We start from the raw sequence: 230,187 nt of genomic DNA, 5'->3' as shown, positions 1-230,187 counted from the left end.
TGCTCTTGGATTAATTATAATTACATCACAGGTACCAGTACTTAGTTGCGCATTTAATCTAGGCTGGGGATTTTGTGTTTCTCTATATCTCACACAGTGCTGAAAATAATTCTTTGGTGGGATAAGAAGATAGAGCACATGTGGATACTTCAGGAGGTATTGATGGAGTCATGGAGTAGTGTCTTCCTATTAGCTAAATCTAACAGATTTAATGTTTGCTTTTTTAAAAAAGACCATTTCCTGAACTCATCTTCTGTTTTTCACTGTTTGTAACAGAATCTCAGTGACTTTGTCCAGACTCTCCCTCACCGATGTATGTTACTGATGAGAGGCACCCCAGCCCAGCTTCGAGCCTCACTCACCCTGGTCATCTGAGGATGTTGATACCTGCATCGTCTTCCAGTGACCAAGCCCACAATGCTTTCATCTTCCTCTGTGTGTAGTGCATAGCCATCCACATGCCTACTCAGTCTGTGCTTTGAGGCATAGGAAATGGAATTTTAAAATGCAATAATCCATTCCCACAAGAAAAGGGTTTAAAGTATCTCTGCAAATAATGACAGCTTTCCCTCTCCATCTCTTTGCAGGCATGCCTGGTTGTGAAGCACACGTGCACCCTGATTGTCTCTCTGGTTAATATAGAGACACAGTGCATTAACTAAAGCCTGAGAATGGAGCCCATTTCTCCTATTAACCATTTATTAAGTCAACAAGTAACTAATGACGACACTCTTCTTTCTAATGTGCAGCAGTTTTATGCATTTAGCGGTATTATTCCTTGAACAGATGTGTCTTTTCAAAGCTGTCTTCCTCTCCTAGGAACAGAGGATTTCTTAATTGTATGCTTGTAAGCTGCTTCGAAAGGTGTCTCTGAACACACCACTGAGATCCTTCCTTACAGAGGGCCCAGTGACATGCAAACCACCCCATCTTCAGGATGTGAATGGCCAGCTCCCCACATCAAGCACCCAATTAGCTCGTATTCTTTTGCTAAACGTACTCGTCAGCTAATGCAGTGAGCCTCAATGCTTTGATTTGGAAGCCTTAGAAATACCTGGGAGTTATTTGAATGTGGCAGTATCAGAACTACAAAAGATAAGCAGGAAGCATTTCACAGCCCGTCAGCAAACTGTAGGATTTGAGAGCAGACACCCAGGGTTGTATCAAATTCCCTCCACGTTCATGTTTTGAATAACCAAGCACGTTAGCCGGGTTTTTGCTCAGCACTTCCCTGTATCGATAAAAAGGAGCATTCACAAAGAATCAATATCTAAAGCTCATCAGGCAACTGCAATTACTTTTATGATGTCCTCAATGCCGAGCTTTAACAAAGAAAACCTCGCTTCTATACTCTGAAAGGCACCGATAGATGCTGGCAACCACATTGATAGCACTCTTTTCTCAAGAAGTATAATAAGCTCTTGGGTCACCTTCAAAGTATGGTTACGTTCTTTCCCTGGAGTAGAGTTACCGTGAGGTATCAAATGACTGAAAAAGCGAGGAGAGGAAATAAAATGATTGCTCAGCAGGAAAAACGTGATGGTGGTGTTCCAGCCTGCCTCTCCGCCAGAGCAAGGTCATGGAAATTCAGCGTGAGCCCAAGTGGGTCTTCAGCAGCAGACACCCTGAGCGCGATCCTGGCACAAGTGGTGTTTGTGTGACAGCTGCATATATGGGCTCCAGCTCCAGCCTCAGTCCTGCTCTGCAGAGGAAGGTGTGTCCCACAATTTCCCACTGAGTCATGAGGTCAAGGAAGAATTCCTCTGATGTCTTTAAATAGTCTTGGCTCCAGCAAGCAAACGTGGGTGTGGTTACTGAGTGTGCCTGTGTGTGCCTGGCGGGGATAAGCAGGTCTCCGGTTGCCGCTGGAGGGGCATGTGGAGGGGACTGCACTTGCCTCCCAGTGACACTGGTAAGATCTGTTTGCAGTGGTTCAACACAAGAGCTCATGCACTAAGGTGCTCATGGAACGATGGTGTCTGATGGTAAAGGCAGGAATTGGCTGCCTTCTTTGCTGGATGGGAAATTGACGTTGGGGTCTGTTGGAAAAATCACTTGTCCTGTGAATAAGTTACATGGACCGCCCCCCAACCTTGAGCAGCTCTTAGAAGATGTAAGATGGCAGTCCCCCATACTAAAGCTGCCTAAGTCTGAACCTGAGAATGAGCCACCCACTGCCCCAGGCTTTGTTGCCCTTCCCCACATGGGGTGAAGGCAGAAGGGGGAATTAGGGTGAGATGACTGCTAGAATGGGGGTTTGACTGATTCATCCCGATCGTGTTCTTTGGTTTCTGAAACCCGGGGCTCAGTCTGCTCTACGCCATCTAGTGTGTTATCTTTGCTTCAGTCCTTTGCTTTAATTTCTCTTTCATGGGGATCACAACTTGCTACATTGTGGAAACCCAGGTGGGTCTGTCTCTTTCACCAGACTTTGAGCTCCTTGGTAGAAGGAGCTGAGCGTTATTCCTCTCGAGGTCCTTGCCCAGGGAAGGTGCTAATAAATATAAATTTAACTGAATTAAACTAAGAGTAGTAAGAAGTTAGATAAATCCTAGCAGCAACCCCCATTCCTGTCTTGCTATTGTTTGCTGTGTCCTGTAGACAAACGTGCCAAGAAACCCGAATGCTTGGACTTCCCCTGATCTGAAGGTACTGTAGGTTCACTGCCACTTTTTCATTCTAATTCTTGAACTGTCACCACATAGTGATGTCTCAGGGGCTCTTGGCTGCTGTGACAACAGCGAGGTTCAGTGACTCTCGTGGCAGGAGCTCTGTGATTCCTCATCCTGATTCTGCGTTTAACTGACAGCTGTGTACTCTTAGAATTAAAAACAAAACAAACCGTATTTTTACAGATCCTTTTGTCTAAAGAGTTTTGCATGTTGCTCAACTCATTTTTAAATGTCCATATGGGAAAGCCAAGTGGCAAATATCACCCTTCTCTGAATGTGAAAAAGGTAATGACTTTTTTGGGTGGCCTGTCTTTGCCTTACCTCCTCTTTCCTGCCTTTTGGCCATTTTTTCCCCTATTATTAGCTTATCTCTGAGAAGGCAAATGTAGTAAGAGAGGAATAATGAAATTATTAGAGGATAATGTAACCACTGGCAAGCGTCTAGAAAAGCTCAAGGATGTGACCGCGAGTGCAAGAGGAGGATTGGGAAAGAAGGTGGACACTGAATGTTAGCTTTGGTTTGTATTTATTCTCTGAAAGTCATCACGCTGTACCCCCGTCACTCACCACCAGACGTCAGCATGAGCGCCTGGATTGTTACCCAACAGTCATTCTGGAGGCAAAGTTCCTGTGGTTGTTTCCCCCCGGACTCATGGGGAAGCTCTGGCTGATTTGGTCATTGTCGGGAGGGCAGGGCCCCAGCTTGCTCTTTGGTCCCAAGTGATGATTGATGGCGGCTGAGGTGGCAGCATGTCTTGCCATTGCTACCCAGCTGCACGTGGCCAATTCAGGGGCTGAAACCAGATGGTGTCAATGCCTCCTATATCGTACCTGGCCCACTGCACGTACTTAGCAAATATTTCACTTTTGATTGACTTTGAATCAGACCAGCTGTTCTCCCTTCCAAAGGCTGAATCCCACCGCTCCCCAGAAGAATCAGAATTATTCCTCTTTGGGGAAAACCCAAGTCCTCTTTCAATTAATGTTTAGAAGGAAATGAACATAGTATTATGCGGGTTATTAAGAACATACAGAGCTAAAAGCAAACACCTCCTTAGAAAGGGCGTTCAGTGTGATTTAGCAAAGAATAGCACAAGCATCGACCCACAGAAACAGGAAGAGGAGAAGGTTTAGACCAGGAAATTACCTGGCTGAGTCTGTCTGTGTCTCCGGCACCCACGTCAGGTGTGTTTTTTGTCCTTCAGGTAACTAAAGAGCATCTCCAGACCCCCCTCCAGCAGCTCCGGCAGAGGTTTGGATAAAGGGTTGTGGGAAATGTGAAGCCCTTTGTCCATGGGGTTCCAAGCGATCCTGGCCAGTCTGCACAGCAGGTAGAGTTCCTCGGGGAGGGTCTGGATGTCATTGTTGTTCAAGTTCAGCAGCTCCAGCCTCGTGAGCAGGCAGAGGGAGCGGGGGAAGGCGTGGATATTGTTACTCTCGGCAATGAAGATCTGCAGGCTGGCCAGGCACTGGATGCTCTCGGCGATGTTCTCCAGGCGGTTGGAGCCCACGTGCAGGAAGTCGAGCTCCCTGAGCGAGAACACGCAGACGGGGATGTGGGCAAAGCGGTTGTGGCTGAGGTTCAGCTTGCGCAGCCGGGAGAGGTCGGCGAGGCTGGCGGGGAGCTGGGACAGGAAGTTGTGCGACAGGCTCAGGACCTCCAGGTTCCGGCAGGCGCTCAGCTCTGCCGGCAGCTCCGTCAGGCAGTTCATGTGCACAAACAGGACCTTGAGGCTCTGGAGGAGGCTGACCTCCCGGGGCAGGGTCTTCAGGCGGTTCCCGCACAAGTTCAAGACCACCAGCCGTGTCAGCTTCCCCACCTCGGGCGGGAGGACCCGGAGCTGGTTGTGGGACAGGTTGAGCTTCTGCACCTCTGACAGGCTCCACAGGAAGTCGGGAGCATCCGTCATGCCCTTGGTGACCAGGCTGAAACTGACGTGCCGCAGGCCCCGCTTCAGCAGACACCGCGGGTCCCTCCCCGAGAGCAGAGCATCGTCCCACGGGGAGAACTTCTGCCTCCCCCGCAGGACCCCCCGCCCCGGGGGGCCCTTGTCCTTGCACCGGGCAACAGACTGCCTGGCCCCCATTTACCTGCTTTCCTCGTGCTCCTCTGTCGCCGCAGGTGGGGCTGGGCTCCCGGCCCGCTGCTGAAGCCCGGCAGGGAGCCGATCGGGTGACAGGAGCTGTGGCCGGTGGTGCTGCAGGTGGAGTAGGACTTGGGGGGAGGTCCCAGATCCGCGGCTCTCAGGGTCCCAGATGCCTGGTCCTCGGGGTCCCAGATGTCTAGCCGCGCCACCGAGAGCCGCCCGTCTTCCAGGCTGGGTTGAAGTGGCTTCTCTGGGAGCAGCCGGACTGTAATGATACCCTTGTCCCTGAGGCTGCAGAATTGAACCTCTCAAGTCCCTCTGAACACCACGGGGCAGCTGTCACTGTCATTCTGCCTGCACTTTATTGGCCTGGTGTGTGCAAACAGGTCAAGGGGAGGCCGTGTCTGACTTTCCTGTCTCCGCTTTTCTGGGTGTCACAGCTGAGCAGGGCGATTAACCAGCCCATCTCCGAAAAGAAGCCAAGGGGAAAAATAAAGCCAGGGTGTCTGCAGGTCTCAGGCTTATCTGGACCGTGGAGCGGAGCTGGGCTGAATGTGAGTCGCAGAGTCACGTTCCCAAAGTTAAGGATCTGCAGACGTAACATGCACACCGATTCAAACCGCGGTGAGTCATGTCGTTGTGAAAAAGTAACAGAAGGAGCCTGGACACCTGGAATCCTCCAGAACAGGGTTTTACACAGTACTGGTCAGAGGTGACTCCTTGAAGAGAGGGTGAAGGGGTCTTGACCGCACTCCCATTTTCTCCCAGAGAAGCTCTGGGGTCCTCTGTTCTGCAGAGAGCTCCTGGGTTTGGTTGGGTGCTGTGTAAATGTTTGGACAGCCCTTGACTGGCCACTTAGTAAGGAAAGCACGGTGCCTATTGTCCTGGAAAGTAGTCTGAAGAGGCCTCCCTGGGTACACACCTCTCTCCATCTCTCTCTCTCCATCTCTCTCACTGAACAAATTAACTTATACCCTAGGTAGGTAGAGTCAGTTGTTGGTGTCATGGGCTGAACTGTGCCCCAACTCCCAAATTTCCAACGATGAAATCCTAACTTCCAGTAACTCAGAATGTGACCGTGCTTGGAGACAAGGCCACATGAGGACACAGGAAGAAGACGGCCCTCTGCAAGCCAAGGAGAGAGGCCTCAGAAGCAACCTACCTGCCAACACCTTCTCTTAGATTTGCAGCCTCCAGAATTGTGGAAAATAAATTTCTGCTGTTTAAGCTCCCCCCCACCTCCGGCCAAGTCTATGGAGCTTTGTGTGACGGCCCTGGCAAACTCACCCAGCTGGGGCACAGGCGGACACACCTGCTTAGGTGAAAAAATCCTAAAAATAAGTTGTGGTTAAGGAGAGAAGAGATATCGAGGTTGATGGCCCAGGTTCTGAGAAAAGGACGTATGGGCTTTGCGAGGGCTGGCTTGGCCCGCAGGCCTGCAGCTTTTGCTGGCACGGCCCTGGCATAGCAGTTGGGCCTCCTGGACAGCAGTGCTGGTCCTGTGACTGTGGTCATCACCAAGCCAGGTCCTTGAGCTGGGCTCTGGCTGGGTGCCGCCCCGGGGAAGCTGCAGGCCCATCCACTGTGGCGGAGCAGCAGGAGGTGTAAGACAATGCCAGGCCATTTCTGCCCCACTTGGCATTTGAGAGCACTCTGACCCCTTTCAACTGAGTAAGCCCCAGGCACTCCTGGACAAAGGTGGACACTCTAGACTTTTTTTATGGTATATTTGAGTATACCATAGGTATTAATTGGGGACGGTGGTGGGGGAGTAACGTGACTAAATTTGTGCCCTAGGTTTTTGGAGCAGATCACACCTTATATATGTAAATTTCATGTGACAATAGAATTCTGCTGCTTGCATGAGCCTGAGAAATTATGCTAGAATATCTGAAATGTGGGGACCAGCAGGAGCTGGGATGGTTTGAGAAAGAGTCATGGCTTTCTTCTTTGTGACAATTCTCTCTCTTTCCCCTTAATACATTCTTTCCAGTAAATACTTTTTGAGCACTTATCAATAGCCAATATTGATCGAATATTTACTGTGTGAAATGCACTGCACTAGGCACTTTACATAGAAGATGAATATTAAAATTATCTCCATTTTAATATGAGGAAAAGGAAGCCAGAGAGAGGTCAAGTTACTAATGCAAGATCAAGTCACTTGCCCAAGTTCAAGTATCTACTCAATGGCAGGACCAGAATTCAAATCCAGTTAGTCTGACTCAACAGCCCCAGCTGAAACCATAAGAAAACTCTGGGCTTAAACATATACAGAGCTGGAATAACTGTGGCTAGGATATGGTTTTCTGTTTTCAAGTTTCTATGGAGTAGGTCTGGAGAGAACATAGGTAAAGAAATGACTACGTAACCACATAATAGAAATAACTACATAATTAGGCATTAACCCTACTTTCTCTCCCCCAACACAACTAGGAGAAGCCAAAGTTAAAATACCATTCCTGAAGACTTTGGCATAATGGATTTAATCCCCTCCCCAAAATAGTTCAGTTCTTTAGCAAGATTCTCATATATCAAATGGACGAGTTGTGTGGATAGCTGACTGTTTCTTCTAAGTTTTTGACACATGGATGATACCTCTTGTTAACCATGGTGATCCAGTCCGAGCTCCAGTCAGAGCAGGTTCACGGAGGGGATGGCCATAGTCTCTGGGTTGTGTCCTCGTCTATGATGTGGGCCACTTGTGGGCGGTGATTTCCCGGAGCCCCTTCCTACCCTGCTAGTCAAGATTCTCACTACAAGTGAGACCATTGTAGGGAAATGCACGTCAGACTTAACGCTTTCTGGTGAAAGCAGGCAAAATCCAAGGCAGCTTTTATTTTCCTCGCATTAAGTTTGGTCCCTGGGGAATAAACAGTAACAGGAAATGCTGTGGGGCTTTGGGACTTACTATTAAGCCTACACATCCAGTTTTTGCCAAAAGAGACTCTTTGAGGCTGAGTGGATTTCAGTTTGGCATAAGCCTCAGAGGGCTGCATTGTTGACAGGTTTTTGAAATTCCAGGGCATGTAAGTAATTTGACTGTCTTCAAAACCTAAAGAAGTTATAGAAACATATTTAATAAGCCTACCATGTTAACTACATTGTTATATATTCCAAGTGATTGTTGTTCAACATATGAAAATCAACATTTCTTATTTCTTTAACCTTAAGTAAAATACAACTGAAACGAGGAGAGTATAAAATAGTAGGTTATGAAAACATCCAGAGCTTCTCCTGAATTTACACTAATGGAACATCCATTGAAAATCTCTTTATCGTCACTATGGCTTTTCAGCTTATGTCTACAGATCATGTCTGTTAATTTTGGAAGAAAGAAATGTGCCCGTTTCAACCGTTTGTTAAAATAACCATTTCATTGACTTAAAGTTTTTAAAATAGAAAGTATAGAAAAGTATGGAGACAATCCAGTTAATGTTTTGCATATGTAAATTTTGAGCTTTTTCCTATACATATCTACTTCAATGTATTTTCTTGTACCAAAAAAAATTTCTTTTCATCTGTTTTAGCCCAGGTTTCCTCAATAGCATAGCTGGAGGCAGGAGCTCTGGGGCTAAGTTGGCCACATCTTTGCAGCAAGCCCTGCCTGTTGCTAGGTTTCACAGACATCTGCACGGTGGCTGGACCACCATGGCTCAGAACAGTCCCTGCTTAAGCATCTGTAAAATGCATGTGATGGTGAAACCCAAAGTACATAACAAAATGCCTTAATTCATGGTTATTAATTGTACATTGAAGGTTCATGGTGACCTCAGTAAATGACAGTTGCCCCATGAATGGCAGCTATTATACACATAAACCACCCGTCCCCCCCACCCCACAGACACCCCTAGATTCATTCACTGAACATCCCCACACGTTTGACGTTTATTTTTCCTTGTTCATGAACTTCACACTCTCGTCAAGGGCAATCAGACCTGTGTCTATGAAGCGTCTCTCACTGATCTTTCACTCACCTTCTGTTTACCGAGTATTTACTTAGTGCCAGGAGCTGTTTTAGACACAGTTATACAGTCTACCTGATATTCAGAAGACTCGTGAGGTAGATATTGTTAACCTTAGGTTAAATATGAGGAAGCTGAGAGTCAGTGGGGTTAACTGACATATAACTGGTTAGTATCAGAGTTCAATCAACACCTGGTCTTCTGATCTAAATCCTGTTCTCCTTCTACCATGTGACTAGCCAGCATCCCTCTGCACAGCTTTTCTTCTTAGTAAAGTGGCTTATTACTACTCTGATTAGAGCATGCCCCCGCCTGCCAGCTCAGAGCCACTGCAGTGAGAGACAGCCCAGCCTGGTGGTCAATGTCGTGAGCCCTGGTTGCCAGGGCTGAGCATCTTGGGTTGTCATCCTAGATTTATTACTGAAAGGCCATGTGAACCGGGGCAAGGTACTTCGCTTGTATGTATTTCCATTTCTTCATATGTCAAGTGGAGATAATCACAGTATTTTATAAAGGTGCTGTGAGAATTAAATGGCTTAATACACATAAAACGCATAGGACCCATCTCCATAGGTAGCCCATGAATGGATACTAGACAGAGCACAGGAAAGACGGCCAATTCCACGGCTGCCCCGGGGCTCGAGTGACAGGAACTTCATCCGTGCAGGGCGAGCCTCGTCCTTTCCTCTCCTGGACCTTCCTCGTAGCCAAGCTGTGCTGACAATCAGCTCTTTCCAGGGCACAGCATGCTCTCCTGGTGAGCAGGGGGGTCCTGGGGTAGATCCAAGCGCAACTGCTTTCCCTCAAAGTCCGGCTCCTCTTCCAAACTCACTTATCCGCAGGTTTGTTGAGTCTCAGTCTATTCCTTCAGCTCAGTTAGATTTCAAGCTCCTTATCTCCCCAGATCCCTGAAACAATTCTGAGGACCCAGTAGGTGCTCAATAAATGCTCACTGAAACGAACAAACATCTGGGTGCTGATGGAAATCTGATGTGAGAAAAAAAAACAACAGAGAAGGCACCTGACTTTCTTGTTTGTTTGTGTGTTGTTTTTATTGATTGATTGATGTATAGTTGATGTACAATATTATGTAAGTTACAGGTGTATGACATAGTAATTCATAATTTTAAAATGTTATACTCCATTTATAGTTGTTATAAAATACTGGCTATATTCCCCATGTTGTACAATATATCCCTGTAGCTTATTTTATTTTATTTTTACTTTTTTAAAAAATTTATTTATTTAATTTTTAAAATTTATTTTTGGCTGTGTTGGGTCTTCGTTGCTGTGCGCGGGCTTTCTCTAGCTGTGGCGAGCAGGGGATACTCTTCGTTGCATTGTGCAGGCTTCTCATTGCAGTGGCTTCTATTGTTGCAGAGCACAGGCTCTAGGCGCACGGGCTCAGTAGTTGTGGCTTGCGGGCTCAGTAGTTGTGGCTTGCCGGCTCTAGAGCGCAGGCTCAGTAGTTGTGGCTCACGGGCTTAGTTGCTCCACAGCATGTGGGATCTTCCCAGACCAGGGATTGAACCTGTGTCCCCTGCATTGGCAGGCAGATTCTTAACCACTGCACCACCAGGGAAGCCCTGTAGCTTATTTTATATGTAAGAGTTTGTACCTCTTACTCCCCTCCCCCTACACTGCCCCTCCCCCCTTCCCTCTCCCCACGGGTAACCACAGTTTGTTCTCTGTATCTGTGAGTCTGTTTCTTTTTTGTTATACTCCCTAGTTTGTTGTAATTTTTTAAATTCCGCATAGAAATGATATCATCCAGTATTTGTCTTTCTGTCTGACTTATTTCAATTAGCATAATGCCCTCCAAGGCCATCCATGTTGCTGCAAATGGCAAACTTTCGTTCTTTTTTATGGCCATAAAATACTGGATAAAATAGTATTATCCCGTTTGCCTTTAATAGCTTCTCTGTTACTATATTCTGACATTTGTCTGTTTAATGCACCCCTCCGTTTACCCGCGTCCTGTGTGCATGGGCTCATCACATAATCCAGAATTGTTTTTATTGGCCTATAATTGACATATAACATTATATCACTTTCAGGTGTACCACATGATTCAACATCTGTACATATTGTGACGTGATCACCATACTGAGTCTCGTTAACACCCATCACCACACATAGTTACAGAATTTTGTTTTCTTGTGGTGAGAACTTATAAGATCTACTTTTTAGCAACTTTCAAACATGCAACACGACGTTAACTCTAGTCACCAGGGTGTACATTTTATCCCCAGGACATTTATTTCATCACTGGAGGTTTGTACCTTTTGACCCCCTCCACCCATGTCGCCCACCCTCACCTCTGGCAACCACCACTCTGTTCTCTGTATCTATGAGCTCAGTTTTTTGTGTTTTGCTTTTTCAGAATCCCCGATCTAACCACCATGGCAGCAGCTCCTCGAGCAAAGCTTTGTCCCACAAGCCAAGTCTAGTCCATCTCTCAGAGGAGGCCTCAGCGCCGTCTCAGGAAGGTCCTGGTCCTACCCTCCTGCGAGCCACAGGGCATCGGGCAGCTGAGGTGCGGCCCCTCCACGTCCCCGTCTGTAGATGGTGACTATGCTTCCTCCTCACTGGCCTGTAGTGAGGATGGATGGGATGACGCTAGCAAAGCGAGTAGCAGGGCACCTGGTGCTACCCTCCCGGAGCCCTCTGTGGTCCATCCGCTCCTCCCCCTCCCACCCCACCCCCGCCCCCCGGCCACCGCACAACCGCAGTCTTACGTCCCACCCTTCCCCCCGGACACACCCACACCCGACTAAGGAATTGTTCCAGATAAAAGAAGCCAAAAGAGAAACGACAACTAAATGCAATGAGTGATGCTTGATTGGATCTTGAACCAGAAAAAAATTAATTTTCTCATTTTATTTTAAGGACATTAGTGAGATAATTCTGAAATTTGAATAAGGCCTGTTGATTAGATCGTAGTGTTGCATCAATGCCAATTTTATGCTTTGAAAATCATTTCATGGTTATATAGGAGAATGTCATTTTTAAAAAAGAAATACACACTGAAGTATTTAGGAGCAATGAAGCATAATGTCTACAACTTACTCTCAAATGGTTAGGAAAATGTGCACATAAGTGTATTTTTAAAATATAATATATATATAAAACCGAATAATAAAGCCAAAGAAGTAAAATATTATCATTGGGGGATTATGGGCTAAGAATATGTAGGAATTGTTTGTACCATTTTGAAACTTGTCTCTGTCCAAAATTATTTCAAATTAAAGTGTTTAAATTTTTTTTAAGTAATGGAACATGAAACAAAAATGGTAAAGATGAACAATTAAATAAGTTGCAATTACTCTCTCAGTGTGAAGTAAATTGTAAGAATCATTCAATGGTGGGTTGGCAAGAAGACAAGAAATTGAAGTTTTAAATGGTAGTGGACATTTTTTAATACATAAAATGAACAAAAGAACTGAGGAATTTACCCAAGATGTGCTTAAGCGATAGGAAAGGGAAAGCATAGTTAAAGGCAGCAGTTGGAGAAAATAAAAACATTTCACTTTTGTGCCCGAGCTCAGACTGTTCAATGCACGAGTCTTGCTCTTATGACCTTATATGGAATCTCGGGAGAATCCTGAAAGCAGAGGGGCTACAGAAAAAAGAGGAGATTGAAACTATTTCTTCACTAGGAGAGGGCGGTGTGCTAGGGGGGAGATGCTGCTCTCAGGAGTCCGGATGCTGGGATTCAAGTTCAGCCCCCGCTTTGCTATCAGCTGTGTAGCTCTGAGACCATCACTCAAGGGCACCAAATCTCAGTTCAACTACCTATAAATCCAGAGGTGGTAATCCAGAGACCGGGGAGTCCTCCCCACTTTAGGAGATAGGTTTTTGTTAAGCATTTTGTATGTTCATTGTTGATATTTCGACCTTTCAACTGTCTTGAATTATGAGATTAGAATCAGCAGGGGAAGAACACAGACTTCAGTTTGATGACCTACTTGAGAGAGTCTTTGGTGTCTACTGGTTAAAAATAATTTACTTGGCTCCAAAAAGATAGTTGTGAAACTTTTTGGCAGGATGTTGTACGGAAGGACTTGACTGTGGTTAGGCCATTTCAAATGAAGCTTGTTGAAGGTGCTGAAGACAAAATCTTTCTTGAATATTCTTGTAGGAAAAGAGGCTGCTGCTGTGTCAACTTGATTTTGAGTGCAGACATGCTCCTACAATGACTTTCAAAGATGCTAACCTTCCCAAATCCCTCCAGCTCTTATTCTCAGTAGTCATCAAACCCTACGTCCTTTTCATATTTACTCCATGCACTTTCTCTATTTTGTTCTTTCCCTCCTGCTCCCTCCCCACCTCCTGCTTTTCTCCATTTATTTTCCCTTCCATTTAGTTTCACTGTCTATTCTACTCTTTGGAAAAACGCCTAGGGCTCAATCTCTTACAGACTTTCAGTAAACAGAAGAGTTTTATTGTGACATCGGGTCTAGTCTAGCTAGTTGATAGAACTGCTGAATCTGTTAGACCTGTAAAATGTCATTCTTGGGATTATGTTCAGCCTTGTAATTAGTTAATAAAAACCATTACACTGTCAGAAGTCTATTCGGCCCTGCGATGACATCTTCAGTTTCCCACCTGCCCTCCCCCATCACCGCCTCCTCCTTCTGGCTGCTGCTCAGGGCAGGGTCCACATCCTGGTGCCGCTGCCCTAGCAGATGCCAAAGTGTCTGATACTCAGCAGTGATGCTGGATGGAATAAGAGACAGAGGACTAGAAACGCTAGGTATGTGGTATAGTAAATACACACAGGCAGATTGGAAAGGGAAGAATTAGAAAAGGTGAAGCATGACAAAGGATTAATCTCCAAGATTTACAAGCAGCTCATACAGCTCAATAACAAAAAAACGAACAACCCAATCCAAAAATGGGCAGAAGATCTAAATAGACATTTCTCCAAAGAAGATATACAGATGGCCTACAGACACATGAAAGAATGCTCAACATCATGAATCATTAGAGAAATGCAAATCAAAACTACAATGAGATATCATCTCACACCGGTCAGAATGGCCATCATCAAAAAATCTAGAAACAATAAATGCTGGAGAGGGTGTGGAGGAAAGGGAACACTCTTGCACTGTTGGTGGGAATGTAAATTGATACAGCCACTATGGAGAACAGTATGGAGGTTCCTTAAAAAACTACAAATAGAACTACCATACGACCCAGCAATCCCACTACTGGGCATATACCCTGAGAAAACCATAGGTCAAAAAGAGTCATGTACCAAAATGTTCATTGCAGCTCTATTTACAATAGCCAGGACATGGAAGCAACCTAAATGTCCATCGACAGATGAATGGATAAAGAAGATGTGGCACATATATACAATGGAATATTACTCAGCCATAAAAAGAAATGAAATGGAGGTATTTGTAATGAGGTGGATGGAGTTAGAGTCTGTCATACAGAGTGAAGTAAGTCAGAAAGAGAAAAACAAATACAGTATGCTAACACATATATACGGAATCTAAGGGAAAAAAAAAAAAAAAAGGCCATGAAGAACCTAGTGGCAAGACGGGAATAAAGACACAGACCTACTAGAGAATGGACTTGAGGATATGGGGAGGGGGTGGGGTGAGATGTGACAGGGTAAGAGAGTGTCATGGACATATATACACTACCAAATGTAAAATAGATAGCTAGTGGGAAGCAGCCGCATGGCACAGGGAGGTCAGCTCGGTGCTTTGTGACCACCTAGAGGGGTGGGATGGGAAGGGTGGGAGGGAGGGAGATGCAAGAGGGAAGAGAAATGGGAACATATTGTATATGTATAACTGATTCACTTTGTTATAAAGCAGAAGCTAACACACCATTGTAAGGCAATTATACTTCAATAAAGATGTTTAAAAAAAAAAAAAAAAGAAAAGGTGAAGCAGACTCAATTCCTTTGATGTTGACTACCTAATTTTCCTAATGTACTTCCTGATTTCCTTTCCCCCCCTCCCCCTCCCCCTTCCTCCCTCCCCCTCCTCCTCCTCATTCTTCTTCTTCTTCTTCTCCTTCTCCTTCTTCTTTTCTGGCCTTTGTTAAATCGTTTTTCAAATCTTTTCTCTAGGCTTTCTCATATTTCCTTTCTCCTCCGGGTCTTCAGGTGAGCTTGCCCCTCCCAGTCCCACCCACCCGCAAGGACCCCCTCTCCAACCCCCTCTGTTTGGATAACTGTCACTAACCCTGCAGCTCTCCCTGTGCACAAGGATGTTTGCATTTTCAGTTGGGTTTCCCTGACTTTGTGATCTTTTTAGAGACCCAGCCACCAAGGAAAGGTGATCTGGATTTGAGAAATCACCCACCATGATCCATTCTGGTTTGGATGAAAAGTTGTAATGTTTTATTAGTTTACCTGACAGCTCTTGGTATTTGGTTTTTATTTTATGTCGTTATTTGGTAATGTTATTTTTAAATATTCCTTACTGGCTTAAAAAAAAACAGTTAAGGGCTTTGGAGGTATGAAACTGTGGTCAGAAGTCAATATTTTTAAAAATTATGAAATGGAAATGAGGAAGAGCACAAATAAACAGTGGCAGATGGTGAAAGGCTAGAAATGAGAATGATGGAGAAAAGGACAAAGCAGTCCTAACCAAGGAAAAGAAGGATCTATGCATATTCAGTAACTTAATTCAGGTGAATTCACTGGAGTGTTGGCTGTGAATGAAACAATGGAAGCTAGATGTCCTCAGACAAACATCACTAACCATCAGGGAAATGCAAATCAAAACTCACATCTGTTAGAGTGGCTGTTATCAACAAGACAAGAAATGACATGTTGGCCAGGGTGTGGAGGAAAGAGAACCCATGTGTACTGCTGGTGGGAATGTAAACTGGTACAGCCACTATGGAAAACAGTTTGGAGGTTCCTCAAAAAAATTAAAAATAGAACTACCCAGCAGTTCTACTTCTGGGTATTTATCCAAAGAAAAATGGAAACAGGATCTTAAACAGGTATCTGCACTCCCATGTTCATTTCAGCATTTTTCACAATAGCCAAAATATGGAAATAATCTAAATGTCTGTCAATGAATAAATGGATAAAGAAGATGTAGTATGTATTCATACAATGGAATATTATTCAGCCATTAGAAAGAAAGACATCCTGCTGTTTGTGACAACATGGATATGCTTGAGGACATGCTAAGTGAAATAAGTCAGAGAAAGACAAATACTGTATGATATCACCTATATGAGAGACCTAAAAAAGCCAAACGAAAGATTTAGAACCCTTCCTAGTCAACTCCTGTGGAGAATATGATGAGAATATCAGCTCTTTTTGTCATGTTTCTATTTGGGAAGAGTTAACATGTGAACAGCTTGGAAGTTCAGAAAATAGTTTGAAGTGGTCCTCTGTTTTCATCCCCACCCATTAAGTCTACTTTTGTGTCAAGGTCCAACTCCATTCCCACCTTCTCTTTAACACCTTCTCTGGTCCTTCCATCTCCTAGCCACCTGTCCTCATACTTTGAACTCTGATGGAAAGTGACGGAGCAGATTTTCTCCACCAGAATAATCCCCTTTGGGAAAATCACTTGAAAATCTTCTTGGATTAAAAGTGAGATTGAAAAGAATGAATCAGTAACAAGAGATGGCCACCAGCTGCCTTCTAAAGAGGATGGAGCTGCTACCTGGACAGCACATAGTTCTGCTGAAGAACGGTGACTAGTTCGGGGATGCAAGTTTGGAGGGCAGTTGCCAGTACAGAGCAGAAGTTCTTTCCATGACAGAAAGGAAAGGCATTTGAGGGGAAAGATTCCAGAGAGGCTGATATAGGGTAACGGGAAGAAGAGAGGCCACGCTGCAGCCAGCTGTCTGGCTGAGAAATCACTTTGGAGAACATCAATGTCAATGTCAAGGTAGGACATTCGAGTTCTTTGCTGAGGAGCACGTGATCTAACCCCCCTCCCACACCCCCATCCCCCAATGTTCACTAAAGCTGACAGTGCTCATGAGGGCTTTCACCTGAACTCGCAGAGCTGAGGTGAGCGTCCGGGCTGGTTCCAGGGATGGAGATGCTGTGTACAGACAGACCTGGCAGGTGAGGGGTACCATGTGGCGGAACCGCTGCTCTGCACCTCACCTGTCACCTAAAGCCACATATTCAGGTCTCAGCCTCACAGAGGAGCCAGACAAGGTACATAAACACAAGGAACACAATCAAAGATTGCATCCTAACTGTAGCCCTGTGTGAAGCGATGGGGGGAGGGAGGAGTTTGCTTCTTGGTACCTTGGTCCATGCACTTAGTAGGTTCTCACTTGTCTCTACTCCTTCCGAACATCTCCCTAGGCTTCTCTTTCATGTGGGAAGGCACAGTTGAGCATCATGACTACCCCCACCAGGAAGATATAGCCCTTTTTTTGGCTAAGCTTCTATTAAGGAGAAGTTACTATATGATTCGATGGGCAGCTCAAAAAATAAGTAAAAGTTTAAAAATCAGCTCATGTCAGATTTGGAGCCTGCAGAGACCGCCAGTGTCCCAGTAAAAGTTGGTAGCACCCTCTCATGAAACTTTTATTAGGATTGTGGTTTTGCAAGTGACAAATCAATTAGTAATGTTTCTTCTGGTAGATGGAGAAGCACAGCTGAGCCTCACACCCATCACGGGCTGACATTTCCTTAAACCTCCCAGATTCAGCCTTCCAGTGTGTTGCAAACGTTATGACACAAATGTAGCAGAACGGAATGCTCCCGCAAGGGCACCAGCCGCTCTAACAAGTCCAGCACAGCTGCCCGAATGCCCAACATAAATAAAACATCAGCAACTACAGGACAAACAGAACGCATAAATGAACTGAGATGCAGACAAGAGTCAGGTTTTGTAAGATCATCCCTGAGTGGATGCGGCTAATGGCTTCCTCGTTTCTTCTCAGATCAGGGCTGAATGGTTGAGTAGGAAGCCTTAGGAAGCCCCTAGCAACCAGGGAAGGATGCTTGCAGAACTTCCAAGTGGCAAACACAGGCCGTCTTGCTGGGGAAATAGTTTTCTAGGAGGCTTAGGAAATGAATGGAGGGAGAAGCAGAGGAAAAAAAGAAATGGGTAGGGGTACTCTCTGTTTCAAAGAGTAATCCTGAAGTCTCAGAAAACCTGTTTCCTAACTGTATTCAACTCTAAATCCATAGGGGACTATGGCTTATGCCAACGTCTAATACCTGCTTGACACCAAGCATGATGCTTCACAGGTAGGAGGAACCCAGTGAAGGTATTGAACTAGTTTTATCTTTAACTTGATTAATTCTCTGTTCCTTCTTTCCTCCAAACCCTGGATTCTCATTTGACATGACTTTGGTTTCATGAAATCCTAACATCTGATTAGAAGTGGAAAGGCAAGCAGAAAAGACAGAATCATGTAAATCGAAATTAGTGTAAATAGTAAATTTGAGACTTTCACTTCTAGTCAAGATGGGATGTCTAAAAAAGAGGACAAAATCCATGAAACAATGATTTTTTAGACATTGGACAAAAGCGAAGGACAGAGATTCCTGAGATAGGAGAAACAAACAAGGTGAGTCCCACCATCGCCTGGAGGAGAGGGCAACCAGGAAGAGCTGGGCAGCCTCCCCGAGTTCAGGAGAAGATGTTGGGAGGAAGAGGAGGTCAAAGGGCTGGAGTTTTCAGGGCAGAGAACCAGAGAGGCAAGAGCTCCATAGAGAGAGCTCTAGAAATCTGCAAACGGCCCCTTCCCCTCTGTCTGCAGAGTGCCAATCAGCATAGGCACGTCATGAAACGATCCGAGGCCAGGAAAAGAACCACCGGAAAGGATTACAGAGAACAGCTGCTTCAACTCACACAGGATCAGCCATCGTTTTTGCTCCAGAGTGGAACCCTTGCCATTTATACACATCAGCTGGGGGAGGCGGGTGGGGGAGGGATGGATTGGGAATTTGAGATTAGCAGATGCAAACTATTATATGTAGAATGGGTAAACAACAAGGTCTTACTGTACAGCACAGGGAACTATATTCAATATCCTGTGATAAACCATAATGGAAAAGAATATGAAAAAGAATATATATATATATAATTATATATATATAATTATATATATATACATATATAATTGAATCACTTTGCTGTACAGCAGAAATTAACCCAACATTATAAATCAACTATACTTCAACAACATAAATTTTAAAAATATATACTACATCAGTTAAAGGACTCATGTAGTATTGCCTCAGTAGTGGAAAAACTTCAAAAGCAGATGTGCTTGTACCCAGTCAACAAACTTACAAGCAAGTCACAAAAGGATAGAATCCTTTTCAAGGAAATGAATGGCATTCCAGAACAAAGCTCAAAAATATTTATAGTAACACAAAATATCCAGGCTCTAACAAGGTATAAATCACAACTTTATTGTTATCCAATCAGAAAATGCTAGGTAGGCAAAGAAGTAAGAAAATATGACTCAGCTGCAGACTGGAGGGCACCCCTTTGCAGATCTAACACTGAAGGAAGAAGTAATACCAATTCTATACAAACTCCTCAATGAAATTGCAGAGGAGGGAATACTTAACAACTCATTCTATGAGGCCAGCTTTACTCAGATACCAAAACCAGACAAAAGTATTACAGGAAAGAAAACTACAGACCGATAACCCTCAAGAACATAGATGTAAAAATCCTTAACAAAACTGTAACAAATTTAATCAAGCGATATATTAAAAGGATAATATATCATGTCCAAGTGGGGTTTATTCTAGAAATGCAAGGTCGATTTAACATTTGAAAATCAATCAATATAGTTCACATATTAACAAGCTAAAAAAGAAAACTACATGATCATCTCAATAAATGCAGAAAAATCTTTTGGCAAAGTTCAACATCCATTCCTGATTTAAAAAAAAAACCAAAAAAACTGTCTACAAAGTAATAGAAGGAAACTTCCTTGACCTGATAAAGAGCATCTAGAAAACACCTACAGATAACATCACACTCAATGGCTAAAGATTAAAGTCTTTCCCCCTAAGATCAGAAACAAGGAAAAGATACCCACCTCACCACTTCTATTCAACATTTACTAAAGGTCCTTGCCAATGCAATAAGAGAGGGAAAAGGAAGAAAAGTCTTCTAGATCAGAAAGGAAAAAGGAAAGCAGAGAGGAGCAAAAATTATCAAGGGGTATGAAGAAATTTTCAACTTGTATCAAAGGGCAGATTCCTTGCTAAATAGGGATGTCTGAGAATGGAATGGTGTTGGCCTTCCAATCAGAGTCTTTCTAGGAAATGAAGAAAAGTGGGTAAAGCATCATTAACAATCAGTGCTTTTATTTTCAATTACCTACCCCAAACTGGTCTATTCAATTTGAGAACTAGACAGAATATTCATCCCTTTTATGTGTTTTCAGCTGTATTCCTATCTGCAATGACGACTCTCTTCTCTGTCTGCTCCATGTGACTCCAGGGCCTCTCCTCACCAGGTCCTACCTAGAATCAGCCACCCCATTGCAGGCACTCTTCCTCTAAGCCTCATTTCCAGGGCCATCCCTTTTATAAATCTTCTCTGGCCACTTAATGAGCCCCATTTTGCTCTCTGTCCTCTCCTATCACTTTATATTTGATGTGCAAATTCCTAGTGGCTTTTCAGTTCCTACCTTGAACTTTAATTGTTCAAGGACATGTGTATTTCCTTCACTGCAGAGAAAGCACCTTGAAGGCAGTATTGCATTTCACTCAACTTTCTAATCACATGAACCTCTCTCCTGGCTAATTCATAGCACTGAGCAGATACCAAGATGTGTAAGAGAAAAGAATAGGGATACAACGCACAACTGTGTGCCCACAGCTTAGATTAAGAAATGACTAATTACCACGACCTTGGGAATCCCACCCGTGTCTCTTACCAACTCCATGGTTGACATATTATTTAACTTAACCAGGTTTAAAGCCAAGCAATAGCTCCATAGTTTTGCTAAATGATACGAGGAACTTGGAACACCATAACTTTGATTACTCCTTTTTTTGTAGTGCCTTTTTCTGTCTTGTTTTTATTTCATCCGACAGGGTTGATTGATATTATTATATACAGCCAGTGTTTGCATAAATGTATCCTTTCTCAGTGTTCCCTCTTACATCTCAGATCTATATTTGGGGTCCTTTTCCTTTTCATGAAACACTTCCTTCAGAATTTCATTAACAAAAGCTACTGGCTTTTTTATTTTTTTACATATTTTTTTGTTTTATTTATTTTATTATTTTATTATTTTATTTTTGGCTGTGTTGGGTCTTCGTTGTGGTGCGCAGGCTTCTCATTGCAGTGGCTTCTCTTGTTGCGGGCTCTAGGCGTGCGGGCTTCAGTAGTTGTGGCGTGTGGGCTCAGTAATTGTGGCGCACGGGCTCAGTTGCCCTGTAGCATGTGGGATCCTCCCAGACCAGGGCTCAAACCCCTGTCCCCTGCATTGGCAGGCAGATTCTTTACCACTGTGCTACCAGGGAAGCCCTATTGGCTTTTTTATTGATCTGAAAATTATTTAAGTTGACATCTATTTTCTCTAAGTGCGCTAAAAATAGAGTTTCACTCTCCTGGGCCTCCCACAGTTGCCTGTGAAAAATCAGATCTCAGAATAAATCTCATGCCATTGTTGATAATATGTGTTTTCTCTCTAGCTTTTGAGAAGATCGCTTTGTCTCATTGGGATGCAACTAAATGTGGATTTCTTTTCTCTTTAATTGTGTTTGGAAATTGTTGGGTTTAAACTTTGAATTGAAATTTTTTATTAGTTCTGAAAAATCCACCACAATTATCTCTTCAAATGTTCCCTTTGACCCATTCCTATGATAGTAGAGCCTTCATATATATATATATATATATATATATATATATATATACATCCGAATCACTTTGCTATTCACCTGACACTAGCATGACATTATAAATCAACTACACATCAATTAAAAAAACCAAGGGGGTCTCCTATTAGATTCTCTTTCTTGGACCAGCCATGAAAGCCAAAGACCAAGGCACCAGGTTTGGCAAATGAACCCAGGGCTAAAACCTGCTTGCAATGTACTTTCTATTTCACGTTCCACTTTCACTTAGTTTTTGGCCTTAATTTCTTTTCTTTTAAGACTTGTTTTTTAATATATATATATATTTAATATACATATTCTTTTCCCTTATAGGTTATTACAACATACTGAGTAGAGTTCCATGCGCTATACAGCATGTCTTTGTTGTTTATATGTTTTATATATAGTAGTGTGTGTGTGTTAATCCCAAAGTTCTAATTTATCCCTCCCCCCCTTCCCCTTTGGTAAACATAAGTTTGTTTTCTATGTCTGTGAGTCAATTTCTGTTTTGTAAATAAGTTCATTTGCATCATTTTTTTTTTTTTTTAAGGATTTTCTTATTTATTTATTTATTTATTTATTTATTTTTGGCTGTGTTGGGTCTTCGGTTCGTGCGAGGGCTTTCTCCAGTTGCGGCAAGCGGGGGCCACTCTTCATCGCGGTGCGCGGGCCTTTCTCTATCGCGGCCCCTCCCGTCGCGGGGCACAGGCTCCAGACGCGCAGGCTCAGCAATTGTGGCTCACGGGCCCAGCTGCTCCGTGGCATGTGGGATCTTCCCAGACCAGGGCTCGAACCCGTGTCCCCTGCATTAGCAGGCAGATTCTCAACCACTGCGCCACCAGGGAAGCCCTGCATCATTTTTTTAAGATTCTTATTAGTTTGTCAATACATTTAATTATTTTGTAGCCCAGCAGACTTAGTTTATGTAAGTGGAAGAATTGGTCAGGGTCTCTCGCACCCGAGTGTTGGAATCACAAGACTTCTACTGTCTTTTCATTGTTATCTCAACAATGATTATATTGTGTCAACATAGTCTCATTCACAATGATTGAAAAGATGCTACTTTGGGAAAATATGCTTCCTTTTCTTGTCCCCATAGCTAAGTTTTTGAGAGCGAATATTGTAGAGAGAGGGGAGAAAAAACAACAACAGAATCAAAGAGCCAAGGTCACCAGGGAGACACAAAGGATTAAAAGCAGGCAAGTGGGAGACAGGATATTAACTCCTGAGCTGGAAACAGCAAGCTCTCCTCACTTCCAGGGATTTCCGTGGTCAGGACAGGTGCATCTGAAGAGGCTTAGGAGGATAGAGAGACCCAAATAACCACTGCTGCACATTAGTGGGGATCCAAATTTAGATCCCATTCCAGACATTATATCCATTTAGATGGGGTTTTTATGACCCATCACATTCTGTTAATGAAAACCAATTGCTTTGAAACTCATTTTTCTAGGTCTCTATGTCAGAAACTCTATGCCTAACCATGGATTATTCGATTTTTTAAAAATTGGAGTATGGTTGCTCTACAATGTTGTGTTAGTTTCTGCTGTACAACGAAGCGAATCAGCCATATGTATACATATATCTCCTCCCTCTTGGACCTCCCTTCCACCCCATCCCCCCATCCCACCCATCTAGGTCACCACATATATTTCTGCCTGAAAAATCCAAACAGCTTTGAACTTTTCACTTCCTGGTTCAAAGCTCGAACTTCTCTTTGTTCTTTTCACTGAATGCCTCAAAATGGTGGGGTAATATTAAATGTTAACCAACCCTGTACAGCTTACATTTAAAAATTTAATTTGTTAAGAGCTTTCCTCTAACCCATCAAGTGAATGCACTTAGACTGTGAATGAATCCCACGAATACGTGTTCTATTCAACGATTAGTAGAATCTGAAAGAAGTAATTTCTTCTCTATCCAGCCTTTTCCATTAGATTATCAAATCTTATTGATTTGACTTCTGCATGCAATTTGTGGATCCATGTAATTTTGGCCTTTGGGTCTCTTTCCATTTAATTTTCAAAGTCTTCTGGGAATCTCTCCCCTCCCATGGTGCATTAACTGAGAATTATGCAGAATAACTTTCCATTTGGATGAATGAAGCAAGTAGGGAAGACAGTCATGAATATCCCAGTCTCTACTAAGCATTGTTCACACCTGGAGAAAAGAAAAATTGAATATGGGTTTCTTTCTTGGCATTTTATAATTTTCCCCAAATGTATTAGTAACAGTTTCTTGACCGTATTTATTAATTTCTCATGAAAAGCCAGTCAAAATATTTTGGTCTTACCAGTAGTCTATCAATATTTGCTATTCGTTTAATAAGCCCTTATAATGATGTTTTGATAAGTTAAGATGAATGATTGTTCTGACACAAGTAAATTCACTTTTATCTGTTTTTTCAGATTTAAGACTCTTTAAATAAGGGCATGATATTATAAAGTCTTTCAGTTACAAATAGAATAATTGATATATTGTTTAACTTATTCCTAACTGATTATCAGAAGTTTTACTGATACGTTTTGATTCTACTTGTGAAGATCTGCAATAGAAAGAGGTTTGATCCCGACTTTGTGTGGATTGAATGGGGTTTTTAAGTTAGCTCATAGAAACGTTTAGTACCCCTGTTATTTCACTAGGGAGAGCTGTTGGTCCTTCATTGTTCAGTAAAACAGCAGCGGCTCTGCCCTGTCTGTGCAGCTACTTTCTGATTGTTTCATTATCACGTCAAGCTCTGCACAATTATAAAAATACTCTCTAATCATTCAGAGAGGCAGTAAAGAAGCTTCAAAAGAGAAGCTGATAAACTCAATCAGATACCTTGAAAACTTCTAAAGAATGTTCAGCTTGCTTTAGGCCCATCGTCAAATACTAACTACTCTAACATAGAAAGTACAATTATAAAAATTGCATACAAGAAACTCATTTCATTACAGTCGAAAGGAATGGTAGGTCAAAAGGGACATGGTAAATGGTCTCAATACTGCCTATCAAAGAACAAACTACCATGAAAATGTTGTCAATTAGTTTCCTTTTTTTTTTTTTTTTTTTTACTTTTTTTCTTTCCAATCCAGTTCAAAGAATCTGGATATTCCTAACCCTCACAGCTTGAGGGTGCAAAAGAGTTCATATGACCACCGAGATCTGGATTTTCAGTGGCTTGCTAGACCCATTTTGTCACTGTGGAATCTTGGCCCCATTGGGAAGTGCTCCCACTGTTCTAGAATCTGAGAGCCCCAGCAGTCTCTCCAGGTGGGGAAAAGGCTCCCTCTTTTATGGTTCTATCTTCTCCCGGGGTCCAAATGGTTACAGAAGCAGGGAGCAAACTCTCCCCACCAGCACAGAGCCTTTCCTCCCAGGATGTAAACATGCCGCAGGGACCGGGGCAGGAAAGGCTGAGGGAGCGACACCGGGCATCCTGGAGCCCAGGTGAGCTCACCCTCCTTTGCTGGAGGCCCTGTTCTTCCTCCTGCTGGTCGATTCTGTCAACCTCCTTTCCTCACCATCTTGCCAGGCTTATCCACGGGTATCCTCGACCTCCACATAAAGCTAAGGAAGAGAAGACTTTGACAAGTTAAAGGACTTCTCATCTTTCCCCTCAAAGTCATGTCCCACGGTCACCTTTTCCCCATTATGGAAGAGGAGACGGCAGATTAGAAAGAGGACATGATGAGAAAACTCCCATCTGGAAAGAAAAAAGAAATGGGCAGGCGGGGATTCTGGCCCCTGGGGATTGGAAGAGAACAGAATGGAACGTGAGGGAAACAGCAGAGAAGAGCCATGTTCTTGGGGCTGAATTGTGTCCCACACCCCAATTTCATATGTCGACGTCCTAACCCCCAGCACCTCGGGGTGTGATTGCATTTGGAGACAGGGCCTTTAAAGAGGTGACTGGGGTAAAATGAGGTGCTATGGGTGGGCCCTGATCCTGTACGGCTGGTATCCTTATAAGAGAGGCACCAAGGTGGGGAAGCAGGGGCGGGGGATGGATTGGGAGATTGGGATTGGCACGTATACACTAGTATGTGTGGAATGGATGACTGATGGGAACCTGCTGTGTAAAAAAAAAAAGGAAAATGGAATTCAAAAAGGAAGAAAAAGAAAAAAGAGGCGTTTAGGACACAGGCACAGAGGGACGACCAGTGAGGACACAGGGAGGAGATGGCCATCTGCAAGCCAGGGAGAGAGACCTCAGAGGATGCCAGCCCTGCCCACACCCTGCTCTTCAACTTCAAGCACCCGAAGTGGGAGACAATAGGCTTCTGCTGGCTGAGCGCCCAGCTGGTAGTAGCACAGGCCCCGGCCTCCCTCTCCTGGCTGACGTCCGGAGAAGGGTTGATGTGTGAACAGGCTGAGGGGAGGCTGACGGCAGGTCATTTGTTCTCTGGACATCCTGGGGTTCTGGGCAGAAAACCTCCACAAGACCTCGATCTAGTGAAGGGGTCCCGCCTGCGTGCCACGAGTCCAGAGCTGGGCTGGAGGGTGGCCTCCGCTGTGTGGGCCCCGCGGAGGGCGGGGCAGGCAGCACCCACGCCAGAGGACAGTCACCCTGGGCGGGCGGAGGAGGCCGGACTCTAGGAAGACCGCAGATTGGACTCCCTGCAGGAGGTACATGGGAGTCAAGGTCGGACCTTGTTCCTGGGAGAGGGCGGTGAGGCCAGGCTAGCAGGGAGCACACCAGGCCCAGCTGAGCCGGGGGTGGGCCACCGGCAGCAGACGCCCGCAGAGTGAGTAGTGGCCGTGGCTGAGGACCGTCGAGGCCCTGGGGCTCAGCAGGCTCCCCTTGGCCAGACGGACAGCATCTTGGGGAGGGAGACGTGGGCTGTGGAACCTGAAACCCTGAACCTTTCCCGGCAAGGAGACTGAAAGATGATTCTTTAGCAGACGCAGCTTTCCCTTCCACCTGGCGGATGGGGAACCAAGTTTGCGATCTGCCTACACAGGCCACAGGAGGGCCGCAGGTTTAACCCTGGGTTTCCACGTAGCTGCCTCCACTTCCGCTGTCCATCAAGGCCCGAGTTCCCTGTGGGCCCCGGGGCCCCAGTATGTCCTGCTGCTGCATGAGCTGGTCCCTTGTCCCCAGTGAAATGCCCCTATTCGTCCTTCTTCTTTGTCTTACTTCTCTTTTTTTTATATTACTATTTTTTTTTTTTGGAATATAGTTGATTTACAATGTTGTGTTAGTTTCAGGTGTACAGCAAAGTGAATCAGTTATACACACACATAGATCCACTTTTTTTTAGATTCCTGTCCCATACACCACCATATATAAAATAACTATTGATAATAAGCACCTACTGTATAGCACAGGGAACTCTCACTTCTCTTTTCCTCTTTTCTTTCTGTTATCAAATTCCAGCTCCTCAAAAATATCACCCAAACAATCTGCTGATTAGCAGACTCAGCTGTGTTTATTCTTACTGTGCGGGGAGAGGGGAGGAGAGTCAGAGGGAGGAGGCCAAAGCCGGGATCCTCACCGAGATTCTGAAGGCTGCTTGAGGTGGGTTTTCATGTGAAGGAGCCTTGATTAAGGTAGGGTGAGCTCACTAACCTCACCCCTTAGGATGACAGTTGGACACCGCAAGGCAGAGATTAGAGAGGCAGAGGTTGCAAGCGTCTTGGGGTGTGAACTATGTTTGATGCTCTCTATTGAAAAGCTGATGGGCCTCTGAAGAAGATTTGGGAAGCCAAAGTAATCTGCAGCTTCCTGGGTGAGAGTTTCCCGGAATAGTAAACACTTTGGGGAGGACCATGGAGTCACATTAATGCAGACAACGAGCTGGCAACTGGAGACACTTCCTTCCAGGTCTCAGTCGGGGGAGAGCCTGGCTTGGAGAGAGCGGACGCTGGCTCTGCACTGATTCTGCAAGGGATTTGGGCAAGTTACCCAACCTCAGTGCCTGGGAGGTAACGCGTCCCTGCTCTAATGTTGTCAGACTCTCTCCTGAGCCCTCAAAGACCTCCAGCATTCCTGGAGTTGCAGGTCACATAGGAGAGGCCGGGGTGGGGAGCAGGGGTTTCTAGGAGCTCCAGGAATCAACAGGCCAGTGAGCTGAGCTTTAAAGGAAGTGGGGTTGGTGGGGCGAGGGAGAGACATCTCTTCATTGAGGGGATCTGGGAAATCATTGCTGTCAGCCTCCACGACTCCTCCCTCGATGGTCCCCACTCCAAGCTCAGACGGAGGCTCTGATGGTCACGCGTTTCCAACCCTGTCTCTTTCCCAAACACAGTCGTCTGATAAAATAGAAAGAGCAGCAGGCCGGGAGCTGAGGGCGCCAGGCTCGCCCCCCCGGCAGGTCCTGGCATCACAACTGAGTGCCTGACCTTGGACGAGTCGCCTAGCATCTCACCTCTCACTTCCCACCTGTGCCATCTCTTCTGTGTACCTCACAGGGCTGTCCCTGAGATGGAAGGACAAACTGTACTGTCTGTCAAACGTCCTCTGCTAATGAGAGCATCCTTCCGGGGCCTGCCCTGCACTTTCCCGCCTCTCCTCCCCCATTGCCCTTGCATCCCTCCCCCACCTTTCCTCCCCCCCCCCCCAATCTCTGCCTGTGTCTCTATTTATCTCTTTGTGTGTCTTGGGCTTCATTTCAGGGTAAAATCTCTATTCCAGGCCTACATTTGTCTAATTTCACTAAATACATGTATCATAGATTACAAGCACTCCAGGCGGTCCTGGGAAGAGCTTGGCTTTGGAAGCAGAGTCCTAGGATGAACTCTGGCCCCTCCCCTTACCAGCTGAGTAAACTGAGGCAAATTGCTTCAGATATCACTGAATCTGTTTCCATATCTTAAAAATGAGCCAGTTTTTAAAAAAATTTTTAAGAGCATAGTGTAGGCCATGTAGAGATGTTTTTTCAAGTCAACCAGGACCAGGACGGGTAAATGAAGGAATGGCTTCCTCACATCCCCAGGTCCCCTGACCTCAAGGATGGCCCAATGCTCCTTCCCTGCCAATCCTTTAAGGGAAGGTGAGCCCAGTGTCTGAGAGCACAGGGTCAGGGCCAGGCTTTCTGTGTTCAAATCCTGACTCCACTACCCAGGGCAGGACTAGGGTAAGGAGAGGGAGGCCCTGGCCTTGGGCACAGAATTTAAGAGGCTTCCAGACAACTCATTAATCAGGACAGATACTATCTTAATGCAGTATTTTAAAAAATCATGTTAGCACTACTGAAGCCTGCGCACCTAGAGCCCGTGCTCCACCACAAGAGAAGCCACCGCAATGAGAAGCCCCCTCACGACAAGGAAGAGTAGCCCCCGCTCGCCGCAACTAGAGAAAGCCCGTGCGCGGCAATGAAGACCCAACGCAGCCAAAAATAAATAAATAAAATAAATAAATTTATAAAAAGAAGTCACGTTAGCAAACCACGGCTCCCAGGCTGGCCCCCTCTTTTCATAAATAACGTTTTATTTCAGAGCTGGGATAAGCATGAGGCAAGTGAGGCTGTGCAAACACAGGGTTGAATCCGATCTTTAGAATTTTAATATGTTGTTCATCAGGAATTTTTATGTTAGTTTTGATTTTTGAAAATATCGTATTAAGATATTATCTCGATTACTAGGTGTTTTTGGTGTGCGTGTTGTGCACGCATGTCTGTAGGTGTTTTATGTGTACTGTGTGGTCTGTGTTGTGTTGTATATACATGTACGTGTGTGTGTGTGTGTGCGCGTGCATTCGGGGGGCTGGGGTAGGCTGCCTTCTTCTCTGAGTCTCTGGACGAAGGGGAAGGGCTGGCAGGAGGTGATCAGCAGTCTCCTCCAGAAAGAAATCTGTTTCCGGGTGGATTTCCAGCATCCTTTAGGGCAGCGGTTATGAACCCTCATCCCCACTGGGGCGGGCTCCTGCCCGAGGAGCCGGGAGGCTTGATGGGGGTCTGGTGGGGGGTCTGTGGAGGAGGTGGGCTCCAGGGGGAAAGGGAAGCACTATTCCCAAATTCAACCTGGGTTTATCTTTCCCCCACTGCTTTCTGAACCTGGGAAATATTTTGCTGATGCTTTACTCTCCCCCTGAAGCTTATAAGCATCTTCCCACCCACAGGATCAATCTTGTCCTCTTCAGCAAAACTAGAGGCTTGAAAGCCGGACTATTGTCTTGAGAGACGGCTTTCCAAATTCCTCCAGGCCTGTCTTAGCACAGACCCAGCAAGGGATCTGCACTGCTTGGAGACGGTCCCTGGGCCGGTGAGTCTGGAGAGTGGCAGCGGGGCTGGGTGCCTGGGTGACCCGGCACTTGGGCTGCTGGGCCTTGGTGTCTTCGTCCATAGAGAGGGGGTGACAGTGGATGACTTCGGAAGATATTTGTAAAGGTTAAAGGAGTTAATACACGTCCGGAACTTCGAACAGTGCCTTCCCAACCCGGCAGGTAATGAGCCCTTAATAAACACCAGCCCTCCTTTCATGAGGTCGGGGAGTGATCTGCTTTATCCACGGGGGAGAGAGCATAGGAGAGACATCCAGAAGGAAGCAAAGTAAGGCTCCTCATTTCCTCTCTCAGGGAAGCTCTGGAAGCAAAGAAAGGAACTGTTGCTCTCCACCCACTACTATCCCCCCGGGGCAGAGTTCTAGGAAAGCAATGACAGCGGTTTCAGTGGTATAATCTCCAGGTTGGCATGGCCTTGGTGGCAGCTCCAGACAAGAATTCTGGGTGATCTTCCCAGGAAGCCCTGTCCTGGGAGTGCTGAGTGGCCTGTGTGGGCCCAGGGGCAGAGCAAGGAGACGCCCAGGAGGGTCTGGAGGAGAAGGTACCCAGGAGCCATGCAGTTGAAGAGGGTCCCAGGGCCCACAGTGGGGGGAGGCCGAAGACCCCAGGGCCCTCGGAGGGGTAAGAGAGGCAACCTATGTGGGCCTCAGACGGCCCCGGCAGCCCAGGGACCCTCCCCAGGGCAGCAGTCACCAAGAACCAGCCGGAGGCCAGAGGTTCCCCCAATAACACCTCAGAGGCCTGTCCCCTGAACCCATATTAGCTCGACTTTGCCTTAGTTGGGTCCCCAAAATGCCCACGGCCTCCCCAATGCCACCTGACCTTCTGGAAAGAACAAGTTGGAGTGAAAAGATAGGATGCTCTTAACCTACTGCAGTTAAATCATCTTAATTTTGTCAGTCGGATATGCCATTAAGACCGTGTGACAGTAGCGTGGGTCCCTCTCAGGCCTCACAAGGAACCGGAGGAAGGAGCTGCAGGTTCATTACGTCTGCAGGTAAGTCCTCCTCTGGCTGAAAGGAACCAGAGCATAAAGGGAAACAGGGAAAAAGATGAATTTTCCTCCCAGTTAAACTCGGCTCATTAAACTCCACGTCTGGTCTCTGTTTAGATGAAGGATTAACTACTTTCTTTGAAAGATAAAGTAGAGAGTAAACAGCCGCATATTAATGAATTCAGGCTTGCTTATAAAACCCTCACCATCAAAAATTAGATTTGGGGGGGCTTCCCTGGTGGCGCAGTGGTTGAGAATCCGCCTGCCAATGCAGGGGACACGGGTTCGAGCCCTGGTCTGGGAAGATCCCACATGCCGCGGAGCGGCTGGGCCCGTGAGCCACAATTGCTGAGCCTGTGCGTCTGGAGCCTGTGCTCCGCAACAAGAGAGGCCGCGATAGCGAGAGGCCCGCGCACCGCGATGAAGAGTGGCCCCCGCTTGCCACAACTGGAGAAAGCCCTCGCAGAGAAACGAAGACCCAACACAGCCATAAATAAAATAAATTAAAAAAAAAAAATTTGCTAAAAAAAAAAAAAAATTAGATTTGGGGCAGGTTAAAAAAAAATCTATCTTCAAACATTCCCTTGGAAATGATGTGTGCAGAATATGAATCTCTGTAACCCTTGACCTTTAAATTCTGGTCGTTGTCTATTTTCTTTAGTCTTTCTGACCTTTAGTCACTGAGCAGGTTATTGCTATACTTTTTTTGCTTTATGGTGTTAAAAAAAATTAAAAAAAAAATTTTTTTAACTACTCTGGGGAAGCGTATACAGAATATCTCATAATGGTTTCAGAGCACAATCTTTGGCAACGTAAAGTCAGGGCAGGTTAATTAAGAAATTTAGAAAATTCTCCGATAGACATCTCTGTGCCCTGAGAGGAAGGGTTATAATTAAGATAGATTCGGTGTCATTAAGATCACTTAAGATGCCAACTCTTCAAAAACTAATAAAGTCAGTAGGGAGAAAACGTTCTGTGTGTTTAACTCATTTATTGAATGAACTGACCTTGTTCAAAACAAGGAAAGGGGAACTTTTTCCCCTCTCACCCCACTGTCTTCACACCTGTAAGATCTGATCCCTATTTCCAAGGCCTGAGGATGTCCCTAAGCTTTTCCTGTCACTTTCAAGGATTAGAACCGTCTCATTTTCAGACCTTGAGAAGTCAAGACCCTTGTGACTCAAAATGTAAGTCTGTCCTTCAAATCAAAGCTTTCCACAGCTCAGGCCTGGCCGGGTTTGGGAACTCACGGGGCAGGGGCAGGATGGAGTCAGGAAGGAGGAAGGAGCTGCTGTGTGAAGCCCTCCCTCCCCGCATGTGGCAGGAGTGCCAGGGTGAGGGTTAGTCCCATGGCTGCTCTCACGGGGCTCAGGCACACACATCTGGCATGGACGTCTAAGGCTGCTACTCCCTGCAGGGGCAGGTGGGCTTCGAGTCCATCCCTGAAGCACGGCTAGGAGAGCGGGGAAGGGGTGAGGCCAGGGTGAGCCTTCCAGGCCAGGCTCCAGTGGCCAGCAGACATGGCAATGACCTTGTATTCATTTCCTAGTGCTGCTGTCACAAAGCACCACGGCCTGGGGGGCTTACAGCCACAGAAAGGTACTGCCCCACAGGTCTGGAGGCCAGAAGTCCAAAGCCAAGGGGTCAGCGGGGCCGTACTCCCTCTGATGTGCTGGGGGGGGGCCTTCCTCACCTCCTGCAGCCTCCGGTGTTTGGGGACCATCTCTGGTGTCCCTCTCTTGGCTTGCAGCCACGGGGCTCCAGGCTCTGTCTCCCTCGTCACGTGCCTGTGTCTCTTCTCTCCCGAGGACGCCAGCCGTGTTGGACCTCATCTTACCTTAACCAATTACATCTGCAATGTCCTTCTCCCAAACAAGGTCACATTCAGAGGGATGGGGGTCAAGACTTCATATCTTTTGAGGGGGAGACACAGTTCAACCCGTAACAGACCTGGAAAGCCTTTGCCGGCTCCTCATAGCTCAGAGTGTTCAGGTCTCGATGTCAGAGGGGCACACACGGTCCATCCTCAGCAGTCCCTCCCATCTTACAATCAGCCAACCTCCCGCTGACTCTACACTCAAGCTTCAGGAACTTCTTAGTGGGGCTGCATGGGATAGTCGCTGTGGCCCGCCCCACCCATCCCCAACCCTCCGCTGAGTGAACTCTTCCTGGTTCAAGCTCAGCATCACCTCCTCTGCAGGGTCTTCCTTCAGCCTTCCAGCATCAAGAAGAACAAATCACCTGCCCTCTGCGTTTTCTTCAGAGCCCTATTACAGAGCTCACAATGCGATACTGTTAACTAGTTGTCATCCCTGCCAATCATCCCCTTTAGGTTCGGGGCCCCTGACATGATAGGATTGTTAGGATCGGTGGCTGGGATCTCCACCAGCCTCCCCAAAGCCTTTAAATCCTTAGTCTAGTTGAAGTAAGATGCTGCATTTGACAACTGGTCAAACAATGTTTATCCTAAGGAAGACTTGAGATGCCAGGACACCTCCCTCCTTAGGGGTAGAGGGAAGGAGCTGAACCCCGGCTCCAGGTCTCACATGGTGGCTTCCAGAGTCAGGCCAGGTGTTTGCAGGTGGTCCTGGCAGATGGCTGACGAAGGGCGTGGGTCCCTAGGATGAGGGGTCAAGGGCTCTGGCTCTTTTAGGACAGCAGTAGGGTTTTGAGGAAGAGAGAGTAGATGGGAAAGAAGGAAAAGAAGGAAATTCTAGGCGTCTACTTAACTGAAGGGAAGGTAGCCTCCTGCTGTTGTTTGGGAAACCTCAGGAAAAGGACCCGGGGGTGGGGGATAGGGTTTGATAGTTGATTGTGTTCGGCGTGCTACCCATTATCAGGAGGTAGTGTTTTTTGTTTAGGGAGTCAGACTGTTACTAAAGACAAATGAAATGGTAGACTCACTTTGTGATCTCATCCAGGAATTTACACTTGTTACATTTGAATAAGACGTTTGGAAACTGGCTCAGAGAGTGCGGGTTTCTCCCGATGAGTGGATACGCAGCGCCACCTAGTGGCTCCCGGAACAAACTGCCCGTGCTCCGGAACAGGTAAGGACCCACGTCCTCTTTCCCATCCAACTCTTCTACTCCGTATGCATGTGTTCAACTTAATTTATTCCAGATTAGGGTATAACTTTAAAGAGAAAAGACTTTTGGTAGGAGTGAAAGGAGGAAACAGGGATCTTTGGCTGGAACAACATTTTATCATTTGACAGATATTGAATGCCCACCGTGTACCAGACCCTCCTTGGGCTGCAGTGGGGTGACCGCAAAACCCTGCCGTCGTGAGAAATGCATAGTCTTGTGTGGGCACCCCCTCATATTTCACAGAGAATCTGCTTCACACATTTGCATCCTAGGAAATTATAGAGAGACAATCGAGCGTATACAATTTTCTAGAACACTCAAAGGTCTGCGTTTTTTGATATACAAGGAACGTCCTAATTTTAAATTTTTTAGTTTTGAGTATTAGTATTATCTGTGCCATCCCAATGGTAGGCTCATTTCTGCTACTCCCTACTCTCCTTGACTACAGGTGCCCCCCTGGGAGCTGTCCTCAGCCCATGTCCCTCTAGACCCTCGACTTCAGCTGCCGCGTCTATGCTGGTGACTCATACACTACAGCCCTTCCCAGTCTCCCTCACGTTTCCTAACACCCATCAGTCATCTCCCCAAAGACGACCTGCAGGCACCCAAAACTCCAGTGTCATTATTGGGCCACGAGGTAACCTTCAAGAAAGAATCCTCAGAGAGAGAATGATGGAGCAGAAACATTCTGAAGACTGAATTTGATGTAAACAGATGTAAGATCAAACACAGTAAATGATGTACAGAAGAGAAAGTCTGGAAGGTAGGTTTGTGCACTGCACAAAGGGCAAAGCAGTGAAGCCCTGATCAGGTTAATAGACCAACCATAAGGAGGGGTGTTTTTTACATCTATTTCACCAAGTGTCTGTCCCACCGATGTCCTCAAATCCCCCTTCCTTTGAGGACTGTTTCTTCCTTTAAGATCACATTGAAATAAATCAGTCCCCACTCCATCTAGGGTAGCAAGTCTGGGCCCTGCCGCCTCTTCTGGAGCTTCTCTGAAGGATTCCCTCACGGCCCCTGGGTCACTTCCTGTTCAGACTCTCTGCTCCCGAGGAATTCTCCATCATCCCCTGTGTCACCACCCCCCCCCCATCACCTCCTCCCTCCGTCTCCATCCTCCTCCTCATCCCGGACACCATCCCTCTCTCCTCACTTCACAAAAGTCCTCTAAGACTGGCATGGAACAGACTCTTTCTGAAGAAAAGGCCGTTTTAGCAGGGTTTTTAAACAAGTTACCAGAACACATCACCGTTGTTCAGTTTCTCCACAGTTACGGAGAGACCCTCACCCCATGCTCATTCCCTCGTGGCCTTACCTGCCGCCATTTTGCTTGGATCCCTCTCTTCCTGCCAAGAGCATCATTGGGACGTACACGCTTCTTGAATGTTTAATTGTCTTCTCCCCCGAAAATATGTAATAGGGAGATTGTCCTGCCCCCTGCATTTTAACTGTCTGTGTGCCAGAGGTGATCCTTCACAGCCATCTACTTCCTCGTGTTCTGTTGGCACTCCCGCCAGAAACTCCCCTGTCTGCCTTCACCAGGCCTTCTAGGATCTCTTTCCAAGGCGCTCCTGGATTTCCTGGCTGTGAGTTACTCTTTCTCTTTTCCCTCGGGTATTGAGAAATAGTCCCCTTTAACGTATAACTCTGGTGATTTTTCTGTCACATTTTCCACATCATCTCAAGCAGGTCTGTAGACATGTTTCAACCAGTTCCACACATAAGGGGAAAAGAAGTTGCTTTGTTAGATTAGGTTCTCAGGACAAGCGAAGTCCAGCTCCTTCATAGTTTGCCAAGCATGTTTTTTTCCACAAAAGGACTCAATTATATTCTTGACCATCCTTAATTTAGAAAACAAGAGGATATCAGTAATAACTTCCCAAATAAAATGTTTGACGCTTGCTTTCAAAATGTGAGGGAATCTCTTTAGGATTTTTCCATCAATTGAAATAAATAAGCAATACCAGCAGAAGGAGATATATATATATATATATATATATATATATATATATATATATATACACATATATATATATATAAAAATCTAAAAAAAAATCTATTGTTAGGCCTATGTTAGAAGTGAAAATATAATTATGACAATTATGACTAAACTTATTATTTGGGAGGGTTTTGCTCTTTTGTTTCCTTTTGCTCCCTCATTTAATTTAAATTTGCACAATACTTAATAGAATGTGCCAGATAACAGAGTAGGGGGCTTGTCAGGAGTCGGCTCACTTATGTCACCTGATGTTTTGTCCCCTGCAGACATTCCTAGAGAGATGTAGGGTGTTTCATGGACTGGAATACTTACCTTTATTAATGTTAATTCTCCTATAGTTTCTTCAGAAAAAGACTGCGCCATGCCCACCAGTGTTCAAGGAGATTCGTGGAGTGAGGAAATGAGAGGTGCTCACTTTTCCTGTAAATCTAAAAGTGTTCTAAAAATGAAAATCTTTTCATTTAAAAAGTAACTATTCAGAAAATGAAAAGACAAGCATATGCTGGTAGAAAATGTTTTTGAAGCATATCTGCTAAAGGATTGATATCCAGAGTACATAAAGGACTTTGACAATTCAATATTAAGAAGATAAACTGAGTTTTTTTTAAAAAAAGACAAATGATTTGAACAGACATGTCACCAAAGAAGATGTACAAATGACAAATAAGCACGTAAAAAAATGATTATCATATCATCTGTTGTCACTGGTAAATGCAAATTAAACTACGCTGAATTCCCACTGCTGGAATCATTGCTTTAAAAAGAGGAACAATACCGAATGTAAGCGAGGATGTGGAGCAACCGGAAATCTTGGAAATCAAGAATTGTTGATGGGAACGCCGCTTTGGAAAGCACTTTTGCAGCCTCTTAAAGAGTTCTCATATACCTGCCTATGACTCAGCAATCTCACCCCTAGATATTTACTGAGAAATGGCGACACAGGTCCACGTAAAGATTTGTCCTTGGATGTTCACAACAGCTTTGCGAGTATGAGCCCAAAATCTGTCAGCCATCCAAACTGACGAGTAAATTATGGTACTAGAGGTGTCCGGGGGAGATCCGTTCAGCCATGCGTCAAAGAGGCCACTGAATCACCGAGCATCATGGAAGAGTCTCAGGGCATTAGGTTAAGTGAAAGAAGGTACACAGACCTCATACTGTACGATTCCACACACGTGATGACTTAGTGAAGGCCAATCCATAGTGACATAAAGCAGAGCAATTGTTTCTAGAAGGTGGGGGAAGGAGCTGACTGCACAAAGACAATAGGAAACTTTTGGGGGTGATGAAAATGAATGTCGTGAACCTGGCAGTGGTTACAGGGCTGTTTATGTTTGTCGATCTTTTCAAATTGTACACTTAAAATTGCTGGATTTTATTATGTGTAGAAGTATATACCTCAATAATGCTGATTAAGAAAAGAACTGAGTCACGAGCCTTATCTAAGCCAATCCCTGGAGAACAGAATAGAATTCCCTGATCATCTGGGTTTATTCACGCCCTGGGGTGGGGAAAGAGCTCACCTTCCCTCAAACACAGACCATCAGAAACCTGGATTAACTGGGGGGTTGTTAGCAAGAAGGAAGGTGGGGTTACAACCAGGTGTGTCTTCTACCCAAGGTCAGATCTACAGGCTTCGAGAACACTAACGTCCTTATTCGAATTAATCATACATGATCATCTCATAATTACAGTGCAGCTTTTCATGAATAGGTAATTACCTGTTGAACCCTTCCTGAGGACCCAAAGTGTGTAGCTGTTACTGAATAACAGCTGTTCAATGAAAAGACACATTTCAAGCAAATCCTGCAGCTCCATGAGCTGGCACTTTAGGGAAGAGAAGATTAAGCTCCCCTTGAACGAGCTGTGATATTGTGACCGGCACATGTGGTGAGTGACCTTCTTTAAACTTCTCTTTTCCTTCCCTTCATTTGGGTTGTTTTGTTTTCAATCCTTGGCTACTTTGCTTGTCCTGCTGGCTTTGAAGGGAGGACGTTTTTGGCCAAACTCTCAGAGAGGAAAGAATATGCCGCTTTGCTCTTAAAATCTGTTTATTTTTCCCCACTACATAGGTTTTGCATCCATTTCTGATGTCTGTGCTGAAATTTAAGACGCCTGCCTTGCACCAACGGTTCTCATTAAAATAGGCCTAGGCTGGTCCCTGCTACTATCTAGATTTCAGGAACAAAGCTCTTTATGGGTGAGTTACAGGACTGTGCATAACTTAAGTTCTCTGCTCATGATGCATTCCTGGTAGTTGTCAAAGAATTCACGCATAAATTGACTGAGATCTAGTACAAGCTTAGCTGAAACATCTGATACGTAAGAAAGACAATCTAGTAGAAAAATAATCAATGCATTCTTCTACCTTCTTTAGGTTGTAAATACCTTAGGAATGTAGGTAATCAAAAACCAAACAAACATTATCTCAAAAGTCCCTTTCCTTCCTAAAAGCCCTCCCAGAGTGACAGATGTGAAGCTGTGCCCTGGACACTCAAGTAGGTGAATATAAGAGTCTCTGAATTGCACTGTCACTTGGAAACCTGTAACGAAAAATATTGTCCGTTATGCCAGTAATTCACAAATAGTAAATTCATCCTGGAATGTATTTACACTTAAATGTTTGTCTTTGCAGATAAATATCCATGTTTTATTTTATTAGAAAATGAAAACTAAGTAGCTCGGGGCATTTTCATTTTTGTGTTGGTTGTTAGGAAACATAAAGTTAAAACCTTCTGAAGAATTGTAACGATGAGCCCAGCTTAGACACCTATTAACAGCTGATATGTTTGTTTTTCTAACAGTCTGGTACATGCCCAGCCATGGAGCCCCGGGCCCTGGGGATAACATGATTCTGGCCACTTCTGCTACTGAAGGCCTTTCTGGTCCCCAGTGAAGTTCTCACCCCACCCTTGAATTGCTAATACATTATCCCACGGCAGACTTGGAGGATGGTTGGACCAAAAGGAAAAGAACCTTCTCATCCAATACGGAATAGAGTTTCCTGAATAGGAGAGAGCTCAGGAGAACTCCAAGCTGCTCTAACAGTAAGCTTCCCTGTTTGCAGCAACCTCCATGCGCAGAGCTGCCGTTTGGAGAGTGACCCTGACTGTGCTTTGATCCTGCTGCCCCCTCACCTGGCCTCACCACCCAGCTCTGTCTCCCTTGCACCCCATTTCATTCTGCATACTCAGCTGGTGTCCCTGTGCTATCCCTAGACTATACCACACCTAGTTATGTGTCTCATGTCGTAGCAGAATCCACAAGAATGTATCTGCGGCTGTCATGAGCAGCCTTTCTCCAAGTATTTCTGGGTCTTCTCCACTTACAAGCACACAGTAAGATTCCCCTGAGGCTAGTATGGCCCAGTGACTTGCCTTGGCCCAAAACATGTACATGGAAACTTTAAGAGCTGGCCTGTGATGTACCTCTTTTGCGGGCACAGTGATTATGGAAGCAGGTGTTTTTTGCTTTTGTTTTTTTTTTTACATCTTTCTTGGAGTGTAATTGCTTTACCATGTTGTGTTAGTTGCTGCTGTATCACAAAGTGAATCAGCTATACGTATACATATATCCCCATATCCCCTCCCTCTTGCATCTCCCTCCCACCCTCCCTATCCCATCCCTCTAGGTGGACACAAAGCACCGAGCTGATCTCCCTGTGGAAGCAGGCATTGAATGAAGCCTCTGTCAGCTTGGATCCCTGAGTTACAAGGGTGAACAGAGCCCACTGCTAACCCACCATGGTTGATCAGGAAAGATACCTTTGTTATTTTCTCTTCTGAGGTTCGGGAGTTGTTTGTTACTACAGTACAGCTGGCATGTCCAGACAATACGTCCTCTCCTGTGTTTGTCTATAATTATTATTATTTTTTTAAAATAAATTTATTTGTTTATTTATTTATTTTTGGCTGTGTTGGGTCTTCGTTTCTGTGCGAGGGCTTCCTCTAGTTGCGGCGAGCGGGGGCCACTCTTCATTGCGGTGCGTGGGCCTCTCACTATCGCGGCCTCTCTTGTTGCGGAGCACAGGCTCCAGACGCGCAGGCTCAGTAGTTGTGGCTCACGGGCCCAGTTGCTCCGCGGCATGTGGGATCTTCCCAGACCAGGGCTCGAACCCGTGTCCCCTGCATTGGCAGGCAGATTCTCAACCACTGCACCACCAGGGAAGCCTGTCTATTATTTTTGTTTCACAGTATTGTATAAACTTTTCACATCCTGTATTTTACTGGAGCCTTCAGGACTTGGTTTGCATTCTTTTTTAAATTTTTTGCCTTATTATCTATCCATCCTTATTCTTTTTGACTTCCACAGCCAAGCTCATGACCTTCAGTATCTTCGGCTCATAGTTGTGCCCTCATTACCTTTAAAACTTTTCTTTGTATTAGTCAGCATCCAACAGGCTCATGTCCTGGAATTCATTATTCTAAGACATCTACACCAAGACTGTAATCACTCAGTCAAACCTTTCTTCCAAATTCCAAACTCCTGATCCCTCTGCCTGGACTCATCTTGGTTAAGCTACCAGGCATTTTGAGCCTGTTTCCTCACTGAAAGATAAAGCTAACGACCGTGCCGGATCGGATTGTGGTGGGGATTAAATGAGATCATGCATAAAAGCCCTCAGAGCAGTGCCTGGCCCACTGCAAATGCTCAACAGCCATTAGCTCTAATCATTGTTGTTATTACCATGTGCTGTAGGCAGCTGCTCTCTACCACACATTAGATTCGCTCTCCGTTTCTGTTATTTTGGATATTTTGTTCTCATTCTAATTTCATCTATCCTAAATTTATTAATTTCGAAGTCACGGAATCTATTAGCATCCTCGGACCATGCTGCTCTCCTGTGGTTTAGCTCCAGGCAATCCTGACCGTGGCACCCCCTAAATCACTAGTTCCTTGTGAACGTGCCCAGGGAAGACCAGCAGGAAAAGCTCCCTGCTGAACTGGACCACCTGCCAACCCACAGAATCGTCTGGAGGAAAATAAATGTTTATTGCTCTAAGCCATTACGTTTGGGGGGTGATTTGTGACCCTAGCAGAAACGAACTGATATACATTTTAGCTGTGTGACTTTGAGCAAGTTGGTTAACCTCTCGGAGCCTCTTATTGTTTTACCCTTGAAATGGACATAATGTTGATTCTACACGTGAGGGTTAAGCAGCTGGCATCATGACTGCTCAGTAAAGTGGGTGTCACTCATCTTCCCTACGGCTTCCTGGAGTGCTCACCATAGCCATTAGTTCATCCTCTGTCCTATTCCTTCCTCGAATCTCCTTCCTCTAGCTCTCGCCTTCCGTGGATGATTCCGCACCTCCCTTCCACAGAAGGCTTCGGCCATCTGCCAGGAGCCCCTCCGTGCCTTTTTCTCACTTGAGTCCTCACTACCTCTCTCTCTGAGTATCCCACTTTGTGAGCTCACGTCTGTCTGTGGCTTCACGATCATGCAGAAAGAATGGAACTCTCCATCTGTCTCGAATTTCCAGCTGTTTTTCTAACATTTCCCTTGGACTATCTTGTAACATCAGAATTACAACAAACAACTGGCCTCATGATTTCCTCTGCCACTGCTTGCCTGCCCATCTAACCAGTTTTTTGCATTTTTGGAAAGTAAAATGTAAATCCCCGATTTCTTTGATCATCTGTATCCAATTAGTTACTAAGTCGCGTTTCCTCTTTTGAAATCTCGTTTTATCCTGTTTCTCCCCATTCCCTCTCTTCTCTGTCCTCCCCACCTCACCTCCATCACCTCCCAGGTCACCCACCTTCCATTTCGCTTGATTCCACTCCTTCTGTTCACTGCCAGCAGACAGACTTTTCTAAGAAAGACTTCGCTCTTGTTTCTCTGCTTAAGAATCTAGAATCCCTTCCCATCCCTTCTGTTTCAAGCTCAAATTCCTCGCCCCAGTTTCTCCCTACACACCGTGGTCTCACTGCAGTAGCCAAACCAACTTCCCACTTGTCCCTAGTTGCTCTGTTCTGAGCCCAGCATCTCAGACACAGATGCAGAGGCAAAGATTAAAATGCTGATACTCGGGCTTCCCCGGTGGTGCAGTGGTTGAGAATCTGCCTGCCAATGCAGGGGACACGGGTTGGAGCCCTGGTCTGGGAAGATCCCACATGCCACGGAGCAACTGGGCCCGTGAGCCACAACTACTGAGCCTGCGCGTCTGGAGCTTGTGCTCCGCAACAAGAGAGGCCGCGACAGTGAGAGGCCCACGCACCGCGATGAAGAGTGGCCCCCACTCGCTGCAACTAGAGAAAGCCCTCGCACAGAAACAAAGACCCAACACAGTCAAAAATAAATAAATAAATAAATAAATAAATAAATAAATGCTGATACTCTAGCTGGGAGGTGAAATCCATGGCAACGGAGAAGAGGGGAATGAAGAGAGAAGGGAGAGGGGGAGGCAGCACAGTGAGGCCAGGGCTGGTTCTGCTTCTGCATAAGCCAGAGCAGCTCACGGGCGCTCAGCAGGCCCGTCTGCCTGCCGGCTTCTCTGGGCGGAGAAGGAGACCCCGGGCCTTCCCCGCAGTGCCTGGTAGAGAGAAGCAAGAGGGCGTCTCAGCCTGGCTCATTTGTCTTCTATTTCCCATTGGTCAAAACTACTGGGGAAGAGAGGGGTCCATGCCTCTTCCACCCCCACCATGGGCACAGGATTTAAGCTCTGCCAGTGACTGGTTCCCCAGGTTTTGGAAGTTGAGCTAGAAAAACAAAGATGAAGCGGGCATCTGAAGGTCAGATGGCTCTTGGGCTGTAGTCCGTGTCAGCTGTTCTGTTTAGATGGGAGACCTTGCCCTTGGGCCTGTTGCCGAGCGTCTGGAACTCTCTCGGTTCCTACCCGTTCTCCAAGCCCCATCCTCCAGGTTCCTGTGGATTCTGTGACCCCCATTCTCCCCACTCCACAAATATCTCCCCAATTAACTTGCCCTTTTTTAGGTGACCAGAGTCAGCTTGTGTTGCTTGTAACGAGAACTCTGCTTGTACTTCGTAGCTTACATTGCCTTCTGCCACCTTGGGATGTTTAGAGTACTTGGAGATAGTTTATGTGACGTGTTAGCATAACGCAGGAACTGCACCAACATTATTACATAGTGTTGAATGCAGCAACATTATTATCATTTTCAACAAGAATTTGTCTAGTTTCAGACACTGTGGGAAGTGTAAGACAAAATAAACTAGAAAGGGGCAGGCATTCGTTGCTTAATGTGAAAAATAGGTTAATAAAATCCACAGGTTGGTTATGATGGAGATTGCATTACAAGGTACATTGGTGACAAAAAGGAGCAAGCGGTCCTTGAGCCCTGGACCAATCACAGAAGGCTGCCTAGGGGGCGGGATGTTTGAGGTGGGTCTTGAAGGATGGCCAGGAATTCAACAGGAGGAAAAAGGAAGAGATGGGCGTCCTAGCTGGAGGGAAATGCAGCTGAGCTCTGAAAGGATGGGATCGATCAGTGGCATGTGAACAGTTTAGAGCAGGTCCTGAGATCGCCAGGCAATTCTAAAGGTCGACTTTAACGACTGTGGGCATGTGTTGAAGAGACACTGGTCAGTGTAGTTCTCCAGCCTCATCCCGCGGACATGATGCAGTCCAGCGGACATGATGCAGTCCTGGGACAGAGATTGAAGCAGAATACAGGAGATCACGGGTGTAAAGTACCCTTTCAACATTCAGTACCTGGTAGCTGTTATTATTATTGCTGTCATTAGAGGCAGTAATTACGACATCTGTTGTTTTCCAGATTTTACAGAGGAGAAACACCGAGGCTCAGAGAAGGTAATTGATCTGTCCAAGAGTCAAATAGCTCATATTTTCCAGAAACACAATTTTAATCTTAGATCTTCTGAATTTCCAATATACAACGTTGCCTTCCAGAATTAACTACTTCCTGAATCCTGTAAAGGACCTTTTGATGGAAGAATGCTGTCTATTCCTACCTCAAATCCTATTTCTTAGTAACGTTTTCTTCCTAAAATTTGAATATTGCCGCTGCCACTACATCACTACCAGGTTTATAGGTTATTTGACTATAAATTGACTTCCTGATGAAATGTATGTAGAAGGCATTATAAAAAGAGGAAAGACGGGAATCTGGAGGTAAACATGGAGAAAGGAAGTGCTCTGAGAACTGAAAGTGCAGAATATTGTAGAATATCTGCCTCCACAAGGAGTGAATAGAAGGAGAACTTAATAAAAAACAGAAGAAAGCACCAATAACACTGATGGTTTGTAGGCGTCTTCTCCCAAACCAGGGCGGATGAAGATGACACAAGTATCTTTATAAACATCTATTTCCTGATGCAAACTATTATATATAGAATGGATAAACAACAAGGTCCTACTGTATAGCACAGGGAACTATATTCAATATCCTGTGATAAACCATAATGGAAAAGAATATGAAAAAGAATGTGTATATATATGTATAACCGAATCACTTTGCTGTGCAGCAGAAATTAACACAACATTGTAAATACTTCAATAAAATAAATTTTAAAATCAACATCTATTTCCTAGTTTTCAGATAATTTGTGTCCAGCTTTAAATTTCTTGTGTGCTACAAACCTTGATTTCAAAATCTAACTTTCCTGTTGAAGGTTTTCATTGTTACAAATACCCAGCAGGCAGGGACGTCCTGCAGGGTCTGGGGGACAAATGCTGTTTACATGTCCTTATGAACAGCTGTCTTCCAGACCACCCCCCACCTCCCAATTTGGCTTCCTCTTCCTTGATGAAAGAAAAAACACACTTACCAAGTTCCCTAAAGACCAATTCCCTGCCAGAATTTTTAAAAAATCTTTTTGGGTTTTTCTGTAGCTGGTCGCTATTTTACATTAATCGCTATCTACTACTTGGCTGTCAGGAAGATGTTCGTTTCTAGTTTGCCTTTCCCCTCAGGGTCTCTTGTGCTTCTTCCATATAAATAAGAAGATGTATAATGGTTTATCTCTTCACGTGTGTCCAACTGCCTTTTATAAGCCTGTGCTGACAAATCTGTCCATCTTCATGACAGTGGCTGTAACAACATTGCTTCCTAATCCTCTGATGATGATGACGACAATAATTGAAGAAAATAATTATTGGACGCTTACTTGATGCTGGGCACTACGCTAAGAACCTTGATTCTCATCTTTTGATGTAGGTCTTCTATGTGTCCCCATTTCACAGATGAGGAAACTAAGGACAAGAAAGCTGAATAATTTGCCAATGATCACCCAATTAAGTAAATGTGGGAACTGGTATTTGGTCTTAGGCTGTCTGATTCCTGTATTTTTTGCCATGGCTTGTTTTGTGTGTGAAATTCTTGTGAAAGTCTATTTAAACGTATTTTTTAAGTTGCTCTGAAAACTTAGATTTGCAAATGTAAAATGATACAAGCACTTTAAGAAACCATGAAGGGTCAGAAAGCAGTTGCTACCTGACATTCTCTATGATCAGTAATGGAAGGTATATAAATATTAAAAAAGTGCATTAAGACTCAGTTTCAAGTGACAAAAACCCAACTCAGAATAGTTAAAGAAAGAGGAGAGTTTATTGGCAGGTGGATGTAAGGAAGGCTGAAAAACCAAGATGGTGCTAAGATTCAGGTACACCACCTAGGTGGGGTCTCAGACAGTGACTGTGATTGGCCAAGCCACAGGGGGGTGAGGCAGGGAGTGGTGGCCTGGATGTGGGTGGGTAGAATAAGGTCATGTGGTGCCAAAAGGGTCTTCCTGTGGTAACAACAGAACCATGGGAAGGTAGTTCTCAGAGAGTGCTTGTGAGTGTGGTTAAACCGTCCCATCTGTGTCTACAAAGACAGTGGAGAAGCTAGGAAATTTCCTTAAGAAATGTTTTCTAAGAAATGTCGTCAAAAGTACAGGCCTAAATTGAACGGTGAGAAATGTTCTCATTTGATAAGGCAGTTCTAGACCAGGCAAGACACGTTAGGCTCCTGACGTTAATTACAATTCTACTCATGTGGTTCTGTACTCTTGCAAACAAATATTAATAACAGAGTTTTGAAAAGTAAAGCTTTCCCTGACATTGAAGCAGATATAACACAGAATGTTTGAGGCAAAAGAAAAAGCTATGAATAGCCAAAAAAAAGAGAAAAATCTTGTAAGAAGTAATGAAATGAGGACATACTATTTGAATCAAAATTAATTCAAAGTTAAGAAATTCAGGGTGAGGGAGAAAGTAGCTTTCTACTCAGGCCTGGAGCATGCTGAGGGTAAGATTCGGCTTTGAGATGGTATTTATCTTAACTTCTTTTGAAACTGACTCTTGTGGAGTGGCTAGTTCATTAAGTAAGCTTAGCTATCTTAAAATTTTTCTATTTTAATTCTAAAATAATCTGGTGGAAAGTCATGATAAGTTACTTCTGTTAACTACATAGAGAGCCTGGTTTTGGGGGTTATAGGATGTATTAGGGTAAGACTATGTTGGCTTTATAAAGGACTTCAAAATACAATGGCTTAGCTTAACAACATTTTATTTCTTTCTTCCAAAATGCAGTCCTGGCAGCAAGGCAGCTCTCTCTCATGAAGTTGTTTATGTTCCTTTGCCATCCTCCCGGACTGGCCCACAGTTGTGGAGTAGAAGCTTCATGGCAAAACAACATGTGAGTTTAAGCTGGTGGAACAGGGGCCGACCCAGCATGCAGGGCAAGGAGGTCTTCGGTTGGAGATGGACTGAAGTCACACACTTCACCTCTGTTCATTTCCTGTTGGCTTGGACCTAGTCAGAGTCTGTTATGGACTGAATGTTTGTGTCCTCTCCAAATTCCTATATTGAAGCCCTAACCCCTAAGTGTGGGTGTATTTGCAGATGGGGCCTCTCAGGAAGTAATTAAGGTTAAATGAAGTTATTAGGGTGGGACCCTGATCCAATAGGACTGTGTCCTTGTAGGAAGAGATAGCAGAGAGCTTTCTATCTGCACACATGGGAAAGGCCATATGGAAACACAGCAAGAAGACCAGCCATCTACTAGGCTGGGAGAGGTCTCACCAGGAACAGGATAAGCTGGAATACTGATCTTGGACTTCAGATGCGTGAGAAAATAAATTCATGTTGCTTAAGCCATCCAGTCTGTGGTATTCTGTTACAGCAGCCTGGGAAGACTAATACTATTTCTGCCTAGCTGCAAGGGAGGCTGGAAATGCAGTCCCACCTGGGTGACCATGTGTTCAAAAGAGAAGCCTGGATCTCAGGAGGCAAGTAGCTATCTGTCCCCTTGGGCTACAAGCAGAGTCCAGCCTGTCACTTTATAGCTGCTTTGCCCACTCGTTTACAGAGTTTGTAGAACATCAATTCTTACACGAAGACCAAAGCTTATAAACCTCACGGTCCCTCAGAAATGCAGTCCTGTCCCTCCCCAGGCCCCAGGCCCTCCTCTATTGCTGAGCTCTGAGACCTTCTATTCTTTTTTCCCTTCTCCTTAATAATTCATGTAATTTCTTCAAATTATTCCTTTTTCTGATCTTTCTTTATCATGGACACGAATGGAATCTTCAGTATCTGCTTAGATCTCAATTTTTATCTGCTTAGATTTTAGCTACTTATTATTTTTCCCCCCTAATATCATCTATATCTGATTTCTGGGCCACAGTCTTTACCTAGTGTCTTGGTTCCCCATTGCAGCTATCACAAATCACCATAAATTTAGTGCCTTAAAACAACACGAATTTATTGTCTTACGGTTCTGGAAGTCTGAAGTCCAAAATGGACTTTCACTTGGCTGAAGTCAATGTATCCTCAGAGCTGGTTCTTTCCGGAGCCTCTGGGGGAGAATGTGTTTCCCTGCCTTTCCAGCCTCTAGAAGCTGCCGAATTTCTGGACACACGGTCCCCTTCCCCTGTCTTCAAAGCCATCAATGGCAGGTTCAGTTTTGTCGCACTAAATGTCTCTGATTCCCCTCTCCTCCCACCCCCACCCCCCGTTTCACTTACAAGGACATCTGGGATTACATTGGGCCCACCCAGAAAACCCAGGAAAATCATTTCATCTCAAGATCCTTATTTATACAGAGAAATGCATGGACCCTAAATCTATATAACTGAATGAATTTTGGTGAATGTGAATGTGAAACATCTGGTGAATGTTTGTATGCATAAAACCAACACCCCAACCAGGATACAGAACATTTCCATGACCCCAGGTTCCCTTTTGTTTTTTTCCAATCTATCTTCACTCTCTCCATAGGCAAGCACTGTTTTCTTTTGATTAGTTTTGCCTGTTGCTAAACTTCCCTTAAACGGACTCTTTTGGGTCCAGCTTCTTTCTCTTAGCATAATGTTTTTTTAATTTTTGGCTGTGTTGGGTCTTCATTGCTGCACACGGGCTTTCTCTAGTTGAGGCGAGCAGAAGCTACTCTTCGTTGCGGTGCACAGGCTTCTCATTGTGGTGGCTTCTCTTGTGGCGGAGCACGGGCTCTAGGTGCATGGGCTCAGTAGTTGTGGCTCACGGGCTTCAGTAGCTGTGGTGTGCAGGCTCAGTAGTTGTGGCTCGTGGGATCTAGAGCACAGGCTCAGTAGTTGTGGTGCACGGGCTTAGTTGCTCTGCGGCACGTGGGATCTTCCCAGACCAGGGCTCGAACCCGCGTCCCCTGCATTGGCAGGTGGATTGTTAACCACTGAGCTACCAGGGAAGCCCAGAATAATGTTTTTGAAATGCATTCATGTGGTGAGTGAGCCAGTGGTTCATTCTGCTTTACTATCAAGTAATATTCCATTGCAAAACACCCAACATTTTAAAATCCATTCTCCTGGAGATGGACACGTGGTTTGGTTCCAGTTTGGGGTTATGAATGAATAAATATCAATAGATAAACTTATTGTAAAAATTCTTATTTAATCATGCTGCAACTTATCATGCATTTTGTCACGTAGCATAACATCCTCCCAGGTTCCAGCCATTAGGACGTGCACATCTTTGGGGTGCACTATCTGGCCTCCATCCCTAATTTGCTTACTCTGTCTACTGGACCAGTACCCCTCACCCCTGCCTAAGGCTGAGTCTCCTAATCACCTTATTTACTGCCATGGGACGTTAAGAAGCTTAGCTTACACTCAGCCTCTTTAGCTTTGCCTTGGATCAGATTCTGACACCATAACCCAATTTTAGTCACTGACCTCTTACCTCTTTCCTGGTGATTAACCCCCCAGCTTTATACTCCAGGCTTGGTGCCTGGATCCTGGTATGATGTCCCTGCCTGGAATCTAAATTCCTTTAGAACTAAAGGGCAGCCTTACTTATTCCAAGCCTCCAGAGAAACGGTCCTGCCCCATGCTCTGGGCATCACTGGCTGGGTTCCTGCTATGTGGCTGTCCGTCCTCGCGGGAAAACATCTGTCAGGCCGTGCTTCCTCTTCTCGCCTGTGACCATACTTCTCTGAGACTGGCTCCTCCAGCCTGCCCAGCCACCAATGACTAGACCCGGATTAACTTCCCTGCAGGAGCTGGCCAGTCTAGCCCAGGGTTTCTCAAATTTTGTTGCACGTTAGGAGCACCTGGAGAGCCTTAAAATATTTTAACGTCCACACTGCACCCCTTACCAACTGAACCCGAATCTCTGGGAGTGGAAATGAGCATCAGTATCTTTTCAAACTCCTCCATTGATTCCAATTTGCAGGCAAGATCAAGGACAGGCAAGCCAGGGACTTCTGTTCAAGGTGTGCTCTGCCTACCAACACCATCAGCATCACCCAGGAGCTTGTTAGAGATGCAGAAACTCAGGCCTCCAATCCCAGCCCTACTGCACTGGAATCTGCATTTTAACAAGATCCCCCAAGTGGTTCTGAAAGCTCTGATCTAGCCCGTCTCACTCTGTCTGAACACTTGTTCTGAAAAATGTTCATAATTGAGCAGGGTATTTTTTTTTCTTTTAATTGAAAAGTATAGTAGTATTAGGAAAAAACTGAAATAATAATTCATCTTTCTTGAGCATTTAGTGTATTCTAGGCAGAGTGTAGGTGATTTATAGACATTGGATCATTGAATCCTTAGGACAAAGTTTCTCAGCAAAACCTTCCCAAACTGCCCAATCAATGCTTGGTCTCAAATCCTCTATCTCAGTGAACTGTTGTTTCCTTTACAGAACTTATTACGTTTATAATTTTAGTATACTTTTCTTTCTGTCTTAACTGTCAGACTGAATGCTCCACAGAGGTGAGAACCTGTCTAGTTTAATGGTGAATCCATCATACCTGGTACTTAACAGGCACTCAGAAAGTATTTGTTGAATGAAGGAAGTTGGCACTATTATTATTCCTATGTTACAGATGAGGAAACTTGCCCACAATGTCATTTCTAGTAAGTGAGGGGGAATGAGAGCCATCTCTGAGCCCGGCTCCAGTTCTTTATCATTGCTAGCAGCACCTACCCCACCACTTGCCCTCTTATCAGCTGAACCCAACTGTTTTCTTCTGTATCCTGCCTTCTAGTGTCTTGTTTACACATGTGCTTATTTTATATAATTACAACCAGGATGCCCATGTTAACTGGAATTTTGCTTTTCTTACTTAACTTAGTGTTTTTTGTAAATTTTAAAAGTCTCATACTTTAAAAATGGGTACATAATAGCTTATCACTTGGTTACTGTAAATTATTAACCATTTAACCCTTGCTTAGCATTTAGGCATTGTCATTGTTCTTTATTTACAGGTGACATTGAAGCCAGCATCTTTGGATGCCTGGTTGAGCTGAATTTCTACTTTCTCACAAAACATGAACATTCTTATATCGTTTTCACCTTGAACGGGCTACCTCTGACCTTCCATGGTGCTGTAGTTAATTTAGATATTTCCAAGCCTGCTAAAGAATGGGAACATTTGCACTGCAGGGTTTCATAAGACACGTAGAATTGTGACATTTTTACTGTTCCACCTTACCCAAGCTTGTTCATTAAAGTGGCTTCTGAAATTCTTCTTTCGCTGAAATCTTTCTGCTTAATTTTGAGCAGTGACAAAACGGGCCAACTTGGCAACTTTTGATGCTTCCTATTCACTCCTCAGATGTGCTGACCCTTTCCCTAAATCAGGAGCCTGAGTTCCCTGTCTGCAGTTCAAAGACAAGGTCTGATTGAAGTCCGGAGGGACTTTCTAGGAACCCAGGATATGGGGGGGACAGGTGACCCCTCGTGATTCCCCTGTTGCCTTTCAGCTCATCCTCCACGGTCTCAGTGCAGCTAGGGAGAATGCGGGACCAGAAATCAGATCTGGGGACTAGCTCTGGATGGGATATTCGCTGACATTGGGACCTAAACCCCCTGAACTCACTTCCTCATCTCTCATACAAAGGTAATTGCATCTTCTAGAACTGGGAAGATCCCATGAGCTAATCTACATGAATGCTCTTAAGACACTCAAAAAGAGATATCTGTATGTGTATAATGTACATACAAAGTTATTTCAGTGCAGAAACACTTGTAATTCTGTCTAATATTAAATGCTCAATCCTTGATTACTTATTAAATACTGAATGTCATCATTGATTTGTTAATTAAATACTTAATACTTTAATACTTAAATATTTTAATAGTTAAGAACGTCTGCATTTTAAATTCAGTACTGTGATGAGTACCTTCTTACCCAACCATATTGCATCCTTTTTTTTTTTTTTAATGTATTTATTTTTATTCTTGGCTGTGTTGGGTCTTTGTTCCTGTGCGAGGGCTTTCTCTAGTTGCGGCAAGTGGGGGCCACTCTTCATCGCGGTGCGCGGGCCTCTCACCATCGCGGCCTCTCTTGTTGCGGAGCACAGGCTCCAGACGCGCAGGCTCAGTAGCTCTGGCTCACGGGCCCAGTTGCTCCGCGGCATGTGGGATCTTCCCAGACCAGGGCTCCAACCCGTGTCCCCTGCATTGGCAGGCAGATTCTCAACCACTGCGCCACCAGGGAAGCCCTGCATCCTTTTTAAAGGGCCAAATTCTACCTTTTTGTTCTGTACTTCTATGATTAAAAGTAATAATAATTGCTAATATTATAATGATATTTTATTCATTAAGTGCGGAAGGATATGTCTTGAGACAAACTGTAATTGGTGAGGTTGTCAAATTGATTGACACAACTGAAATAAAGTTATCTCCCCATCAGGCAAAAAAAAAAAAAAAGACAAAAATGAGAGCGTGGGCCGTAATAAGTGACTTACGTTATCTTGCATGTTTATATTGTGAGAAAGTGAGATCTGCAAAGTGTTATGAATACTTTCAATAGAAAAAAGATCAGAGGAAATTAAAAATTCTTTAACGGGGACCAGATGTAGTTTTGAAAAAAGAACAAAGCTGTTGAAATCTCCTGTTAAGACTGAACTCCGCTCCCCCCCATAAGACCTCTTTCTTGAACAGTAAGGGTATGCTAATGATAATAATTAAATCCAAGCGATCCTTCTTGCCTTTCTTAGGCAAAGTGGGAAACAAATTACAATTTTCAGAAAAATCTTCACAAAATCCTTTGCCAACAGCAGAGCAGGAAGGCTGGCAGCTAAAAGCCCCAGAGAGTCCCTTCCTGGGAGGTGAGGCTCTCGGCCAGGCCCGGGCCACCATCCCCTGGGGGACAGGGGCGCCGGTCAGTAGGCCCGGGGTCCCATCCTCGGGGCGAGGCCGGGGCCCCTCGGGCGCGGCGGCGGCGGCGCGGGGTCCCGGCCTCGGGCTCGGCTGCAGGGCCGCGTTGGGGCGGGAAAGGTCAACAGGGCAAATACTTTCTCGGATCCCTCCGCCCCGGCCTACTTCGGCAGAACTCCCCCCCCCCACCCCCTCCATCCCACTTTTCTCCGCCCGCCCCCCAACTCGGAGCCCGTGGCTGCACCGGGTCGACCCCCACGCCACCCCCCGAGCTGGGGGATGGCTCTGGCGGAGCCCACGGGCCGAGCGCGGGGTCCTCGGGGGGGGGAGGAGCCTTGGGGATGAGGGAGTCTCTGTGGGGAGGGGTCTCCGGAGAGGGGGAGGAAAGCTCTCGGGACGGGGGGGAGGAGCCTCCATGGGGAGGGCTCTCGGAGTGGGCGGGAGGTCTCCTTGGGGAGGGGTCTCCGGGCAGGGGGAGGAGGTCTCCAGGGGGAGGGGTCTCTGGCGACGGCCGTGGGGCGGGGCCGGGCACGGCGGAGGTCGGCGGGGGTGTGTCCGAGGGGCCGGCGGGCAGCGCAGGCTCGCGCTCCGCCGAGTCCTCGCGCGCGGTCGCGGCTTTCTCCCCGGAGCCACCCGAGCGGCAGAGACGAGATGCGTGGCGGCGGCGCGGGGCTGGCGCTCCTGGCCTCGCTGCTCTGGGTCGCCGCGCAGGGCCAGCAGAGAGGTGAGCCCGGGTCGCGTCCCGGTCCCCTGGCGGGCGGGAGGCTACGGGACAAAGCCCCACGCCCGGCCGCGCCTGAGGTCGGTGCGCGCATCCGCGTTCACCCCCGACCGGGTTTCAGACACGTGGGTCTCCCGCGCGGCCCCTGGAAAAGTCGCCCGGCCGCGGGGGAGAGGGCTGGGGGAGCACCCCTGACGGACGCAGCTCCCTCATCCGCGCCTCGGGCTTCCCCTCCTCGGGCTTCCCCTCCTCGGGCTCTGAGTCCCCGGGTCAGGCTTGGCGACCCGGGAGCCCCTATGGAGAGCCGCGCTGGCCCGGCTCTCGGTCGGGGCTGCGGCGGGTGGGCGGAGAATGAATGGGAAAGGCACCCACAGAGTCCCCGCCACCGTCCGGCGGCAGAAAGCTGGTGGTCCGCGGCCGGGAAAGGGGGCGGTACTCTGGCCACTCGGGGCGGGCCGGCGCGCGGGGAGTGCGCGGGGAGGAGCGGACGTGGGAACCGGCCACGGGCGGCGTGCAGGGCTCGGCCGCGCCTCCCGGCCGCGCTGGGTGCAGGCCCCGAAGTGGCCGAACCGGCCGTTCCCTCGCAGGACAGACGGTGGTCACTTCGGGGTGAGGGAGCGGGAGCGAAGAGGGACTTGGACGCTGGCTGGCTGCGCGAGCACGCTGACTCGCGGGGCAAGGTTGGCTAAGAACAGAAACCCGAAGCGAACTTTCAAAGCTTCTGTCAATGCCCCAGAGAAAGGGAAACCCCCCTCCGGTTTCTGTGGACAACACCGTGCCCGCTCTCCCTAGAGGCTAAGTCTTCCCGGCGCCGGCTGTTGGCTAGGCGTTCACAAATATTGTTGAAAACGTCTTAATGTATGCAATACGTGACCGCGGGCATGCTCCCACAAATACACGTGTCATTAAAAACGGAGGAAAGTACAGGTCAAAAGTAGGTAGGCGGTGTATATATGCCAATACACTACTATATATAAAACAGGTAACTAATGAGAACCGACTGTGTAGCACAGGGAACTCTACTCAATGCTCTGTGGTGACCTAAAAGGGAAGGAACTCCAAAAACGAGGGGATATATGTATACGTATAGCTGATTTACTTTTCTGTACAGTAGAAAATAACACAACATTGTAAAGCAACTAAACTCAAAAAAAAAAAAAAAAAAAGTAGGCAGGCAGAACGCGCAATACCCCGTGGGAAAGATGGGTGTTTGGCACCGTGCTGAGCTGTGAACTCTGCAGCCCGTCCCATTCATTGGCGCATTCGTGGTGGAAGCGCTGGACTGGAGCGGGCGACACGCTTTGAATGGCTGAGCGTCGGCTCTGCGCAAGGCGGGGGCTGGGATGCAGGGAATTTACATAGTTACCCCGGGAAGAAAGGGGCCGGCCTTGCGGGAGAGCGGGCTTGGACTCTTTGAGCTGAACGCCTTTCTCTCGGGTTGCTGACAGTGAAAAGCCTGGTTTCCCACAGGGTGGAGGGAGAACAGCTGGACTCAGCTTCCTTGTTCTAAGAAATTGAAAGTCCTGGACTGGGGAGATGCCCTGAGTGTTTTCCGCGCCCCTCTGGGCTCAGCACTTGGCCTGGGCGGCTGTGAATGGTGTTTGGAGAAAGTGGGACCGCGTGGGGCTTTCCTGCTTTAAGATGCTGCGGGAAAACCACCCACTGCGTGGGAGCCTTTGAATCTTTCACACTACCTTCCAGATTTTCAGTCCTCACCCCACAACCATCACCCTTCCTAACAGGCACCTTTAAGGGAGTTTTGACTTTTTAAAAAATAAGTTGGGTCCCCATATATATAGCATGAATGACTAGTGAAATGGTGTAATCTGGTCATAATATAATAATAAAATAATTCTGACTAGCATCAACAGTGAGTTAGTTAGTTATCTGGTGCTTATATTTTTTAAAACAATCATCCTGTAGCATTCAGATTATTAGGAATTCTCTATCATTTCACAGCCTCTCTGGATTACTTTACATTTCATGGTATGTGACCCAATAGCTCAGTTCCTTTGAGATGTAACCTGTGTAAAGTGAGCTATTCCTAAGTATAAAATACTAGGTGGTATATTTCTAACAATAATGTTGTGTTTCATCCACAGCTGGCAATTACATGGATTATAGTTGCTTCACAGGTCAGCTCAGCAACTCTTGTTTTGAACTGTGTTTTTTTTTTTTTCCTTAGTAAAAATAGACAATTCCAAATCTATTCTATGACTAGAGGAAATTTACTTCATTCTCATAAATGATGTAGCATTCAAATTTAGCGTGTATGTGCTCCCCAGTGAAGTGTGTGCCTGAATGGCTTTCAAAGGTTCATTTTTCTTTCCTGTAGCTGTATTCCCCAAGTAAGGGCCAAGAAAAATACTGATTTTAGTAGTTGGAAACAAGGATTGTATAATAAAAACATCACTGCCCACTTCCTACGTATCCCAGACTTTGGCCCATTCCTTTTTTCTCTTCCACTTTTCCAGACATTAATATAAAGCCTACATCTGTAGTTAATATAGCACGATCGAGAGTTCAAATGCAACAAAGATATGAAATAAACACATGCTGTTCCATAGTGTCTTGTGCTACTCTTAGAATCGCGAGTATTGTAAAATGTTATATGACCACTTATTTCAAGGTAATCTTCCTTGAGACACCCTACAATTTTAGAATAATTCATTCATAAGTTCCTACAGATATTCATTATCATCTACAGTAGGTTTTTATGGAGAAATGACAAGATATGCCTTTAAGCTTTAGGTGTTTTACTTTTTGGCTTTACAAGCTGTGGGAAATTGGGCAAGTTACTTAACCTCTCTGTGCTTTGGTTTCACCATCTGTAAATGGGAGTAGTAATGGTGTCTCCCTGGAGAGGCTGTTCATGATGAAATGAAAGAATGCAAGATAAGTTCTTAGAACAGTGCCTAACCCAGGATCAGCCCTCAATAAGCATTATCTAAGCATCATTATTACTATTTTGCACAGAACTATTGGGAGGCCCTCTTCCCAGCTATATTCTCTGGAATTTGGAGTCTGGGTTTGGAATCAAGTAGTCTTGGGCTCAAATGCCAGACCTGTCACTTTGATGAGCCATGATGTTGGTTAAGTTTCTCAGCACCTCTGGATCTGTGAAATGCAGAGAACTGATGTGATTCAGTAACACAGGGAGAAAATTGGCCCAGCGTTGGGGATATCAGCATCATAGGCACGCAGTCCATGGTGATGGTCTAACTGTCCCGCTTGCGGTGCGTCCTCACCATCCTGGACCCACATTCATTTGGGCGTTAAAACTTGTTGATTTTACCTCTTGAAACTCTGTGCAATCCATCTCCCATTTTTGTCCCCACTGCTGACTAGGCTCAGGAACTGTTTGTCCTTCCCATGAAATATTGTGACGATTCTCTCATTGGGCCTCCCTCTTCCTCTCCTCTCCATCTTCAGCACCACCATCACCATGATTTTTCTAGAAGCACCACCCTAAGAGGCTTGGACTAACGCCTCTCGAACTCCTGACTTCATAACACGGACACGCAAAATGACATTGGAGAATCCCATGGGGCTAAAGGAGGAGGCTGGGACCCAGCTGGCCTGCTGGCCCAGAGCTCAGGGTGTTACCTGGGGACGAACGTGCCCCTGTTCATAGCTGACCAGCGATGCCGGGCACATGGGCTATTCAGTGCTGGACAAGCCTCCCATTTGCGGTCTAAAACCCCCAGAAACCTTCCCGGTCCCGTCATTGGTGAAGTATTTATGATGTGCCCTTCCCTGGACTCCTGGTGCTCTGGTCCCTTAGCGCTATTGTTGTCCTTATCCTGGTGGCCTAAGCAAGTGGCTCACTGCTCTGTCTCACCCACTGGCCTGGGCTTCCCGAGGGCAGGGGCTGTTTTATTCCCATCTGGGTGTCCATCGCTGTGCAATGTTCCTGGTGTTAATAACCACCTGTCTTGGCTGAGCCACATTGAGATTAATATCTTTATTCACGAATCAAGTAACTTTAAAAACTATTTTTGAATAGGTAATCCATGCCCATGGTACAAAGTTCAAAAGATGCCAAAGGGTATATAGAAAAGGTTAAGTCACCTACTTTTGAGGCAACTACGATTCTTAGTTTCTTGAGTATCTTTCCTTAGATGTTTCTTCATGTAACTCTTAAAAGCAAGCTGCTTCCTAAAACCTGCTTCCTCCCTAGCACTTCCTAATAGTATAAGAAAGGTACTAGTTATCTCCTGATAAAACAGGAAACACTCTTCCTATATCCACTGCCCTTCCTTCATACTATTTCTTTAATATCCCTGCTGCCGGATGTTAAATGCATCACTTAATCAATGTCTACACTTACCGACTTTTCACTTTCCAACTTGTCCCTTTCATCGTGGCCTTTGACAGATGGTATTAGAGCCTTGTTTCCTAGATCTTTTGGAATTTAAAAACTAGCTCATTGATTGCTTTCATGACCCTGTAGTCCTTCTGAAAGTATTGCTTACTGTAGCATTAATAAGCTATTCCTGAAGCCGTAAATAATTTTTTAAAAATATATTTAGACGATTTATGATGTAGAGAGGTTAAGTTTAAGAATAACTCTATCAGAAGTTAAGGATAGTGTGTTATTTATTTTTCCAAAAAGTATGATTTATTACTGGAACGACAATGGCAGACACAGAAAAACTTAAATATTAAAAATAATTCCTGATGAATAAAGTTAAGCCTGTACCTTGAATACAGAGTTAAGTGGAGATAACCAGAGAGAGCTCTTGCTCTGAGACCTTAGCTGAACCTGTCACTGATATTACTCAGAAATGTTTGGATGAACAAGATAAACTATAGTCTTCTAAGAAGGATGTATGTAGCTTATTTACATGCTTGCAAATAATTATTTTACTTGTTTTATTTCTAAAATCCTAGCGTGTATCCATGGACAGTTGAGTAAATAAATGCATTTCAAAATTAATGAGGAGAAAAAACTCCTTTATAGAAGTAATTTAGGTAAGTTCGTGAACTTGGGTTCTGTTGGGACATGCCTGCCAGGGAGCTATTTCAATGTAAAATGCCGCACTTCAGCTGGGTTCATTGCATCTTCATGTCCTTTGTACTGAGGTGACAGCTCTCAGAGTAACCATTTCACGGCACAGATGCTTGCCACCAGCGTCTTTGTTTTCTCAAGGCTGGATCGGGACAGCTTTCTTTGGGGTAACTTGTTCCCAGTGATTTTGTGTCTTGCTTAGGGGCAGGAGACAGACAATGGAAACACTGAGATTCCACACCAGCGTGGTGGATAACATTCTTGCCTAGGTAAGCATTTACCTCAGAGGTTAATCCAGAAACGATGCTGTGGAAACACATCAGATGCTGAATTCAGCGTGTGTGTGCATTTTTTCCCTTTTTTGATTCAGCCATTTGAAGTCTGAATCTCTTCATTCCTGAACTTATCTTTGAAGTCGGATCTGCTGGCCCAGCAGGCAGTATGACTCCAGTTCTTGTGCCAGAGAACCTCCTGCCTTGCTGATGGGAATGTCAGATTTAGCTCCATGAGTATTTATGGAAAGTGCCATCTTTTCCCATTCCCTGAAGGATTTCCTGCATTTTGTTGCATTGCTCCCTAATTTCCTGCCAGAACCTCAGGAAACTCTTTACAACAATATAAAAGATGCTCAAGTTTAGCAGATCATTTTTAGTTATGAGGGGACATTCAGAAAGGAGAAAAACCTCACCCCACGATGCTGATTATTGTACACCCCGCTTTTAAATGTCTTCCAACCTCTTTGTAATGGCAGGATTTTACTCACTAAAAGCGATTATCTTGTTATCTCAGGCCCAGCACAGGAATTCTTTCCTGCTCCAATGACTTCTTTCCCTATTTTTCCCAGTTTATGGCATTCTTTCGGTCTCCTTGGTTTCATCTTCCTTTTCTTTCTTTTCTTTTTTTGTATTCCCCCTATCTAAATCATCCCTCTGCATTTTTGTTTCTTCCTTTAAAAAGGTCCCTGATTTTTTCTTTTTTGCCTTTGTTCCTCTTTATTACACTGCAGATGATCACTGTCTGTCCAGATGGCTATAACCAGCCACTTGGAATAAGTCTCTGATGGCAGCATCCGCTCACCTAATCTAGTCCCACATGGCGGTGAGACGGGTGCTCCTTAACCACTGTCTTCGTAATACACGCCCTGGCTTCACCCGCTGGCTGCAGCCATCCATCATCCCCGCAGATTCGGAAAGTCAGGTATTGACTTCGGGCTGTGTGATTTGTTCCCATGACTCCCTCACCTGAGTGGCATCCCCACTCTCTACCTGAAGCCTCAGCCGATCCCCCATGGCCAGTTGGTCCCCGCCCCAGGGCAGACTTGTTTTTATGGCCTCTATGGCCATTTTTGAACTTGCATTGTATTTTGTGATCAGTCGGGGTTCCCATCCAGCCAGAGTTGCCATCTGGTCCTCTTGTGGATGGCTTGCCCAGAATGCCATCGATCAAGGTCAAAAAGAGGGGACATTTTTCTTTCAAAGAGCAAAACCTTAGCTCCCCGCATTTCTTTCCACACACAGATAACTTGGGGGCACATGTTCTAGTGCTGGGACCTGAGCCCTAGGCAGTGAGAGGGCAGTAACGCCAACAAACCGCCCCCCAGCCCCCCGTAGAGGCAACAGGGTTGCCTTAACAATGATGAAACACTTACCCAGCCCCTGGATTGCAAACCCAGCCCTGAGCTCGGCTCCTGTCCGGGCAGGAGGTCCTCCAGCTTCCTAGATTTTGTACCACTGGAGGGAATTAGGATTCCACAGGTCTGAGTAGGATCTAGAATCTGTTTCAGGAAACCTTATTCCTATCTGGACACCAGAGGCGGAAGGAATTTTCCAGCCGGCCTTCAAGCTGAGCGTTTTGGGTTTCTAGTTTAAATAGCTGTTTCCAGAACTATCTTTGCCACTTGGTGTACTTTCTGTCCCTGTTGCTCTGTCCTGTGGTGGGCTAGCACTCTTTCCCCATCCTCAAAATTCCCACTGTCCATCCTTCAGCCCCTTCCTTCTGAATCTCCAATTTAGGCATGTCTGTCTTTGTTTTTGTACGTGATCTGGTTTTCCCAACTCTTTACAACTCTGCCCTGGCTTCACGGCTGCACTTTTGTTCATTCTAGAAGTTTGGAGTGGGGAGAGTTCGAGATATCCATGAACGTTGTGAGATGCCTTTGGGAGCTCCCCCTGCTCTTCTTGTAAGGCAGTGGGCATTTTAAATCCTTGATACCTTCTTGGGGTAGGGAATAATGTTTTCTTGTGGGATCGTTGTCATTTCTAGTCCGTGTTTCTAGATTTTCCCCCGTGTTTGCTCATTCACTTACTTGCTCCGAACGTGTTTCATGCACCGAACGTGTAGTGGACCCTCGACCTTCCAGGCCCCAAGTCGGGGTGTGTCCTGAGGTCCTCGTTCTCAGCCGCTTTCCTCATTATGATTCCACTATGGACATTCTTGATGGAATTGTTTTTGAGGAAGTCCAAGTGCATAGCTAGAAAGAAATGTTCTCCATGAGAAATCATGGTTGAGGGGATTCAGGTAGCACAGGTGGAAGTTAGCATGTATATTTTGCTTGCTCCCAGTCACATAAGTTCAGGTTGCAGCAAGCAGGCCCCATGGCGGGGAGGGAAGGGCAGAGGGGAGGGGCAGCGAGTGCCCTGCGTTAGCTTCCTCACCAAACCCCCTGCTGGGTGACATCTACTCCTCCAGATGCCCTTTGTCTCAGGGGGCCTCACGGCTCACCTGCTTGGCCAGCCCTAATGTGCGTGTGGAGAGCAGGTACAGTTAATTCAGAAATTCTCTGTCTGGGCTGCACATTAGATTTTAATCACATGAATGCCCAGGGCCCCGCCTCAGGGACTACAATTTATGTGGTCTGGGGTGGGGCCTGGTCATTTGCATGTTAGAAGGTTTTTTCAGTGTTTGGCTTATGACTTCCCTTCAAGCTCCAACAGCAAAATAAGAGCCTTTCTTCCTTCTACATCCCTAACACACACCATACCCCACACCACACACACCATACACACACCACACACACCAGACACACACCAGACACACCACAGACACACCACACACACCCACAGCCCACCTACACTGACCTGCAGACCAGCTCCCAACTAAAGGCTTAACGGTGCTGGAGGGTGCTGTACTTGACTAACCCCAGACTGATGGAGCTGGAATCTGGACCCGGCCCATCTGCTGGGTTGGGGCAGGTTCTGCAAGAATGGCCAGCCGGCTGCAGATGATGGGATGAGTCTAATGTGGCCAATAAAAGTTTCCCCGGGGCCCAGAAAGCCGTTGGCATCTGAAGCCTCCCAGGGGTTAACGGGCCGTGAAGCTGATGGGGTCATCCCGTCCCTGTGGAATTGTTTCAGTGGCTTCTCCCCCTACTGAGCAGGACTTACAAGGCCCTCTGTGGTCTGGCCCTGCTCCAACCTCTCCACAGCTGCTTCTCCCACTGCTTACCCTCTTGGGGCCATTCTGACGCATCCGTGGTTCCCATAATGTGACATGGTGGTTCACCTGTGACACTGCCTCATTCTGGTCCACCAGTCATCCAGGTGTGCCTCCTGCTTGTTGCCATAGCGATCTGTGCACACCTCTGACCAGCACGTCATTTTGTAACGGCTTGTTACCTTGCCTGTCTCTCCTGGAGGGCAGAGATTTTTGTTCTTCTTTCTAATACCTACACAGCGTCTGGCGTTTCCTGTTGGCTCTGTAAATGTTGGTTGGATGAATGAGTGAAAGTCCCAATTCAGACAAGCACCGGGGGCTGTGAGGGAACCCAGAGGCTGGATAGTATTGAGAGGTTCAGACAGACAGGCGGTTGGGATTTGGGAAGGTCCCTAATGAGGAGGCGGAGTGATGATTCCTGGGCAGAGGTGGGCTGGGAAAGGACAGATGCCAGCTCGAGAAGGCTGGGAGGCCTTAGCAGGTACCCAGACAGGATGCAGGGATGGGGAACAAGAATGCAGGTAACCAAGCTACGGTAGGAGATAGTCAAACATTCTGGGAACCAAAGCTCACATTCTGAACCAAAACACATGACCAGGGACAACCTAGTAGCAGAAACACTAAATCCAGATGCTTTCCCTGCTCACAGATGGGGTCCAATACACAGAGAGAAGAGCCACAGAATCTGGAAATCAGGAGGGGCTTGACAGCTTGAAGAGATTATTTACCTTTTTTTCCCCATATACCAATTCAGTACAAAGGAGAAAAGAGGATTACGTTTTTGTAATTGAAATAATATTGAATGACGAATAAGGCTTAAAGCCCAGATTATATTTAACAAAATCTTATTTCTAGATTTGAAGCCACTGACTTCTAGGCATCTCAAGCCCACAACTCATTAACTCACATATTCAATAAGTATTTGTTGAGTTTCTAGAGTCCTGCACACTGGTCCTTGAACCCCCTAGAGCTGTAGTCAAGCAGGCACAAGAAGTGCCCAAGGAATCCTAGGCTACGTGTGTCCATCAGTTCCAATTTGGAGGGATTTTTGTTTCTGAATGCCTGGACCACCAATATCACCCCACTTATTGCTGTAAAATAGTGTCACCGTAAACAGAGAGAGAACTCTGATTAAACACTGCATTTCTACTGCAATGTGTTTCCTTTTAGTTTGAAGACTGTGACTATAGAACACTCTATTTTGCCTTGACTTCAGTCTTGTTGGCATTTGTTGACTAGCTCTTGGAGTTACATTTTTATATAGAGTTTTTGTTTAAAGGAACTCTACCTGCCTGCCTTTGGAGGACGTTGTTTAAGTGGGGAACAGCTGTTCTCCTCCAGGCATTTTGGGCTAAGCCAGCCTGGTCTTCTCAGGAACAGAACAAAGGCATACAGAATTTATGTCACAGATGGATTTTTGTGTGATAAAAATCACTTATTACTGAATGAAAGAATGGCCTATTCTCTTTAGAAATATGAGCATAACATCTAGTGTGCCTTTAGTAGCTTCCAACCTTGTTGGTTTAGTTTTAATTATTAAATTGACTAAGTTAAGATGTGCCTCGTTTTCTGTGGTCAAATATTCCCTGAAAATTTGTGTATAAGACAGTTTTCTGTAAATGAAGTAATTTCAAATTCAGTATTCAAATAATTCTGAAATAATATTTGAAGGAATCAGCTAGATTTTCAGTGTATAGTTCTGGACTCTCTTTTGTTCTGTTGACCCACGTGTCTCTCCCTGTGCTAACATCACACTGTCTGGATTCCTTTGGCTTTGTAATAAGTTTTGAACTGGGTGATTTAAGCCATTCCGCACTTCACTTTTGCTAAATTGCTTTGATAGTTCTAGGTCCTTTGCATTTCCATTAGTATCAGCTTGTCAATTTCTACAAAAGAGCCAGCTGAGATTTTGATAGGGATTCGATTGAATCTGTACATCAGTTTGGGGAGAAGTGCTGTCTAATATTGAGTCTTCCTGTCTATGAATAAGAAACCTGTCTTCATTCATTTAGATATTATTTAATTTCTCTCAGAAATGTTTCACAGTTTTCAGTGTCTTGGTCTTGAATTTCCCTTGTTAAATCTTTTCTTAACTATTTTAGTCTTTTTCAATAAAAAAAGCCGGGGAAGTGTGGAGAGCTGATCTGGTCCTTCTTTGATGCCCATGTGCCCAGGATCCCCTGTTAAGTGTTTGGCTGGTCTAGCCATCTGTATCTTCCCCTACTAGGAGGGCAACCTCAGCTAGCCGAACTACAGGGTTTCCCCATTTGTTTTCTACTGAGTTTACAACTTTGTCAGCATCACGGAGCATCTGTTTCCACTCTCTGCTCCAAATCAAGTCAGCCGTCCATCTCCAGCACTAAAGCTGCTGGTTTTCAGGGCTCACCCTGCCCTGGGAGCGGGGGTGAGTATGGAGTAGACCCAGGCAGAAAGCTGCTCTCTCTCTCACAGTCTGACCTGAAACCCTCGCAGCCTTTCATAAAGAAAAGCTTCCCAACTTGTTGTTTGTTGGTTATTTTCAGAATCCTGAAATGGTTGTTTTTGAAAATTTTGTTCAGTTATGTAACTGTTTTTGTCAATCTCTTTACTTACCATAGCCAGAAGTCCCACTAAAATATTTTAATTTATAAAAATATCTTGACTACCATGAAATTCTCTTTATGAGATTCTATTTCTCTTGTTCGTGATTCTGTTAACAATCCACTAATTTTACTAATAGCCCATTTTAAACATTTTCCTCGCTAATTAGCAAAGTATTGGTGTTGATGGAGACAGAGAACATTATGGTGAGTGCCCCGACCCTGGATAGTCTTCCTTATTGGAATACGCCCTGACCACCCCAAGAGATGCATCATTGATTTTAATACCAGCTGCAAATGGGTAGTTAAACCTAAGTAACACACACACACACACACACACACACACACGATGTCACATGCACCAAGTCACTGTCTTTATATTGAAGTTTCTTAAAGTTGATTTCAGATACTGTACTAGTTACCGTTTATGTTTAGAGGATGCTCATCTTGAGTCAATCAGTTTAGATCCTCGGTTTCAAGACACTCAAGTCGGGGAGGGCTCTGGAAATTGCAACCCCCAGGAGGGAACAATTGCCGCACTCACAGATATTCTGGACTGGCCAGTGGGGAACCAATCTCAGAGGTTGAAAGAAGGGCTGACATCCTCCTGTAAACAAATTAGGCTCCTAATCATGCTAGCTTGTCCAGTGTAAAGGGCAGAGGATTGGAGAGTCAGCAGGGGGAGGTCTGTGCTGAGGTGCCGACCCGAGGGGGAGGGGCAAGTATGGAAAGTGCCACTTAGGACTAAAACAGAGAGAACTCCCCGTCCACAGTCCATTGGTTGAAGAGGTGCACTTTGCTCAAAGTGGGGGACCTACATGTGAATCCTACTGCAGTGTGCAGGAGAGACAGGCTATTTGGTTTTTACTGGTTTGTTTGAAAAGAAAATGTATTAAAGAAGATGTATATGAAACGAGGACCTACTATATAGCACAGGGAACTATATTCAATATCTTATAATAACCTATAATGGAAAAGAATCTGAAAAAGAATACACACACACACACACACACATACATATATATAAAACTGAATCACTTTGCTGTACGCCTGAAACACTGTAAATCAACTATACTTCAATTTAAAAAATAAAAAGAGAAGTTGTATATAAATGTGGCCTGTTTGAGAGTCACGTATTCATGCGGTCCAGGCTGGGCTCTGATTCACTACTAATGTGTGGAAACAGACTAAATTTTCCCTATTATCATAATGAAAATATAGGGAAGAATTCAGAAAATGAAAGAAAAATAATATTAGAAATCTTAATTTAATATGATGGGGGAGGAGGGCTCAAGGGCACTGCTGTGTCCTTGACCTTCCCCAAGTCTCTCCAGCTGTTTTCCTTGCTAGGATGGGGAGACGGCCCCACCTTCTGAGAATGGCCCTGTTTTTGCTCAGAGGCTCTTTTGAAAACGCTTCCTCTCCTCTGTCACCTAGACCTGGACCATGTCCCGGAAGCTCAAAGGCAAGGTCCCAGGGCAGCCAGGGGGATGGATATCGTGCTGTCCTCTCTGGCCCACCCCACCCCCGTGTGTAAAGCCCCCTCCAGGCCTGTGTGAAAAGACAGCAGGTCAGGATACCAGCACCATCAGGACAGGACAGGCTGAAAGGGCTGGGTCTCTGCCAGCAATGGGCAGCGCAGGTACATAGCCTTCTTTAAAATTTAACATCATCGAGGCATTTCACCGTGTCTTCAGTAGCATCATTTTCAACATGGATGAACCAGCCCGTGGCAGCATCACTCGGGTAGAACAGGACTGAGGAATCAAAACACTGGTTTGCTTTAATAGATTGTCCTGGTTGATGCTCAGGTGACCTTGTTTGTATGTTACGTCTTAATTTTGGAGGCCTTGACCTTTTTTCCCTCTTTACAATAAGCCAAAAAACTTTGTTTTAACCAAAGTCCCGAATTCCCTCTAAAAATAGTTGCCAAAGGTCTCCAAAACGTAAATGCAGGATGGGGAATCTGGAGTTCTGGTTAAATAGTGACAGAAAACTCTGGAGGAAGTGTGATCTTACTCATCAGTCTGATGAACTTTGTGCCAGGGCTCGGCTGAATTGGCCAACCCCAGAGAGTTAGAGCTGGAAAAAACCCAAGAGACCATTTCATCTGCTGAAGTCAAAGCAGCAGCCCCAGGGAGCTACTTAACCAGGAAGTAGCTCAGCCCCAGCCCTGCCCTGTAGAATCAGAATCTGCATTTGGAACAAGATCTCTAGCTGATTTGATAAAAGTTTGAGAAGCTCTGCTCCAACCCTCTCTTTGCCCAGTTGAGCACAGAATGACTTTCGTAAATCTTGTGCATAGTTCAATTAGAAGGATCAAATCTGTGGATGTCAAGGGTCATTTTCTATTAATTCAACCTTAGGTCCATGTTCACTTTTCTCATAGCACCGTTTTCACGTTGTGTGTCCCTGTCACCAGGAACTAGAGCATCTTTTCCATCTTTGCCCAGATTGCGCTGTGCTTGCAGGTGGGTTTGGGGAAACGTGGAAGGTCCTGCATCTTTCCCTGTGAAACTTATACTGGATTTATTTTAGCCACTGTTGAGATTCCACTCATTCCAGGACCTAGTGTGTTCACTTCCCATGCGTGTGATGCCTTGTTCTGTTGTTATCCACGTGGGGATTAATCATATTGAACAAGGGAGTGCTGGGCACGTGGGGTGGAAAACCGATGTTTCTGTCCTCAGCCCGATATCCTTTATGTCGCTTCTCTTGTGTTTGGAAATAGTTTTGGGGGAAAGTATACACCTCCCGCTTTCCCCCTGAGAATGTGCCTGTATGGGGGATGGGCCTCTTCTGCTTTCCTTGGGACATCGGGTCATGGGGAGAGTCTGGATCACTGGCAGGGACGGCCAGCAAGCTGCTGTGACAGAGGGAAAAACTAGGTGTCTGCAGTATGACAGGGCCAAAAGAAGAGGGGTTTAAACCAGAGAGAAGGGTCCTTGTTTACAAAAGCTACCGTGAGGTCCAGTAAACTGCAGGTGAACTGCACGCTGGGGATGGAGACCTTGACGAGGGTATTTTGAGTGATTTAAAGGAGGAGAATCCCAACTGAAGTTGAATGAAGAGCCTGCGTGAGGCCAGGAACTGAAGACAGTGATCACGATTCTCATAGACATCCTTGACTTAGTAAAAGCTCTAAAAAAATAGATTATCACGTTAAGTGTACGTATCTAGATAAAGAAGCAGCCCAATCTCAGAAAAAACAATGGTACTAGAACTCAGAAAGTACAGTGTTATCAACCCCAGTGAGAATGATACCAAGATAATGTGACTCTGGACTTTTGATTGGGGTGTTTACTCTAGTTGTCAAATGTGTTTGTCTGTTGTTGGTCTCTGAGGTGGAAGATATTGCAAATGCTTTCGTGGTTTGTAAGCTGTCCCTCTCAGTATGTTCTGGAATGAATGGAGCTGTAATCCGGTGGATCCAGCCTCCTTGGGGTCATCGTCCTGGTGTTAGAGGCGGTAACGCATCGGGCGTCTCGAATGCCAGGTGATCCAATCAGAGGTCCGTGGATGCTCGTGAGGACAGTCCCTGACTGATGCTTTCACAAGGCGTATCCAGAACCAACTACGTAATTTTAAGAGCTGGTGCAAAATGAAAATGTGGGCCCCCTTGTTTACATTATGAGAAATTTCAAGACAGTGTCAACAGGGCTCTAAACCAAGGGCGACTGCACACCCATGAAGTGGCCTTGGGTACGTCCCTAAAGAGCACGCCAAAGCTTTAAAGCATAAGCAAGTAAAATTTATATAATGGAGCATAGAAGTGGCAGAAGAAGGGGGAAGAAATAACTAAGACCTTGAAGCGTTCGTAGAAAAGTTGGTGGTTTTTGGAAGCGTTTAGCTGGTTAGAAAATGTTGAATTAATTGAAGTTTTTAGGTATTTAAGCAAATGATATAAACATTGTAGACATGATAAATGATATTGATACAAGCAGAATATAACTGCATTTTCATTCAACAGAGCTGTCAATATTCCACCTAAAGGCTGCACTTGCTTTTTGATTTCCCTTTAAGCTGAGTTCCCTCCTGTAAGAATTTAGAGGAGGGAGGAGGGGCAGTGGCTTCCCAGGGTAATGGGAATAATATGAAATATTAAAATACTTACGAATGTTGAGGTGCTTTCGCGCTTTGCCTGTGTGCTATAGTGATTTCGATCCTGTAGAGCTTTTTAATTGTTGCCCTTAAATTTCAGTTTTGTGACAACAAGAGAAAACCTCTTGATGGATGAATTGTAGTTATGGTCTCTGCAACTAAACTTGGGTATTGAGTCAAAACCCACAGTGTCATCAAATATAAGCATTAAGGAACCTTTGTGGCAGGAGGAGGTGGTCTTGATAAGGTGTTATTTTCTACAGACAGTATTCAGGCCTAGGTCCTCATAGCTTGTTTATCTTACAGTGAAAACCTCTGTCTTTGTCAAGGACACCTCAAGCCCATTGCTATGGAAATGGACTCTGGCAAAACCCTTCCAAGGCCTTTTGCCCACCACCCCATCTGGGTTTTCTGAGATTAAATTTCTTTTCATCTTCCCACGTGAGAAAAAAAGTCAAGGGTGTTAAATGCCAAACTCCCAGGAGCTGGGATTTGACTTCTCTCTCAAGTTCCTGTGGGGTCTTTCTCTCTCTCTCTCCCATCTTTTTTTTTTTTTCCCACTGTGCTGGAAAGGGCCTTGGAATCTCTAGAATATTTTAAAGCTTTTTCTTTTACTAACTGCCATCAATGATTAAATTGGTTTCGTCCAAAAACCAAGTATTTGTTTTTTGGGGGCGGGGGGAGGGGCCATTCATTCTCTGTCTCAGCTGAAAGGGGTCCGCTACAGCCCACAGGGAACTCAAATCACTTTCCTTCACAAGTGCTCCCAAGTGGTAGAGTTTTGAGAAATAAAATAACTGGTAAGTTTGTAGAATTCTCATTGGAAACAGAAGCCCTGTTTGACACCAAGCAAGCAAAACTTTCATCTATTTCACCTTCAGTGTCGATGTTTTATTGTTTCAACATTCTGAAAATACTGGTATTTGATAAACAAAACAAGATCATTTAGTAATGATTAAAGTGATTTTAATTTATAATAAATAACTTGAAATAGAATGTCTTTAAATGGTGTAGTTCTGTTTGGCAAAATGTTAGTTGTAGGTTTCTTGTGGGAAAGAAACAGGAATAAGGAATCCTTTATTGTCAGAAGCCGCTGTCAATGGCTGATCAATCAGAAGTAAAAGTGGGAAAACAGTTTCATTTATAATATTTTTCAAATACACCTACTTCATAATATACATTTATAATATTTTTCAAATACACCTAAGGTAAAGGATCTGGGGAAATATGTTCAGATCATTTTTAATGGCATATTTAATATCTAACCTGGAGGTGTCCAGGCTTAAAATGGACTGTCCATTCTAATCATGGGTTTACTATCACCTCTATTAGAATCACTAGTGCCTGTAACAGCAGCTTTGGGTAAGAAGTGAGCATATGGGATTTTGAGTCAGAAAGCCCTTGGCTTGAATTCCGGGTCTACCAGCTGCCTGCTGAGGGCTTCACCCCCTTGTATTGTTTTCTGGGAAAAAAAATGTTTGAGCTAAGATGAATTGTGTCACAGCTTGTAAAGAGCCTCCTGAACATATCTTAGGGGTTGGGATGCATTACTGTAAGTAATTTCAGTTTAAACGTTCCTCTGTCTCTACCCCTCTCTCCTTTCATGTGTGGCCCTCAGCATCCACAGAGAGTGTGCCCTGAAAATACGCTCGTGTGCCAAATGTGGGAAATCAGATGATAACCTGCATCTCATGAGGGTGATTGTATTCCCTGGGAGAGAGGGAAAGTTTTCATTAGTTTCCTCAAGGCATCTTGTCTTCTGGTCCCGCAACCTGGCTGGCATTAAGGACTCATTTTCCACTTAGGGCCCCTGAGCTGGAGGCAGCTGCTTCTCCAGGCTGCCTGGTCAGGTGGCTGAGGACTTCACCTGAGCAGGGCATTAACTCCTGCCTTGGTCCAAGCCCCCCTCACCTTCACAATCCACCTGGATCAAAACGTCAGAGGCTGCCCTTGTCCAGGGATGAGCTAGGTTCCTGGCAGAGGAGGTGGGAAAGCAGACTTACAGAGTCACCTACGCCATGAACTCCTGGCTCCCAGCACTTTGACCAAAGTGCTTTCCCTGCCTGGGTTCTTGACCTTTTGGTGCCAGTGGACCCCTTTGACAAAGCTCACAGACCTATTCTCAGCATGTTTTTAATGCAAGGAGAATACAAAGAAAGCCAAATGTATTAAACGATAGTGCTACCCTTGCATGGCTAGTCCCTTCTCATTTTTGAGGCAGCTGCTCAAATGTCACCCCAGAGATGCCTTCCCTGTCAGCTTACAGAAAAATGAGGGGGAGATCGCTGTTTACAAATGTACGTTTAACTCGGATCCAACTACACAGAGTTGCAAAGGCAACAACAGAAAGAATAATAAGAAGGAAAAGAGGAGAGGGAGGGCCGGAGGGTGGGATGGGATGAGTGAGTCGGGGGAGCGCCCCTGCTCAGCCTTCTGTGCAGGGACCCCCTGCCTTGGAGGAGGGTGGGGTGACCCGAGGGGCTGAGTTTCCTCCACGCCTCTTTCGTGATGCACAGCTTTCTGGGCTGCATGGTCCTTCTCTATAAAGGTAGATCCTTTTCGTACTTGGTGACCCTTAAATGCAAACCAACTACTTCATCTAAAATTTAATCAGAGATACAGAGACTTCAATAGATGAAATATAACCAGGAAAGTCTAATTATATTTGTATTAGTGATATCCACTGATAATATGAAAATAATCATAGCAATTATTTATTGAGCACTTCATACATTGTATTAGGCCCTTTATGACACAATCTCATTTAATGCTTATAAATATTCCTGGGCATAGTGCTTCTCATTACACAGACAAGGAGCCTGAGAGGGGAAGCCCTCAGCAGGCAACTGGTAGACCCGGAATTCAAGCCAAGGGCTTTCTGACTCAAAATCCCGCATGCTCACTTCTTACCCAAAGGTGCTGTTACAGGCACTAGTGATTCTAATAGAGGTGATAGTAAACCCATGATTAGAATGGACAGTCCATTTTAAGCCTGGACACCTCCAGGTTAGATATTAAATATGCCATTAAAAATGATCTGAACATATTTTCCCAGATCCTTTACCTTAGAATTACAAATCATTTTCTTTTCAGAATATCACAATGACTCTGAGTATGGATTAGACAAATATAACATTTGGTAGAACCCCCCCAAATTTTTTTTTCCAAAAAAGAAAAAAAAAAACTCATTAGAAAAAACTCATGCTTCTCTTACACCCAAAATGCATTTAGGCCACGAACGGTTGGCCCCAAATCATTTGAGAAATATCGATAAAGAAATTGCTGCAGTGAGCCTTGCACCTTGGCGCTAGTCAGTATTTTAGATACCCTATTTTTCAGATAGCAAAAATATTTTTTGCTGGAAAAAAGCCCAGAAACTTTTAAAAACGAATTATTCAACATGGAAAGTATCTCAGCTAAAAACTGCGCTAATCATGTGTAGTAGCATTTTTTGCCCTCAGTTTCATGGTAGTTTTCACCTACTGTTAATGAGGGAGTTTCCAGTAGATGAAAGTGGTCCTAAAATGCATTTAAGAAGGCCAAGTGGACCCAGACTGTGAATAAAGGGGTTTAAAAAAGAAAAGAAACTACTGGTGAGTGAGAAGGAATTTATTTCATGCTCGATGGAGTTTGGTGTCATGAAGTCTTTAGCTACTGGTTAAGTATAGGGGTGGAAAAATGATTCCATTGTGTGTCCCGAATGGGGGCAAAAGTACAAATCACAGTTAACACTAACTAAAGTAAATAATGTCTCTCAACAAAAATGTATAGTCGTCTAATATATTAAATGCACAGCCAAGTGATGGGAAATTGTGTCACATGTGCCTGCTGCAGACTTCGTTCTGCCTTTGATTTTTATGAGTAAAGCCAAACTTTTGTTCTTGGCAGGTTCTTGATCCCAGTGCCCTTTCTGACCCTTTGATTTCCTATTTCTCCTCCCACCTGAAGCTCATGTTAGTTGCCCTTTATTGAAATATTTCAGTAGTCTTTGAAAAGATTCAGCAACCTGAGGAATTTTTAAAAAATCTTCTTCAAACATGCTTCCTCCAGTACAAATTTCCAACTTTCTTTCATATTCTAGCAGCTGTGGTCATATGCAACAAGGAATAATAATTATTCTAGAACTATGAAGTGAGAGTAAATGTAATAGGTAAGGAATAATTTTTAGTGAATATTTGTTTTTCCAAATATGAGCTTATCTGAGAAGAAAGATTTAGTTTTAGTGGAAGGCAACCCTATAGATTTTAGAAATTAGTCAGTTCAAGATGTTTCTATACAACCATGCTAACGAAGGGACTTATCTTTCTTTTTATTAAAAGTGTTTTTGGAATACCAGCCAGGTAAGGAAGTGTGGAAGTGCTTTAAAACCTGTCTAGTGTAAGACCTACCTGATTCCTACAATCGAGATATTATTCACCAAAGTTATGTTATGTTGATGTTCACAAGGTTTAAACTTCTTTTTCTCAGTGACTCAGAGCACAGGCTCCTGAATAGAGAGGCAGGTGCCCTCCTGGCCCCTGCCCCCTTCACCTTCCGCCCTTGCAGGTCGGGGTGATGGGAGCCCCAGGCAGGAAGTGGGCTGTTCTCTTGATGTCCAGCAACTGGAGGGGGAGAAAAAAAGAGAAAGTGGGAACATTTTTTTAGTTAACTGGTAAAGGATTTGTTGATAGAGAAATGCATTGTTAAATTAGTTCCTGTGACCTTTTTTCTTCTCCTTGCTTGGCTAGTCTGTGAGAAGGGAAGGGGTAGAGTTGATTGCACTGCAAATCGAAATGCATAGACGTGATCCAGAGCCCGGAAAACACCACTGCAGCTATTTGGATGTAACACCACAGTTATTAAAACTAATATTTACCTCGGTACCAAACAGAATAAATATCAGCTCCTCCCCCCATGTAAGTACCACTCCCAAGAATTACATGTCGCTTTAGGAACTAGATCATTGCATAAAATGTAAGTGTCTAACTACTGGTTGAGAAAAATAATAATTTGGGGACCTGCATAATTAAATGTAAAGGTGCATCTATTTTTTCATAAAGCCTTTTTAATTAACAAAGAAATCCCTTTAAAAGAATATGATAAAAATGACCAACTTTAAGTTAAAAACAAAAAAATATACAACATATTAAAACTTTATATGATGTAAGTCTGTGTTATGTTTCAAAATTAAGTGGAACGCTCTAGAATACAATATTCCATAATTATTTTCTATTGAGAGGCTAAGGATCTATTGATTTGAGTAGGGCCATTCTCCTAGGATAGAACTGCTAATAGGTAGCTCTGTTTTATGTGGAAAGTCTTTGGAAGACTACCTAATAAGTTATTTTTTTTCTATTTATATTCCTTTTTATTTTGACTGAACCATAAGTTATTTTTTTAATAGATGCATGGTGAGTTTTTTTTTAATATAGCAACTCATAAAAATAACCATTTTTATTTTATAATTTAAATTATTAAAATATTTGTAATAGAAAAGGTTGGGAATTCCCTGGCGGTCCAGTGGTTAGGACTCCGCGTTCTCACTGCTGAGGGCTTGGGTTCAACTGCTGGTTGGGGAACTAAGATCCCACATCCCACAAGCCATGAGGCGTGGCCAAAGGAAAAGAAAAAAAGAAAAGGTCGTTGAAAATATTAAGCACTACCTAAAAAATAAAAATTAAATACATGAATTCCTTCTAGATTACTAAAATTATATTGTGCTTTTTCAAATTTCACTGGAAAAGAAATATTTTAGAAATAATATTGACTCTATGCCCTTTATAAAGAAAAGTTTATCTTCTGTGATCTTGAGTCAAGTTCTGGTAAATTAGAGGAAGCCCACTTAACTGAAACCCCTCCTCCTCACACTACCTGAGTTCACAACATCCATTCGTGAAGAAGCCCTCTTCTGTATCACTTGCCCCATCCTTTCTAGAACTTTATAGAATCTTCACTGCTATGATCCTCTTTACCAAGATAAAGTCAAATCTCTGAAGAACCTAATGTAGTTATTTTTCTCACAGTCATCCAAAGGTTGTTTTCTGAAGAGTTTGGATCAGCTGCTTAAAGATAAAAATCTCTGGAGACAAAGAGATTATACAAAGACAGAGATTCATACTGACTTGAAGAGAATTTTGAAAACTGGATCTTTGTGTTCTAATGTTTTCTTCACCAAAGCAAACAGGGAGTAAAGAAAAGCAAAGAGAGAGAAATCCTAGATAATCATAGGAAAGACCTCGTAAGTGCTAGAAGAGGCACCTGGAACAAAGTGAACACAGGATGGATGTCCTAAGTGAAAGTTGCTTGAATTTCAGTGGCAAATACGGGTTTTGGGTCATTTGAACCTTGTCTTAAAACCTACTTTCCCAACATTTTATTATGAACATTTTCAATCAGAAAAGTGGAAAGAACTGTACAGTGAATATCTATGCTCCTACCTAGATTCTGCAACGAACGTTTACCGACTCTCTTCCTCACCTGTCTGTCCATGTATCCATCTCTACCCTTCAATCCAGCTTAATTTTTTGATGCATTTCCAAGTGAGGTAAAGACCTAAGTATACTTTGCTCCTAAACTGTTCAGCATTTGCATCAATATTTTTTTGACTCTTTTAAAAAAAAATTTTTTTTATGACTTTTTTATTTTTTGAGGTCACATCAACCTATAGCGGAATACATCAATCTACCCAAACCTTGTGCATTCTGTGAGTTTTCACACCTGCGTGTGCCTGTGCAATGCAAACCTTTATCAGGTAGAGAATGGAGCCCAACCCCACAAAGTTCCCTCCAGTCTCTTCATGGTTAGTCCCCATCCTTTGCAACTGCTGTTCGGTTTTTCCTATAGATGAGCTTTGCTTGTCCTAGAATTTCATGTAAATGAAATTGACATATATACTGCTTTCCTGTAGGGCTCCCTCCACTCAGCATGTGAACTTACCATCTTTTTATTTCTTTTTTTTTCTATTTATTATTTTATTATTTTATTTTTTAAAATTAAATTTTTTTTTGTTGGCCGCACTGCGCGGCTTGTGGGATCTCAGTTCCCCAACCAGGGATTGTACCCGGGCCATGGCTGTAAAAATGCCAAGTCCTAACTACTAGGCCACCAGGGAACTCCCCTCTTTCCTTTTTTTTTTTTTTTTAATTGAAGTATAGTTGATTTACAATGTTTCAGGTGTAAAGTGGTTCAGTTATATATATAGATATATTCTTTTTCAGATTCTTTTCCATTATAAGTTATTATACGATATTGAGTAGAGTTCCCTGTGCTATACAGTAGGTCCTCGTTGTTTCTCTGTTTTATACACAGTAGTGTGTATCTGTTAATCCCAAATTCCTAATTCATCCCTCTCCCCTCCTTTCCCCTTTGGTAACTGTTAAGTTTGCCATCTCCTTCTGATTTGCTTGCAAAGTGAGATGAAGTGATCTGACCTTTTGGTTTCAAGTGGCGGAGCTGATCTGGTGCCTTTTGACTTTCAGGGCTGTTCCCTGCCATTCTCAACCTTGCCAGCAATGCCCACATCAGCACCAACGCGACCTGCGGGGAGAAGGGGCCAGAGACCTACTGCAAGCTGGTGGAGCACGTGCCCAGGAGGGCCATGCGCAACGCCCAGTGCCGGCTCTGCGACGGCAGCAGTGCCAACCCCAAAGGCAAGTGGCGCCCCCTTCGGGAGGACCCGTGGGAATGTACACCTTCCGAACCGACTACTGGGGACTTGTGTTAGGGAGCTGCAGACCTGCGTTCTCCTCACCGCTGTCCATTTCCACTGATTTTACAGCTTAGAAGTTAAAAAACTTAAACCAGAAGCTGAGAGCGTTGCGTGTTTTTGTTTTCTTTCAACAGAACGCCATCCCATATCAAATGCCATCGATGGCACGAATAACTGGTGGCAGAGTCCCAGCATCCAAAACGGGAGAGAGTACCACTGGGTCACAATCACTCTGGACTTGAGACAGGTGGGTAAGGCCAGAGCCACTGCAGGATGCCTGTGGGTTGCTGGGTGGTAATCTCATGAGCTTCCGGAAAGTCCACTTGTTTCTTAATATGTTTACATTCTGGTCTCACTGTTTTTCTACCCGGTGGATTTAAGTTGAGACACAGAAGTTGGTACCGTTTCTTGTCACGTTTATCATGCCCGGGTATCCTTGGGGAGATGAGTGGAGTGTTTCCACGTGGTTTGATGTTCTTAGAAGCTATGTTGGGACGCTGATCATCCATCCGTCCAGGATGCCATGCCAGGCGGTACCCAGGTGTCCACGCACACTGCAGGTGGGGTCACAAAACACATGCATGTCCGGCCTTTTGAGCTTGTTATCTTGCTGTTATCGCTATGCAGCTGTTGTAAAAGGGTTCTACGTAGAAAACAAAGCTTGGAAAAAAAAGAAGATAGTCTTAAACCTCTGGACACTGCCTCACCCCTGTCACACTGTCTGCGAGGGCTGTGCGTACCTAGGGTTGTCCATTACTGCTGTGAGCAAGCCTTCAGCACGAGCTGGGAAAGGCAGGGTTTAAAAATGGCTCAGACCCCACTTGCATCCCCTTGCTTTGCTTTAAGACCACATAGGAGAATGGAGAGAAATATGATATGGGCTCTGGCTGCTCCAAATATTTCTGGGGAAGGGAAGGAGAAGGAAAGAAATCTGAGTGGAAAGGATGAAAAAGAAAGGTGGCAGCTATTGTCAAATTTCTGATTTCAGTTCTCCAGAAAAGTGATGGCATAGCCTCCTTATTTATGTCCATTCCGTTTCTCTTGGGTTAGAACTCATCACTGTCGTGTGAAATATCCTTGAAAGAGACAACTAGTTGAAATGTGCACTGTAGGATTGAAATAGGAATTTTGGAGATCTCACGATGAAGAGTCATAATTCTTTGAATTAGTGATCATGAAAAAATATGCAGGATTTTAAGTAGAAAACAAGACAATACTGTGTCTGTTCATGTACAAGGAACTTTTGAGCTCTAATCGTAACAGTAAATGAGGTAGTAAAATGTGAAGTTCAGGAGACATTTTTAAAGTTCAGGTTCATAGTATCAACGTAAGTGAAATAATACTTCTGGGTGTTTCCAGCCACGAATCCTGAATTAATATGTCATGCCTTTGTATTTTCAAATCTGTCTGAAGGAAAAGAGAAAAAAGCCCCTTTTTGCCCTGGTTTTTGTTTTTGTTTCAGTGGTAAGGTTGCTTCTGCAGGAAATGTTGGTTTTCTCATCATCTTTTCAATGTATTTTCCTTCTTTAAGGGAAAAACTACAACATTTTCATCATTACAAATGCAATACTACCTGAGTTTGGCCAAATTAACAGCTGGACATTTTACAAATAGACTTCAAATCCATGTTCAACTGTTGTTTATCTTGCAATTTGTCAATTTCGACTTCTCCTAACAGTTTGCTGTAAGTTGGACTGAATCAGCTTGAGGAATTCGGGGGCCTCAGTTTTAGGTCTTTAAGGCATATTCAAACACAAGCATAGATACAGAGTTATAGGCTTCTAAGTACTTTCTAGTGTTTTTATTTTTATTTATTTTTTTTAATTTATTTTTTTTTAAATTATTTATTTATTTTCATTTATTTATTTATGGCTGTGCTGGGTCTTCGTTTCTGTGCGAGGGCTTTCTCTAGTTGTGGCAAGCGGGGGCCACTCTTCATCGCGGTGCGCGGGCCTCTCACTATCGCGGCCTCTCTTGTTGCGGAGCACAGGCTCCAGACGCGCAGGCTCAGTAATTGTGGCTCACGGGCCTAGTTGCTCTGCGGCATGTGGGATCTTCCCAGACCAGGGCTTGAACCCGTGTCCCCTGCATTGGCAGGCAGACTCTCAACCACTGCGCCACCAGGGAAGCCCCTTTCTAGTGTTTTTAGATAAGCTTCTAAATTGAGATTATTTAAAATAACAGAATACTCAGAATTTTCTTTACCTTTTACACAACGTAAAGTTTCTACTGTGCTTTCAGTTAAAAAAAAGTGCAATATGATTATCGCTGAGCAAACCTTTCTCAGATATATTTATTTATTGAGCGTTTTTATTGTGAACATTTTTGAATATGTAGAAAACAGTGTTATTGTGACACACACATACCCACCCCTGAGATTCAGGAATTTTTAAGCAGTTTGCCACATTTGTTTCATCTTGGGAACACTTTCCAAGTGAATTGCAGTCATGGTGACATTGGACCAATACAAGATTTTTTGTATCTTCAGAAAATAGGACATTTGTTCTGAATAGGCACCAGGCCATTAGCTAACAAAACTAACAGTAATTTCCTAGCAACTATTTCTCCACCCATATCCAATTGTCCCAATTTAGCCACCAATGTCTTTTATAGCTTTTATTTTTCTTTTTCAAACCAGGATCAGTAAGGAACACCATTGCATTTGATGCCTGTTATGTGCTTGTTAAATCTCTTCTAATCTGAATTGTCCTCTCTTACTTTTTTAAAAATGATATTCAATTTTTGAATAGATGAGGCCAGTTGTCTTGTAGAATATCCCACATTCTGGATTTGTCTGGTGGTTTCATTGTGATTTTGTTAACATGTTCCTTTATGCCCTCTATTTCTTATGAACTAAACTCAGCTCTAAAGTCTTGATTACTTTCCAGTTAAATATTTTTGGCCGGAACCCACCGTTGGCAATCCTGGCTGCTCTGTTGCATCCAGAGCTGATTGTCCCATGAGGAGTGAGGCTATATTTGGGTCCTGCTTAGGTATTGACAGCCGGTTTGCTCCCTTCCTCCTCATCTCGTCCTTGTTTCCTGGGCCTCATTGACACTCAGCTCTAGAACGTGGTTATACCTTCTGATGACTTTTCTGTCGTCAAAAGTATGCGTGTTTCCCTGTCAGGCCAGCCATTCACCAGCTGCTAGTTAATTTCTAGATTGTACAGCCCATGAGGGCAGAGACCACATCTGTTTGCTTCCTCCTTTCTTCTTCCTCTTCCCTTTTCCTTCCCTGTTAACGTTTATGGAGGCTTGACTTCACGCCCAGACATTGGCACAGGTGAGGCAGTGAGTGTGTAATTGCACTGTGAATCAGTGCTTTATTTTCACACTCCCCTCCTTTTTTTGGTTCACAGCCTGATTAAAAGATGACCATCAACTAATAACCCATTGACTGCTTTGTTTCACTCCTATAAAAATGTAAACTCTGAAGTACAGGTTTCTAAAGTAAAATTAGGCAGACCTCAGTGTTATCAGAAATCAACAATTTCATGTTGTAAATGTGTTCATGTAACTTAATAAATATGTCAGCCCCTGAGGTTTTATGACCAGATCAGTCAGCTTCGTTCTGTTTTGGCAAATGCCAAAGACATTGATACCATTCTTCGTTCTCTAGTTGATGACAGCTGTAGAAATGATGGCATTTTAGCCTCTGTATATAATGTTTGGTTACCTGAAAGATAAACTAAAGAAAAGATAAAAAGTGGTGTTATCAGAAAGTCCATAAACGTTGTGTGGTTTGCAATAAGATTTAACTACGGAGTGTTTGCTTTAGTAACACGTTACAAGAGGAACGATTAGATTTATTTCTTTACTTCTTTAAAATAATGCCTGCTATTCATTTCTTGCATCGATTCACCATATTTTAGAATTTACCCTGATATCTAGCAGTGTCTTACTTAAAAAGAAAACAAGCTGTGGGAATTGAATGAGTGCGGTAGTTTTGTTTTAAGAAAAAAGATAAAACTGACGCGTCACTTTAACAAATGTAAAACTAACATATACATGGGTGGTGTCCAGTCATAAACTATTGCTCACTGTTCAATGACTTAAGGGTTTATTCTTTAGCATGATACCATGGACATGAGCCCAGGATCTCTTGTGATAACTTAACATTTTAAAGAAATCATTCTGAGAGAGTGAGCATACACCTTTGATAGATCTTGAATTTTTTGATTGTCAACATTCTTTTAGTTGTTAATTATATCAAACTGTATATATTCTATTAAATATATTAAAATGTATTCCTATGATAGAGTTTCTCAACTTAAGAACTCAAGGATTTCCAGTTTGAGATACTCTAAGTTAAGACACTGGGCAGATAAAAAGATGTTCAACATCTTTCATCATCAGAGAAAAGAAAATCCACAATGAGATACCACTTTACACCCATTAACATGGCTGTGATCAAAAAACAGAAAATAAAGGTTGGTGAGGGTGTGGAGAGATTGGAACCCTCGTGCATTGCTGGTTGGGAATGTAAAATGGTGCAACACTATGGAAAACAGTATGGTGGCTTCTCAAAAAGTTAAACAGAATTTCCATATGATCCAGCAATTCCACTTCTAGCTATATCCCCAAAGGAATTGAAAGCAGGAATTCAAAATGATATTTGCACACCCATGTGTTATAGTAGCCTATTCACAGCAGTTGAAAGGTGGAAGGAGCCAAGTATCCATCAACAGTGAATCGATAAACGAAATGTGGTCTGTACATAGAATGGATTATTTTGCCTTAAAAAGGAAGCAAATTGTGATATATGAACAACGTGGATGAACCTGGAAAATGTGTTAAGTGAAATGAGCCAGACACAAGAGGACAAACACTGTATGATTCCACTTACATGCAGTCCGTAGAATAGTCATATCTATGGAGGCAGAAAGCGCCAGATGCTGAGCAGAGGGGGATGGGGAGTGAGTGTTAATGGGTGCAGAGTTTCAGTTTGGGAAGATAATGAGGTTCTGGAAACGGATGGTGGTGATGGTTGCACAACAATGTGAACGTACCTAATGCCACTGAATTGTGCACTTAAAATGGCTGGAATGGTCATTTTAATGTTATATGTATTTTACCACAATTAAAAAATGTTAAAATACTGTGAAATACATGCTGTTTTCTATCAGCCAGGGTCCAATCAGGAAAACAGAAACCACAGCAGTTATTTAAAGGGACATGTCTAGTAGGAGGAACTGGTTAATTGGCATGAGAGAACTGGGAAAGAGAGTGCCTGGCTAACTCAGAGTTAACCCCTGAGGAGGAACTGAGGGAGGCGATGGGGGTTACTCACAGCTAGAGGCTTGCAGGAGAGTACCCTACCTCTGAGCTGCGGTGAGGAGGCTCACGTGGGGAGTTCCGGAAAGCCAAAGACGGGGCCCAACTGCTGCTGGGCGAAGGACACTGACCGGAGCAGCAAGTAGACAGAGGGGAAAAAATCCTACCTCCCTCCTCCAGCCTCCCTGCCTCCCTCCTCCAGCCTCCCTGCCTCCAGCCTCCCAGTCTCCCTCCTCCAGCCTCCCTGCCTCCCTGCTCTGGCCTCCCTGCCTCCCTCCTCCATCCTCCCTGCCTCCCTCCTCCAGCCTCCCTGCCTCCAGCCTCCCAGTCTCCCTCCTTCAGCCTCCCTGCCTCCCTCCTCTGTCCTCCCTGCCTCCCTCCTCCAGCCTCCCTGCCTCCCTCCTCCAGCCTCCCTGCCTCCAGCCTCCCAGTCTCTCTCCTCCAGCCTCCCTCCTCCAGCCTCCCTGCCTCCAACCTCCCAGTCTCCCTCCTCCAGCCTCCCTGCCTCCCTCCTCTGGCCTCCCTGCCTCCCACTAGTGCCTTCAAACTCCGAGAAGCAGAGTACAGCAGGTGGATTTGCAGTCACTTTGCCACCAGCAGTAATACTGTCATCTCAGTAGGTGATCACTGTGCCAGGGCAGTGACATGAACACAGATCGGCAGCCTTGAAATCCTGGGTCAGAATTTTGTTATACAGTGGTCAGCCAGATTCTGAATATGCTTTTGTAAGTTTTTAGATTAACTTCGGAATGAAAATGCAAAATTCATAATCCTCATGGCGAAATCATGGACTGCCTTCTAATACGTGGACAGACTAGGTGTCCTGGGATCTCATCTGAGAGGCTACCGTAGGTGACACTGTGACTTTAAGGACAGTGGTGGGGGAAGTGGAAGGAGTTCTGTTTATTTCTGTATGTATTTATTTATTATTCCTTTCTGGTCGTGTGGCATTGTGGCGGAGATGTGTCAAGGGTGGTTGGGTGCTATGCTTTCGGACAACTTACAAAGTAAAATGCAACACTTACTCTATATAAAATGGATAAACAACAAGGACCTACTGTATAGCACAGGAAACTATATTCAATGTCTTGTAATAACTTAATGGAAAAGAATCTGAAAAAGAATATACATATAAAACTGAACCACGTTGCTCTATACCTGAAACTGATACAACATTGTAAATCAACTGTACTTCCATTTAAAAAAAAAAGAATGAAGGAGGGTTCCTGGTTGAGCACCTGACAAATTCCTTATAAAAAATATGAGTTTCCTTTCCCCCGTCACACTGGTAGTCCGCAAGTGACTTAGGAGTCCTAAAAATCTTCAGGTATCACCTGGGAAACATTAAACAAGATACAGTCTAATTAGAGTTAGCTAATAGGGTTAGCTAAGAAGTGCAATTATGCAGATTTCCAGAAAATAAACTCATAAGTCAATAATTCTTGTTTTTTTCTTAATTAGGGAAGTAATATAGGCTCACTGTAGAAAAATTGGAAGGTACAGATAAGTGTAAAGAGATGGAAAAACCTGTCATCCCTTCACTCTGACACGACCACCAGTAACATCAGTGTACTTGCTTTTAGACTTTTGCATGCATGTCTATGTATTTAAATTAATAATGCAGTCGTAGGGCTGCCGTTTATTCCATACTCCTGCAGGCCAGGCTTTCTGCAGAACCCTTGCTCTGGACTAGCTCATGGGACCCTCGTAATCACACTATGAGTTTGGTTCTGCATTATCTCCTTTTGACAAATGGCAGAACTGAGCATTAGTTGAAGTAATTCAAGGGTAGAACTCATCCCTGTCTGCATTCTTGAACGATATCATCCTTCCAGCTGAGGTTTGTGACAAATATGTTTGTGTCCTGATGTTTTATTTAACTTTATAGCATGATCATTTCCCAAGATAACTAAAATCATTATTAATAATTTTAAAGCTGCGTTAACATCCTACTCTATGGCTTACCCATGATTTGCATAATAGCTCCCACGCCTGACATGTTGGTTGCCTTTCTGTTATGGGTAATAACTTGAGGTTTCAGTGAAAAAGGATTGCATGCCAGTGAAGGAGTGCAGTGCATACAAATCATTTTCAAGGCTCATATGGCAAGTTTCTGGTTAGTTTTGAGTATCCCTTTCAAAAGAAATGTTCATTGCCTGTTGTGTATAGGAATCTATACATATATTCATATATATTGTGTATATGTATAGGAATCTATATATAATATATAGAATTTAGTATTATAGTATATAGAATATATACAGTATGTTATCTACGTAGCATATAGAATCTACATATGTATATGAACACTCAACCTATATATTGTGTATTCATATACTATGCATATGTGTGTCTATATACATATATATAGGTATCTATATAGGTATAGGTTATAGACTCTACAGCATTTTTTTCTCATCCATATTACTTCATCTCCAACAATCCTGGAGAGGAGATGGCCCCCTCTTTGCAGGTGAGGAAGTGGCAGCGCAGAGTGGTCCACTGGCTTGCCCAGTGTCACATGGCTGTACCTGCTGCAACTGGGGCTGGACACCACGACTTCTGGTTCCTTCCACACCACCCACACAGTGTCACCTCATTTGTTCCTGGTCTCCCATCATTGTTTCTCTTTGTGTTACGATTTCCTGGGGAGGCTGGCAGGAGCTCTGACAATTTCCTCCTGATTTGGGAGTGTCTGGGTTCTTCCTAAACCCCTGTTTTCTTTGTCACTCAGCGGGGTCCTCTCCCCTGGGAATGGGGCAGAGTATCAACGCTTCTCTCATGGTCAATCTGGGTGCTCTCTAACACGTGATTTTTGGCCAAGAAGCAGCAAAATGAATCAATGTTTAGTAATCTCCTTTCAAAATGTTTAAACCTGGGCAAAATGTTCACTGGGAGTGGTCAGATTTGTGAGTAAAAATGTGTAATGTCCCCTTAGAAGGCAAAGTGTGTTTCGTAAAAAAGGAAACGTTTCCTATGGCATTGAAAATAAAGGCTGCTTTTTTGAAGCAGTGCTTTATACTCTGTGTAGGTTTAATTAGGAAGTAACACTTTGCTGTGGGCACATAATCACAGAAGGGCCTTTGTTTTATGCAAACCTTTAGACAAGAGCTGCTTGTTTGCTGGGTTTTATAAAACCTCATTAATCTGGACGTGTGCTGTTGTTTTTTTTCCCCAAAAAATGTCTGAAAAATTGGCCAGAGCTGGATTGAGGTTTATTATTGTATCATCCAAATGTAAAGTGTTTGCTAAGCACATTGGCACGGTAAATAAAAAAAGAACAGGCAAATTTCACATTCTTAAGGCAGAAAATCTTGAAAGACTTTTAGAACAAGAGTTGCATGTAAATTGGAGCTTCTCATTACAAATAGTCTTGGGTGTTTGTTAAAAGAGTTCAGGCAGAAATTGTTCCTGGAAACCCTGGTAGAAATGACCATGACTGTGTACTTGTATTTATTCAAAATGATTTTATTTCAGTTTTATATTACTTCATACTGGGCTCAACCAATTTCAGATTTTTCTTGAATTTGTTTGGCAAAATGAATAGATTGGAAGAAATCAAGCCCTTCATTATGATTTGGAAGTAAGCCACACGAAGTTCTTCTCCTTCATTTTTATCTGTTCCGTCCTATTCTCCATGAGGCTGCTTGTCTCAGAGATATGTCTGTCTTTTGTTTTCACATTTTTACTATCTCATTTTGTTTTCTCCTACACAGTGGCTTTTCCAATTATCTACTGCTTTGTAAGAGACCACTGCCAAACTTTAGGGCTTAAAGCAACATTCATCTTATATCTTTCTGGGTTTGTTTCTGGGGGTCAACGTTTCAGGAAGGGCTTGACTGTGAGTGGTTGTATCTCAGGCTGCAGTCCTTGGGGTGGAGCTGCTGGGGAGGGGGTGCTGGGCAGCTGGGAAGGGGTCTGGGCAGCTGGGGAGGGGGTCTAAGCAGCTGGGAAGGGAGTCTGGGCAGCTGGGGGAGGGGGTCTGGGCAGCTGGGGGAGGGGGTCTGGGTAGTTGGGGAGGGGGTCTGGGCAGCTGGGAAGGGGTCTGGGCAGCTGGGGGAGGGGGTCTGGGCAGCTGGGAAGGGGTCTGGGCAGCTGGGGAGGGGGTCTGGGCAGCTGGGGGAGGGGGCGCTGGGGCAGCTGAGGGCTGGCCAAGGCTCTCCCTTCATGTGGTCTCAGGGCTTGTCTGTGTGGACTCTCCTTGTGGACTAGGGGCTTCCTCACAGCATGGCAGCCCTAAGGCAGCGTTACGAATAGGGCAGTTCATGGCTCCAGCGCAAGTGTTCCAGAGAAAGAGGCAGACGCTGCATCCCTTTAAGACCTGGCCTCAGTGTCACACAGCATCTTCCTCTGTGCTCTTTGGACCTCCCAGTCTCTGAAGTGGGCAAAGATTCAAGTGGAGAAAACATGAGGCAACCCAGCCTGCCACGGGAAGAGGGGTAGAGACTTTGAGACATGTCTCAACCCCCTACTGCTTCCTCACACTTCTGAAAAGAGGCTTCTCTCTGCTGGTCTCCCATAGCTTACCTTTTAGGGGCTATACCTTTATCTTTAGGTGATGTGAGGAGCTATAGGACCAAGTGGCAATACAGATATTGTACCTTAAATTGTTCAATGTTAAGGACTAGTGAGCTGAATACATGAAAATAATTGAGGCCATTTGTGGAGCTTCCTTTCCTGGCAAGATTTATTTTTAAGCTTTATCCTTTGTCTGTCATGAACGGTGGTCTGCCAAACAGTCAAGCATAACCATTTTTCCAGTTAACACAACTTAGTTTACCAAACCTTCCCCCTTTTTTCTTTTTCTGTTTTAAATGGCAGAGTGTTGGCCGTACTGTTACAGTGTTGCTTGCTCTACAGGGCTTCTTAGATCGGCCTTGGGAGGGTTCTGGGAAATGAGTGAAGAGAGTTTTGCAGGACTCTGTCAAAATATACTTTTCATATCTCCAACTGTTTTGGCTTCAAAATAAAGCGTTTTGTATATTTATGGAAAGAAAGGGAGGTCTGTTCTGGAATTATTTCTTCCTGTTATAGTAAAGCTAAAAAAAAGATGTTTTAGTTTCTGAAAAAATTTTTCTTTGAAAAATACGTTTTGGAATCCATTCTAGTGTTTGCTTTTTTTTTTTTTCTGCTTTTTACTTAGCAGTGTATTCAAATTGGAACATCTAACATCTTCATCTTTAAAAAGAAAGCTGTAACAAAGTAAAAAAACAAAGTAGCTCCTGAATACCTCTGCTGTTCCTCAAAATAACTCATGTGCTTTTTATGTCTTCAGTGGAACTTTTCTCTATATAGAACTTCCTTTATTCTGATACAGAAGCAGAACTTTTTTAACATAAGAAAAGAATTGTTAAAAAAAAAAACTCCCTTGTGATCCTAACACCCAGGAATTATCTTCTGATCCATTCCAGCATATCTGAGAGCATTGTCTATATTTAATGATTCGTAACGTCTGCTTATTGATGGCAGGGGTCTCAGGATTCCTTGATGAACAAGGCAGTAGCGACATCCAGGGAAAGTATTCAACAAACCGTAGGTTCCATATAAATGTTGGTATCATCACTGTACTTAAATTGTTGCTTAAGGCTGACCGTGGTCCTCAGGGGCTTCTGGGCTAGCTGGGGAAAGAGGCAGGTAAGCCGATCCCTTCTGCTGCCTGATATGGGGGTCAGGGGAGCTGAGCAGGCATGGGACACACATAGGAAGGGCAGCTCAGAGCATCAGAGAAACAACCCGAATGTAGGACCAGGTGGAGGAAAGGAGCTGGGAGTGAGGAAAGGTGCCTGGGAGAGAGCAGCACAGGAAAGGCCTGTTTGTGGAGCTAAAATAGTGCATCCAGTGTGATCATAACAGTTGTCTTTCATTTTTTCTTTCTGTTGAGATACAATTTACATGCAGTGATGTGCACACATCTTAAGGGGATAGTTGGATGAACTTTGACAAATACAGACACGTGTATAAGCCTCACCGCTATCAAGATGCAGAGCATTTCCATCACCCAGAATGTTCCCCTGTGTCCATCCCATTCCGTTCTCCACCAGCTCCCCTCCCCGTCACCCGTTGGCCAGAGGAACCACTGTTCTGAATACTTTTTCACTTAGATTGGCTTTGCCTGTTATATAACGTCATATAAATGCAATCGCACAGCCTGTTTTTCTTGTGTCTGGCTTCTTTCTCTTGGCATTATGTCTGCGAGATTCCCCCATTGTTGCTTTTAGTGGTTTGTTCCTTTTATTTCTGAGCAATATTTCACTCCGTGAATATACCAAACTTTGTTTATCCATCCTCTTGTTAGGGTGTTAGGGTTATTATAATTTCTTCTATCAGTGCCTATTTTATTTTATTCTGTTTTATTCATCTATTTAGATATGATTGAAAATAACGTTGTGTAGGTTTGAGGTACAAAACACGTTGGTTTGATAGGTTTATATATTGCAATATGCTTACTACAGCAGTGTTAGTTAACACCTTTATCACATCACATAATTATCATTTCTTTTTCTGTATTGAAAACAATTCCAACTCTGACGTTTATAATCCAGTATTGTTGACTATAATCCCAATATTGTGCATTAGATCTCCAGAACTTTTTAGTCTACTAGTTGCTACAGTTTTGTCTATTGTAAATAAAGCTGCAGTGAACATTCTATAAAAGTCTTTCTGGACATATGTTTTTATTTCTCAAGGAGTGAAATTGCTTGGCCAAAGGACGTGTGCACATTTAACTTTGTGAGACATTGACACACCAGCCTAGAAAGTGGCTTCAGTAGAAAACCCTTCTGTCCAGTTTCTAGTTGTTTATTGCCAGAGGGCCAGGCAGTACCAATTTCTTCTTCATGGCTGGCATCTAAATCTCTGCAATAATTTTTAAAGGCAGAATAATGTGTCATCATCTGGTTATACAGAGATTTGTTTAACCTGCTCACATTGTTGAACATTTAAGGTGATTGTAATTTTATAAATTACACTGCAACAAACATCTGAATAGTTTTGCGGCTGCAGTGCTGATGATGTTTTAGCACAGATTCCAGGAAATGGGATTTCTGGGTCAAAGAGCTTAAACAGGATCGCGAGAGGCCGCCTCGGGGGCATGAGGCCCTGGCCGCAACGTGGGCTGGGTGCCAGCCCCGCGCGCGGGAGGGGCGCCCCGCAGGAAGCAGGGCATCAGGTTATTCTACATGAGTGGAGAAGGTAGTTGTTGCAAATAGAAGACACACGTTTTTTAAGGATGTCTGAAGATGAAGAAAAAGTGAAATTACACCGTCTTGAAGCAGCTCTTCAGAAATTTACTAAGATAGTAATCCCAACAGACCTGGAGAGGTTAAGAAAGCACCAGCTAAATATTGAGACGTATCAGAGGCGCAGAATCTGGGACAAGTTGCACGAAGAGCATATCAATGCAGGACGTACAGTTCAGCAACTCCACTCCAGTATCCGAGAAATGGAGAAGCTTTGTTTGGAAGTCCAAAGGGATGACCTAGGACTTCTGAAGAGAATGATAGATCCTGTGAAAGAAGAAGCATCAGCACCCCACAGCGGAATTTCTTCAACTCCATCTAGAATCTGTAGAAGAACTTAAGAAACAATTTAATGATGAAGAAACCTTATTACAGCCTTCTTTGACCAGATCCATGACTGTTGGTGGAACATTTCACGCTACTGAAGATGAAGCTGATTCTCAGAGTATGACTCAGATCTATGTGTTGCCTGAAATTGCCCGAGATCAAAATGCTGCAGAATCATGGGAAACCTTAGAAGCAGACTTAATTGAACTTAGCCAACTGGTCACTGATTTCTCTCTCCTAGTGAATTCTCAGCAGGAGAAGATTGACAGCGTTGAAGACCATGTCAACAGTGCTGCTGTGAGTGTTGAAGAGGGAACCAAAAACTTGGGGAAAGCTGCCAAATACAAGCTGGCAGCTCTGCCTGTGGCAGGTGCACTCATCAGAGGAGTGGTGGGGGGCCCGACTGGCCTCCTTGCAGGCTTCAAAGTGGCAGGAATTGCAGCTGCGCTTGGTGGTGGGGTGGTGGGCTTCACAGGTGGAAAACTGTTGCAAAGAAAGAAACAGAAAATGATGGAGAAGCTCACTTCCAGCTGTCCAAATCTTCCCAGCCAAACTGACAAAAAATGCAGTTAAAAACCAAACTTCAGTATTATTGGTGCCAACATGTCTATCCTTTGCTGCTGTTGGACACTCGTCAGCTTTTGGAACATGATTATATCAAAACAGTGGCTATCGATGCTCAAGTGGGATTGAACCGTGATAAGTGGATATATTTTGTTGTTTGCTGGGCTGTCAATGGGGATGTTAGAGACTGAGGAGCCTGGACTGAGGGTGTACGGTGTTTGTCAGGTAAAGTTTAAGGACTGCCAGGGAGCAGACTTTTTACCTGGCAATGTGAAAACCCAACCCATAACTTTGATAAGGACTTGTGATGTGTGAACACGTTGGGTTACGGAAGGACAGTTTTCAGAATAGTTTCTTCCATAACTCTGACATGGAGACTCCAAGGCTAAGCATATTGTGAATATGCTTCTTTATCTCCTAAATATAGATTATTTAGTCATTTTAGCAGAGAAAAGAATGGAAGTTCAGTAGCTTTTTGTATCAAATAGGGAAATCAGGATCTAGCAAGGGGCACAATTGAATTGCATAATGGAGTCCATTTGGTGAACCCTATTGCAATTTGGTCTAACAATAGTTTCAAGTGAAGGAAACAAACAGTGTAAGAAAATGGAAAGAAAGGCCTGACTTCTCTTTCAGATATCTTAATTTGTGACACTGGCTTCTTCTCTGAACTCTTTTTTCTGCCTTTCTGTAAATAAAGAACACAGAGTCTCAAGTGGTAGACTTATAAAGCCAGTCATTAAGCTTGCTCTGTCAGCCTGTCTCTTTTTTTTTGAATTTTTGAATTTTTTTTAATTTATTTTTTTATACAGCTCCAACCAAAAGACACAGGCTCACTGAATGGATACAAAAACAAGACCCATATATATGCTGTCTACAAGAGACCCACTTCAGACCTAGGGACACATACAGACTGAAAGTGGGGGGATGGAAAAAGATATTCCATGCAAATGGAAATCAAAAGAAAGCTGGAGTGGCAATACTCATATCAGATAAAATAGACTTTAAAATAAAGAATGTTACAAGAGACAAGGAAGCACGCTACATAATGATCAAGGGATCAATCCAAGAAGAAGATATAACAATTATAAATATATATGTACCCAACATAGGAGCACCTCAATACATAAGGCAGCTGCTAACAGCTATAAAAGAGGAAATCAACAGTAACACAATAATAGTGGGGGACTTTAATAGCCTGTCTCTTAACACCTCAAATATCTAGTCCCCTCTGCCTTCCCTCCCTTGTAATTTTGAAAAGTTCTTTGACTTATGGGGTGAATTCTACCCATGTGTAATGCAGACTTTTCTCATAATCTGTTTTGTGTTTTTTTGTTTGTTTTTTGTTGTTGTTTTTTTGGGGTTTTTTTGGTATTGGCTGCCATCTCTGTTCATCCTCTATTGTAACCTCTGGGTAAAAAAGAAAGTGAGAGAAAGAGAGGTGTCAATCTCCAAATACTTTCAACGTTGTTAGAGTTTGAGCTAAAAAATAAGCAAGGGGGGAACACCAGATCATTTCTTGGGGCATCTTACAATTTCAGGGGGCTCATGTACTTGCTGTGCAGGGAGTGTTTGACCCTAAGGCTCTTCAGCTGGCAGTTGGAGGAGCTAAGAACTAGCTTTCTACCTCACTTCTGTTACTACCATCCTTTTCCCCAGGCTTTGCTGTCTCCTGTGATTTCTTTCACCTTGCACAGCTGCTGTTTCTCCCCAAGAATGGCACTCATGCTTGCCTTTTCTCACATTCAAGGTTGATGATGGACAAAGCCTGATGCCAAGACTCAGTCCTGGTGGAGGATTTGTGGTGCTAATCTCAACACTTGACATTGACAGCAAGCATGGCTCAGCCCAACCCAATGTCTATCTCAAATAGCAGAAAAGTTTTAAACTTAGGAAAAAAGAATTTAAGATTATGGGCAGACTTATCCTGTACTCTCAACTCATTTGAAATAAGAAGGAACCACCTTTTGCCTTATTCTTTATTCTTTTCTGAGGACAGAGGAAAGGGCACCTACACCACAGAAGGTGTGAACTCTCTGCTCAGGAGCCAAATGGATTCATCAGGTAGTTGAATGGTTTATCACTTCTCTCTTGCTGAGTTTACTCTTAATAACTTTTATTGATTGCTACCTTTTACTTCTATGTCTAATCTAAAGAGACCTTTCTCTTTCATACTTTTTGCTTCTCACCAATGAATTCCAATGAAGCAACACACCATTTCTTATTGTTCTTAAATACTGGAAAACATCAAGTATTGCTACCTGCTGACTCATATCTTTAATATAATACCAAGAAGGAAGTACTCTGAGTGTCAGATTCTGAGCCAGTATTTGATATTGGATACCTGTAAGGTTGGGATAAGTACTTTTTTTTTTTTTTTAATTAATTAATTTATTTATTTTTGGCTGTGTTGGGTCTTAGTTTCTGTGCGAGGGCTTTCTCTAGTTGCGGCGAGCGGGGGCCACTCTTCATCGCGGTGCGCGGGCCTCTCACCGTCGCGGCCTCTCTTGTTGCGGAGCACAGGCTCCAGACGCGCAGGCTCAGTAGTTGTGGCCCACGGGCCCAGCCGCTCCGCGGCATGTGGGATCTTCCCAGACCAGGGCTCGAACCCGTGTCCCCTGCATTGGCAGGCGGATTCTCAACCACTGTGCCACCAGGGAAGCCCGGGATAAGTACTTTTGAACTCCATCTTTTTATATTTTCAGATCCTTGCTGTCCCTTTAACACAGGGCGTTCAAACCATAATGAGGATCAGAATTGCCCAGGGCGCTAATTTGAAACAAGATTCCTAAACTTCAGTCCCATGGGTTCTAATAATAGCCAATCTGGCCTGGTCAGCTAAAATTATAAATTTAAGATACAGTTATATCAAGATTCAGCTGTATCATTGAATTCTGTAATTTCTAGTATGCTACCCTTCAGCCAACCTAAAATTCCTATTCTGCCAACCTAAAATTGGCTAGCTCACCATCTTAACAGCACTAGGGACTCATTCTACTGTCAGGCTGGCTCTACATCAAGACTTGAAGTAGAAAAGAGGTCTGTTATTGACCCTCACATTTTGTTTTGGGAGCTCTCCTTTTTACTGAGCCAATGTGGGACATCACTGTATGTGCTCATATAGGCCTTTGATTTTTACTACTCATCAGGATGGGAATATTACTCTAGCAGTCTTCATGCTTAGGCAAGTTGCAATCCTTTTTAAAAGTTTTATAATTTAAAATTATTTAGAAATTGTATCTAATTTCCCCATAATAGAACCTAATAGCCAACTTTTTGTAGAAATTTCTAGATGTGTTTAATCAACTATAAATGATATACCTATAAACTATAAAGTGTTTAGAAGTATAAATCAGTCAGTGTAACACAGAAACCAATCTTAAAATTGAATTTAATGCCCTACAGTACCAGATTAAATTTATCTTCTCTATGATTCATGTCTTATTTTTACTGCAACAAGTTAGAAGGTAAGGAACACTTTAAGTTCTTAAAATTTACAGAGTCTCATTTGGATAAAGGCAGCACTGCTAAAGCCTTTTTAATATAATAATCTGAGAATTTCTCTGTAGAACAGAGACTTTGAAACTTTTTGGTTGTAATCCACAGTAAAAAATGCATTTATATCAGAACTCAGCATATGCATTATGGAATAATACTTACCATTATGTGCAGTGTACTCTGATGTTTTTTGTTGTTTCAGTTTTTAAAATATGCTAGTTGTAACCTACTAAATTGATTTCATAATCTACCAAAGGGTTTTGACCCTTAGTTTGAAAAAAAAAACCCCACCCTTACAGAGGAACTGATATTTATGGAATATTTTCTGTTTGCCAGGCACTTCACTAGACATTTTACAGGTAAGGAAACTGGGTCTCAGAGAAGCTAAATAATTTGCAGAGGGTTATTCAACTACAAAAGGGTGAAGCCAGGATGTAAACTAGGTCTGTTGAGCTACAAAAACTTCTGTTACTCTCATACTGTGTTGCTTCTGTATATTAAAATTGAGATGGGCTATTCACTCTGCTTCACCCAAACACCCATATATTCTGTAAGGCAGGCTTGCTTTGAAATTACACATGCTGTTCATTTGCACTTTTCTTAAAATCTTGTGTTTCCTCACCAAATGTCCAGCAGCCTCAGTTTTTAATGGTGGCCAGTGCAGAAATACATAGCGCTGAATTTAGTCCTTAGACAATAAAATTAAGAGCGTTTCCATCCCACCCACACATCCTGCAAATTTCCTTGTATTTGTGGGTCACAGCCATCACTTAAGCAGTGCTTTTTATATTGAATTTTAAAATAAACTCTAATATTTTTTAAAACAATCATAACTCATAGAATCCTTTAAAATGGTACCCTTGGGAGGCCATGCACTTACTGTAGTGATGCTAGTATTACTTAGAATATTTTTGAAACATTTCTTTTGGAATTGCCTCTAAAGACATTTTACAAATCACATAAAGAAGCCATCTCAGTGTTTATTAGTCGCAGACTCTGCTCCCTTGTCCTTATGACCTCTCCTCTCTTCCTTCCTCAGTTTTGCTTTTCTTCTGCTGATTTAGCTCTCCCACCCACCTGTGCTGGAGCCAGTAACCTAAGGGGCCCCAGAAAAGGGTGTGCTGGCCAGAGTTCCTGGGGCAAGAACTTTCAGGTTATACTGACGCCGAGTGCTATATAGGGAGAGTTCTGCGAATCCAAAAGCCCTCCTCTGTGGGCTGCCTGCCTGCCTGTAAGTGCCCTAAAGTAATCTGCACAGGAGTAAGGACTGAATACTGGTGTAATCTATCAATCACAAGAAGCTGAGGAAACTTACATATATAGTGTGCAACATTTTTCTCCAGTGAAAGTCACAGAAGCCAAACCAAGCCATTCTTTGTGTTAACTTAAAAACGGAAAGGTCGTTTTCAGGGTCCCCCTTGCCCTTTGTTGCTGCCACATGAAATCTTTGGGAGGAAGGATGAAGAAGAGCGTGGGGAAATGGTTCTCCTGTGAAATGGACATTTTCTTCTCATAATAAAGTATAACATGGCGGTGGCTATTAGGTACTTATGAATGCTAGAAACTCTTTTTAAGTAGTCAGAGGCCTAATAAAAGGTAGGGAAGCTTCCCCACTAGCCTAAATTAATGTGAACAGTTCAGGTTCTGTTTGTGTTTTTATTAGCATTTCGTGTTGTTTCTAACAAGATGTCCTCAACTATTTATATTCATTAATTTGACACCATTTCACAGAGACACTTCTTAGGTATTATAAATAATCAATGGTAAAAGATCCACATATAGTCCATATTACTGCCCTCAAAGAAATTATTTCTTGTGGAAAACAATAATTATTTATTAAGAAAAACGTCTGTGCAATATTAACAAAAGAAATAAATTCATATAAAAACATAAGAGGTGTCAAAGGCAAATGATTTGCCCAAGATTAAAGCTAGTTAGCACAAAAGCTAGAATTATAACCATGGTCTAAGAAAAAGAAATCCTCAGAGTAATTTAACTGAGCTTTTGTTATGCCATATCAGGTTGCCTACTGAAGCTTGTGGTCTTTCAGACCAGCTTTAACATTCCAAATCAGTCAACAGCTACAGTGGAAAGAGAAATGGATGGGGAATCAGGAGATCAGAGTTCTACTTTTGGCTTTGTCTCTTTTAGTAAGCTTTTACTCAGGGGTGGCTGCTTTCTCCCATTCTAGTCAGGGATTCTCCATTCTTTATATCTAGCCTCTTACTGGGTCTTGTTAATTGTTTGAATATTAGTTGCATTCATTTGTTAAATATATTCGTAGCCATCACTCTAGTAAAAGACTTTATTACCTCACATCCGCTACCTCATCTTCCCCAACTTTAGGCCATTCCTCACGTCACTGCCACAAGAACCGTCTTTCATTTTTCTGCTGAAATATTTTCAGCAGATCCTGTTGAATACCTGATAAAGTTCAGCCTTCCATATACTGGCCCCAGCTTTGTCTCTTCAGACTCACTACTCAACCATCTGACAATGCCACTGAAAATCAGACATTGCACGAGAATGATTTTAAGGTTTTTCTATGGTGAAGGTACAAACTGGTAACAAACTATGTTTACATTTTTTTCCAGACTAAAGCAATTTCTGTAATACTACATTTTACAGAACTGGTCAGCTGAGTTTTGTTTAAGCTCTTGAACAAGTCTAAAAGTTGTTTCCTAAGGAGAAGAAATCTTTTGTCCCCTCAGAGGAAATTACATTCAATTTCTTAACCTCCAAAACAACGTCAGTCTTGTCACCTGTGCATTGGATAGCCAAAGCATGAAGATTTTAATTTAGCAGCATAGATACTCCAGACTTGAATGGACCATTGTCCAGCTCCTGTGAGAAACTTGACTAATACATATTTGAGGAAATTACTCAAGAGTACGTACATATTATCCATACATTTCTCAAGTACTTGAGATTGTCTTTTATTAAGGTTAATCACTAAAAAAGATGTTTACCAAGGTTTCATTAATTAACCCCCTAAAGATGTTTTCCATTTTATTGTTAAAACCCTTGGTGTTAGCAAGGGTCAGCACAAAAAAAGGCCCAATGGTGAGAATTTCTACAAATTCTGTAAAGCTTACTGAATTCGCTTATTATGTTGCGGAGTGGTGCTTATATAAGGAAACATGCAATAAATTCACTCAACAACAACAAAAACAAACAAAAAACCCAAAGAGCTTAAACATTTTTGAAACGTAATTTTTATTGTTTTATTTTTTTTCAAAAATATTGTTCAATTTATATACTCACTAACAGTGAATGAAAGAGTGTGTCTCATAACCTCTCAGCAGCATGGAGACTAAAAGGCTCTTTCTTTCTTTGTTCTCTGTTCATTGAATAGCAAGGAATTATTCATTCATTCATTCAGATATAACATATATTCATTTATTTACATTTTGTCACTGTATTGAACATGTATTTGGGAATACTGGGCTGACTTCAGATGCTTAGACAATATTTGTTTGGTCTTGTTTATCACCTTCACATGTGTAAATTATGCCATGATTATTAATCTCTGGTGAGGCAAATGCTTTGTCAAATTCTGGTGACAGTTTTAGATATTTGAATATCAGTGTAAGAGGCAGGACAGAATTTTCAAGTCATAACAAATGAGAAAAATATTGAATGAACTGTAAATATCATCATCTTGAGAGGTGCTAGTTGTCAGCAGAATAACTATGGCACTTAGGGAAAGTGATTACAAATCTGACAGTGTTACCTTACATCTGTATTGTGCATTTTATAAAGTGTTTTTCTATTTGGTATTTCACAGTTAACAATGTGAGAAATCGGAATAACATGTAGATCCATATTCACAGTATTCGTTGTGAATAATGCAGTGGGGTGTAGAGAACACAGCTGGATTTATCATTTTAAGCCTGAATCATGGGAAACATTAAATTTCCTTCTGTAATTCTCTGGACTGTAAGAAATTTCAGATCTGTTCATCACCAATCACTACCTTTTTGGGAGGAGGGTGGGGAGTAATTCTGGAAGTCTGACTCTGCAAGCATTGGCCTTGGGGAGGTGATGAAGCTGCCAAAGTAGTGACAAGGTGGAAACTCTTTAGGGACTGGGCCTGCTTGTGCCAATGCATTCAGATCTGTGCTCCTTTGAAATTTCTGCACAGATACTTGGAGAGCACTGGCTCGCCCTGGCTTGGTGGCCTCCATGCCCCATAAGGTCCGGAAATGAAGCCTGGGAAAACTGTGAGATCAATTTAAAACCTGCAGATAATTAGCTGGGATGCCACAGCTGTCTAAGCCCACATACCTGAGAAGTTTGGTGAAGCCTGAAAACCACTTATTAGCTTCTGTGCAGCCAACTGGAGGGGTTTAAGCTTTCTTAGAGTAACTGATAACTATTATAACATGTGTAAATAGTTCTGTTCCTTTGTTTTGTGTGTCTTTTTAAATTAATAGACTTTATTTTATAGCAACGTTTTAGATTTACAGAAAAATTGAGTTTCCATATACCCCCTCTATAATAGTTTTTTTAATCAAATTTGAGTTATTCTTAATCATCTTTTTAAAAGTAAAATCATAAAGTGACCTATCTAGTGTTGTTTTAATAGTGTCCAATACCTTTTCCCCCCTAATTAGGTGACCGTGAGAATTGTCAGTCTTATAATTTAAAATTTTGTTTTCTCTATTTTATGACATACAATCAGAAGATATTTATCTTTGTTCTTCAGGTGCTAGAAGCACAAGAAAGCCCATGAAATAACTGTTTCTTAGGCCTCCGTTGAGATGCTCACCATTTAGGATCATTTACAATGCCGTACCAGACTCCAGGGCCAGGCCAGCAATAGGGCTGCCCAGGGGTCAGCCGGGCACTTAGTCAACGTCACCAGGAGGAGAGGCCGCCCTCTGAGCTGAGGGTCTTCAGTCACGTCACTCAGGGGTCTCCTTTCACTCTCAAACCCAAACAGTTTGGGCTCCAATTTTGTATTTTGTGACGTGTCATCAGGCCTCACTAGAGCTTAGTAAGAAACTGACAGAAATAGGGTCGTGGGAAAGACAGGGTCTCACGCATCCCCTCTGAGCTGCTAGCTTGCCCTCCAGATGGCTCGGTTGGCTTCTGCAGGGTTAGTCCCTCGTCATGTTCAATTTAGAAATCTCCATCTTCCACAAAAAGTTGAGTCTTTGTATCATTCACTTTTCTCTCCTTATTTTCACATCTTTTTTTTTTCTTGTGGTAAAATATACATAACATAAAATTTACCATTTAAACCATTTCTAGGTGTACAATTCACTGGCATTAAGTGCATTTACATTGTTGTGCAATCATCGCCACCATCCCTCTCTAGAACTTTTTCATCATCTCATACTGAAACTCTGTGCCCATTAAACAGTAACTCTCCGTCCTCCCTCCCCTCCCCAGCCCCAGTTTTCCGCAATTCGAATTTGGGTCTCGATGAATTTGACTATTCTGGGTAACTCATGTAAGTGGAATCATGCAGTATTTGTCCTTTTGTGTCTGGCTTACTTCATTTAGCATAATAACTGCAGCTTTATCTATGTTGTAGCAGGTATCAGACTTTCATTCCTTTTTAAGGCTGAATAATATTCCCTTGTATCCCAGAGTTTGTTTAGCCATTTATCCGTGGCAGACATCTGGTTTGTTTCCATCTTTTGGCTACCGTGAATAATGCTTCAATAGACATCGTTGTCCCGATATCTGTTGTTGAGCCCCTGCTTTCAGTTCTTGTAGGTATATACCCAGAGTGGAGTTGCTGGATCACATGATAATTCTAAGTTTCTTTCTGGAGGAACCACCACCTTGTTTTCCACGCAGCTGCAGCACTTAGCTTCCCACCGCATCTTTCTAAATAAACAAAAGCCTTCCTGTATAAGACCTTTGTTCAGATATTCCGTTTTAAAAAAAAAAGCTTTAAATGTGATGATGTGTCAGCTTGATGCCTGACAAATGATAGATGCTCAGTGAAGTTAGAGGTACCTAAAGAAAGATGAGAATCTTCAAATAGCGTGTAGACCAAGGTTCCATGTACTGAGTGAAATCTTGCAAAAAAACAAAAAATGCTTTCTAATCTCTCTAGGGCTAAAACTATAAACGATTCAGCTAGATTTAGTGAAAGAAACGCATAATTATTGTGTCTAGAGGCTGTAAATGTGTAACTCACAGGTTAATGTTTAATGGAGTTAGTCAAGTGCAGATTTGCACAGCTTTTCTAGACGGTGTCGCCAGTTGGATTTGTGAGGCTTAATGATTAGGGGCCCATTTTACTTTCTGAGGTGCAATTGAACTGTTTTCTCACGATGAGGGATGAAAAGAGGACTGTCAGGCTGTATGCTGCTAACCGTTGCTGGACCTACTGGGCACCATAGGTCAACGTGAGGACCAAGAGAGGAAGTGAAAAGAAGCTTTCAAATGTTTTCAGCCAGACATTCTCTGGGACTGAGGGAAGAAGGGCAAAGTGTGGGCTTTGGGGCCATGTCGGGGAGACCTGTCCCATCTTCCTGAGGTGGAGAGGGGGTCTGGCCAAAGCTGGAAAGCCCTGCTGGGCCTCCGTGTTTTCTTTCTCACTCACACTGGACCTTTCGGCAAACTCTTGAAGACCCACTGGCTTTTTTCTCTACTTTAGTCTTGGTCTTCACTGTGTCAACACCACCAGCTCTCACGATTTCCCAGCACCAGTATCCAGTTCCGGCATCCAATCTTTTCATCCCTGGTGACCTGGTAACTCCCTGGTTTAGGGTCTTCGAATGGTCTAGAAGTTTTAAGGTTTCGCAAAGAGCCCTGCCCTGTCCAGTCCCCTCCCGTCTCGACGCTCAAGCCAACCGGGCCTCCTGCCATGTCCCACGCTCCATGCTCTGGCCCTGCAGGGTCCCACTCGGTGTCCCTCTGACCTCCCTCTCTTTACCTAGACATCTCCTTCTCAGTCTCCACCTCTTTCCAGACAAGCCTTCCCTGACCACCCCTTCTCCAGACTAGGCTGGCCCCCCCCAGATACCCTGGCCGCCTTCCGTCCTTCTCCTGGGGGACTTGGCCCACCTCTGTCTCCCCATCAGGGCATCCAGGCCACCCTGACCGTGTCCCCCACTTCACCGCTGTCTTTGTGGCACCCGCCACGGTCCTGTTCCAAAGCAGATGCTCAATCAGTGTTCACTGAGTGACTCTCCAGTGAAACGGTGTTAGGGGCGTCCTTGGTCCCAGCGTCCTGTGTCCTGGTGGGGGGCGTGTGTCCACTCAGCCTGTGCCACCAGAGGCAGAGTGTCAGGCTGACCTCTGCAGCCACCGTCGAGACCGCCACCTCCAGCTTTGCTTTCTCCTGGAATGTTGCTGACTTCCTTCCATCTCCACGATGGACTCCCGAGCCTCCTTCCACCTTCGGGAGGGGAAGGAAGGAACGGTATTTACTGCCCCCTCTGTTCCAACGTGAACAAACTGCACTGCACTTGGGGGAAAAGCCCAACGTAATTTCAAAGGCTGAGATGTTGTTCCTGGCTGGAAACCGATGGCTCCGGCTGACCGGTGGTCAGGAGTCGGGGGATGGGAAAGTCGCTCTTTGCGTTTCCCAGGTCCTAGAATGGCCGGTAACTGCGTTTCGCAGCGGGTTTATCTCATTCTTGGGGCTCAGCTGTCACCCGGCACCTACAGGTGGGGGAAAGCAGTGAAGATCCCCACAAAGGACATTTGGTGACCTGCCTGACTGTGCTTTTGAGGTCCTTCCAACTCACCTCCCACAAAGGAGGTTCTTCCCAGAACCCTTGGTGAAATTGAACTTTGGGAGCAATTCTACAGGGAGATCCATGGAGACTAGGAACGGAAACCAGCCTCTTACTTTCCAGTTTTGATTCTTAATGTAGTGCAACACGTAGCCTTTGAGATAATCCCCCTAGTCATCCTGAGATGGAACCAGTGGCTCACGGACCATGGGACAGCTTATCGTGGGCTCTTTTTGAAATAACTTTTCTAGTTGATGAGAAACAGAACTCCTTCTGAAGGGGTTTTAAGTACCCCTTTCCCACCTTCAGGTAACTGGTCCTGGTTCCCCTTTACTTCTGTGATGGGCCCCTCTCTCTGCCCTTCCTTCCTTGTTCATCAGCTTTCTCACCCTGGCTTTTCCTCAGTGTCCACTTGAAGAATCTGAGCTTGCTTCCAAAGTGAGCCTTCCTTGACTTCCTGAGACACGAAGCTTAAGAATTTTCAGGAAAAAAACCTGCTTGCTCTAAATTTGCCATTACAAGTAGCCAGTCCCTCCTGCCCTCAGTAAAAGGAAAAAGCAAGAAGAAAAGTAAGGGGGGGAAAGAGACTGGTTTCTGACGTGTTTATCCTGCACTTCTATGGACAGCAGCAAATTTAAAGAGAAACAGACCTATTTTATTCCACACTTCTCATTCATGAAGCTATTTTCTTTTGTCTGTTAATTTTGTATACTTGTCCTAAAACAAGGCAATAATAGTAAAACAGCCACTAAAATCGAATAGAAATGACATTTCAAGATCATTGCCCATAAGAGATTTACCTAAAATGTGTATCCCACGGATCCTACGTGCCAAGTAAACGTCCAAGCCCCAAACTTCTCTTGTTCTGCCGAGTGTTTGTTGCTACTTCACATGATTATCAATTGATTAGTTAGTTCGGTGATCCATACTCTGTAAAACCAGAAGGGAGTCATAGTTGCATCAGTAATTAAACTTCTAGTAAATAGTTACGTCTTTATTCTTGAGTAATAAACATTAGCTCAAATGATCATTTTGAATCTTATTGTCTAATAATGTCCTAAGAAATAACGCTGACAAAGCACAGATTCACCACTTTTATAGGGATAATTGAGCAATATTACTTACCAAATAGACTGAACTCTTTTTTAAAAGTTTAATTTGACTGTTAAAACTAAATCTCTTTTGCCTGTGAGAAGGTCATTCCCATCGGCTAAGAGAAAACAATTCTCCATTCACTGTTTCATTATGGCCTTGGAGGCAGGTAAGTGCTCCTGTGGAGAATTTCCAGCCAGGGGTCCCATGTGGTATCTGGGCCCCTGCAGCTTACGCAGCTGAGCTTTCTGTGGAGAAGAAACACTTTGCTTCCCTGAGCACATCTGAAGCTGGCCCCTGATATTGGAGAATTACGCTCTGTGTATTTTTCTTATCTCTGTGCCTGAGGTGGTTTTAATATATTTAAAGTTGAGGCCCACATGAAAATTCCTGTCTGGATTCCTGTGTAGAAAGCGGTGTTTGGTGTATGTGTGCTTTATTTATGTGGCACTGTTTGTGTGCATTCCAGTGATCATTAACAAAGGCCTCTTGGTAGAAAACCCTGATGAAAGTGGATTTGAAAGTGGCTGTATCAGCTGCAGGTTTGGCAAGACCTCAGTGACTCTGAATTTAGTGAAAGCCCTGCATCATCACTTTGTGTTCAGCCAACCTTATATGGAGAGAAAAGGCACTTTAGTCAACCATGCTAAAAAGCAGCAACAGAAATATCACGGATTTCATTTGGGCAAAGGTTTAAAATTCTATATATTAACAGAGAATTCCTTACTTTTTCTATAGGGGCTGTTAAGACTGGTTTGTCAACACACAATTGGTGAATTAGACTAGCTTGTGTTCATTTGCTTAGGGCCACCGTAGCACATACCGAAACCTGGGGGCTTAAACAACAGAAATTTATTAGCAAACAGTTCTGGAAGCTGGAAGTCCAAGAGCAAGGTGTTGGCAGGGTTGATTCCTTCTGAGACCTTGCCCGTTGGCTTGCAGATGGCCATTTTCTCACTGTATCCTCACAGGGTTGCCCCTATGTCTGGGTCCTAATCTTCTCTTCTTAAAAGGACACCAGTCAGATGAGATTAGGGCTCACCCATATGACCTTATTTGATCTTGATTATCTCTTTAAAGACCCTCTCTCCAGATACAGTCACATTCTGAGGTACTAAGGGTTAGGGCTTCAGCCTGTGAATTTTGGGGAGACATAAGTCAGCCAATAACGTGACTTAAGTGAAAACAAATTGCATTTAGATATTTCATAGCTTCCTCTTCCTCTTTTGCAGATTTATATTTCATAGTCCCTTTCTTGGCTTGTTTCCTGGTCTGCAATTTGGGGACCTAGAGAACCAGTGAGAGACTGTGAGAACAATGCCCAGCTTCATAGCTGAAGGCCTTGATCCCTGGAGGGATGGTCCTGAAGTTTTCCCATTATGGTTGTTCTTCCGCTGGGTTACGTTTTGTTACATGTGACTAAGCTGTCCATCTAAAAGCTGACAAGGGTTTGATAAAAGTACGAGAACATGGTATTGAAATAATTGCTACTGGTTGAGGTCAGTGGTTTGGAAAACCAGATTGGTACCCACCAGCTGCTCAGCTGGGAGTTTCATTTTTTTTTCCTTGCAATCTGTAGAAGTGTGGTTTACATATTAGTACATGTGAGATCCTGGGAAGATTCTGTAACCTTTCTGTGCCTCGGTTTCCTCATCTGTAAAGTAGGGGAAGTAACACTACATATTTCATAAGAAGAACGTAGTTGGAAGGGTCTGAAGACTAGTAATTCTAGTAAAGGACTTAGCGTTGTCCTTGGCCACAGCAAGCGCTACGTAGCATTAGTTTTTGTTCCTTGCACACTCTCCATCCCCTCCACCCCACACATCCTGGGCTGTCACAACAGAAACTGCAGAGTTAACAGAAACAATTGCCATGGTGCCTGTTTAGACATGAACCCAGCGCCCAAGTGAATGTAGGAGTCTTCTTCTGGGGTTACAAAAAGAAAATTCAATGACCTTAGTGTGTGTGTACATTTGGGGGGGTGTATAGTGGATGCTAAGGACTCTGGAGTGAGACCCCTGGTTTCTCATTGGGACCTGCAACTCAGTAGTTTATCTTTTAACCTCTCTAAGCATCAGTTTCCAAATATGTAAAATGGGAACCACAATGACTTGAAACTCATGGGGTTGTTTGGAGTTAAATGGGATGATATACATGAAGTTCTTAGCACACAGGAGGTAAACCTGTTGGTTCTTTCCATTTTCAAATGTGAAACTGGAAAACGGAAGGTAAATGCAGTCATTCCATTTGCCAATGACCTTGATTTCCATCCCTCTCAAATGGGCTGCTTGATCATGCCATCTCACTTGGCACCTGCAATTTGTGAAGTCTATTTTAACATATTCCACAGTGGTCCACATGCTCATAGACTTCTCCTTTTATGGTGAAAATAGTTGCAAGGCAATTGGACAGTGAGGAGTAAAGAAGAGGGTGTCCTCCCTCCAGTTAGCTTGGGCATCAGTATGAAAACCAAATGGAAAGCTGCTTAGGCCGGATTCCATCATGGTGTTCTGGGACAGTGCTGGAACTTTGCAAAGGTGAAACTAACCTCCCCCGAGCTGCATTAAAAAAACCCTGATGTTCTTCAGGACTGGTTCTAGAGGAGACAGTAAGATTAATTGCCAGGTATTTCTGAGAAGTGTTTGGTTTTTCAGTCATATTAAAAAATAGTAGACTTTAAAAATATAAATTATGGAATATATGAATTATAAAATTGGGGAAAAGGGTTTTTTTTTTAAAATAAACTCCCAATAAGAAAAAAATGTAATTATGTTCATAGGAGAATGTTCTGGAGATGTTTATGCTAGGACAAAATGGCCTTTGCATTATTTTAATTTTTAAAAAAGTGGTTTAAATCGATGAAGATGGTTCTAGATTTTTAAACATTGGACATTCAGCTCCAGATACAAGCTTTCATAACAGATACACAGTTCCTGATTTTCCTGATTATTGAAATCTGAGAACATTATTTTGCTTTTAATGTGCTTTAGAAACAGTGATTGTGTTCTAGAGGAAAATTGCACATGAACATGGGTAGTCAACATTTCACACTTACATCATTTATAGACTAAATTTTATTGGGAGACATTTCTTGTAGGTGAACAGAGTTATTATAATGAGATAAAACCGTCCTTTGCAGGGAATAATTCAGTAGATGAATGTGAAATATTGTGGCTTCAGCGGGGTTAATTTTAAGGGGCTCTTGTGTTGCTAGAATTGCTGAGGGCTAAGATGGGGAGAAGCTTAAAACCAAAAATAAAAAAACAAGCCCAGAGGCAATATAGTTGGAATCATCCTGTATGTAGCCTTTTCACATTGGCTTCTTTCATTTAGCAATATGCATTTAAGTTTACTCTATGTCTTTTTGTGGATTAAGAGTTCATTTTTTAAATCACTGAATAATATTCTGTTGTATGGGTGTGTCACACTTCCTTTATCCATTCACCTATGGAAGTTTTCAACTCCTTTGGGTAAATACCAAGGAGTATGATTGCTGGATTGTATGGTAAGACTGTGTTTAATTTTTTAAGAGATCACCAAACTGTCTTCCCAAGTGGCTGTACCATTTTGCATTCCCACCAGCAACGAATGAGAGTTCCTGTTGCTCCACATCTTCACCAACATCTGGTGTTGTCAGTGTTCTGGATTTTAACCATCGTGATAAGTGTGTAACGGGCTGACTTTTTTTCTCATATTCAGATGTGTTGTCTCCAAATCACTATACAAGAAATACATTTAACACGACTACTAATGAAATATAATACAACTATTATCATTCAGAATCCTGATGGAGAAAGACATAGGAAACAAGAAAACAAGCACTTATGTCAATATTAACACTGTTAATAATAACAATAATAATAATAATACAAATTTATTTGTGAGTATTTTTTGAGTTTATTTTGAAGACACATGCCACCAGGAAAACATTTACAAGATACATTTCTGATTAACACTTATGAGCAGTTAGCCTCAAGAGCAGTGAGTGACATTGGCCATCATCAGGTGGCAATACTCTCAAGAGGCACTTTGGTTTTTGAGCACTTGTTGCTGATTTTCGATTGACACTTTTCAATGTCTTTGTTCCAGGTCTTTCAAGTCGCTTATGTCATCATCAAAGCTGCTAATGCCCCTCGGCCTGGAAACTGGATTTTGGAGCGTTCTCTGGATGGCATGGAGTTCAGCCCCTGGCAGTACTATGCAGTTAGTGACACGGAATGTTTGACTCATTACAATATCACTCCAAGACGGGGGCCGCCCACTTACAGGGCAGATGACGAAGTGATCTGCACCTCCTATTACTCCAGGCTGGTGCCGCTTGAGCACGGAGAGGTATGGCGCCCCCTGCCGGCCAGGAGGTCTGTTTTTCATCAGTGTCACCTCCAGTGACAACCTAGCCATCACAGAGCCAACAGGAAACACTCAAAACAGAGCTCTCCTGGTACAGATCACAGAGAGCTTTAACTGTCTAGCTGCTGTAGTTAAGGTGCCATTGACTGGTGTCTACTGATGATTAATGCCACCACTGACACATTTTACTTTATTGATTTCTTCCCTTCAGGGAGATCCCTCAACCTTCACTCTGCTGTGATTTAATAACTCCATCAGATCATTCTCAGAGCATCTTTCTCATGACACCAGGACCGCAAGATTTGTTAAAATATTAAAGAGAGAGCGAACATGCTTCTAAAATATAGAGCTCCCGGTTTTCCTCTGGGAAGTTCTCCCTGTCCCTGGAGGTGTTGAGGGTTGGAGATGGTTCATGAACTATTCCAGCTCCGTGCTCTCCATGCCCGGACTGCACACACATCCTTAAGTCAGAGTGTAATCAAAAACAAGCCATGCCTTGGTAGCATGCCTTGATGAGCTAAAACGACAAAAGCCCTGCAAGTGATTTTCACAGCAGGAACTCTGCAGCAAGCCCTGCCTTGTTTCAAGAGCAGAGATGAGAAAATGGGAGTTACAGAGCTTTCTGGCACTTCCCCCCGCTCTCCCCAGTCTGTTCATGACATTTAGAACCTGTTTCAGAGAAGCCTGTGGATACACGTTAAAACGCCCTCACCTCACTGGGAGAAGTGGTCCTGTTTAAAAGTTTCCCGCAATCTCTGAGACACTGGAACGAATAACTTCAGTAAACTGAACTTGGGTTGTGATCATGCTGTTCACAAGTGTCAATGAATATCAGACAGATTTCTGTAAGAACCCCGTTGTTTGGTTTGATTTTAGACAGTATCTGTAAAGATTATGTCCTGAATGTAAACAATCAGGGCTATTTTTTTGCATGCTTAAAATTGATATTTGTTTATTTTGATGTCTTTATCTCTAGATTCATACATCGCTAATCAATGGCAGACCAAGCTCTGATGATCTTTCACCCAAGTTGTTGGAATTTACTTCTGCACGATACATCCGCCTGCGCTTGCAGCGCATTCGAACCCTCAATGCTGATCTTATGACCCTCAGCCACCGGGACCCTAGAGACCTCGACCCTATTGTCACAAGACGAGTGAGTGTGGCAGGGCTCCTGACCACTGAAAAGTTTATGTTGTTTCAGGGAAATAGACTTTTCCTCCCAAGTTGGCCTTTTTTCTTACTTTTGTTGAAGATCGTTAGTTATGCTTTGTTAAAAATGCCACCTTTAAACGAGGTTATGGTTCTGACGCGGTGCCCTCAGGTCCCCCTGTCCCCACCCATCCCATAACGCCATCATGCAGCCGATGCAGTGGTCATTTCTTCACGTTCTAATCTGGCTCTACATCTGATCAAGCAAGTGAGAATGGCTGGGGTTTTTTTTCCCACTTAAAAGAAAATTTTAAAGTTTGAGATATAAGCTACATCCAGGAAAACGTACATATTTTCAGTGTATAGTAAACGTATAAGGCTTGTGGCGACAAACATTTCCAAATCCCTTGGATAAAGCAGGAGTGGGATTTACTGAGTTACAGGATAGCTATGTGTTTAATTTTTAGGAATTTTCTAAGCCTTATCAAAAGCAGCTGTGTCGTTTTACAGACCAGCAGTGAGTGAGGGCTCTGGGTACACTGCACACTTTCACACACTGGGGCGTCGGTCACTGCCACCTCAGCCGTGCTGATGTGCATGTGGTGGCATCTCCTCGGGGTAATTAATTTGTATTTCCCTGATGACTGATGTTGAGCATGTACTTATTTGTATCTGATGACATTTCTATCCATTTTTAAATTGGGTTATCTGTCTCCTTATTTCTGAGTTATAAAAGATCTCTATATATGCTGGTAGAAGTCCTTTGTCAAATGTGTCTATACTGCAAATCCCTTCTCTCTGCCCTGGCTTGTCTCTTGCTTATCCACTTTCCTAACTATGACTTCTGAGGAGTAGATGGTTTAATTTCGAGAAAGTCCAGTTTATCGTTTTTCTTTTATAGTTAGTGCTTTCTATTCCTCTCTGAAAAATATTTGCTTATCGCAAGTTTACAAAAATATTTTCCGATGCTTTCTTGTAATAGCTTTATAGTTTCAGCTTTCACATCTATTATCCTTTTCTTGTTAATTTTTGTATTTGGTGTGAGGTAGAGGCGAAGGTTCTTTTTTCCCCACGTGTATATACAATTGTTCCAGCACCATGTGTTGAAAATACTTTCCTTTCTCCCTTTAAATTGTTTTGGTGCCCTGTTGAAAATTACTTGACCTTATTATTGTGGGTGCGTTTCTGGACTCTATACTGTCCCAATGATCTATTTGTCTATCCTTATGCCAATAACAGTCTTTCTTGATTACTGCAGTAAATCTTGAAGTCAGGTACCATAATAGTCCAACTCAGTCCTTTTTCAAGATGGGATAGGCTGTTCCAAGTTCATTGTGTTTCCTTATAAGTTTTAGAATCAGTTTGTCAATTAATACCAAAAAGAAAGAAGGAAAGAAAGAAAGGAGAAAGAAAGAAAGACAGGAAGAAAGAAATCCTGCTAAGACTTTCATTGGGATTCCATTGATTCCGTAGATCAATTTAGGAGGAATTTTGGAAGACATTTTGACAATATTGGATCATCTAGCCCATGAATGTGCTATACCTCCCCACTTATCTCTGTCTTCTTAAGGTCCTCTTGGCAATGATCTATTATTTGTTTATTTGTCCATCTTTTGTTCAGTTTATTTTTAAGTATTTCATGTTTTTGAATATTAGTGTTAATAGTTTTCTTTCTAACATTTATTTTCCATTTGTTCATTGCTGGTATACAGAAGTACAATTCATTTTTGTTGATTGAGACATTGCCAAATTCACATATTCTAGTAGTTTTTGATAGATTTTCTATGTACACAATCATGTCATCTACAAATAATGACAGTTTAGTCTTACTGTGCACTCTGTTTGCTTTTGACTTATTTTTTCTTGCATTATTGAACTGCCTGGCACCTCCCGTAGAATGTTGAATAGAAATGGTAAGAGCAGATTTTAAGAGGAAAGCACTTAATCTTTCACTGTTAGCTCTAGGTTTTCCATAGACAAGCCTTCATTAGACTGAAGAAGTTCTCTTCTACTTCTGGTTTGCTGAGTTTTTTTTTAATGATGGTGTTGCCTTCTGTAAAATGCTTTTTGTGCATCTAATGAAATGATCATATGATTTTTCTCCTTTATTCTGTTAGTGTGGTGATTTACATTTATTGATTTTTTTGTGTTATATTAACTCTGCACCCATGGGATAAATCCTACTTGGTCATGAGTTATTCCTTTTTTATATAGGGCTGTATTCAATTTAGGAATATTTTTAGGGTTTTGAGTAACATGGGTTTTGAATATGACTGCCTCGGTTTAAGATGCAGCCAAGTTGAGAAATTCTTTTTAAACTCCTTTGGTTTCTGTTGATGAGCTAATTTGAACATTGTTTACATTAATTGAACATAAATATTTTATTTATATTTACTTGTGCATGAAATATAGTTTAAAATGTATATCTGTGTTTTTGATTATCAGTAACAACTGAGATATTTGTTGGAGTGCCAACGTTTTCTTCTCACTGAAATAGAAGAGGTTTTAATTTTTGCTTGTAACTTTCTTTTTCCTTAGTATTACTATTCAATAAAAGACATTTCTGTTGGAGGAATGTGTATTTGTTATGGCCATGCTAGTAGCTGCCCATGGGATGAAACTATAAAGGTGAGTTGCAGTATTTCACATTTTACTAAAAATTCAAAATAGCAGTTGTAGCTGTAATGTTTGCATTGCACTTTTTTATTCAAGGCATGTGTTGAAAGTTATAAAATCAAGCCACAAAAAAAGATTTTCAGATAATTTAACTGGTTTAATCTTTTTAAACAATTTAATTTTGTGTTGGTTGGAGAATATGTTTCTAATTAAATTCTTTCCATACATATTTTTTTTTGGAGGGGGGGTAAAAAAAAAGTAACGTAAAATTTAACCATTTTAATCGTTTTAAAGTGTGCAATTCAGTGGCCTTTTGAATTTTGAAGCTCTTCTCTATAAGATAGTCAAGTGAAAATCACGTGCAGTTAGAAATTATGTTTATACTTTTTAAAAGAAGGATTCCCCTCCTTCTGACTTCTCCGTCTTTCTTTTTTTGTGGTGCTAAATCAAGGTAAAATAAAGTTTCCCTGTTTTAGCTTAGTATTAAGTGAAGAAGATAGCATCCTCTTTTCTTCTTTTAAAAACTTACATGAAGTTACTTCTTATTTTTTCCCAATCTTCGTAATAATTTAACTCCTGAATAGGATTTTTATTTTTTAAAATTTTTGTTTATTTATTTTTGGCTGCGTTGGGTCTTCGTTGCTGCACATGGGCTTTCTCTAGTTGCGGCGAGCAGGGGCTACTCTTCCTTGCGGTGCGTGGGCTTCTCATTGCGGTGGCTTCTCTTGTTGCGGAGCACAGGCTCTAGGCACACGGGCTTCAGTAGTTGGGGCACATGGGCTCAGTAGTTGTGGCTTGTGGTCTCAGTAGTTGTGGCTCATGGGCTCTAGAGCACAGGCTCAGTAGTTGTGGCGCACGGGCTTAGTTGCTCCGTGGCATGTGGGATCTTCCCGGACCAGGGATCGAACCTGTGTCCCCTGCATTGGCAGGCGGATTCTTAACCACTGCACCACCAGGGAAGCCTAGGATTTTTATTATTGCTGAAAAACAGAGATGAATATCAAGAAAGTTACTAGTAGGAGCTTCCAAACCTTTCAGGTCAATGTGTCTCTTTTGAAAAGTTTTTTTTTGTTAAGCCATATATTAGTTTTAGTTTATGCCTTCTCACTTCTGTTTGTAACCAGGTCATATGTTTATTTTTTTTCTCTAAAAATTAAATGCCGGTTTGCTTGATTGTAAACTCTTGCTGTGTATTTGACTATGATGGGTTCTTCCTAAATAAAATTAAGAAAAACATACAGGTAAATTTTCAGATGCAATTTTATATTCCTTACTGTCTAGAAATTCCAGTGTCAGTGTGAACATAACACCTGTGGTGACAGCTGCAATCAGTGTTGTCCTGGGTACCATCAGCAGCCCTGGAGGCCTGGCACTGTTTCTTCTGGTAACACGTGTGAAGGTAAGGTCACTGAGAATTGCAAGGATGTAAAGTTTTCCCCCTTCATATGCTTCAGTTTATGGTGACTTGACATTTGTAATTAGTAAATAACTGGTTTTCTTAGATATTCAAGTAGTTCACAAAGAGGCAGACTACCTTAATAAAATTTAAAGGAGTGAGACCCGAATGCATTGATTATCAATTTGCTATTTCTCTAAGATTCCGCTTCCCATATATTAATTTATTCTTTATAAATTTGGATTTAAATTTTAAATAGGCAATATATTCACAAGGTTCCAATATCTACAGTATATAAAAGTATATTTATATATTTCTGTCTCCATCCTTCCTACTTTTTATGATTTCCTGGTAGGTTCTTCCTGAAATGTTTATGCAAGTAAAGCGTAAGTTAATATATTCCTACACGTCACACTGTTCGTAGACAGGACATGATGTGCTATGCGTGTCATTCTATGCATTACTTTTATATTTAACAATATATCTTAAATAAAATATCTCCATATTAACACTGTGAAATGCTGTTTTAAAAACAGTTGCACTGAACTCCATTATATGGATGTTATATAATCAAAACAGCTACCTACCCGTGGTATTTTGCTTGTTACAAGTCCTTTGTTAACACAAGCAATGGTGCAGTGATTCACCTTTGTCATTGACAAGTGAGCAAGTGCTTCTGCAAGATATGATCCCAGAAGACAGGCTGATGAATCAAGTGGATATGCATACGTATAATTCGGATAGCTACTCCCCAACGCCTCTGAAAGATTGTTACTAAAATGACTTCTATAATTTTAATTTAATTTATAGTCATCAAAATTTACTAAAGGAGGGAAGGCTTTTCTTTATCTAGGACACGGTATCTGTATTGATTGAGATGTTAAAATATTCTCCTAGAATGCAATTGCCACAATAAAGCCAAAGACTGTTACTATGATGAAAATGTGGCGAATCAGAAGAGAAGTCTGAATACTGCCGGACAGTTCAGAGGAGGAGGGGTTTGCATCGATTGCCTGCAGAAAACCATGGGCATCAACTGTGAAACCTGCGTGGATGGGTATTACAGACCACACAGGGTAAGAGCGCCTCAACTGTTGCGCAGCTTCGCGGTAGAAAAGGCATTCAGGCCGCCACGCATCAGTCTCAGTGTTGAAGACATTTCCTTTTGCAACGTTTCTTCTGTATTCTTATAATATGCTGGTAGTGTTCTTCAGATATCAATTTCCTGCTCTGTCCGTCCTGTTTTCTTGCTCAGAGTAGGATGTTCACCACTGTTACTTAAATTGAACTGTGGGTCAACTGGCTACATCATCTCAGAGTTTTGTGATACTAAGTGTCCATGTGGAGAGTCAGCCAATAACTAAAGCAGCTGTATCTTGCCCGTAGGAAGTGCTCACTCCTCAGTTGACACCGTATGTAGCTGTCACGGGAATCCCACGGTGGCTGAGTCATAGGAGAGGCTTCTACATGTCTCCAAGAGACGGCAGAGTGAGGGGAAGGGTAGCAGTGATAATGAAGAAGGATGACACTTTACTAGTGACGCCAGCTGCTGTCACTGTCAAAAAGATGTTTGCACGTTTTTTCTGGCTTGACCTGCACCCCCTGGGTACACAGAATCATTGTGATAGTCACATCTTGGATAAAAAGTCAATACCTTGTCATTGGTATTACTCTCAATGTTAATACTAATATTGCTGTTATTTCTAGCGAGATAATCTAGGGCAACCTCTGTCTTTCAGGTGTCTCCTTATGAGGACAACCCTTGTCATCCCTGTGACTGTGACCCTCTGGGGTCCCTCAGTTCTGTCTGTATTAAGAATGACCTTCATTCTGACTTACACGGAGGTGAGTACTTGATTCATTTTTGTGCTTGTAATTGATTTGTGTGTGTGTGTGTGTGTGTAAGATTTGTACCTAGTGAGACTGTTACCATTGTGTAATAATTTGGTGGTATGATTCTCTATTGATTCTTTCGCTCACCAAATATTTACTAAGCACGTACTAGGTGTCAGGCAGTTTTCTAGGACCTAGGAACATATATATCCTCAAACAAGATGACCAAGGTCCCTGCTCACAAGCAGACACTAAACGAACAAGTACATAAATAATATAAAGCCAGGTAGGAATCAGTGCCCTGGGCATAAAGCAAAATTAGGAATCGTGATGGGAGGGAGGTAGAGGGTGGAGATGGCAATGTTGGGGCAATGAAATGACATTTGAGAGGTTAGTTAGCATTTGACGAAAGAAGAAATAAGACTCGGTTTCAAGTCATACGTGGAACAGTAAATAGCAATCACTCTATTTAGCGCTCAGAAGACATGCAGAGCCTTTAGCATACATCCTCCCACAAAGCAAGCAAATCCCCCAGTTAACTTTGTAAATGTCAGTGTTCTTTCCATTTCAAAAGCTGGCAAATGGACTTGCAAATGGCAGAGTCTCCTGAAGAGGTTGCATCTGTCCAGAGACCCCTGTGACCCCCTCCAGTGGTCCGTCACTAGCAGTGAAAATGGATATTGATCATCAGGGAGGGGTGTGCCTCTGCGGGCCCTGCTGACAGGGGGGAGGGTAAATTGCAGCAGGGAGTTGATTCTTACCCGCCACTCGTGATGAGATGCTGATGACGATGACAATCACCCTTGATTGGGTTCACTTTAGAATATATATCATTTCAACTTTAAATCATAGCAAATAAAAATTATTTTACCCAATTTATAGGCAAGGAAACTGTAGCTCAGAGTACGTAAGAAACTTGGCCAAGAGTACACAGCTTTCAAAGCTGGCATTAGAAGCAAAGACAGTGCTTATTGCCCTCCACCACTGGCTTCTGTGCTTTAAAAAAAAAAAAAAGCTTGATTTTGTGATATGATTGACTGCCGTACGGTACACCCATTTAAAGTGTACAATTCGTTGTGTTTCGGCATATTCATGGGTGCAGCCATCACCATGATCCAATATTGGTACATTTTCATCTCCTCATAAAGAAACCCCTTACCCATTGGCAGTTGTTGCCTGTTTTCCTCCATCCCTTTGCCCCAACTCCAAGCTCTAGGCAGCCACTGATCTAATTTTTCTCTAGAGATTTGCTTATTCTGGCCATTTCATATAAATGGAACCATATAATATGTGGTCTTTAGTGACTGGCTTCTTTCGCTGAGCATAATGTTTTCAAGGTTCATCCATGTAGCACGTGTCAGTACTTCAGTCCTTTTGATTGCCGAATAATACTCCATTCTATGCATATTTAACTTATCCACTCATCAGCTGATGAATATTTGGGTTGTTTTGACTTTCTGTCTATTGTGAATAATGCTACTACAAACATTTATATACAAGTTTTTGGGAGGATGTATGTTTCCATTTTACTTGGCTAAATACTTAGGTATGGTATTGCTGGATCTTATGGTAACACTATGCTTAGCATTTTGAAGAAGTACTAAATGGTTTTCCAAAGCTTCTGCACCATTTTACATTCCCACCAGCCTCTGTGCTTTCCATCTCTCTTTTCTTTCTTTAAACCAGGAGTTGTCGAACTATGGTCTATGGGCCATATCTGGCACCACTGATTTTTATAAATAAAGTTTTATTGGAACAGAGCTATACCCATCTGTTTATGTATTATCTGTGGCTGCTCTCAAGCAATACGGGCAAAGTTGAATAGTTGCAACAGAGACTCTGGCCGGAAAGCCTAAAATATTTACTCGCTGGCCCTTTACAGAAATAGTTGGCCAACCCCTGCTTTAAACCTCTTTTACCTTCCTGTTGGGTCATTTTGCCATTTTTCTTCGCAGGGAAGTGGCCGGGTCAGTGTCCGTGCAAGGAAGGTTACGCGGGAGAAAAATGTGATCGCTGCCAGTTTGGTTATAAGGGTTACCCTGCGTGTGTGCCCTGTGACTGTAACCCAGCCGGCAGCGTGAATGAGGAACCCTGCTCCGAGGCTTGTCTCTGTAAGGTACGTGTGGAGGTTAAAGCTGCCCCCGAGTTTCCTTTGAGGTTTCCTGAAAATGGGATGCATTTCATTGCCTCAGATGATCAGGCCCTGAGCAAAGCATCGAGGTGTAAGTGGAACTATCCCTTCCCCTGAGCCTTCCTGAGAAGCATGACATTATGTCACGGCGAACTGGCCACAGAATATGTCCTTGGACTTAGATGGGCACCTGATTTTCTTTTTTGGTGCCTTCTGGGCGATGGCCAGATACTCCAGAGGTATTTCTGTGACTTCCTGGTTGAAACCAAATACTGCTTTTCTTAGGCCTTGGCCTAATGCCTCTTCTATGACATCCTTTTTAAGCTTTATGTTTAGAGGAGAACCAAGTAAACACTACATTTCTAAGAACATTAATTAAAGGCAGATAGATTATTTTGGACTTCTCTTAAAAAGGAATTGAACAATGATAAGAAATGCATGAATCTGGTGCCAGGGAGGCGTTTTTTGGCTATCTGACACTAATAACCATCTCCCCCGTAATTCAGCGGACTTCCGGCTGTGTTTTGTGCTTCTTCCCATGTAAGCAGAGTCTTAGGCACGTTACATATGATGGAAAATTATCTTGAGCATTTATTAACAAGACAATTACATAGTCCTCTTCAGATTTTAAAATGCTTGAAAGATCAGCAAACATAGAAGGTTTAAAACAAAACAACACGAAAAAGCCATTTAAATATAAGGACCAAGCTCTAAGATCCCTAGCCTCAGTCTTGACTACAAAATCAAATGATAAGTATTTCAGACTATCTGGAAATCGTGACATCCTGAGGCTTCGCATTGACTTTGAGTGTCTTTCTGTTTACCTGTGTCTGCGGATTGCCAGACATCTTTCTTGCTAATGTCATGTTAATGTCATTTTAGTCTGTCTACCTATTGGTTTCAAAAGCTAATTTTTTACTCCAATTTGCAGGAGAATGTTGAGGGGAAACATTGTGATCGATGCAAACCGGGATTCTATAACTTGGAGGAAAGGAACCCCCAGGGCTGCTCGGAATGCTTCTGCTTCGGTGTCTCTGACGTCTGCGACAGCCTCTCCTGGCCCATCAGTCAGGTGGGGGCATCTTTTGAGAGCCAGGAGCTGTGTTAGAAAGTGATGAGGCTGGCTTTTCTGTAACACCGCTCTCATCCTTTGGACCGACGTCGGCGTGGATCAAAGGCTACCCACTTACTAAAGTGTCACTAAAATTCCTAGATCATGTGTGTGTTCCCTCATACATTTTCCTATGGAAGCAATAGGATGCTGCGGCTTTGCAGAATGCATCGTGTGTAAATTTCTTCTGTAGGGAAATGCGTGGAGCTGTGGGGTCAGATCTTACCCCACCAGCCCCACCCCGGTCTCAGGCCGGGAAGCACAGCAGGACCTGGGGACACGCAGAATTTTCTAGCTCGAAGAAGCAGGCGAGGTGGGAATGCAGCAGGTGGCACAGTTTATGAGGAGAGGCAGGGCACTCCATTTGTTTGGGGAATCGAGAATTCTGGGGGAACGAGTTCAGGGTGGGTGCTGAGTGTGTTCTAGGGAGGACAGAGTGATGGCTGGAGGTTAGGGCTATTCCCTGACCCTCCCTCCTCCCCTCCCTCCTCCCTCCTTACCAGCGTCTGGGGAGGGGGGATTCGGATCAGTACTTGAGAATGGGGTGCGTTCCTGTGGGTGATCTCCTGTCATCTCTCCGTAGGTGACAAAATGGGAGGATAGGATCTGGAGGTTGTTTTATACAGTTTTTGACATTTGGCTAGGAAGCAGGGGGCAACAACGAAGTCAGAGTTAGCCAGAGACACTGTGTTCAATGCGTTTATTGAGTTCTTTGCTGTTTTTTAATCTAAGATATATACCCGTGGCCTTTACAGTTTTGCTCACTATTTGCTTCTAATTGACCTGGGTTTGGGGGACGTGTGACTCGTTCTCAGGTTTTCCGGGTCCTTTGCCGAGTGCAAGGGCCATCGTGTGTTAGCTCCGTCCTCGCCGAGCTTTCTGGGTCTGTCCCTTCACGGTGAAGATGCTAACGCTGGGCTGGGTGAAACCTAAGGTGACTTCGATTTCATGTTCTAAAATTCTTGGATCTTTTTTAAGGTGAAAGATATGTCCGGCTGGCTGGTCACCGACTTGGTCAGTTCCAACCAGCTCCGGTCCCAGCAGGACGCGCTGGGCGGGCGTCACCAGATCAGCATCAACAGCTCGGTGGTGGTGCAGGGGCTGACCTCCCAGTATTACTGGTCGGCCCCGGAAGCCTACCTGGGAAACAAGGTACTTCCAGGGCCGGCGTCTGGGGCAGAGATCTCAGAGCACATTAAGGAAGAACTTGTGTTGGCTTTTCAGGTACTGTCGTTGGTCTCTTTTGAGTTAAGCAGAATATCACACAGCATTTACTGACACCTGACTCACACGGTCTTTTTATCCTTGTTAGACTTTACTGCATCTTTAAAATATGAACCTGTGTCCTTCTTGGCCCTGTCGAAGGTGGTCTGTTGTATGAAATCTTGTCCCCTCTCCCCGACAGACCTTCTGTTTTGCTCTGGGTTCCTGGGTCACCTGGGCCTTTGTGAAGGTCCCTCGCATCCCTGCCCTGTGGAGCCAGCCGTGTACCTGTCTTACCTGGCGTATAGAACACCCCTGGGAAGGATGTGCAGGAACCCTTGCACTGCCCCCTGCTTCTTTATCATGATTGTTGCTCACGTGAAGTTCATGTTTAAGAACAGATAGAATCCTTTCCATTGTAAGAAAACGCTCAAAGGTGATTCCACAAAGTGGGAAGTTGGTGGCTACAATTTAACCTCTCCCTTCAATGACATACGTGGTCCTGTCCCTCCTCACCAATAGGCAGCTTCCCTCCAGACTCTGATCTATCTGAAAATATATTCAGTGGAATCTCTCTCAATACCTACAGCTCCCTGCTCACCTTAACCAGGCCTTTGGTTTGTTTGAAGTCATGGTATATGTAGTGTAGGTCTCGTACCATGGTACATTTCCAGTTAATTTGATGGTTATATTTTAATTTTATAGCTGTTTTGTGTATGTTTAAGTAGTGTTTATTTTTGAAAATGATTACTTTTCCCATCAAATTAGAATCTTAGAAGACATTTTTTATTTAGAATGGGATCTTATCACCAAAATTCAATAGTTTTGTTTTGTTTTGCTTTCGTGTCTGGAGAGCACCTCTCCAATTTTATGATGCAAAGATTGGATTCTGAACGTTGTACCATAGCTGGCAGAAAGAAAATCTCTCTTTTACGTTAAAGGATGTCAGATCAGGAAGGAAATCCTTAGTCCTTCCTTTTGCTGGTCACGCGTGTTGCTCTTGCCCTCCTCTAAGCAGGGCGGTGAGCCCCAGTGTTGAGATTGTGGTCCTGGGTCGCACTCCCCGCCCCCTAAAGTCCTGAAGTGAAATAAAGGTCTATCGTGGGACTAGCACAAGTTCAGAGTAATTTACCTAGGGGTCTCTAAGAAGGAGTACTTTTTTTCTGTGCATTTAGACAATATCCTACACTTCGTGGTATCAATTAAACAGAATATTCGTATAACGTGCTTCCTTTCCACTGCCTTTAATGTGAAATCCTTACGTATTGTGGCCTCTGGGACGCCTCGCACCCTAGTTGTTGCCAGGTGGATCCTAGTGACCGTGTCCTCTTACCAAGGGCTGTGATCCTTCCCCTCGGCGCTCATTGTCACTTCAACATTCCAGCTGACGGCGTTTGGTGGATTCCTGAAGTACGCGGTGTCTTACGAGGTCCCAGTGGAGACGGCGGACGGTGACCCCATGTCTCACGCCGACGTCATCATTAAGGTAATTGCTTTCGCATCGCTTTGCTAGAGCCGAGGGCTTCGTGGGGCAGCAGTTTTATGACTGAAGGTGGCTAAGCGAGGCCGTAGTGGCAGGAGCTCAGGGCCAGGTGGCCATTTAGCGGTGCCTTGCCTGTCTGGACTCCGCTGAGACTGGGAATTTCCAGAATTGCCTCAGAGCAGCACCTGTAGCTCTTGGCTTGCTCCTGTAGCTGACCTGTCTATTCACAATTTAGAGGGAGAGGAGTTTTTCCTCGATGTTGGGACTTCCTTTTCGGCCCTTTGGGTCCCTCCTCCCCTCCTGTAGCGTCCTCCCCACGTGAATGACTAGGCAGCAGTGCCTGGCTGTGTGGGGACCGGAGATGCATTGTCATTTTTGTCCTCCACCTCTGTCCCTGTTCCTGCATCCTCACTCCCATCACAAAAAGACCCAGCAAGACCTTGGCCTTTGCTGTACCCCTGAAACACTGTAAATCAACTATGCCTCAATTAAAAAAAAAGATTAGAGGTGTCAGATTGGTTGCTTTGAGGGAAACTGTGGGCTAGTGCATGACTTTGTCTCTTTTCTGAGATCCCAGCACAGGCACAGTCTTTAGACTTATCCGAATCCCTCTGAGAGGAAGATAGTGATATGTTTTCTCTGGTCGTTCTGGACCAAGGGCTATGGACATCATTACACGTTTGCCAAAAACCTGCACACAGATGAAAAGCCACGTGGCTGAATACAAAATCTGCTTTCAGTGTTTGATCATGAAATTGAATTATGAATATATTTCCTCTTGTTTTTAAATGTTAGGGGAATGGGCTCACTTTAAGCACCCAGACAGAGGGCCTGTTATTGCAGCCCTATGAAGAGCACTTGAACGTGGTTAGACTTGTGCCTGAGCACTTCCGAGACTTTCACAGCAGGAGGGAGGTAGATCGCGACCAGCTGATGACCGTGCTTGCCAACGTGACACATCTCTTGATCAGAGCCAACTACAATTCTGCAAAGATGGCTCTTGACAGGTGTGTACTGAAAAGGAGGGAAAACATAGGTGATCTTGTCCTTATTATCATATATTTTAAGCTGGATATACTTTACTTGATTATTTTAGGGACACAGCTAACAGAACTGTCTTGGAATTATTTTTTATCACTGTAATTTTATCGAAGGCGTAAGAATTGTTGTCCATGACAAATGTATCTAGTAGGAGATAGACTCGGCGTTGGGATCAGAAACCCTCAGGGTGGATTTTTGAGAAATGCCCCATGAGGTGATGGTTGTTAACTGTGTTGCATCTGGTTTTCACCCTCCTGATGTTAATGGTCTTAGGTTTTCACAGACTATTTAAGCTCATGGGTCCATCCTTAGTCGTTTTGTTACTTTGAGAAGGTCAGTTTCTGGCAATGCCAGGCTAAGCATACATGTTGGATGCAGCTAAAGCAAACAGAGAACTGCCCATTCAGGACCATCTCTCTGCCCTAGAGAGAGTTCAACTGCATGGGTTCGTTCTTCTGGAGTTCATTCTTCGGAACGGGCTTCTCAGAGCCTTCCCACGGCTGTGTATGGACCGCAGCTCGTCTTGTGCCAAATGTCCAAGGCATTTCCAGGGACTAATGACAGCTCCCAGAAAGCGTACTGTTGTGAAAATCTTTACTCGCTTACAAAAATCACGTCACCATTTTGTTTGAATTAAATCTTTCTTAGGAATTCGTCTTCTGTGAGGTGTTAGATGCCGTGTGCGAGTGTGTAAGTCCTGTAACGGCCCTGCCTGTTTGTCTGTTGGCAGGTTGGATTCTGTCTCTCTGGACACAGCCAGCCGTAACGTTATAGACCTGTCCCTGGCCACGGAGGTGGAGCACTGCGAGTGTCCCCAGGGCTACGCGGGCATCTCTTGTGAGGTAACACTCCTCCCCCTTCCTGTCTTCTTCCTTTTCTCCTTCCTGCGGGGTTGGGGGAAAAGCGCATTGAAGGTGATGTCGTGACGCGTGTTTGAATTTTAACTTTGGAAACCCAGTGTTTCTAAACATCAGACTTTTGGAGGCTATTGGAACATTGGAAACACATTGTTTAAGGAACTCTAATTCCTCTGGGGCATCTGGGAATACCCTAAGTAAGTGTCACTGTCCTGTTTAGTCAACAGGAAAGTTGAAGCACCCATGCCATATTTTGCATTTCTAAGGAGGATTGAATTTGACTGTATTTGAACATTTACCAATTACCAACCTGCGACCCCGGAAAGCTTTAGACAAGCCAGGCCTTTTTGGAGACCTTTGATGGCCCCAGGCTATGTTACTTAGGTGGGCTCTACCTCACATATGCAGTATATGAAACTATACTTGCAGTCATGGATGAAAGTAATCTGTCGCTTAAAAATTTTGAAATATTTTTTGAAATTATTTGGACATACATATTGATAGTAACTCTCTCTTACTGAGAACTTTCTACGTATTTGGCACTATTCTGAGCCCTTTCCATATGTTACCTCATTTAATCCTTACAACAATCCTATCAGGTAGGCCCTTCATATACTTTCCATTCCGTAGATTAGGAAACGGAGACACAGAGAGGTTAAGTAACTTGACCAAGGTCACACAGCTAGGAAGTGGTCTTTGAACTTCATCCCTGCTAATTGCCATGAGGTCCTGCCTCTCACGAGCCCATGACTGACTGTGATTGTGAACATTTGTCATTGGCTGTGATTTCTTGGCAAGCGTTTTTACAAAGTGAGAACATTTAACCTATAATACGTTTCTCTCTTTATTAGCTTTGCAGTTAATAAAGTTGGCCTAAAGCTTCGTGGTGTACATATTTAATTAAATATTTTTATTTCTATTTTAAATATTTTGCAATATTTTTTTGGCCACAGGGTCAGGACCAATGAACTTATTTTTTTTTTAATTAATTAATTTATTTATTTTTGGCTGTGTTGGGTCTTCGTTTCTGTGCGAGGGCTTTCTCTAGTTGCGGCAAGCGGGGGCCACTCTTCATCGCGGTGCGTGGGCCTCTCACTATCGCGGCCTCTCTTGCTGCGGAGCACAGGCTCCAGGCGCGCAGGCTCAGTAATTGTGGCTCACGGGCCCAGTTGCTCCGTGGCATGTGGGATCTTCCCAGACCAGGGCTCGAACCCGTGTCCCCTGCACTGGCAGGCAGATTCTCAACCACTGTGCCACCAGGGAAGCCCTGAACTTATTTTTACATCTCATTTATTTTTAGGACCAGCAAATGTCCATAAGTCCAAATCCCTGCGGGCCTAGTGCTTAATGGATAAATGACCCTCAGACCACTTCATAGTATGTGGATGTGGGCTTAGGGGGGCGACAGGTAGAGCAGGGACAACCGTGGAAGCGGGAGCCCCTCCAGCTGGACCGGGAGGGGACAGCAGGGGACAGCTGCTGCTAGAGAACAAGTGGGCGGGGCTTTGTTCCCGGAAGTGCTGGTGTGCTTGGGTTGATGGCTCAAGCATCACATAGGAAGCTCAAGACTCCTTTGCAAGAGTTTGTGTTAAGCAGAAGATCTCATTCTTTTATACAGCTCTCACTCAGAAGCTGACTTAAAGAATCAGGCAGCTGTTGGTTGGGAATGGAATTTGGGGGAGCCCTGTAGCCGCGACACAGAGCCCCAGGCAGCTGCCTGCTCAGTGCCTATCTGTAGACAAGTCCACTGTCCCCGGGGGAGCGTGGCCGCGGAGCGGGGTCCGGGGGCAGGTGTCAGGGGACTTTCCCAAGGTCAGTGTGAATGAAGGCATTATGTATTATTACTATAATGAAATGCTCTTTAAGAATTCTTAGGACAATAAAAATCAAAACCACACCCCCTCCTCCCATGCCCCCAAGGGAGCGTGCCAGCCTCCAAATTAGTTACTCCCCGGTCTGCACTCTGGACGCGTTTCTTGTCTGCTGTGGCCTCGGGCAGCCCGTGGACATGGGTCTTGGAGGTGTGCACACCTGGCGTGGAATCACTGCACGGCGAGTGCCGTGGACCGTAGCTAACGCACCGTGTTCCGGATTCCAAGTCTGTCAGATAGCCGATTTCTCAGGGTCGTCACAAGGGCGACATGAAGTACAGTGTCTGGGGTGACTCCCCGCCCCTGAACGCCCACGTTGTCTGTCCAGCGCGTAGCCAGAGGGAAGCTCACCTGCAACGTTTGCTCTCTTAAACTGATGCCGTTTGACGCAGACCTGCATTTAACACTTGGACGGCAACATTTACTAAATTTTAAGCAAAAGACAAAGTGTTGAGAGAAATAAATCCCCTTGATTGAAACACTGGTTAAAAGGCTGTTACATGATTTCTAAGAATATTGCAGTGGAAAACCGCTATGATGTACGCTGACTCATTGCACAGCCATTACGTTTTTGTGTGCATGTGTCTACCTTTAAAATATATAAGGAACTGGATTATGGTGATGGTTGCACAACTCAGTAAACTTGCTAAAAAAAATCATTGAATCGTATGCTTAATATGGGTGCATTTTATGGCACGTTTGGGCGAAAAAAAAGTTTCCATTCATGGAAAGTTGAGTGGTTTATGTTTCTAACGTATTGGGAAGAAGATGATTTGCGTTTTGTATAAAGTTGCCTTCACCCGGACAGTCACCCGTCCTTCTTTTGCAGTCCTGTCTCCCTGGCTATTACCGCGTGGATGGAATACTCTTTGGAGGAATCTGTCAGCCCTGTGAATGCCACGGCCATGCAGCTGAGTGTGACGTTCATGGCGTTTGCTTTGTGAGTCTGGCTGAGACCTTGAGTGCACGCCCTCCTCCCACCCTGAAGCCCTCACTGTACAGAAGTGATTAAAAAAGAAGCTTCCTCCACAGGGAATATCCCTGCCCTTGGGGACCCCAGAGGGAATCTGCAGGTTTAAGTCATAAAATGTTTCCTGCTTTTTTCCTTCTTTTTTTTGTGAAGAAAAGTTGCTTTGGTGATAGTAGAAAAGAGATGTATAATTTTACTGCAGGTTTTTTATTAGAACAATAAGTAATGATTTACTTCTCAAGATTAAAAAGCAATATAAAGGGAGAAAACGTCCACTGATTAAATAAAAAGGATCAGATCTTTTAAATGCAAGTGCTAGTAGATTTTAACATTATATTACATAGTATATCGTAAGAGGAATAATAAAAATTTCTAATAATCTCACTCATTTGTGTAATATATAATGCTTCATAGATGCTAGCTCAGATAAACTCTGCAAACAGGTACCTCTTTCATGCAGTTGGAGTTGAAACAGGGCTTAGCAAATATGTAGTTAATCTTGAGAATGAACTCTGGGGCAGATGCAGGGCAAGACTTGTTTTTTAACTTCAGTCAGGAATTCTTTTAGGCTCTATGCCTGGGAGCCAGGCCACACTTCTGGGTTCTAATGGATTCACTGCTCAGAGATGGAGTGAATGCATATGGTAATCAGCTGAACCCTATTCACTGCACAGGGAAAGGATCATCATGCTTTTTCCAAAAGAGCTTGATTGAGTCACAGGGTTAGGAAAAATTAACGATCAGACCCGTGGGGAAGATATCGGCATGATGCCGCTGATTGCTTTTTCTCTCTAGAGCCTAATTTTTCTTTTTCTCTGCAAGTACAGCTTTTGTTTTGTTCTTTGTCCACGTCTTCGTTCTGTAAGTGAAGCATCTGTAGGATGGCATGGAATGATGTTTGCACGCATACTCAGTCCCTCCAGAATAAGTTCCTCAGGTGCAACTTCCCACAAGGAAGGGAGGTTGCTGCTTTTTTTTTTTTTTTTAATTTATTTATTTGGCTGCCTTGGGTCTTCGTTGCTGCGCATGGGCCTTCTCTAGTTGCGGCGAGCGGTGGCTACTCTGTTGCGGTGCACGGGCCTCTCATTGTGGTGGCTTCTCTTGTTGCAGAGCACGGACTCTAGGTGCTTGGGCTTCAGTACTTGTGACGTGTGGGCGCAGTAGTTGTGGCGCACAGGCTTAGTTGCTCCGCGGCACGTGGGATCTTCCCAGACCAGGTATCGAACCTGTGTCCCCTGCATTGGCAGGCAGATTCTCAACCACTGCGCCACCAGGGAAGCCCAGTGTTCCTATTCTTGTTTTTTTTTTTTAAGATTATTTTTAGAGTAGTTTTAGGTTTACAGCGACGTTGAGAAGAAGGTATAGAGATTTCCGATCTACCCCCTGCCGGCACCCATGCTCATACGCCCCCATTACCAACATCCCCCTCCCCAGAGTCGTGCATTTGTTACAATTAGTGACCCCACGCTAACACATCACAGCCACCCAGAGTCCATAGTTTACCTGTGTCCTTATTCTTTTCTCTGAGCTCTCTCTGCTCTTACTCCGAGGAGAAGTCAATTTCTTTTCTTTGGAAAGACAGGGGCATAAAATGCAGTTGTGCGTGTCTTGGGCCCTCCTGGTTTTCCTTTTCCAATCAAGAGAAGATGTGTTCGCTCCCCAAGGAGATGAGCATTCCTATCCCTTCACTTTCCAGATCCACCAGCAGGGATCATCACTTAAAGGGATGTTGGCGCCCGCCTGAGAAAGCATTGAAACAGACCTTCAGCAGGTTTTTCAACAGAACTATATCATAGTTTTCCCAAAGAGAAAGAAGACCCAATCTGGCCCTTTGAGGAAAGGAAGCAAATCAGAGACATTTTGCAATTGAGCATAATCAAATAGATTTTAATGAAACTAATTATTTTGCATAATTCTTTTAGCACAACCATGTAGCTCTTTAGCAAGGCCAGTTGCATTTTGAGTAGATTTGGGTTAATGATCAAAACCAAGGTCATATGAGGGATGAAAAGAAAAAAGAAAAGCGCATGGGCATCATCTGGAAGCTTTTTTAGAAACTCAGAATCACAGACCTCCAGCATCAGAGTCAACATTTAACCCACATGATCTGTATACACATTCAAATTTGGAAGCTCTGGTCTGGGATAACCCTAAATAAAACTGGTGAAACCATGATATAGAGGATGGAACACAATTAAATTGAATAGATGGGAAAACTATTATCAATCTCAGGAATGATAGAAAAGTAAGTAGTTAGCAACTGGAAATATTATTTTAATAGTCAGATGAAAAATGTCCAGTAAATGTGTGTAAAATGAGTGGCTTTAAGAGAAGGGGTATAAAAGGGCATGGAAGACCCCAAGGGAGAGGAAGTGAGAGGAGAGGGCCCACAGGCGGGGCTGCGGCTGGGAGTACGGACAGGGGAGGGCAGAGATTGTAGGAGAGAGCTCTGGGTGGCATCAGCACAAGGTGGGGGCAATAGGGAGACCAAGTCACAGGAGAAGAAGAGCCTGGAAGGAATGGGCAGGAGAGGAGCCGCCCAGGGGCCCGTCTCCCACACACCTCCTACACCTGACGCAGGGTAATTTCACTGTTTAAAGAGGTGTTTTAAATGAGGGAAAGAAATCTTTCTTACTTATTCATGTATTTACCATTTCCGATGTTCTCCATGCCTTAGTATAAATTCAGGATTTCCTGGACTGTCTCCAGGGGGAAAGACATGCAATTGCAGGACCCATCCCGCTGTCTCCCTTCCCTCCACATCCTGCACCTCCGCTGTCCAGGGTCTGAGAGCAGCTCTTTGATGTATTGTATTCCGTTCCTACAGAGGGCAAGTCTGCTGCCAGTTACTCTGACACGGTTGGAAATGAAAGCTCTTATGCTTCCTGTTTACATAAATTAAAAATTTTTATCGGCGAATCTGGAAACTGGCAACCCCTCCTCATATAAGAGAGTTTGGTGACTTGCTTTAGCGTTTTGCCTTTTTTCTTCACTTGGACTTCAAGCTGTTTGAAGGTGAATCTGAGACTCCTTTAAGGAGGCCTGAGCCGAGTCTTCTTTCCATGCGTGTGTCCTAGGCATGCCAGCACAACACCACTGGGGACCACTGCGAGCGCTGCCTTCCCGGCTTCTACGGGCTGCCTTCCCGAGGGACCCCTGGGGACTGCCAGCCGTGTGCCTGCCCGCTCTCCACAGCCTCCAACAAGTAAGCCCAGCTCCTCCACCCCGCCGATCCTGCCCCGCATGGCCTGGGTCTCCATCCAGACCTGCACTGATATCTTCAGAGCAAGACCTGTGTGTAACGAGAGTGTTAATTTTGCCCTGGGGCAATTAATTGGGATTAGAGATGGAGGAACAGATTCTCTCTTCTTTAAAAAAAAAAAAACAAAAAACTTTGATGTGTTAAATTATGTAAGGCAAGTTGTGTGAAGGCAAGGACATTTGCATGGCCTTTTCTCCCCTTGGTCTAATGTTGGCCATCAGTTCCTTCACATGTATATGTTGTGTGCCTACCACTGGGCTAAGAGGCAGAGGAGATGCAGAGATGAATAAAACATGTTCCTGGGCTTCAGGAGTATTTGAGCTAATGGCCAAAATATGTAAATACGAGGCTCATTGAGAATGGGCTGAATTCATTTAGTTAATTCAATAAATCTTTACTGAGCGCCTGGTATATGCTGGGCATCATGGTAGGTGTCCTGGCTATCAAACTGTTCCTCCGTGGCTGCCGACGCCGTGGAATCCACAGTGCGGTCACGAGGGCAGAGGAGGTGGGTCCACTGTGCAGAGGGAATCTGTGCGGGCGACTCCCTGTGGAAGCTCTCCATCTGAGACTTGAAGGATGAGAGGGAGTGTGAAGGCAGCGGAGGAGAAGGGCCTGCTAGGCAGGAAGAAGTGGTGCCGAGGTCCGGCAGCGTGAGAAGCGGGTCGGTTTGGGGAGCTGCAGGTGGTCCCGGGGCACAGAGCACGAGGGGAGGCGGAGGACAGTGCCAGTCAAGGCCTCGACCAACATGCTGGGGCTTGTGTGCCCCCAGGCTAGCGGGTTAAAAGCCTCTCTCACTGTTTACCCTTTAGAGCTCTCCCCCCATCCACGCCTAGAGGATTCTCCCACGGGGATTTTTATTTGGAACTCTCCAGTGTACAAAACAGCAATCAGGGCTGCTCTGGTGAAATCGTGGGGGCCTTGCTATGGCCCCCGGGCCTCCCTTCACGGTCCTCTCAAGACCCGGGAATGGAGTGTGAAGGGACCTCGGTCTGCCTGGGGGCCTCGGGGGATGCTGGTGACACTCACTGAAGTGCGGAGCCCCTTGGCTCTGTCCTGTAAGCGGGCTCACCCTTGGCCAGTGTGGGCAGCTCTAAGGCAGGCAGCCCAGTCCCGGGAACTCGAGGAGAGGAACTCTGCCGGAGGGGACCGCTGAGCTGGGCGTTGGGGGTGAGCCGGTGAACCCGGGCAGACGGGGAGAAGCGCAGTCGGGCCGAGGGTCGAGCAGGAGCAGGGAGTGTACAGCGCCCACGGGCGGGCTGCGGGGCCTGGGGCCTTGGGTTCTGGGCTAAGGAGTGAGGATGCAGTGAAAGTTTGTAAGGACAGGAGTGGTAGAAACTAAGCATTTTAATATTTAGGAATTCTGCACCATCCACTGGAGAACCGCATTCATTTCTACTGCTTTGTCAGTTTCAGCCCCACCTGCCACCTCAACGATGGAGATGAAGTGTTCTGTGACCAGTGCGCCCCGGGATACGCGGGGGATTGGTGCGAGAGGTATTCTGCTTTGCTCGACCGGTTTCCAAAAATTTTTTTACTATAAATTCTATGTGTTTATTTTTAAATGTGTGGTTAAGTGTGGCTTTAGAGCTTTTGGTATGTCATTACTATTCCATCGGATCATAGAGAAAAACCAGTCGATCGATTAAAAAATTAATGTTGGAAGTCCCTGGGGATTTTTTGATCTCTTTGAGCTAATCTCAGTTTTCATCAATATCAATAGGAAACTGCCAGGAGTCAGTACTTGTGTTCATACATTTGAATGTCCTGTTACTCTGGATGATTCCATAGGCAAGGGGTGGTTTGATTTAATAGTTGTCTTCTGGCGCCTGGAAGCCAGGGTTGTCTGTCCCGCATGTACGTCTCGGTGCCAAGTCTGGCTGGACTCCGTGGGAGGTGACATAGCTGAGTGGTGGGATGCGGGTCGAATTGTCTGGGGCCGGAGCATGTCCCCGGGATGTTTGGCTCCTTTTGGACGCCCTCCCTGTGCCTCACAATGAGTGACGGGAATCTGTGAATGCCTGAACTCGAGCAGCATTCCTCTCACGGTAAATCTTCGGTAAAGAGTCGGTGTGATTGATTAACTACTCAGAGAGTCCCTGGGTGGTGGGGTAATGTCTACAGTAATCGCATTTGTTTGCATCCCTCTCTCAATCTTTTATATAGATGCGCAGACGGTTACTATGGAAACCCAACAGTGCCCGGAGATTCCTGTGTCCCGTGTAACTGCAGTGGCAATGTGGACCCCTTGGAGGCCAGGAGCTGTGATTCCGTCACCGGAGAATGCCTGAGGTGCATCGGGAACACCGACGGCCCCCACTGTGAGAGGTGTGCCTACGGGTTCTATGGGGACGCCGTGACTGCGAAAAACTGCCGCGGTGAGTGTGTGACCCGGTGGTCGTGTCCATTACTTATCACCCTGTGAAGTCTCCATCCATTTACTTACTTGCATCAAAAAGTGCTCGGCCCAGGAGGTCACTTGACCCGATCTGCGCTGGGTTAGCTTGATCAGTTACTCCAAATGAAGGTCAGATGGCCTAGAAAACACGCGCCCTTCCATTTCAGGAGAAAGTGGTCCTTCACAGGGTGCTGGCACTGCTCCCAGTGACCCAGGAGGCCAAGGAAGCCTGTTCCGTTGGTCAGGGAGATGCTGCGGGCTTCATGAGGCAGATGGGATTTCAGGACGTGGAATGGGAAATGGGGAGACCCTAGCCCCCAAAACTGGTGCGTCTCAGTGGTCTGCGCCTGAGTCACCAAATCCCCACGTCGCTCGGCAGGGCTCTCTGCTTAGACCCTTGAAATTACAGACCATGTAAAACCAGTTACTTAGAAAAGTAGATTTTCAGACTCCTAGAATGACAAACTTATAGCCTTAGGGCTGATAACAGCTCTCAGATTTTTTTCACACAGTTCTTGAAAAAGGAATGAAAGAGTAAAAGTGACAATTATAAATTATTTTGGTAATTTCCTATAAATGCTGGTCCTACTGTGCTGTTACAACGTGGAGACACAAGAGGGAGCTAGCGATCCAGAAAAGATGTTTTCCTAGGACCACGTCGGGAGATTGACAAGCTTCTGTTGCCCTGGGCCTATGAACCCGACCTTCAGCACCTTGACTGGTTATCATAGGTAGATAATTATGATAACCGGTAATTTTATAAAGCTTCAAAGTTTATGGAATGCCTTCACAATTCTCATGGCATTTCTTTTCATCCCTACTGCAAACCTTGATGATTAATTTCTTAGTTCATTTGTCATTTATTAAGTGTCTGTTACTTCCCAGGCACTATGCCAAATACTGTGATTGGAGTTGGAAATTTATTTAATCAGACTTGAAAATCCCAAGTCTATTTGGGAGCTACACACGATGGTGTAGGAGAGAGGCACGTGTGTGGATTCAGGGCTTTGGAGTCTGACTAATTTAGAGTCCAGGATTGGTCACCAACCAGCCCTGTGACATTAGGCAAATTTTATTAACCTCTCCTAGCAACTATTTCTTCATACATAAAATGGACATAATTATACGTATACACTAAGGCCTTTCTGAAAAGTCAATGGGATGACAAATTTAAAGTTCTAGACAGTAAATAAATGGTAGCTATTACAATTGCTAGTAATAAGAGCAGTCATTTTTATTATTTTTCTGTATCAATGCTGTCCAACAGAAATGTAAGTCACACATGTAATTTAAAATTTTCTAGTAACCACCTTTTAAAAAGTATAAAGAAACAGGTGAAATACATTTTAATAATACATTTTATTTAACTCAATATATAGAAAGTATTATCATTTTATCATGTAATCAAGTTTTCAAAGTATTAATAGCTATTTTCTTTCTTTTTAATACTGTCTTCAAAATTCAGTGTGTGTTTTATAGCCCATCTCGATTAGGATGCTAAGTTTTCATCAGAAATACTTGATCTGTATTTAGATTACATAAAGTTCAATGTTGAAGAAATGGATTCATACACCCAAGTTGTTCAAACATATTTAAAAGTTTTCCATCATGTTTTCCTTTATGTGCATCCACGCTGACAAAGCTGCGTCAGCATTTTGCCATGGGGATAGAAAGGAAAATATAAAATAGAAGGTCTCAGCGATGAGTGGAGAGTTGGGGGGAGCGGGGGGGTCAGAACAGGTGGGATTTGGGTCTAGGTCCACGTTGTTGGCCCAGGGAGCTGGACTGGTTATGGGCTGACCCTGCCTGGCTTTCTCTAGTTTCTGAGCACTTACACTTTTTATTCTTTTCCTATCTCCTTTTCTCCCCATTCCTAGCTTTGACGAGATGAATTCCTACAACTGTTGCTGAATATTTCACTAGAAATCCTTCCAGGTCTATAATAAGGGTCCTTCTTATGAACTTCCCAGAAGTCTCCACACGATAACGTAATACCATATTTTATTAGGTGAACCCGGTAAAAATGCCAGTATTCAGTATTACTGACATCAGCTTTGGTGTGATAGATGCAGTAGTGGCTGTGGACACAGTGGTCCAGGGAAGAGAGTGGTGTGGAGGGAGAAAAGGGTGGTGGGAAGCCTCCTGGGCGCTAATATTAAAGAAACCTTGTGCGAAATAACTTAAGTAGGTATAATTTTTATATTGTGGGGTTCTTCTGAGAATTAAAATACCTGTAAAGAACCTGGCAGAAGGTAATTGCCAGATATTTTAAATTAGTATTATTTATAACTTGAACAATTTTTATTAATAATTGCTATAATAATTGTTGTTATAGAGGGATAACTGCAAATAACAGTGTGATCTCTGGCTAGTTACATCATCTTTCTAAGTGTTAGACTTCTCACCCAAAAATAGAGAAAATTATAGTACTTCCCTCGTATGTTTGTTATGAAGGTTCATTCATTTATTTCACATATTGACTGTAACGTGGAGACACAAGCTGACGGGTGTGTGATAAATGTGATTTGTTATTATCATCAATATTTGGTGATGATCATACTCGAAGTGAACTTGGAATATTCCCCAGAGGAAGGGTGGGGTTTGAGTGAGGCACAGAGAGGGAGGATCAGAGGGAAATACAAGAGAAAGAGGAAGGAAACCAGAGTTTCAAAGGCGTCCCGAAACCTTGGTAAGAGAGAGGTTCAAAAGGGAGAGAGGGGTCCATGGCCCGTCCCACCGAAAGATGCATCAGGACGGAGGCAGGATCTGCTCACTGGATCTGCACCCGGGAGTCCTGGACATTTTAGGAGGAACAGTTGTAGCAGCCGAGGGGCCAAGAGTTGGGCTGGAAGATTGGGTGGTGCGAAGGGGAAGGCGGGGAGGGAGGGAGACGGTAGGGAGAGTCGGGGATGGAAACTCAGAGAGAGTTAAGGGTTTGCGGGGGGATGGCAGGGTGTGAGTGAATGTGTGTGAGTGGGTATTTTGTGTGTGAGTGTGTGATGTTTTCCCTGGGAGACAGTTAAGAGTGGTGGGAGGCTGAGGACGGTTTTAAATACAGGCTTTATTATTATTTCGGTACAGCAAGGCTAGCAGATCAGGAGAGGACCACCATCACAAAGGCAGTTTCTTATTCTGGAGGCCAGGTCGGGGGAGAGTCAGGGGGCGAAGGGGACACCCCACAGCATGGGGGTGGCTACACGGGGAAGCACCTGGGTTGGTCAGGAGGGGAAGTGTGGACAGGAGCCTTTATGTGCAGGAAGAAAAGGGCGGGCAGGGTAACAGGTCTGGGACTGGCTAGTCTGAATCATTTCAGCCGGTCCCGGGGCCCAGGGACTGTGCCTCTTGTCTGATGCCGGGCCCTGGAGTAACTAGGACTGGTGGACAGCGGAAGGTCAGGGCCCAGAGAAGCCTGAGAGCCAGTGAGGAAGGCGTGGGGTGTGGGCTCTGGATTGGATGGTTTGCATATGAAAGGCATTCCAGCAGCTGAGCGGTTTACAGTCTCTGGAAATTGACTAGCCCTGGGTGCGGCTGTCTCTCCAGGGTCAGCAAGGCCCCAGAAGTCAAAGCATCAGAAAAACAGAAAATAAAAGTTAAACTACAAGAATGGGCAGCTCTGTGTGGCGCCCATGACACTTGACCAGCCTCTTACAGGAGCTGTGAACATCGATCCACACACACACAAGGGAAAAACTAGGGGAGAGAGGCCCAGTGACAGGGCCATAGTCACCCAAGGAAGCAGAATCCCACCCCGTTTCCTCTGACCATCAGCCTTCTGATTTCCAGTGCCCACCCCTGCTCTGCCCCACAAAGGCTGCCGCACAAAGTGTGCTTGGGCCTGAGATAATTCGTGACGTTTTTCTTGCGTGGTTATACCATAGGACGGAGAGTGTGCATTTTCCGAGCCCAAGCATTCATAAATGGTACACGTCCTGGGACATCTTGTCAGTTAACATATTACAAATTTTAAATGAAGCGCATGTTGACAGCTGTGGTACGAAGTACCACGGTTCTTGGACCCGTTAAATTGAATCACTTTGAGAAGGGGGGACTTTGTGGCTTTAAACATCAATATTCTGGCTGTAGATAAAACGGAAGCATCTGGACAGAAGGTAAGAACCTCAAAGGGCTCATGACTCAGAACAGGGAAATAGTTCATTAAATCATGATGTACAGTATTAGTTATCTAGGTCGTTATAACTGAGCTTTACAATATTAAATACGTATGATTGGAACGAGCAAGTGGCTAAATTGATTTTGAAATCTTCTTTGCATGTTTTTTAATGAAGATTGGTTGATATACATTGGTGGCTCCTTTTAAAAATTTCAAAGAATTCATGAAATTGGTTAAGTTCGTTTGCCAATTATTATCTTAACAGCTTCAAGTAATTTTTTTTCTCTGTGATGGTTCCTTTCACCAACCTTATTTTGGCTTACTCTTCAGAAAAATACTAAATTTTTCAAGTTACTGCAAAGCAATCATTTTGTTTTATGATTTGAAACATGAATGTTAAAATTTCTCCTTCTGGGATTAAGGGATTTTATAACAGCCGTACCCAGAAATGGGCACAAATATGCCTTCTGTGTGTGTTAGCCTGTGAATGCCATGGCCAAGGCTCCCTTTCTGCTGCCTGCCATCCTGAGACCGGACTCTGTGACTGCAAACCACACGTGACCGGACGGCAGTGTAACCAGTGCCTGGTAAGACGTCTCCTGGTCATTACATACGATTAACGTGTGTGCCAGCGTTAATGTCTGTAAATGATGCCTTAACTGGTTCAAATGAAATGGAATCCCGACCACCAGAAAGAGCAGGGTCCTGCAACACGGCTGGTGAGTGCTATGCGGCCCTATCTGGAGAGTATGTATTCGGTTTACAGAGCCGTGGAATGATGTCACGAACACTTTATGAATCTATGACACATGCAGTTGTTGATTTGGGAAATCTTCTAGTAGATACTAGCCACTTACTAAAATGTATTTTGTCTTCCGTGGCTCTGCCCCCGTGAAACAGCACGGCTACTACGGGTTGGACGCGGGGCTCGGGTGCCTGCCCTGTAACTGCAGTGCGTCGGGCTCCCTGTCGGACGACTGCACGGAGGAAGGCCAGTGTCGCTGTGTCCCAGGTGTAGGTGGGGAGAGGTGTGACAGGTGTGCCCGCGGCTTCTATGCCTACCAGGACGGCGGCTGTACACGTAAGCTCCTGAATTCAGTGTCTGAGACTTTATTGGAATTCCCAGACTTTTCTCTGAGCTCTCCTTTGACTTCTGTCTAATTCTGTTAAGTCCCTTTACATTTTTTTTTTTCTGAACATGTAGGCTTTCATACCTTTTTTCTATTTCCTGATCCCTATTTTGGGTAAGTCCACAAGCCTTGGTCAGGCTGTACTAACTGTGTGAGCTTAGACTAATTACTTAACTTTACTTAGCTTCGGTCTCCTCATCTGTAAAATGGAGAAGTCGATTATTCTCTCCATCCAGGAGTTACCGTCAAGGTTGTACTTAAAGTCCTTAGCATGGCGATTGGCAAACAGGTGCTCCGTAAGTGTTAACTCTCTGTTCTCCCCACCGGTGGGGGCCTTTCCTGGTCTTTTCTCTATTTCTCCCACTATGCCCGATTATCTCTCATCCAGGAGCAACTCTCCACAAGGAGGAGCATTCACCTCCCGTGAGACATGGCGGGGTGCTGGGGATCACGAGTTTTCTTTCAGGAACTAGAAGAGTGATTGAGATTATTAACACAAGGGGAATAACTTGCAGCATCAACTCTGACCCCCTCGGTTGACCCGACGGTCCTGATCTGTAACAACAGCCTGTGTCTCTGTTGTAGCCTGTGACTGCGCTCACACTCAGAACACCTGTGACCCGGAGTCGGGGGAGTGTGTCTGCCCACCTCATACTCGGGGTGCAGCGTGCGAGGAGTGTGCGGACGGACACTGGGGCCACGACCTGGAGCTCGGATGCCAGGTGTGCACTGTCACCTGCACATTTTCTCAACTGAGAATTACTTTGCTGTGTCAGGTTTCACTCTTCTTCTTTTATCTATTCGCTTGATTTTAACCTGTTGAATAGCTTGATGGTTTCTATTCAAAACTCAGTACCGATTGTAGGAATCAAAGTGGAAGAAGCGGCATCCTTAAAATACAATATTCTAAATTGTCTTCAAGAGTCTAGCTGTGGAATTGATGGTTAGAAGATCAAAAATTTATTTTGGTACCCTTTAAATATATTCTGCAATATATGCTATCTTCCAGGAGAAAGACATAAATCACTTTATTGGGGGTGGGGGAGGTATGTCCGATCTTCAACGGTTCTGTTTTTCTATGTTACTTTTGTCGGTTAAACTTAGACTTTGCATTTTGAAAACAGAGGGAGCGTTACTGGACTTCTAAAATAATTTTGCTGGACTGCTTTGACCTATTAAGTAGATTAAATTTCAGGCCACGGTTGTGGCCCAGCCTGCACGTGTCACAAAGGTTTACTAACGTCCAGCAGCATAAGTCCTGGCCTCTTGATGGCTTGTGGCAAAGTGAGTCCATATGGCAATAGTGAGAGAGAGATCCATTTGTTTGTATAATTTTCCCATGTTTAGTGTTTTCCTGTAATCCCCATATGTGTACATTATGAAAATATAAAAGCTGCCTTTTTATGTATTCAGTATTTTTCTTGTAGGCCTGCAATTGCAGTAGCGCGGGGTCAGCCAGTCAGCAGTGTGATGTGCTCACTGGCCATTGCCCGTGTAAGCCTGCATTTGGTGGACAGACCTGCCACCAGTGCTCCCTGGGGTACAGAGACTTTCCGGACTGTGTGGCCTGTGACTGCGACCTGAGAGGGACACTGGCCGACACTTGTGGCCAGGAGCAGGGTCTCTGCAGCTGTGCCCCGGAGACCGGAACCTGCTCTTGCAAGGTACTGGCGCTCGGCTCCACTTCCTCCCTCCCTCCCACTCGCCATTCTGACTTTGGGGCTTTAACTATTTAAATAAGCACTTGGGTTTTAACGCTTCTCATAATGAGTTTGCACCCCCTTCTGGGTCTGGGTTTAAATTCTGTGTATGCTCTTCTAGAATGATGGATGATTCTTTAGAAGGAATTTGTACTGTTAATTACAAGTGTCAGATGATGGGACTGATTTGAAAAACACGCTGAGTTTTCTACCATGTGTTTCAGTTGGCTGAGTAGCCTATCTGTCTTGAATATACAGGTAAAATAGATAACACAGGGCTTCAGGAAGATTTGTGATTCTATACCTGGTAAGTAATTATTCTCTTGTACATGCTGGTCAGACTGGAGGACATTTGTGTTTATTATTTTCCCAGGAGGTTAGATTTCAACATCATACTTAACTCCGTGTATTTCCTTTCGTTTGCCCGTTGTGCTTTGTTATTAGAAGGTCCTTGGCCATCTTCTCTGTTCCTTTCCCAGGGTCTGAGAGATGGAATCCTGGTTGATTAGTGGTGGGGGAGGAGGAAGGGGAAACTCACGTGGCTGCGGGGTAACGGGAACATCAGTGGACGTGTGCTTGGTTCACCACATCTGTGGTAGCAGTTCTCACCACGGATGGCCAGCACAGGAGGACCTGCCCTAATAATCATCTGGCCCGTGGCTCTCCACCTGACTGATCACTGGTTACCTGGGACCTCCAGGAGGATCCGGGCCCACTCCTGGAGACTCACCAGGGAATCTGCATTTTCCAAAAGCTTCGAAGACGATTCTGATGATCAGCTGAGTTGGGGAATCACTGCGTCTGAGAGAACTGATGCTCAGAGAGGTTAAGGAAGCAGCCTGAGGAGCAGCTGGTTCAGCAGTGTTTGTTCATCCAAAGTTATTTTTGTGTTTTTTCCCATTTCTGTTTGTTCATAAACCGTGTCTCTTTTTTTCAGGTAAAAATGAGTCTGTCACTTTGTCCCCTTTAGGAAAACGTCGTTGGCCCTCAATGCAGTGAGTGTCGAGCTGGCACCTTTGCTCTGGACGAGGCGGACCCTCGGGGGTGCACCCCGTGCTTCTGCTTTGGGCTGTCACAGCTCTGCTCAGAGGCCGAGGGCTACGTGAGGATGCCGGTGGGTCACACACGCAGATAAATGTTCTGTTTGCAACCCTCTACCCTTGAGAGTTGGGTGAGGGTGGGAAAGGCAGCCAAGTACTTACATTAAATTTTGCTCTTACTGCATCAGAAATTCTAGGAAGCTGATTTGGGTTAGTCCAGAATCAGAGGTCTGCTTCTGCTGTCCAGGAAGTAAACGGAGCAGGAACCAGGGCGTCAGTGTCGCTCTGTGCTAATCTGTCTGCAGCTTTAGTCGGAGTGAAGAGAAAACTCTCAGCAGTCTCCTTCATGTAATTGAACCTGGCCCAGTATAGGAAGAGTTTGACCCTAAATGCAGTGGTTTAAAGGCATTTGCAGTTCATTTTAATCCAGGTGTTTAAATGGAAAAGAAAAGTCTTTCTTATTCCTGTTTTAATAATGAAGCTGTCTCGTCTGAAACAGTGGAAGAATCTGAAGGTCAAAGGTATGGCGTTAATTCACATTCTAAAGTGGCTTTGTCCTCCCCTCCGTGACTAGGTAACGCTGAGCTCAGATCAGCCTCTTCTGCGTGTGGTTTCTCAGAGTAACCTCAAGGGTACGACCGAGGGGGTGTATTACCAGGCCCCTGATGTCCTCCTGGATGCCGTGACCGTCAGGCGGCATGTCCACACAGAGCCGTTTTACTGGCGGCTGCCCGGGCAGTTTCAGGGAGACCAGGTGAGACGTGCACCCAGCCTCCAGCCATCCACATTTCCTGGGTGCACTTTGAAATCACAGTGGCCTGGGTTGGCCTATTGCTAAGTGGAGTAGTTATTAATTTCCTCTTCTAAGTGGGGATGGAAAAGGTTAACACTTGTAAAAATCCCCCAGATGAATGGCTCTTTAAATTTCTCCATTAATTTTGAAAGTCTTTTAAAGTTCAAAACATATTCTCTTTCTTCTTAAAGCAGTCATTCGACAAACATTTATTGTTTTTACTAATAGAGGCTCAATGCAAGCTTGGGTGCTATGGCCCGAGAGGGTCTTCTCAAGAAATTGGCACTCATTTTGGGGGGGGAGACAGAGACTTGAAGGCATCATATGCATCTTTGTTTATATAAATATAGGAGTCTGTATATGAATTCAGCCTGATTTTTAAAACTTGAAAATATGTGCTCTGATGGCTCTGCATAATTTTTCATTCAAAGGAGCTTGAAAGTAATTAGAATGACGGTTTTGTTACTTTGGAGCTTACCTTTGTTAGTATCATCAAGAGGAAACATTGGGAGGTGATGGCTGTGGCTGTGGCTTTGGTGATGGTGGTCCCATGGGTGTGTACTGATCCCCAAACCCGTCAACCTGTGTACAGTACATAAGTACAGCTTTCTACAGCCGATCACACCTTCATGATGCGGTTTTTAAAACTTTTGAAGGATCGCTTACTTAGGAACGATAGCCTGGGTCAATTTAACGATCCATAATTAAGTAGAATTAGAAGGAAGCTCAGATCAGACAACGTATTCCACCCACGTGGTGTATTTTTAAGATACAAGATCTCTTTCAAATGGCAGCAGGCTTATGATAAAATAATTTTACACCAGTGCTATGCCAGAGAAGTAAACAACACTGTACCCTTCGACAGCTCATGGCCTACGGCAGCAAACTACGGTACAGCGTGGCCTTCTATTCTTCCAGTGGGATCGGTACCTCCAACCTGGAGCCTCAGGTGCTCGTCAAGGGAGGCCGGACCAGAAAGCAAGTCATCTATGTGGACGCGCCCGCCCCCAAGAACGGACAGAAACAAGAGCAGGAAGTGGGGATGAAAGAGGTGACCGGGCACTCTTTTCACACACGCCCCCTCGGGCTGGGAACTCTGCTCTGCATGCAATGAAATCATGAAGCTGCTGTAATAAGAGAGTGAGGAAGAAGGCTTTGGGTCAAAATTCCAGTGGGTGTAGCAGAACTTCTACAAAGATTCAGATTTCACATTCTCAAGAAATGTATATTAGGCTTATGTTAATTTAGTGCAAATTGCATCTTAAATCCTTTATCGTGGTACAGGAGTCTCAGCCTGCATGGATATGTGGTCTGGAGTCTTTGGCTGCCCTTGAATTTGGGAAGTGTGGATTCCTTCCTCCAGCACATGTTTACTGACTGTCCTCTGCGTGGCTAGCGCTGCCAGAGGTGATGTGAGGCCGTTGATAAATGAGGTGGTGCGGCTGCCACCCCTGGGAGGTGACACGAGAGCTTCCTCACTTAGAACTGGGCTCACTGCTGGAGAAATTTCTAAAGGAATTAAGTTCATATGCCTCTGAGGATCTGTACCCTGAATTTAATCGAATGTGCTTCTCATCCACAGAATTTTTGGAAATACTTTAACTCTGTTTCTGAAGAACCTGTCACACGCTCAGATTTTATGTCCGTTCTTAGCAACATTGAGTACATCCTCATCAAAGCATCTTATGGCCAAGGATTACAGCAAAGCAGGTACTTGGAAACTTCTAGAAGTTTCAAAATATTTTCCTTATTTGAAAGCAAACTGAAGGGATTTGATTCACTTTACCCCCATTACCTCCTATCTTTAATATCATATATATTTCTGTCCCTCACCGAAACCTTATTAAATGTTAATATTATTATGAAATATGTGAAAAGTGGCATAGATTATCCATCTCCTGTATTAATGTGGATATAACATGTAAGTACATAATGGTGATATCTTCTATGTAAACAACAAAACAGTTCTGCTGTTTTCTGCCCTTAAACTGCAGTGGCCATTTCTCTGTCACAATGCATCAAGAATGCCGTCCCCTGCTCATGTAGTACTAATCCCATAAAGAAAACCACCTACGTTATGGCCAAACTAGTACTTCAGATTCTTTTAGGTGTGCTTTCTCTAACATTATATTGAAGTTCTAAAATTTTGGCTGTGGACTTTCCCTGTATAATGACTAATGTGCTTTTAGTGTGTTTTTACCCATTTCCTTTACAGCTGTGAGTAGGAACTACTCTCAAACTGGCAGGAAAGTCTGGTTTCATATATGTGCCAACATTATTCTGTAATGTGCTGTCTCAAGAAAGTGTCTCTTTAAATATTAGTGTCTCCTCTCACATTTCTTAACCGAATGGTTTCACAGAATCTCAAATATTTCTATGGAGGTTGGCAGAAAGGCTGAAGAGTCGCACCCCAAGAGGGAGGTGGCATCCCTTTTAGAGAAGTGTCTCTGTCCTCCTGGCACAGCTGGATTCTCATGTCAGGTAGGGAGGCTGTGGTTAAAATACATTTCCTGGTTTGGGGTTGAAATATGCGTGTTACAGCAGCTCCGAGTGATGAAGAGAACTGTGTGTATCTATTACGTCATTTTTCCCTTTTAAAAATTACTTGTGGTAAAATAGGCATAAACATAAACTTCACCATCTTGACCATTTCTAAGGTGTACAGCTCAATAGCGTTAAGTACACTCACACTGCTGTACAACCAATCTCCAGAATTCTTCATCTGGTAAAACTGAAACTCTGTACCCAGTAAACACTAACCCCCCTAGGCCCTCCCCCAGTCTCACCCTTCTACTTTCTATCTCTATGAATCTACTACTGTAGGTCCCTCATGTAAGTGGAATCATGCAGTATTTGTCTTTTTGTGACTGGCTTATTTCATTTAGCGTGATGCCCTAAAGATGGATCCATGTTGTAGCATGTATCAGAATTTGCTTCCTTCTTTTTTTTTAAAATTTATTTATTTATTTTTGGCTGCGTTGGGTCTTTGTTGCTGTGCGGGCTTTCTCTAGTTGCCGCGAGCGGGGGCTACTCTTCGTTGCGGTGCGCGGGCTTCTCATTGCGGTGGCTTCTCTTGTTGCGGAGCACGGGCTGTAGGCACGTGGGCTTCAGTAGTTGTGGCTCACGGGCTCTAGAGCACAGCCTCAGTAGTTGTGGCGCATGGGCTTAGTTGCTCAGCGGCATGTGGGATCTTCCCGGACCAGGGCTCAAACCCATGTCCCCTGCATCGGCAGGCGGATTCTTCACCACTGCACCACCAGGGAAGTTCCTTGCTTCCTTCTTAAAGCTGAATAATAGTCCATTGGATGGATGGACCACATTGTGTTTATCCATCCATTCATCAGTGGCCACTTGGGTTGCTATCACCTTTGGCTATTGTGAATAATGCTGCTACAAACATGGGTGTACCAATATCTCTCCAAGACCCTGCTTTCAGTTCTTGGGGTTTATACCCAGAAGTAGAATTGCTGGATCATGTGGTAACTCTGTTTTTAACTTTTTGATGAACCACCATACTGCTCCACAGTGCCACACCTTTCTAATTCCCACCAGCAAAGCACAAGGCTTCCAGTCTATCCATACTCTGGCCAACACGTTATTTTCTGGGGGATTTTTGTTTTGGGGTTTTTGGGGGGTTTTTTGATACTAGCCATCCTAATGGGTGTGAGCTGGTATTTGATTTGCATTTCCATGATGATTAGTGTTACTGAGCATCTTTTCATGTGCTTGTTTAGTCATTTGTGTTTCTTTTTTGGAGAAGTGTGTATTCAAGTCCTTTGCCCATTTGTTAATCAGGTTTCTCGTTCATTTCCTTTGCTTTTGCATTCCCTCAGGACTGCGCACCTGGTTACCACAGAGGGAAGCTTCCAGAAGGTGATGGCAGGAGACCGCGCCCTCTGCTGGCTCCCTGTGTACCTTGCAATTGCAACAAACACAGTGACACCTGTGACCCTGAAACGGGGAAGTGTCTGGTACGCTGGTTTGTTTGGGTGTTTGCCTGACGCTTAGAATTAGAGCAGGCCCTGAGCGTCTACATTTCCAGTTCGAGGTCATACAAGCTTCTTGATTTAGAGAGAGTTTAAATTTAGCTAAATGTAAGATACACATATATTTCCTTCAGAAAGGTCTAGCTAAGTGGTCTGATATTGTTGGTGGAAGCTCTCTTATAAATTTTACTTCCTTGAGTCTCTTTATGGACATCAACTTGGGTATTAGTCAAGGGTCTCTTGTTTTTACTTGCAGTACTGGTGGTTGTAGCCAAAGTACATGAGAACCTTCTGTCATAGAATTTGAAGGGTCACCTGGAGGTTTCAAAATGGGTTAATGTCAAAGTTGAAAATGTGTTTCTCTGTGTAAAGTGATGCCCTCTCCTTGCATTTGTTGAAAAGTGCATGTTGTCCTGGAGGTCTTAGTGTGCATTTGTTTCCTGGCCACCTACCCTTAGGCTGTCAGGGACACAAAGAGAGTTCTGACCACTGCAAAGGACCAAGTGACCCAAACAGAAGTCTTGTGTTCCTGAGGACAAACTCTTGCATCCAGGATTTTCCTTAAGCCGATGAGACCTTATTGATAACATAGCATAATCTGATATTCTTTCCCTACTCGTGAAACCTCATTCTTTCTGATAACTCATGTGGGAACATTGGTTCCTTGTCTAAATTGTGCCAAGACTAACCTGCTTCAGGCAAAATAACTCACTGAAGGAAAATGAGCTCCCCACCAAGAAAAACACACCAAAGCCTTAGAGATCTTGGCTGTGGCCTAAACACAGGAACCAGGGTTCCCACACCAGACCATCTTCTTCTGTTTGGAAGCATCTTTCATACGTGGAATTTAAAGGCAATCTCCACTGGGAAAACCGTTAAACCATAGCAGTGCCCAGGTGAATTTAGAAGCTGAAGCATTGCATGGTTCTCCTCAGTTAAAAAGATATGTGTTCACCTTTGTTGACTTCATTATATATCTGGAATCAAAGAATTATTCCAGTCATTCAAGGTAAAATGGACTTAATGAAGATACAGATAGCTGCAACACTGTTAAAAAATTTATTCATTCTAATCAGCTCACGCTCCAGGCAGAAGTTAAGTCCTAATACAGAAAATGAGAAAATCTCATTTAAGGATTTAAGGAGAATTGATTTCAGGCAACTTCAGGTGAGATGTAATTAGCTAGGAAGGTCCCTTGGCCAATCACGGGGACAAAGGTCACACGGATAGTTTGAGAAGTTAATTGGTTCTTTCATGCTGCATCTTTCCTTGGTGCAGCTAACCACTCTGACAAGATTAGGTACTCCTAGGACATTAAATGATTCCCCTGCCTTTCCTGACCTACCAGAACAAAGTTCTCAGGTCAGCGGCTGACCTGTCAATTTCTACCCAGGAGAGAACACAGCCCACTTAACCCACCGTCGATTTCTTGAATCATCTATCCGTTCACTTCTGCCCTCTCAACTCCCCAGTGTGATCATGGAACACTGACTATGCACAGATCAGTGTGCTTCACATCGCTGTTTGGGTCCCTATACATTTTAGATCCATATTTTAAGGCTCTGAAAGCTGGCCGCACTGGGTATATTTTCCATAAGAAGAATGTATCAGTAATTTCTAGGTTGTGTCGGATGAATGCAATCTTATAATGAATGAAGGCCACAGAGCTGCCAACGTGTCCAGGATTTTAAAAATAGGAAGAAAAATGCTCACCCTTCCTTGAGAATAAAAAAAATGTCAACTGATATGAAACATGGTAGTGCTGGGCTATTGCCGGATGAGAATGAGTTCTAACAGTTTCCCATTGTTTTCCTCTCCTTTTGAAACGTGGGGCCCCAGAACTGCAGCCATAACACCGCCGGAGACCACTGCGATGTCTGTGCCCCCGGGTACTACGGGAAGGTGACCGGCTCGGCCAGCGACTGCTCTCTCTGCACCTGTCCTCACGGCCTCCCTGCCAGGTGAGCCTCGCAGGTGCGCTGGCACGCCTGCACCACCCACTGCTGAAGGCAGGCTGCTTCCATTCTCAGCTTCACTTTCCAGGGTCTCCGCATGATCTGTCTTAGTGAATACTCTGCGTGTGTCAAGAAAGGCTAATTTTAAGAAAAAGTGTTCATTCTTCCAGCAGTTGAAGAGAATCTTTTCAAAAGCAAAGTATCTGTGTGTTAGTTTTGAGTGTTAGAATGGAACCCATTAAAGAAAGGACTTTCAGGTTTAGTTTTTTTGAAGACTAATTTTAGCCTCCAACCTATGGAACCAGTGTGCCTAGAGATGAATTGTTATTAATTTTATGAATAATGATACGAAGAATTCAGTTCCTGTTTAATGCAAGGGAATGGGGTTAGAATTTATACATGCTGATGTCTGATGAAGTGCAGAAATGCTGCATGGTAAGGAAATTGGGGCCAGGTTCTACCTCGTACTCATGATGCTTGTATAGAGTTATCTGAACACATAAAAGAACCAGAGATTTTAGGCGGGAATTGGAATATCTGTGGGTCCTCTTTGGTTTCAATGAAAATTGTAACTCATAAATAACATTTCATTATTGCTTAGAATATTTGACAAGGCATTGAACATGTATAGATCAAATACCAACTTTTGGTATACTAAAATGAAGTTTTCCTTTTAATATTTGTTCTAATCTTCTATCTTTTATTGTCTCCAAGTAAGTGTCGCTTGACAGCGAATACCTAATGAGAGGCACTGTGTAAACTTCTCCTGTAAACTATCAAGCATCCTAAAATTTATTGCTACTGCTATTTTTTGTATAAAACCTGTATATAAAGTTTAAATCATCAGTTTCACTCATGTAATCTAAGCTATATGAATACTTGCATATGTGTATAAAGATGGGCATTGCTTGTACTCACAAGAAATTGGAGGGGGGCACTAAAATATCTACCTACACGGGATTGATTAAATACCTAGAGTGTATTGTGGTACATACCTAGAGTGAAATAGGAAGTGTACCAACACTGAGAAAAGAATAAGGCATTATCTGCATGTACAGAATTGGAGAAATGGCCAATGGAATTATGAAACTGAACATATGATGTGATGCCATTTCGGAAAACATTCATATCTGTATGTATGTCCACATCCACAGCTCCATGGCTGCAGGTGCCCAGAGAAATGTCTGGACGGGTGTTTTACACTTCTACTTGGCACAGTTCTATACTGTTTGTGTATTTTACTTCTTCAGTTACAGAAAGTCCACACCATCCCCACAGCACACACACACACGCGCACACACACACACTAATAAATTAGTACGCTATTAGGAAGAGATGATACGAGTGTGAACGTTCCATATGTGCTGTGCGTCTGAGAGGCCCCGAAAGACGTGCTTTGTTTTCTACATATTTTGTGTTTTCACCGAAGTCTGTCCCTTTAGTGCTTAAGGAGGAAAAAAAGTCAGAAGTGAAGCAGGGCTCATAGCAACCCTGTAACTCATGCTGGGAACTTCTCTTACTGGCCAGATACCCCAGCTGTTTTTTTAGTGGTTTGCAGGTACCCAGCTGAGCCTCTAGTTGGCGATTTAAAATGTGGAGGCAGAGGTTATTGAGAAAAAGGAATACGCCAGAAGCTGAAGTCCGCGAGCGAGGGGATCCGCATCTGAGCGGATTATCAGTCTTTGGCGCTCTGTCCTTTCGCTGCTGTAGCCCATCGCCTGACTCCCCGCCTTTAGGTCCAGTTATCCTCAGAGCCCGCCCTCACTCTGCTCTTCTTTCCCCTGCTTTTCCCTCTTGCCCTTCACTGCAGTCAGGTGTATCCCCAGCACTGGTCCAGCTCCCTTTTCCCTGCTGTTCCCCGTGTTTGCTCATAGTCACGTGCGGCTCTCTCCAGCCACCTTTTCATCTAATAAGTCACATAATTCACGTACATCTCAGAACAAGCCCCTTTTCACCTGGGAAGCTTTCTTGTTTGGTGACTAATTAGTTGTCTTCTGTAAATCAGGCTGCATCCCCTCAGCACTCACATGGTTGTCACTGGACAGGCATCTGTGAGTATCTTCTAGATACAAGAGATGCAACCGCTTGTATCGATTACGTGTTTATTTTCCCTTTTTTTTGCCCAAAAGAGTATAAACTCTAAAAAACTTGTCCAGTTGTCCAGTGTAATCACTTATTTTTTAGAACAGTATCATGTACCCTAAGAGTAATGAATAGGTACCGTAAGAAAGATTTGAAGTTGTGTATCTGAAAATTCAAAAAAAATTCTTTTCTTCCAGTTTTAGCCCCACTTGTGTCTTGGAAGGTGATCACGATTTCCGCTGTGATGCCTGTTTTCTGGGCTACGAAGGACAATATTGTGAAAGGTATGTCACCTGCCCCTTTTATACGCATAGGACATATTTATGAAAGTGATCGGGAGCCCTTAGCAGTTTGGATGTGCGCGATTGATAATGCAAAACGAACCCCCCTGGGCATTAAGATAGGTAGATGCACTTCCTTGTGACCATCTCATCCTCCTTTTAGGAAATAAAATGCAGAATGAGGTGGGTGGGCCTGTGTTCCCTGCACTTCACGTGGCAGAAGTGATTACTGTCCTTGGAAAGCTGCTCTGTGTGGTTACTCACTGGTGTTGACCCTCCTGTCTGTCCTGCGTGTCTCCTTCTGTAGGTGCTCCTCGGGCTACCGTGGGAACCCTCTGATGCCGGGCGGCACCTGCCAGAGGTGTGACTGCAGCCCGCACGGCTCTGTCCACGGTGACTGTGACCGCGGGTCCGGGCAGTGCGTCTGCAGGCCGGGGGCCATGGGGCTCCGCTGTGAGGACTGTGAACCGAGGCACATTCTGGTGGAGAGCGACTGTGTGTGTGGGTATCACTCCTCTCAAGGATGAAAGATGGTTTCTCCTCTCAGATGGTTTCCCGCTACGGTGCCCAGTGGCGTCGGCAGGATAGAGAAAGTCCTATTTTATTTTAACTAATCCTAGATTCCTTTGCATCTGCCGAACTGAACTTTGTGAGGTGCATTTGGAGCCGAGGAGAAGGTTCTAGGATAACAGCATTTATCTCTCCGGCAGTATGAGCAGCACAGCAATGCCAGCTTCATAGTTCAGCTGGTTAATGTTCCCTCTAGTGGAGCCAAGGGTCAGTCAGAGCAGAGAGGACACCTTTGTGGCTGGTCATTTGTGTCACCAAATTTCACATATGGCCTCAGCTCTTGGCTGTCGTGAAATTTTTTTTTTGCCAGTTCTGATTTATTTGAATAGCAAGTACATGAGGTAGTGACCTTGGGATGTCTCCTCAGTGGTTCGCGGGGAAGGTAGGGAGGAAGCAAGGTCGGGATCATGGCAGTCCAGAGCTCTTTTGCTTTACTTTGTGTGTTTGTCATTAGCAAGACACATCCGTTACTTTCTCCACTCCCCTTCGTTTGTACTTGCTGAAGGTGTCTGCAAACTATCTGAGGAAATCACAGACCAGGCCCTGACAGGACATGCACTTGGAATTCATGGCCATTGGTCCAAGTCAAAGATGGGCAAACGTGCTGTAAAGGTTGGAGCGGCGTTTCTGTGTGGCCCTGGGGAGTCACTAATGTGACCGGCGTCTGGGCGTCGTCATCTGAGAACAGGGGCTTGGGACCTGCTTACCTCCCGAGGCACAGTTGGCATGAGGATGAGATGGGATGAGTCCTCGGAAGCACTGTAGATGTTGTTATTACAGGATGCCGTGCGCACGCACGGGAAAACGTGCCGGCCGCTTTGCTTTAACTTGAACTTCCTCTACCCTGTAGCCTGTGACGATGAATGTGTAGGCGTGCTGCTGAATGACATGGACCATGTGGGCGAGGCTATCCTCTCTGTGAACCACTCTGGCATCATCCCTGTCCCGTATGGGATTTTGTCAAACCTGGAAAATACAACGAAATATCTCCGGGTAGGTACTAGGAATACAGAGATAGATAGAAACATGTGTCGTGGGGAGGTGAAGAGTCGGCCTGGACAGTAGGGGTCATTGTCTCTGTCCGTGCTCCCCATCGGTGCAGCAGCCGCAGTCCCGGTGTCCAGCGCTGGTAGGCGCCAGGCCTTCTTCCCCTGAACCTGACCGGGGACTTCACCACCCACGTGATAACTCGTTTCACTGTGGGACAGCTCTAATTGGTCAAGAATTGATCCATAGACGCCTCCTTGTAGATTCTTCCTCTGTGCTCCTCTTTCTCCTGCCTTGTGGAATAAGACAAAGTCCGCTCACCCCTGTTTATAACAGGTCTTTGGATGGTTGAAAACAGCTGACCTAATACAAACACAGAAAAGGAATCAGGATGGCATCTTCTTTAATGTGCTGAATGAAGATGAACTATTTTCTGTCAGTGTATTATTCTTAACTGGAGTTGCAGGGCACAAAAGTTCCTCCTCCCTGGAAGACTATATGAAAATCTCTGGGGGTAAATCATAGTTTTATGTTTAGTTAAAATCTGTGTTTTGATCTGGGTCCAAAAGAAGGTGGGAAGGTAAGAAATTGACTTACTACACAGCATTTTTTCATTCTAATTGGGAAAAGATGTGATTCTTAATTTGGCTTAAAGCCTATGCATGAGAATTTGAGATATTTAATTCACTGTGTTATGCAGTAATGCCTGTGTGTGTGTGTGTGTGTTTGTGCGCGCATGCGTGCACACAGTGGAATCCAGCCTCTTCAGTGATCCACTCTTGTTAATCCCAGTCTTTTCTCTTTAGATATATTGGAGTTAAGAAAGGTTAGGAAACTCTAAGAGATGTTTCTATATTATTTTTCCTCAAATGGAACGAAATGTTTTGAAAGATAAGAAAAAAAGGGAAGGAAAGAAATGTTTAAGTTTTTTTTCCACTCACTATAGACACGGTCAGTACGTACTACCTCTGTCAGTTTGGGCTCCAGCAGTACAACTATATTTCTTTTTACCACGTGAGATAAACACTTGATTTCAACTTTAACTCTTTTTGAGTGATTTTCCCTCATTTAAACCACCTTGTTAATTCCCTTAAATGACTTTTTATGTTTATGTAAAGTTCTCAGGAGTTTAAGATTGTGAACCCTTCACTTTTTCTTGTTTTCACTGTTGACCTACACTGCGACTTGGGCAAGTTGATAACTGTCTCGACCGTAAACAATAATGTAGCCCCTTCAAGTGTTGTTATAAAGTTTGAATAAAGTCATGCAAGTAAAGAAATTAGAAGAGTGTTGGCATAAATTAAGCACCTAGTTGTTAGTAATTATAAAGGCCTTTCTTTACTTAATACTTTTGTATTTTAGCTTAGTAAGCGTTTTTTGAGGCGTTAGCAATGATAGTTAAAATTTACGTGACTCTACTGTTGAAGTTCGGCCAGACTCACCCAGGAATTGCAGCAGTGTCAGTTCTGCACAGCCCACCAGACTTTAAGTTCATATCTACATAGGAAATACAAGCGAAAGATGGCAGTACGGAACCATGTTGCTGAGGTCAAAACTTAAGTGACTGTGATTCATTTTATTTTTTAATGCAATTTCAAGGAAAGGAGAATTTCTTTCTATGAACAAAAAAGGTAATAACAGATGATTGTTAGTTAAGAACCAGAAGATTTATTTTGAAGCGTTATAATTTGTTTTCTTCATTCTTTTAGGACTCTTTATTAAAAGAAAATATACAGAAAGAACTGGCAAAGATTCAGCTTGAAGGTGTCTCAGAACAAACAGAACACCTGCAAAGGAAGGTCAGTTCTTCACGTAAAGGGCCCGCTCCTCCCACCCACCCCAGCCCTTGTGAGCCCTTGCCGGGGGCTGCCTGGAAGGTTCTGATCAGATCTGGGCAGCCTCTTCCTCCCAGGAGATGTGCTCCAGCTACTTTGTGTCCAAATTGGTTCTGATGCTGCCAGCTTCTGTGCTTTAGTGGGAAGAGGCTCCTGATTTAGTTTCTGCTGTCCTGTCTGCTGAGAGAGGAGTCGGGCTGCCACTTCACCATCACCTCTCATTTCCTCCTGTGAACCAGGGGGTGGGCGGCATGAAAAGATGGGGCTTCTTCCCTGTCCTGGATTCACTGCACATGGTGAGAACGGAGGTCCCCACCCCTGCCCCCAGCACCAGCGCAGCTCCTTGTGTGGTGTCGGCAACACTTGGGCTTCAGCCCTGTGCTTCTGATTTGTGGACTTTGATGTCAGCAGGGGGTTATTTATTCTGTTTAGCCCATGCCAGATGAATGGTTTCTAGTGACCAAAAAAGAATCTGCTCATTTGCAGATGGTGAGGGAGGCCTATTGCTAAATTTATAATTTTCACTCATGGATTTTGTGTGTGTGTTTGTGTGTGCGCACGCACACACACACACACACATAGATATGCATATATGCACGTTGATATGTGTATGATAGTGTATCTGTGTATATATGTATCTTGTCTCTGTCTCTCAACATCCGCACACGTATACAATCGTGCACCCTAAAATGTATTAGCCTGGCTCCTGTTAATTTAGAATTAATGATGATTTGGGAAGAGTTTAAGGGTTTATGTGTGGGCTTTAAAGTACCTCAGCAAGCAAACATTTGGTAGGAAGTGATAAGCTGATGAAAATAAATTCTTTCTATCCATTAAAGAAGATTCTCTTTGGATTTTGACTAGAAAACACTTTTAGAACAATTCTGAGTTACTTTACATTCCTGGAAATTACGTTTGTAATTTGTGAAACCTTTCTTTTCACAAATTAGAACATTCCTAATAAAAATAACAGCTGAGAGTAGCCCTCAGCCCCTGGACTGCTGGCCTAACAGACATCATCCCACTTAATCATCATGAAGTCCTGTGAGGCAGTGTTATTCTGACTCCAGGTTACTGGTGAGGCTGGGGGGTGTTGAGTACCAGGTCTCCAGCCTGGCAGAGGCAGGCCCGTTTGCCTAACTCTATGTCTTAACTCCTTGACTAAGTGCTCACGGTCAATAGAAATTAATAAGATTTTACTTGCTAGGTTCTGCATATTTGGGTCCTAAAGTGGACATGAGGTCTTCACAGTGGAGACATTGGGGGAGTCTGTGGCTTCATGGCCAATTAGGTTGCCTTTAAAAAAATAGACCATCTTTTCTCACACAGAGTGAGCAGTAAATCAGTTCATGAACGACCTAGTCAACTTCCAACCCAACTGTTGACCTTAGCGTAGGTGATGGTGTACATCTTCACTCTGTGTTCTAGAATATGTTTTGTTGCTTAAAAGAGACAACATCTGGAGTGCCGAAGTTCGCATTGTATTCAAAGTCAAACTAAACTGAGGCCTTCATTTTCCATCAGCTGGACAGAGTGTTAACACGGAGCCAGCACGTGACCAGGGCCACCGAAAGAATCCTCGACAAGAGTCGCGACCTCCTGACGTTTACTGAGAAGCTGCAGGCAGACATCCAAGGTAGTGTCCTCGGAGCCTTGTCTGGCGGGTCTGGCTTCCTTGGTAGGAAAAGCGTATTCGCTTCACTCAGCACATGAGTAACCATGTGCTAGACTCCTAGACTGGACACCTGGAGCCTTCCCTGTGTCCACATCGTTGTCTTTCATTGAGAGTTTTATCTTTTAAAAAATGGGTGTTTCCTTTTTTCTTTTGCACATTATGCCGTACCCTTCGGTCCTTAGTATCAAGTAGATATGGTGCCTCCCCAGCCATTATGAATTTGCCAAATGAACACTTGTTAAACAGAGCACATTTGCCGAGTGGTGAGCCGAGGTCCAACAACAGACCACGAGAGAAGATGAGATAGAGCAGTTGATTACTCAGGGGGGTCCAGCCTGAGGAAGTAGCCAGCCCACCTCAAGGGGCCACACGAGGTGGTCAAGGCAGGGTGCAGGCAGAGAGAGGGAGACAGGACCTGGAGCGCAGGCCTTTATTAGGGTTTGTGCGTGGAGTGCTTTGGGGTTCCTGGGCTAAGGCCAGATTGGCCAATCCAAAGCCAAAGAGCAGGGTTTTGGTAAGTCCCTGGGGACCTTATCTACGGGGCATGTAAGGGGAAGGTGCTGGGAGACAGGAAGACTGTTGATCACTAGGGCCATTGGGGAAGTCATATCCAGAACTTACATTTGCTTTGCCTCTGCGGCTGCGTCTAGGACATATGCTTGCATGAGGGGCCAGTGTTAGTTTAAGGTCCCTGCAGGCCGCTTAGCTGAATGAAATGGACACAGAGGCAGCAATACCACAGAGTAGCTTAGCTAAACTCTCAACACCATCTCTCTGCCCAGAATAGGAGTTGATGGGATTTGGAGCTTCAGTGTGGTCCCAAAGTATGTCCTAATATCAGAGTAATTTACTCCCTACTCAGCTGGGATGTCCCATCTGATCTGGCTTTTAGAATGCTATTGTCAGTTTTTTGGCTACCAGAAATTCTGGCTTTTCATTTTGGATTATGGTGTAAGGGCATAAAAAGTATAGACTCCAATACGAATCAGACTTTATAGGGCAAAAGGTAAGGATATTATGAGAACAAATGACATGTTTTTTAATATCAAGTATTGGTGGTTTGTTCCTGCAGTCAATATTACTGAGCGCTTCTCCATGCAAATGTTCGTGCCGGGGGCAGGGAATGCTGCCGTGAGCCTGGTAGCCACAGCCCCTGCCCTTACAGAGTTCATGGGTACTGGGGAAGCAGACATGAAATAAACCAGTAATCCCAAGTCCATGAGTGTTTTGACAGAGGATGTCCAGAGTGCATTGGGATATATGGGCTGACCTGGCCCGGCTAGAGGTTCAACCCAGTTTAGGTGAGCAGAGCAGGCCTTACTGGAGAAGGTTCTAAGTTTTTCCATTTTAGTACTGTCCATTTTTGAGAGACTTATTCAATGATTGATAAATTTTCTCCGCAGAAATCATTGAAAGGGCAGCAACTCTAAATCAGACCTTGGATGAAGATGTCCAGTTACCCAGTTCTACTCTTCAGAATATGCAAAAGAACATTACTTCATTGCTGGAAATCATTCAGAAAAGGAATTTCCTGCAGTTGCACCAAAATGCCACCCTTGAACTCAAGTAAGTGCCTGAATACCATTCATGACACAACCAATTAGAGGTAGGAACTTGAAAGCTGAGGGGGAAGGAGGCAAGTGGTGGAGGAGAAGGAAAGAAAGCTCTCAGTGGGGCAGAGGTCATAGGAGAAGAGCTGGGTGCTGGCCCCTCCACAAGAGAAAAGTGTGATCAGTAGAATTTCTATCTTTGCTATTACGTCATAGGTTCGGTTTTTCTCTGTGACCCTGAAATAGCATTTCTACTTAGTGTGAACAAAAAGAACCTCATGATACTGTCTTTATTGAAGATTAAGTATAATGCTGTAAACTCTCATGGAAGCAGACACAGGCAATGGCTACCACTGAAGCTGTGAACTCTAGGACAGATTGACATCATGCCAGATTAATTTAGCTCAGTTACGCACACTGTCATCAAAACCCATGATGTGAAATGACAGATCACAAAGAATTGTTAGACATGGTCACTAGGAGCTTGTAATTTGCTTTCAGGCTTTTTTCTTAGTATTTTCACACAGTAATTACTTGATGTAATAGCAAAGCTGTCTCTCTGCCAGGTTGTGATAAATGTCTTAAGTACTGGTTTAGTCACATAATACTCCATCAAAACTCCAGTCTCTATAGTGAGATGTTTAAACTATTTTTAATATATTTTGCTATTTTAAAGAATGTTGTAATGGACAACTTAGATAAGAATCTTTTTCTGTATTTCACATTATTATCTTATCAGGGTACATGTTAAGGAATGAAATCATTTAGCCAAAGAGTTTGCATTTTGAGGATTCCCGACTTGCATTGCCAAATTATTTTCTAAAAGGCTTTTAAAAACAACATCCACTTCTACCGGCAGCACACAGGAGAGCTGAGCTTACATCTTTCTGCATCATTGAATGGGATTTTTGACGTTGTTAATTTGTTCTGTGAGAAACAAAAGGAGGAACTTACTGTGGCGTGGGATTTGGAGACGGGACTAGTAATCTAATTACTAGAACATTTGTTAGGGCCCAAGAAGGGCCCTGAGGGGACTACGGACTGGTCCAGGGGAGCTCAGAAGTGGGCGAGGGCCCAGCGGATGGGGAAGGGGCTGCCGTCTACGGAGCACCTCTTCTGTGCTGGGCGGTGTGGACTTCACCCCTCATGGACTGCAGGTGCTCATCCCCGCCACCTTGTTAGCTGGGAAATATCCAGCTGGAGAAACTGAGGCCCAGAGAACAGTAGTAACTTGCCCCATGTGCAGGACAATATGAAATCTGGCTACACACCTAAATCTGTCTGACATTAAGCCCCGTTATTTTCCAGCCCAAAACAACAGGAAGTACCATTTTAGACCCAGTCCATAGAAGATGGGTGGGTGGAACTTCGATGGTCAGCTCAGAGACCATGGCTGTGCACCTACACTAGATTATAATCACCTGTCCCTGACCCAGCCCCTCCCCTGCATCCTCCCTTCACTGGATGCATGGTGCGGGGACCCCCACGGGGAAAGGCTCATACCCCCATGCGGGTGGTCCCGGGACCCGCCTGCAGCTGAGGCAGCCCCCCCGGGGCACCCTGCTCTCTCCCCACCCCCCTCAGCTCCCCGCTGCCTCCTGGACCGCATGTGAGCATCACGTATTCACTCCAGCCTCCCTCTTCACTCACCATCTCCCCCCATCCACCCGGCTTCTGCTCATCCTAGGCTCAAGGTCCTCCCAGTGCCACGCGTGGTCGGTCATCTCACTCATTCTCTCCCCCGGCTGCACATCTTTCCCTTGGATGGGGAACCCCTGCAGATCCCAGGAGTCATTTTGCAGGGGTCCTTCCCGCCCCAGTACCTTCCATGATCATGTCATTCGGTCAGTAAAGTGGATTGAGCCCACAGGTGGCCTGCATTGTGCTAGGACTTGGGGACACAAAAGAGAACAATAATGCCTTTTTGCCCACTAGGAGCTCAAAGTCCAACTGGAAAAAGTTGACTTTCTGAGTAGCAGTCTAGAGGAAGGGGAGAAGGCAGGGGGCCCTCTCCCCACCTGTGCCCCCTGACCCTCATCCCCACTAGGCCCTCCTCCTGTCACCCTTTCTCTGTCACTGTAGCTCTTCTATTTCTATTTGGAATAAAGTTATTAATAAGATTCTTGATCTCTCTCTTTAATTTGTAAGTTAAATTATCACTACTGAGACCTTTTATTTAAAAAAGATTTTTAAATGCATTCTCAGGCCTCCACTTTCTTCCATAGATAATCCCTGTACTTAAGTCATTTCAACTTTCATGGATTATTTTAGGAATTATTTCTCAGCCTTTTTATTATAATTCTTAGAAGATTGATAATTTATGCTGAAGTACGGCAGTCCTGTAAGTGAGAGTATTTAGCACACAACCTCGTTGCTTATCGTGCGTGTGTCAGGGTCCCCAAGGCCACCTCCACACTCAGAGTTTCACCAGGACTCCTGTGACTCAGGGCTGAGATTTCCTAGAGCGGCGCATTAAGGATGCACCGCTGGATCCTGAGGAAGATGCAGGGGAGCTGGCAGGAGTCCATGCGGGCTCTCTACACTCTCTCCATCCCAGGAGGGACCACGGAGCACACTCTCCCCCCAGCAGTGAAAATGCAGCAGCTTGTGTGTGATGCGCAGGGAAGCCCATAGAGTTCAGCATCCGAGGTTTTCAGTGGGGGCTGGTCCCATAGGCTCCCTCTGCCCAGCACATGCCCACATTGCAGACCCCCAGGAGGGAAGCAGGTGTTCAGCCTAAACCACATTGTTTGCACAAACAGTCGAGGCAGTGAGCCACCCTTATCAGTCAGGGGACAGCTGGGGACACTTGCAGACGCCAGCCGAGGGCCAGCCTGGCAAGCAGGCCTTTCTAAGGGTAGCCAGCTCCGGCCTGCTATCTTTCCCTTTGCTACACCCTATAAATTATCCTTTGCAGCTGTGTTTCCCAACTGTTTTCCACGCAGGTGTCCCCGGACCTACCAAAAGATATTTCACTAAAGAAATGTGTCCTGTGCCCAGATAATTTGGGAAATGCAGTGTCTTAAGGAGAGACAAGGTCTTTACTACAAGTCTTCAGGCTGATGTTTCATGGATCTCCAAAAGGAGCCTGGAGAACACAGCTAAATGTACTGCACCACGCAACCCTTTCTCATGGAACTTGCTTACCTGTTCACGGCACTAGTGTTGTGGAGAAACGCAGTTTGAGAAACACTGTTTTACTGTGTTAACTAAATAAATTTTACAGGAAGAAGCTAAGGAAGAGTGCTGAGGGTTTTTGTGTTTTTTCTTTTTAGTCTTTCAAGTCACTGCTGACTATATCATTTCATCTGATCACAGTTTAGGTGGTAAATTCATTTCATAGATGAAAATTTGACCTCTATATTTAAATTTCTTAGAGAGATACCTTCTTTAACAATATGAATTGACAGATTCATGGCCAGACGTTAGGAATATATTGGATTTATTTGTGTGTTTCCCATGTGCTTTTTTTAGTTCTTGTTGCCTGTATCATAATGCAACATCTTGCTATCATTTTTATAATCATTAAAAATCATAAGAATGTTCAAATAATTCCTGACAATGCTCTAATGATGTCAGAGTTCAAATATGTATCTTTGGAAACTGTTTTTTTGTGGTGTTTAGCCCAGCGATCTGATAATCTGTGAAAACTAAGGGTGATTTACAAGGCATTTTCCATGAAATTTTTCAAAGTTCTTCTGACAAATTGAAGCAAGAAGTTAATGGGATATATTCAACCGCTGCAAAGTTCTATAGTAGGAAAATTGTATCATTCTATAGAGCTTTAAGTTTAAATCTGATTGAAATAGCAATTTATAAAAGAATAGGGGAAAATGTCTTTCAATTTCCTAAAGCTTGCTTTTATCAATGGTACAAATTATATCTTTACGGCAATTTGGATTTGAAAGTTTTTATAAAATCTGTTTTTTAACTAGCTGCAGAAAAACCTTTATATTGTATAAATACACTGGTAACTTGAGAGCAAATCACTGAAGAGTCTCCTTTTTTCAATTTCTGGCCATATTATAATGAAAGATTTCAGTTGCCTTCATTCACAGACTATGGTCCCAATTTTCTCAATGAAGATTCACTGAGATGGTTTTTTTTAATTCCATTACTAAAATATGTTAGTACATTTGTGAATAAGGAGAGTTTATTAAGGATAAAGTGTAAATCTGCCATACTAATAGCTGTCTTAGAAAAACTGTTTCCCTTTTTAAGAGATTACGAGGTACCACTTAGGACGTCACAAAGAAACTCAGAACGATTATGTAAAAGTTTCTTCCACTATCGGGGTCGGGGGGAGTGGTGATGGGATGAATTGGGAGATTGGGATCCACATATATACACGAATATGTATAAAATGGATAACTAATAAGAACCTGCTGTGTAAAAAATAAAGTTTCTTCCACTCTCATTTCAATGATATGAATTTTGTTGTTCATTTCTTACCATGTGAACCGTCTATTATTTTCCCAGGGCTGCTGAAGATTTATTGTCACAAATTCAGAAAAATTACCAGAAACCACAGGAAGAGTTGGAGGTATTAAAAGAAGCAGCAAGCAGCCTCCTTTCAAGACACAATAGTAAAGTGCAGGCTGCAGAAGAGCTCCTGAGGGAAGCAGAGAGGAAGACCCAGGAAAGCGGTCACCTGCTGCTCATCGTCAGGGCCAACCTGCGAGAGTTCAATGTGAGTCTCACCAGCTCTCTCCCCATTAGAGCTGGTACCCAATTCTCCCATGTAAACGATACCAGTCTTAGCTTCTTAAAAAATGAGCCCCGAAGGCTAACTTCAGCACATAGTGTCAGGCACCGAGGTTCAGAAGCCGACTTGCTTTTATGAAGCATCCTTAGAGGTGATTTTTGCTACAGGATAAAAAGCTGCGTGTTCAAGAAGAACAAAACTTGACGTCAGTGCTAATCGCCGAAGGAAGAGGGCTGCTTGATGCTGCCACTGCACCTGCAAATGCTTCAGGAAAGGCTCTAGCAGTAAGTCCCAACTCAGCAAAGCTGCAATACCCAAAGTTTCCAGAGAATCTTCCCACGTCTCAGATACATTGTTAAATAGTTGCACATGTAGTCACAATGTCCATTTCTCTATGTAGCAGTTAGAGCATCACCGGGATAAGCTGCTTCTGTGGACTGCCAAAATCAGGCACCACGTAGATGACCTGGTCGTGCAGATGTCCAAAAGAAGAGCACTGGACCTTGTCTACAGAGCGGAGGACCATGCCACTGAGCTCCAGAGACTGGCAGGTGCTCTGGACAGGTGAGACCACACCTTGCAGGAATTCTCAGGTTGTGATCTGTGGATCAGAGAGGATAAGCATGGCTATTTTGATCACAGTGTTGAGTCAAATTCTTTTTTTGTCTAAAAATGAAGACTTCTCTTGTATTTCCATGGCAAGGAGGATTTTCTCCCATGTCTGGTAATGTGGTTGACCATCAGCAGGACTGTATGATGGAAAAGTGCAAACTGAACCAGATAGGAATGAAAACAAATATTGTGCTTTGATATCAAGCCATCGAGGCCTTATGTATCTACCTGGTGCTCAGGACTTTATTGTTAGGTTGCATATGGACAGAACCAGATATTGATTTATTTATACATCTTGTCTTCTTGGACCTTGTGATCCGGCGGGCTTTATGCGTGGATGCAGGTTGTGGTTGCCCGTCCTGGACCATTAGAAGTGTTGGGAGTCTATTTTCCAACTCCTGAAAGATACCATCTCCATTACTTTCTACTACCTGAAGGTCTACCATTGTACTATCATAATTTTAACATATATTTTTGGATATTTGTCAAATATATCCTCAGCTTGTTAAAAATACCTTTAAATGAGAAGCACAGCTTTAGGCCAGTGGTTCCCAAATTGTTGCAGCAATACCCTGGGAACTTTAAAATACTGATGCCTGTGTCCACTTGCCTCTCTCCCATCCCCCGATGACTGTGGGATGTGAGCTGTACTTTTCCTTTTTTTTAAGATACTCAGGTGACCTAATGTGCAGCAAATGAGGGAATCGGGGTTTTAGGCCTTATCAGTGATTTACACAATATTGTTAGTTGGTACATTTATTTCTTTAGAATCTGTTATAAATTATGAGTGGAAAAAGTCTGGACACACTGGAATATGTGTGTTTCTGTGTGTTGGGTGTGTTTTGTGGAAGGAGAAAAATAAATATTTTTCCAGTTTGAGGAATGCTGCCATAAAAGATTAGCTCACACAATGAAAGCAACTGAAAACGATGTATTGAATAACATAGACTGTTGCTTAAATTATGTGCTGCATTGAGCACTACCGCCTATGTCTGCCATCAGAATCAGAAAATGGAATTACATACTCAGTTCTTCTCCTTTCCTCATCTTTCATTGTTTCCCAAAAGAGAAAAGAATGTTCTGACTACAGGCATAGCTACAACAAAATCTTTATTACTTAGTATGAGTAGTAAAAGCAATTTGGTGTGATACGTAAAGTTAAATAACATTATTAGCTTTTATTTATAAGTCACTGAATTTTGCCAGTGAAGTGGTAACAAGTAATAACTGCTGGTGTCTGGTTTGGGAGTCACCCAACTCAATAACCTCGGGAAGAAAATGAAGTAGGTTACTCAGCAGGCAAAGATGTGTCAATTGTCAGATTTCATTTTGAAGCTAGAGTGAGCTGGATGAAATTGCACCATTACCAGCTGGCAACTTCTTGAGTGATTTGCCCACTTACAAGAGTAAAGTTCAGATGATTGAAATATTATCTGATGCTCCTCCAAAACCCCTAGTGAATTTCCTCAAATTGGTCTATACTAATATACTAGCATCCTCATATATGCTTAGGAAAGCTTTTTTTTTTTTTTTTTTTAAATTAACACGTGCCGTAGCAGGAGAGATTACAACCAATGCAAACATGCAGCGGCACCCCAGACACACGCAGGGGGTTTGAGCAGAGATCAAAGAATGGATGGTTTAAAAGATGGGACACAGCAGTCATCTCTTCTTTGGGTGTTAATTAAACAGCAGTTCTTAGTGTTATCACTTCTTAAGATTACTTTTGGAGTTAGAGGGGAATCTACATGTTGACATGAAATCCTGTCTTCCTTGTTGATGATAATTCTCTAAGGGGGAAGAAACTGGAAGGCTTTTAAGAATAGTGGCGTAGTTCAGTTTAGTTGATCATAACATCTCTAAGTATGTTGATTTCACAGTGGCCTTGGAAATGTTAGTCATGTGTCCCTAAATGCGACCAGTGCAACCCATGTCCATTCCAACATCCGGAGCCTGATTGAAGAATCAGAGAAGTTGGTGAAAGATGCTCTCAGGACTGGGAGCAAGGCGAGCGTGGTAAGAAATGCCCTGGGGGCTTCCGTGTGTGCCTTCCTTTTCTGGGCACTGTGGGGCAGCCATCCTTCCCTGAGGTGCTTGAGCAGAGATGCAGTGGCTTAAATTTATGCTTGGCAACATTCTTTTCTGGTGGGATCTGTTTAAGGCTTCTGTCATCATGTGATGTAAGTTTTCATTTCCTAAGTCATAAATAATTCTTAGAACAAAAATGATAATGCTACTTGATATCCACTTGAGACAGCTTTTCTTACCCATGGTGAAGATCTTCATTTAACGGCTGGTTTTCGTGTGTATAGATTTAAAAATGGCTGTGTTCTTTCTCTTCAGCCACAAATTAGAACATATATTAAACATAAGATAGGACAGTTTAAATTGTCCCTGCCTGTTATCTGGCTGACTTCCTTGTTTGGAACTACACTGGAGGCTATTCTGATAGAATGGAGTTGCTTTCTCCACCTCCGCCCTGCCCTCCAGTTGCTATGTTTAAATTGTTCTGTTTTACAGGCCTCAGAATCTCTTGTTTCTAATGGGAAAGCGGCTGTCCAGCGCAGTGCTGAATTTCTAAAAGAAGGCAATAGCCTGAGCAGAAAGCATGGAGGTCAGTTTCCAGCTTGGACTGTGTTGATATTGGAGTGATTGTGGGCACATCTCTGAACATACTTCCAGAACATTCATCTTTCCTGGAGCAATTTGAAGCTTAACATTTCTTTGTCACAATAATATTCCAGTTTCCTATCATAGACATATCATATAATTTTTATTTTAGTGATATCATTTAATGTGCAGTCCCCTCCAATCTTCCGTAGACTCGATAAGCCTTCCGTGAGAACCAAAACCTCTACTCGCTGCTTTAGTTCTTCATAGCGTTTGTCAGGTTACCTGAGATTTCATGTGCTTCTCTATTCATCTCTCAGGGTTTCACAGTCTCTTGAAGAGATGTATTATGTTTGATTCCTCTTGTGTCTTCTTCATAGGGCTAATGTAATGTTAGACTCGTGGTAGGTTCTTATTAAATAATTACTGAATTAAATCATTATTGATTTATCTATTTAAAAAAAGACCTATGCAGTTTCATTTTTCCCAAGAGTTTCAGTAAGCAGTTTTGGCATATGTAAGAGTTATCCAATAAGCATAACACAAAATGGCAGAGGAATCTGTTGTGTAAGAGAAACATACAAATTTTATAACGTACAGTGGGGCTTCCCTGGTGGTGCAGTGGTTAAGAATCCGCCTGCCAATGCAGGGGACGTGGGTTCGAGCCCTGGTCCAGGAAGATCCCACATGCCACAGAGCAACTAGGCCCGTGAGCCACAACTACTGAGCCTGCACGTCTGGAGCCTGTGCTCCGCAACAAGAGAGGCCGCGATAGTGAGAGGCCTGTGCACCGCGATGAAGAGGGGCCCCCGCTTGCCGCAACTAGAGAGAGCCCTTGCACAGAAATGAAGACCCAATGCAGCCCAAAATAAATAAATAAATAAATAAATAAATATAACGTATAGTGTACCTATCACCTTAATATACTCTAATACAACAAAAATATTGTCTTTTCCTACGGGAGTAAATAGTGGGCCATAAACAAGGCTCATACCCCTTAGACTACTTCCATGTCCAGTCCTGGACCCTTCCACAGCTGTCTGAGCCAAGGGCTTGGATGGGTGCATATTTTTTGTTTCTCTGTGAGTGGCACAATTTAGAATTTATGTTCATCTCACAATATAAAAAGTCCCTAATTCTCGATCATAAAGCTTTTTTTTTTTTAAGCAGATATTCATTTTTAATTATTATTTATTTATTTATTTATTTTTGGCTGTGTTGGGTCTTCGTTTCTGTGCGAGGGCTTTCTCCAGTTGCGGCAAGCGAGGGCCACTCTTCATCGCGGTGCGCAGGCCTCTCAACTATCGTGGCCTCTGTTGTTGTGGAGCACAGGCTCCAGACGCTCAGGCTCAGTAGTTGTGGCTCACGGGCCCAGTTGCTCCACAGCATGTGGGATCCTCCCGGACCAGGGCCTGAACCCGTGTCCCCTGCATCGGCAGGCAGACTCTCAACCACTGCGCCACCAGGGAAGCCCCCCATAAAGCTTTAAACACAAACTCTAGCATCACTGTTGATGGGCGGTAGCTTTAGTTTACATAACTAAAGGTATTTTGTAGGCCACAAAATAGTGAACTTTCTGGCAATTAAAACTACGCAGAACCATCATGTTCATCATGGATTTTATCAATAATTTATTTTTTAACCAGGCGTTCAGAATCCAAATGTGATTGTGTATTATGAACAGCAATTTTAAAAGTAAAAGCTTTGATCCAACAGCTTTGATCAAACATGAAGGAGGATGAGTTGAGTGCCTATTGGGTGGTTAGAAAGGAGCAGGAAAGTAGGGGAGGGACCCTGGCTGAGAAGCAGGTGGGGGACTGAGAAGAAGATTCCAGAGCAGGAGCCTGTGTTTGGGGTCTTACAACCTAGGGGACAAAGGTGGCCAAGATTTGGGTGTGGATAGGAAGTTAGTAAGTCTGATTAAGACTGAGTGACTTAAACACAGTTTTTCACCCTAGAGCTCTAATTAAATTGGGCATGAATTGAGGAAGAAATATTAGTGAGAAGGGAAACAACGTAGAAAAAATGATCAAGTAAGCCCCAAAACACACAATTTTTATAATGAGTGGTGCTAAGTCTTGCTGGAAAAACTTTCAATACTTGGGGTCTCTGTAGAAAGCTGCTGATTTTATAGATGGGTCGGGAATGATAAAACTCTCATGTAGGCAACATTTTAGGACTAGCCTAAAAGGGAACACTTTTTCCCCTTTGAATAGGTATCGCATTGGAACTGAGTGAATTGAAAAATACTGCAAAGAGATTTCAAGAGAATGCTGATAAAATTACTAAGCAGACCAATGAATCACTCTTGATACTTAGAGCAATTCCTGAAGGTAAGTGGAAAGGGGGTTCTTGATTTAATTATTATCTTCTTGCTGCAAAACCCTTAACACATGAGCATGAGGAAGACCTGCCTCAGGTCTGATGGAGACCCCTCACCCGAAATGAGGCCAAGATCGATTAGAGGAATATGGTTTGGAAGTGAAGATCGCTATGTTTTTTATAACATCAGAACACCTGCATTGAAGTAGTAGAATTATACCTGAAAAACAAAAGCCTTAGATTCTTTATGCTACCGTGTTAATTGCTTACTTTTAAAATGGGCCTGAGATGAAAGAAGGGCCATTCAAAGAAGCCAGGAAGTAAAGAAGCTGGAATGTTCCTGCTTTAGGGGGAAATGCTAGATTCATTACAAATGTGGGAAATTAGAGAATTCTTGTTTGGAAATTAAAGAAATCTTCCTTTGTGAGGCGATAAGCATTCTAAAATAGATCACTTTTTTTTTTTAACGTCTTTATTGGAGTATAATTGCTTTACAATGGTGTGTTAGTTTCTGCTTTATAACAAAGTGAATCAGTTATACATATACATATGTCCCCATATCTCTTCCCTCTTGCATCTCCCTCCCTCCCGCCCTCCCCACCCCACACCTCTAGGTGGTCACAAAGCACAGAGCTGATCTCCCTGTGCTATGCGGTTGCTTCCCACTAGCTATCTATTTTACGTTTGGTGTTGTATATATGTCCATGCCACTCTCTCTCTTTGTCACATCTTACCCTTCCCCCTCCCCGTATCCTCAAGTCCATTCTCTAGTAGGTCTGTGTCTTTATTCCCATCTTGCCACTAGGTTCTTCATGACCTTTTTTTTTTTTTCCTTAGATTCCATATATATGTGTTAGCATACTGTATTTGTTTTTCTCTTTCTGACTCGCTTCACTCTGTATGACAGACTCTAGGTCCATCCACCTCACTACAAATAACTCAATTTTGTTTCTTTTTATGGCTGAGTAATATTACATTGTATATGTGTGCCACATCTTCTTTATCCATTCATCCGATGATGGACACTTAGGTTGCTTCCATGTCCTGGCTACTGTAAATAGAGCTGCAGTGAACATTTTGGTACATGACTCTTTCTGAATTATGGTTTTCTCAGGGTATATGCCCAGTAGTGGGATTGCTGGGTTGTATGGTAATTCTATAAAATAGATCACTTTAATATTGATGGTTTGGAAATGCAGTGTTCATTAAAATTTTAAATAGGATAACTTTTTAAAAGTATAACACAGGCGAGTTGTGCTGTGGTGATTTATTTATTTTACACTCCTTCAACCTTTTCTTTTTTCTTTATAAGATTATTTTAAAAGTCCTATAAGATAGCCAAACATCTCCAAAGTTCTTCTGTCTGCTGGTTCATCTTATAAGCATGAAAGTTACTGTGGGGAGCTGGACTTGCGGCGCTTTGGACTGACTTAAATCAATGGAACATTTTCTGATATGGAAATTTCTTTTTCTCTTATTTATCTGTTTTTAAGGATACATGGTGTATGTTGATCAAGCACTCAAAAATAACTTTTTATTTGGAAGCAATTTCCAACTTGCCAAAAAGTTGCAAGAAGAGTAAAAAGAACACCTGCATACCCTTCATCCAGCTTCTTCTAGTGTTAATCTTTGCCCCGTTTGTGATTAAACACTTTAAAAATGAATACGAGTGCCTTTAAAAAAAAACCATCAACCAGATTTTCTAGAATAACTGAATTCCACTTTATTTTTAGTGACCATTTAGTTTTTACTGCACTGTTATGGAAATAACAGCCAGTTGATGTTGTGGGCAGGTACACTTCCTCTAGCCTAGGATACTTCCATGTCACCTACAGATTTAAATTCCCAAACCTTCTTATGTAGACGCAGAATGATTTGGAGACGGCGTTAATGACCATGAGAAGGGAGTGATAGGAAAGGGACCAAAGAAAGAAGTTTAGATTATTAATATGTAAGACACTGAGCACATGGCATCTCGTTGTATATTGAAATCATATTTCAGTACAGAGGGTTGTCATCAAAAATATTTCATTCATCCGTAAAAGGAAGCAGTAGAGCGTATGATATGCAGCCTTAATATTGCCATTAAAAACAGAAGCCCCCTTTTGTGTTCAACAACCAGCAAAAAATTCTGTAACATGTGTCTCTGTAAAATTACAATTTTTGTGGTTTTATGGTTTTCTCTGTGTTTAACCACCAGAGTGCATGCTTGCATATAAATTTATTTCAGGTGTCAGAGACAAAGGCGCCAAAATCAAAGAGCTGGCCACATCTGCAAATCAGAGCACTATGAGCACGCTAAAGAACGTCGTGGGATTGGGCCAGAAGCTGTTGAATACGTCCAGTGACCTGTCCAGGGTTAATGCCACGTTACGAGAAACAGACAAACTCCTCCGTGACTCCTCAGTGACCAGTAGGTCGTGGTCTCCCCTCCCATTAGGAAAGTCTGTGTCGAGCCGTTTGAGTTTGCCAAGGGCACAGTGGTGCCTTGTTCACAAACAGCAGTCCTAAAAAATAAAAATGCACCAACATCTGGATTTGCACTTATAAAAAGAGAAGGGCCTTGGGTGATGCCTTGTGCTGGTGCATTTTTCATATATTTACCAAAATGCCAAGGATTTGATTATTAGGATATTCTAGTTTATCCAGTGCATTAGTAATGACCAGTTCATTTCTCTTGTTTCCTCCCTCCTGCCAACTTTCTCGCCACCTCATATTTTAGCTTTGTTAGCTGGAAGAAAAGTCAAAGATGTGGAAACACAAGCGAACCTTTTATTTGATCGGCTGAAGCCTTTGAAGATGTTAGAAGAGAACCTGAGCAGAAACCTATCAGAAATCAAACTGCTGATCAGCCAGGCCCGGAAGCAAGCAGCGTCTGTGAGTGCCCAGCACCCATGCAGCTGAGGCTCCTGGAACTGCAAGTCCCAGAGGCCTCCTGTGCAAAGGGCCTTCGGTCACGCTTTCTACTAACCAGCTCTCAGTAACCCCAGATTCCTCACAGCCTTGTTTCCAAGTATATTTAAAGCCTTGTCTTATATATATTTACCTAAGTCTATTTAAGTCTATTTAATTAGTCTCATTTTCTTTGAGTCCTGCTTTTTTTGGTGTGTTTCAGAATGTTGTTAGCAAAGAGATCTGTGTCCTTATGGACATTTATCATCGTGGCCTAGATTTATAGATCTGCACCAACTAGCTAGATGGTGCAGAACACATTAGGTCTGAGTGTCAGCATGACTCTAAGTCTCATTGGTTGCATATGGTGCGATTTCCATCATTTTACCAACTTTGTGTTCATAATCCAGGTACTCTTCAGAATGTTCATACAGTGTGGGCCTCATCTCTATGATTCTGACAAAACAGCTTGAATTGCATGAATGCTGCACAAATCCAGGTCACTAACTGCATAAAACACACAGTTTGAGAGACTGTTTCCTGGCCATCCTCGGCACATGACATTGGCCGTGCGCTCAAGGAGAGGCATTTCAGGGAAATAAGACTTGAGAGAATATCATTTGTCATGCTCCTGGGGACCTATAGACAATAGATGTGACCTCTGGTCTAAAGAGTATCTTCCTGAAGTTTCTAGCCAAGAAAAAGGAGCTCTGGATTCTTTGATCCCTGAGTGACTTCACTTTGGGAAAAGGGCTGTAGGTTTACAAGAGCTCTGGTTTCCATCTGTTTTAGTTTCAGTCACCAAATAAATGTAAACCCGTTGGATGGTTCCAAGTGCTCTGGTTAATATAAACTTATAATCTTGAAGGTTAATATAAGGATTATATGCAAGTAATTACTTATCAGAGAAATATATAAGTGAAATAACTGCTCTATAAATATTTGCTGAATAAGTAGATCAACCCTCCATTTATTCCATAAATGATCATCAAATGTCCTGTGTCAGCTATAAGATTCCAAGGTGATTTGGATAAGTTCCTTGTCTTTGAGGAATTAAATCTCACATGATAGAGTTCCCAACATAAAATTTCCTTTTAAAACCTGACTGACTTTTCCATATTAAAATATTTTACCAAATAAAATAAGTTTCATCATCATCTGATTTTCACCTTATGAGACACGAAGCATTGTGCATTATCCAGAGAGGAAACCTACTAGCAGTGACGATCTGGAACAGAATAGCACTGTTCAACTCCAGGCGTGCTGCCACTGTGGGGCCCTAAATGACTTTTAGGCACTTAGGGACACTTCCCTTTTCCTTCTACAGATCAAAGTTGCTGTGTCTGCAGACAGAGACTGTATCCGGGCCTACCAGCCTCAGATTTCTTCTACCAACTATAACAGCTTAACACTAAATGTGAAGACGAGCGAACCTGACAACCTTCTCTTCTACCTGGGGAGCAGCACCAGTGTGAGTATGACCCACAGAAGCGACGCTGAGTCTCTAAGGGACAGAGCGTATTTTCTGAATTGGTTAAAAAAAAATAGGGCCTTTGTGAAATCACTGATTCTTCTACGAGAACTAATCTTTTGCTAAACTGGTAACATTAGATTAAAAATAATCAAACTACAGAACTGAATGCCTGTGAGGAGAAGAGTGGCATTTATGAAAAGTACCTCCCTCTGCCATCTTAACTGTGAGCTGTGGGACAGAGCTTTTCTTAATGTCTCCTGTGACCTCTGAAGCCACAGAGTTGTGCTTTGGGTCTGTCGACCTGGGCGGCTGTTACCAGGAGCGGAGACGTGCACCACAAGGGGCATATCAGAATCGTCAAGCTTCCCCCCAGGCTCTTCCACCCAGCGAGATTCCCAGGGTTCCCAGAAGGTGCGTCCCCTATGGAAGACTATTGATTCATTTGACTGTGTCATTGGGAACAGGTCAGAGCCCTTGGGTATGTTAGGGCAGAGAATATTAGCAAGCACAAATGCCATCTGAAATGTCTTCTTAAGATACAAGGTGCAAAGCACAGGTCAGCCCGTGATGTAGGATTTCATGGCTCCTGTCTTGCTGTACATCTCACGTTCATGCATTGCCTTCTCAGACTGGGCAGACAAACAAGTGCAATGCCTCCCCTCATGACCCCGGTAGAGGCTGGTAACCCCCAGCAAGTTTTCTTGGAGAACTTCATGGGAGGCTTCATGGAGGGCTACACTGGGCAAGGGTGGTGGGCAGTGATGGCCAACGGTGGCCACCATCTCCAGTACCAATACTCCCGGTCATGCTCCAGCTCCAGGGAGGGGAGCATTTAAAGACAAAAGACGATCTTTTTTGTTTCATACTTTAAAAAAAATTTTAAAAACAGAGAAAATGCTGTAAGAACTCATCTTTTAAAGTGTTTTGGTAGTCATGCACAGTCTGGCATGTGAACTCATCCCAACTCATGCCCTGCACCCCAGGCTGATTTCCTGGCAGTGGAGATGCGGCGAGGGAAAGTGGCCTTCCTCTGGGATTTGGGCTCCGGGTCCACACGTTTGGAATTTCCAGACTTCCCGATTGATGACAGCAAATGGCACAGTATCTATGTAACCAGGTAGCAGAGAAAGTTCTCTCTGAGCATCTCGCTTTTTTTAACTGCATCTTATAAGTAATTACATGTTTGTAACATCATATAACAGTCTTTGAAATTTCTGGGAAGTCAGATTATAGTGAAAGAATACTTGGTTTAGATTAACTATAGAAATAATTTTTTTTCATTATTACAGAAGAAATAAAGTTTGTTAGCAAAACCAACAATCAAAAGAAGAAAAAAGTTAAAAGTTTATGTTGCCTTTAGAATGTTAGGTCCAAGTCTGAGGCAGCCAACCCAGTAAAATGTTTGCACCCCAGCAGAGGGGAGTAAAGTGCGGCGTGGTGGAGATGCCACGTGGCTGGCAGTGGTACAAGTAGGACAGAAGATAAGGGTACAAGTGGGGGATGCGTTTTCTCAAAATTCAGGCACGAAGCAAAATTCTTCCTTCTAAAGCCCCTCCCCAGAGGCAACTGCTGTTAAGTGGCTGTAGGTATAGCTTTCTTTTCACTTTTCTGTAATATCACAGTTGGTTGGTGATGGTGTGTTGTTGGAAATTTCTGATTTTTACTTTGTTATCTGAAAAAATGGGGTAATAATAAAGGCAGTAGACCGTTCCAAATATATTTAGTTCATTATCTGAAACTATTTTAAGCAAGGAGGTAACATGATGGAATTTATGTTTTAAGAAGAAATACTCCACAAGATTTTGGAATGCAAACTAGGGGTGGGATGGGCAAGACTGGAAGCAGGGAGACCAGCTGGAGACATGGGCAGAAGCAGATGGAGGCTGTGTGTGAAACAGATGTGTGTGTATGTGGACCAACTTGCAATTCTGCAGGTGCTCTTTTTGCAACTCTTTGACCCTTAGGTTTGGAAACATTGGTTCGTTGAGTGTAAAGGAAATGAGTGCATCTCAGAAGCCACCACCAAAAACAAGTAAATCCCCTGGAACAGCTAATGTTCTGGATGTAAACAATTCAACACTAATGTTTGTTGGAGGGCTTGGAGGACAGATCAAGGTAATCTTCTGAACGTTCATCTGAACAGTGCTGATTGGCTGATTTTACCAATGTATAAAATGAATATGTTTAAATGTTTGAAAATATTCTAGGCAGATGAAGATTTTCCTGCTTCTATTATTTTGTTTAATGACAGTTCATCTGCAGAGTTGGGTTGGTTTTGTAAAGGATCATGCTTAATAGATAGCATAATGGAAAAGAAGCCGATGGTTCATTTTATTATTCGTTTTTTTCCCCCAATTATAAAAGAGGAAACTCAATATTCCACATGAATTTCTGTAAACTCCCTTTATCTCTATTCTGACTCTAGTGGTAGACTAATAACTAATTAGCAGTTAGCAAAAGAGCCCATCGTATATATTTTATTACATCAGTTATCCTCTCACCCAATAAAGTTCAGTCACCTGGACTTGGTTCAGTGCTCTGAAATGAGAGTAAGGGTCCCAGTTCCCAGCAGGCCCTCACCACTGACCACATTCTCTGGGTCTCTTTCCTCATTAGTTAAAGGGCCTTCTCTCCAGTGACCCTAGTAACTGACATGACCTTTGAGATCTTGTCCTGCTGTCATTCATTCTAGGATTCCAATTCATAATTGGAAGGAAGTTCAGTGATCACAAACTGGTCGTTTTCCTGGATGTTGTTTTCTCAAAATTTGGATCTATTAGATCTGAGCTCCCAAGGAGGAGTTTTGTGCACTTAGAGAATATATTTCTTTTCACCAAATATACTTGGATTATGTTGTTTGTTTGTTTACATTAGAAGTCTCCTGCTGTGAAGGTTACTCATTTTAAAGGCTGCATGGGAGAGGCCTTCTTGAATGGACAGTCGATTGGCCTATGGAACTATATTGAAAGGGAGGGGAAGTGCCACGGCTGCTTTGGAAGGTAACGTGCCCCACGAGTAACACATAAGATGCTAATATGCACGGTGACACTGTCCTGGGAGAAGGTTAGAGTTGCAGCATTTCCCAAACTCATTTGACCCTGAACTCTTTTTAAAAAGGAGCATTCCAGAGCTGCTTACGTTCCATAGAACATACTTCGCAAGTGCTGAAGTAGACACAAACCGGTGCTTTATGCCTACATTTGTAAATGGATTAAACTGTCTTCAGTTTAGATAAGTGCCCCTACCTACTAGCCAAAAACTTTAGCTCAGTGAGTTGATAAACTACTTCTAGCAACGGAATCCATTTGAGCGGGCCAGTAATTAGAATTCATTGTGCTTTTTACCTTTGTGTGTAATTTTCCATTATTAAATCATTAGCATGGTCCATTGATGTCCTTTAGATTTAAAAAAAATTTTTTCTTTATAATCATTTACCTTTAACTTTGATTTATATTACCAAGTAAGCTAACTGATTTTTTTTTATTCCTCTTTGAATATACTTACACTTCTTTAACATGGTGTCAGCATATGCTTATAATTATGAACAATCTCTCAGATCCTTCAAGGATAGTATAAAATAAACCATTGATTCTAACAGTTCACATCTAAATATGGGAAAAAAACTTTCATTTAGTCAGCAGGCCTTTATTCTTGTGTTACTTTTGAGAGGCTGTTGCAATAGAGCACTGGCTGCACGGCTGACCTTGACCAGACAGTCATCTGTTTCTGGGCCCTCTGCTCGGTACTGGTGATGGCAACATCAGTCACCCAAGCTTATCTCCTCCAGTGTCTCATGGTCTACGGAAAATTACCTAAAATACTTTTTTGTGGTAACATAAAAAAGAGCTCCGCGCTGTAGGGGCAATGGTAGGTAGAGCATCCTGGGTGTGGAGCCCAAGTGATGCCTCCTCTCCCATGTGACAGCTGCACGGAGTCTGACGGGTCCCCATCTCATGGGTGACAGCTTGGATCAGAGCAGTCTAGTCATTCTTCCAGGGTCACTGGGCTGAGAGCTGGGAGGGAGGGCATCTGCCCAGTCCTGCGTACCGCAGGGCTCCCCCCCGGCCCCCCATAAATGCTGGGCACTGGAGGAAAGCCAGCCATGAAGTGCTGTGGCAGACCCTTTGCCATTTGTCCCAGCCTCTTACCCAGGCAGGGGCCTGGAGCTGCCTTCCTGAGGCCCAGCTGGGGAAAGGCACACCGGCCTCATGGTTATTAGAACGGAAGTCTGACCCACAGGGGACGAGCCCCAGAAATGTGCCGCTGACCCGAGGGATGTCAGCCTTCTCAGGAGAATTGCATTCAGTCGTCGTTTCCTTTGCATTCATCCCTCTTGGTGGCCACCTGACTTGGGCAGGCCCTGCTGAAGGAGAGAAGCCAGAAGCAAAGACTCAACCTTCCTGAGAACAGAGAACTCCTGAGCTCTGGGGAAGGAGAGGGCAGACGGATTTCTGGAATTTCGTTTGAAACCTGGCTTTGCATTTTCTTGTGTGTGTTCTTGTGCGAGAACTTAATCTTTGAGGCTCAGCTTTTAATAGGCAAAATGGGACCCCACTAGGACCTCTGAACACAGTACAATACTCAGAGCTAAACCAGAGTGAACATTTGCTATGTACCAGGCACCGTTTAAAGAGCTTTACATGTATTAAATCATGTATAGCCCTTCCAGAGAGGTTCTAGTGTTACCACTATTTTACAAATGAAGGAAATGAGACACAGAGGGGTTAGGTAACTTTTCTGAGGTCACACAGCTAGTAAGTTGGAGAGCTGGGATTTGAACCCTAGCAATCTGGTTCTAGAGTGTGTGTCCTTAGCTACATGAAACCGGTTGCCAAAAGATAAAGCAATGGGACATGCTTCTAGGAGGCCAAAGTTTTAAGGATTAAATAATTGAGAATTAGGCCACAGTTTGTTTATGCAGAGTGCATTTCCTTAAAGTTATACTTCCTTATAAGAGATCTCAAGACAGAAATTTTTAGAAAAAGCAGGACTGTAGAAAGCTATAAATTTGAAACCTCAGGTTTTACAAAGCACTGCTACATTTTGTTTTGTTAATGGAAACAATTTCACTGTTGTGTTATTCTGTTCCTGCTTGGAGATGTGACACAGAGTGGTTATTACACCTTCAACTGGGAGAAGTGCAAATTCATACCCCAGAACACCCTAATCTAATTCACTCTCGGGCCCTATGACATTCCAGAAAAGTACTTTTTGAACATAATAATGATATGTTCTAAGTACTTTGTACCTGAAGAGTGAATCAAGTCAGCTTTTTGAGACGTGGGGAAAACTGGAAAACACTTATCTAAGAAGTGCTGGGGTCTATGGTATATAACTGCTGTAAACTTATCCTGCAGATTTTTGAGATTCTTTTTTGTCAATGATATTTTTGTAAACTGATCCTTCTGGCACATTGGTACATACTTGTTTTCCATCATTAGTCCAGTTTAGTTGAATTAGTTAAAAACGAGCATAAGGTGATACATGCCAATATAAAATTTATTCTGAAAGTGCTGGAATTAAGAAAGGACATTAAAGGAAACTAGACATTAAGGGACATCAAAGTCACATTAAAGGGAATTAGAACAAATGAAAATCTAGTCACTAAGTAGAACTATTTATAGCAGTAATCCATCCTTTGAGGGAATTTCTTTTTACTACAGTGAACACTGCCCACGTTAACTTTCATTTCCTTACAAGGCAACTGGGTGTTTGTCTCGCATAATTTCATGGGGAGCATATTTTAAGATATTATGACTTATACTTGTTATCAAATTATGGAAATAAATGCTCTATCACAACTTTTGTGAGGAAGAACTCAGTAAAAGTATCATGTGTTCTCTTTAACTACCTTCCTAAGAATAGATTGTGTTTCACCTTCTCTCCTTGCAGCCCCCAGAATGAAGATGCTTCCTTCCATTTTGATGGGAGTGGGTATTCTGTCATGGAGAAGATGCTCCGGGCTACTGTGACGCAGATAATTATGCTTTTTAGTACCTTTTCACCTAATGGGCTGCTTCTCTACCTGGCTTCAAATGGCACCGTAAGAGTCTGTGGGGCCCTGCACCCTACTGTGTATATACAGTTGGACTGCTATGAGGATATTTATGTTTAATGATTGTTTTCTGAGCACATGCTAGTATAAAATGTACGTATGTATGCCATACTAGTCCCCCATTTTAAATGATTTATCAGTACAAAATCATTAAAGAACGTTTGGAAAATATAGAAGCATATCAAGTAGAAAATAGCTTCCTATCATTATAAATATCAGTTAAACATTTATTATTAAATTTTGAGCTTGAATAAGACATCTTGTTTTACTCATTCTGACCACCTTATTTGAATTCCATCACAGGAAGTTCATGTTCTTATTTTTATCTTATGTGCTGCTGATTTTCTTAATCTTCTAGTTTTATTTTTAGGATTGACCCAGTTGTCAATCTAAGTGAAAAAAACAGAGATTCCACTTCTCTTCCTGCATTGTAGATTTTGATGACCATGAGTTTATCTGACATATGTCTGTATATTATTCTAGAAAGCCTTTGTGGACACTTTTAATTTTGGACTGTTGGGCCAGATCCTGTTTTCTCAGTTTGACTGTAGGAGGTTTCCGCCATCCCTGACTTGGAGAGAAAGGAAATCTTGTGATAATAATGTAGACTTGGGTAACTCTTTTCTTTTTTACAGAAAGACTTCTTATCCATCGACCTGGTCGACGGCAGAGTTAGAGTTACAGTTGACCTGGGTTCTGGGCCTCTTGCTCTTATTACCGACAGACGCTATAATAATGGAACCTGGTACAAAATTGCCTTCCAGCGAAACAGAAAGCAAGGTAAATGCACAGGTAGACGGACGGAATGTTGGTCGCCCTCATAGGAATAGAAATCTTTCCAAAGTCAGCAGTCTTTTTTTACTTTAGCTTTCTAGGTATTCTTAAATGATATTCTAATCAAAAGCCATTGTTTTCTTTGGAATACTAAGCACCAGGATTCACATTTTGCTGGAGGAATATTCTAATTCTCTTTGTCTATGGTTTCCAAATGCATTATTTAACATTAAATGCTGAATTGGAATCAAGGATCAAATTGATTCTATTTTCTTTCACACACATACTGTTACCATTTAGCATGAATATTCTGGATTTATTGACTTTTGTAAAGAGGGTTTTCATTTGTCCTTTAACAGTCAAGAACATCCCCTGGTCAAATTTGCAGAATGTAAAAGAATATGCCTTTGTAAATGAACTTTGTTAGACGTCTGTGTTTACTTTATTGTAGAAAATGACTCATTTTCTTGTCTATTCCTCTTGATCTTCTCTAGGACTCCTAGCAGTTATTGATGCCTATAACACCAGCTACAAAGAAACCAAGCAAGGGGAAACTCCAGGAGCATCTTCTGACCTCAATCGTCTAGATAAGGATCCAATTTATGTGGGTGGATTACCTAGGTCAAGAGTTGTAAGGTATGATACCACATTGCAGAATTTTCATGTCCCTAATTACCAACTGCCTTAGTTTCCGTAACAAAGTTCCACAGACTGGGCAGCTTAAACAACAGAAATGTGTTGTCTCACAGTTCTGGAGGCTACAGTTCCAAAATCCGGTGTCAGCAGGGCCGCTTCCTTCTGAGGATTGTGAGAAAAAATCTGTTCCATGCTTGTCTCTGAGCTTCTAGTAGCTTCAGGCATTCCTCAGCTTGTAGGTGGCATTCTTTATCTGTGTGGACATGCTGTCTTCCCTCTGTGTGTGTCTCTCAGTGTCCAAATTTCCCCTTTTTATAAAGATACCAGTCATACTGGATTAGGACCTACCCTACTGACCTCACCTTAACTTGATTACAACTGTAAAGACCCTATTTTCAAATAAGGTCACATTCACAGGTACTAGGGGTTAGGACTTCAAAATCTTTTGGTTGGGGTGGGGAAACACAATTTAACCCATAATGTTCTGTTTTGATTAGTATGCCACATAATTGGGAAGTAAAGAAAGCCTTCTGCAATAGAATTTATGATTTTCTATTTATTGCCTATAAAACATCTAAAAATTGTTACTGTGCAATATTTGGAGACCCACTTTCCATCACACGTCACTCTCCTGTTCAGACATTCTAGAGTAGTAGAATCTTTTTGGTGACAAAAAAAAAAGGATCATGCTTTCTGCAGACTTATCTGGATTCCCCTTTTGGTGATTAGAATGAATAATGTATGTGAAAGTTTAAAGACCAACATCAGCAAGTTGGATTAAAGATAGCAGAGGAGAGATGCACTGATTCTTGTTCTTGTTTAGCTTTGTGACTTTAATAATTTCATAAACTTTCTGTAGTTCACTGTCCTCAATTTTGTAATTTTGGACTGGGGACAAAGTAAGCTCTAAGTTTCTTTCACACCACTGTAAAAAAGGCATATACGGCCAGCAATCAAGGCAGCCTAGCTTCCAGGGAGTGGAATCACCAAATGTCCAAACCGAGTCACTCAGCCCAGTGGTTTTCAAATGTATATTTGTAGCAGTACCTCATCTTCAAGCCGGCTTCTTATACAGAAGTGCAGCCACTCCAGTTGCTATGGGTTGAGCAGCCCAGAATCCACTTCCTGACACACCCCCTTCTCTGCCAGAAATGTGTGAAAGTTCCAAGGAACATAGTTTACAACCACAGTCACCCGCCTGCAGGGTCTTGGAAATAAATGTCCCTAAACTTCAGGGGAGTTGGTCGCTTGTCCCAGGTCTTACCCCTCTGCCAAGGCAGAGCCAGGACGGGAAGCCTCTCTCCTAATCCCTGATTACAGATGTCATTCCTAACATAGTGGCATTGGGATGTTTCTGCGGTTACAAGCTGTGTTGTAATTCATTTGTTCTTTACCTAAATGGTACACAGTGTAGACCCTGGAGAAAAGGACAGAGTCCCTTTTCTAGGAAGACATCTCAAATCACAGACTTTCATGATAGAAGGGTCTTGGGTATCATCGGGGCCAGTCTCCTCATTTACAATGGAAGAAACTGAGATTCGGAAAGGTTGAAATTTGCCCTAAATCATGTGGTTTCTTAATGACCGACAGCTCATTGCACAGCACAGAGAAAAAGTGAGACATGACATGTAGCAAGAAGCCATGGTCCTGCACAGTTCTCCTGTCACTAGCTGATGCTTCAGGGTGTAACTGGGAGATGTTCAGTAGTCTCCATCATTTGGAAATGTTAGCCTGAGTACATTAAAGCTCACCCCACCCAGCAGAGTGACAATTTCTGTTAATAAAAATATGGTATTGGCTTAGTATCAAAGAAATAAGGGTTTTGGATAATCCCAGACTTCACCAAATGCAGTTATTTCCTTCAGGAGGAAGTTCATGAATATGTGGTATGGACAAGAGCCGATGCCGTCTCTAACCAAGAGATCCTGGGAAATCACATTGCCCAACTTGCCCCCGTGGGAGGTGAATGTTTGCTCTACACGGGGACCGGATTGAAATCTAAGTGCTATAATTTCCTTATGGCAGTGCACTGTCTCTCTTACAATTAGCCTCTGTTTTAGTGACTATATCTAAATGGTAATGACTATATAGTTTCCCTTAAAATATTAAGCATGTTTTTATCTAGGTAGCCATCTAGGTAATCAGCCTCACTAAATTCAATCCCTTTCTTTAGTCCTAAGGAGAGTACATGTTTGACCTGAATTCTCACCATCAATAGTCTTGTTAGAGGGAGACCTAGACATTTATGAGAATGACACGTGGAAAGAGATCTTTCTTATTTGTAGGTCCATTTTTATTTCTTCTTTCAAAACTGGAGTTATAAAATCCAATTTTGTTGCTGTTGTTCTCTTGCCCTTCCCTACAGGAAAGGTGTCACCAGCAAAAGCTACGTGGGCTGTATCAAAAACCTGGAAATATCTAGATCGACCTTTGATTTACTCAGAAATTCCTACGGAGTGAGAAAAGGCTGTATACTGGAGGTGGGAAGCGTTTTATTAATATTGGGATGAGTTTCTATAAATGCCCACTGATTTACTAACATAATAAGGCAACAGGATCTAAACCAGGGGTTTGAACAGAAAAGAGGTGGTGGGGAAAATGGCAGCAGCCTCCAGGGTGGGAGGTTCAGCATGTGGGTGGGCCTCACGGTGCTTTCTCCTCTCCTTTGTGACCAGCCTGTCCGAAGCGTTAGCTTCTTGAGAGGCGGCTACGTTGAATTGCCACCCAGGTCCTTGCCACCAGATTCGGAATTGTTGGCAACATTTGCCACCACAAACAGCAGCGGCATCATCCTGGCTGCCCTGGGCCAGCATGGGGAGAAGCAAGGTCACCGGCAGGCCCACGGGGTGAGTGGCTCAAAGGCTCTCAAGCCAGGAGCTCAGGAAGGAAATGACTTGAGGAAGCACTGGATGGAAGATGACTTAGTCATGTATTCTACAGCATGTGTGCCTGGTTGTTAATGGGTGTGCGTTTTTAATAAGTAAAAGTGATTACTGCTGACTCTCTTTCCCTTACGAATCAGCGGTCTCTTGGTGTTGCGTAATCCATCTTCCTTGTCTAGCCGTTGAGAAGAAGGATCCTTGCTGTCTACCTAGGATTCTGATAGGATAGGTGATATTTACCTTTCCTCTGCTCACACTTTGTATATTATGTAATTTGAAGAGACTCACAGAATGCTAATGTATTGTATTAATGAAGTATAAGCCATGCAGCTACAATTCAGAGTACTGTTCTCTACTGTGCAAGGTATTTTACAGACATGGCTGTACAATTATTACAGCCACACTTCAGGGTGAATGCTGCTTCCTATATTTTGCTGAGGGAGAAATGGATTCAGAGAGCCTGGCTAACCTGCACAAGATCACACAGCTGCTATTTCAGAGCCTGACCTGGAACACCAGTCTGTAGACCCCAGATACCTCACAAGACACTGAGTGAAGGTCTGACAAGGACAGATTGGTTTATGGGCTCCACCAATCTTTTTTTCTTTTTTAAAATTGAGATGAAATTTACATAAAATGAAAGTAACCATTTTTAGGTGAAACAGTCAGTGGCACTTAGTGCTTTCATAATGCTGTGAGGCCACTATCTCTATCTAGTTCAAAAACGTCTTCATCACCCAAAAGAGAAGCCTATGCCTGTTAAGCAGTCACTCCCCATTCCCCCCCTCCCCCAACCCTGGCAACCACCAATCTTCTTTCTGTATCTATGAATGAATTTACCCATTCTGTATATTTCATATATGTGGACTCATATGAGTGATATTTTGTCTTTCACTTAGCATGTTTTCGAGGTCCATCCACATTGTAGCAGGTATCAGCACGTCCTTCTTTTTCATGGCTGAATGTTATCCCACTGTATACACAGCATAATTTATTAGTTCATTGATGGACGTTTGGGGTTGTTTCTACGTTTTGACTATTGTAAATAATGCTGCTATGAACATCTGCATACAAGTATTTGTTAGAGTACCTGTTTTCTATTCTTTTGGGTATATACCTATGGGTGGAATTGCTGGGTCATATGGGAATTCTATGTTTAACTTCTTGAGGAACTATCAAACTGTTTTTCTCCACCAATCTTAATAGGACCTCTTGTAAATCAAAATTTGCTACTAAGTCAGCAAAAAGAACGGTGTCATCCAGTGCTGGCAAGACCTTGTGAAACACTCCCATTCCAGTTCTGCTGGTGGACCTCTCTCAATGTGGCAAAAGAGTGTTAAGAGCTTTAAACATTTTCAAACCTTCAACTCTTTAATCCCACCTTTAGAAATCTTAGAAAAATTTCACAGGCAAAAAAAAAAAAAAAAACCAGTTAAATGTTCATTATGTACGGTAATAAAAAATTAGAAACTACCTAAATTTTTAAAAAAGGAATAGATCCCACAGTGAGATTTCACCTCACACCTCTGAGAATGGCAACCATCAAAAAAGATAAGAGATAACAAGTGCTGGTGAGGATGAGGGAACCCTTGTGCACTGCTAGTGGGAATGTATAATATATTGGTACAGCCACTATGGAAAACAGTATGGGGCTTTCTCAAAAAATTAAAAATCGAACTCCCATATGATCCAGCAATTCCACTTCTGGGTATGTATTTGAAGGAAATGAGATCCAGCAATTCCATTTCTGGGTATATATTTGAAGGAAATGAAATCACTATCTTGAAGAGATATCTATACCCTCTTGTTCATTGCAACATTATTTACTGTAGTCAAGACACGGAAACAAAGTGAGTGTCTATCAATAGAAGAATGGATAAAGATGTGGTGTGTGTATAGTATACATATATATCAATATCTATTTATTTATTTATTTATACAGTGGAATATTATTCAGCCATAAAATAGGAGGAAATCCTACCATTTAAAACAACATGCATGAACCTTGAGGGCATTATGTTAAATGAAATAGGTCAAACAGAGAAAGACAAATACTGTATGATCTCATTTATATGTGGAATCTTAACAAAACAAACTCATAGAGACAGAACAGATTGGTGGTTACCAGAGGTAGGGGCAGGAGAGAAGGGGGTGAAGGAGCTCAAAGGTACAAACTTCCAGTTGTAAGATAAGTTTTGGGGATGTGATGTACAGCATGGTGACTGTAGTCACAATATCATATTGCATATTTGAAAGTTGCTAAGAGAGTAGATCTTAAAAGTTCTCACCACAAGAAAAAATTTTGTAACTATATGAGGTGATCATTTTACAGTATATTCAAATATCCAATGGTTGTGTTATATACAAGACTAACACAATGGTATCTCAGTAAAACGGAAAAGGGAGAAACAGATCAATGACTTACAATGTAACTATTTGTTAGTACATAATGTAGCAATAAATAATAAGTATGAAGACTGTAGAAATGGAAATCTTTGATATGGTTAGTGATAATAGCATAATGCAGAATGTAAATTATGTCAGCAGAGGTTAGAAAGCAATATACAAAGTATAAAATAGTTGTGTTAGATGGTGATATTCTTAAGGAACTGCTTCCTTGGTGCCAATACTCCCACATTACCTTCATAAGATGATAATTCTTTAAATCCTATAGTAATGTCTTTTCTATGGGAATTCTCTGTGTGACCTTCCCAGCCCTTCTTTTCCATCATGCTAATTGAAGGCCACATTGAAGTGCATGTTAATCCTGGGGATGGAACCAGCCTGAGAAGAGCTCTCCTGCATGCTCCCACGGGCACATATGGCGACGGTCAAGAGCATTCCATCTCCTTGATAAGGAGCGGGAGGTATTTGCGTCACCTTTCGAAGGTTCCCCAGTAGGAAGCCTGTATGCAGTGAAATGATTGGGAAAATTAGTATGATGTCATTCAGAGTCTTTATAATTCCAAAATAATTCTAGAAGCTTGATAGAATACCTCTTTGGAAAACAATTTCATCTGCTTTGTAATAAGATATTTGCAGAATTTTCATAATTAAACAATCTTAAACCTGCCCTTTTCTGGGGCCTGGCATAAATTATCTTTACACTGGAATAATTCTGTGTCAAATAGTGTTACAGTATTAGTAAATTCTAATAGTGAATGGTAAAATAGCAAATAGTGACATAGTAAATAGTAAAATGTAAACAGTGAAATAGTAAACAGTGTCACATCAACATTTCTATATAATTTCTCTCCAAAACTGTAGACCAAAAGTTTTAAAAAAACACTGCACATTTTGTCACAGGTAAAGAAGTAAAAGATACTCTCCAAAAAGCAATTGAACTGAATAACATTTAATCACATTCCATTCATTTCTGGAGAACATTTAGCTGCAAGTTTTAATATTCAAGATTCACTTTTTTATTCACACACATGTTCAATGTCATGTTAAAATGTATCTTCAAGGAACTTTTATTATTCAGTAAGAACTTGCTGGAATTAGATATTAAAATGGACAGTTATGTTTCATTATATTTTAAAACCTTTATTTTCTCCTTTAACCTTTTAGAATTATCACTGTCCAACTAGATGAGACAGCTCCTGTGGAAATGAAGCTGGGCCCATCAGCAGAAAGCAGGACAATAAGTGTGTCCAACCTGTATATAGGTGGTGTTCCAGAGGGCAAGGGGACACCCATGCTCAAGATGAGAAGCTCATTCCATGGCTGTATCCAAAACCTGATCTTTAACATGGAGTAAGTGTGACTGTGCTCTCCGCGTGATTTTGCACTTCCTGATCTTTTAATGCCCAGTACTGTCACTAATCTATAACCTAATTTTGCTGTTTGAGATGGCCCCAAATTCTACAAGTTCCCAAATGACAAGTGAATCCCTTGTTCTATAAAGTCCCCCAAATAGATTTATTAGACTAGAATGATGGAAAAATCTGGTCATCATGCATGAGAAAAAAAGAACCACTAAACATTAGTTCCATAGTACTGTCCACACACAGCAGAGGTCAAATACATTTTGGCATGCATTTTTTTTTAATATCTTTATTGGAGTATAATTGCTTTACAATGGTGTATTAGTTTCTGCTTTATAACAAAGTGAATCAGCTATACATATACATATATCCCCATATCTCCACCCTATTGCGTCTCCCTCCCACCCTCCCTATCCCACCCCTCTAGGTGGTCACAAAGCACCGAGCTGATCTTCCTGTGCTATGTGGCTGCTTCCCACTAGCTAGCTATTTTACATCTGGTAGTGTATATATGTTCATGCCACTCTCTCACTTCATCCCAGCTTACCCTTCCCCCTCCCCATGTCCTCAAGTGCATTCTCTACGTTTGCGTCTTTATTGCTGTCCTGCCCCTAGGTTCTTCAGAACCATTTTTTTTTTAGATTCCATATATATGTGTTAGCATATGGTACTTGTTTTTCTCTTTCTGACTTACTTCACGCTGTATGACAGACTCTAGGTCCATCCACCTCACTACAAATAACTCAATTTCGTTTCTTTTTATGGCTGAGTAATATTCCATTGTATATATGTGCCACATCTTCTTTATCCATTCATCTGTCGATGGACACTTAGGTAGCTTCCATGTCCTGGCTATTGTAAATAGAGCTGCAATGAACATTTTGGTATATGACTCTTTTTTTTTTTTTTTTTTTCCACACACACACACTGTATTTTATTTTTACAAGAGATAGATAGACTGACACCAAGCATTGTACATGGATGACCACAACAAAAGCAACGATTGCAATTACCAAACATGAAACACACTTATACTATGTCATAACATTGACATTCAGTCCAGTAATCCTCCACTGTAACAGCTCCTTTACTTTGCAGTGAAAATTGATTTGTATATTCTTTTCCTCTGAGTCCTTGTGGGATTTTTTTTTTTTTTTAATTCAGACAGAAAGTCACAAAAATTATACTCATCCTCATCAGTTCACTCAGTCCCATGTAATTAATTTCTTTTTTTTCATCTTGATCTTTTGTTAGCACTTTTATGAGTTCATCAGTTTTTCATTAGAGTTCTGAAAATGCTTATTCATTCAGTTCAGCAGTACAGTCAGTTACCAGAAACCTGTACTTGTCAGAGTCTTTTCCATGAATTTCTTGAAGATGAAACTCTTTTATAGGAACATATTTGCAAAATCATCAGAGTACACCCAGAACTGTCTGTAAATGACAAAAGACTTAAAAATGACCATGGTTAAAGATTTGATGAAAGTTCATAATAATGCAGTTGACAAGAAAATTAGTTATTTCTGAGATATACATTTTAAAGTAATAACTAGGATTATTACTTATAACATTATACCAGAACATATAAGATTTTTAGACGTTTCCTGTAATGTCTGAAACATTTATATTAACATATTTCCATACATATTTCCATACAAATACAAGATTTTTAGAAATTTCATGTAATGTCTGAAACATTTATATTAACATATTTCCGGTATATGACTCTTTTTGAATTATGGTTTTCTCAGGATATATGCCCAGTAGTGGGACTGCTGGGTCGTATGGTAGTTCTATTTTTAGTTTTTTTAATGAACCTCCATACTATTCTCCATAGTGGCTGTATCAATTTACATTCCCACCAACAGTGCAAGAGGGTTCCCTTTTCTCCACACCCTCTCCAACAGTTATTGTTTGTAGATTTTGATGATGGCCATTCTGACTGGTGTGAGGTGATACCTCATTGTAGTTTTGATTTGCATTTCTCTAATGACTAGTGATGTTGAGTATCCTTTCATGTGCTTGTTGGCAATCTGTATATCTTCTTTGGAGAAATGTCTATTTAGGTCTTCTGCCCATTTTTGGATTGGGTTGTTTGTTTTTTTGATATTGAGCTTCATGAGCTGCTTGTAAATTTTGGAAATTAATCCTTTGTCAGTTGCTTCATTTGCAAATATTTTCTCCCATTCTGAGAGTTGTCTTTTCATCTTGTTTATGTTTTCCTTTGCTGTGCAAAAGCTTTTAAGTTTCATTAGGTCCCATTTGTTTATTTGTGTTTTTATTTCCATTTCTCTAGGAGGTAGGTCAAAAAGGATCTTGCTGTGATTTATGTCATAGAGTGTTCTGCCTATGTTTTCCTCTAAGAGTTTTATAGTGTCTGGTCTTACATTTAGGTCTTTAATCGATTTTGAGTTTATTTTTGTGTATGGTGTTAGGGAGTGTTCTAATTTCATTCTTTTACATGTAGCTGTCCAGTTTTCCCAGCACCACTTATTGAAGAGGCTGTCTTTTCTCCATTGTATAATCTTGCCTCCTTTATCAAAACTAAGGTGACCATAGGTGTGTGGGTTTACCTCTGGGCTTTCTATCCTTTCTATCCATTGATCTATATATCTGTTTTTCTGCCAGTACCATACTGTATTGATCACTGTACCTTGTAGTATAGTCTGAAGTCTGGGAGCCTGATTCCTCCAGCTCCGTTTTTCTTTCTCAAGATTGCTTTGGCTATTCGGGGTCTTTTGTATTTCCATACAAATTGTGAAATTTTTGGTTCTAGTTCTGTGAAAAATTCCACTGGTAGTTTGATAGGGATTGCATTGAATCTGTAGATTGCTTTGGGTAGTAGAGTCATTTTCACAATGCTGATTCTTCCAATCCAAGAACGTGGTATATCTCTCCACCTGTTTGTATCATCTTTAATTTCTTTCATCAGTGTCTTATAGTTTTCTGCATACAGGTCTTTTGTCTCATTAGGTAGGTTTATTCCTAGGTATTTTATTCTTTTTGTTGCAGTGGTAAATGGGAGTGTTTCCTTAATTTCTCTTTCAGATTTTTCATCACTAGTGTATAGGAATGCAAGAGATTTCTGTGCATTAATTTTGTGTCCTGGTACTTCAGCAAATTCACTGATTAGCTCTAGTAGTTTTCTGGTAGCATCTTTAGGATTCTCTATGTATAGTATTATGTCATCTGCAAACAGTGACAGCTTTACTTCTTCTTTTCCGATTTGTACTCCTTTTGTTTTTCTTCTCTGATTGCTGTGGCTAAAACTTCCAAAACTATGTTGAATAATAGTGGTGAGAGTGGACATCCTTGTCTTCTTCCTGATCTTAGAGGAAATGCTTTCAGTTTTTCACCATTGAGAATGATGTTGGCTGTGGGTTTGTCATATATGGCCTTTATTATGTTGAGGTAAGTTCCCTCTATGCCTACTTTCTGGAGGGTTTTTGTCATAAATAGGCGTTGAATTTTGTCGAAAGCTTTTTCTGCATCTATTGAGATGATCATATGGTTTTTCTCCTTCAATTTGTTAATATGGTTTATCACATTGATTGACTTGCACATATTGAAGAATCCTTGCATTCCTGGGATAAACCCCACCTGATCATGGTGTATGATCCTTTTAATGTGCTGTTGGATTCTGTTTGCTAGTATTTTGTTGAGGATTTTTACATCTTTGCTCATCAGTGATATTGGCCTGTAGTTTTCTTTCTTTGTGACATCTTTGTCTGGTTTTGGTATCAGGGTGATGGTGGCCTCGTAGAATGAGTTTGGGAATGTTCCTCCCTCTGCTATATTTTGGAAGAGTTTGAGAAGGATAGGTGTTAGATCTTCTCTAAATGTTTGATAGAATTTAGCTGTGAAGTCATCTGGTCCTGGGCTTTTGTTTCTTGGAAGATTTTTAATCACAGTTTCAATTTCAGTGCTTGTGATTGGTCTGTTCATATTTTCTTTTTCTTCCTGGTTCAGTCTCAGAAGGTTGTACTTTTCTAAGAATTTGTCCATTTCTTCCAGGTTTTCCATTTTATTGGCATATAGTTACTTGTAGTAATCTCTCATGATCCTTTGTATTTCTGCAGTGTCAGTTGTTACTTCTCCTTTTTCATTTCTAATTCTATTGATTTGAGTCTTCTCCCTTTTTTTCTTGATGAATCTGGCTAATGGTTTATCAATTTTGTTTATCTTTCAAAGAACCAGCTTTTAGTTTTATGGATCTTTGCTATTGTTTCCTTCATTCCTTTTTCATTTATTTCTGATCTGATCTTTATGATTTCTTTCCTTCTGCTAACTTTGGGTTTTTTTTTGTTCTTCTTTCTCTAATTGCCTTAGGTGTAAGGTTAGGTTGTTTATTTGAGATGTTTCTTGTTTCTTAAGGTAGGATTGTATTGCTATAAACTTCCCCCTTAGAACTGCTTTTGCTGCATGCCATAGGTTTTGGGTCATCATGTTTTCACTGTCATTTGTTTCTAGATATTTTTTGATTTCCTCTTTGATTTCTTCTGTGATCTCTTGGTTATTTAGTAGTGTATTGTTCAGCCTCCATGTGTCTGTATTTTTTACAGCTTTTTTTCCTGTAATTGATATCTAGTCTCATAGCGTTGTGGTTGGAAAAGATACTTGATATGATTTCAATTTTCTTAAATTTACCAAGGCTTGATTTGTGACCCAAGATATGATCTATCCTGGAGAATGTTCCATGAGCACTTGAGAAGAAAGTGTATTCTGTTGTTTTTGGATGGAATGTCCTATAAATATCAATTAAGTCCATCCTGTTTAATGTATCATTTAAAGCTTGTGTTTCCTTATTTATTTTCATTTTGGATGATCTGTCCATTGGTGAAGGTGGGGTGTTAAAGTCCCCTACTATGATTGTGCTACTGTTGATTTCCCCTTTTATGGCTGTTAGCATTTGCCTTATGTATTGAGGTGCTCCTATGTTGGGTGCATAAATATTTACTATCGTTATATCTTCTTCTTGGATCGATCCCTTGATCATTATGTAGTGTCCTTCTTTGTCTCTTGTAATAGTCTTTATTTTAAAGTCCATTTTGTCTGATATGAGAATTGCTACTCCAGCTTTCTTTTGATTTCCATTTGCATGGAATATCTTTTTCCATCCCCTTACTTTCAGTCTGTATGTGTCCCTAGGTCTGAAGTGGGTCTCTTGTAGACAGCATATATACGGGTCTTGTTTTTGTATCTATTCAGCCAGTCTATATCTTTTGGCTGGAGCATTTAATCCATTTACATTTAAGGTAGTTATTGATATTTATGTTCCTATTACCATTTTCTTAATTGTTTTGGGTTTGTTATTGTAGGTCTTTTCCTCCTCTTGTGTTTCTTGCCTAGAGAAGTTCCTTTAGCATTTGTTGTAAAGCTGGTTTGGTGGTGCTGAATTCTCTTAGCTTTTGCTTGTCTGTGAAGCTTTTAATTCTCTGTCGATTCTGAATGAGACCCTTGCTGGGTAGAGTAATCTTGGTTATAGGTTTTTCCCTTTCATCACTTTAAGTATGTCCTGCCACTCCCTTTTGGTTTGCAGAGATTCTGCTGAAAGATCAGCTGTTAACCTAATGGGGATTCCCTTCTATGTTATTTGTTGTTTTTCCCTTGCTGCTTTTAATATTTTTTCTTTGTATTTAAGTTTTGATAGTTTGATTAATATGTGTCTAGGCGTGTTTCTCCTTGGATTTATCCTGTATGGGACTCTCTGTGCTTCCTGGACTTGATTAACTGTTTCCTTTCCCATATTAGGGAAGTTTTCCACTATAATCTCTTCAAATATTTTCTCAGTCCCTTTCTTTTTCTCTTCTTCTTCTGACACCCCTATAATTCGAATGTTGGTGCATTTAACGTTGTCCCAGAGGTCTCTGAGACTGTCCTCAATTCTTTTCATTCTTTTTTCCTTATTCTGCTCTACGGTAGTTATTCCCACTATTTATCTTCCAGGTCACTTATCCATTCTTCTGCCTCAGTTATTCTGCAATTGATTCCTTCTGGAGAATTTTTAATTTCATTTATTGTATTGTTCATCATTGTTTGTTTGCTCTTTAGTTCTTCTAGGTCCTTGTTAAACGTTTCTTGTATTTTCTCCGTTCTGTTTCCAAGATTTTGGGTCATCTTTACTATCATTACTCTGAATTCTTTTTCAGGTAGACTGCCTATTTCCTCTTCATTTGTTTGGGCTGGTGGGTTTTTGCCTTGCTCCTTCATCTGCTGTGTGTTTCTCTGTCTTCTCATTTTGTTTAACTTACTGTGTTTGAGGTCTCCTTTTCGCAGGCTGCATGTTCGTACTTCCCGTTGTTTTTGGTGTCTGCCCCCAGTGGCTAAGGTTGGATCAGTGGGTTGTGTAGGCTTCCTGGTGGAGGGGATGGTGCCTGTGTTCTGGTGGATGAGGCTGCATCTTGTCTTTCTGGTGGGCAGGACTGCATCTGGTGGTGTGTTTTGGGGTGTCTGTGACCTTGTTATGATTTTAGGCAGCCTCTCTACTAATGGGTGAGGTTGTGTTCCTGTCTTGCTAGTTGTTTGGCATAGGGTGTCTAGCACTGTAGCTTGCTGGTCGTTGAGTGGAGCTGGGTTTTAGCGTTGAGATGGAGATCTCTGGGAGAGCTTTCACCGTTTGATATTACATGGAGCCGGGAGGTCTCTGGTAGACCAATGTCTTGAACTCGGCTCCCCTTCTCAGAGGCACAGGCCTGACATGTGGCCAGAGCACCAAGACCCTGTTAGCCCCATCGCTCAGAAGAAAAGGGAGAAAAAAAGAAAGAAAGAAAGAAAAAAATAAAATAAAGTTGTTAAAATAAAAATTTTAACAATTATTAAAAATAAAAAAATTTTAAAGTAATAAAAAAGAAAGAAAGAAGAGAGCAACCAAACCAAAAAACAAATCCACCAATGCTAAAAACTGAAAAAAAACAAAAACAAAATGGACAGACAGAACCTTAGGACAAATGGTAAAAGCAAAGCTATACAGACAAAATCACACAAAGAAGCATACACATACACAGTCACAAAAAGAGAAAAAGGAAAAAAATATATATCTCTATATATAAAAAAAAAAGGAAGCGAGCAACCAAATCAATAAACAAATCTACCAATGATAATAAACTCTAAATACTAAACTAAAATAAACATAAAAGCAGAAACAAATTAGATGCAGGAAGCAAACCCCAAGTCTACAGTTGCTGCCAAAGTCTACCACCTCAATTTTGGGATGATTCGTTGTCTATTCAGGTATTCCAGAGATGCAAGGTACATCAAGTTGATTGTGGAGATTTAATCCGCTGCTCCTGAGGCTGCTGGGAGAAATTTCCCTTTCTCTTCTTTGTTCACACAACTCCTGGGGCTCAGCTTTGGATTTGGCCCCGCCTCTGCATGTAGGTCGCCTGAGGGTGTCAGTTCGCCACCCAGAAAGGACGGGGTTAAAGGAGCAGCTGATTCGGGGGCCCTGGCTCACTCAGGCCGGGGGGAGGGAGGGGTATGGAATGCAGGGTGAGCATAAAGGACCCTTTACTGCTGGGCTACTTGCAACTTCAGATTATTAGTGGCTCCTCCTCGAACAATTACTGTCTGATTAAGAACTGGAAGTCTCTGCTCCCGCGTGGAGCTGACCATGAGGAAGGGAATTACATGTGCCCACAGGCATTTATTTCCTGTTCACTGCCCCTCTGCCTGTGGTCAGCATGCTGGGGGACAGAAGCTGTGCTCTGTCCTGGGCGGTGGGGGGAGAGGGTGGACAGAACCCACACAGGAGAAACTAAATGTGCCCGAGTGTCAGGAGACTGAAGTTCCCCTCCTTGCTGGGCTGCTGACCTGCTCTGTGACCTTGAGCAAGGACTTGGATCTTTCATGGCCGCCGTGTCCTCTGTGAAGGAACCTCTTAGGAGCCTTGAAATTTAAAAGAATAAAACATCGTCTTGGGTTTCAACACAGTGATGATGTCAGAACCTTGAGCAGTTATTTGTAACTTGATATATTTATTCACCCAATTGTTTATTAATTAACTAATCAATTAGGCATCTTCTTGTTCCTGAAAGCCGTGAGACTGGGAACCTGATAGGGCAGAAACATCTTTGTACTACTGTTCCCAGCCATGTCCTCGGAAAGTGCCAACAAAGGACGTGCAGATGGGGGACATGTTGTAGAGTAAAGGGACATGTGACAAGGGTAGTTCACGACTTCCTGGCAAAGGGGAGCTGTGAGAAAGAAGCCAGTGTTTCACGGAGGCCGCTGTGCAGCGCTGTGGGGGCCACAGCCAGCTTCTCGCCCTGAGGCAGCCCGGCCAAGGCTGCAGGAGCAGGTGACAGCATTTGAGCCGACTCCTGAGGGACACTCAGGAATGGCCAGGTGGACACAGGGGAATGGGCTGTGGGGCGGGCGGACAGGGGGCTGCCATTTCAGGCAGAAGAATCAAAGAAGACAATAGATAAGGGAGGTTATGTGGACTTCTAGTCACTGTGGGAGACAGTCGATTTGGTTACTCTAAGAGTATTATATTAATGTTTTTTAATGGATTTTAAGTGTTCAATAATCACATGACCTTGGTTCATGTGTTGGCTTGTATTATCTCCATTAATTTTGAAAACACTTTGTTTGTATCTAGACTTTTGGATTTCACTAGTGCCACTGGCTATGAACATGTGGACTTGGACTCCTGCTTGCTCTCAGAACGGCCAAAGCTGGCTCTCCATGGAGAGGACAGCGAACTCCCGCCAGAGCCCCAGCCTTTACCAAGTCCAGTAAGAAGGGCTTTCTTTAATTCTATGGTTCAGGTCCAGTCAGAAAAAAAGAGCACCACCCAGAGGACATTAAAATGGGGACCTCGTGATAAAGCTGCAGGAGCACACAGGAGCCATGAGCACACAGAGGGAAGAGCCGGGGCCGCCCAGGGAGCAAGTCTGAGCAGAGGGTCTCCCAGTGGGTGCCAGAGCACAGAGAAGACAGGCGCTGCCAGGGAGGCAGGAAGGAGGGAGAGACACGCGGCTTCTCCCATTCACCCTCCAGCCTCCCAGCACTGCCTTCCATTGGCTGGAAGAACCAGCTGGAAGCCACTTTCCAAAGGAATCTGGGAGAGTTATAGGGTCACCCCTGTGATGGGAAGCAGGGGGGCAAGTGGGATGGCTCTCTGAGAAAACAGCATATCAGACATGGCAGAGTGTCCCGAGCTGCAAGGTCTAATGCTCGGGCGCCTCTTTTGGTTGCCACACAGCCAGCTTTGAGGCAGAGGCTTTATAAGGACTCAGTATCACTTTGGATTTAGTCAGAAACATGAAAATAAGTATTTATATAGGCCATCGTACGTATCATTGTTGCTTTAAAAAATAAGATTTGATTCATCTAGGAAAAGCCAGTTTGACCAAGTATTTTTAACAGCAGCCATTGTTAGTTTTCACTTTTCTTTCCCTTTTCTGATTTCTCTGCTTCCTTGGTTGAAAGTTTACACTCTGATTTAGCTGGCACAATCACACAAAAGCAGTACCTTGCAAGCAGGGCCCATCTTTGAGTTCAGGACAGTTGTCTTGGTAGCATCCGTCCACCGACGTGGAAAACTGAGTCTAAGGCCTCACTTGGTCCCGGCTCCTCCTGGCTGCACCTGCTCCTGTCTGGGTGGAACAAGCTCGGCCTGTCACCTGTGGGCACTTACAGCTGCCCGGTGCTTGTGAGGCAGGTGCTCCTGTAACCGCTGACATCCTCAGGCCCTCCCCAGAGCAGGGGTTTCAGGAGCACAGGGGCGCAGAGCAAGGCCTTTGCCCCTTAGGCCTGATGAAAATTCATGGGAATTTAGGTGAACTCAAGTGGGGCTGAGGTGAAAAACGAAAGCTCTAATTGCCTTCTCAGAGAGATAAAGAAAGGGATGTGGAGTCAACTGTTCGAAGCAAAGAAGGTAAAATCGGTGCTTGTGTGTTTGTGCTGCTGGTGCTCTGACACAGTTGCTTCTGAGACGTTTCCCTCATGGAAGAACGCGTCAGTGTTAGTGGGGGTCCTGGTCATGCGTGGCTGAGAACCGTGTGCGTCTCTTACAGGCACTGTGTGCTGTGGACAGAGCCCCGGAGTACGTCCCCAACGCCCGCCAGTTCGGCCTCGCAGAAGGCAGCCACGTGGTGCTGCCCTTCAATCAGCTGGCTGTCAGAAAGAGGTAGGCACTGCTCTGATGTCCTCATGAGGCATCTCATTGCTAGATGAATCCAGGACGTGTGCTTCAGCAATGGGTCTTTTCTAGAAGAAGCTTCTTGTGTTTCACCATGGAGTGTTCAACTTGCCACCATATGGCAGCAGTGAGAAGGCAAAGAGAGGAAGGCAGCCTCTGTGGACCTCAGATGCGTAAACATGGTTAAGTGGGGTTCTGTGGTTTGTCTTTACCCCATCTTGATGATGGCTGGTTGCTGCCTCTCTGTGTGTATGTAGGAAAGCACGTAGGTATGTAAATCCCTCTTCCTTCTGGAATCCCAGGTTCTCTGGATCGATCATCTGGCCTTTGAACCCCATTCTACAGTAAGCATTCACTAATCTGATGAAAGTGCCTACCCGAACTTTCACTGTGCCCCCAAATTCCTGGTGCCACACCCACACCAGTCTGCACGTTCCCCCGGCCCTCACACATGCCTGTCCCAGGTACCCTTCTTCGTTCAGTGAAGCCGGCTCACACCCCAGGGATCTCATGGCCCAGGCTCCTCAGGACCCACAGTCCTCCCCGCTCTTCCTGTGGCTCAGCCCTGAGGGCCGCACCTTCAGGCCTGCCATGCTGTGCCTCTGCTGTGTCATCTGAGCTCACCGCCCCAGTACACATCTCGGCTCAGTGTCTTCTCCCTGCAGCCCCTGCCATCGTTCCCCATGAGTTCAGCAGCTGCCCAGCACCCCATCTTTGAGGTCCTCTGGCTTAGATCTGTCTTTTCGTCCTTCCCTCCGAGTCACCCTCTCCCGATGCTCACACCCTTGAGTACTTCATAAGTACCCACCCCACCTCCACACTCTCTACCTTAAGCATCCTACTAAACCCTCTTCCTCCCCCTTACTTCCGGCTCCAGCAGTCCCTCAACCGCATCAAGACCCCTGAGCCCTCATGTTTTCTCACCATCATCACCCTTTCTCTATCTCCCACAGCACGGTTTATCCCCTTACCCAGATAGGCTTGATGCCTTTATTACAGGTGTTCCTCTGCAAACTCCCTTAACCCTCTCATCTCTTCACTGTGACCCCAGGTAAAGCCCATACGGGGCCTAATGCATGCCAGAACCCGAGCTGGTGGTCAGGGCTGCACAGGTGCATCTCTTTTTCCTACCTGGTTTGACTTTAAAGCTGTGGCCACAGATCTCAGATGGAACCTTGAAACTCCAAACGTATGGGGAGCCAGTATACTTCTCTAATACATTCACATTTTTTTATTTTTCGTAGCTTCTTCTCTTCTCTCAAAACTCTGTGCATCCCCACAGATCCCTTCATGCCCCAGCTGCTGTCTTGCCTCACTGAGAAGAAAGAGCCCATCCTTCTGTCCACCATCAGAAGGCGCACCCTGCCTTTGTCCCCCCCGCCCCTCCCCTGCCACATGGAGGAAGGGTCCTCGTCTTGCCCACTGGAGCCGTCACCCCTCCTCCCAGGACACGGGCAGCATCCATTTCTCCCTCTTTCATACCTGATCCTGTCAGCACACAGACAGAATCACCTCCATCACCCCGTCATCAGTGAGACCAACCAAGGAGCAAACACTTGTACCAGAGACCGTCTCGGTATTTTACACACAAACCCCAACTTAGTCCTCATAATTATCCTGTGAGGAGGGTATTATCTTCATTTTATAGACCAGGAAATTGAGGCACCTGCTCAGACTCCCACCCAGGTGCTTGTGACCACTGCGCCGACTTCCTCTCTAGGAGTTCCTAGCTTTTAAACAGAAACATTCCGGTACACTGCACACCCCAGCCCACCCCACTCAATATCCGGGCTCTGCTTCACAGTGGAATGTCTTGGAAGAGTTGCCTTACGTGGCTGTCTTTCCCCGCCTCCCATTCCCTCATCTCCCCACCCGGTCAGCCTCGCCTCGCTCCTCGCCAGGTCGTCGGAGCCCTGCTGCGGCCACGACCGTGCGTGGTGGTGCCGCCCCCTCCAGGTGCTCAGCGGCATCAGCGCCCTGGGCCCCTCTGTGCCCTTCACGGCCGCGGCCCCACACTCCCCTCACCCCCACCCCACCCCGCCCACTGTTCAGTCCCCTCCTCCAGCTGCTCTGCTGTCAGAGGGAGCAGCGCCCCTCCCGCCTCCCCTCCACGGCGCCTCCTGTGTTCCAGTGGCTGTGAAATGCCATCTATTCGCACCAGCACCCACATCGCTAGCTCTGAGCCCCACCTAGAACTCAGGGGTTGTACACCCAACTGCCTGGACATCTCCACGTGGACGGGGACAGGCCTCTCAACCTCAATGCACGGAGAGAGCATTCACCGTCGCCCCGAAACCGGCATTTCTGTAGGCGTCACCGCCATTCACCTGGCTGCCCAAGGCCCACACCTAGAGCTTGTTCTTTCCCTTACTCTCCAAATTCAGTCCCTCAGCAAGTCCTGAGGCTTCTTCGTCCAGAACATTTCATGTATTAGTTCACCTCCTCCGCATCCCCCCCCCAAACGACCCTGGTCTGAGCCCCAACCTGGCCTCTGTGGACTCCTGTAATAGCTGCCAGCCTGACACCTGCTGTCACCCTGGCCCCATCTGATTTGCTCTTCGCATCACAGGTTCTTTTTAAGATATAAATCCAGCCATGCCCATCCCCCTTCTTAAAACCCTGCCGTGACTTCCCACTGCACTTACACTGAAAGCCGCCATGCTCTCCTTCCCCCGTCCCCGTGCGCCTCAGTGGCCCTGTGCTCCCTTCTGTGGGGAGACACCCAGACGAAACCTTCCTCCACCCCTCTATGGTGCCATCGCCCACGTGGCCCCCTTGGGGACCCCCGGCCGGCCACCAGAATCAAACAGTTGTTTTCACGTACTCTGCACTGTCTGAAAACGAAATGCAGGCCTTTCCTGCGGAGGTCTGTGGGGCTTCCTCCTGTCTTTCATTCCGGTCTCAGAAATAACCACCTTTCAGAGTGGCCTGCCCTGACTACTCAATGTAGCCACCACTTGGGCCTTCACATGACCCAGTTTTAACCCTCTGATATATTTCTGGTATTAGTTTCAGGGGGGAAGGGACCTTCCTCTGTTCACCACCTGATCCTCTGCTCCTAGAACCGTTCCTGGCAGGTGGAGGTACACAGTAACCATGAGTTGAATGAATGGATAAGTAAATGAAGGGATGAATGACCTGAGATGTTAAATATAAATGTTGAAATACTTATTGGGGTCTCTCTTTGAGGTTATTTTAAAGAGTAAAAGTGAAAGCATATTCCTGAGAGCTGAGCTCTTGCTTCCCTCCAGGCTCTCGGTCCAGCTAAGTATCCGAACGTTCGCCTCCAGTGGCCTGGTTTACTACATGGCTCATCAGAACCAGGTTGACTACGCCACGCTCCAGCTGCACGGGGGCCGCCTCCACTTCATGTTCGATCTTGGGAAGGGCAGGACAAAAGTCTCACACCCTGCGCTGCTCGGTGACGGCCAGTGGCACACGGTACGCTCTCAGGAAGCTGTGATCACTCGTTCTGAGTTTTGCTCCACCTGTCCCTACTGTCCACTCCATTTCACGGTAGTGGGATCATCCCCTTTGATTTCCAGCTTGCTTTGTGTCTGATATCTGCCCCATAGAATGTAAGCTCCTTGCGGGCAGGGACCTTTTCTGCTTCTGGAAATATCCCCAGGGCCTCACTCAGTGCCTGACACTTAGTAGGCACTCAGCAAACATTGGTAGAATGAACAAAAGGCACCAGAAATGTCCTTGGCTTGATGAGAAGTAAATCAAGCCCAGGGTGGCATGAATGGGCCAAACCTGACATCATGGCATTTGTGTCCTTGTGACTAGGACTCTGGAGCACACTGTGTTTTTTTTTTTTTTGAATTTTTGAATTTTATTTATTTTTTTATACGGCAGGTTCTTATTAGTTATCCATTTTATACATATTAGTGTATACATGTCAATCCCAATCTCCCAATTCATCACACCACCACCCCCTGACCCCCGCTACTTTCCCCCCTTGGTGTCCATACGTTTGTTCTCTACACCTGTGTCTCAATTTCTGCCTTGCAAACCTGTTCATCTGTACCATTTTTCTAGGTTCCACATATATGCGTTAGTATACGATACCTGTTTTTCTTTCTGACTTACTTCACTCTGTATGACAGTCTCTAGATTCATCCACGTTTCTACAAATGACCCAGTTTCGTTCCTTTTTATGGCTGAGTAATATTCCATTGTATATATGTACCACAACTTCTTTATCCATTCGTCTGTCGATGGGCACTTAGGTAGCTTCCATGTCCTGGCTATTGTAAATAGTGCTGCAATGAACATTGAGGTGCATGTGTCTTTTTGAATTATGGTTTTCTCTGGGTATATGCCCAGTAGTGGGATTGCTGGGTCATATGGTAATTCTATTTTTAGTTTTTTAAGGAACCTCCATACTGTTCTCCGTAGGGGCTGTATCAATTTACATTCTCACCAACAGTGCAAGAGGGTTCCCTTTTCTCCACACCCTTTCCAGCATTTGTTGTTTGTAGATTTTCTGGTGATGCCCATTCTAACTGGTGTGAGGTGATACCTCACTGTAGTTTTGATTTGCATTTCTCTAATAATTAGTGATGTTGAGCAGCTTTTCATGTGCTTCTTGGCCATCTGTATGTCTTCTTTGGAGAAATGTCTATTTAGGTCTTCTGCCCATTTTTGGATTGGGTTGTTTGTTTTTTTAATATTGAGCTGCATGAGCTGTTTATATATTTTGGAGATTAATCCTTTGTCCGTTGATTCATTTGCAAATATTTTCTCCCATTCTGAGGGTTGTCTTTTCATCTTGTTTGTAGTTTCCTTTGCTTTGTAAAAGCTTTTAAGTTTCATTAGGTCCCATTTGTTTATTTTTGCTTTTACTTCCATTTCTCTAGGAGGTGGATCAAAAAAGATATTGCTGTGATTTATGTCAAAGAGTGTGCTTCCTATGTCTTCCTCTAAGAGTTTTATAGTGTCTGGTCTTACATTTAGGTCTCTAATCCATTTTGAGTTTATTTTTATGTATGGTGTTAGGGAATGTTCTAATTTCATTGTTTTACCGGTAGCTGTCCAGTTTTCCCAGCACCACTTATTGAAGAGGCTGTCTTTTCTCCATTGTATATCCTTGCCTCCATTGTCATAGATTAGTTGCCCACAGGTGTGTGGGTTTATCTATGGGCTTTCTATCCTGTTCCATTGATTTGTATTTGTTTTTAGAGCACGCTGTGTTCTAACCGGCTCCAGGCTCAGCCTCCTCTCAACACCAACTGTGTGAAAACCTGAGCCATCCTTTAGGATTTCATTCAGGTTATTACTGCTATTTCTCAGATTCCTTAGAAATTATGCATGTTTTCACATTGCTCTAGGTCAAGACAGAGTACTTTAAAAGGAAGGGCTTCATGACGGTTGACGGCCAGGAATCGCCCATGGTGACCACGGGGGGAGATGCTACCACGTTGGATGTGGAAGGAAAGCTGTACCTAGGAGGCCTTCCCTCCGAGTACAGGGCCAGGAACATTGGAAATGTAAGCAGCATTTTCTCTGTGGGCCCATTTTGCCTTTATTGTGGTTGTGTTTGTTTTGTGGAGGAATATGTTTATGTTTAAATTATCTTGTTTGGGCCCAGGGCTTGGCTGCAAGATGCAAGCCTTTCAAACCACGTTCCTAGATTGTGTGTTGGAGCTCCTCCTTGAAGCCCAACCAGCCTTCCTGCTGGTTAGTTAACAAACAGTTCCCTTTCTACAGCCACTTAGCCCCAGTACAGTGCAGGAAAGTCTGGCAAATTTGTATTTGCAGATTAGAAAACCCCACATTCTTGATTTCCACAATATTTACTCAAAATAATATAAAACCCTTTTACTACATTATAGTAGCTTTAAGTTAGACATTCATGTGAAGTATTGTGGCACTTAGATTTTTAAAGCCGAAAGGTAGTATTTTAATGTGTTTTGTCGAAGTGTAGGGAAAATTTGTGCTTGCCCTTCTCGTTGTCCTCACCATCATCTACTCCTGCATCATTTGGCTCAGATCACCCACAGCATCCCGGCTTGCATTGGGGAGGTGACAGTGAACAGCAAACAGCTGGACAAGGACAGCCCAGTGTCTGCATTTGCAGTAAACAGGTGCTATGCAGCGGCCCAGGAAGGAACTTTCTTTGAAGGAAGTGGATATGCAGCACTTGGTATGTATTATCAACAATCTTGAAAGAAATCTCTGGGACGCACCTGCACTCTTAAGATGATATGGATCCAAGAATTATGTGATAGGACAGGACCCACTGCACAAGCTGCAGCAAGACCATGTTTCGTGAATTGTTCTAGTGTATTCTGGTTTCTCAGCTTCTAGTGTAAAAGCCTTCTCACCTCTTGTGCTATCCAGATGGCTTCCTCCCACCAGGAGTGGTGCCACTCCAGACAGAGTGCGACATGTGGTGTTGGTTTCATCTGTACTTTCCCCAAATTTACATAAGGCATACTTTCCCTGTCCAAGTTAATTAGGACCTTTGAATTCAAAATCAGTAGCATAAAATGTCTGGACCAGCCAGCCAAATGTGAGTCAGATTTGATGAAGAAATTAACTCCATTTAGACTGTTGAAATATTAATCAGCTATAAGTAGAGGAATGTAAATATCTAAAATGCCTTAGAATGTAGAGTCCTCAAGGTTTAGAACTAGCCCTTGTAATATATCTTACATTCTCTCCCCATTTTAGATGCCTGCTTTGCTGGTTAACTTCCTGTTTGCACTCAGAACCGTGCTCCTCTGGCCCGTTCTTCTTTCTATCACAGGGAACTAATTTCTGGGCCCCTTTGCCCTGGGCTTCCAGGAAGGCTCTAGTGGAAGATTGAGGTTGGGAGGGAGGAGGGGGGCAGCCAGCAGGCTTCCTTCCTTCACTCTGTGCTTCCAAGATCTAGTAACACCACCTTCTCCCATTTTTCCTTCAGCCCTGGGCACGGTAACAACTGCCTGCTATTGCTAATATCCCTAACCTATCTCAGCTTTTTTATCACCTGAATGAAAAATTCATTCAATTAAAAGAAAGCCTAGTGTGGACTCCGACTAATGTACTCAGCAAATAATGACATACCCAGTAAGCAGGTACTGGGAAAATAAAGTGCACCCTTCCTGGATAGATGATGATGGAGTTACGTGGATCACATCCCTTGTGATTTTTTTACCCCCATGGCTGTAGCTGAGAGGATGTGCCTGCCTCAGCTCTAGTCAGCTTCGTCCTACAGAGGTGCAAGCTGAGGCTCGGGGGTTGGAAATGACTTGCTGATGGGGGTAGAGCTGGATTCAGAGAAAGAGCTGCAGCCAGCTCTCCTGACCCTCATCAGGAGCCCAAATGCACAGCCCCCAGCCCAGCCTGAGGCCATTCTGAGCCTGGGCCTTCCTGGGCAGGGCAGGCCTCACCACCATCTGGGGGTCTTCCTTGGTTTTTCAGTTAAAGAAGGCTACAAAGTACGATCAGATGTGAACATTACGCTGGAGTTTCGTACCTCCTCGGAGAATGGTGTCCTCCTGGGGGTCAGCAGCGCCAAAGTGGATGCCATCGGATTAGAGATTGTAAATGGCAAGGTGGGTGCTGAATCCGGATGGGGTCCCCCCACCTCGCCCCAGTGTCAGAGACAGAGCAGTTAAGAAACAGTCGACATATCTAGAACCAAATTTCCAATTATTCACTTTAATGGAATGGAGAAAAGGTTGATTAATATTTAAAAACAGATAATCCTAAAAAAGCTTTTTAAAAATAATTTCTTTTATATTTTTGAAATTAAATGTAAAGCAAAATGGCAACTACAATACAAAAAACTTTTTTTTTCCCTGAAAACCATCTGAAAGTAAGTTACCAACCTAATGCCCCACTCTCCCTAATATTTGTTAACTTTTTATTTGGAAATCATTATAGATGATAAGAAGTTGCAATGTAATGTACAGGGAGGTTCTCGTGCGCCCTTCACCTAGGTTTCTCCAGGGTTAGCATACTGCATAACTAGTACATCAAATCTATGAAACTGACATTGGCTCAATCCACAGAGGTTATTCAGTTATGCCAGTTATATGTGTTTACGAGATGTGTGTAGCTCTTCACAATTTTATCACACATGTAGCTTCATGTAACCACCACAATCAGGACAATGGTACCATTACCACAAGGCTCCCTCAAGCCACCCCCTTCATATCCACACTGACTCCCTCCCCCTGCATCTCTCACCCCTAGCAACCACCGATCTGCTTTCTGTCGCTCTGATTGTTATTTCACAACTGTTACATAAATTAAATCATGTAGTATGTATTCTCTTGAGATTGGCTTTTTACACTCTGTCTCATTTCCTGGCAGTTCATCCAGGTTTGTTGTGAATATCGACGACAATTCATTTCTTTTTATTGCAGAGTATTCCATAAGATGGATGTACAACAGTCTAATTTTTTTAATACAAAAACATAATTGTTTTCTATAACTTCCTTATCCCCAGAGGGCCAGATGAGAACGTGGGAAGGTCTGCTATACCACTCATCAGACATGGGGAGTCAAGGTGGTGGTCTCTCGGGTCCTCTCTCTCCCTAATGCACTTTTACTGCACTGTGGTCAACTCATGTTGTTGTGGGACTATGATGTTTGACTCTTCCTGAGCTACTTACTGCCTCCTGGAAGGCAAGGAACAAGTCTCTTGATTCTCCCAAACTTATTAGCTTGTTTCTCACATTTCCCTACTTACTCTCCACTGGGACTTTGGCCCCTAGGATATCCTAGAATGGGGGTGGGGAGGATATAATAAAGTCACAAGTCCTTTACCTCTTCTCCCCCTTTATGTCATCTTCATGTTGAAACAAAAGTGCCTTTACATCCTATTGCTGCCGTTCTGCACTGTGGCTTATAGCCAACATCTTTTCTTAGCTGTACTTCAAAAGAATTTTGAATTTTTTTTTATCCATTTGCACATTTTTTAAAAATTTATTTATTTATTTATTTTTGGCTGTGTTGGGTCTTTGTTGCTGCATGGGGGCTTTCTCTAGTTGTGGTGAGCGGGGGCTACTCTTTGTTGCGGTGCGTGCGCTTCTCGTTGCGGTGGCTTCTCTTGTTGTGGAGCACGGGCTTCAGTAGCTGTGGCTCACAGGCTCTAGAGCACAGGCTCAGTAGTTGCAGCTCACGGGCTTAGTTACTCTGCGGCATGTGGGATCTTCCCGGACCAGAGCTCGAATTCGCATCCCCCGCCTTGGCAGGCAGATTCTTAACCACTGCGCCACCAGGGAAATGCCATTTGCACATTTTTATGTGACATCTGAAAAATGTTATCAGAAGTGTATCAGTTACAAAAATGTAATTTCTGATGTATTGTGTATTTTACCTCTATTATTGGCTTATTATTTATTGTTCTTTTAAAAATATTTCTAGTGGTTGCCCAAGTCTTTACAGTATCTCTTTAATTTGTCACAGTCTACCTTGAAATGAGTAGCTTCACATATAGCATAAGAACCTTACAACAGGATAGTCACAATTCTTCCCTCTCACCTTCTGCAGGTCTCCAATTTTTTGTGCTACCACTTGCTATAGTAGAGCATCTATGGTTTGTCAGAAGGGAGTTAGTTAGTAAATGTTCCTTCACAGGTGCTATAGCGACTTCTAGGAACTGACACCCTCAGTAGACCCACGGGCTCCTGTTGTGCTGAAAATGAGGCACTGATCTGAGGATGCAATGCTAAGATCGTGGCTCAGGCTTGTTCCCATGGAGGTGGCCATTTTCCGTTCTGAAACCTCGGGAATAGGATAGCATCAGAATCCTTAAGAGGCTATTTTTCAAAACCATTGTTTGTTTTTCATAGTTAGCCCTCCTTTTTAGAAGAATGCTCTGATTTTTTCCACTCCAAGAACATTATGTGAATGGACTGTGTTCCTTAAATAGGGAAAAATTCACCAAGATACTTGCTTGTGTCTATTGTTTGTTTAGCTCTTGTTTCATGTTAACAATGGTGCTGGTAGGATAACAGCCACATACGAACCCAAAGCTCCCAATACTCTCTGTGATGGAAAATGGCACACACTTCAGGCAAACAAAAGCAGCCATCGCGTGGTTCTGATTGTCGATGGGAATGCAGTTCGAGCTGAAAGTCTACACACCCAGTCTACCTCTGCTGACACCAACAATCCCATTTATATTGGTGGCTATCCTGGTGCGTATGTCGTCTGCTCTGCTCATTCACTTTTGAGGGGCATTGCCACTGGGGAAAGTCTTATTAGTTCATGTGGATATAGAACAGGGATGAAGAAAAATACATGGCTTGGGTGATAAATCCTTTACCATTTTAGAAAGTCTATTTCAAATTCCTAGGAATTCTTGGAAAAATTAAAATAATCTACACATATAAGGTGATCACTAGGTAAGACTCCAAGAACATCAGACGTGATGTACAGGAAGCTGGATGACTTCACTGAGAAAGATCTTCCCAGATGACCCCCAAGTTGGGAATCATTTTAGGGGTCAGTAATCATTTTAGAGGACAAACATGTGTCTTATCCTCTCACATCGATTTTTGGATTCAAAGTATGCATTTTAGATGTTCCGAGTAATTGATACAAATGTTAATAAAATAAAAATCCCTTTTATGACTTTTTAAGTCACTATACCTTAAAATTGTTTATTAATAGTTTTCTATGAATTCTGCTATCACTGAAGCCACTTATGTAGAAAAGTATTCTTCTAATTTTGATCTGGAAACCACAAGAAGTTATTTTTGTTCCTATTGTGCTACCTATGTCATTTAACAAAATTTAACACTATTTATCTTCTCTTCTTTCCTAAACAGCTGATGTAAAGCAAAACTGCCTGAGCAGCCAGACCTCCTTCCGGGGCTGTTTGAGAAAACTCACTCTAATTAAGGGCCCACAAGTGCAATCCTATGACTTCAGCACAGCTTTTGACCTACAAGGAGTTTTCCCTCATTCCTGTCCTGGGACTGAGTCCTGAACTTTGGGGAACTCCTCAGTTGGGAATCATCATTTATATTTTGAGGAGAATTATTTGGTGAATTAAAACTCTTACAGTTCAGATTTCATTTCCAACTCAGGTTAAATGTTTCCAGAGAGAAATTTTTTGTTTATGTCAAACTAAAACCACATGTACAACAAATACCTCTATTAAATAGTTTAAAATGTAAATTGAATTCACTGGCTGTTTTTTTAAAGTTTTTTAAATGAAACTTTTAAAATGTTGAATATTCTATTGATTACTTGACAGTATTTCATGTTTTGCATTTTGAACTTTTAAAAAATAAAATATCACTATAGACGATAATAGATTAGAGCAGAGTATGAATACTTTCATTTCTTTATCAAGATGTTAAGCTCCAATTCCTACAAAGAACAAGTATTCAATAATACTACTGGGTACGTTCCAGCAGAGGGCACCAGCTGTTTGCCCCAAAAGCACTGTAAACAGACTCCAGCAAGTCACAGGGCAAAGGGAACATAGGAAGAAGGCAGAGCCTCCTCTAGATATATCCTTGTTTGGTAAGGACCTAACCTAACAGAGTATTTTGCAAGACAAAAAAAAAAAAAAAAAAAGTGGCATCATAACTAGTTAGCTCTTCTTTTACTGTTAATTTTATTTTCACTCCTTGGGATGAGACAGTTTTCCTTGATCAGCTACTTTTTCTGGGAGAATGTGTGTAAATTCCAGAAGAAGGAAAATTTTAAAGCCATAAATATATTTTAATGAACTAAGCAGTTTTAAACTAAGATTTCTGAAGGATCATTTAATTCCCTGCAAATATATTTTAGTTCTGCTCTGCAGCCGTGGCTGGAGTCAAAATGGCTACTATTCCGTTTGCTTCAGAAAAATGATTGCACTTTGCAAATGCTTACTTGAAGAGAGGTCTTTACCACTCTTAGAAATGACCTGCTTTTATAATATGGAAGGTGATAGGTTCAATTTCTATTTCTGTGAGAGATTTTAATTTCATAAACAAGGAAGACAACTGTGGTCCTGGGCCCTGTCCTTCTGTGCCTTGCTCACGTTTCTGAACCCTTGTGGCCATCTGCACCTCCTGGCTGATGCAATTCCTTCCCAATAATAACTGCATGAAGATAATTAGGAAAGGTAGCAGCCAACTGTGGGAGTGCTGTCTGTTCTATAGCATCTGGCAATTTAAGGAATTCAGACAACTGCAGACTTAAGGCAGCTCACTTGACAGCTGGATTAGGAAAAGGGCATTTGCCATCCCAGCAGTGAAAATGCACAAGGGGCCCCCTCACTGTGCCGTGGGTGGCCTTTCTGTTCATGTTTCTATGGAAACCATCTACAGCGGGAGATGACGGCTCAGACATTCTAGGCCTTGGTTCATCACACTGGGTGAGGAAAAGATCCAAACCAGGACAGACAGCAGGTTGTAGAGTTGCCATGGGCTTTTGCCCCTCTCTCCCCCTCCCCACTTATTAATAAAGCTAAAACAGAGTTTGGGCCTTTCGTGGTTATAACTATTCCCAAGGCCTCTCTTAGAAGACCCCCTCAAGGGAGCACCCAGCTCTCTCCCCTTTGGCCTTTACAGAGCACGAGTAGAGCCACCTTGGTTTGGCTGTCTCCCCATGATGGTAAAGAACCTGGGCTCCAGCTCAGACACCTGGCTCTGACTCTCACTGCAGGGCCTTATGCTGGTTCCTTAACCTCTCTCAGCAAGGCAGGATTCAGGTCTTTAGCGTAAGGTTGCCAGATAAACTACAGGACACCCAGTTAAATCTGAATTTCAGATAAACAATGAACATATTTTTAACTATTCCATGATCTATATTTTTTATTTGCTAAATCTGGCAATCCCACTTTACAGGCTCCAAGGGCCTAAAAAGATTGATACCCCTTCCCTCCCTACCAAATAATTCAAAAAATGTTTTAAAGTCTACACCTTAAAAGACATGCAACATAATTTGTTGAAGATCAAATTTTTCCCATGATGCTTTTATTGAAACATCAGATTATTTTCAAAACCTATTTTTGGTGGCCCAAGAATTTGCTTTGTTTGTTAATCCATCACTGTTTTTTAAAATTATGGTAAAATATAGATAGCATAAAACCATTTTTACTGGGACTTCCCTAGTGGTGCAGCAGTTAAGAATCCACCTGCCAATGCAGGGGACATGGGTTTGAGCCCTGGTCTGGGAAGATCCCACATGCCGCAGAGCAACTAAGCCTGTGCGCCACAACTACTGAGCCTGCGCTCTAGAGCCCGTGAGCCACAACTACTGAGCCCATGTGCCACAACTACTGAGCCCACACGCCTAGAGCCGGTGCTCCACAACAAGAGAAGGCACCGTAATGAGAAGCCCATGCACCACAACCAAGAGTAGCCCCTGCTCGCTGCAACTAGAGAAAGCCCACGAGCAGCAACGAAGACCCAACGCAGCCAAAAATAAATAAATAAATGTATTAAAAAAACATTTTTACCATATCTTAACCATTTTTAAGTTATTTAACCATTATTTTAACCATTTTTAAGTGTATAGTTCTCTGGTTTTAGGTACTTTAACACTGTTGTGCAACCATCACCACCATCCAGCTCCAAGACTCATTTCATCTTGCAAAACAAACTGTGTACCCATTAAACACTAATTCTCAGCTCCCCTCTCTCCCCAGCTCCTGGCAACCATTTTACTTTCTGTCTGTAGGAGTTTGACTACTCTAGTCACCTCATATAAGTGGAATCATTCAGCATTTGTCTGTCTGTGACTGGCTTATTTCATTTGGCATAATGTCCTACAGGATCATCCATGATGTAGTATGTGTTAGCTTCCTTCCTTTTTAAGGCTGAGTAATATTCCATCATGTGTATATACCATATTTTGTTTATCCATTCATCCATCAGTGTGCACTGGGGTTGCTTCCACCTTTTGGCTATTGTGTATAATGCTTTGTATACCAGTAAACAAATATTTCTTTGAGTTCCTACTTTTGATGTTTTCGGGTATATACCTGGAAGTGGAATTACTAGATCATACGGTAAGTCTAAGTCTATTTTTAATTTTTTGAGGAACCACCATACTTTTTTCCCATAGTATCCAGTGCTGTTTTTAAGCCTCAATCTTCTACCTGTAAGGTGTGGTTATGATACCAACCATGGAAAGGAATATATTTGGAAATATTACTAAAATTGACTCAAAAAGAAGGAGAACATACGGATAAGCCAATAACACTGACCTTAATCCTCAGTGAAATTTAATCCTCAGTCACACCTGCTGGCAAAAAAAAGTGCAAGGATCAGTTGGTTTAAAGACAAGCTTTATTAAACACCAGCAACAAGAAAAAGAAAACTAACCAATGCATTTTACACAGCCAGTATAACCTTTATGAGGCCTGATTTATATAATACCTTATTGATTTTCCTATATTGTCTGTCTGTATGACCATATCTAAAAGGATGCATCATAATTAGGGATGATGTACATGTGACTGGATATGGAACAACCATATTCAACACAGGCTTATGAATTAAGTGCCAATTTAGTATCCAAACCAGAAATTGAGATGAAAATAGATAAAATGCTCTGTTAGAATTGGTGGGCCAGGAGGCATGTGTATTCTCACCTTAGAACACTACAAATCAAGGGCTAAGTTGTGGTACCATGAGAAAGACAGGTCTGGGAAGGTTTAAAGAGGTAGCTGTAACTAGCCTTTGCAGAATGCACAACAGCAGCTTTTGTGGGCCACAGACAATTTACAAAGTGCTTTCTTATGTACGGTGTTGTTTGGGTCTAGAGAGGAGGTGTGGAACCATGACACATGGGTCTAAGCCGCCCAGCTGAAAGAAAGGGGACTGTTAGGAATAATGGGGGGCAGGTGGGAGAACGGGTAGGTGGAGAGAGAACAGAGTGGATGGGGCCTAATCATGGAGAGCCCAAAAGTTAAGGAGGTACGAAGGAGACTGGATGCAATGCCTTATGAAGTGTCAGGGTTTTCCATTAGGAGAGTGGTGTGATGAAACGGTGCATTTGAAATCATAAACTAGCTGGAGAGTGCAGCCTGAGTCAGCCAGTGGAGCAACACTAATTGAGTGGTGGCTGATACCAGGGCAGTGATAAAGGACAAGAGAGGTGTATGGGAATGTTAGAGGCTCCAGCAGTACGTTAGCTTTAGGCAGTAAAAGATTGGGAGCTTGGACAATGAGAATGGTGGTTCCACAGACAGGAGGTAAATTGAGGAAAATTATGAACTTAAGCTTTGAATGTATTGAATTTGAGAGAGAACATCTGAATGGTGAGAACATCTGAACATCTCTAGAGCCTGCAAGCCACAACTACTGAGCCCACGAGCCACAACTACTGAAGCCCGCATGCCTAGAGCCCATGCTCCACAACAAGAGAAGCCACCGCAGTGAGAAGCCCATGCACCACAACGAAGAGTAGCCCCCGCTCGCCGCAACTAGAGAAAGCCCGTGCACAGCAATGAAGACCCAATGCAGCCCAAAATAAATAAATAAATTTATAAAAAGTAAAAATAAAAAAAAAATAAATATAATTCTGTACCTTTGAAGTTTGATTAAATTGATCATGGAGTTTAAGAAAAAAATACCAGAGAGAAAGGCAAAATGTGGAAAATCATCTGGCAGGCTAAACTCACTAAGTCTGGCTGGAAAAAAATGTTCAAACTCAGAAGACTCTGAAAATCTTTCAATCTTCTAGGTGAGATCAGAAGTGAACTGAAGAAAGCACTTCTTAATAGGCTAACCTAAAAGAGAACACTTTTTCCTCCTCTCGTTGTTATACTGGAATTGAGTAAAGTTGGGGAGAAAAAGGACAGGAATCCTAAACTGATAAAGTGACTAGGCAAATCAGTGAATTATTGCTGACTCTTATAGCAATTCCCGAAGTCAAGTGAAAGGTATGCATTTGTGTGTGTGTGTGTGTGTTTGTGTGTGTGTGTTTTAGTTGATATATAACCAACAGAAAGTGGGATAGAACTTATGGTCTGAACATAACCTAGTCGATTTCTTACTAAAACACAAAACATCAACAATTCTTCAGTAACGTATAATAGGACCCAGGGTCTACAATACATAATATTCACATTTGTTATGTCCAGGATACAACTCAAAATCTTTCAACATATTGATACATACAACCAGGAAAATAGGGCCAATTCTCAAGGGGAAAAAAATGCCAACCTCAAAATGGAACTATCAGACAAAAACCTTAAAGCAGTGATTATATCTATGCTACATAAGGTCAGGGTAAACACATTTGAAATGAATGAAATGATATAAATTCTCAACAGAAAAATGGAAAATAGAAAAAGGAACCAATTGAAAATTACTGAACTGAAAAATACAATATCTGAAGTGAAAAAAATCACTGGATGGACTCTATCAGAATGTAGATGATAAAGGAAAGGGTCAGCAAACTTGAAGATAGAACAATGAAAATTATCCAACATAACAAACAGAGAGATAAAAGATTGAAAAAAACCCCAGAGTGTCAGGTAGATAACTTCTACAGATCTAACATAGCATAATTAGAGTCCCATAGGGAGAAGAGAGAGTGGTTGGAACAAAAAAAAATTTTTCAAGAATGGCAAAAAGTCTCCCAAATTTAGTGAAATACATAAATTTATAGACTCAACACACTCAGCAAACTCCATACAGAAAAATTTCAAAGAAAACAATGCCTCAACACAATAATCAAACTTCTAAAATCCAAAAATAATTAAAGAATTATTGAAATCAGCTAGAGGAAAAAAGCACACATTACATACCGAGGAACACTGATTCAAATATCTATGAATTTCTCAGGAGAAATCCCAAAGGCCAGAAGACAGCAGAACTACATCTTTAATGTACAAAAAGAAAAGAGTTTATCAACCCAGAATTCTACATCCAGTGAAAATATAAAAGTATCTTTCAGAGATAAAAGCAAAATAAGGACATTCTCAGATGAAAGAAAAAGATAATTCATCAGGAGCAGTCCTGCTCTTGTATCCAGAATATATAAAGAACTCTTATAACTCAACAATAATACAAACAACCTAATTAAAAATGAGCAAAAGATATGAATGGATACTTCACAAAAGAAGAAATATGAATGACCAAATGCAGAAGAAAAGATACTCATCATCATTAGTCATTAGGAAACTGTAAATTAAAACCACAAAAAGATTCAACTATATACCATCTAGAATGGCGAAGTGTTCACAAGGATGTTGAGCAACTGTAACTCTTGTACACTGCTGGTGGGAATGTACAATGGTTCAACCACCTTGGAAAACAGTTTGGTAATTTCTTTAAAAAGTTAAATATACACCCACCACATGTCCATTCTATTCTATTCTTGGTTTTTATCAAAGAGAAATAAAAACATATATCTACACAAAGACTTGTAGATACACATCCTTAGGAGATTTATTTGTAGTAGCCAAACACTAGAAACATCCCAGATGTCCATCAATACAAGAATTGATAAAGTGTGGTATATTCATATACGGGAATATTACATAGAAATAACAAGGAATAAACAATTGATACATCAACAACATGGATGAATCTTAGAAATATCAGTATTATGCTGAATGAAAAAAGCCTTACACAAAAATACATATTGTATGATATCATTTATATAAAAATCTAGAAAATGGACAGAAAGATAGACAAGATGAAAAGGCAGAGGGCTATATACCAGATGAAGGAACAAGAAAAAAACCCAGAAAAACAACTAAATGAAGTGGAGATAGGCAACCTTCCAGAAAAAGAATTCAGAATAATGATAGTGAAGATGATCCAGGACCTCGGAATAAGAATGGAGGCAAAGATTGAGAAGATGCAAGAAATGATTAACAAAGACCTAGAAGAATTAAAGAACAAACAAACAGAGATGACCAATACAATAACTGAAATGAAAACTATACTAGAAGGAATCAATAGCAGAATAACTGAGGCAGAAGAACGGATAAGTGACCTGGAAGACAGAATGGTGGAATTCACTGCTGCGGAACAGACTAAAGAAAAAAGAATGAAAAGAAATGAAGACAGCCTAAGAGACCTCTGGGACAACATTAAACGCAACGACATTCGCATTATAGGGGTCCCAGAAGGAGAAGAGAGAGAGAAAGGACCAGAGAAAATATTTGAAGAGATTATAGTCGAAAACTTCCCTAACATGGGAAAGGAAATAGCCACCCAAGTCCAGGAAGCTCAGAGAGTCCCAGGCAGGATAAACCCAAGGAGAAACACGCCGAGACACATAGTAATCAAAGTGGCAAAAATTAAAGACAAAGAAAAATTATTGAAGGCAGCAAGGGAAAAACGACAAATAACATACAAGGGAACTCCCATAAGGTTAACAGCTGATTTCTCAGCAGAAACTCTGCAAGCCAGAAGGGAGTGGCATGATATACTTAAAGTGATGAAAGGGAAGAACCTACAACCAAGATTACTCTACCCGGCAAGGATCTCATTTAGATTTGATGGAGAAATCAAAAGCTTTACAGACAAGCAGAAGCTAAGAGAATTCAGCACCACCAAACCAGGTCTACAACAAATGCTAAAGGAACTTCGCTAAGTGGGAAACACAAGAGAAGAAAAGGACCTACAAAAACAAACCCAAAACAATTAAGAAAATGGTCATAGGAACATACATATCGATAATTACCTTAAACGTGAATGGATTAAATGCCCCAACCAAAAGACATAGACTGGCTGAATGGATACAAAAACAAGACCCATATATATGCTGTCTACAAGAGACACACTTTAGACCTAGGGACACATACAGACTGAAAGTGAGGGGATGGAAAAAGATATTCCATGCAAATGGAAATCAAAAGAAAGCTGGAGTAGCTATACTCATATCAGATAAAATAGACTTTAAAATAAAGAATGTTACAAGAGACAAGGAAGGACACTACATAATGATCAAGGGATCAATCCAAGAAGAAGATATAACAATTATAAATATATATGCACCCAACATAGAAGCACCTCAATACATAAGGCAACTGCTAACAGCTATAAAAGAGGAAATCGACAGTAACACAATCATAGTGGGGGACTTTAACACCTCATTACACCAATGGACAGATCATCCAAAATGAAAATAAGGAAACAGAAGCTTTAAATGACACAATAGACCAGATAGATTTAATTGATATATATAGGACATTCCATCCAAAAACGCCAGATTACACGTTCTTCTCAAGTGCGCACGGAACATTCTCCAGGATAGATCACATCTTGGGTCACAAATCAAGCCTCAGTAAATTTAAGAAAATTGAAATCATATCAAGCATCTTTTCTGACCACAACGCTATGAGATTAGAAATGAATTACAGGGAAAAAAACGTAAAAAAGACAAACACATGGAGGCTAAACAATACGTTACTAAATAACCAAGAGATCACTGAAGAAATCAAAGAGGAAATAAAAAAATACCTAGAGACAAATGACAATGAAAACACGACGACCCAAAACCTATGGGATGCAGCAAAAGCGGTTCTAAGAGGGAAGTTTATAGCTATACAAGCCTACCTAAAGAAACAAGAAAAATCTCAAGTACACAATCTAACCTTACACCTAAAGAAACTAGAGAAAGAAGAACAAACAAAACCCAAAGTTAGCAGAAGGAAAGAAATCATAAAGATCAGAGCAGAAATAAATGAAATAGAAACAAAGAAAACAATAGCAAAGATCAATAAAACTAAAAGTTGGTTCTTTGAGAAGATAAACAAAATTGATAAGCCATTAGCCAGACTCATCAAGAAAAAGAGGGAGAGGACTCAAATCAATAAAATCAGAAATGAAAAAGGAGAAGTTACAACAGACACCACAGAAATACAAAGCATCCTAAGAGACTACTACAAGCAACTTTATGCCAATAAAATGGACAACCTGGAAGAAATGGACAAATTTTTAGAAAGGTATACCTTCCAAGACTGAACCAGGAAGAAACAGAAAATATAAACAGACCAATCACAAGCACTGAAATTGAAACTGTGATTAAAAATCTTCCAACAAACAAAAGTCCAGGACCAGATGGCTTCACAGGTGAATTCTATCAAACATTTATAGAAGAGCTAACACCTATCCTTCTCAAACTCTTCCAAAAAATTGCAGAGGAAGGAACACTCCCAAACTCATTCTATGAGGCCACCATCACCCTGATACCAAAACCAGACGAAGACACTACAAAAAAAGAAAATTACAGACCAATATCACTGATGAATATAGATGCAAAAATCCTCAACAAAATACTAGCAAACAGAATCCAACAACACATTAAAAGGATCATACACCACGATCAAGTGGGATTTATCCCAGGGGTGCAAGGATTCTTCAATATACGCAAATCAATCAATGTGATACACCATATTAACAAATTGAAGAAAAAAACCATATGATCATCTCAATAGATGCAGAAAAAGCTTTTGACAAAATTCAACACCCATTTATGATAAAAACTCTCCAGAAAGTGGGCATAGAGGGAAGCTACCTCAACATAATAAAGGCCATATATGACAAACCCACAGCAAACATCATTCTCAATGGTGAAAAACTGAAAGCATTTCCTCTAAGATCAGGAACGAGACAAGGATGTCCACTCTCACCACTATTATTCAACATAGTTCTGGAAGTCCTAGCCACGGCAATCAGAGAAGAAAAAGAAATAAAAGGAATACAAATTGGAAAAGAAGAAGTAAAACTGTCACTGTTTGCGGATGACATGATACTATACATAGAGAATCCTAAAACTGCCACCAGAAAACTGCTAGAGCTAATTAATGAATATGGTAAAGTTGCAGGATATAAAATTAATGCACCGAAATCTCTTGCATTCCTATACACTAATGATGAAAAATCTGAAAGAGAAATTATGGAAACACTCCCATTTACCATTGCAACAAAAAGAATAAAATACCTAGGAATAAACCTACCTAGGGAGACAAAAGACCTGTATGCAGAAAACTATAAGACACTGATGAAAGAAATTAAAGATGATACCAACAGATGGAGAGATATACCATGTTCTTGGATTGGAAGAATCAACATTGTGAAAATGAGTATACTACCCAAAGCAATCTACAGATTCAATGCAATCCCTATCAAATTACCAATGGCATTTTTTACGGAGCTAGAACAAATCATCTTAAAATTTGTATGGAGACACAAAAGACCCCGAATAGCCAAAGCAGTCTTGAGGGGAAAAAAATGGAGCTGGAGGAATCAGACTCCCTGACTTCAGACTATACTACAAAGCTACAGTAATCAAGACAATATGGTACTGGCACAAAAACAGAAACATAGATCAATGGAACAAGATAGAAAGCCCAGAGATTAACCCACGCACCTATGGTCAACTAATCTATGACAAAGGAGGCAAAGATATACAATGGAGAAAAGACAGTCTCTTCAATAAGCGGTGCTGGGAAAACTGGACAGCTACATGTAAAAGAATGAAATTAGAATACTCCCTAACACCATACACAAAAATAAACTCAAAATGGATTAGAGACCTAAATATAAGACTGGACACTATAAAACTCTTAGAGGAAAACATAGGAAGAACACTCTTTGACATAAATCACAGCAAGATCTTTTTGGATCCACCTCCTAGAGTAATGGAAATAAAAACAAAAATAAACAAATGGGACCTAATGAAACTTCAAAGCTTTTGCACAGCAAAGGAAACCATAAACAAGACAAAAAGACAACCCTCAGAATGGGAGAAAATATTTGCAAACGAATCAACGGACAAAGGATTAATCTCCAAAATATATAAACAGCTCATTCAGCTCAATATTAAAGAAACAAACACCCCAATCCAAAAATGGGCAGAAGACCTAAATAGACATTTCTCCAAAGAAGACATACAGACGGCCACGAAGCACATGAAAAGATGCTCAACATCACTAATTATTAGAGAAATGCAAATCAAAACTACAATGAGGTATCACCTCACTCCTGTTAGAATGGGCATCATCAGAAAATCTACAAACAACAAATGCTGGAGAGGGTGTGGAGAAAAGGGAACCCTCTTGCACTGTTGGTGGGAATGTAAATTGATACAGCCACTATGGAGAACAATATGGAGGTTCCTTAAAAAACTAAAAATAGAATTACCATATGACCCAGCAATCCCACTACTGGGCATATACCCAGAGAAACCCATAATTCAAAAAGACACATGCACCCGAATGTTCATTGCAGCACTATTTACAATAGCCAGGTCATGGAAGCAACCTAAATGCCCATCAACAGACGAATGGATAAAGAAGTTGTGGTACATATATACAATGGAATATTACTCAGCCATAAAAAGGAACGAAATTGAGTCATTTGTTGAGAAGTGGATGGATCTAGAGACTGTCATACAGAGTGAAGTAAGTCAGAAAGAGAAAAACAAATATCGTATATTAATGCATGTATGTGGAACCTAGAAAAATGGTACAGATGAGCCGGTTTGCAGGGCAGAAGTTGAGACACAGATGTAGAGAATGGAAATATGGCCACCAAGGGGGGAAAACTGCGGTGGGGTGGCAATGGTGGTGTGCTGAATTGGGCGATTGGGATTGACATGTATACACTGATGTGTATAAAATTGATGCCTAATAAGAACCTGCAGTATAAAAAAACAAACAAACAAAACAACTAATACTAAACTTTCAATTGGGTTATTTGTATGGAAATATGTTAATATAAATGTTTCAGACATTACATGAAATTTCTAAAAATCTTATATTTGTATTTGTATGGAAATATGTATGGAAATATGTTAATATAAATGTTTCAGACATTACATGAAATTTCTAAAAATCTTATATGTTTTGGTATAATGTTGTAAGTCATAATCCTAGTTATTACTTTAAAATGTATATCTCAGAAATAACTAATTTTCTTGTCAACTGCATTATTATGAACTTTCATCAAATCTTTAAAAAAAAAAAAAAAAAAAAGAAATGCCTTCATTCTTGTTCCCAGAGGTGTTTATGACTTAATTCATCTAAATACCTGCAACTGTTATGGGTGATGTTGTTATCATGTGTCATAAAACCAGTAGATGATTGCAACAGACATGAAATAGGGAACCATTTCATGAATATGAAAGTAAAAAAAATTATAATTTACAGCAAAAAAAAAATCTAGAAAATGACTGAGGTCAAGGAGAGAGGAATAGATTTACAAATTGGCATGAGGAGACTTTTTGGGGTGATGGAACTGCTGACTATTTTGTTAGTGGCGATGGTTTCATGGGTCTATACATATATCAAAACCAGTCATTTTACGTATCTGCTGTTTAACTGTACTTAATATACCTCAATAAAGTTGTAAAAAAAATAATTTAAAAATGTTGACAACACAAATCCTCTCTCTTTAGTCCTATGGCTATTAATAGACTCAATTTAAATTCCACATGGGCATTTGAATTTGATACATCAAAGCACGCTTATAACACTGAACATTCTTGCAGGGAAGACACCGTCCCTGCAATCACATTACATGACTGACCAAGGACCTGGGGGGTTTGCAGTTCTCCATTAAGTGAAATATTCAAGGTAATTGAAATCTCTGCTTATGTCAGTATTAACTACAAATTTCCACGTGTTTCAGATTTCTCCAATTAACTTACCGTCTATGAAATGATGCGAAATGAATTTTTAATTGATTAAGGATCTGGCTAGGCCTCAGGGTAGTCATTTTAAACCTGTACAAATAGCAGGTAAGAAAAGATAGGAGGCTTATATGATCTGACCCAAAACACTCTGGAAGGAAATTTTAAAAAATAAATACAATTCTTCTCAGACCTGTCTAACACGCCCATGCAGAAAACAGGAGAATATGCCAGGGAACAAATATTGAGGGCTTGGGAAGGGGTGGGCTTAGAAGCGGGGGAGGTGAATATAAGGCTGGCTAAGAGAATATTTATTGCTACGCGGGCACTTTCCCCACAAAAAATAAAACATGGTTCTTGATTTTTGTTATATATTTTTTTCTCTTACCAGTCTGATCTTAAATCATTGAGAACTCATTTCAGTCATTTCAGGTCATCGATCACTATCACTCTTAATATTATGTTTTTAATCATGTACAAAATACTCTTTAAATGCTAAAATTCCATTTTTGCTTGACTTCACACTCTGCAGACATTCAGTGTGTTTTTCTCAGATAAATGTTAATAAATTTCACTTCCAATCCCCTAAATATGGATGCTCCCCAAATTTCCAATATTGACTTTGTCTTTCTGTTTTTCCTGTCTTTAACTTCAACCTCATCTACATATAAGGTTTCAAACATATCCGAGGTGCAAAGTATTCCAAAAGATTCAAAAAATCAATATTCACAATCCTGACTTGTCCTTCAAAATCCAGTTCCTGCTGCTACGAGGCATTTCCACTTGGATGTGTCACCCAGCACCTCAGACTCACCTTGTCCAAACATGCCTATTTCCTCCCCACCTCTAGCCCACCCAATTAATTTCATCTCTGGATTTCCCTATTTTTATTGGTGCTACTATCATTCTTTCAATAGGTTATAAATTATCCCATTGTTAGAAATGTCAGGATAATGCTAATACTCATATCCAACGAGTCAGCCAGTGTTACTGCTTTTCCCTTCAAAATGTGTTTTGCATTCCCAACTTTATTTCCATTTGCTAGTTTTTGTCTTTATCCACTCATTCAATAAATACATATACAGCAATAACTATATGAGAGGCACTATTCTTGGTCCTGGGGTACGAACGAAACAGACCAAGTCACGCCCTCCTGACTTCATCTATCCTACCACCTTGGTGTCAGTCTCTTCCAGCTTGAGGGGGCTGTCTACTCAGTGCAGTCTGCTTGCACTGCTAAAGTGCTCCTTTGCTATATCACTATGCCCCCTCTTGCCTCTCAAGGGCTCTGTAAGATAAATTCCACCCTCTTAGAGTTCCATCCCCTACAGTCTATAGAGGACCATCCCAAACTCCTTACCTCCCTGGCCCTCTGTCCCAGCCAAAATGGGATCTTTGCTTTTGGCTCATTCCCACTTCATTACTCTTGCCTGTTATACTTTTCCATCTAAAATTTATTCTTCTCATCTCTCTACATGTGACATTCTTGAATTCCCCCTCTTATGTGAATTCTTCCCAGCCCACTTCTACCTTTCTTGCCCACTTCTGAATTATTTTATCACATATACCTGGCAATTAGTCATGGTTTACCTCAGGGCATCTACTGCATTGCAAAGGACTCCTTATAAACTGCATTGTTATTTATCTTTAAATGTTTGTCTTTTCACCAATCTTAAGTAGTTAAGTTAAACAACAGTTGATGCAATATATCTGACTGCAAGAAATTGCATACCAGCCTGTCCTCCCTAACTCATAAAAGTTTGACCAAACCCAAGATCAGGAAGACAGAGTTGAGCCCTGCCTCCTGTTCTCCTTGCTGGTGGACCTAGTAATAAAGCTCTTATTTTCTCAAGGCTGGTGCAATACTATTGGCTTCCATGCGCATTGGGCAGTAAGCCCTTGCTCAGTAACAAAGGATGTTTACATTTTGTTAGAAAGAAGTGAGGGGACTTCAGTCAAAGGGGAAAATATCATTTGAGAGTCTATACAATAATAGCTTAGTTGACATTTGAAGAAAAATGTAAAATATTCAATTCTCCCACTCTTTAAGATATAAAAGCTAGTAATAAAAACATTCTTAATTTCCTTATTAAGGCTTGTTTAGAAAGAGAGAAAAGATGGAGAAAGGAAGAAAATAAGATTTGTTGATTTCCAGGGATGGGGAAAAGATGACAGACACCAAGGGATAGGAAAGGCCATCTCTTCAAGCCCACCTTAATGATCATTCCGATCGTATGGCTTCCATAAATACCATACTTTCTTCAACTATTCAAATTACAGATATTTAGTAACACTATCCGCATAAGTTCCTTTGCACTTGTCCACAAGTTCTCATGTTGTTAGGAAAACATTGTCACCTGTTTTACCTAGGCCTCAGTCTAATCCCTATTGCTTCCAGTCTCTCCCCGATGCTGAATGCTTAGCCAAAAAGTGATCCTTCTTTTCCCTTTTCCCTTACCCCTTCACCCTGTGCCACACTAGTGCAAGCAAACTCCCCTCCTAACTTGCTTAGGTGATGTCCATCCCATACCCCTACCCCATTTCCTCTGGGACAGCAGCACTTTCCACCAGGCCACCTTCATCCTCCCAGCCTTGGGTTAAGACATTTACAGAAGTTAAATAACTTGCACTTACTTATACAACTGGTAGGTAGCAGAGTGAAACCTGAATAGAGGTGCTTATACCTGTACACCTCTCCCTATTCCCTCGCTCTTAATTACCACACTAAGTATGATTATAGTGATTAAGGGAGATTATAAAGTAATGAAATGGATTTTTCTGTATGGCTTGTGACAAATCTATAGGTACTGCATATATCATGTAAATGAGACCATCTATGCAATATTTATGCCTGATTAGAAAGACTTCTCATGGGTTGTCTTAGGTGAGCACTGGTCTGCATTCTGCTGAAATACTTCAAGATTAATGTGCTTTTAGATACTATAGTCAAGAATGGCACACTTTATACCTAAAGATTCCAATCCACAAATGAATTGTTTTCTTGCCATTGAGCAGCGACTAGAAAATGTGCTTTGCATTACATTTACTGTAAGATGCAAATAAAACATTAGAGAGCTTAGCTCCTGCACAGATGATAAAAGGATTACTTGCAACTGTAAGTACCTTTAAGAAACCTTTCAGAAGACACCAAGTGTCTTTAAGAAGAAACCAAAGTTTAAAAGGGAGGATAGCAAAAAAGTGTGTTTTCATTCTTCCATATGGGTAATGTGAGCTGTAAACAACGCATAAGGTTGGAGAAGTGGGGCCTGGATCAATTACTGAAAAGGAAGAATAATAAAAATATTTCTCCAAGTTTCTAGAGTTTTAGGGTTCTAGAAAGAGTTCTAGAATTTTCAAAGTGCTCTTACGTATATGACCTCATGTTACCATAATGATCCCCGGCAGCAGGCAGAGTAAATGTAAGGTTCTCCACCTTACAGAGGAGGAAGGAGGCTCAGTGTCAAAATCCTTTATGAAACTTTTCACACCTAATAAATAACAAGGAGGCACAAGTAATCCGAATGTTGTTTTAAAAACCTTTGGAAACAGCTACCTACTTCCTGAATGGCAGCACTGACCTGACAAACGAAGTTTTCCCTGGATGACTTAGACCAAAAGTAATCTATAGGGGAGGATTTTTAGGCCAAATTATTAATCAAGGTCATGCTGATGGAGTTTTGTTTATGACAGAAATGGATCTCAGGGATCAAATGTAGATAATGAACAACAGAAAGAAAGAAAGGAGCCACAAGATCTTATACTTCCAAGGTGTTAAAGACAACATTCCTTCCCTCGATAAATACATACTGAGCAACTACCGCGCGCCAGCCACCATGTCAGATGTTAGGAATCCCATGGTAAGGAAAACCGGTATTTGCTCCCATCCTCACAGAGTTTACAATCCAGTGTGTAGGGTGTAGGATGAATGAGATGTATATCAAGTTTTTAAAAGAAATCTCAAAACTATATGATTACAAACCATGCTGGCATCTCGATCTCTGACTTCCACCTCCAGAACTAGGAGAAGTAAACTGATGTTGTTGATAAGCCAGCCGGGCTATGGCATTTTTGTCCTGGCAGCCTGAAGGGACTCAGGAGGACTGATCTAACCTGGTCCCCTGGGGGGCCAGAGGAAGCTTCTCTGAGGACGTGGTGGAGATGCTGAGGCCTGAAGGATGAGCACGAAGCCCGGGTCTGCTGCTGGGGGGCAGGAGGTTGCAATGGAACTGGAAGGCTGTTAGGCAGGAGAACAGATGGCGCAGAGGTGCTGAGACGCGGGACGGGAGGAGCACCTCCTAAGAAACCTGAGCTTCTCAGAGGGCTGTCTCCACCCCCGCCTCCCTTCCTCCCTCTTTCCTCAATGGAGCGTCCACCCCAGGGTCCCCTGACACGGTCTGCACTGAGGTCACCAGCGAAGGCCAAGGTGACTCTAAAGGTTACCTCTCCGGGACCACTTCTCTGCTCAGCAGAGAAGTGATTAAGGGAGATTATAAAGTAATGAAATGGTGACGCCCCACCGTGTCCCCCGGGGAACCGGCCAGACCACGCCGAACCTGAGCTCCCACCGCCAGCACCGGGCTCTTACCGGGCGCGGCCCCCGCTCACCTACGGAGCGGCCCCGCCTCGGCCCAGGTTTGGCTCCCTGACCCCGGGTCTCACCTGGAAGCCTCGCCGCCTCGAGCCCCGGCCCAGCCTGGGTCCAGCGCGCGCACGCCTCCCGGTCACTGTCAACGGGGCCGTGGGAGTCATTTACTCGCGGAAGGGACGGTGCAAATAACCGGGAGGAGGAAACACGGGGGGGCCGGCCGGAGGGCGCCGGAGGACCGGGCCGGAGTGGCTGGGGCCTGGGTTCCCCTCCGCGGCCGGGCCGCCCTCTCGGACGGGCCGCTCCCGGCCTCGGGTCTCGGGAGTCCCAGGAGCCGCCGTTCTCCGCCGGAGGCCCGGCCCTCGCCCGCCTTGAACTCCTGATGGAATATTCGGCCCCGCCGGGTTGGGCAGTTTCGTGGTTCTCTGGGGCCCTTTCCTCTCACACCAGGAAACCTGGGCAAAGTTCTTCAGAGCTTCACCTTCCAGGTCAGCGTTGTGAGGGGCGCGCGACACCCCGAAGTGCGGGAAGCGTCGTCTATCAGGCCTGTCAGGCCCGCGAGCGCCAGACGTGGCGGGAAAGGATGTGCGCCCGGGAGCTGAGGGCCGCGCGCAGATGCCACGTCACGGGGTGTGGCCTGAGATCCCGGGAGGGCTGGACGGGGGCGAGGCCGACCTGGTAGTGGGCGTGGCGATGGGGTGGGATGGGCGGGGTTGGCCTTCTTCAGAGGGGCGGGGTCGGGGAAGCAGGGGACGGTGCACAGAGGGGCGGGGCCAGCCTGGCGGTGGGTGTGGTGGTTGGCAGGGTGGGCGGAGAAGGCCTGCAGCAGTGGGGGCGGAGTAGGGAAGTTGCGAGGGGGCCCAGAGGTGACTGCCCGGGCTTTTGTGACTTTGGTAGGACGGTTGGTGGCCGTTGACGGTTGGGTGGTGTGGTCTCAGCCCCGGGGGCGGGGTCAGTCATACCCAGGCTGTCCAGCTCTGTAGAAAGCAGAAAGCCGCGGCCACCCCAGGCTGCAAAGAGCATCTGCTCCGAGAAGCAAGGACCCTGCGAGGCCTGAGATGTGGGGAGAGAAGCTGGGATCGGTGCGTTGTCACCTAGCGATGCTCAGTGATTAAGTGATTGCTCAAGAGCCAGAGGGTATTTGCAGCGAGGCTGGACATCGTGATTTCATGATCTCTCTTTTCGTAAATTAGAAAGCGGAGTAAAATTACTCTGTTTATCCAGAGTGGACTTGGGGCTCTAAGCCACTCAGGAGGGGAGCCGAGTGTGTGCCGTTAGTGAAGCAGCCCTGGAATGGGCCAAACTCACCTGGGACAGTTGCTGGAGGCCTGTGATGGTCACCTTCTAACAGGAGATTCTCTGAGACTCAGGAATGCGGGGACAGGTTGCGGGCAGCAAAAGGAAGCCGTTTGTGATCTTCAGTTGAGGGCAGGTTGAAAATAGTGGGGGCCCGGGGCTGCCACCGCTCCTGGGGAGGCTCTCCCGATTAATGTGGATTTGGGGGCAGGCAGGGTCTCTTCTGAACTCGAGGTGTCATCTACCTTTTTTATTCTCTTGCTTCAGACAGCAAGGCCAGGCCCAATGGATGGAAGCTACAGGGAGGCCAGTTTAGACTTGATTGAAAGTAAGGATGCAGCCACCGGAACAATGGGCATCCCCATTCCTAGCACTGGGCAACCATTTGCCAGGCAGGCAGAGCTTGACAGTGAAAAGAGCATGGCTTTGGCAATGAGACGTCTCTCTGCTTAAGGTTCTAAATTGATCATTTAATTCTCCAAGCCTGTATTTCCTCTTTCCTTAAGAAAAGAACATGCTCCTGTTCCCCTCAACTGGGGGTCTTCCTTGGGTTTTTCAGTCAAAGAAGGCTACAAAGTGCAATCAGATGTGAACATTACACTGGAGTTTCGTACCTCCTCAAAGAATGGTGTCCTCCTGGGCATCAGCAGCGCCAAAGTGGATGCCATGGGATTAGAGATTGTAAATGGCAAGTTGGGTGCTGAATCTGGATGGGGTCCCCCCGCCTCGCCCCAGTGTCAGAGCAGTTGAGAAACAGTAGAAACACCTATCACCAACTGCCAGTCATTCGCTGATGGAGTGGAGAGGTCTCCTCACTGTTACAAAGCTGATAATGCAATGCCTTTTCATGAGTCTGACAGTTCAGAGGCAGTGTCCTTCCCCTGCTCCCAGCCCAGACCCCAACTTGGCAGACGTGGAAGCAGAATCTCAAGTTACATGTCAAATGCATGTCAGGAACACACATCTGTCCGCAGAGGAGGAGGGTGGGACACCCAAGGCAGACATGTGTGACTGCAGCCCATGTTTGGTACTTGAAGTTCCTGTGAGTGCCCTGAAAGTCAGTCATTAAAACCCATGAGATCTCCAGACACTGAAATTACCTTTTTTTTTTCTGAAATAGAAATTGCATCTCTCCTTTTGAGTTTCACAGGATTGATCTGTAAGACCAGCCCTTCATCTGATAGCATCTGGGGCTTTCATTGTTACAGCTGCTCACAAAGCGTCTTGTGAAAAATACTTTGCAAATGTTTCTCCCCTATAGCCTTTCCGGAAACTAGGGTACAATGACCTGCCTTTAGATTTTCCAGTCTCATGGCAGAGGCTCTGAACTCAGGCAAACCTAAGTTTATTTTTCTTTTTTTTTTTTCCCAAAGCTTACAAGCTTTTTCTTTTTTTTAAAAAAAAAGGATATAAACTAATAACAGCAAGGGAAGTACTTTTTTTTTTTAATTAATTAATTTATTTATTTATGACTGTGTTGGGTCTTCGTTTCTGTGCGAGGGCTTTCTCTAGTTGTGGCAAGTGGGGGCCACTCTACATCGCGGTGCGCGGGCCTCTCACTATCGCGGCCTCTCTTGTTGCGGAGCACAGGCTCAGTAATTGTGGCTCACGGGCCCAGCTGCTCTGCGGCATGTGGGATCTTCCCAGACCAGGGCTCGAACCCATGTCCCCTACATTAGCAGGCAGACTCTCAACCACTGCGCCACCGGGGAAGCCCCAAGGGAAGTACTTTATATGGCTATTCCCTTTCTGGAAACAAATAGTACATGAATGGAGCATTATAGCACCACACAGATAGAATGTTCATGAAAGAGAAGGTACATCTAATTGAGTGGTTCTCAACCAGTGGCAGTTTTGTCCCCTAGGGGACATTGGTCTGGAAATATTTTTGTCACAACTGAGGAGGAAGGGGAAGGGCCCCTGGCATCTAGTGGGGAGAGGCCAGGGGTGCTGCTAACACCCTACCATGCCCAGAACAGCCTGCACAGCCAAGAATGATCTGGGCCCAAACACCAACAGTGTCAGGTTGAGAAAGCATGATGTAGCTCCATCTTCAAGTTTTCTTCTAAGGAAACTTTTTTGTGGACTTATTTATGGAAAATGTCCATCCCTGATATTTTACTCTTTGGGATTTAGCTGTTCCTAATGTATTTACCAAAATCAAGAAAATGTTTCCATTTTCCTGAACAAAGTATATCTGTAAACTGTACAATTTTTAAAAATTAAGATATATAGAACTCAAATTTGTGTATACTAATACCTTGAGAAGCTTTTAGAGAAGTAGATTTTAAACGTCAGTCTTACAATTTTTAGGGGGGGTGTCTTCTGCTAAAGGAAGACAGCTTGGGGCAGCACACACACTTGAACATTAAGAAGGCATCCGTGCGCCTGAGAAGTACATACAGTCTGGGTGGACTCAGTTTGTCGACTGTCATGTCTCTTTATGTGGGGACCAGCGTTCATGCTACCTTAGCCTCAGTCTCATGAATTGCACCATCACATCAGCCCCTCAGGAACCTTCGACAGTTCCATGTCCACTGCAGAGCTCTTCCAGGGGCGTCACAGTCTGAGGAGTGGCCTCCTTCACAAGTTCCCTCACTTCATGCACAGACCACCATGCAGGGCCTGGTGGCAGCTTGTCCCCTTGCTGTGAGGTCAGGTTCAGGTGGTGACCGGGGACTTCAGTTCTCTGTGTGTGGATTTGACCTCAGGTAACTGTCCTTGGTCGCCATCAGTGACAGTTTATTCAGAACTGGTGATGAGCTTGATGTAGCTGACACAGGCTGCAAAGGATTCCTGTAGTAAAGGGAAGAGTTGATGGGATTTCTCCAGGCGTGGTTCGGAGAGTTAGTTTGCTGAATCCATGGGTTTTCCCGGAAAGCCTTTGTTCTTTTGCAGGCAGGCGTGTCATTTCCTCAGGAAACGATATTAATGCATCTGGCGGGTAGAGCTCTATTGCGGTGGGCGTTAGGGGAGAGAGGGCTAGCCTAGGATGGAGGCTTCTGGGAATGTCATTTGGCACTTCGGTTTCCTGATATGTCTTCTTTGGCTGATTGACTTTTGTCATTTCATCTTGAGGAGGTGTGACTCACTGAAGGAAGGTGGGCAGGGTTCCTTCCCCACCCCGAGGAAGCAGCAGCCGCGTCCCCTCCGTAGAGGAATCCATGAACTGTCCAATTTTGAGGGCACGATCCACACGAGGTGTGTGGGCAGCGGCAGGCCCTGCTCTGCCCGGGTGATCACTGCACCTTCCCCATTGGTTTCAGAGACACGGGCTGCAGAGATCCCTGCCGTGCTGGGCTCAGCGATGCCCTCCTCTCCCAAGGGCAAGGCCAGGGCTCTGTCTAGCAGCTCTACCCATGTCGAGATGTAGGAGAACACAAACTGGGACAACTCCCTTTATTCCTACTTTTAGGCCTTTTTAAATTTATTTATTTTATTTTATTTTATTTTTGGCTGTCTTGGGTCTTCGTTTCTGTGCAAGGGCTTTCTCTAGTTGCGGCAAGCGGGGGCCACTCTTCATCGCGGTGCACGGGCCTCTCACTGTTGCGGCCTCTCTTGTTGCGGAGCACAGGCTCCAGACGCGCAGGCTCAGTAGTTGTGGCTCACGGGCCCAGTTGGTCCGCGGCATGTGGGATCCTCCCAGACCAGGGCTCGAACCCGTGTCCCCTGCATTAGCAGGCAGATTCTCAACCACTGCACCACCAGGGAAGCCCTAGGCCTTTTAAAATGTATGAATGCTGATTTTTGTCAGGGAAACACTTTTGAGAAATTAGCCTTCTTGGGACCTGAGGTCTGTCCAGGCGGCCCAAGCTCTCCTGCTCTCCTGACTGCTATCCTGGCAGTTGGGGGCCATTTTCTCTGGAGACCACGTTGACCACTAAGTCACTTTGAAAGGAGACTGTGTTTTTGCCATTATTTCCTGATGGTTGTAAGACATCTGTCAAGTGATATTACCCGACTAGGAAATATCTCAAGAATTATAGCAACGACCAACAGCCCCTCTCTAGGCATTAAATGTAACACAGTTTATCCCCGTTAACGCCTCCACCGTTGCAGGCAGATCAGATAAGGGTTCCTCCTGTCTGTTGCTTCATTCCCGCTGTAAATTAGTGAAGGTTGCTTTGGTAATTCCTTCTTAAAGAACGTGGGGTTTGTGACTTCAGATCCTTAGTGCTCCTGAGAGGAACACTGGCCCAGTGACACATCCATCTGGAACCCCGGGGAAGGCTGAAGTAAAACGTCTTGGTTTTCCCCCACATGTCCCAACAGGCTGTGTGTGCAAGGAATCCAGAAGCCTCTGTTAGTCATTTCTGTTGCCACTGCTGTCCAGTGTTGGCTGTGACATGGCCCCTGGAAGCCCAGCAACGGCAGTCAAACCTGCTGAAGAAACGTGGAGGCTTCGTGCTCCCCTTCAAACCAACCTTGAGGTCATTGGCAGGAGGAACCGCGGACTCTCCCGACTCCTGGGAAGGAGCACGCGAAGATTCAGTCTCTTTCCAGAAATTGTTCCAATGGAAATCATCGTTTTGCACAGGAGATATCCTTGATTGTCCTTCTGGACAGTCTCACGATCTAAATGTTGTCCCTGGTGTCCTGCCTGGTGCTGTTTTCCAGGCAATGGCAGTGGGCAAAGCCTGGCCGTTTTCCAGGGTCCAGCCACAAGGGGAATCCAGGGCACCATGTTTGGGAGCCCAAGCGCAGAGCCCAGGCCTACGTGTGTGCAGTTGGTTTCTTTTACAGCTTTATTGAGGTGTAACTGACATACAATAAACTTGACAGCACATACTTGAAAGTGTACAGTTTGATGACGTTGAGCGTATGTATCCATCCCTGCGACCATCACCACATTCAGGATAATAAAATACCCATCACCCCCAAAGTTTCCTCCTGCCCCTTTGCAACCCCTCCCTCCCAGTCCTCCTTGAAACACCTCACACACTGTTGCAAAGCCGAGGACAAAAACAGGAAAGCTACTCTACCCATTCAACAAGTCTGGTCTAACCCTGGCTCCAAAACAAGGTAAGGGAATTGTAAGACAATTATAGATCAGTTTTACTTTTGGACCTAGATGTGAAAATCTTCAATAAAATGCTGCTTAGTTGAATTCCTCGATTATAGAAAAAATATGACCAATTACAATTGCACCCCAGACTCCCTTTTTTATTCTCCAGTGTGTTATATATTTTTCACTAAATCTATGTTCATTTTCCAGTTTTTCTTCCAATTTCCCTGCAGTATTAACTTTGGTTGATACTCTCATTTTATCCTGACGTTAGAAAGCAGGTTGGCTGTTTTCTCACAAGCTCCTGGAGGGGAAATGAGTCCTAGAGGAAGAAAGGATGCTAGTGGGTGGCAATCACCCAGATTTCAAAATGAAAGGAGCAGAGGATGCGGGAAATTGTATTCAATTCCAGTTTTCTTAGGCGCTTTTATTGCTTCTCAATCTCTTGAATGGGTCTGGAGAAATACCCCTGGAGGGCCTGGTGCAACTTCACTTTGTGTCAAAGCTCCGGAATACAAAAGTGGCTGCTTTGATCTGGAGAATAGGGCATGGGAAGACTTTAAGAAAGTAGCTGTTACTAGGCTTTGCAGGATCTGTAATGGTAGCACTTGTAGAATGACAGTCCAGTTTGCAAAGTATTTTCACTGTGGTAACGGAAACGTTCGGGGTGGGGTGAGTGGTGTGTGGATATAGCTGCTCTAAGCTGCCTACTGAAACAGAGGGTTCCGGGTTCAGAGTAATGGGAAAGCCTACAAAGTGGGCAGGGGCTGATCATGGAAAACCCAACAAAACCGCCTCATGCCCACTTCCAGCCAATCCCACTACAAGAGGCAACCAATTTCTGATGTCTATCACCACGTAAGGGAGGTGTATGATTAAGCTCATACTACTCTGCCAGTTTTGCCAAGTGGTTCTCCCATCTTACATGCCCACCAGCAATGAGATCGCCAGTTGCTCCATATCTTTGCCAACACCTGGTATTGTGACTCTTTTTAAATTTTGGCTATTATTTTTTATTTTTTTATTTTTTGGCTATTATTAATCAGGGTATTCTTGTGTTTATGTGGTGCTATTACATTGTAATTAGCATTTCCCTGAGGGCTGATGATGTTGAGTACCTTGTCATGTGTATCGACCATTACTATACTTTGGTGGAATATTAGTTCAGGTCTTTTTTTGGCCGTTTAAAAACATGAGTTGTCTTTCTTTTTTGTTATTGACTTGTTAGAGTGCTTTACATATCCTGGGTGTTAACACGTGCATGTGACACACCCACACACACAAATTTTCTCCCAATCTGTGACTTGACTTTTCAGTTTCTTAAAATTTTGTGGATCCAATTTATCAATTATTTCCTTCTATGGCTAACTTTTTGCTGTCCCATTGCAGTGTGACATAGTGAGGGCCACATGGTAGAAAAGCCTGTTCCCAATCTGTCATCTAAAGACATGGAGCTAAGGGCTGCACTGCTGTGCAGTAATAAAAATGTTACACAAATGCAGGGCAACAGCTGAGAATTAAGTGTTAGAGCATAAAAGTTCATAAACAAGATGACACTCTGTAGGAGTCCGCATGTGATTGTTAGTTGATAAAACTCAGATGAACCTTTGGCGACTGCCCTCCACCTGCTCCCAACTTCTGTCTGGCCTGTCAGGAAAGGTGTCATTTACTGCTGGGACGATAAGAGAAGCAGGTCTGTGGAAGCCCCCAGCATCCCTGGGAACTCCTGAGTCTTTTCCATCTGCTCATATGCTTTGCTGTCAAACCTCATTTTGCAGAGATCTTTGGAATTGAGCTAATGTACTTCATCACTTGTTACAGCCAACAGGATTCCAAATTGATGTAGTGGAAGAGGTTGCAACTGGGCTCAAGCAGGGTGAAAACCTTCCAGGATGGCCAGCAGAGGAGAGCACGCACTCCATAGTCAAGAGCCAGGAGGAGAGGGACTTCCCTGGTGGCGCAGTGGATAAGACTCCGCACTCCCAATGCAGGGGGCCCGGCTTCAATCCCTGGTCAGGGAACTAGATCCCACATGCATGCCACAACTAAGGAGCCCACCTGCTGCAACTAAGACCCGGTGCAACCAAATAAATAAATATTTTTTTAAAAAAGAGCCATGGGGAGAGAGAACCCAGACATGCCCTAGAAGCCACTAACTGGGGGCCTGAGAATGACGGTTTCATCAGCCATGGAACAGGAAATGTGGTTTTAATTTGCATTTCCCTAGTGGTACACGATGCTGAGCATTTTTACACGCGCTTATTGGCCATTTGTGTATCTTTTTTCGTGAAGCGTCTGTTCAAATCTTCTGCCATTAAAAAAAAATTAGGTTGTCTGTCTTTTTGTTAATGAATCCTTTATATATCCTGAATATCAGCCCTTTGTCAAATATATGCTTTAAAATTATATTTTTCCCCAACCCATGGTTTGCTTATTTGATTTCCTAACGGTCTCTTTGAGTTTTAAATTTTATTGAAGTCTGATTTATCCATTTTTTCTTTTATAAGGGTTGTTTTCTGTTCTGAAGAAATCTTTGTCTACTCCCAAGTCACAAAGCTATTCTCCTTTGTTTTCTTCGAAAAGCCTCATGGCATTAGGTTTTAAAATCAAAAATGATCGATTTTGGATGAATTTCTGTATATCATGTGACGGGGTCAACTTCCATTTTTTCCACATGGATATCCAGTTATTTTAGGACCATCTGTTGACAATGTTCTTTCTGGGTTGCTTTGGCACCTGTGTTGAAAATCAAGGGACCATATATATGGGCAACTATTACTGTGCTTTCTATCTTGTTTCACTGATGTACACATTGATCTTTATCCTGCATGATATTGTCTTAAAAATCACTCATTCTAAGTCCTCCAACTCTGTTTTTTTTTTTTTTCTAAGATTACTTTGGATGGTCTAGATCCTTTGCATTTCCATATAAATCTGTCAATTTCTACCTGAAAAGCCAACTGGTGTTGTTACCAAGTCCAAGCTATCTTTGCTCACCGCATGACAGGCCAATGAATCAGAGACAAGGTGTTGAGGCAAGGAATACGACTTTAGAAAGTCAGCAGGCCAAGAAGATGGCAGACTAGTGTCTCCGAAAACCATCTTGTCAGGGTTTGGATGCCAGTTTCTTTCATAGCACAGACAGGGGGAGGAGATGAGGAAGTAAAGTAAAAAGGCCATAAGTTTTGCAAATGTCCCCCTGGAATGGCCAGCCTCGAGGAAGGGATGTGTTAATTTCTTCTTTCTTGTAGCCATCCACAGGTGGACAGGGTCTGGATGTTTCCCTGAACAAAGGCACTTACATTCAGGCAGAGGGGCAGGGTTCCCCGACGCAGGCCATTATGTATAGACAGTATCCTTTTAGTGAACAAAAGCAGCGGAAAGCAAAGGTTAAAGTAAAAGAAACAGATCCAACATGTAGTCAGATTTGGTTCTTCCCTGTAACAGTGTTATGAACTGGAATCGCACTGAATCTACAGATATATTTGTGGAGAACTGACATCTTGCCAATTCTCTTCCACCCACCTCTTCCCATCTAGAAACATACTGTATCTATATATTTACTCAGCTACTTTCATTTCTACCACAAATATTTTGTTTTTAGTATAGTAGTAGTTTTCAGTATACATGTTTTGCATATATTTTGTTAAATGCACTCACAAGTATTTTTTTGTTTTTTGATGCTATTCTAAATGGAAGTTTTAAAAATTTATTTTCCAATGGCTTGCTGCTAGCATAAAAAAATACTACTGATTTTTATATAATCATCTTGTATTCCATGACCTTGCTAACTTATCTTATTAGTTCTAATAGTTGAAGGTACCTTAGGCTTTTGTATATAAATAATCATATTATTTGCAAATGGAGACTATTTTATTTCTTCTTTTCTAATCTTTATGCCTTTTATTATTTCTTTTCCTTG

At 43.3% G+C, this 230,187-nt stretch overlaps 2 protein-coding genes and 1 pseudogene across 2 annotated transcripts; 2 read left to right on the top strand and 1 right to left on the bottom strand.

The window, feature by feature from the left end:
- Positions 1-3,207: 3,207 nt before the first annotated feature.
- Positions 3,208-5,185, bottom strand: LRRC30 (leucine rich repeat containing 30). Its single transcript, XM_007196184.2, has one exon. The coding sequence runs from the start codon at positions 4,757-4,759 to the stop codon at positions 3,854-3,856; it is 906 nt and encodes a 301-aa protein (XP_007196246.1). The 5' UTR covers positions 4,760-5,185; the 3' UTR covers positions 3,208-3,853.
- Positions 5,186-53,029: 47,844 nt separating this feature from the next.
- LAMA1 (laminin subunit alpha 1) lies at positions 53,030-202,926 on the top strand. Its single transcript, XM_057527375.1, has 63 exons — positions 53,030-53,088; positions 75,666-75,836; positions 76,030-76,142; positions 105,683-105,925; positions 106,920-107,099; positions 109,634-109,723; positions 110,993-111,110; positions 112,005-112,183; positions 112,847-112,952; positions 114,896-115,056; positions 116,003-116,143; positions 117,161-117,406; positions 118,770-118,871; positions 119,664-119,875; positions 120,640-120,751; positions 123,467-123,577; positions 126,685-126,812; positions 128,280-128,366; positions 129,036-129,247; positions 133,859-133,965; positions 134,279-134,459; positions 135,094-135,230; positions 135,936-136,172; positions 137,179-137,322; positions 137,823-138,002; positions 138,907-139,092; positions 139,624-139,751; positions 140,402-140,522; positions 141,875-142,012; positions 143,867-143,988; positions 146,262-146,348; positions 146,653-146,846; positions 147,766-147,908; positions 149,612-149,701; positions 151,262-151,373; positions 152,816-152,978; positions 157,442-157,652; positions 157,835-157,951; positions 158,068-158,231; positions 160,160-160,295; positions 160,800-160,893; positions 163,106-163,222; positions 165,442-165,624; positions 165,934-166,088; positions 167,431-167,574; positions 168,561-168,694; positions 169,542-169,692; positions 170,452-170,576; positions 173,470-173,620; positions 174,268-174,412; positions 174,901-175,042; positions 177,408-177,522; positions 177,718-177,888; positions 180,640-180,791; positions 181,495-181,680; positions 190,291-190,426; positions 191,711-191,823; positions 195,087-195,276; positions 197,169-197,327; positions 197,830-197,983; positions 199,246-199,379; positions 201,752-201,974; positions 202,608-202,926. Exons 2-63 carry the CDS (start codon positions 75,785-75,787, stop codon positions 202,766-202,768), a joined length of 9,126 nt encoding a protein of 3,041 aa, XP_057383358.1. The 5' UTR covers positions 53,030-53,088; positions 75,666-75,784; the 3' UTR covers positions 202,769-202,926.
- LOC103017430 (syntaxin-17-like) lies at positions 88,400-89,309 on the top strand (annotated as a pseudogene).
- Positions 202,927-230,187: the final 27,261 nt, after the last annotated feature.

This window comes from Balaenoptera acutorostrata, chromosome 13 (assembly GCF_949987535.1).
Source record: "Balaenoptera acutorostrata chromosome 13, mBalAcu1.1, whole genome shotgun sequence".
NCBI classification, from domain to species: domain Eukaryota; kingdom Metazoa; phylum Chordata; class Mammalia; order Artiodactyla; family Balaenopteridae; genus Balaenoptera; species Balaenoptera acutorostrata.
This window is presented reverse-complemented; position numbering and strand designations above follow the sequence as displayed.

Excerpts from the sequence above, each read along its gene's own strand:
- LAMA1 (XM_057527375.1), top strand. The coding sequence starts at position 75,785 with ATGCGCAACGCCCAGTGCCGGCTCTGCGACGGCAGCAGTGCCAACCCC. Across the intron at positions 157,653-157,834 it reads CCAACCTGCGAGAGTTCAAT|GATAAAAAGCTGCGTGTTCA; the intron begins GTGAGTCTCACC and ends TTTTTGCTACAG. Across the intron at positions 190,427-191,710 it reads CCCAGCCTTTACCAAGTCCA|GCACTGTGTGCTGTGGACAG; the intron begins GTAAGAAGGGCT and ends CGTCTCTTACAG.
- LRRC30 (XM_007196184.2), bottom strand. The coding sequence starts at position 4,759 with ATGGGGGCCAGGCAGTCTGTTGCCCGGTGCAAGGACAAGGGCCCCCCG.